The sequence below is a fragment of the Cupressus sempervirens genome, chromosome 9 (genome assembly GCF_028749045.1).
Source record: "Cupressus sempervirens isolate cs-2001-9-10 chromosome 9, ASM2874904v1, whole genome shotgun sequence".
NCBI lineage: Eukaryota > Viridiplantae > Streptophyta > Pinopsida > Cupressales > Cupressaceae > Cupressus > Cupressus sempervirens.
In genome coordinates, this window is record NC_143126.1 from 786,622,539 (window position 1) to 786,902,288 (window position 279,750).

The following is a 279,750-nucleotide window of genomic DNA, read 5'->3' on the forward strand; positions in this document are numbered from 1 at the left end:
TGTCGATTGGAGCATATAGCCTATAGGCCTTTGATTCTAAGATGTACCCTATGAAGATGCACTTCACACCTTGGTCATCTAGATTTTTCCTTTGTTCTTTAGGCACATGTGCATATGCTACACATTTGAACACTCTCAAGTGTTCAGTTGTCCATTTGTTCCTTGACCAAGCCTAAAGAGGTATCTTATCATGAACTAATTTTGTAGGACACCTATTAATCAAATATACTATTGTTGCTATAGCTTCTCCCCAATATTCAATTAGGAGACCTTTTTCTTTCATCATGCTTCTAGCCATTCCAATAATGGTCCTATTCTTTCGCTCAGCCACTCCATTTTGCTGCAGAGTATAACTGGTTGTAAGCTCTTTTCTTATGCTATTTTTCCTGCAAAAATTTATAAACATATTTTTGGTATAGTCCCCTCCTCTATTTTATCTACAAACCTTAACATAGTGTCCACATTCATTTTCAACTAGGGCTTTAAATTTAACAAATTTATCAAATGCTTCAGATTTTTTTTTCAAAAAATACACCCATGTCCTATGACTGAAATCATCTATGGATGTCATAAAATAAGTACTCCCCCCAATAGAAGTAGTTTGAATAGGTCCTACCAAATCAGAATGCACCAATTATAATGGTGCTATAGCCCTTCTAGAATTTTTAGAATTAAAGGGAAGCTTATGTTTCTTACCTAAAATACAAGCTTCACACTTGTCATAGGAATCTACTATGCTTGGCAAACCATCTACCATTCTTTTTTTGGACAAGTTTAAACTAGCAAAGCCAAGATGTCCATATCTCAAATGCCAAATCTTGGAGGGGTCTTCAATCATGCTCCTAAGAGCTAATTGTTAATGTAATGCATGCTTGGGAGGTGCAACATTAACTTGAGAAAAGAAACATGTCTCTATCCTCAAGGGGAACATCTGGTTCTTTGTCATTTGTATTGCTGCAAGTAATCTATTACTCCCATCATTCTCATAAATGACACACTTTTCATTTTCCATCAGCACCTTGTATCCATTTTGAATGAGTTGTCATTGACACTCATCAAGTTATGCTTCATATCAGGGGAAAAATACATATTTTGTATTTCCTTCCTCTCACCTTGCTTGGTGCAGACCATGATAGATCCTTTGCCCACTATGGGAATGGTTCCATTATTTCTCATCTTAAATTTAGACTTGAAAATCTTATCACTGAAAGAAAATAAAATTTCATTACCACTCATGTGGTTGCTACAACCACTGTCCAGGTACCATACCTTAGGGATTCCTTCTTCACCAATGTTACACATGATGAAGGTTGTGGTATTGATTGCATTTATCATGTTCACATCAACCACATTAGCATTCTACTCTGAATGATCACCCTACTTCGTCCAGCATTCACTAGCATAATGCTCATACTTATGACAGTAGTAGCATTCAACATCTCTCTTATTAGAGTTGCAATTCTTCTTACCTCCTCTAGAGTTATTTTAAGAGGTACTTGCTCCCTCTTGCTTGCTTGCTCATCCTGAGCTTTTTGCACCAGCATTCCTTTGACCATTCCTTCCATGACCTCTACTTCTTGAGCCTCTACTAGAGCTATTTCTTCCTCTCCCCCTGCCTCTTAAATTTTCTTGAGCCTTGAAAGACTGCTCTTGGGAAGTTGTTGCTGATCTGTTTATCCAGTGCTCATGGGTTTGAAGAGTTCCCATCAACTCATCCATGGTCAATGTGGTGAGGTCCTTTACTTCCTCTATGGTCATCACAAGATTGTCATATTTCTGAGGTAAACTCCTCAATATCTTTTCCAAAATCCTCTGCTCTTCATAATCTCCTCCATTTGATTTGAGCTAGTTTATCAAAGTGGAGATTTGTGAGTTGAACTCTGCAATAGGTTCATTGTCCCTCGTCTAAAGGTTCTCAAGCTCTCTTCTTATCATTTGTAGCTTCACTACTCTAACCATATCAGTCCCCTTGAAGTTTTTCTCACGGATATCCCATGCTTCCTTTCCATAATCTGCTACTACAATCTTGGGAAAGGCTATCTCTGTCATTACTACCTCGATTAGACTTAATGTCTTGGCATCCTTTCTCCTTGACTCTTTCAATTGAGTCTATTGTGAATTTTTGAGGGAAGCATACAGTATTGGGACTACAACATCATTGAATCCATTGATCACAAACTCCCACAAGTCATTAGCAATCATTATAGTTTTCATCTTCTTTTCCCATGTGCCATAATTTTGTCCATTAAAGGATGGTGGTTGCTACCATATCTTTCTTGCATCTTCTACCATGTCAAATTTTTCAGAAAACAAATGCCCTAACTCACTATGGATGTGGGGCCTCAAAGCTTTGATACCATTTGAAAAATAAATCACAACTCTTTACAAAATTTTCTTGGCACAAAACAATGCTAACAGACTTTCTAGACACAAGAGGGTACCAAGTGACAAAAGGACAATGTCAAGTAAGCTTGACACATGAAGGAGCCGAGTGACTTGACACTAAGAGCAACTCGACACAATATATGTCAAGTGTACTCAGCAATAAGGGATGCCAAGTTAGCTCAGCAATAGAGAATGTTGAGTGAGCTTTGCAATAATAACAGAGATAGAACCTAGTCAAAGACTAGACTCATTGAGTAGTATAACAAACTGCCATTAAAACTCAAAGAGGATAATTTCAAAAAACTTGCAATTGTGAAATCTAAAGTATAAAATATGTAATGTTAAATAGAAAGAACACAGTAGATAGTCAAGTATGCCTACTTGCTTTCTTGCTTATATTCAACAAAACTATTACAAATTTGGGAGCATTTAGCTTCAACTAAACAAACTCTAAAAACTTCAAACTCGTAAAACCTTAAATTTTAAACTTACAGCTCTAATGGCTACATACAACAATGCTTAGAGAAATCACTACTTCACAAGTTGAATCAAAATGAACTTACAAAATAAACAAAGAGTCCAACACATGTAACTGCAAACACGAGACTGAACCTTCGTTCTATCTTTTGAACTCTGAATTGATCTGTTGATCGATTTCCTTCTCTACTCTATTCTCTTCACTTCTTTGCTCTGCAACTGATCCAATTCCTCTACTTACCTCTGCATACTCGAATGAATCAGATTCATTCCTTTTGTCTCTTGACAAAAACATTTTCCCTCTCTTTTCAAATTTGAACTCACCTACCATGCATTCAATGTTTCTGACTATTGTGCAGGTCGTCAAAGTGGTAGGTGGGTGTTTGGCTCTAGTGGAAACTGCCTACGCATTAAATATTTCAACAAATAGAACAAAGTAACCAGAGATGGAATATTCAACATATTTTCAAAAATATAGGTTACAAGAATTAGAAGTTAGAAGTCATGTTATGGACATGAGAGGATTTAAGTTAACAAATTTTTATTACCATGTAAACTGAAAGAGAGCTAATATAGAGGTTTTAAGGCTAGTCCATAACAATTTCATATATGAATAAAGCCAAAAACAATGTATTAAAGATTTTTTTTTTACTACAAAGGACAACATGAGTACAATGTCCAACAAAGAATTTTAAAATCCCACTGGAAATTTTACATGGAGCAGTTTATTCCAACCAATGCAACTTAAATTATGTTTTAATTTTATTATAGAAATGCAATCAACTTATAAAATTTCCCAAGATTGACAAATATATATTATATAAAAACTATCCTTCATGGATTCATTCTATGCAGTCATTCAAATTACTTGTAAAATATATAATTTTGGCATTGACAGACAAATCTCAGAACAAATTGGAACACTAGGCCTTTGTGTTTTCTATGAGACGTTTGAATCCTTCCGCTTCTTGCATAAAAATAAGGATCTGGAATGGTAAGCGTGGTTGGCTGAAAAATAACTATAAATACATTGAAATTTTATTATAATGTAGAGAATAAGCTCACCATAGATCTAAGAATGTTTGGTTTCCATAGCCTAGGAGGGCCCAACTCATTTGCCATTTGTCATCCAAGATTGTGCATTTCAAAGCGCCAAGAAAACTCATGTTGGACCACCTAAAGTAGGCACTTTTGTTGTAGGATTTGAAGGGCATGTTTAAAATAATTATGATGATAAATGATTGTAGAATGGCCTTATGAAGGAGTAAATAAATTTATGAGAAACAAGCATTTAACTAAAATTAAGATTGGAGGGGAGAAAGAAGATTAAAATAAAATCAAAAGAAAATAGTGGTGGTTGGTATGATAAGAATTTATAGTGAAAGTATTTTTAAAGATTTTATCATGTATTATGATTTCTTAATTTGACTACCATGAATTTACCTATTTCTTGATGATAAATTAGTGAATGTGATTCAAATTATGTGCAAATTTAACCAAATGCAAATTGGCACTTTGATCACTCTAATAAGCTAAAATGAATATCATGTAGCATAGCAAAATAGGAAAGCAAATGGAAATAATCTAACCCTTGGGTTCGGTTATGCTCATAACCTGATATGTTTGTAGTAGATTCAAGGACCTTCTTCCAAGCATCCAACTGATCAAGATTCCTACCTTTATTTTGATAATAAGAAAATGTCGCAACATAGTTACAATTATCGTTCTCCAAATGACAAAGCTCCGAAGGCTTCACATTGTAGAAGATTGGAATAAATAGGGCCCCTTCATCAATTTTTTCTAACATAAGAAGAAGCTCGTCTAAATGTGAAAAATAACACTATTGCAATCACTAATTATTAATCTCCTCTCATAAATGATTATTGAACTTCTGAAAATAAATTCCTAGCTAATATTGAAAAATAACACAACTGTAATTTCACCAATAAAATACGGAAAGAAATTCACAACACAAAGAACGCAATATTTTTTGACAAATTGTCCTTGGAAAAAACCCTAAGGGAAAACCAGTTCTATAGATAGAAAATATATTAACTTCAACAAATCAAGAGATACAAAATTCCTTGCCTCTCACTAGAAAATTCAGACAACCTCCTAATTTCTCTTGTTGATATTCCCCACTGCTATTCTCAACACTATCATTATGCCCTTGCTAACATTGCAAGACTATTTTCTATCACTAAAAACTCATTTGCTAACACTACAAATGCTTCTATAGCTTGTGTTCCTCTATTTTTTTCTCCAAATGCCTTCCTTGACCCCCTTTTATACTACTTAACCATGAGGTTTCTAGTTGCTTCTTGATCAAGACAACTCAACTAAGAAGTTTCTAGTTGCTTCTCGATTAAAATAACCTAACCAATAGGTTACTAGTGACCTCTAGAAGGAGTCAATTAATTAACAAATATTTTTCGTAACTCTAAAAATTATTTTCTAATTAATCACATATGGATGAATAGTTGTCCAAGCTACCTAAAACTAACACTCTCTCTTAGCAAGGAAGTTTTTCTGCATGACACCGAAATTATCTACGAAGAAGATAAATTTTTCCTTCCCCAATGCCTTTGTCAGAATGTTTGCTACCTATTCCTTTGTAGGTATGTATTGTAGCTAAACAACCCCCCATTGTGCACAATCTTTGATGAAGTGATATATGATGTCTATATGTTTAGACCTATCATGAAACACTAGATTCTCAGACAACTTGATGCAACTTTGATTGTCGCAGTGTATCATAGTAGTCTCAACCTTCTAACCAGACAAGGCTACTAACAACTTCCAAAGCCATATAGCTTCACATGTCACCATGCTAGTTGTTGTTTATTCTACTTTTGCTAAACTCAGAGCCATGGATTTCTACTTCTCGGTAAACCAAGATACAACTCTTGATCCCAAACTAAAAAAACACCCTAAAATGCTTTGTTTGTCTGTTGTACTTCCTTCCCAATCTGCATTAGTATAGCAATCAACCTGATACCTTCATCTCAAATTTATCTAATTCTATACTCAATTGTACCGTGCAAGTAACGCAATACATGCTTGATTGTTGTCCAATGTATTCTCTTTGGTTCAACCATGAACTGACTAAGAGAGTTTATTGCAAATGCTATATCTAGCCTAGTGTTGACCAAATCCATAAGTGAACCAATCAACTGTCTATATAAGGTGGGATCTACATCCTTCTCCATAGATGTATCTACCTTCCTCCAATTCGTGATTATGGATGTAGACATGGCTTTGTAATCCTCCATCCTAAATCTCTTCAAAATTTCAATGTAATATTTACCTTGACCAAGAAAAATCTCTCCATCTATCTGCCACACCTCCATGCCTAGAAAGTAGTGCATAAGTCCTAAGTCATTCATCTCAAACTCTTTTGCAAGGTCATTCTTGCAGTCTTCTATGAGCCCTAGTAAACCTATAAGAAACAAGTTGTCCACATAAAGAACAAGAATGAGAATCTCACCCCCAACCACCAAGTAGTAGGGATTAGCATCCGCTTCACTCTTCACAAAGCCCATTTCCTACAAGTATGTGTCAATGCGCTCATACCTCACTCTGGGAGCCTGCTTGAGTCTATATAGTGCTCTTTTCAATCTACATATGTTGGTCTCTTTGCTATGTGTTACAAAGCCTTATGGTTGCTCTATGTATACCTCCTCCTTTAACTCACCATTAATGAATGTTGTCTTGACATCCATTTGATGGATCTGACATCCCATCTATGCTGCAAATGAGATCATAGCTCATATAGAAGTATACCTAGCCACTAAAGCAAATGTATCCTCATAGTCTATTCCCTCCTTCTGAGAAAACAACATGGCCACAAAACTTTCCTTGTATTTCTTGATGCTACCATCAAAACTATGCTTTATCTTATAGATCTAGCGTGATCCAACTATTGCCCTATCTGTTGGTCTAGGAACTACTTTCCACACAACAATTTGCATTATTGAGGAATACTCCTCAACCATAGCATCTTTCCATACCCAATGCTCTGCAACCTCCTGATAGATGGAAGGTTCACTATCTACCAATTGACTAACTAATGCTACACAGTCATTGAACTTGGGTTGTTGTCTCTGTTATCTAGTACTCTTCCTAGGAGCTAAAACAAACTCCTAAGTATCCCTTAGTGTCTCTTAAACCTCGCGGTTCCTACTACCAACTGTAGAGGATGAAATATCAACCTCTAAGTTTTCTAGATGCATTTCTTGTTGCACCTATTCCTCCTTGCTTTGTAAAACTTCACCATCTGTGCCTACACTTGCACTGGTAACTATACCTATGCTTTTCTACTCTTGATTAGGCCTTGAAGCTTCCATTGGTTGCTCACTCTAATCATCTATTGGAAAATCTCTAGACCTTATAAATGTGTTGTCCTCCATAAACTTGACATCAGGACTAACAATAATTCTCCTAGTCCTAGGGATAAAAATTCTATATGTCTTTGAGGTCTCATTGTACCCAACAAAGTACCCCCTCTCTATAGTTTGATCTAACTTGGTACGTGTATCACCTAGAATATGAAAATATGCCAAACTCCCAAATATTCTAAAATGGCCCTAACTTTGGGCTTCTTTTCTATGAAAGCTTCCTCTGGTGTCATCCTCCCTAGTTCCTTGTGTGGAACCCTGTTCTGAATGTAGATTATTGTACTACACACTTCTGGCCATAAGTAGCGGGGCATATCCTGGTCATGTAGCATAGATATTTCCGCCTCTAATATTAAATGGTTCTTTCTCTCAGAAACTCCATTCCATTGTGGATTGTAAGGAACAATCCACTCTCTCTTAATTCCTTCCCTGGTACAAAACTCTTGGAAGTCATTTCTTTTGTATTCACCTCCATTGTCTAACCAAAGAACTTTTATCTTCCTTCCTGTTGAGTCCTCCACTAGAGCCTTGAACTCTTGGAATCGACTAAAAATCTCATCCTTGGTCTTCAAGAAGTATATCTAGGTCTTCCTAGAAAAATTATCGATAAAAGTAACATAGTACTCATATCTTGTGATACACTTTGCTGACATCGGTCCACATACATCTAAATGTACTAGATCAAGAACACCTTTAGATCTATTGTCACTCCTTGGAAAAGATGCTTTTGCAAATTTCCCCAATACGCATCCATTACATACATCATCATGCTCCGTGCTCACCTCTAGAATACCTATCACTATCTCATGAAGAAATTTGAGTGCTCCATGATGAATATCACCCATCCTCCTATGCCATAGCTCTCCAAGATATCTAGGATTAGTGATTCTCATGAGTGCCTTAGGAGTATCAAACTAAAACCTGTAAAGGTGACCACTCTTAACTCCAATAGTTATGCATGATTTCCAAACCTTGTGAGAATCAATGTGTGTCCCTCTAAAGAGTAAATTATAACCCCTATCCTGAAGAATAGATATAGAAATCATATTCATACCTAATCTCAACACATGCAACACATCATGAACTAGAATTATCTTTCCATTCTCCCTCTGAAACTAAACAATCCCTTTCCCAACTGGGTTGAGTTTGGACAAGTTTCCCATAGAAATTTGGACATTGGTGTTCTCCTCCTTATAACTGGAGAAGTACTCTCTAACTCCTGTCATATGAAATGACACCTCACTATCTATATACTAGATAGTCTATGAGGTTGAGCTCACCATACAAGCTATAAGTGCAAACTCATCATCCATTCTACTAGAGAGTTCATCTACACTTGCTGAAGCTACCACCTGCTTCTTTGCCTTCTTCCTTTCTAGGCAATCATTGACATAGTGACCATACTCATGAAAACCAAAGCACTTGACCTTAGAAAGTTCCTTCTTCTTTTCACTTTATGAATTTGATCCTTTGCTAGATCCCTTCCTTTCTTTCCCTTTCCCTACTAGGGTAATGTTTTCCTGTTCCACCTCACTTTTTTTACTCTTGTTGGTCCCATTGACATGACTTAGTCTAAACTCCTCTTGATTGAAATTAGTCCATAGTTGATCTCAACTCAATAAGGTATCTCATCTATTAACAACTTGAATAAAAACACTCCACTATTTAGAAAACCCATTTAGGGCTATTCTCACTAACTCATCATCACTTGGACTATCTCCAATAGCTTCTAACTCATCCTTGACAAGTCTAAGCCTAGTGAGGTAACTTGTAACATCTTCTCCCTAGTTCATTTGGGTATCCTTTAGCTTCTCTTTGAGAATCATCTTCCTGTTGGTGGTAGCATTTTGGTATAGATTCATAATGGCATCCCACATCTTATTAATCATGTCTAGCTTTGAGATATGTGGAACAATATGATCCTTGACACCATCAAGGCTAATCCTCCTCACCTTGGCATCGTCCTTCATATATGCTACAAGTTGTGTCACATCGATTGGTATAGGTACAACATTGGTAACATAATCCTTGATACCATTCTCTTCCAATAATAAAGAAATTTTGACCTTCCAGAAACCAAAATTTGAGGCACCATCCAATTTTTCCTAGTCTCTCAAACCATTTGAAGCCATCTCAAGGGGTTAAAGCAATAATAAATCTAAAGAGATCACACTAGGTTATATAAACCCTTAATTTCTTTCTTAGGGCAAAACTCTTCTACCCTCAACACTACTTTGATACCATGTGAAAATTAACACTATTGCAGTCACTGATTATTAATCTCCTATCGTAAACGATTATTAAACTTCTCAAAATAAATTCCCAACTAATATCAAAAATTAACTCAACTACAACTTCACCAATAAAATACAAAAATAAATTCACAACACAAAGAACACAATATTTTTAGACAAATTGTCCCTAAAAAAACCCCTAAGGGAAAACTAGTTTTGTAGATGAAAAATATATTAACTTCAACAAATCAAGAGATACAAAATTCCTTGCCTCTCACTGAAAAAATTCAGACAACCACCTAATTTCTCCTATTGATGTTCCCCACTGCTATCCCCAACGCTATCATTGCGCCCTTGCTTACACTGCAAGATTGTTTTCTATCACTGCAAACTCATTTGCTAACACTACAAATGCTTCTACAACTTGTGTTCCTCTATTCTATTCTCCAAATGCCTCCCTTGACCCCCTTTTTACTACTTAACCAAGAGGTTTCTAGTTGCTTCTTGATCAAGACAACTCAACCAAGAAGTTTCTAGTTGCTTCCTAACCAAGAAGTTTCTAGTTGCTTCTCGATTTAAACAACCTAACCAATAGGTTACTAGTGGCTTCTAGAAGGAGTCAATTAATCAATAAATATTTTTCATAACTCTAAAAATTATTTTCCAATTAATCACATATGGACAAACAACTATCCAAGCTACCTAAAACTAACACTAAACACCATGAAGACTACACATATCCTTTGGAAAATATGGCAATTTGGACAACATATGAGCTTATACCATTTCTTATAGCAGCAGGAGTAGAATCTCCCCCTTCCATCTCTTCATGATCTAGAAATGCTTTGTACTCTCTAGCCTTGAGAAGGTCATAGAGTTATTTAGCAAGGGTGTCCTTTACATCAAGGCCTATGTGGCTAATGAATGCATCATATTATTTTGATATGAGATTAATCTCTCCTGTGCATATGAGGAGGAAGCCAAATGCAAAACTCGAATTAGAACAAAATGTAGGAAAATTTTCAATTGCAAAGTAGGTTGGATCTAATGAAAGGAAGAAAGCCACAATGGCCACCCTTAAACATCACACTAAGGAGAAAATTAAGCTTGGAAAAAATAAGTCAACTTTGACTATTTAACACTTTGTCTTCAAATGAAGCTTAGTGTGTGATGTTTAAGTCGTCTGAGCTAGTAGCTAATATTTGTATTGAATCTTAGTAGTATTCAGTCATTTCTTAGACTAATTATTATGACATGCTTATCTTCTCCTTTTTTCTTACCATCCAAGAACAAGAGCCAAAGTACAAAAGAGAAAGAACAAGAAAGACAAGGAGGGAGAAAGAAGAATGTGGCATGGAAGGGACAATGCTAAGGATAGGAAATGAATAAGAAAAGAGAAGGAGAGAGAAACAAGGAAGTGATGTGAAAGGGACCCTACAAACTTTTCTCGGTCCCTTCTCTTTTATTACTACATGGATTCAATTAGAACTTCTTTTTTGGTATTATGTACATTAAAACAAAATGTAGCTGCTTTTTCCTCAGTCAGTGATAGGAAGATGCTCTACCTTGGTGGAGTGCACCTCATAAGATTATGTTTGCCACTCGTAGATAGAGGAAAATTGACTCGCTAATTAGGATATGCTAAAAAGGCCAAAATAATACTAGACTTTTCAACACAACAAAATAAATTATGTTTGATTATCTTATTTTCATTTTTTCTTGTTGTTACTTTTAAAACATCTATAACAATCTTCTTGTTCATTAAATTAATTTTTTATTCTTGTATCATTTTGTAATTAACTTACATTTAGATTATTATTTTAAAGTATAAGTGAGCCATGTTAAACAAAATAGTTAGACAGAAAATGATTTTTATTCACTTTGTAGAAATGTTTTGTATTAATTTAAGTATATTTATTTACGATAATTTTTAAATGATATTTTTATATTTAAATTTAATTAGCTATTTATATTTTATCTATAGTAAATTTGAAATGAATCCTAATTTTCATTCTTTGTTCTCAAAATATTTTTTTCTTTTAAACAACAAACTCTACTTTTAATGTTGAAAATTATCCAAAAAAAATTCTAAATTTTCAATTTTACTTTTATCAGCATTCAACAATAGTTTTTTTTTAGGAAAAATAAACATATTAACAAACATATATGCCTTATCAAAATTAGCTCAGTGTTTATTATTTCACATAGATGGGAAACTATGGTACCCAATAGATGTTAATTTGTTTTGTGACATTTATGAATGAGATTATTGAATGTTTGCAATTTTCTATATAATATAAACATTCATAATTTAAAACTTTAATTCTCAATTTTTTTAAGAAAAACATTTAATCCCTTTTTCCTTATATTATTAATATTGTGAACAGTCATTGTAGAGGTTGCTCGCGAATTGCACAAAATGCCATCTACTCTCACATATGGGTGAGAATATACATTTTCATTAAATAAAGCTCTTATGAAAGACTTTGTGGGGCCTTGATCAATGCTGAATTTTACTGCATTTCTCTAGAACCATCTAATTGCTTTAAATATCAATGATTGACCAAGACTTTTTCCATTCTTTGAAGTCTTTCATTGTTTAGCACCTTTTGGAAGTTTGTGGTAGAAAAGAGGTAAGTGCTTCTTCTGTGAATAAAAAGGTGTGACAATCATTCTTTTTTTCATTTTTAGTACTCTCTTCTAATAGTTTATCTCTTATATTTTTCCTTCTTAGGTAAACCCAATTATTATAGTTTTATGGGTAGTGGTGTGGCTTTGAGGTAAGCATTTGCAATGGAAAAAGGCCCTAACCTAAAATTTGTTCATATTTTTATGCTCCTTTTTTTGGCTTATTTATTGTCATTCAATGTTGGGTCTAGTCATTAACTTTATTTTTAGAGTATATACATATTCTCCAGTAAGTATATATCATTCAATTTTTCCCTTAGATTTCATGATTTTTTAAGAGCAACAATGAAAGCTTAACTTTCTTATTTTTGTGTTTCTTACAGATTTCTTCAGAGATGATTCCATTTATTTTCCTCTTCCTTTCCTAGAATCGAGAAAGGGGATTTATATTCTTCACACTACAATGAGAGGGCTTGGATCATTTTGTACATTAGATGCTTGTGTTTCGTGTACAATTATTGAATAATTATCTTAGAAAAGAATAAATTCTAATTTTATATTCTAAATTTTTAAGTTTTTTATTGGGTTTATGTTTCTTTTGTTTATTCTTCAAATAGAGATGCAAATCTAATATTTTAAGACTTGTCATCATTATAAGATTGACTTTTGCATTAAGATAAAATTAAAATACAATAGAGTACTTTACATTTACGTATATTCTCTAGTGAAGTTGATAAAAGATCAACCCCATAGCTCCCAAGAATCATCTACATGAAAACATCGTTACAGAAAGAGAGAAGCAAAAGCTATGGAGGCTGGAATTCCCAAATCCATAGATGAGACATTCTTGATGAGAAAAAAGAGAAATTGCTATTATCAAAGTGAATGAATTAATTATAAAGAAAGATCATCCTTATAAATGAGATCAAAATTGTAAAAGGTAAAACCTAGGTTGTATGATAATAATTAATAAAATACTTAATTAATATGTGTCTAAAGTTTATCTTAAGTGAAATAGAGTTAATTAGAAAATATTATCACCCTAACACCCCTCGTTAAGATAAACTTAGGGAGTAGTTAAAAACCTAAAAACTACTACTAAAAGTAAATTTGGGTCTCAACAAACAAGGCATGATGAGGTACCCAAGCACAACCAAATCTATGTAAAGAGTAGAAATAGAGAAAACTAGATGGGAAAAACCTTACTCCAAAAGGAGACAGAAAGAATGTTGAAATAACTAGTGAAGGACTAAAGAAATCTCCAAACTAGGGAATGTCCCAAAAGAAAGGAACAAAAGGATAATCATGTAGAACACTGCTAAAGCATGTAGAAGTTGCAAAGCTCTATCAAAAAGTAACTATTGATCAGAAGAACCTCCATGTAATAGAACCTGACTAGGTGGAGAAGAATATAATCTACATGAGTGCTCTCATAAGACATTACTCGAATTAGGAGGCACACAAAGGAAACCAACTAAACTCAAAGATATAGACGACATACAACACCAATGCTTGAAGAGTTGATCAATCAAACATGGAAGACTGCATCCAAAGTATGAACAAAAAGAAGAGTTTCTATATGGTAAATGATCTATCTCATCAATCTACATAGGTACCCAACCACTATTGAAGTTTATAAAAAATCAACCCCATAGCTCCCAAGAATCACCTGCATGCAAACACATGTCACTGAAGAGAGAGGCAAAAAACTATGGAAGCAATAATTTGCTGAGATAATGTGTGTTGCACACATTGCATAATATTGTTATATTTTATTATTTTATTTTATTATGTAATGTTGCATCTAGATGGACATGCAACATGTAAAGATTCTAATAGAATATTCTTGATGAGTTGTATTGTAACATTGTGAAAATATTTCATGTAATTATTTAATATTGGAGAAAAGAATTAAATGCCCAATATTAAATGTGGGGTCAGTGGGTTAGGTAGCACATGGTTTATGTAATACCACTTAGTGGTTTTGTGGGACTTGCTACTATATAAGTAGCCACAAGGGTAGTTGTTGTAGAGTGAGAGTGAGAAAGGCAAGAGTCAAGCAGGACAAGGCTTGACAGGTTAGCCAAGGGAGCATTTGTGAAGGTTGGAAGCATGGCATGGGATGTGTGGATTCATGCTTGTTCACATAGTTTTCTCGGTTGTGGCTATGGCCATGAAGGCTTCCATGGTTGTATGGCAATGGTATTTTTTGTTGAATAATACATGGTGATGGATGCTTTTGGAGGCTGATTTTTTCCCTCAATGAGGGTTTCCCAAGGTATATCTTGTGTCACAATTTTTTGGGTATGTTGTCTATTATCTTGCATGTGGATTTTAATTTTGTGTTTATTTCATATCTATTATGAGTTATGTGGAAACGGTTATATTCTTTCTTGCCAAGTTTCCTTACAGAATTGCCAAATCCATAGATGAGACATCTTTGATGAGCAAATAAAGAAATTGCTATAAAGAATGAATTGATTTACAATATGATATTGAGTATGAAATTACAATAGGAGAGCCTGAATATAAAGGCCTCTAGGAAGCTTCTAGAAAAAGCTAGAAGATGCTAGGAGATAAGCATGACAACTAAGCATACGTCAGGGAAAGGTGGATTACCCTCCAAGTAGGTGAAAGGATAAGTATGACAAGGTGTTTAAAACATGTACACAAACGTCTGTGTTGTCAACAAGTCAACATGTGAAACTATGCTAACTCCTAGGTGACCAATACATTTAACCTAAGTAAACTTAAGTAAAAGCATAAATAATAATTATTTACTCTAACACCCCCCCTTAAGTGCAACTTAGGAGAATGCACTTAAGCTCACAACAACTAAGATGAAATTTAGAATGGGTCTCGGCAACAAGGCCATGTTAGGTACCCATGTACAAAGTAATATCTATAAATTAGAGATAAAGGAGAAAACCTAGTGGGAAAAACCCCTCTCCAAAAAGAGATAACTGAAAACCTAGTGAAGGACTAAAGAAGCCTCCAACTAGAGGAATGTCTTAGAAAATAGGAACAAAGAGAAGATCATGAAGAACATCACTGAAGTATGAAGAAGCCACAAACTCTATCAGAAAGAAATTGTTGATCTGAAGATCCTCCACAGAAATAGAAGACATGAACCAAGAGTGTTTATATGGTAGATGATTCATCTCACCAAAATTCATAGATAGCCAGCCATTGCAATCACCTAGTATATAGGATCAAATACTAAATACAAACTCTGTCAGAAAGAAACTGTTGATCTAAAGATCTTCCATAGAAATAGAAGGCACAAACCAAGAGTGTCTATATGGCAGATGATTCATCTCACCAAAATGCATAGATAGCCAGCCATTGCAATCGTCTAGTATATAGGATCAAATACTAAATACATAGCTCACTCAATCAAACCATCAAACCAAGGAAGCATTAGAAACACCAGAATAACTCCCCCATTTAATGCAAATGGGGTGAGGTGACAAGCAACTGAAAAAGTGGGCCAAAATCCTCTACAAAAAGAACCAAGAATAGTGAAAGAGTGGAAAAGGTACAAACACCTATAAAGGCATATGTCACTGACACAACATGGGGCAAAAAGGAAGAGGGCACAAAAGCGGCATACAACTATCCCCCTATGGCACTTTATAAAATAGTGCAAGTATAATTGACTCAAAACAATGTTCAAGATCCCGAAATGCAAGAGTGACACTTTATCTCAATGCATTTACATAAAAATTCTTACAAATGATATCAACAATGATTAGAAAAGGCATACGACTAATACAAAAGATAGTACAAGTCATGAAAAATCATTTGAAGCAAAGAAATCAATCCCTAGACCTAAAACAACCAAGTTATCCACCAGAATGCAAACATGCAGAAGATTGAATAGAATGTGCCTGGAGTATAATCTAGAAAAATAACCAGCATTACTAGAAAGAGCTCAAAAAGAGCTTTTCAATGATATAAAGAATTTCCTAATCGGAGATCGGATGCTCAGGATATGCCTTCTGGAGTGCAAAAAAGAACTCAAGATTTTGACAATAGAAAAATGTATCAAAACAACATCAAAACTGAAAACTACTAGTACCACAGTGACGGGCTCAGATTCAACTTTCTAGTGATATCTTGTTTGCAAAAAATGAAGTCTGTATGGCTAAGATATGAGCAAAAAATCAAAGATAGGTCCAAATAGAGGCCGAGGAGGTGACACGAAGTAGTGATGCAGTACTGACATGGTGTTGATGTCAGCGAATAACGAGTCCAAAGTTGATGGTCAAATAGTTGTCGAGGCAAAAAAAATGCCATAAAAATGATCCCTTTCAAAAAAAATATTCGACCACCAAAAACAAGAGTCGAAAAACTAAGGGTCGATGCTAATTAAAAACCAGTGGCCAAAATAATCCACATGTCAAAAAAAATGGAAATAACTTCCCTCAAAGAAAGCCACCAAGGTGAAAATGGGCTCAAACTGTAGAAAGCAAGTATCATAACTGATTTATGGTCTATGCCGCAAATTAACGCATTAATGAGATCTATTTAAAATGATCTTCCAAAAATGTTTAGACATGTCAAAATATGGTAAAAGCTTCCTCCCCAATGGACTGGTCTACTCCTCCTGAGCATGGTAGTAGTGAAGGGTCTGGTAATGTATCTCTAGTGAGCTCAAGAACAAGGCTCGATGACTTGAGTTGCATGAGTGGAGCTTGAAATAAATGCCAAAACTCCTCCAGTCCACACTTGATCGAGCCCTCCAATTCGAGAGGAACATTTAGAAGTCGTTCGCAGCCTTTTGGTATAAAAACTATCAGAGGTCTCAAAATGTGTGGAGCCAAAAAAAACTCCCCAAACATACAGAACCATAGTCCAAATTTTGAGGAGCGAGCATACTGTCCATGTCCACTGGCAAAAATTGTAAGCGATAAGCAAAAGGTGGCATGCAAAAATGGAGAGGGCCAAGAATATCTCCAAACCACAAATCTCCATACTGCCCAATTAGATCTGCCACTGACTAGAGTGCCAAAAAAAGGCTCAGAAATTCCATAAAAATATCCCCACACTCATAAGAAAAGGCCATTTGACACCCAAAAAACCCATTCTTTCTCCATGTGAAGATAAAAACCAATGCCATGCACCTTTCCTTGACGATGCCAGTGCCACATACACATGCGGCGGTAACCAAGTGTGTGATAGGCATTTGCAATCCCCAAAAAAATCTGCCTAACACACAATAAAATTGTGTATTGCATGGAAAATAACCATGTGTAGGCATAGGCCTGGAATTTGATGGTTGCCCCTGCCTGTCATATCATTTTTGAATGACAGTTAAAAAAAATTCATGCCTTTCATTTGATGGCTTAATAAAAAAATTGATTGTCAATTTTTTTGGTTTTAAGATAATTTAAGAGATCATTTTAAATTTAAATATTTTATAAATAAAAATAATAAATTATTATTAATAATATGTGTAAAATTCTTAATGAAGATCTTAAAATTATAAATTAGTAATATATACAAAAATCTCAAATAAAAGAAAAAGTTTATAAGTTCATATTACTTGAAGAGATTTTTAAATTAATAAAATTATGTAATAAGTAATATAAAAATACATAAAAATAAGTTTTCAAAATTCATTATATTCTTATTTCAACAAAGATTATGAATTAATATAAATAGACAATCATCAAAATAGAAACATGTATAAAACTAGCACTCACATGTTTTTGTACATGCAACAAGTATGCCAATAGGACATGTGATTTAAAATTAAAATACAAAATGAGAATTAATAATGTAAGCATAGATCTTATTTAAAGTTAAAATGAAGATAAAATGTTGAGATGAATTTTAAAATATTTTAGGAAATATAAATATTAATTTAGAAACATGTTTGAGATTTTTACAAATATTACTAATTTATGTCATGTTTTGTTCTAAGTAGAGTACTTTTACTGGGTGAAATATTTTTCAATTTTAACTCAAACCATTTTCCTTGTGCAACCCACTAAACTTACAATGCCCAAAGCTAAAATCATGGATAACTCCATTAGCTGACCTGAGATGGTTGAGAAGCTTGCATTGTTATACTTTTGACCATACATTTTGATTAATTCCATCAATTAAAAGAGATATGTAGTACAAACACAATAAAATCTTGTTCACAACTTCACTACAAAGTGTATTGATTGATGTACAGATGCAAGAACCTAGCACAAAGTAATGAACATCAGACTCCCCATAACTACCCTGGGAAAGTATTTTCCTTACATGCCATCATTGTCTAGACTGCATACATAAATCCATAAAGAGTGAATGCAAAGTTATAACAAACCACTAAACTATTGACAAACATGAGCATCATCTTTTTTCTTTGTGGTAAGAGCTCATTTCCCACATTATGCAAACAAAGAGAGATAGAAAGAAGACTATGTAATAGAAAATAATGAAAAGTTTAAAATAAGTGATGGATATAAGAAGAGGGAAAGGCAAGGAAGTTTCCCAAAATATTTAGAGTAAGAAGAGGAAAGTTTCCCAAAGTTATTTTAGAAACAACTAAATTCATATATAATTTTCTCATTTTAATAGCTTATCCACTAGTTACAAATTTTAAAATGTGTAAAATTAAATTGCAAAAGAAAATATTATATTTTTTTTATAAAAAAAGATGAGGACTAACAAGAAAAGATAATTATGAGGGAAGAGTCTTACAACTTTTCTGACAACGAAATATATTTTTATCATGCATATATATTATACATATTATAAAATCATATTTTGGTATATTATTAAATATAATACTAAGTTGCCTATAACAAGAATTAATGGATTACTAATAAATTTATTTGTCATATTGATGGTCCTCTAAAATTTTAGTCTATCAATTCATACGGTCTTATAATTTTTCAACCTACCATATACAGTTAAAAAGTGCAAAAACAACCAATATGGCCATCAAATTTGAGACCTATGTAGGCAGGTCGATTGATGGAGAACACAGACACCATGTAGCCATAAAAAAATGGGCCAGAGATTACAATCAAAGAGCGTTATACCTGCAGATGGGGGTTGTGTGCTCTAAATCGTACAAAACACATGGGTCGAGAGCAAAGGGGACAAAAAAGAAAGCCCAACAAAATTGTGAGTGCTTCGAGGGGAAATCCACATATCAAGGAGGCTCAATCACGGCTAGCAAGCATGCCAAACCCGCAGACATAGTAGAGAGTGGATGTTGAAAAAGGTGGCTTGAAAGCCAAAAATCATGGGATCATTCCAAGGATCCACCAAGAATTGGATGGATCAAGGAAAAAAGGTTGTCAAAGGTTAGCAGCATCCACATCTTTGATGAAGGAGTCGTAGCCACATCATCCATAAAGGGTACGCAAACAACCTTCCACCAATCAAGGCACTCCCTCCAAAAAACACATAGCCGTAGGTTTGAAACCACAAAATCAGAAGCCCAACGCTGGTAAAAAATAACTTTTCTAATAATCATTTTATTAGAAAAATATGGTTGTCTCGATTTTGAGTACTCAAGTCAAAACGACCTGGGTGCAAAAAAAAATTTGCCTCAAATTTCAACAGCATCCAAACTTGACATATTTTATATGGATATGGGGGTTTTCAAATGCTCTGAGCTCAACAGTGATGTCCATTTGGGCTAAAAGTGCACCCAAAAAATGGCCCCTCCAGATCTAATAAAATAATCGCTAAAAGCTCAAATTTGAAAATCAATGTCAAATCTGTCAATAATAGAATAGGGGCATGAAGATCTAGAGCTCTGATACCATGTTGAAGTTGATAAACAATCAACCCCACAGCTCCCAAGAATCACCTGCATGCAAACACCTGTAACTTAAGAGAGAGGTAAAAAACTATGAAGGCAAGAATTGCCAGATCCATAGATGAGACATCTTTGATGAGCAAAAAAAGAAATTGCTATAAAGAATGAATTGACGTACAATATGATATTGAGTATTGATGTAACCCCAATATCATTAAACAATAAATATGTATTTGACGCAAGATAAGTGTTTCAGAATAACCAAGCTCTTCATTAAAAAAAAATTCTCCAACTCTACTTTGCTTCTACAATGAAGAAAAACATCTACTTATTACAATTTCAAAAATTACCATATTTGGTAGATTTTTGAGAAAAACAAAAATTTCCATTTTTGGTAATTTTAAAATCTTATCCTATGAATCCTAATTTTTCCCAAGAAAAGTCCCCAACTAAGGCAAGACGAATTTCCAACTAATCAACGAAATCAAAGATACGATTTTGGATTTATTACAAAAACAAAAATTTTTAAAAATTGGAAAAAAACACTAAAAGCCAATTGTAGAGGTCAAGATGAGTTTTCAGGATCCTAGAAAAATGTCGAAATGGCCACCTATCGAGCTAATCTCATTGACAATCCAAATAACTCCTACCACAACTACCTATAAAATTTCAGCCAAAATCCACATCCGAGTCAAAAGTTATTACCCCTGGAAGTAAATCTTGACTAAAACCCATAACTAAGTCAACAACCTTGACCCTTAGATGCCCCTACATCATTCTCCCTTGCTTGAAAAGAACGAAGCTCTTATGAGTTTCAGTCCTCAAACTGCTTCCTTTTAGGCTCATCCAGCTTTTGCAACTCCCATTCCATAATCCAAGTGATATCTGTCGATGCCAACCCTTCCCACTATACAAGATATCTGTTGTAGTCACCCTAACAAGTCTAAACAGTCTTCTTGTCTATAATCTATGCAAAATTTTCTCTCTTTTTGATGGGTATGGTGTGTGTCCAGTCTACCTCATCCTCTTTTTCAAAAAAGGTATCATCACCATGGAAAGTATACAAATCAGAAATATTAAACACATGAGATATATCAAGACCACTTGAGAGCTCTACCTCATATGCATTATCATTAATCTTCTTCAAAATCTTGCAGGGACCAATTTTCTTATATTTCAATTTATGATAAGTCCCAATAGGAAACATCTCCTTTCTGTTGTAAACGATCACTAGATCCCCTGCATTAAAAACTTGATACCTTCGAGTAGCATTTGTAGAAGCTTTGTACCGCTCATTGCTGTCCTACAACTTATGTCTTACATTTTATTGCAACTGGTGGAGCTACTCTGCAAAGACTTCTCCATCATCACTGACTCTATCACCCAAAGGAAGCGACACCAAATCGAGAACACCCTAAGGGTTATGTCCATAAACAACTTGAAATGGTGACTTACCAGTGGACCTGTTCACTAAGCTATTATAAGAAAATTCTGCTTGAGGCAATGCCAAATCGCATTTTTTAGGTTTCTCTCCAACAATACATCACAACGGATTACCCAAACTATGATTGACAACCTCTATTTGACCATCTATTTGTGGATGGTAAGCACTATTGAACTATAATTTTTTTTCCATTTTCTTCCATAACGTCCACCAAAAATGACTCAAGAACTTGGTATCTCGGTCAGAGGTGATTGTTTTAGGAACCCCATGCAATCTGACTATCTTAGAAAAGAATAACTCAGCCACCCTAGTAGCATCACTAGTTTTCTTACAAGCAATGAAATGAACCATTTTTGAGAATTTGTCCACAACTACAAAAATAGAGTCATTACCTCGTTGTGTATGTGGCAATCCCAACACAAAATCCATACTCAAATCTGTCCACGGTCTAACTAGTACTGGTAATAGCATGTATAATCCAGTGTTCTGGGAGTGCCCTTTGGCTACTTGACAAACTCGACACCTTTCCACAAACCTAGTGATATCTCACTTCATCTTTGGCCAATAGTACTTATCTGCCACCAAAGCTATTGTTTTATCCTTCCCAAAATGCCCAACCATACCACTAGTATGAAATTCCCAAATAATATTTTCTTGCATTGAATCTACAGGAACACATAGCTACTTTTCCTTGAATAAATAACCATCTTGTAGTAGATAATCACCTTGAATAGTGTTTGCATGTCTAGGTACTGGATTCTTCAACTGATCAACAACTTCCCAAAAGTCACTATCAGATTCATACAAGTCTTTGATTGCATCAAAGCCAACCACCTCTATTTCCATGATATTGAGAAGAACAACTCGCTTGCTTAAGGCATCTGCAACTTGATTCTGTTTCCCTAATTTACAGTTTGGAACAAAGGTAGACCCTTGTAGGAAAGAGACCCACTTTGCATGTCTAGTGTTTAATTTCTTCTATGCATTCAAATATTTCAGAGCAATATGGTCCGTAAACAACACAAATTCTTTGGAAACAAGATAATGCTTCTAGTGCTTCAAAGCTTGCACAATTGCATAGAATTCTATATCATATGTAAAATATTTCTTCTGCACATTATTCAATTTTTCACTAAAAAAGCAATGGGTTTACCTTCTTGGCTAAGTACAACACCAATGCCCACATGTGAGGCATCACAGTCCACTTCAAACACTTTGTCAAAATCTAGTAGTGCTAGTACTAGAGCTTTAGTGATCTTCTTCTTTAGGTATTGGAAACTCTCTTCAGCCTCTTTGGCCCATGAGAACTCTCGACCCTTAGTGCAATCTGTCACAGGTGCTACAATGATGCTGAAATTACGAATGAACTTTCTATAGAAAGTAGCCAAGCCATGGGAACTTCTCACCTCGGTGATACTATGTGGACTAGGCCATTCAAGAATGGCTCGAACTTTCTCTAGATCCATCTTGACACCATCTGCAGAAATGACAAATCCTAGAAAAAACTAAGCTTTCTTGCATGAACCTACACTTCTTTAAATTAGCATAGAGCTTTTCTCTCCTCAATACCCCCAATATTATCCTCAAATATTGCAGATGTTCTTCCCTTCCCTTACTAAAAATTAGTATATCATCAAAATAAACTACCACAAACTTACCAATGTGGGGATGCAACACAGTGTTCATGAGTCTCATAAAAGTACTAGGTGTGTTGGATAAACCAAAAAGCATAAGATTCCATTCATACAAACCATCCCTAGTTTTGAAAGTTTTTTTTCCACTCATCCCCCTCTCGGATGCGGATCTAATGGTACCCACTTTGTAGATCAATCTTAGAGAAATACTTTGCTCCAGCAAGAACATCCAGAATGTCATCCAAACATGGGATAGGAAAATGATACCTTATGGTTATCCTATTGATGCCTCGACTGTCTGTGCACATCCTCCATGTTCCATCTTTCTTTGGAGTTAATAAAGCTGGGACAGCATAGGGGCTCATGCTTTCTTGTACTAACCCCTTTTCTATGAGCTCAGTCACTTGTTTGTCCAATTCTGCATGTTGTGTCGGACTCATTCTATATGTTGTTTGATTGGGAAGACTTGCTCCTGGCATAAGATCAATATGATGTTGGATATCTCATTTTGGGGGAATTCCATCAGGTAGCTCCTCTGGAATGACATCTAAATATTCTTCCAATACTGCAGCTGCTTCTAGTGGTATAGTCAAGTCTTCCTCTTTCCCCTTTTGTACCAATGCATATCAACACCCTGTCACTTTCATCTCCTTGACAAGTTCTTTTTTAAACATCATACTTTAAATTTTTCCATCACCTTTTAGAGGTAATAAAACTACCTTAGATCCATCCTTCCAAAAGGTCTAAGTATTATTTTCCCCATTATGAACAACCTTTCGGTCATCCAGCCAAGGTCGACCCAAAAGGATGTGGCATGCATCCATCGAAATCACATCACACCATAGCTCATCCTTATAGACATTTCCTATGGAAAATTTAACAAGGCATCTCTTATCTACTATGACTTCACTTCACTTTTTAAACCATGCAATCCGATAAGGACGAGGGTGCTTTTCACACTAGAGATTTAGTTTATCTACCATTTCTTTAGAAACCATATTCTCACAACTACCTCCATCAACAATTACCTGACATACCTTTCCCCCTAAGGTACACCTTGTCTGAAATATGTTGTTCCTCAGCCATGATTCATCTGTGCCTTTCTCCTCCACATCCTCGTTGCCAGGGATAATCATTTTCCTTCTCATCATGAGCCTTTCTCCCATATCTGGAGGTACTTTTTGTTCAAATTCATTGTTAGCCTAGGCTAGGTTCACTCTGGATGGTCCTCCTTGATTTCTGTCTTGCATGTTGAAATTGGAACACTCAAAAGCCCTATGGCCTCTTCTCTACACCTAAAACAAGTGAAAGGCCTTCTCTGGTTTTCCCAGCCTCTTTCTCTTACGTAGCCTCGACCTTGCTGAAACCCCCTTCGTCTTTCTTGATTTAGAGGATCCATCCTAGCATCTATACTTTTTTTCAGAGCCTTGAAAACTCTCTCCTTGACCACTATTAAAACCTCCCCGAAATGGAGTTGACGTGCCCCTTCAACCACCTCTATTCCTCTGGTTATATTGCCTATTCTACTTTTCTTCAACCTTCAGAGCTAGTTGGTAGGCTTCCTCCATATTGCTAACATGATGCATGCTCAGTTCATCTTGAATAGAGAATTTCAAGCCATTAACATGTCTAGCATCCATCTACTCATTATTTTCTTGATGTTCTATGCACATGGATAGCTTGTAGAACTCATTTGTATAGTCTTGCATTGAAGTAAGTGAATAATCCATGGGTAATAATTTTTCTCTCAACTTTTTCTCCATCTTGATCCATGTCTTAATCTTCTACTTTCCATTTCTAACTCGTTCCTTTTGGAGGTGATCCCACCATATCATTGCATGTCCTTTTAACTTTGTGCACGCAAACTTCATCTTCTTTTCTTTTGTCATGGGCTTCCATTAAAAAGAAATTCGCATCTATTAGGTCTTCTAGCTTAAGACTACCAGCATAGTCTAAAACATCAATTTTTATTGCTTCACTCCTTCCTTCTAAAGCTCTAAGAACTCTATCTTCGTAGCTTAGTTCTCCTAGTCTCTCGTCCTCATTTTCTCCCTCTTCATCTGTATCATTTCTTCTTTGTATTTCTTGATTATCTATCCGCTCAGTGAGTCGATCAATCTCCCTTTACATATCTAGTACCAATCTTTGCATCCGCGTGACGCCTCCTCTTCCTCTTCCTCTTCCTCTCCTAGCTATCTTACTGCTCTGATACCAAATGATGTAACCCCAATATCATTAAACAATAAATCTGAATTTGACACAAGATAAGTGTTTTAGAATAACCAAGCTCTTTATTAAAAAAATATTCTCCAACTCTACTCTGTGTCTACAATGAAAAAAATATCTACTTATTACAATTTTGAAAATTACCATATTTAGAAAATATTTGGGAAAAACAAAAATTTCCTTTTTTTGTAATTTTAAAATACTATCCTATGAATTCTAATTTTTCCCAAGAAAAGTCCCCAACTAAGGCAAGACAAATTGCCAACTAATCAACGAAATCAAAGATACAATTTCAGATTTATTACAAAAACAAAATTCTAAAAAATGGGAAAAAACACTAAAAGCTAGATTTTGGAGGTCAAGATGAGTTTTCAGGATCTCAAAAAAATGTCAAAATGGCCACCTATCAAGTAGAGCTCATTAACAATCCAAATAACTCCTTTTACTGCAACTACTTGTAAAATTTCAACCAAAACCCACATCCGAGTCAAAAGTTATTACCCCCGAAAGTAAATCTCGACTAAAACTCATAACCGAGTCAATAGCTTTGACTCTTGGATGCCCCTGCATCAAGTATGAAATTGCAATAGGAGAGCCAGAACATAAAGGCCTCTAGGAAGCTTCTAGAAAAAGCTAGAAGATGTTAGGAGATAAGCATGACAACTAAGCATATGTCCATGAAAAGTGGATTAACCTCCAAGTAGGTGAAAGGATAAATGTAACAAGGTGTTGACAACATGTACACAAACTTCTGTGTTGTCAACAAGACAACATGTAAAACTATGCTAACTCTTAGGTGACCAATGCATTTAACCTAAGTAAATTTAAGTAAAAGCGTAAATAATAATTATTTACTCTAACAAGCACTGCACCCGTCTAGTATATAGGAAACAAATACTTAATACATAGCTCACTCCATTGAACCAAGGAAACATAAGAACCAAGAGAAGAACCCCCTAATGTAGATAAGGGTGTGGTGATAGGCAACTAGAAATTGGGCCAAAAGAATTGCATGTCAAAGAACCATGATCAAGATGAACAAAAGAATACATATGTGTGTACTAAGGTGATCAATCTCAAACACATCATGAGGCCAATACCACATAAGAGAAACTCACTGGACAAAGGAAAATGACAAACAAAGGCAAAACATCAACCCCCACATGACACTCTATTTAGAGTAGTGCATGTACAATAAGGCACAATATATGGTGAATCCCAAGAATATAATAATATGCATGAGTGTCTCCAGATGACACTACTTGAATCAAATGGCAAAACAAGTGAGATGAAAATACAAATGCAATATGGCAATTTATCTCAATGCATTTACAAGAATGCATACAAATGATGTCTATAAAACCTAGAAGAGACATAAGGATGACACAAAAGATAGTACAACCCATGACGAATTATTTGAAACAATGAAATTGATCCCCAAACCTAAAACAACCAAGATATTCACTAGAATGCAAAAATGCAAAAAGAAAAAAATGAATAGAATTTTTCTACAGAAGAATCTAGAAAAATAAATAGCATCATTGGAAAGAGCTCATAAAACTCTTTCCAATGATATAAAGAATTCCCAAATTAGAGATTAGATGCTCAAGATATGTCTCACGAAGTGCAAAATAGAACTCCTAAATTTGACTCCAGAAAAAACCATGAAAACATAAAACTACATATACCACTGTGATGGACTTAGAACTAGCTTTTTGATGATATCTTATGTGTGGAAAATAGAGTCTGTATGCCCAGAATATGAACAAAAATATGAAGGTAGGTCCAAACAGAGCTAGAAGGGGTATCAAGTGTGTTAATGTAGTGCTCATGTCAACAAGTGACGAGCCCAAATTTGATGGTCAAATGGTGGTCGAGGGATAAAAAAAATGCCTGAAAAAATGACCCCCTTGCTAGAAAAATATATCCAATCATTGATAAACATACAAAGATGTTAGAAAAATGAGGGTCAATGCCAGAAAAATAATTTCGATGGCCATAAAATAAGGCATGTGTTTTTAAAAAAAAACACCAAATGCTCCCATGGTAAAAAAACACTATCAAAGAAAAACATGAGGTAACGTGCAAAAATAAACATGCCAATTCAAATGAACATATAATCTCAAGAATCGAGGAGTGAGCTGGAGTACAGGGGTTTCTGGTGTCATAGGAAGGGCCAGATGAATAGGTTGCATTGAAAGGTGCGTAGAGACCATGCAAAAACCACGCAAGGCATCAATTTCTCCATTAAAATTGTCAAAGTCCCCAAAAATTGCCAAATAAGCCTCCACCAAAAAAGTGGGGTCACACATAGGCTGGAGGTCAAAATACGTGGGAACTCCTTAAATCATAGCACATAGATAGAGGACATTAAGCAGGTGTGTACATCAGTGTGGGAAACCATCGATAATGAGAAAAGCAGGCACTGACTATGGTGCAACTTATTTGCATCGTGCCATTTAGTCTTTCTGTTAGTTTACCTTCCATGCATCATCTTGCAGCTCTGTATCCGTATGTCCTACAATCTAACAATAACTATCAAATCCATTGCACTTAGTAAGGATTGTTTTTAAACTTTTCCTTGATATTTTTTAAGGGTGGATAGTTTGTATGTGAAATTTAAAAGAAACTATATGTTACATTGTATATATAGTATTTATATATATTACATTGTATAATATTATATCCTAACATACAACTTATATATTATTTATTTATTTTATTGTATTAATATTATAAATAATATTAAGTAGATTTTTTATTGTTCAAGTTCAAGCGCATGGGCAAAATATTATTGTTTGTCTTCATTCTATATAAATATGTATGGGCAAAATATTATTCTAACTTTCACTTATATTTATATTTTTGTAAGTGTCCATACCTTTCTAGGTTATACTTTAAAATGAAGCTATCTAATATATTATATTACATTCTATAATATCTTTTCTATTATTTATTGTATTGTATTAGTATAATATAATATAATTTTATATACATTAATAATTTATTTTAAAAATTTATTACTTTAATTTAAATATTTTGAATTAATTTAATTTTATAAGTAATAATAAATATATATAAGATAAATACGAATAATATAATTTATTAACTTATTTTATAATTCATTCAAATTAATAAAAACATATAAGTTGTCGTTTTAAAAGTTTAGTAGCATATATATATAAGATAAGGTAATTATTTTTTTATTAACTAATTTTATAAATTTACTTTAAGCTATTTTAATATGTTACATTTAAATTTTTTTTTGTTGTTGACAATTTTTTGGTATTAAATATATATGTTTTTAAAGTTATTTGATTTAGTAACAATTTATATTGATGTAAAGTAAAATTGTCATTTTCTTGTATATAAAAATATTCTTCAATGTAAAAATACAATAAATTTAATTAAATTAATAAAAATTAAAAATTAAAACCAAACTAACTTCTTAAATTAGGGTAAAAAGTTTATGCTAGGATGTTATCAATTATTAACATATTAGTTTTAATTCAATTTTTATTTGAGTTATTGATAGTTTACGTACAATTTAACAATTTAATTGATATCCGTCAATGCATCTTTACTTTTAGTTATTTACATTAAAAAATTATATAGAACACATATATTAGATTCTAACATGAAAAAAACTACAGTAAAACATAAATAACAAACTTAATTTTAGCAAACAAAATATTTGACTATTATCATTTAGATTGAAACTTCTTTAAATCATTTGGTAAAATAGATAACAATTTTTTTTTTCAAAATGATCTATAATATATAACCTTAGTGTTAAAATAATTATGAACATTATTTTTAGTAATTGAAATTTTTGAGTGTAATATAAATCTATATTAATCGAAACCCAAATTTTCCTTATTATATCTCAAATCACTATACAAAATTCAAAAGTTTCAAATACAAAACTATATTTTTAAAAATAAAATAAAACAAAAAATCCTACTTAATATTATTTATAATATTAATACAATAAAATAAATAAATAATATATAAGTTGTATGTTAGGATATAATATTATACAATGTATATATAAATACTATATATACAATGTAACATATAGTTTCTTTTAAGTTTTACATACAAACTATTCACCCTTACAAAATATCAAGGAAAAGTTTAAAAACAATCTTAGTAAGTGCAATGAATTTGACAGTTATTGTCAGATCGCAGGACATATGGATACAGAGCTACAAGATGATGCATGGAAGGTAAACTAACAAAAAGACTAAACAACACGGTGCAAATAAGTTGCACCATAGCTAGTGCCAAAAAAGCATCACCTGCACATGCCATCGACTTGCAATTTTGGGAAATAAAGATAAAAAAGCATTCTATGAATCCACAAATTTCCAACAATATGGGTAAACTGTTAAGTTAGCATAGGGTTGGACGAGCCCCATGCCCAGAAAAGGAGGTTGGTTTGGCTCTTCCAAGACAAAATATTGACTCCCCAAAATAATTTCCATGAACCAAGGTTTTTTCGTGATGTTGATCAGGGCCTATGGAGCAGACAAACCCCAAACCACCACAGTCACATCAAACAAGGAAGAAAATTGTCAGACCATGTGGCCCAAGGTGGGGCTCAAACAATCAATCATAGTAAGAGGTCATAAATAAGGCCCCCACAAAAATGAGTTTCCCAATTGGATAACATAGGTGTAGTACATCCATTCAAATAGAGCCCAAAATGGGAAAAGGGGCCACAAAGGTCAAATCATAGGTACATCTATGTGAGGCCTGAGGTAGACATAGAAATCTAATCCAGTAAAGACCCTCTAAAAAAATGCTTCATCGTGCACAATTTTTAAAAAAAAATTGCATGCATAAATTTTTTTTAAATGCCTTTACAAAAAAAAAAAAAAAAAGTGTTTTTTGTAAAAAAAAAATCACTATTTTTTTTGGAAAGAAGTAATTACAAAATAACACTCTCAAAGATTGTGCCTAGGTCAAAATGGCCTCAGTGCAAAAAATAAATTTGCCTTAGATTTCAATAGCGTCGAAATTGGATGTGTTTTATATGAAAATGGAGGTTTTTGAGTGCTCTAAGCTCAATAGTGAAGTCTGTTTGGGCTCAAAGTGCCTCAAAAAATAGACCCCCCTAGATCCAATACAAAATCCTCTAAAGGTCACATATTTTAAAACTAATGTCAAATCTCTCACAAACAAAATATTTGGAGCTCTGATACCATATTGAAGTTGATGAAAGAGCAACCCCATAGCTCCCAAGAATCACCTTTCATGCAAACACCTTTTATAGAAAGAGAGAAGCAAAAGCTATGGAAGTTGAAATTCTTAGATCCATAGATGAGACATTCTTGATAAGCAAAAAGGAAATTACTATTATCAAAAATAAATAAATTAATTACAAAGAGAGATTGTCCTTATAGAGGAGATCAAAACCCTAAAAGGGAAAACCTAGGTTGCATGATAATAATTAGTAAAATAATTAATTATTATATGCCTAAAGTTTAGCTAAAGTGAAATAGAGTTAATCAAAAAAGATCTAATTACTCTAACATTCTCACATTGAATTTAAATTAAGTTTATATATCTATGTTGTTTCTCATTCAATTTAATTTCTATTTTCTTGTATTCTTCATCTATAGTGGGTGGACATGTTTTGGGAGAACCTTTTTTAAAGATTAGATCAATTTTTAAAAATTCTAAAAAATGATTAAAAATAATTTTGATGGGATTTTTTAATAAAATAAAAAGTAGAATTTTGTAGAGAAAATAATAGAAATGAAAATACTTGGATAAAAGAATTTAAAAGAAAAATGATTTTCTAAGACATAGAGTCAAAATTGTACTAAAAAGACTTGAATATAACAAATACAATATTGTTTACTCAATTCATTCTTTATTTTCTATCCTTCTCTCTCATCCTGATAATGGATCAAAAAGTGTGATTTGAAAAGTTGATGCTAAAAAAAATGTACAATCGAACCCAAAAACAAAATTATAGGAAAAAACTAGCTATGCAATACTTTTCATTTGTATTATATGTTTTACATCGATAAAATTGATGAAAGATAAAGTTATATGATGACATCTTAGAAAGTTCATTATTTTATATTATTAAATATTAATATTTTTTATAGCTATTTTTTTTATATTTCAAGATGCATGATCATTATTAGTTTAACATTCTCCTATAAAAATCAATGATTAAGATGCAATAGAAAAGTTTTCATTTCTATATCATTTTTAAATTTATTTTGCGCATTAAGAAAACTTATAAAAGATTTATAGTTGTTGTGATATTGCTATCAAGATTTAACTATGTATTTTTTGAGTCAACCTCATTAGCTCATGGTTCATGAGTAGTGATTCACACAAATCCATCTCTCATGAGAATAAATAGAACACTTAGCATTCATTGGATCTAGGTGATGCTTATAGAGGTGAAGCACCGGGAGTCCCCGGGAGGTCACCCATTGTGATATTACTATCAAGTTTTAACTGTGTAGATTTTTAGTCAAGCTCATTGACCCATGTTTCATGAGTAGTGATTCATACACGAATCCATCTCTCATGAGAATAAATGGAACACTTAGCACTCATTGGATCTAGGTGATGCTCATAGAGGTGAAGCATTGGGACTTCCTGTGAGGTCACCCATCCTAGTACTATTCTAGCTCGAGCACACTTAACTATGTAGAGTTTACTCCTTGGTTAAACCCACTCTTCTTTCAAATTGGGTTGCAAGCAGAGTGGTTTTAACCATGAAGGAAAATTTGTGTTAAGGAATATAGGATCTAAGATAAAGAATAATTAAATCTTTCTTCTAATTTGAATAACTCTTCTCAAAGAAGCATATGTAATCAGATTGATGCACGTTAATTTTGACTACTCAAAATCATCTATATACTTGACTAAGTTTATATATAACTTCACTCAAAAACAATATATATAATGACCTTGACTATGATGAATGTTATTTTTGCTAGAAATAAATAAAACTTAGATTGAGTGAGTACCAAATGCAGAGGAATGCACGTGCATTGTCTAGGACAACTTTGGGTGATAGTTTGTAGCTATGTGCTGCAAATTATTGTAAGGCACCCATGTGAGTTTTCATATTGTATTTTAAAATTATATAATTTCATAGTTGTGGTGATAATAAGAATCCCATAATTTTGTTCTCACAAATTGATATTCTTTCTTTGTTTCTGTTATGTGTTTGTGGTATTAAGGGGAGCACCCTTCATCAATATATATATATATATAAATACACACACACGCACGCACGCACGCACACTTACCATTCAAAAATGATCAGTATGAGGATTTTAACCAATAGAAACTAAGTAGAAATATTTGTATTTGAGATTTAATCATCAATGGTTGATTTTTATCCAAATGATAACAACTCAAGTAGTCCTAAATACATAACTAAGTCAAAGAGGTAAGAGATTCCACTTTAAGACAATGTACATGTTCAAGGGAGATGTTATAAGTATTTTGTTCAAAAGATAATAAATTGGGAAATATCTCTCATGTTACAATATTTGAATAGTGAGTATATTATTAAAAAGGTTACTGGTGAAGAGAGTGTAGTTTGACGAAAACAAAAACTTCAAAGGCATGTTGATGGGCATCTTAGGGCTCCTCCTCCTCCTTATAAGGTCAAATAGGTGACATGGATCCCACATGATCAATATCTACGGTGGAAAAAAAATAAAATTGAGCTTTAAAGGGCAATATGGGGTCATCTCAAGTTGAACTTGTAGCTCCTGATTAGATATGAGCAATAAATTTGATGAATCAGGATACCAAAAATTTTAAGGTTCAAGTAGCCTTCTTAGCAATTAAATGTAAAAATACCTTAAAGCTTACAAACTTTATTTGGAAGGAAACTCTTTAATTATAATAAATTCCATAACAAAAGAGAAGTCTAGAGTTTGGTGTCTTAATAAACACATTCAAAGGATTAAAGATTTGTTGGAATCCTTTGAGGAATTTTAAAAAACCATGTGAGGAGAGAAGATGATGAAGTTAGTGTCAATGTATTTAAAGGAAGAGTTTCATGGAAGTAATAAGAGAAAATAAGGGTGTCGTAGGATTTTCATAGTATTAATGGGAAGATATTTGATTTATGGATTGAAGTACACTTAGCTCAAACACATGTGAGAGATAATGATAAGGAGAAAGTGTAATTAGGTAAAGTTGTGATTATTTACTACAAATGTGGGTGGTCCCACAATAATGGTTACCACTTTTTGGCCAACTTTGACAATAAAACAAAAAAAAAATTAAGTACTTCACGTTTTGATATGTATTGCTAAAAAAGCATAAAGAATGTGAAGATGATGTTATCATTTTCTTTCTAGTCTCAGACTATATTTTTTTTTTAAATGAACTGATTTGAGTATATTTTCCTTCTCCTTCAAACATAACCGTATGAAAAATCTACATTTTTAAAGAGTGACGGTTATTCGGTTCAACATAACTATGCTTAAAATGACAATAATGATAAAATTATTTCAAGTTTAGAAATGTAACATCAATACCTATAGGATGTAGTTGATTTCATTCAATTTGGTTCAAAAGTTTATATTTTATTGAGTTATGAAGTGACATTAACCGTAATTTAGACATAGGTTTCTTCGGTTCAATATAACTTGATTTTTATAGATCGAAATGCATTTTTTATTTTTTGGATAGAAAGGTAACAGATAATACCTCTTGTGTGCATATTTTTTCAAAAACAATCAATAATTTTTTGTTTTTCCCAAAGCACCAAATAGAGGGTTTGCAAATTAGTTAAACAACTTATTTTTAATAAAACTAAAAATAGAAATTTGTGATGAACATAATATTTACTAAAAGTATAGTCATTGGAAATTTTATTCTAAGGATGAAAATATTTTATTTTATTTTTTAAAAATGGTAACATCTAGCCATTGTTAGATCCCTCAGAAGGGCATAATTTCTCAAATTTTTAATTTCCTAGGGAAAAATATTATTTTTTGCCCCTTCGTGCAAACACATCTTTGCATGAAGGGGGTTCAATAAAACCCCCAGGGAAAAATTTGATTAGTATTGGTGTGGTTAGTGTTTTGTTGGGGGCTTCTCAATCGAACCCCCTTGTTGACCATTTGAATTTTTTTATTTGTTTGATATAATTATGAATTAATATGTTGTTATTTGAAAAGAAATTCAAAATTATTTTAATTCGATGTTATAGAAGAGAAAAAAATTAAACAACAATTTTATAAGAGAAGCAAGTGTATATTTTATTTCACAATTTTTTAAAAGGTCAATGATGGGACATTGGAGAGGAAGGCACACTAAATCTGCAAGAAATAGGTCACCTAGAAGAGAACAGAAAAATCGTGAAGCATCATTGGCATATTATTGTCAAAAAAAAGAAGGTATGCATTTGTAAATTATAAGTCTCCAATTTCAATTTTATTTAATTATCTCTACTTTGATTCATTTTTGTGCATGTATCTCACAACCAAGTTGAAGTAGAAGCTCAAGTAGGAGGGTCAAACCAAGTTGAACAAATGAATTTTGGAGAAGGTTCAAGATTTCATAGCATAGAAGCTTAAGCAATGATACTTAGAGAAGGGTTGGGATTATTTTTTCCTATTGTTATGGATGACAACATTAAACTACCTCAAACTTTAATGAAAAATATCACTTGTAGAAAGTTAGATCATTTACTTGCAATGGATGTGGAGATACTAAGATCATTTGTTGATATTAAATCCTTAAGTCTTTCTAAGAAGGCTTTGAATAAGATAGAAAGAGAAATAAGGACTAAATTTGATCATCTTGAAATACTTGATCTATTATCTTGTTCTTATAGGAACAAACTTGCAAGAGACATTAAAATTGTGGGGTGTAGACACAACATCAAAAAAGAGAAAAAAAATTCAACATGCAAAATTATATTATTGAAAATGTTAGAAAAGGTTTGAGCTCTAGAGGCAAGTAATCTCAAACTAAAGATAAAACCATCACAAGAAGAGTTGTGTTGACATCCATTGTACGTAACACTATACCCCGAAATAAACAAATATATTCAATTTCATAGATCAGATTGGTTTTAGTAGAAAAATAATATCAAAATATGTTAAGAGGATAATGCTTTTGGATGATAGCACTTTGGAAGGAAATTGGGCAATTATGTGTAGAGCTTCTCATTTGGATAAGATTGAGTATGGAATCAAGAATTTGATCATGTCTTTTGGAATGATAATACTCGTCCTTTGTCAAACACTAGAAATGTTATCAGACATAGATTTTATAGATAATTAATTTGAACATCATAAAAAACATTGGTTTGAGGAAATGTATGTCTTTTTTTGAAGTTTAAACTCAAACATAAATATTGGGTAAACATTATTTAAAAGATTGAAGTGATATTATATCAGGAGAAACAAAGTGTTTGAAATTTGTTGTTGTGGTTATCATATTGAATTTGATCTCCACTATAAAGTTTTCTGAAATTTTGTAGAAGATATTTTTGGTTTCAAAATACTCCGTATAGTAGAAAACCTGAGTTTTTCTCATCTATTTTATGTGTAAAAAAAATGATTTAGTTGGTCAAATAAATAGCATAAAAGGAATATGTGAAACATGTGTTGATTTTTCTCTTTTTCCCTTTGAAAAATAAAGATATTGATGTCAAGAAAATGATAAATTGCAAGAGTTACAAATATGTAAGGAATGTAACTAAATTTGGGAAAGAATCCAAAAGGTTCAAATATGTTAAAGAGGAGATGACTATTGGAGCATTTATGAACAATTTAAAATTTTGATTCAATTGTGTTATATAATCGAGAGTGGGGGGAGGTGGTGAATCAATTAAATCTAGTTATCCCACATGCCTTAAAAATAATTATGCACCAATTCAACTTTATATTCTTTCAAATCAAAATCTCAATAACCACATTCAACATTTCAACTTTCACTTATCAAGATTTTACTTCAAACTGTTATCTCACTATTTATGACTATATCGAGTTTCACAAGTAGGTTATTTAGCTTATACTGAGTTGTAGCATGAAACATAAAACATGAAATAAACTTGCAACACATAATCAATCACACAATTGAACAGATGATTTTTAACATGAAAACAGTGTAAAGGGAAAAACTGCCTAGGACCAACAACCCCAATAATTTCACTCTTTTGAAGTGAGCTCTACTAGGAGCTAGCCTTGTCAAAAGGTTTACATGCACATTTTTGGTGCAACTTGGTTAGAGGATTCTAACCAAAGATCATGTAGACCTTATTTAGTCCTTAACATTTCTAAAGAGTTTCTTGGTTAAAGGACTTGCAAGCATCACTAATCAATATTACCATATAGGATTTCATAGACTAGTTAGGTCCACTCAGTAAAGAGATTTTCTCTACTACAATGGCAACAAAGTAATAGTCATATTACTTGTTTATGTTCAGCACTACCTTACTTGTTCATATCTCTATTTCACTTGGTCTTCTTCCTTATGATCTCTATCTAGCTAATGCACACACTCACACTTCACTTTGGCACTTCCTTTGCTAGATCACTTCATCACTATTTTGCTTGATTTATTTTTGTTCTTCAACTTTACACAATCACCTTCCCACCAACATCTATCTATTAGAGTGGGGTTTTTGTTGCACCAAAAGACTGCTCTGTCAATGCCCAATACAACCACTTAACTTATAGTACACAAGAGGCGTTTAAGCCCTTGTCATGAAAATCAAGGTGAGTGTTGGACAAATTTCTAGCAATCTCCCCCTTAGTGTTACCCCAAGGGTCTAAGGATTTGAACCTATGACCAAGCTCTAATACCACTTGTTATAGTGGGGTTGTCGTTGCACCAAGAGACCAATCTATCAATGCCTGATACAACCACTTAACTTATAGTACACGAGAGGCAATTAAGCCCTTGTCATGAATTCTGAGGGAGCGCTGGACAAATTTCCAATACTATTAGCAACCTAAAATGGTCTTGAACATCTCCTTAAATAGTAAACTCAAATCATTCAGCATCGTCCATATTTTTTTTCTTAATTGCATCTATAGATCAACATTTTGGTTTCAAGTTCATCGCATCTAGTCATTTGATGAATACTAGTTCACCTCAAAGTTTGTGCTCACTCTAAAAATAACCAATCTTCTCCATACATTTGTCTTTGAATTATCCCAACCATTGATCTTGTAACAAACTTCATCCTTATCTTTTCTACTTCTCAAACATTCTCAATTTCATCATTTGTCGGCCTCAGATCTCATCTTTCTATTTTTTCTTCACTCAATGAACATCACCACTTCACTCGGGTAACACATAGCTCAGTTAACACTAAGATTACTTGGTTAACACTAAAATTTCTCAATTAACACTAAACTTCCACTTAACTTTACCTGGTGCTCAGTTGTAACTGTAGTAGCTCGGGCAATACTATATTCTTCATTTACCTTCTTCACTTGGTGTAACTTGTAATTTCCATATCTTTGAAATAGTCAAACTATTATTACACTATCAGAGTCCAACTCAATCCAGCACCCATTGAATACCATACTTAACATCATTCTAACTCATCATCATACCTTCTTCAAATCCTCTTTATCAATCAAATGATATGAAACTCTACTGAATTAGCATAATGTCTAACTAACCAAGGTTTGACATCAATGACAACATAACAATTGATATGACTCTTTCACATATAGTAATCAACATTATTAGTTGGTGCTAACAAATTGTACAGTCATCATGTTTTTTTTGTGAAGTGGTGAGCACAATAATTCCAAACAGTTAGAGATCATTTTTCACTTGGACCTATTCTATCAGTTGTTGATTTTGCAAAAAACTATTCTTTTGTCCATCAAAACGTCATTCAATTATAATATTATTTGTCAAATCAGATTACTATTATCGTATAGGTGTGTTATTGTCATGTACATATAGATTTGGATGGTATTCAAAGAACATTTGAAGTAGGAGACATTAAGAAAGATTGTCACTTTTATATAAGTGATGATAACGAAAATGATATTCATTATGTAGAACATTGTTTGAAAAATTTTTTACAAAATTTAAAAGAAAGGGGCATAAATATTGATAAACATTATGTTTGGTGATATGGGTGTCACACAATTCAAATCTTCCAGACTATTTTATACACTTTGTAGATATAATCATAATGAAAACATACCATGTATATGGATTTTTTTTAAAAGTGGACATGAGAAAGGTAACCATGATGTTGTTGAATGGTGCAGGACACATTTTTCATCAAATAAGGTTGGCACGTCATCAAGAATGAGTAAAGTGGTACCATATAGAGTATTTTGGGAGATAAGAGGTATGCATGTGTACTTTTAATCACATGTATTTTTTTCTTATTAAAATTCTACACGTCCTTTGTTCATAGTTTGTCTCCAATTTTTATATTAAATCATTAATAAAATCACATCATCTTTAATCATTTAATCATATAATTGAATTATCTAATCATATAATTGAATCATCTAATCAATCTATTCATTAATCATATAATTTAATCAGTCTACACTGAAATCATGTAATCAAATCATTTATAAATGCATGTAAGAAGAAATCTTGTATCAAGAAACAACTTGATATGAGTGGTGAAAATATAGTTATTTTGCAGGAAACAATTTTTTTTGTGAAGCTACCTTGAACAAAATAGTTTCTAATTGGTTAAATTGGGATAAGGATAATGTCCCCTCTATGTGTGCATTGGGTGGCTTATGTATTCAATGGAACCCCAAAACTATCAAGATTGATCATGTTAGTAGTAATGTGAACTAGCAGTAGGTTAGAGTATTAAACTTTGATCTAGAATTTATCCTTTTTAACATATACTGAGCAACATCCATTGGAGACAAGGCTAATGTCTGACATGGGTTATCGAATATTCTATCAAGGGTAACCACATATAAATTGTTTCTTTTAGGAGATTTTAATGCTATTACTTCCATGGAGGAAAAAAGAGGGGGTATCATTCCTCTAATTAGAACTATGACAAATTTGGTTGGACTCATTGAGGACAATGCCCTGATTGACATTTCAACTTGAAATGAGTGTTTCACTTGGACTAATCATATGAAACATTTATTGAATATAGATGAACATATGGATAGGTTCTTACTATCTTATACATGATTTTCTATGGGATATAATGTTGTTTCAAAGATTCTCCCCCTAATTCCTTTAGATCATTTTTCAATAAAAAATTGAGCATTGATAATAAAACATGTGTACCTAATCATAACCCTTCATTCAAGTTTCAAAAAATGTGGTTCAAGCACCCCCAAATTTTACCATTACCAAAAAAATATGGGTGTCTTCCCCCTATTTTAAAGGTACCAAGATGTATCTAATAGATTTCATGCGAAGGTTTTGTTCCTAAAAAGGAAAATCATTTACTGGAACAAAATAGTTTTCAAAAACATATTTGAATAGAAAGATGTTGTTTAGGTTGAACTACTAAAGATCCAAGAAACTATCTTCAAATTTGGGATGGACAAAGATAAATATGAGAAACAAAAGGGGCTTCAAGAAAACAAGGAGGAATTATGTCCTCAAGAGGAGATATATTGGCAACATGAATCTAGAGAAATGTGACTTCAAGATGGTGACTAAAATAATAAGTTCTTCCATATTGTTGCAAAAATAAAAAATGTAAATCAAACAATCTTCTCTATACAACATGGTGAATTTGGGATTTAGTTAACAAGTAGGGGTGATATTACTCAAGAAGGGGTTACATTCTACCAGAATCTCATTGCCCCTCCATAGTTGCAATCTATGTTTGTGAATAAAGATGAAAAAGAGTTACTCATGAATATTCCATCCTTAATAACTACTAAGGATAATAATGCTCTAATGAAACCATTCTACTTAGAAGAAATTGAACAAATGGTATTTTTACTTCCATCGGATAAGGCTCCAAGCCCTAATGGATTAATTGCATTATTCTTTTGAAAAAGCTTGGCACATCATTGGTTTTGGTCTCCTTATTGCAATGGTAGAGTCAAGGAAAAGTGGAGCATTGTTATCCCATTTCAATGAAACCAGCATTGCTCTCATCCCAAAGAATAAACAACATAACGTTTGCAAACTTCAAATTGATCTCACTATGCAATACTATTTGCAAGATCTTTCCAAAGGCTATTTACTTACGAATCCAAGGTTTTATTGGTAAGTTCATTTCATCTAATTAGGGTGGTTTCATCCCTAGACAAGAAATCGCTTATGGATTTATCATTACACATGACGTCTTACATTCTGTGATATGAATATCAGGATTTAACTGTGTGATTTTGAGTCAAACTCGATGACCCATATTTAAAATCACACAGTTAAATCTTGATATTCATATCACAATTTGACTAGCTATGGAAATTATCTCCTACTTATCAGTCTTACATTCTATCAAGGATCATAACATACCAAAATGTGTTATTAAAATTGATATCTTAAAGGCATATGACAGCGTTAGCTAGAAATTTCTGAATGAAGAACTATTAAAATTTGGATTTTCACACAAATCGTGCAAATGAATCATGAACATATTAAAGGGAGCACAATTTTGCAATAATAACTAATGGTTCCCCCATTGGATCCTTCAATGCAACATAAGGGTTTAGACAAGGAGATCCTCTTTCTCCTTTTCTTTTCATTATTATGGTCAAGGCACTTAGTTGCAAAATAACACAAGCTCATCAAATTGGTCAATGGAGAGGTATAAACATTCCTCATACTCATTGCTCTTCTAGTCATTCTCTTTTTTCTAATGACACTTTGTTATTTTGTGATGGCTATATTCATGAAGCAAATTATGTAAAGAACATTTTGGCCACTTATGAGAATGCCTCAAATCAAAAGATGGACTCTTAGAAATCCTCAATATATGTCTTCAATATGAGACCCATTATAAAACAACATATTATAAGGGTATGTGTAGGATCATGGTCAACCAAACTATGCCCTTAAATGGCAGTGAAAAACCAACAAATCAAGGTTATGTCAACTTGACACATAATTTTAAAGTTGTTATGAACTTTATATCAAAAAGTTGTAAGAAAAGAATCTTAGGAAATTGAATGTAGTTTCTAAACTGCTAGGCCTTATCTAAAGCAAAAAAAAATGTCTGGCCAAAATTTTCGATTTTAATGCAGTAGTACAAAAGTTTCAAGATAGAAATAAGAAGTAGGTGTATGTTTGACCACCTTAATCAAAATTAGATGATAATATTTTTAATAAGATTCTAGATTTAAGAAGTACACTCGTGCCTGAATGTGACACATATTTTTAGTATTTTTATTCTAAATAAATAGTTAATTATGAATTTTCTACTATATTTTTTTCATAATAAAAATCTCTCGTGTTCAACTACTTTAACTAATTCAAAATTAATTTTTTCTTTTTTTCCTTATAGTAATCAAAGCATAGAATGTGACGCATCTTTTGGATTTCAAAAATATTATACAATTTGAAAGTTAAAGTTATTTTTCAACTAGTATGCCAATCAGCACTTTGTAGCTAACTCCATTAGAAAATAGGTAATAATTACTTACTAAACTCATAATTTAACTAAAATTATATCGATGGAAATCTTAGAACGTTCTCAAGAAACCCTTTTTGTTACATCAAATTTGGATGAAAAAAAGTTGTCGACTGCATGGTTGAAGTCAGAAACAGATGATAATAGGCCAAAAACACGTTTTTGGGATTTTTTGGTGTTGACTATGGAGGGTTGGCATCCGAAGCAGAACCAAGCCTAATTAAGTACCCATTCCCAAATTGGATACCTGATTTTCCCATTAAAAAAAAATTATTTTTGAAATTTTTTTAACAATTTAATTTAAAATTATTATTTTTCATTTCTTTTTTAATAACAGTATGACCCCTTTTTAGGATCCTTAGTATTTTTTTTAAGGCTTTAGAACCCTTAACCATACATATAATGGTTCTAAATTATCAAAAGGGGTCATAGGGTACCCTTTGACACTCTTTGACTCATTCAATCACAATATGTGTGCTTATGGGTCCTAGGACCCCTAACCACATAAATGATATGATATAATGGCTCAAAAGGGGTCCTAGAATACCCAATGACCCCTTTTGACCCATTTGATGACATTAAGTGTTCTTAGGGTTCATAGGGTACTCTATTATCCATTTTGACTCATTCAAACACATGATATATGTTTTGAGGACCCCTATGTACATATTTTCTTGTTTAATGGGTCAAAAGGGTCAACCCATTCAAACACATAATGTATGTCTGTAGGGGTCCTAGGACCTCTAGAAACATACGTTGTCATATAATGTGTCTAAAGGCATCATAGGGTACTCTATGACCCCTTTCAACTCATTTGAACACATGATATATGTTCATAGGGATACTAAGACCCCTAGGAACATATCTTCTCATTTAATGTGTCAAAGGGGGTCATAGGTTATAATTCAGACACATGATATATGTCACTAGGGGTTGTAGTACCCCTAGGAATATATGTTGACACATAATGAATCGAAAGGGGTCAGAGGGTATTCTATGACCCCTTTTGACTCATTTGAACACATGATATATGTTCCTATGTGTCATGAAATATGTCAAAATGGGTCACAAGTTATCTTATGACCCCTTTCGACCCATATGAACAATTATAATATGTCCATATGTCCCTAGGACCCCTAGGTATATGTTGTTATAAAATGTGTCGAAATGGGTCATAAGTTATCCTATGACACCTTTCAACCCATTCAAAAAAAAAAAAAAAAAAGGTCCCTAGAAGTTCTAAGACCCCTAAATACTTATGTTGTCATGAAATGTGTTGAAAGGGGTTATACGTTATCTTATGACACCTTTCAACTTATCAAACAAATGAATTAGGTCCCTAAAGGTCCTAGGACCCCTTAGGATATATATTGTCATGAAATGTGTCGAAAGCAATCATAGCTATCCTGTGACCCCTTTCAACCCATTTGAACAAATTTAATAGGTCCCTAGGGGACCTAGGAGCCCTAAGGACATATGTTGCAATGAAATGCATCAAAAAGGGTCATAGGTTATCCTATGACCCCTTTCGACTCATTCATACAAATGAAATAGGTCCCTAGGACCCCTAAGTACATATGTTGTCATAACATGCATTAAAAGGGGTCATACGTTATCCCATGATCTCTTTCAACCCATTCGAACAAATAAAATAGGTCCCTAGCAGTCCTAGGACCCCTAAAGACATATATTATTATGAAATGTGCCGAAAGGAGTCATAAGGTACTCTATCACCCCTTTTGACTCATTCAAATACATAATATATGTTCCTAAGGGTCCTAGGACCCTTAACATATTCTATCACTCAATGGGCCAAAAGAGGTCATAGGTTATCCTATGACCCCTTTTGACCTATTTAAAGACATGGTTTATGTCCCTAGGAATATATGGTCATATAATGGTCGAAAGGGGGCCAAGAGTACTCTATGACCCTTTTTGACTCATTTGAACACATGATATATGTTCCTAGGGGACCTAAGCCTCCTAAGAACATATGCTCACATTTAATAGGTCAAAGGGGGTCCTAGAGTACTCTATGACCCCTTTCAACTCATATAAATAATTATAATATACCCTTAGGGTTCCTATGACCTATAGGGTTATATGTTAACATGAAATGTGTTGAAAGGGGTCATAGGTTATCCTATGACCCCTTTTGACCTATTGGAACAGATAAAATAGGTCACTAGGGGTCTTAGGGCCCCTAGGGACATATGTTTTAATGAAATGTGTTAAAAGGGGTGAGAGAACATTATCATATCGCCCCTTTCAACCCATTAAAACAAATGAATTAGGTCCTAAGTGGTCCTAGGACTTCTAGGGGCATATGTTGTCACGAAAAACATCAGACCTATGACCTCTTTCGACCCATTCAAACAAATGAAACAAGTTCTTAGCAATCCTAAGACCCTTAGGGACATATCTTGTCATGAAATGTGTTGAAATGGATCATAGGTTATTCTATGACCCCTTTTGACCCATTCATACAAATGAAATAGGTCTCTAGGAGTCATAAGAGCTCTAAGTACATTTGTTGTCATGAAATGCATTGAAAGGGGTTATAGGTTATCCTATGACCCCTTTCGGCCCATTCGAACAAATAAAATAGGTCCCTAGGGGTCCTAGGACCCCTAAAGACATATATTATCATGAAATGTGTTGAAATGGGTCATAAGGTACTCTATCACCTCTTTTGACTCATTCAAATACATGATATATGTTCCTAGGGGTCCTAGGACCCTTAAGAACATATGCCATCACTTAATGGGTCAAAACCATTCGACCTATTTAAACACATGATTTATGTCCCTAGGAACATATGTTGTCATATAATGGGTCGAAAGAGGGCCTATGACCCTTTTTGACTCATTTGAACACATGATATATATTCCTAGGCTAGGACCCCTATGAACATATTTTCTCATTTAATGGGTCAAAGGGGTCCTCGAGTACTCTATGACCCCTTTTGACTCATATGAACAATTATAATATGTTGGACCCTTAGGATTATACATTATTATGAAATCTATTGAAAGGGGTCATAGGTTATCCAATGACCACTTTTGACCCATTCGAACAAATAAAATAGGTCCCTAGGGGTCTTAGGGCCCCTAGGAAATATGTTTTCATGAAATGTGTCAAAAGGGGTGATAGGTTATCCTATCACCCCTTTTGACCCATTCAAACAAATGAATTAGGTCTGAAGGGGTCCTAGGACTCCTAGGGACATATGTTGTCATGAAAAACACCAAAATTATCCTATGACCCCTTTTGACCCATTCAAACAAATGAAATAGGTTCCTAGCAGTCCTAGGACCCCTGGGGATCTATGTTGTCATGAAATGTGTTGAAAAGGGTCATAGGTTACCCATATGAACAATTATAGTATGTCCCTAGGGGTTCTAGGACACCTAGGGACATATGTTGTCATAAAATGTGTTGAAGGGAGTCATAAGTTATCCTATGACCCCTTTGACCCATTCAAACAAATAAAATAGGTCCCTAGGGGTCCTAGGACCACTAGAGAATTGTGTTCTCATGAAATGTGTCGAAAGGGGTTATAGGTTATCTTGTGACCCCTTTCGACCCATTCAAACAAATGAATTAGGTCCCTAGAGGTCCTAGTACCCTTAGGGACATACATTGTCATGAAATGTGTCGAAAGCGATCATATGCTATCCTATTACCCCTTTCGACCCATTTGAACAAATTTAATAGGTCCCTAAGGATCCCTAAGGACATATGTTGTAATGAAACACATCATAAATTTTGACCCATTCATACAACTAAAATAGGTCCTTAGGGTTCCTAAGACCCCTAATTACATATGTTTTCATGAAATGTGTTAAAAGGGGTCATAGGTTACCCTATTACACCTTTTGACCTATTTGAAAAAATAAAATAGGTCCCTAGGAGTCCTAGGACCCCTAACTATATATATATTATCATGAAATGTGTCGAAAGGGGTCATAGGGTACTCTATCACCCATTTTGACTCATTTGCATACATGATATATGTTCTTAGGGGTCTTAGGACCCTTATGAACATATGTTATCACTCTATGGGTCAAAAGGGGTCATAGGTTACCCTATGACCCATTTCTACCTATTTAAACACATGATTTATGTCCCTAGGACCCCTAGGAACATATGTTGTCATATAATGTGTTGAATGGGGTCATGGGGTACTCTATGACCCCTTTCAAATCATTTGAACACATCATATATTTTCCTTGGGGTCCTAAGACCCCTATGAACATATGTTGTCATTTAATAGGTCAAAGGGGTCATAGGAAACCCTATGACCCATTTCGACCCATTTCATGACAACATATGTTCCCCTAAAGACATACATATTGTGTTTGAATCAATAGAAAGAAGTCATAGGGCATGTCATGACACATTTTGACCCTTTAAATGACAAAATATGTTCATAGGGTTTTAAGACCCCTAAGGACATACATCTTGTGTTCCAATGGGTCGAATGGGGTTAAAGGATATCTTATGACCCTTTTCGACCCATTGCATGACAAAATATGTTCTTTTGGATCCTAGGACTCCTAGGGACAAACATATTGTGTTCAAATGGGTTGAAAGGAGTCATAGAATAACCTATGACTTGTTTCAATCAAATACATGACAACTTATGTTCCTAGGGGTCCTAGGGACCTTAGGGACATACATGTTGTGTTCCAATGGGTAGAAAGGGGTCATAAGATTGGACCCATTACATGAAAACATATTTTCATAGGGTTCCTAGGACCCTTTGGGACATACCTCTTGTTGGGACTCAAATCGCCTTCCCAATTTGAGTACCTTTCCAAAAAAAAAGCCCTATAAGCGCTTTTTAATGCATGTGTACCTAGCTGTCCTTTTGAGGCCTAAGAGGTGTTTAATATTTCTAACACCTTGCATTCAATACCTCTATGTGTTTCATGAAGATAAATCGCCATTCTGAGTCATTTTGTGATGTTTTGTTTTGAGCAATGTTCAAATCTGCATTTTTGCCCGAGTGTCAAACAACGACAGGAGGCCTTGTTTGCATTTGAATATCTCACACCCAGTATTGTTTCATGACTTTCCGCTTTGGGAGTGTTTATTATCCATACTAGAGAACCTACCTTTCATATTTTGAGTCATTTTGATATGTTTTGACAAAGTTTTGAATCCCTCAAAGTCGGTCATTTATTGTTGTCATGCTGATGCAAATTATTCAAAATTCTGGGAGGCCTGGTTTGACTTGTTATAACTTTGACCTAGTTGACCAAAACAAGAAAATTCCTTTTGCATTGCATTCTAGAGGTCAGAGAATTGCTATGTTCTAATTTTTAGCTTATGACAAATCCGTTTGATCAATTTTTTAATGCAATTCCAAATGCAATTTATTATTTTTTACTGGTATCAAGAAGTGCAAATTGGTCGATACCCCTGTTTGTGATGTCATAATTCTGAAATTAAGATAAGTGAGATCAAATGGATTATGCTATTGTGTTCTCCTCTAAATACCTCTTTACAAATCGCTTATAGTAATTGGCTAACCCCAAGAACTACTGCACCTCGTGCACACTCTTCAGCGGCTCCCAATCCATAATAGCTTGAAGTTTGTCTGATTCCGGCCAAATCTTACCATGCCCAACGACGTGGCCCAAGAATTTCACCTCTTGCTATGTGCAGCAACACTTCTTCTTCTTGGCAAATAACCGGTTGTCCCTCAGAATGGAGAACACCTCTGATAAGTGCTCTTTGTGCTCTAGCAATGAACTACTATACACTAGAATATCATCCAAGTATACCACAACACAACAATCTAACAAGTGCCTAAAGATATCATTCATAAGAGTACTAAAAGTGGCAGGGGCATTGGTTAACCCAAACGGCATAACCAAGAATTCAAAGCTCCCATACTTGGTCGTGATCGTCGCCTTGTCTTCATCACTAGGAGCAATTCGAATTTGATAGTAACCCTGACGAAGATCGAGCTTTGTGAAATATCGTGCTTCCACCAAGCGGTCGAAGCTATCAGCGATTAATGGAAAGAAACGTAAACAACAAAATACACCATTTGGGTCAACACGGATTCAATACTCATAAAAGATAACAATCACTTACAGTATACCATCCCATTGTAGCAAGTCAGATACCACCGAAAATACTTGCACTACGTTACAAACCCATTAGACATCTTGCCCAGAATTGAATCTTGCAGACTATCTACCTTAGTGTTGCCTTACAAAAATCACTCAACAGACTTAAGCAAAACTATCCTACAGCATTACATTACAACAAGAAGACTACTCCAACGCATCGCTTCTCTTCTCTATGTATATCAAGAATGAATCTAGCGTCTAGATTATGTAGGCATAGCTTGGGATATCTTTGGAAGATCTCAATGATTCGATACTGTTGGCTAACGACCCAACAAGTCGAGCATCGGCAACCCTTTAGCGAATGATCACCCCGCTCAGTCGTCGAATGCACCGCACAATACCGGTTAACTGAATTTCGATCTCCTATCGAACTCGAGCCATCTTATTACGATATGTGTGCTGCGATCCGATCCCAACTCAGTTTACAAGTCTTGATGAATCCATCTGCATACTTTCCCAGGTCCATTCCATTTGCAAAAACCACTTTTCTGCCATTGTTCCCAACTGTGCAAATCTGAGAAGCCCACTTTGACCACTTGCCAATTTTTTCTCATTATTCGTCATGAGCCCTAATCGTAGATTTATATTTTCCTCGTGACAATGAACCAATGCCTTAGATTTCATGCCCCCAGGTATCCATTTACCCAGTTTTTGAAGCCAAAACATAATCTGATTTATTGTTTTTTGACATGTTTTCTTGCAAGCAATTCTGAGAAGGCAAATTTGACAGTCAATATCTTTTTACTGAGAATTCATCATGGGACGAGATCTGGCAGGGTGCAAGAATGATGAACAAAGGATCAATGTGTCTATTTTCAGAGCCTAATCAGGTGTTTTGGTCGATTTTTAAAACCAATTGAAGAACCTCTTGGCACAAAACTAGCAGTTTGCAAGAAAGGTTGAAGATCAGTTTTCAATGATGCAAAAATGATTTAATATCGATCAAATCAGTATCAGATGATTAATGGATCAATTTGACAGTTCCAATTGTTTGAAAACAAAGAATTTTAACCGGACCCACTTTGGGGTCCGACTTATTTCATCAAATTGATATGACAACAAGAATTGAAGGTCTTTTTGAAAAATACATTTGTGATGATAATGCTCACATATATGTGATGAAATTGAATATAGTTTTTTCATCGATTCGAGTGTCTCAAATCAAGGCATACATCAATAAGATGTTGCTGCAAGAGGAATCTGTAGATGATTGGAATACGTGGTAAATTTTAAAGGATAAGAAAGGGAATAGCATTAATCAGTAGTGATACAACACATACTTCCCTTGTAACTATTCCTACATTATCATAAGAACTATGTGCTAAAGGTCTCACATTGTTGATGCTCCTTACTTTTTCTCCTGTTGAACTGATCTAGAAGTGTTTTCTCCATATGTCGCAAGCCAACCATTGTGCAATTATGCCTTTGCCAGAGGAAGATAGCCATTGCTAGACATCACATGACTAGTGTGAAAAGAAATGAAATGTAGGAGAATCCTCTAAAAATCACATGGATTATTAGCAATGAAATAGTTGAAAGGGACGCCATCAAAGTCTACATGCCAGAAGTTATATTAGCCTACATCATTCTCGAGTTCAAGGAATGTTTGAATTGGGTGTATGTGTTGCATTTGAATAGGAAATGTCAAGTATTCAGGGGGTTGAATAGGTGATCAAAGCAATTAGTGGGAATCATAAGGTTAGCAATTACCTTTATCAGGTCACTTCCAAAGTCGGAAAAGTCAAGTTAAGGAAACCTATTGCCTGAGGCAATCAAGATCAAGCTCATGCAAGTCTTGCATTCAGAATTTGTAATAAATTGAGAGAGAAAATGTTTGTGAGAACATATGGAGGATTAAGTTGACATCTTCTGAGATATATGAGTTCCTGCAATTTGGTCAACATTTCCTCCTATAGTTTCGCATCCTACCCAAGCTCCTCAATGTCAGTGAAAACATCACGATTATAGATGTGATCAGACAGTATTGGGTGTATGTACTTTCAATCATACATCAAAATGTCCTTCACTTGGTGTCTCTGCATGTTTTAAAGAAAAATTATTTCATGCAAAGGTTGTTGATTTCGCAAGATTGGTAGCATAAATGTCGGGGCTATTACTTCAGCTCTGGTATATATTTGGCACTAGAAATGTTGAGGAGACTACAAAGCATAATCACCTACATTTTGGATTGGAAAAGGGGAGGCGACTACAAGATGACAACTCACATTGGAGGCCATTCTTGATGCAATTTGCAATGAATTGGTTTTTTCTCATGGGTTTTTTCCAATCTAGAAGAAGCAACGGCTCCCACACAACACATGGCATGAGCTAATGGTTTCGACCTCCTTGCTTTGCAAAAGATTACCACTACACATTTTGCTTCTACAAGATTAGTGGAATTCAGTAAGTTAATCCACATGAAATCAAACCAAAGCAGAGCATAGAAAATCTACGATTCAGAGGAAAACACAAGAAATTCTACATAGTAGAGCAGAGAAGGGAAAAGAAATAAAATGCTTACTTTAACCATAGCAACTCACAGCAAGAGAGACGCCACAAAGGAAGACGCATTTTGTTTTAGAGTGACAAAAAGAACAGAGGAAGCATTTTTTCTAACCTTATAGCTTGATATCACAATTTTCTAACCTTGTTTTCCATAGGAGGAAGCCAACGTTTTGTAGTAGAAGCTCAGCACTCAAGGAAAATTATAAATTTTCCTTACATCTCTTCCACATTGTCCTTCTTCTCAGCATTACGCAAGTCTCCATGTTTCTTCAGAACCTGTTATAAATAGAAGGATCCTTGACATTTTTAATCCCAGATTGAGTGGGCAATGGGTTCTTTTAGTATTTAAATACTATGGCACACAATATGTTAATGTCTAAAAGGCTCACGCCTTTTGAGACACAAACCAAGCTCATGGTGGACCCCAGCCAACTGGAGGGTAAGACAAGTTAAAATTTGAACAAGTGTGTTGATGTCAGATGATGACTGGACCTGTTGGACGAATCACAAACTGACACATGGTGCCAACTAGACTAAGTTGGACGAGTCAAAAATTGACACATGGTGGAGGCTTCCAACGTGGCATGCTTCCTGAGGTGCTAAGGTGGCGCATGACGCCATGTGTCGCTATGTCGCAATGACGTAGCACAATGTTGACTCATCATGCAACATAGCGACTGATGATGTGGCAAGTTAACATGGCGATGATGTGGTGATGTTCACTGGGTCTAACGTGTCCAAATGTGCCACGTGTTGTGAGGTCGCTATGTCATGATGATGTGGCATAATGCTAACTTATCATGCGACATAGTGACTAATGACATGGCAAACATGTGGCCGCCACGTTGTAGATCAGAGGACCAATGGGATGGTGACACATGGTGCCCAGGTGGCAGGTGTCAGGTGACTAAGTAGGAAATGGGCCAATCCAATGATGACACTTGTCAGAGGGCCGATCAAACTAGTGAAAAATTGGAGGAAAATTCAAACTACATAAAATAACATTTTTTTTTTCTCAAAAATGCATGCAAGGTTAGTCTTAAATAAAGTTTGATTTATTATATAGTTCAAACTTCGGTATATTTTAAATTTTTGAAATATGAAGTGTAGTATGAAGCCATAGGAGGAGCCTATTTTTCATTTTAAGATCTTAGGCATTTTCGATAAGCGGATATGGCACTATTATATATTGTTGAAATCGAGAGAGAATGAATTTTCCATCTCTAGAGTTTGTTTTCACACATGAGGCCACTAGTTCAAGTTATTCATCCTAGGTACCTGATTCCCAGTTTCATTAAGTTGGGGCAGTTCAGATTTGATTTCCAGTGAAATGGTGAATTGAATAAACAAAAAAGGTAGTAAAAATGCAGTTATGAGTGAGTTTTGTAACATTCAAATCAATTAAATGGAGATATTATCAACGTTTCATAATGCATTTCAGATATTTAGTAGCAAAAAGGTTTTCATCATTGAAGAAGAGATATTTCGGTTTTGTTACAAAACAATTATGAAAATAAAATCAATTTCATGGGTAGAAAGATGAGAGATGTTTTACAACTGCAAATAATGGAGATTCAAGTGGACACATGTCACTTCCAGATCAGATCTGGGATTCCATTCTTCTTTTATATCTTTCACTTTCTCATCCATTGAAGGGCTTGACATTTTTCATGCCAAAACCAATTGGTTTCAGTTGATCTAGGAGACCACATTGTTGGATCCAAGCTGTGATTCCACCATTTTTCTTCAGCAATTTCTCTTGTGATGAACAATAAGAAATAAGCATACAGATAGTTCTGATTTGTTAAGCAGTTTCACATTTCATTTTATGCATCTTATTGTATTTGTTTCAAAGAAATGAATGAAAATGCAGTAGCAAGTTCATCTTAATTTTGATATCTTGTCTCCCATTCATGTTGTTTGTGATCTTTTGTGTTTTGTAAACAAAGGGTAAACTCAATTGCAATCTGTTGGTTGTATATGTTGATTTATTTTGCTTATGACTTAAGGAGTTATGTAAATGCTTGATTTATCATCATAGGATTGCAGATCTCATGAAGGGATAGGTCAAGTATGAGATTCATAAAGATGCAGATGTCTGATTTAGATAGATTAGGAAGTCCTGACGTATGGTGTTAAGGATTTTGTGGGATTGCCCAATAGATAAGGTATTGATCAGCTACAGGATTAAAGTGTTATGTTGTTCATATCATTTTTTATTGAAAATCAACATCATTAATCAAATGTTTTTCCCTTTAATGTTGAAGAACCGAAATGTGATACCCTCACTTAGCTTAGCAATTTCTTTGGCCATGTTATTAGTTATTCCATGTCTGTGATCTTTGCATGTGTTAGAAGATTTAAGGTTTTATTTTGCTTTGTTAGATTCAAGTGTATGTTTTAGCACTGGTACAATATAAGTGAATCTGAGGTCCACCCGCTTAAGTTTTGCAAAGTCTGAAGTAGTAGAAGGGTCTAGCCTTATAGTTAGCCCAGTGTCTAAAAGGGTATGTTAAAAATGGGAAGTAGATGCCCCTAGATGTATCTTGTTCTCATCAGAGTAATTTGAAATAGTAGTGTTTCAAAACACTAACATTTCGTATATTCCAATGGGTAGAAAGGGGTCATAGAGTATCATATGACCTCTTTCAACCCATTACATAAGAACATATGTTCCGAGGGGTCCTAGAACCCTTATCATCATGTGTGTTGTGTTCCAATGGGTTGAAATCCTATGACTCCTTTCAACCCATTACACAATAATATATGTTCCTAGGGGTCCTAAGACCCCCAGGGCCATACATGTTGTGTTCCAATAGGTCAAAAGGGGTCATCAGATATCCTATGACCCGTTTCGGCCCATTACATGACAACATGTGTTCAGGAACGTATGTTGTCATGTAATGGGTTGAAAGGGTCATAGGATATTATATGACCCATTTCAACCCATTGGAACATAACATGTATGTCTATAGGGGTCCTAGGACCCCTAGGAATATATGTTATCATGTAATATGTCGAAAGGTGTCATAGGATACTATATGACCCATTTCTACTCATTAAAACACAAGATGTATGTCCCTAGACAACCTATGACCCGTAGGAACATATGTTGTCATATAATGGGTTGAAAGGGGTCGTAGGATATCCCATGACCCCTTTGGACTCATTGGAACACATGTATGTCCCTAGGGGGACCCTAAATCGTCATATAGCTTATTAACTTGAGTTATTAATATATAATATATATGATATATAATTACATAATAATATATAATAAGTACTAACTATAAAAAATAATTATATAGTAAATAATAATTACAATTATTTAATTCTATATAATAATTTTTAGTAACTATATATAATAATTGTTTTTGTGAATATCAGTGAAAATCAGAGGTTGTTTCAGTTAAGATTTTAGAAATTTCACTTGTTTGCAGTAGGCTTCTGTACTTTTTGTGAGCAGTAATGAAGTGGGTTCTCTTTATGGGACAGCTGAGACGCGCCCCCTACTAACCCATTTATTTTTTTTGAAAGTAAGAGAATCTATATGTACAAATGCTCAGATGCCTTTACACACGACTTTCACCTATCTGTCGTGCAAATAAACCATGGACAATTTAAATCTTGCCATAGCCCAAGCATTCAGCAAGATTGCTGCAAACATTTCTTGACTTCCCTTAAATTCTTCAAAAGAGGCCACTTTATTATAACCAATCTTTACGACATCGACCTTGAATCCTCTCTAGCAGGGCATCGGGAATCCAGCGTCTCAGGCCTTTGTCTAGTCCCAAGTACAACAAAGTAGGGCACTCATACACTGTTTGCTCTATGTCATCACTGTATCAGTAACTCTAGGACCACATTCAGCAAGGTTAAGAACTTGCAAGCAGGATAGCTGTTGTAGAAGACTCACTCCAAAGTCTGTAATCTGATCACATTCCCGAAGGTCCAACCTTTTCAATGTCCTTGTTGAAGATCCTGTAGCCAAGGATGCTGAACCCACCGAGGAGTGTGCCCTCTTTCTCTCAACTATTGATCAGACGGTTGCATATGTTGTAGATTCGGTGTTTTGTAGATTTAAACTTCTCAGCATGCATTGAAACTATTGAACTTCGGAGTGCTTCTCCTGCAGGGCGCTTGGAACCTTCTAAAATATTTATCTTTGATTCAATTGAATATGTGTTGGTTTCCTTGGAATAGGCTGGGGACGCTTGAAATGCAAGTCAGGGGACACACACCTTGTACCAGAAGAAGAGGAAACTGTTGAAAGTATTCTGGGCTGGTTTTCTTCGCATCTTAAGATTGGCATTGTTGGCATGCCAAATGTGGGGAAGTCGACTCTGTTTAATACTTTGACAAAGCTTTCGATACCAGCAGAGAATTTTCCCTTTTGCACAATTGAGCCCAATGAAGCACGTGTAAATGTTCCAAATGAACGCTTTGATTGGCTTTGCCAGTTATACAAGCCCAAGAGTGAGGTTTCTGCATTTTTGGAAGTGCATGACATAGCAGGGTTGGTACGAGGAGCACATGATGGACAGGGACTTGGAAACAACTTTCTTTCTCACATAAGGGCTGTTGATGGAATTTTTCATGTTTGCAGAGCATTTGATGATCCAGAAGTTATTCACGTGGATCCGTTGGATGATGGAGCGGGTCTTCGATTGCTGTCCTGAAAATTAGACGGTAACAAGGGCGTCGAAAAGGTCTCAAAATTTTATGAGATTTTTGTGGGTTGTTTTGAACTGGGTCGGCGGCGAAGGAAAGAGATTGGGATTTATGAGGGTTTTCTGTGGGACATGGCGGCGACAAAAGTAGGAATCGGAAAGGCTGAGGATTTAATCAGTGGCCGCCTCATTTACTCGTGGCCCGGCATGGCTTCCCGTGAGTCCGTTTGGCTGCCCTTTCCTCATTTAACTGTCACTTGTTCTTTTTTTCACAGGTGAAGTTTAGTTTTTGGGCCTGTTGGTTTCTTTCTACTGTTAAAGTTTATCTGCCACTTTGCTATATTTATCTGTGAGAAATGACAGAGATTTTGAATATCTCTGGGCATCATTATGAAGCTTCAATATTTCCACTCTGTAATTTATAACAGCTGTTCTGACAGTAACTATTTTTGAAAATCTTGTTTGATTCTTTATTTTAAATTTCGGAGCCCTATTTCAAGCATACCCTCAGCAGAAGCCTTGCTGTTAGAGCAGATAATCCAAGCAACATCATTAATGATGTTTTTGGGGCTAAGTGGTTGGACAGTGTTCTTTTAATTAATGATAAATTAAGTGGTTAAATGAACAGTGTTCCATTTTGCTTATATTAATATTCCTTTTATGTAACATCTTCTTTTAATTCTTTTTTATTCTTTTCTTTTGCCATCAAAATTGTGATGTAAAAATGATATGACTGAATTACTATTTAAGACACTTTGTCTTTATTCATCATATTCATTCTTCTTGATATTTTTTTATAAAAGTATCTTCTCAATGTTAAAGGTAAATATTGTGACTTATTGTATATTTATTTAAGTATATATGAGTGCACACATATATACCTAGATAAATATATAATTTTATGACTATAATAATTCAGAATTTGATTTATACCTTCAAAAAAACTGAATTAAGTACTCATGTTTACCTTCAATGGAGTTTTATACCTGATATCTATATTTCGTTGATCTTCCTTAAATCATTTTACATAATTGGATTATGAGTAATCTTACACATTTGCCTTCATTTTGATATTTTGATGTGTCTATAGTTGCACTTTTATGCTTTTATAGCATTGTTCTATGCCCATGTTGGCACTTTATGGTTTTATACTATTGATATACATGATTTATATGATATATTTTTTGAGTTGCATAGGGAGCCAATTTTTTCAAGGATAACTATGTAGGTCCCCTCGGTATAACTGATACATAGTTTCCTTATCTGGCCCATGGAGTATCCCTCCATCCTATATTGGTATGCACTCATTTTATATGGAGTTTCCCTCCATTTGATCCTATCTGTTCCATTTTGATAAGATAATATTTTTATGGAGTTTCCCTCATATTGTTCCATTTTTGCTCCTCAATGAAGAGGAAGTTATTATTGGAGTTTTCTCTCCAAATTCAGATGATTTGATCCAATTTGAAGGCAATATGTTGTTATATCCTCATAATCCATTCTTTTGATTATCCTAACAAAAATCATGATAATTCTACCTTGATCAGCATGTCTCTCCTTTATGTTATTTTCATATATTAATGTGATAATGATCTACATACTTTATTGCTTAGATCATGAGTCATGCCTGTTATGGATTGATCACCCATTAACTTGCAGTGAGATGATTCATTAAGTGGAATGTCTATATTCACGTGATTGATGCAATGTTGATGCACATATCATTAGTTGGCATTGTCTGTGGTCATTTGTGCATTAGTATAATATTCTTTTTATGAGAGAGTGGATTGTTCTCCCTTTCGGCAATATTGATCAAGCTTTTTACTCAATTTGTCCTTGTTGACAATTTTTGAGCATATACTTTAGCTTGATATCAGGTTATCTCCATTGTTTTGTGGTAACATGTTTTACTCATTGTTTCTCTATGAGAGTTTTATTATCCTTATTCAAAAGGATTTCAACTTTGCATATATGATGGCATCCTATTTGTGGATATTTGTCTTGTTTTTTTTTCAGGTGGTCCATCAAGGAACCTTCTCAATTTTTCACATATGAAGATGTGTCTATGCTTCCACTTGATCACATTCAAAGGACTCTTGTACTTCTCTTGGATCTGCATATGTTCCATATGGCTTGAAGACAATCAAATTACTTCATATTGAAGATTAAGTTGCAGATTTTTGTAAATTATGGGTTTAATACCCTTTGATGTAATTTCCCCAAGTAAAGATTAAAGAGGGGTGTTAGAAGTTGTAATCTTTCCTTGGTGTATTTATAAACCAAGGTTAGAACTCCTTTCGTTATTGTTGTAATATATTAGGATATAAGCCAAGGTATCCTAATATATTTATTTTTTGTCCTTTTTCCACTACATCTTATTTTGTCATCTAGTGGAATATGTGAGGACAAATATATATTGTAATTTCTAATTTTAGATTATTCCTCCTTAAGAGGAATCTCACACTTGGCCTCACACACTTATGAATGGTGGCATTCATAGACATGGGAGTTACATTCTAACTCCTCTCTCTCATCTCTATTTAAGAGATGACCCTCTTCTCTCATTTAACAATGAGGTTTCTTCCTCTTCTAAAATATTGTATGAGTCATTGCCCTCTTGCTCTCTCTCTTCTTCTTCTTAGGCTTTTCATGCCTCATTCATAATGTCACAAGGGGTTTTCTTTGCTTTCCCCTTTCCAAATATCTTGTCTCATGGTGTTGGAGCTTGAAGTTTTCTCTCTCCTATTTTATGGTAATATCTTTTCATGCATTTATTCACTTAGATTCTTTCCTAGTATTGCTTATTTACAGATTTCTTTTTTCATTTCTAACACTATATATATATATATATATATATATATATATATATATATATATATATATATATATATATATATATATATATATATATATATATTTTATAACTACATTATACTAGAACAATATGACTTAAAAATTGGTCCCACTCCCTTTACATTTGAATTTGGCGCCATAATTTGGGTGCATAGATCAAGTACCCGTTATGAGATCGAACACCCATTTTCAAATCGGATACCCATTCTCAAATCGAGTACCGAATATGGCAAGGTATTAGGATGGATGGGAAAAAAGTCAAAGCAGATTTTGAAACGCTTTTAGACATTTCAAAACTACATATTTTTCACATCGCCACTTTTTGGCACACCACGATCATGCACATACCCATAAATGTCTTGCAATTCCCTAAGGCCCATTTATTTAGAACCTATCATGACATCCCTTTATTCCAAGCTACTAATAAGAAGTAATGTTGGTTAGATATTATTAGGAGGTTGGAGTCTAGGATCTCTAATTGGAAGGCATGATGGCTATCACTTTCAAGTAGATCGCTTTAGTTAAAACTATATTAGCAACAATACCTAACTACTTTATTTCAGTCCTCAAGGCCCCCAAATCAATCATCAAGCATATGGAAAAGATTATTAGAAATTTTTTATGGAATGATAATATGATGAGAAAAAAAAAAGATTTCTTTTATTTCAATCCAAGACCTCTATCTTGATAAATGTGTGGGGGGAGCTAGTCATCATGACTTACTACAACATAATATAGCATTTGGGTCCAAATTGGTTTGGCAACTATATAGAAACCCAAATCTCACTTGGTGTCAGTTTATGCAAGCCAAGTATCTTGATGCAGGAGCATCCAGGGTGTAAGAGCAATCTTGCATCACCAGAAAATATTTACTCTTCGTTTCTTGAATAATGGTTTTCTTAGTGTAGAGTTGTTGTTTGTGGGAGCATGCTACTTAATAAGTCAGTCATAGGAGCTTGGAATGTCCTAATTTCAGAGTTGGATGTTCATCTTGGATATATTAGCCTACCAGTTGAGGCTCAGTGTCATATTATGAGTATTCATGGATTTATTGTGGGTTTTTGGTGTGCAATTTTGGTATGAAAATTTCAGGCTTACTGTTAAAGACCTTAGAGGCCTTAGATGGGCTCCGAAATGGGGTTCACTGGAGCTTGCGCAAGTCAGGCCCTGTAGATCAGAAGATGACAATTTTGAAAAGTGGTTATAATAGTCAATCGAAGCAACAGTTCAAAAATTATGGTGTTCCAAAGTTGGGCAGACCAAAATTTCCAAAATAAGTGTCAAAGATGTATCAGCCGACTCTATATGTAATTCTAGAGTTAGTCGGTCTCAAGGGTTAGGGTTTGATGTCTAGAAACTTCAGGGGCAGTGCAAAAATGCATGTTTAAGGAGTGCATGTACATTGTCTAGGATAGCTGTGGGTGATAGTTCACAACTCTGTATTGCAAATTATTGTAAGGAAGGCACCCATGTGGGTTTGCATATTGTGTTTCAAAATTATGTAATTCCACATTTGTGGTGATAATAAAAAGCCCATATTTTGTTCTCGCCAAATGTTATTATTTCTTTGTTTTTGTTATGTATTTTTGGTGTTAAGGGGAGCACCCTTCATCATATCAAGACTCGAATGATCTTGTCCATATTTTCTCAATTGCTAATCCTCCAAAGGGTTCTAAACTATGGAATTTTTTATTATGATCATAAAAAATCATAAGCAAATATGTTTCATGGGAAGTTCATTCAGGGGAGGATGTTCTATTTTGGTTGGACCAGTGGAATAGTTGTTTACCACTATGTTCCTTGGAAGCCTATGCAAAATATTAAAAAATCATCACTGAGGCATGGAGTTCTATATATTGGCACATTATGTGGATGTTCACATCACGTTAGGAAGAGCTATTTGGAAAGACCCTGCTATATCACCTATATATTTACTATTTAGAGCCTAAAGGGAATGAATTATGTATATTTAATCAGATAGCATATCTTAAAAGAACATCCATTAAATAATAATGGTATTATCTAGATGAAAGAAAATGTACCTCTACAAAACAAAGTCAACAATACACTGTGTTGATCTACAAATAACTCAAAAACATATTAAAAATATAATTGTCTTGATAAGTAATGATAGGCTCATTATAAGAAAACATCATTGCAATCAATTATAATAGATGATAAAGAATCCAGTTTTTTTCTTTTAGAAAACCAAAACAATGATTATATCTCAATGCAATTTTTCTTAAATTGAAAAGAATTCAGAATATTGTTTAAATGTCATTAACTCAAAAGTCAACTTGTATGACAATTTGCTCTCTCTTTTATTTTGGAAATTCATACCTTAATGTAATTATTTTTTATTTTATTTTTAATGAAGGGTACAGACCAATGAGGCAACCTAGCGAAGCACGAGGCCTGCAAACTAGCAATCAACAAAGGCCACCACAGAAACGATTTAGGAACCCGATACAGGCTCAGTCATGCCTTAAACCTCTTCAGCTTAGAGCCAAGGACAGAGGGGCATCCATGCTGTCAAAATCACCTGGGGCAAAATCCCAACCTCATCCCTTGCAGTGTTGGAGCATTGACTATGAAGTTGATGCAATTATTTGAGGAAACTAACTTTGTCTATTTTCAATGATTATTTGATGCATATGGAGACAAAGGGATAACTATTCATATATTTTAACATTATAAGAAATAAAAAGCTCCTACAAAAATAAATTAACTCAAATAAAGTAATGACGAATTATCAACACCCGAGATTAGAAAATGTATAGCAATAGTTGTTATACAATCATAATAATGAATAATTTTAACTTAATTTAAATCCAATGATTATCTTAAAAAATGAAAGAGTTCATATTAGAATTGATTTTACATTCTATGTTTCTCATGTGCTTGTGTCAAGTTTTCTCTTCATATAAAATTTTAGTTACAAACATTTACAATATTGCACAGGACCATTTTTGTGATAAAACTAAAGATCATAACAACATTTATTATGTGATTAATTATTATCTTTTATCTACTAAGTTCTCATGTTTCTTTGTAATTGTGCTTGTGTCGAGTCATCATCCAATCATAATCCAATTTAATCAACCTTGTATAGGAGAAAAGCCTTTATTACCTATCAAGTGATTAAAAAGAAAAAAAATCTTATTTCCTTTTGAACTTTGTTTGCTTATATTACATTTGTATTATTAATTGGATGACTAATTCAATATTTGAGTTTTGAAGTTAAAATATGCATTCAATTATTATGTTTTTGTATTGATCGCCCAAAAGAAAATTGATTAATTTTGACTTTAGTTTATTTATCATTGAATACCATACATTATTTCTATTTGATCTATTTATATTGAGGTTATTCTTTTGCAAACCACACTATACTTTTTTATTTGTCCATGCTCAACCAATTTGAACTATGTACAACATTGTTTTGTATTCTTATTCATCCATTACGAAGAGTGCTCATATAATAAATAAATAAAAGCTTCATTTTTCAAGTTACCATGGTAAAATTTGTTTGAAGCACTTTTCTCATTCTTGATAGACATTATCATGCCTTAACTCATGAGCATGCATGCACATCTGCAAGCGTTTATATGTGGGCAGTGGTTATGTAGCTATGAAAGACTTTAAGCATATCAAGGGGAAACACTTAGTTTATTTTTCAAAAACTTATAAAATGTTATATAAGACAAAAAACATTTGTAATTGGATGGCCACTACCTTCATCATGTGCACACACATCCAGACAAACATGCATACCCATGCACACCAATATACACATCATAAATGCACACATATAGACACATAGATAAACACATGCATCAAACTATTTCTTCCACTTATACATAGGCATGTGCATGCACACAAAAAAAGTCACTCACATACACAATTACTCAAACATGCCCTTGTGCACATTCAGGGTCACATACAATCATAGCCCATATACATGCCACATGTGTGCCTATATACAAGCGCACACAATATTAAATTGCCTTCATAGAAACTTGTTTGTCAAAATTATTGCTCAACTTAAACCCACAATAATAAACATCATTATAGATGAAAAACTTCTGCCCATATTTGTCCTTAATATTAGAGGTCGCTAAACTTTTCATTTTAATTGTTTCATTCTAAGTCATTCTTAAGGGAGAAAATACCTACTTGATCACTCAGAATAAGATAATGAATAAATCCATTGCATCAATGCATGCAAGCAATTTGTAGTATAAAAACCATAATTGTAAACAAAGAAAGTGTTTGTCAATTTTGTGTTCATTACTATTGATGTGTGTTTTATGACCCACCAAACACTAGAGCAAAATACCAAAATATTGTATCCTCTCTTGAATAAAGTCTTGTGAATGGTAAGATTGCAAGAAGCTCATACACTGACTCCTAGCTTCCTTTAACATCATGTCTTGACTGTGGATAAGCTCGATGGTTGATGTGATTTGTTGATGATCACAAGGGGCCTTACGTGTGTTTTTTGCTCATATTCATTTCAAGCCATACTGGATATGGGAGCTATCTAACAATTTTGCAATGAAGTAGTTTTTTGAATTTTCACAAAAGATGCATAAATAAAATAGGATAGTGTTTAGTAATTCCTTTGTTACTCCTAAAGGAAGTGATGACAACAGATGGTGTTCCAGTGGACAAATTCCTCAATTTAGCAAGCTCCACTTTTGCCAAGTTATATGGTACAGGAGCACCTAGTATGGATTAAATTATTTTTCTTTTGGAACTTTATCTTTTGGTTTAAGTTTTGGGCTTGTACTGACTCTAGCCAAGTCATGGATGTGCGTGATAGGAGTTGCTAGGTAGATGTTTTGGCATGGTTACGAGTCTTCATTTTGTGTCAAGGGGCATAGGTCTAAGACCTTGAGAAGTTTTGAAGGAGGTGTGCCTTTAACTCACCTTGTCATCTATGGTTTGATTTCACTCTCTTGTATGACTAAGGACTCCTAGCATGTGATTTAGAAAGTAGGAAGTGAATAGATGTCAAAAGATGTGAAGTTGGGCAAAAATTGGGAAAAGTTGTCAAGCAAGCAAAAATGATTCGAACCAGGCATATTGATGTTTTAGGGAGGAAATCATGTTTAGATATCATTCTTGGTTCAATCTAGATAGGTCAGGAGGTTCCCAAATGAAGGAGAGCAAAGTTGCTCAAGGATGGCACAAGTTGTCAAGTTGTGCAACTTTTTGAAAATTTGCTTGACAACTTTTTAGCAGAAAGTTGCAAAGCTCAAGGAAGAACTTGGTGGTTATGCCAACCACCTACAACCTCTTTGGGAACCTATAAAAACATCATTCAAACACATCCCAAGGGTTGGGAATTGTAAAAAGCAAGTTTGAGCAACTAAATGCACATTTTTCCTATTCAGATTAAGATAGTTTTTAGCATTTGAATCACCTATACTGACAAATGGATTGAATAGTCCAATCTAGTGTTGGATTTGTGTTTCTTATGTTTGTACAGTACTTTCCTCTTCAAGTTGTTAGATTGTAAGTGTTCATCTCACTAGGTTTTGAAATTCTTCTCTAATTAGGAAGTCTGTTGTTTCAATTTTGGCTTTTTGAGCAATAATGGCTCTCCCATGAATTCTTGTCGTGAGTTCTTCATGGATTCAAGGGACATGAAAGTAGAGCCTATGTACATATTGTATATAAGATTTGGGGCCCTGGAAAGCATGGCAAGCAATTTTAAGGTGATGCCCTAGGAAAATCTAATGCACTTGGTTAGGAAATCACAGATTAAGAAGAGAAATTTTGGGGTTTGAAAGTGCTTGATACTTCAACCTAAGTTGGAGGGCTAATCCTAGTAGCCTTGTTTGTGACAATTTTGACATAGGAGCAAAGAACTTGGTGTAACCTTGTAAGATTGTTGTCTAAAAGTCCAAGGGAAGCCCAAGGCTACTAATGGCAACCCTCACTCTATATGGATGAAGAACTTGGTCAAAAAACCATAGGAACAAGGTTAGTAATTGAGTTGAGAGAAGGTATTTGTAAAAGGAAAGAACCACAACCATTGGTGTAATTAGGTGGAGAGTGGATAGGGGATAGAATGGAGGTCCTCTAGGGATTAGAGCATCAAAAAAAAACCCTAATAGGCTAGTGACAAGCTTGAGTGAATCCTTGGAAAAGTAAGGATTTGGAAGTAGTTTAACCTAGTGTTACATCATTATACTACAAGTACACATGAACTGGTTCAATCTTCAAGGGTGATGCGAAAGATTTTCATATTGCCACATACACCATCGTAAAGAACAATGTATATGAAAGAAGTGAAACATATGCATGAAAGGGGTTCAAGCTAACGTTGCACAGCGATTCAGAATCACTAAAACATTAAAAGTATGAATCAAAGGAATTCATCAAAACACCATCGCATTTTCCATTGCAATCACAATACTTTAACTAAACTAATCTTAATTTAAATAAGGGAATTTAAAAGAACAAGAAAGCACCAAGATACATCAAGTATTCACCAAGCTTCAATTCAAACTCTATTATCTTAGAAGCTCATAGCAACAATATCAAAAAATCCTCCCTTTCGCAAATGAGTGAGGCCTTTATATAGGTCATCAATTACAATGGGTGCCCCCGATCATCACAATAATTGATGGCCCAAATCTTGCCACATCAAACCTAATTATGGTTAGGGCAAAGAAAGGGAATGTACATTAATGCAAGATGAAATCCACTACTATAGTGAGTAATAAATGTCCACTATGCATGCTCACTCAGGAAGAGATTGGGGTGTAATAATTGTCCACTATGTATGTCCATTACTCGATAAATGCTCAGTCTTTGTTGAATAGATTATTCTCAATTCCATTCCCTGAATGTATAGAAGTTTGACTTGGAGAACTTGCTCCTCAGTAAAAATAATTGGGTGCCACGAAAATATGATGGATGTCATGTAAGCTTGATTCCTTTCTAACTGCATCATTTTGTAACTAAGATCCAACTTTGATTGACTTTTCTAAAAATTTCTCCTTGAACATTCCCATCTTCCATGTACCTGCTTCGAAATTTTTCTCCCTGAAATGGATTGGAATCCCTTGCCGATGATTATGTCACTTTAGAATTTCCTAATATTGAACTTCCTTTGCCATGTTCTTGGATTTTTGGATTTGAACTTTGATCATTGAACTTTGATCATTGAACTTTGAATGATCGATATTGGATCACTTAGTACTTGGAAGTCATTGATGTTAGAACTAGAATTTGGGACTTGAGTGTCTTTCTTGAATTTCTAGAACTAGAACTTTTTCCTCTTAGCCAAATTTTATCTATTCCTAGCAATTTATTCCGTGAAATAGAAATTTTCCAACACTTGAAACTTCTATGAAGGAGAAATTCCCAACAAGCCATTTTTATCTTCCATGAAGGATAAATTTCCAACACTTAGTTATCTTTGTCTTCCATGAAGGACAAATTTTCTAATACTTAAGCATTTTTCCTTGCATGCAGGAGAAATTTCCAACACTTAGCCATCTTTTCTTCCATGAAGGAGGAATTTTCAACACTTGGCTATTTTTTCTTCCATGAAGGAGAAATTTCCAACCCTTGGCCATTTTTTCATCCATGGAGGAGAAATTTTCCAAAACTTAGTCTTTTTCTTCCTTGAAGGAGACTTTCCAACACTTGGCCATCTTTCCCAACATTTCTATTTATTTTGCCAGTAGAAATTTTGTGTGGTCATAGATTTTGTCCACAATGGAAGAATTTTGCAACAAACATTTTCCTCCAAGGCAAGATTTTTCGAGTGGTCATGGATTTTATCCATGATGGAAGAATTTCGTGACAACCGTTTTTCTCCATACCGGAAATTTTTTAGTGGTCATGGATTTTGTCCATGATGGAAGAATTTCGCAATAACCATTTTTCTCCAAGGCATGATTTTTTTAGTGGTCATGGATTTTGTCCATGATGGAAGAATTCCACAAAAACCATTTTTCTCCAAGGTGGGAATTTTTTAGTGGTCATGGATTTTGTCCATGATAGAAGAATTTTGTGACAACCATTTTTCCTAATGTTTTCATGTCTTTCCACTTTTGGATATTTCAAAGGTGATTCTAGACTTAACCATTTTCTGATTGACTACCTTGTGCTCATTCTCTTGGATAAATAAATAAATACCCGTGTATCTTTATCAACTAGAGCTCACTTGTTGCCAAAAATATACTTTCCAAAAATAGACTTTCTAAAAATAGTAAGTCATCCCAAAGTCAAAATAAGGTCAATCCGGCTTTTATGTTTTTTTTTTTTATGAATAGTTGCTTTTTCCGGCTGATGCCGTGTGTATAGTTCTGGCTTAGGCCGCTTTAACTCTCTCACGGGGTGATCTTGTATCCCCCGACACCTTTTTTGTGAATTGTTTTCTAAATATACTTTTTAATAGAAAAGGACTATTCATCAAAAAAAAAAAAAAAAGGTCAATTTGAGAGGCAATGGAATTTACTAAAAATAGACTTTCTAAAAATAGTAAGTTGTTCCAAAGTCAAAATAATGTTAATTTGGGAAGCAGTGAAATTTACTATAAATAGACTTACTAAAAATAATAAGTATGTCAAGACATTCAATTCTTAGACAACCAAATAGTTTCCACTCTAGGAGCCACATGGACAACACTTTCCAGACTGGCCAGTTATACCAATTCTCAATCGAAAGAGGGGAACCTCAAAGGACCGAGCCCAAAACTACCAAGAACTAAAGCCAAAAAGACAAGACCAAGAGCAAAAGAGGGGGTCATCATCTGCAATGGGGTGATGGTGTAAAAAAAACCCACAACATCTAGCACCCACCCAAAGAAATGTTCCAGAACAATTCAAGGATAAAACTTGTGCAGAGCCATGAACCTTTGATCAACTCCTTTCCACCTATCCAACAACTAGGAAATGCACTCAAAATGAAATAAACCACGAATTGGGATAAGCATCTTCATCCTTGATTACACATGTGTGTAAGTGTATTTATTTCCTACTCAACAAGAACCTAGAAAGCCTCTCATATCCATTGGACTTAGCTATTTTGATATCCTTACTTCAAAAGCATCCTAGATAGTGCCTCATTGCCAATCAAGCATTCATAGCCTTCACGAGGTTATCGTTGTAGCCAGCCATGACTATTGCTCTACCTTTAGTGATTATTTTTATAGCACCAGTAGAGATATTCACACACCCAAAGCCAAATCATTTCATTTTCCTTTTCTTTCTCTTTGTTTGCTTTCTTTTCTTTCTTTCAACCCGTTGTTTGGCTTACGAGCATTGAAGCTCATAGAGGGTTTGGAAAACCACGATAGCGATTAAGCAGGTGTATGATTTTTACTAATCCCAATTTCACCTCAAGAACTCTCAAAGTACTCGGAGCAATTAAGTGAGTAAAATGGTGTGACCAAAAGACTTGGGTGCCTCAAACGCAACCAATGAATTCAATCCAAATTTAGTAGGAATCCTTTTCGCAAAAAGAGGTTATTACAAATCCAATCTCCAATTCAAGGAACTGGACAAAGAGATATCCATGAAATATACCTAACAAATCCACTAGGAGAAATGTACTCATGAGCATGCACACACATCTACAACCATACATATGTGAGCAGCAGCTTTGTAGCTATGAAAGACATTAAGCATATCAAGAGGAATCACTCAGTTTATTTTTCAAAAAGTTATAAAATAAATAGCTTCTGTGAATGGATAGCCACTACCTTCATTATGTGCACACACATCCAGACAAACATGCATACTCATGCACACCAATATACACATAAGAAATGCACACATATAGACACACAGATAAACACATGCATCAAACTGTTTCTTCTGCTTGTGCACAGGCATGTGCATGCAAACAAAAATTCACTCAACTAACACCCACTCACATACACAATTACTCACACATGCCCTTGTGCACATTCAGGCTCACATACAATCACCGCCCATATACATGCAACATGTATGCCTGTACACAGCCACACACAAAATTAAATTGCCTTTATAGAAACCTGTTTGTCAAAATTATTGCTCAACTTAAACCCACAATGCTAAACATCATTGTAAATGAGAAACTTCTCCCCATATCTGTCCTTAATATTAGAGATCGCTAAACTTCTCATTTTAAATGTTTCCTTTGCATGCAAGCAATTTGTAGTATAAAAACCATAATTGTAAACAAAGAATGTGCTTGTCAATATTGTGGTGGGTAAGAAATTAGCATTTCTAGAAAAATGTTGTTATCTAATGGATCATAGAAACTAGATTTGCATCGGTCAAAGAATGATTATGCCTATAAGAAGCATGAACTGGATTAATCAAAATTGCAGCACCTATTCGCAATGCTCTTTCAGCAACCAGGATGTACATGCAATCATCGATGACACCTCTTCCTCTGATGCTGTCCCAAAACCTTGCCAACGAATCCTGCCTTTTTTGTCAAGCAAAAAGATATACCTGTACAACAGATATTATTTATATAACAGATAAGCATTTAAGCAGTACAATTTTTGAACAAATTATACTATTTGGCAATTTGACACCAAATAGTGCAACGTGTTATAAATTGCCATGTCTTATCAGAAGGTAAAAATGTGTCATAAAGCTGTAAATATAATAGTAAATACCCTGTTAGAAGATTCAATATCTTGAGTTCTTTCCGCAGGTCATAATTATCTCCAAATGAATAGACAATGTGTCTTTGAAAACCTTGAGAACCCTCAACTACTTCAGATTTCCGCAATGTACGGAGAAGCAAACTCTTAATAGGCCAAAGAGATAACAGCCATGAATCTATAAAAGATACCTGCAACCACAGTTTGAAGTAACAGCTTTGTAACGAGTACTAGCAAGGGGAAACCGAAAGACTATACAAACATCTCACAATAAGCAAATACCCATACCGACACAAATACTGTTCTTGATTTATATGTTAATATTTGAATAATTAAGAAAGGAAAAACTATTTAAATGACTGACTGTGGACAAATATCCATACCAATGCAAAGACTACACTTTACTCCCTTAAAAGTTTGGAAAAGAAACAATCGGATCATGATATAGATAAGAAAAATTTGTAAAGAAAAAGTGAAGATGAATCAGGCCAGTAGCATTATTAATTACCATAATTTTCAAAGATTTCTGGGAAGAATTCACAAAATTCATCTAGTACCCCAGAAGCAAAGACAAAGGAAATATCGCAGATTGTCTGGCAGTTATGATGAGGGATGTGGGTGGCTAAAATAATGAAAAGGTGCACATGAGAAATATTCTCTAAAAGATGGGGATTTGACCCCACTGATATACAATCCAGGAAAAAATAAGTGGCTAGGCCATTGAGTACATTTGACAATAAAGAAACCACATATTTGGACAGGATTTGACCCCATCAGTGGAGTTAAGTTTGCATAACTTTGGTATGCTAGGGCGTCAAGTAAGTCAGGGATATGAGTGAGAGCTAGGCCAGGCTAGTGAAGGATGTGGAATTAAAAGTCCAGAGATTTGTAATCAAAGTATAAAAGCATTGAGTGGAAGATATAAAGTAACAAGAGATGAAGTTTTAACCTTAAAAAAAACAAAGATGGAAGCATGTTGACTCCCAAAATTTAGCTTAGTAATTTAAATTAATAATTTAAACATTATATTATATTTTATATAACTATGCCACCCTGCCTTACTTATGCCAAAATTCCAACCTTGGCCATTGTTTGTCTTATTTTGCCTTGATTTCCATCCTCTTTATTAGGCACGCACCATGTTGATGCTTAATTTCTGACAAGCCTCTTAATCTATGATCCTTATTAGGTCTCCATTTCCACTACTGATTTTACATGTTTGCCCAAGTTGGTGTCAATTTCCACATTGCATATTCAAATTTACTCAAGTTGATGTGGATTTCCACTTCACATCGGATGCATTTACCTAAGTCAGGTCTGATTTCCACTAAATGAGTATTTAAATTTGCCTATCATGGGTGGTTTCCACTTGATGTTTGATGGTTTTGCGTAGCTTGGTGGTGGTTTCCACTTCATTCCTAGTGGTTATGCCTAACTTGGTGTGGTTTCCCCTTGACATTTAATGGCTTTTCCTAACTAAGTGGTAGTTTCCACTTCATCTATAGTGGTTGTGAATTTTACTTGGATTCTAAGTTCACCTAAGTAGGTGTGAGTTTCCACCAAGTGTTTGCCCAACTCCTGAAAAATTCTGCTTCAATATTAGAGATCGATTATAACCAAGCCCTCATTGTGTTTAACCAAAATGTTTGTAAATTGTGAATTTTATTGTAGACTCAATCTTGTAAAAAAGCCTGGAGTCAAATTTCAATGGTGTGAATTACATAAAGGGAGTTAAAAATGAAATTAAATTGCAAAGTTCGAACTAATTGATAGAAATATAATAAATGATAGATCTTTGAGTTTAATGGCTTGGCAAATAATTAAATGACGGGGCTCGATCATAATAGAATGGTCAGAATTAAATATATCACCAAGTAATTGAATGAGTTTAAAATTTGCTCTCCAGATCAGAGGAGTAAAGTCATTAAATGCCAATTGCAAGCATTTATCAAGGGCAATCAAATACACAAAGGTGTTTGATTTTATTAATTGGAAGGTGCTACAAATCAAATGCCGGTAAAAGGGTGCAAAGCCATGAAATTATCTAGGGGCTGCAATTAGTGGTTTTTATGTTTCTCAACTCCCCAAGCCAGGTCGGCCCAAATTTTGAGACACCCCCTTCAGCCCTGTTGGGGAGGTTAAGATTTCATTCCAAGCACATGAAGTATTTGATTCTTCAGGAAATCTAACTCATATCAGAAGAGTTCTTACAAACTGACCAATTCTCTTTTACATCAGCAACTCGAATTGGGAATAAGGCATGGGGAGTAGGTGAAAAATAGACCCTTAACATCAAGATCAATCAAAGACAAGGCTATAAATTTCATAATTCTCAAGGAAAATTGAATCTAAGGGGTATGGATTGCAGACCTGGGCAACAAAATCAGAACTTAGGGTGATGTCACACAGAACTTAGACACGCCCAAAATTTTGACATTAGCCAGCAAGGTAAGTTTCTTATGGGTTTTTCTGATAAAAATTCAAGGGGAACTGAGGTGATAAAAGAGCCATATCTTAAGAAGATCAAACCCAATCAGGCTGATAATTGAATTAAACCTCTCATTCTCATTTATACAGAAAGAGTTAAGAATCAGATTTTAAGAGAGAAAATGAGGAGAATTCTTTCTTAGACTATGATAGAAAGTTGTTCATAGCAAGAGTGCCACTATAATGTATCAAATTTCATTTCTTGGCCATAAATTTCCAATCTCTAAGATAAGATAGATAAGATAAGATAAGATAAGATAAGATAATGATATTAATATCCAACAAAAGACCAAAAAAGGTCTATAGGACTGGAGGATTACATCAATGAGGCTGACAGCAGCAGGAGCACACAAAGGTGTCCAAAAATAAATACAAACAACAACAAGAGAACGCAAACAAAGAACCAAAGAGGAGGCCAAGAGACAGACTAAGAGTCCTTTCTAGGTGAAAAGAAAGAAGTCACTGAATGATATGCATGCTAATGAGTAAAGACCCTACTCTGTCTGTGGCCACCCATAGAGGAGTGTCGCTGGTATAACTAACTGGTCCGGGATCTGATGCATTTGGAATGCCTGGTAGATCTAGTGGAGCTAGAAGGCCTTTTCACACCATGCAAAAGGAGATAATGGTGTGAAAAAGGCAGTAATAAGCTGAGTAGACGAGTGTCGATGCGGAAGTAGCGACTAGATCATGCTATCACGGAGCATAGTGGCCTCTTGAAGATAAAGTGCAAGACAGTGCTGATCATAGTAGCTGAAAAAATCATAGAGAGAGAACCACTCCCAAAACAGACAGAAAAATCTCCCTCTGATCTCATAATAAATGGGGCAATCGAAAATGAAGTGATTCTCAATCTCCACCTCACCCAAAGTACAAAGCCTACAAATCTGCTCTCCACTGTCAATATGATGGTCAGTCTGAACCCAAAGACAATGAGAACCAACTCTGAAAGACCCCCAAAGAGATACACAAGGCATGAGACCACCTCTAGGAAAGGTAGTTAGGACGAACAATAATACCATCAAACATCTCCAAAAAGTGCTTCACGTAAAAGGACATCCATGGGCATAACCCACCAGGAGGGTTAACCCAAGTAGTGGCAATGTACAATCTATAGATGTCAAGTCTGACATGCTCATTCAACTCCTGCCAAGAGGGGAGAAGATTAATTAGGGCATTCAGTGAGAATTGAAAGGGGGGAGGTGGTTAATATCAATTCCAATCGAACCAAGCAGAGATGAGGCCTATGCATACCAACAACATACGCGAGAACCAAACTCATTATACACAATAGACATAAACGAACAATACGCTAAATAGCAGTACCGATCACAATCACCAGCATGATCCGCAAAACCACGAAGACGATGGAGGAACCAAACCAGATAAAAAATGGTTGCTATACTAAAAAGATGAGTGTCAAACTCTGCAAGAATGACACTGTGAGGAGTGAACCTGTGACATCTAATGATGCACCTCAAAAATAAAGTTTGAACCCACTCGATCGAGACCCAATTAGAACCAAGAAGGGATGGGCCCCAAACCATAGACCCATAGAGAATAGTTGGCCTCACAAGAGAGTCCAAGAAAGATAACTTGGACGAGGTATCTTGGAAGTGGTGCCTGAAACACTACTTCTCAAGCAAAGCAAGGGAACCCATACCCTTATTAACTCTGGGCTGAATAGCTGGCCTCATAGCGAACCGTGGTCTGGAAAACTTAACCCCCAGATAAGTATTGGATGTAGTGATCTCGATCTCCTAACCTTGAAAAAAGAAGTGGAGATGGGAAGTCTTTAAACAATTGAAGATCATGACCCAAGTCTTACTCAAGTTAACCACAAGCTATCGCTGATCACAAAAGGAAGCCAAGCCATCAAGAAGCCTCTATAAACTCTCTAGAGAGGAAGCAAGGAGAACCACATCATCGGCAAAAAGAAGGATGGAGATTAGAACCTGGTGAAGATACCAGCCATCTCCAAGGAGCAGGGACCTTTGTAGGAAGTCCTCGAGCTCATCAATATATAACCTGAACAACGTAGGAGAAAGAGGATCAGATCCGAGAAACCCTCGGGAGTCCTGAATTTGCCAACCACAATCTCATATAGTCTCATAATAGCGGTACATAACATCTTAGAGATGCCAATCTCCCTAAGCCTCTCAAACAGAACCACCCTGGGAACAAAATCAAAAGCTTTGCGAAAATCGACAAAGCAACAATAAACCTTCTCCAATTTGTGTCTAGCCTCCTCAATAATAGCTTGTAAAGTGAAGATGTGATCCATAGTCTGATAGTCTGCTCAGAAACCAGCTTGCCCTCTAGCTCTGCAACCTATCCTATCCAGCTCACCAGATAACATAGTATTAAGGGTTTTCGTACACAGTTTCGCAAATGTGTGCCCAATCATGATGGTTCTGTAGTTCCCCTAATCAAAGACCAGGCCAGTCTTATGAATAGGATAAATTAGATGCCTGGACCAAGAAGTCGAAAAACCAACGTGAATCACTCTATTAAAAACAATAGAAAGATAGGGGCCCAAAACTAAGGCACCGAACTTAAAAAGCTTAGCTTGAAAACCTTCCTCATCAGTAACTCTAGTACACTTCATGGATCTGATGGCCTCAAAAATGTGGAAAGGGTTGAACAAGCAGTCGAAAGGAGACAAAATGGGATGGATAGAAGGCTGCCCCGGAATGTCATAAAGAGTCATGGTGTGCAAGGTAAGGGAGCGAAAGTCGAGGGCAGAGTGGAGGAGAACTGCGGGGGAAAAGACTGTGCCAGAAAAGCTGGGGATTGTGGATCAATGTCGAGCAGAGGGATTTGCACTTGGAAGGGGTGAAGGAACGTTTCTTAACGCAAAGAAAATTTAAAAGAAAGTTCAAAGTTCAAAATACACCATATGATGTTGTAAGGCAAGTTGAACATAGCGGTGAAAATCCATAGACCAAGGCCAACAGAGCTAAGTATTGAGTTGTTCAAGAGCATGGAAAGACTAGCAAGAATTTCAAGCAAGTTACAATGCGAGGACTTCCTACACAAGTAGGCTACAAGTTGCTCAAACATAAGCAAGAATGTTCTTGTTAGTCCTAAGGGCCCTGATTACTGAGACGGGGGGTGAATCAATAATCAATCAATTAAACAACTTTTCAACCTCTTAAACCCTTATCACAATATGAGCTCAATAACAACAAATGAAAGCATCGAACAGATAAGCACATCTAGAAATAATGTAACACTTGACACAAATATTTTGGTCTCGTGGAAATCCAATTTTGATGAAAACCGCGGTGGAAATTAGCATCCACAAATTGTGCACTCTTCTGAAACATGCCCTATTAAGAGCTTAACCCTATTAGGAGTTTACAAAGACATTGCTAGGTGCCACCCAGTTAAGGGACTTCCCTCTAGCCCTGTTAGGCACTTTACTTTGTCAAGAGTAGCCTTGTTAGAGGACTAAAAACACTAATTAAATTGTCACCCTATTAAAAGATTTACAATAAAGGACCAGTTAGGATCCACCCAGTTAAGGGATTTTATGAAAGATCCCAAAAAGATCCTTTCACTGAACTTCTATAAATTTTAATTAAAATAATAGATTTTCCTATGCCAAATATAAGTAAACAATAATTAACAACAGCAGAAAATAATATAATATTCAGTCAACCATAATAGCTACAAATCATACCAAGCAAGATATGTAATCACTATACCAGCAAAGCTGTTTACAAACAAGGAATGAAGATGCCAGCTACAAGAATGGACCAGCCACACACCAAAAGGGTAGAGATGGCTGACATAAGCCAACCACGTGCCAGCTGAAAGGAAGCCATACGGTTGCTATAGTCACGCCAAGGCAACAAGAAGATCCCAACATGTCAAACAAGACCCTCAATGTGCAATGGACAAGTACCCCTAAATGCGGAACTTAATAATCTTTGTCAACTGCTGAAACAGCACTCTAGAATGTTGCTGAAACCATCTATTGGGGTTTGCGTACCAACAGCCAAGCTCTAGGGTTTGAGTCCCAGTCCTCTAGAATCACTCCTTAGAGAAAAATCGCAAATACCAAGAGTGAAGATGTAAAAGATAATGAAAGAATGAGCCAACATCTCCTTTTATCTCCCTCTCAAAGCCAATCGAATCCTAAAGGGAGAATATGCCTTTCCCTTTATTATAAAATAGCATCTTCTCAATTAAAAGGCCTTTATGTATAGGAAAAACACCCCTTTCCTCAAATAACATAACTTTAGGTGCTTGAAGATCTCTAGATGATGAAAATAAGTTATAATAATTCAAGACCTTTCCAACGAGCTATAACACATAGGCCTGCCTAACCAGATGAAGCTGAAATCCCCTTATTACTCCAATTAGCTATATAAATAGCTCTATTTTAATTTATTTAAACGCAAACTTAGGAAATATTAAATATTTCCCTTTATTCAACTAGAAAGCCAAACCAACCAAATAATCAGTGAATGGGTCATGTCACCTGCCTGTGACTGATGTTGGGCAATGTGGGCCAACTAGCAATCCCATCCCTAAAAACTAGGGATGCTCCTAGCAAATAGGGGATATACCCTATCACCATGAAACTAAAACCGTATATTAGTCCCAAGCAGCCTCAAATCTGATCACTGCCACAACCTCCTAAATTTTAGGAAAATCCCTAAAATTAAGGAACTGCCCCGACTAGCTCTCAAACTGACTATAGAACCAGCTTTGGTCATCGAGTATCCAGTACGAGTCTTTATCCACCACTACTAGCTTACGAGACTCCAATAATAGGCCAACTCTCATGACTTTGCTAGTCAGATTAGAGAGGGGACATGACATTTTACTACTACATTTGTTAGGGAACAAGTAGAATGATTTGTAGAACACCTTTGCCTAATCAGATCCAATATAGTATGCAAACACTTCATGCCCAACTATTTTTTTTCTTAATCGCACCTTCACATAGACCGCCACCAATGGTCAACACAATTCTTTTACCATCAGCAAATATATAATGTTCTTCAAGCCCTAAAACATTCCATCGTGTTAAACTTGCCCTAACATGTTTCACTTTGAATTTCAAACCTCTCCATCGTATACCATGCGCCCAAACACACATCTCAATGCACACAACAAATTTCCTAGACTGCATTGTCCGACAACTAAGTTTTCATTTGAATTCATGAAGAACAATCAAACACATTTTGACTAAACAAACTCTTCTAGAATCTTCATGACGAATTGCATCGATGACTAGAATGTCAGATCATCACCTCCAAACATTAAGACACGTCACCATATCGTGTTGAGCTCAACCAAACTCACCACATCATGCTAGTCACAAATCCTCAATCTACCACCAACCACTCAAGAACACAAATACTTTATCCAGAAACTTTGCTACCACTGTAGTACTTCTTCACTGGTCATCCAAATGAGTTGTGGTCATAACCATAGCATCTACAGGCCATGTTCTACCTCTTGTGACCGATCCGCTTAACTCTTCATAGATTTGACAAAACAATCAAATCACTAATTGTTCTAGCAATTGCACCGTTAACCTTTATCCAATCATAACTTACCCAAACCTTTACATCAAGAGTAGTGATCATACATTTGACTTCCAAAGACGCTCATAAGTCTTCGATAAGGATAGAAACCATTGTCGTAACATTTATACTTGGCAACATGTTAGAAATACTCAGTGTTAAACAGGGACTCGCACCCCCTCCCAAACCTCAGAGTACTTGTCCCCGCATTGGGTACTCATGTACCCAAATACCCCCAACTCCGCCATTCCGCAAACATGCCGCCACTAGTATGGGGACTTGGATTTCTATTTGACTTTTTTTTTTTGAATGTTACTATTGAATATGTAATATGTTACTATGTTGAATGTTCAATGTTTCTAGTTCATGTTGCAATCTCGCTATGTTCAAGTATTTTAATTTGGTAGGTTCTACTAAAACATCATTTCATAACAAGCATTTCAATTTCTATATGTATACTATACAACAATCTTCCCTACCCCGTCCTCCCCTTGGCATTGTCCCTTGGTTGTTGTCCTGAAAATGAGGCTCATTTTCCCCCTGTCCTGGAAACTCGTCCCGACGTACCCCAGTACTAGGGTAACATTGGAAATACTAGGTCAATATTGAAATCAACGACAACACAATAACTAATCATCATTCACGACAACTCTATACATCAGCTACCATCACTACATCAATTATGCCAACAATCACAAGATAAAAGGCAAGTCAAAGTACAAAATCATGAATGAGTATAGAAGAAAAGGGAGAACCTCATGCAAACCTGAATTTCCTCCAAAAATTCAAATTCAATGAATGGTTCAACTTCATGCCACACACTTCTAGAAGTGTAAGATCAAGTACAAATTTGAAAGCAAGTCAATTAGGAGATTTCAAGATCACGACATCATGAACATAACGAGATATCAAGCATAAGAAAATTCATGAGCTAACACAATAAGAAGATTTCCAAAGCTGTACAAGGCAATATGAGGACGAAACAATTGGAGAATAGGAGTCATCACAATTGAAGGTTTGATAATGTTGAGATATTTTCTCACCATCAAGAGGTATTTAACAAGTCTATAGGATTAGTAGGTGGCGCTTAGTTTTTCAACTAGTGAGATCATGCCAAGTGTCCCTATGGGATCAACAATATTATGTCCAGATTCTTTGAGTTTGCCAAAAGAGAACAATAAAAAAATTATTATCTAAAGAAATATGTGTTTTAAGTTGGCATTTTATTAGTGGCCCACTAATTGGTGCCTTCCTCTATAAGTTTCTACCTAACCAATTTTCTTATTGGCCCTTAAAAGCAATGTAATTCTCTTATTAGCACACAAGGTGGTGCCAAATTGTAATTGGCCAACATTTAATGATTGCAGCAGTTAGGCATGCTAGGGCATTGTTGGATAAATTTTGGCCCTTGATCTTTAATTGATCTTGGCCCTTCATCATAATTGAACTATAGAAGACCAAGCCTTCCCATTTGTAACTCATTAGATCAGATTAGAACTAGATTAGAATAGCTAAGTGAAAGACTTGGAGAATTTTTTGTTGTATACTACCAAAATTGTTCCTTCTTTCATTGTTGATTTTCATGGGGAATGTTGTGACATTTGGAGTTTTGCATGTCTTCTACATTTCCTCACTTAGAGCAGACTTTATTTCATGTTGAGTAGAAGTAGAAGTAGTTGAATGGAAGATATTGTTGAATGATGATTAATGGTGGAGCTAGAGTCAATACTTTTTGGTACTTGTTCATTGTAAGTAACAATGCAAAGTTAGTCTTGGCCTAAATTGCAAGTGTTTTAACTTCTATTGGAAATGTTCATTTAGATTGTGCCTTCATAGCATATTTGACTGAATATTAAAAATGTGAAAACCATATCCGCATCCTTAGAAGATTACACTCTCCTATGCCTAGTTGACATGGCAAAGTAAAGATTGGTTAGAGGCTCACCCCATCATCAACATTGTCTTACATTCTTGGAGAAGAATAGCTTCTTCACAAGCCTTTTCTCTTTATAGTTTGGTTCAAAGAAGTTAAGAGTAGTTGATATCCATTAAATGAACTCTGTAAACCCCTTTGTGATACCCAACATATCATATCATTGTAACTGAGTAAAAATTCACAAGAAGGAAACTTGTGGTTGTCTCATTTGATCACACAATCTATAGGAATTGTTTAGCATATGAGCATCCTTATTCAAGAGAGCAAAAGAAATTTACTATTTTGTCTTGGAATATTGAGTCTTCAATTCTGCATGTTGTAGTGGCATAAAAATCGCATCAACCATGCCAATGCTAGATATTATCATCATTTCATATAAAAAATTTTATACATCTCTCACTGACCCAATGAACACATAAAATAAAAGTAGAAAACAGATTAGTTAATAGCATGATTAAAGGTCTTGTGCACAAAAAAACTTCTTATAAGCTTTGGCTAAAAAGCAAAGACAATACCACCCAGTCATTTCCTTCAACAATACCAATTAAACCTATCAGCAGAATCCCAGCCATGAGAGCCAAAAAAATTACTTTTTCCGTAAATCAATTTCATGAAGGTCTCAATAAGTTCGTCAAGATGATAAATGAAATTTACTACATAATGTCTGCCTGTATCAACATTTTGCCATGAAACTTTGCCACATTGCATATGATAACATCATGAGCCTACAATTCAAGTAGTTTTTCTCCAGCTTCTGTGAAATCGCAGATTTAAATGTTTCCATAAATCTTCTTACAAAACATTGAAATTTTAAAATGTTTCAAACTAGAAGGAGCTTTAGCCTACAATCTTTCCACGTTATACAATCCACATTTGAGAATGACTGGGAACATATTTGACAAAGAGGTGATCAATAAGATCTTTTTGCCGCAAAAGGTTTCTGATTTGACCAGTTTAAAAATAAAAAGGATTGAAATAAAATCAGTTTAGGAAGGAATTTGGAGTTCTAATTGAATTTGTCGTTCTGTTTTACACAGTGCAAGGCCTAGAGAATCCCCAAAGGAGATGTCAAAGCCCCCAACTAACAATCACACAATGGAAACACAACAACACAAGATCTGATACCAAATTCAACTTCTTTATTTATAGAACAATGGATTATATCCAATGTGTCGGGTTGTAAGGCCTTCCCGGTTACAACCAATACGAGAACAGTTTTGTAAGATCTCACAAGATCAAACCCAACCCTAGCTAGCCTGGATCTGTGACAACACAACAATCTAGTATAAACCCCAACCAAGATCTAAACTTGTGCTCGCAAGCCACCAAGCAATCTTCTTGTTTCTCAAGCCCACACTCAACTACTAGCTCTTCTCACAAACTCGCAACTCCAAATTCCTAACTAGATCTCTGCTTCCCTCAAATTCATTCTGTAAGAAATCTAACCCGTATAGCAATGGCAACTACTGATCGAACTCAATCTATGGTTAGAAGGATAATCAATGGGTTTACCATAGCAAGTTGAAGCCCTCCACAATATACTAAAATAACAATGCAATAATATGAACGATAAGAAACTCAACATTTTTAATTTGCTTCAGACATAATCAACGGAATACTAAATCACCCGAGTTACATACCATGCGGGATGTTTAGCACAACATTCAGAAACGTCTATACAGATTTGGGCTGATAGACCCAACATTTTACAAAAGATGAGTACAATACTAAGTAACAGTGGTACCTAGTTACCGTGAATGGTCTATCTCCTCATACAGATCATGACCTTAGATGGAGTTTGTTACCACCCGCTTAGTTCAGACTTCCTATGGCCTGTATTAACACTCCCAATGCCCCCGATTCTGTTGGTGTTCACATGAACCAGTCATGCCATTGTGCTACTCACAGTCTGCTCGTGTGTCCCCTACATGACAGTCATGCCTCTGAACTCCTGCCTTCCTATAGCGAGAATATTAAAATGCTGCCACCTTCCAAACCCACGTTATGAGTCAGTATTGCTTGCAATCTCCAATACCACCAAAATGCTCTACTAATAAAAGAATGGCCGCTAACTAAACTCTGTCGGGTGTCTATGCTACCTCACGTTAACCTCAGAAAATGTCTGCATGTTACATCTGATAAATGATTTAATTGAATGCCATCCACAACAATATCGAAAATATATCTGCAATGCTCCACGTTTGGTGATGAGTAAGTCTTTGATGAGTTGTTGGGGCTACGTCCAGCTTCTCCACTATCTCAAGGGGTTTCATCCTTAAGAGAGCACAATCACATTTAAGCAAACTTGTCTTTAAAATAATATTATATCTCATGGTGACAACCCCAAGGAAGCTCATTGCTTTTATAACCTCAATATGACGAAAGTAAAAACATCTAGGCAATGTTGGATAAAAGTCATTTTCGTCTTTTAGTCACTTGAGTTACTTTTGTTATAAAATGAGTTTAAGTCATAAAGTAACTTTATAAAATAACGTGACTTAACTATAGAAAGCTCCTCAACGTAAGTATTTCCCCAACGAAACTAAATAAGCTCTTGTGACTGATCAACATCCTCAAGATTAATGTTCTTAGTCTATCCAGATGGAAAGATAGACCAGCAAGACGCCAGTAAGGCCTAGCGCGGAGAAGGGGACATTACAAACCTCCCTTCCCGGGATTGCTTGCCCTCAAGCAATCTCAGTGTCGAATGCTGTAGGATCGATTTGCCCTCCCAAGTGGCATCTTCATATGGAAAATCTTTCCTGTGGACTAGATACTCCCTAATGGATTTGTTTCGTAGCTTCCTCTCTTTGATCTCAATCACCTCGGCTGGAACCAAAACCAATTTCCCTTCCACATCAAGTGGAGGCAATCCAACAGAGGGCACTACATGCTAACCAATCGTCTTCTTAAGGCAGACACATGAAAATCATTATGGATTCAACTGTGATCTAGCAAGTCCAGTTCATAAGCAACCTCTCCAACCCTCCTGGTAATGTGATAGGGGCCATGAAATCTTGGTTGAATCTTTTCAAATCCACTCTTCTTCAAGGAACTCTGCTTGTAAGGTTGGAGACGAAGGTAAACCATGTCACCTATCTCAAAACTCCTCTCTATTCGGTGGCGATCAGCATACATCTTTTGTTGATTCTAAGCCTGTATGGTGTTCTCCTAGAGAGATTTGACAATGTCCTGCTGATCCTGTATCCAATGTCTAGCTAGCGGCAATTTGCTATCCTATAAGGCTAGATCTACGAATGATAGTGGCTCGCTGCCATAGAGAGCTTGAAATAGTGTCATCTAGATGTGCATGTGGTAGGTGGAGTTGTAGCAGTACTCACCTAAATATAACCATTTAACCCAAGCTCTCTGTTGCCCCACTATGTAGTTCCGGAGATAACCTTCCACCCATTTATTTACTATCTCAATCTGCCCGTCCGTTTGTGAGTGGTAACTCGTACTAGGTGTCAATGTTGTACCTGCCAATTTGAATAATTCCTGCCAAAAGGTGTTGAAGAATTTGCTATCCTTGTCGCTCACAATGATCCAAGATAAGCCATGTAGAGGAAAAACCTCTCGAAAAAACAACTCGTTTACCCGAGATGACGACCAATCTGCTACTATAGCATAGAAATGAACAAACTTATTCAATCTATCTACAACCACAAAAATGGAATCTCTACCCATAACTCTTGGCAATCCTATAATGAAGTCCATGGAGATACTCTCCCATTTTTGTGTTGGAATAAGAAGAGGCTATAATAATTCAGCTGGAAACTCATGCTCCGACTTGTTCTGCAAACAAATCTACCATTCTCTGACATGCTGAAGGACAGTGTCCTTGAGGCCTTTCCATGAAAACCTTTCTCTGACCTGCCTATAGGTTTTGAAGAAACCTGGGTGTCCGGCTGAGGGTGCATCATGAAGACTATTCAAATTTTTTACTTTGAGCTTAGACTCTGGCACAAGGTAGATCCTATCCTTATAAAAGTCATATCATCGATTACCTTGTACCTGATGTCCTAGAGCTACCCATCCATGATCTGATAAGCTTGAGTATTCTTAGAATACTCAAACCATAACTAGGACTTCCAATCTACCGATATCTTTGAAATGACACAACACTCTACTATTGAAGGTCTCGTAGAAAGAGCATCTCCAACTATATTGTTCTTACCCTTAACATACTCAATTTCAAAAACATAGGCCTAAATCTTGCTGACCCACTTTTATTGTCTTTCATTGAGATTCTATTCTAAGAAATATCGCAAGCTGTTGTGGTTTGTCTTAATTGTGAATCTGCCACCCACCAAGTATATTCTAAACTTAGTTAAAGCATGCATAATGGCTAGCATTTCCTTGTCATAGGTGGAGTACGATTCTGTCCTTGAGCTTCCGGCTTGCATAAGCTATCGGATGTCTGTCCTACATCAAAACTACGCCAATTTCGTTCCATGAAGCATCACACTCTAAGACAAAAGATTAAGAGAAGTCAAGAAGTGCCAAAACTGGGCACGTGCTCATCACCTTCTTGAGCTTATCAAAGACTATTTTTGCATCATCCCTCCACCTGAATGCCCCTTTCCATGTGAGATCGGTATGGGGAGCTGTTGTCTTAGAGAAGCCTCTAGTGAACCTCTTGCAATAAGAGCAAAGACCAAGGAAGCCTCTCAAATCTGATACATTTCTCGGAGATGGCCAATCTAGGATAGCTTGTATCTTTTCTTGGTGTACCTTAACCCCATCCACACCAATCATGTGTCCAAGGTAAAGAATTTTAGTCAATGCAAATTCACAATTCGATTCCTTCGCAAACAATGAATGCTCCTCTATAATGCTAAGTACCTCATCTAGGTGTTGCAAATGCTCCTCCCAAGTCCTGCTAAAAATCAGGATATCATCAAAGAACACCAACACGCTCTTGCGAAACTGCTTTTCTAAAAATGTGGTTCATACATGACTAAAATGTGGCCAGTGCATTAGTGAGCCCAAATGGCATAACCAAAAACTCAGTGTCCGTAGTGGCATCCGAAAGTTGTTTTATGCACGTCCTCCTCCCGAACATGAATTTGATGGTATCCAGATCGAAGATCTATCTTCGATAAATAGACTGGCCCATGTAGTTCATCTAATAACTCATCAATGAGAGGAATAAGTTACCTATTCTTAATGGTCCTCTTGTTCAAAGCACGATAATCAATACACATGTGAAGAGTACCAAAACTACCGAAGAAGCAAAAGGGGTGGAGCTAGGTCTAATACATCCCATGTTTAAGAGTACCTTGATTGTCCTTTCTAATTCCTTTTTATAGTGCCTGGGGTGATGATAAGGAGTGGTAATGACGGGTTTCGCGCCCTTCTCTAACTCAATGATATTCTCAAACCCTCTATCTAGGAGAATACCCGAGGGTATGTCTTCAAAGACCCTCTTGTTCTTATCAAGCACTGGCTAAATGTCATAGTGAAATTGATATCCTTAACCTAATGTAGCCTTAGAGGAAATGAAACAGTGCGTTGCCCACTCAATGTCATCATGCCTCGTAATAGCCTCCATCCTATGAGCTGAAATCACTCTGGATTCACTCTCTGGCATGGCCTTGAGAATCATTATCGACCATCTTGTAAGAATTCTAACAGCATCTTACCATGATCAACTATGTACTTGCCGACAGTCTATAACCACTGCCTACCCAACATGGTGTCTAACCCATTCAAGTCAACAACATAAAAATCTGCCTCTAGAAGATAGTCATCAAAGTGAATCGAAAGCCATGGCACTTTTCTTGTGCACCTTAATCTATCACATTTTGCTACCCTAACTTCGAACTCGAGTATATCATCAACCTGTAATCCTTTCTTTGATGCCCAACGTGTGCTTATGAAATTATGTGATGCCCGTGTATCTAAAAGACACACATTACATTGTCTTCTAACTACGCCCTTCAAACGAAAGGGGTAACCAATGGGCTTGTTAGAAAGGGAAGCTACGATAGGGGACTATCTAAGAGTGGATTCCTTCTTCCTCTCTTTAGGAAGTTGCTCCTCACTTCCTTCCTTGTCGCCGCCATCAAAATCGCTACCTTCCTACTGCTCATCTTCCTCCGATAAAACCTCAACATAATGTATTGTACCCTTGCCAAGGCATCTGTGATCCGGTATCCACGGTTCCCTACATGCGAAACATAGCTTCTTCCTCAATTCATTTTGTGTCTCGAAGTCCAACCTGGGAGGGGAAGTCTTATGCTGATTCTTATTCTTTTGAATCGAAGCAAACCCCTCATAAGATTTCTTAGGAGGTTGTAGTATGGAAGAAGGTGAATCCAAATCATGTGCAATCTTAATAGCATCATCCAAGGTGTCCAGTTTAAGGACCTTGACCAAACCTCTAAATTTGTCCTGTAAACCCTCTGTGAACAGCATTAGTGTACGCTTTTTTGTCATATCCAGAACCATAACCGATACTCGCTAAAACTCATCAATGAAGTCATCTAAAGGTCGACCCTATCACAACTATGTCAAATCCCTATAGTAGACCTCAATGTCCTTCCTATCAAAACAAGTGATCAGCTTATAGCTAAAGGTCTCCTAAGATGTAATGAGACCATGATCCTAGGTGACTAACCCATGATGCCACCAATCATATGCTACTCCCTCTAAATGCATTGTGGCAAATCTAATGGCTTTTGTTTCCAACATGGGCTTAAGTATCGGGTAGGTGTCTAGCTTGTGAATCCAAGCTCTCATGGATGTCTTACTGCTGCCATCAAAAATGGGGAGGGATAACTTGTTCATGGCATGCTTCAAGTCCCTATTTTGTGCCCTAGGCCTCCTGTCCTATTGTGGTCTCTTTGTCTCCCTTTTTTTATTCATGTATTGAACAAAGGTCAAATTATGCTTAATCAGATCATGGAACAGATCCCACTCATCATACATAGCCATAACATTATTCAAAAGTAAGCCTATTGCTGCAAGTTGGGCTACCTCTTCCTCGGCATTATTGTTAGTGAAAATGGGCATCAAAGGTCTATCAGTGTTTTGTGTGAGGCCCTAGTAGCCCTCGACGATCCTGTCACACTACCACCTCCATTGTGATGACTCAGGGCTCTCCTGTTTACCGAGGCCAACTGTTGCATAGTACTTGTAAGTTGTTTAAGCACGTTAGCGATATTATTCAGTCCATCTCTAATAGCATGTAATGTTTCCCTCACTTCTCGCTCTTGTTCATCAGCCTCTCTATAGGCCATCTAAGTGACCTGTACCTGCTCAATCTGTTCAACCTATATACTCGTCTCAAAGGTTAGCTCCTCATCAACTGTGTAACTGTCCTCGATATCAATCTAGTCTGAAGATCCTACCTATTCAAGTCGGATGTGACTAAAATTATATAGATTCCTATTCGTGCCTATCTGACATTTTTCCTGTTTTAACCATCCTGCAACTCCAATAGTTTACCCACAAGTTGGCAAGTCTTGTGGCTCTGATACCACTGTGAGAAACATAACCCATACAGTACTAGCAACTACTAATCAAACTCAATCTATGATTAGAAGGATAACCAACTGTTTTACCACAACAAGTTTAAGTCCTCCGCGATATAGTAAAATAACAATGCAATAACATGAACGATAAGAAACTCAAAATTTGTAATTTGCTTCAAACATAATCAACGGAATACTAAATCACCCGAGTTACATACCATGCGGGATGTTTAGCACAACATTTAGAAATGTCTATACAAATTTGGGATTATAGACCCAACTTTTACAAAAGATGAATACAATACTAAGTAACAGTGGTACCTAGTTACCGTGAATGGCCTATCTCCTCACACAAATCATGACCTTGGATGGAGTTTGTTGCCACCCACTTAGTTCAGACTTCTTGCGGCCTGTATTAACACTCCCAATTGTGCTAGTATTCAAACATGACTTAGGGTCTTCAAAACGTTATTGCATGAAAAATGATTACATGTAAGTACAACATGTAACGGGAGATGAAAGGTGAGATGAGTGAAAATGGAAGTGGAAAATGGGATTACATGCATGTGTAGATGGTGAATGAGATGGAAAACGTGTAATCGCATTTGTTAGATGAGACGCAAAGTGTTGTGGCATGGAAAATGGAAGTGGAATGTGATGATGTTTTCGCATGAAGTGGAAAGTGGAGTGAAGTGAAATGTGCTCAAGTTCTTGGGAAAGAACTTGCAATTTCTTCCAAAATGGAGAAAAAACTAAAATGCAAACAAGCAAAACACAAAAACAAGCACAAAACAAACACATGCCCTTGGCAAAAGACTCAAACATGTCAAGATGCAATGCACTTCAACACACAAATTTGAATTTGAAAATTAGGGAAAACCCAAAAACAAGAAAACGATTAATTTCTTCATTTTGAAAGAAAAATGCACTTTCCATGGCAACAAAATCAACAAGTGGCAATCATCAAGAAAAAATATGCATGGAAATAGCAAGATAAGCATGAATTGATGAGCAAGTTTGAAAATGTCCACTTACTTGGAGGTTAAAGAGCCAAAATAGCAAGTTTTATAGACTTGAAGACCAATTCTTCCTCAAATCTGAATTTTTAAATAACTTTTTGACTTTTTCTGTACTTGCATTTAACAAAAATTAATGAGCAATGAAGGGTCGAATTTGACATTAAAGTGCCAAATACATGGTTTCCAAAGGCAATATCGTGTATTTAAAACTCAAAAACTATCCCTCTTGATCAAAGGTATGGGTTGGAAATGCATTTTTCTGAATTTTTTGATCAAAAACATGATTTTTTAATGCAAAAATCTGGCCCGTTTTTGCAAAAACGTGGCCAAAAAATGCATGTTATTTAGTCATTTTTTACTTGGGAATGCAAAAACAACTTCCCCAAATGCATATACATGAATCAAAATGCAAAAACGTGACTTCAAAATGCAAAAAGTGAATTAAAACCCCAATTTTCTGGGCGTTTTTAGCAAAAACGTGATTCACAAAAGGCATGAAATGAATTCGTTTTTGGCTTCGAAGTGCAAAAATGTGAGCCAAGATGTATTACAAATGATTGAAGATGCCAAAACACCTCTTTTCCTTGCAAAAACATGATTTAAATCACTCTAAATGGATTTATTTGAAAATCTTTCCAAAAATGTGCCCTTGGAGGGAGTTTGGAAAAACGTTTTTTGGCAAAATAAATCCATTTTTGATGTTAGAAAATCCATTGCCAAGCAAAAACGACCCTGTTGGAGAAAATTTCATGCAAAACCATCAAGTAAATCTCTCGCAATGATCAAAATCTTGTTCTTGGGAGGCAAAGACATATTCTTCAAAAACGGACTTTTTGAGTGTCATTGCATATATTAAAACATGTTTTTTGATCAAAATCGGACCTTTCTGGGTCATTTACATATTTTAAAACATGCATCTCTCCAAAATCACACTTTTTGGGTGCCATTACATGTTTTAATATATGCTCATAGGCAAAAACGGACCTTTTGAGGGAGGAAGCATATTTTAAAATGCACCTCACATTTTAGATGTCTAAGTGTGAAAACTCGCTTTTGATGCAGTAGCATCAAAAAGGTCCACTTATGATAGACTTTTGATGTAATGACATTAAAAAGGTCCACCAAAATGAACTTTATATGCAGTGATATGTAAAATGTCAACTTTTGATGGATTTTACATGTAATTGCATACAAAATGTCCACTTTTGGTGACTTAAATATGCAAAGACATGGAAAAGGTCGACTTTTAATAGATTAATACTTCTAAGTTGAAATTATATACAATGGCATATAAAAGGTCCACTTTTGATGGATTTTACATGTAGTGATATATAAAATGTCCACTTTTGATGGCTTTAAGTAATTTAATAAGCACGTCAATTTAAATTCATTAAAATATTATTTAAGTGGGACATAAATTATATTTACATATCATATTAACAATGTAACATGTAAATATTATTTAAAAAGTAATATTTACTAGAGCATTTGATTTAAATGCTAAAACTTAAATTGAAATATATAGTTAATATAGTCATTTAAGTGAAAAATCAAAAAGTAACTCAACTTAAAAATATAACATAAAGAGACTATAGTTACTTTAAGTGAAAATTTAAAAGATAAAGTAACTTTAAAACATAACATAAAATGAATTTAAGTTATATTTTTCAAAAAGTGAATGTCAAATTAGAAATATAACATGATATTTTTAATTCATGTTATTGCATCAAAAAGATCCACTTTTTGGGCACTAAAATGGCCATATCTCTTGACTGACAATTCTGATTGAGCTCTAAGTTAGACTGCATCCAACGGAAAAGCGAAAGGCATGACATGAGCAAAACCAAAGGACTAAAAACCAACAAATGCAAACTCAAAAGCAAACAACAGACGATGAAGGCTTTGAAAATCAAGGAAAGGCTCGACAGAAAACAAAACGAAAAAGACTTGACGAAGGCCTTCAATAACATGATTTGATATATGAATTGAAATGGATCGATCAATCAACATTAAGCAATTGAATATCAAATTCAAGCTTAGAGAAATGCAAAACTAGCTTGAAAAAGTTTCGTGCTATTACCAACATTTTGTGGTGACAAAATGCAGGACAACAAGCATAAACCACCAAGCACGCTAAGTATCGCCGAGTATACCAAGCAAGCACATTTACCAAGCTCCTACAAGCATCACCGAGCATAGGTTCCATCGAGCATATCATCAATCAAGCACCTCCAGCATCACTATGTTCCTTCAGTCATCGAGCCCCCTCAAGGAAAACTACATCCAAGAACCCCTAGTAGTGACCGAGCATTACCATCTTTCAAACAAATCCACTCACTCCAAGGTCAAAATCACTACAACGTGCAAGAACACCAATTACCCCAAGATGCTCCTGCATCACTATTACTCTACTTTCCATATATAAAGCATATTTTCGATAGGATTCATTCTGTAATTTGGCATATTGCCACCATAGTTAATCAAGGACACTTCATTGATATCAAATGCATGCAATTGAGCCAGAGAATTCGAGGGCTCTAAAAGGAGAGAGAAAGATTGGTGGCTATGCAAACACAATGCCTTTATCCAATAGCAAAAGCAGACAAATCACCTACTCCTCCAATGATACAACAAATGAATATCACTTTAAATATCACCAGATCCACAAAAGTTTCACAGGAAAAGGAAGCAACTCAAATGGCCCAACAGATCACAACAGGACTTCACCTAGATCAGCAACTAAACCATTTCATTCCACCTTTTAACTGAAAGAAGAATTTGAAGAGAATAAATGTCAATAACTGCATGACTGTCACCGACATAATCCAGCCAACCATGGTAAAAACTTACGAACAGTTTGCAAGGAAAAAACTACAATGACAGTTATGTCACTGGATAAACAGAACCTTATTATGAGCCGAATTTTGCTGAAACTCCTAGTTGTTTGCTGAGGGTGTCTTTCTTCTTGATATTTCGTAAATCATCAATTAAGTCAAAGGTCAAACAGAGAAGTAGAAGAAATTGAAAATGCTTCAACCGTTTACTAACACGCATCCCTAAAAGTAAACCATCATTGTAAAAATGGAACAAAAATTCAAAATAACATACAAGAAGTGAGTTACTCTTGTGATTAATAAAATGATCATAAGCAAAACAACTGAAATTTATAATGCACATAGGCCAATTACTGACCTCATAAAGCTGCAGGTCTGTCTTAGTTTTGAATGCTTCCAAAAATGGGGAACTCCAGGAGTCAATCATAGCCTACATATCCAACAAAAAAAGGTAAGAAAACAAGTTACAGTGATCAAAATTGTTGTCATTGATGTCAAAGGTCAAACCAGCATGATACTTCCAAGATATTCCATTAAGTTTTATGCAAATATCAGAGCAGTTTTGGAACTCTGTTGGGAAGTCTTCATTTGCATTTAAATTGAATATATAATTATTTATTTAATCCTACCTGGACTGATCCATGCCTAACACCTGTTGAAGTGTTTGAAAACTACTAGATAATTTTCTTTATCAACTGACCTCCCTATTTATGGCATCCAACTTTGGGCAAATTAGATTTGGAAAATAAATTTCTAAAGGTGCTAAGCTCCTCGAGATGAACATGTACTCTAGGGAAGGAAATTAGATTAAATAAAACTAAGTTACAGGTTTGGGTTTGGGTCGGGAGACGGGTATGGGTACGCGAAGCCAATACATGGGTGCATGAAAATTATTTTTGGGTGTGTGTGTGTGTGTGCGCGCGTGCGTGCGCGTGCGCGTGTGCGTGTGCGTGTGCGTGTGCGTGTGCGTGTGTGTGTGTGTGTGTGTGTGTAATACAAAATCCTTTCATAGTATAATACTTGATCGCTGCAAATGTCAAATATTAAATAGTTGAACATTGAGCAATGAATATTGAAATTTTAAATATCAAATTACTAAATAGAAATTAGAATACTCAATACTAAATGCCCCTAAGAGTAGCAAATTTCTTGGTTCAGTGTGGCAGTTGTCTCAAATAATCTTAATTTAGTGGTAATTTTCAAGTCTCTAAGCCTTAGAGATGAGTTTGGGCAACTTTGGCTCGCTAGATAGTCAAGTCAATCGAGGATATGAGTAGTCAAGGATGTGGAGTTGGAGTCAAGAAATTTGCAACAAAATGAATTAGAATCCTTGGAAAATTCTTGCTCCAAAAAAAATTAATCTTGGAATGTCACAAAAAGTTGTGGAAGATAATACTAATGGAGGTGTGTTGATTATTGAAATATCAAAGTCTAGAAGTTCTTAGAATCTCCCAAAATCTAAAATCTCCATTATAACTTCTACAAGTCTGAAACCACTTTCAAACATCTTGACAATATTTAAATAAAATATAACTTCAAATATAAGAAAGGAAATTTGTGTGTGTGCGTGTGCGTGTCTGTGTGTGTGCGCATGCGTGCGTGGATGGTGCGTGCGTGCATGTGGGTGATGCATGTGTGTGTGTTGGAATTTCAGAATGTGTGTGCATAGTACAAGGTTGGAAGTTCAATACATAAGCATACCTCAGATACCTTTCACATAGAACAGCAAAAGATATTGTTGCAGATTTGTTGACACATGTTATAGCAGAATTATGAAGAACATTAATGCAGATCTATGTATAAATTGTAAGAGGTCAGCCCTTATCAACACACTATTCTTTTTCTTTCCTGCTCAATGTAATTTTATCAAATAATTCACCAACAATCTAATAATTGAATTTTTTTTGTGATTGTTTGGTTCTTGGTTTATAGTATTAAATTGGATACAAAAGCCACTTGGAGGTAAGTAAGGAAGGACAGTCAGGATTTCAATATGTAATTAGGCATATATGCCTAATCTGTAAGCCTGCTTCTTGTTGGCCAATTGTATTTAAATCCATGAAATTATGATATTGTAACATTGATCTTGCTTTCTATCAGTTCCTTGTTTTTCTTGTGTGACTCTTGTTGGATGCCCTAGAGAAGTCTTCAAAAGGGAAAGTATATTCTCATATATTTGATGTGAGATTGCAACAATTATTTCTAACGATACATCCATGGACAGGAGTTTGATGGATCTCTTTGCCATTGATGTCAAAGGTGAGAGAAATAGAAAGGAGGAGACATAGAAGAAATACATGTGTTGTCATCAATGACAAAGGGAAAGATTGTTGGAAATATTGTCATTGACGTCAAGGGCACTTAGTTATGATTGTTAGATTTATCATTGATGTCAAAGGTAAGATTGCATGTAAGAGTGATTAAGATGTTGTTACCATTATCATTGATGACAAATGAGATCGCTGCCAAAAGTGAAAAGATGAACAAGAGTGATGGACAGCTGGTCATTAATGAAGAAGATTGTGATTGATAAGATTTACATACATCAATGGTCATTAATGAAGAAGATTGTGATTGATAAGATTTACATACATAAATCAAGCTTGATGTCCAAGACATATGATGTTCTACCCCTCTAGATGAGACAGGCCAAATTTTAACAATTAAATGAGTTTTGACGAAGTCAAAATGATTGTTAGCACCATGATGATCATGGTTTGTGCTAAGATCAGTTAACAGATATTAATGCTAACACTCATGGGTATGAGATGCGGCAGCTAGAGATACGTATTCATGAGCAATATAAAGGAACAAATTCACACATATTTTGACATAAACGACAGTCATTTCATCTTATCCATTAAGAAGAGTAATTGCGAACTGGAATACTTTGAGATGCAGCAAAGTACATATTACCATGGATAAACCAAAGAATGTGTAAGGTGTTCAACTTTCATGGATATACAGCAGTGTTCTTAAGAAGAACGAAGAGCAGTGATTAATTTTTTAGCAACTCGGGCTTAAAATTAATACAGTACCATAAAAGAATACAGCTAGAAATGGAAGCAATAATATTAATAAAAACAGAACAATGACAGTGAATGTTTATTTGAATAAGACACATAGACATAATGTCTTAGACAAAACAAATCATGACATAATCTATGCTGCTAGTAAATGACAAAAAATAAGGATGAAGGTTTTGTGTCAAAAGAAGCATATTAATTTGTGTTATTCTTCAAACAGACAACAGTGATGCATGAACAGCAATCAGTTTCAATTATTTGAAAACTACAATTAATTGAAGAGAAACGAAAAAAGGTTGCACATAATATGCAAAGACAAAAGAATGTTTTAATATAACAATAGAATATTTTAATATAAAGACAGGTCAGCAAAGAGACAAGTCATATAGGGCAATATGTTTTTGTCTTATTCAAAAGATAAGTCAGCATGAACTTCCCCCTAAGTGAAAGGATTTTCTGAAGAAGTGTGTTTGATTTAGGAAAAAGATTAACTACTAATGGTGAGTTTAATGTTATATAAGAAATATGAAGATAACAATTCATATAAACTTTAAACAGTGCGATTCTAGTTAAAAGTTACATATGTAATGTCCCCACTTTCCACTTAGGATCGAAAATCTGTAACCTACAACCATTTGTCAGTACAATATCAAAAATTGTATGTAAAACATATTAGCGATATTAGATTTAAATAAATACTAATCTAAATACTATCCAAGCTACCCTTCCTAATCCTTTGGAAGAGATCCTTTCTCCAATCACCTAACCCTCTAGTGAGAACTACGTCTCAATTAGGTAATTATCATAGAAATAGCTTCTCCCTTAGGCCTCTTTGAGACCTCTGATAACACTACTTGGTAAAGATCCCACCTCTACCACGTCTCTGACATATGCATTTGTGTTTGACCACTACAGTATATATTGCCTTTAATGGATCCTCTAAGATCCCTCTCTGGATTCCTATTTGGAAATCCGACATTCAACTTAGAATGCCCTCTAGACTTTGAGTTCTCCTTTAAAGAAACTCAACATTCTAAATGAATGTCCTCTACCAAGTTATTACTTGGTCTCTAGTTATAACATCTCTAATATATCCCCATCCATTGGTAACAACTCTTAGTAGCATTCTTATACTATTAACAGAAAATTCTCAAATTGATTTTATCTTTGACATCTCTTTTACTCTCTGAAGGGAAAGACTATATATTGTCTAGACATATATATATCTTATCATCTGTTAGACTGCACTGTTATTCACTATGTAAATATATACATCTTCTGAGTTAAACTACAATTTGTTGAAATTCTCTCATTGCCAAGGATGTCTATGTAAGATGTATCGGATTTCTTTCTTGCACCTCACTGGTGACTCTGTGGCCCTAATTGTTTGTCTTCTATAACAATCACATTATCCTACCAGGATTCATAGCCTTGTGGATTATCAGAACATATGAACTTGTTTGTATATGTTGAGAGAACAAAGAAGTATCATTCTGGAGACTATGTGTGTGCTAATCAAATCAAGTTTTATTATAACCTAAGCATGTTTAGTAGGATCGAATTCTTTGCATGCTACTGGTATCTTAGTATGATTTTATTTGTCTTGTTCCCTGTATCCTGTTCCCAGTTGTTGAGCTTTCTATTATGCTTATTTGTCTGCCGCTTTATTCTCTTTTTATTGATTGCTTATGTTTGTCGGGTGATAGGCTTAATTTGTTGTTATTATCCAAGTTAAGAAATGATGGTATTATGTATTTGATGTGGCTTCTCGTTTCTTCTTCCGTGATCGTTAACCAATGTCTTGGTGACCTGTGTATTCATTCAGATTAATCCAAGTTGAAATATATACATTGCACTTCCTATCCTTTACTTATTGGAAATAACCGAGTCAATCTATCATCATGCAAGGGAAGTGAAACGTCTTACTCAAGCCTCTTCCGTAAGCATCCAACTTAATAGTCAATGTGCCTGGCTTGCCCATATATTCGTTTATGATGATGTTCTATTTATATCGGTGAGTTTTTGTCTTATTACTTCTTCGCAATATGTGGGTGTTTGTTGGTTCCTCCATCCACTTCTTTCTTATTGTCTTGCCCATGATTTCCCCCCAATCCCTCTTCTCGGATGTTGACATTGTATATTTGTTATCATTTCTTTCCTTCTTTGATATTTCTATTCACTCATGTAGAATGTGGTCTGACTGGTGTCGCTGCAGATGTATTTCTCTTTTGAATGATAACTTGAAGATGTCTTTCCTGCTACAAATTGTGATGTGCAGATGCCTTTTATGATTATCAATTCATTCCTTCCGATTAGTGATTTCTTCTTCTTCCTTAGTTGTATAAGTTTCTCTTTGATGGTCTCTGATTAATCTGAATTGATCTATGATTTAGTAATCCCCATACCTGTCCTCCATGGCACTTGATAGTCAAGCCAACTGCGTGCTTCCCCCCCTTTCTGAGATATGGAATAGATTTGATATATATATGTTGCAAGATCCAAATGTTGCATCTCTAAGAGACATGTCCTTAACTTATTTCACAATCATCGGTAAATTTAATATTATTATTTCTAGCTTTATTGTAATGTTGTTAACTAATTTATTCATGATTTATTTATATTATAAGAACTATAATTATTTTATTTTACTAAATTGCTTGTAGGTTTCTTTTGTTCTAAGTCACTATCTATTCAATGATTATTGTTCTCTCCCATAAGGGTAGTCATTTCTATTCTTTTGTTAACTCTCATATATCTTATTCGATTTAGGGATGATCTTTTAAGAGACTCAAAATAGTTCAATTGTAAATTAGTTTCTTCAGAGATGTTATCTTATTATATATATTTGTAGCTTAATTATTATTTATTGTTCAAATATTTCTTTTGTAATCAATAGAAATTATTTGTTTTTACCCTATATCAAGATGGGGCTATCACAACATATCATTGAAGCAAGATGTCTCTTGGTGGAAAGTAACATCTTTTGTGTAAAGGAGATACAAATAGAAATCAGAATTGGAGATTTTCAATGAGTGGAAGAAGTATGTGAAGAGTGTGCTGTGTCAAGTATATATGAGTGGCTGTAACTATGGAGACCATTATTTTCAATATCAGATTATGAGAAGGCTGTAAATGAAGACACTATCAGATTTGTTAAAAAAAAAGTATGCAAGTATAAATATGCATTATATCAACATCAAATGTCATATGCACCGAAGTGTGGAGCGTAGAGTTAATAGAAAACATGTAATCAGGTCTATTGATCTGATATAAATGTATTCATGATAAGTATATGCAGATTTCTGTGAAGACTTAATGAGGACTATAATAGCTGATGAATGTGAACATTTTCTGATCTTGGTATGACAGTACTATAATCAGATTTTAAGGACATTTTTGTAGAAGACAATATAAGAGATTTGTGAAAGAGATTAATAGTAGATCCATCATCCGTTCAAGATAGAAAACAATGTCAAGGTGGAAAATCAGATTTATGCGAAGTGGGTTGGTGCTCAAGAATCTAGAAGTGGATGTTGGTGCTTCCAGTGGGTTGGTGCCTACAAATTGTGGAAGTTGGTACTTCCAGTGGCTTGGTGCTCACGAATTCAAAAGCGGAAGTTAGTGCTTCCGGTGGGTCAGTGCCTACAAATTGTGGGACTTGGTGCTTCTACAAGGTTGGTGCCTACAAATTGTGGAGTTGGTGCTCATAAATTTAGTGGTTGGAGCCTATAGTAGGTTGGTGCCTACAACCATTGTAAAAGAATTATATAAAAGCAATTATTTGCAATGGTTTTCTCCCGCATTGGGTTTCCACGTAAACATTGTGTTATTGTAATATCATGTGCATAATTGTTAAATTCGACAATTAATGCTACTTGTGACACGTTGATGTTTAAAATGGTAAGATTCATTGTTACATTGATTCACCCTATGTTGGAGTTGGCAGCTGTGATAGAAATTTTTATCTGTGGACGTTTATTCCATTATAGTCACCTTCAGCTGAAAAGAACGTTCATGATAATGTAATATTAAATATAAAGATGTGTCATTTAACATGCATTAAGGCATGAAAAATTGAAGAGTTCTATTGTTGGGACTTTCAAAAGACCTTATGAAGCGAAGAGTATCTCTTATGTTATATATAACGCATCTAGCAAATGGCATGGTACATTTCAAATTTTATTATCAATGAAAAGGATCTTTTGTTGTGCAACTAGGTTTTTCCCTTCATTCTTGAAGGGTTTTTCCCAGGGTATCTCTGGTGCTTGCTTTAGCGTTATGTTTCCCTTATTATAGTTTATTTTTATTTCTGGGCTAAACCTAATATGGTATCAAAGCTAAGTTGGATAATAGAAAATAAGGGAGCTTCTTTTGTTCTCAATTGATTTTGAATGTTTCATTTGTAACAGCAAATGCTTATGATTCAGGAGACATCCCTTAGATGATATGGGTAGGCCCTTGGTTGACAGTTCACTATTAATATTTATTTTGAACAAGTGTATCAATGTTAGCAATCAGTGTATGCATCTCTACAAGTATTTTTTTTGCCACTAAGATGATTATCCTCGGCCCATTCCTGGTAAATATCAGTTATCCTTGTGCCACAAAATTTGTAACATTTTGATGTTCTTTTCTTCATGAGTGTCATTAATTCTTGATTATGATATATATACGTGTAATGTCCTCTGTTAAGTTTGGCTAGAAATATGGGATTTGGTATAATGATAAATTTTGTCAAACAATAGTCATGTAAACAGTTCCTTAAGCGCACTGACAGTTGTAATGCCACCATGCTGATGTGTTCTCATAAATGAAATAATACCACTACTATAAACTTATGAATTTATAACTTCAATAAGTTCTATTTGGCATTTTGAAACACAATGTTGCAGTCATAAATGATAATCAGATTAATTTACCAACATCAATTTTACAATATGCAAATGTAAAGATTCCAAGTTCAAATACATTAAGAACATACAAAGAATGGATAGCGGGTTGTATAACTAACATACAGTTCCTTAGCCATGTGTGTATCACTAAGTGTCTGAGACTGCTCCACCGTCCTTCCAAGGCCTCAACGTTCAACTACCTGGTGTTGTAAGTCGATTAATATCTAAACTAAGCCAACACCGGCTATATGTGTTACCACGTCCTCACACTGTTGCCACCCCTACAAATCACTTGTTCTGAGATGTGGCCCCACAAAATGCAGATGGCGTCATCCAACTTCCTAAGTCTGCTCCCTACTCACTACAAATGCAAAGATGTCCTCCCTGCAAGTATTTTCGCCTATGAGTTGCCCTTATTATGACCTCGACCTGTTACTCTTGGTTGAGGTGGTCATGTAAATATACTGATCTGAAGTGTTTATCAACTGTCGTGGAGCAACTGATGCTATTCTTAGCCATCCCAGCCTTAGATATGCAGATATCGATCTGTGCGATGCTTAATCTTAAGAATGTCAATCACCCGTTCTATCCTAGAGCTTCAATCTCTGGATGTTAATGAATCGTTCCATTCCTCAATTCCGAAAGTACCATGTGAGTGCTAGTTTTGCATCCAGACTCACCTTTTTCCTTAAGGGTTTTCGTCCTTAGGAAAATCTAGTCACATCAAAGCAAGCTTTTAGGATTTGTTTTATCACATATATTCATTGTGTCATTTCCCAAGGAGTCTCTTATTTATAACCTCGAAGTGAGGGAAAAGTGTTGGAATAAGAGATGTGGGATAAAACACCAATTTCGTCTTCTAGTCACTTAAGTCACTTTATAAAGTGAATGCCTTATTAAAACATAAAGTAACTTTATTAAAGTACTTTAATACATTAATTGACGAACTTAAGACAAATCTTCCCTTGTGACTGGCAAGCATCCTTACTAGTAATGTCGTTAATCTATCTGGATGTGGAGATAGATTAATCAAGCGTCGAAAGAACTAGCGTGAAAGAGGGGACATGACAGTCCTCCCTTCCCGAGATTGCTTGCTCTCAAGCAATCTTAATGCTAGATGTTGTAAAACAGACTCACCTTCCCAAATGGCATCTTCATACGGTAAATCTTTCCAACGAACTAGATAATCGCTAACAGATCTGTTTCACAACTTCCTTTCCTTGGTCTCAATCACCTCTGTTAGCTCCAATACAAGTCTGCCATCCTTGTCAAGTGGAGGCAAGCCCTCCAACGGTACAAATTGTTGACCAATTGCCTTCTTGAGGCATGAGACGTGAAACACGTTATAAATTCGACTATCACCAGGCAAATACAACTCATAAGCAACCTCACCAACCCTCTTGGTGATGCAATAAAGTTCATAAAATCTTGGCTTAAGCTTTTCTGACCCACTTTTCTTCAAGGAGCTTTGTCTAGATGGCTAGAGATGAAGATAAACCATGTAACCTATCTCGAACCTCCACTCAGTATGATGTCGATCAGCATATAACTTCTCTTGGTTCTGCACCTACTGAATATTATTCCTAAGAGATCTAAAAATATCCTATTGATCCAGAATCCAATCTTTGGCTAAGGGAGCCCTGTTGTCCTATAAAGCCAAAACAATGAAAGAGAGAGGTTCGTAGCCATAAAGAGCGCGGAAAGGAGTCATCCGAATGGACATATGATATGTGGAGTTATAGCAATACTCCCCCAAATACAACCATTTAACCCAAGCTCTTTGCTGACCTGCAATGTAGTTTCTCAAGTTCCCTTCCACCCATTTATTCACTATTTTGGTTTGACCATCCGTCTATGGGTGATAGCTAGTACTAAGTGTCAACTCAGTACCTACCAATCTAAAAACCTCCTACCAAAGGTGATGAGAAACTTGTTGTCTCTATCACTCACGATAGTCCTGGGTAATCCATGAAGATGAAAAACCTCTCGAAAGAACAACTTTGACACCTGAAAGGCCGACCAGTCTGTTACAATAGCAAAGAAGTGCGCAAACTTAGTCAATCTGTCTACTACTACAAAAATGCAGTCCCTGCCCTGGACCCTTGGCAACCCTGTAATAAAATCTATGGAGATACTCCCCCACCTCTGAACTAGAATAGGAAAACATTGAAGTAAACTTGTTGGGAAGCCCTATTCTAACTTGTTCTGCTGACAAGTCTGGCACTCTCTAACATGCTGCAATACATCGTCTTTACGGCCCTTCCATGAAAATATCTCTCTAATCTGCCTGTAGGTTTTGAAAAAACTTGGGTGACCCGCTAAAGGTGCATCATGTATAGTGTGCATAATATTCATTTTAAGTTTAGATTCTGGTACTAGGTAAATTCTATCCTTATAATATATAATATCATTCATTGCCTTGTCCCGATCATCCTGAAGTAGACCATCCATAATCTGACAAACGTGAGTATTTTTAGAATACTCAACTAACAGTTGGGACTTCCAATCTGTTGAAATCTCAGAAATGACGCAGCACTCCATCATTAAGGGTCTCCTAAAAAGTGCATCAACAACTATATTATTTTTACCTTTGACATATTTAATGTCAAAGTCATATGCTTGAACCTTGCTGACCCATTTTTGTTGTCTTTCATTCAACTCCTTCTGTTCCAGAAAAAAACGCAAGCTATTATGATCAGTCTTTACTGTGAACTTACTTCCTACCAAGTACTATCTAAACTTGGCTAAAGCGTGCATTATGGTCAGCATTTCCTTATCATAAGTAGAATATAATAGTTCCCTACCCCTAAGTTTCCTACTCTCAAAAGCTATGGGATGTCAGTCCTGCATTAAAATCGCCCCGATTCCACTCCCTGAAGCATCACACTCCAAAAAAAAGGGTCTAGAACAATCAGGAAGTGCCAAAACCGAGCACGTGCTCATCACTTGTTTCAGTCTATCAAAGACTGCCTATAAATCCTTTGTTCCTCTAAATGCCCTTTCCATGTCAAATTGGTAAAGGGGGCTACTACCTAGGAAAAACCTTTAGCGAATTGCCTATAATAAGAACAAAGGCCAAGGAAGCCCTACAATTCAAATACATCTCTCGATGGTGGCCAATCAAGGATTGCCTGTATCTTTTCCTGATGTATCTTAACTCCCTCTACACCAATCATGCAACCTAGATAGAGAATCTCAATTAGTCCAAATTTGCACTTAGACTCCTTTGCAAATAAAGAGTGTTCTTCCATGAGGCTAAGGATCTCATCTAGGTGCTACAAATGTTCCTACCAAGTCTTGCTAAAGATCAATATGTCATCAAAATAGACCAGCACACTCTTTCGTAGCTGCTTTTTAAAGATGTGGTTCATGCATGACTGAAAAGTAGCTAGTGTGTTAGTGAGCTCAAATGGCATCAGCAAAAACTCAAAGTGTCTGTAATCGCATCTGAAAGGTGTCTTATGCACATCCTTCTCCCGAACTAGTATCTAGTGATATCTTAATCGAAGATCTATCTTTAAGAAATAAACAACTGTAATGACCCTGCCCAAATCTGATCCCAAAATGCTGATAAAGGTTCAAGAAGACACTTTGCATACAAGGGTCATATGACTGATATAAAATTTCAGTTTTCTTTTATGGCTCTTTCCTTCACTTAGCATCAATAAGAATGCTTGCAAGAAGACTCTCAATTGACTAAACAATTACCTAACAAGAACATGCAATTTATTTTGACAATATTCAATGCATATATGTGACTGAAACTACTTGCAATACAGCAACTAGTAATTTTGACAAACACTTGGTATGCAAAATTATAACATTATTTATGCCAAAAAGAGAACCTACACACAATTGACATTTTGTCAAACATTTGGCATGCAAACTAATAAGCTGATCATGAATGATAAATACATATTCAATTACACTATATCACACCAGCAATTTATGTCTCCTTTATTGCACATAAAATGTTAACTACAATGCTAGTATGAAATGGCCAAGACTCTTGACTTACATCCACAAAAATAATGCTTAAATCTATTACAACTTTCACCTACAACCTTACCTTCTAATATGCATCTAAATGATAAGAACAATGCATGTAATATCCAAAGGAACCTGATTGTAGATGGCTGTAATAATTTTCTTCAATGCTGTCTTTCTGCTTTATTTTTTTCCGATCTACTTTTTCACCTGCTTTTTTTCGGATCTGCTTTTTTGGACTGCTTTTTCGAATCTGCTTTTTTTCGATCCGCTTTTTCGGATATGCTTTCAAAAACTCAAACCCTCAGGTAGTCTGAGTATACAAATTAAGCTCAACTTGAAATGGTTGAATACCACTTCCAAAGTGCAACCTTTCAGAAGATCTTTCACTTCTTTAGTTATGCAATCTCTTGATAGGTATCGTTCTCAAGGATTATGCTGAATATTTGTAGACTATCAAGCTCCACAAATGCTCATAGAAGATGTAGTTGTGTTACCAAATCTCGTGTGTCCAAATAGAAGGCCAAGCCCTCTATTTATCTACTTTCCTAAGAAGTTACTAAGAACTTCTAGAAACATCCTTATCTAAGAAGTTACTATGAACTTCTAGAAACATCCATTATAAAATCCCATTATAATGCACTTTTTAATAATAAATAACTTTGTAAAATAAAAGTGCAACACAACTTAGAATTATAACATGTAGGCCCCGTATAAGAAGTGATGATAAAATCTAAATAAAATAACATCTCCAAGAGCATAATGAGCCATCTAATCACCAAATAATGCCAAAAATGACTCTCTCATCAACCCCATCTACCTACGAGAGTCTGGAATAGGCAAATCCACGATTAACGCCATGTCAAACTAAAGAGGGGACATTACAACAACTCCATGAAGCTCATCCGATAACTCCTCAATGCGAGGAATCAAATACCTGTTTTTAATGCTCCTCTTCTTAAGGGCGCAGTAATCAATACACATCCGAAGAGTGTTATCCTTCTTTTTAACCAACACCACTGAAGAGGCAAAAAGGCTGGAGCTAGGTCTAATATGTCCCATATCTAGTAGTTCCTTAATCGTCTTCTCTGTCTCTTCCTTGTAATGCCTGGGGTGACGATAAGGAGTGGTAATGATGGGTTTGGCGCCCTCCTCTAGCTCAATGATATGCTCAAGACCTCTATTTGGAGGAATACCTAGGGGTAAATCCTCAAATACCCTCCTATGTTTGTCAAGCACTATCTGGATGTCACAATGGTACTGTTGTCCTGTACCTAGTGTTTCCTTAGAAGAGATGAAACATTGTGTCGTCCATTCGACATCATCATGCCTCAAAATAGCTTCCATCCTATGAGTTGTTATCAACTTGGGCTCCCCTTCGGGCATAGCCTTGAGAATCACCTATCGGTCATCCTATAAGAACTCCAACTGCATCTTCTAATGATCAACTATATATCTGCCTATGGTCTGTAACCACTGTCTCCCCAACATGGCATCTAGCCCATCTAAATCCACCACATAAAAATCTGCCTCAAGAAGGAAATCATCAAAATGAATCAGAAGTCCTGACACCTTCCCTGTGCATCTCAATCTCTCACCTTCTGCCACCCTAACTTCAAACTCGGATATGTCATTAATTTGTAACCCCCTCTTGGTAACCCATCGTGAGCTTATGAAGTTATGCGAGGCACCAGTATCCAAGAGACAAATAATATGTTGTCCTCTAACAATTCCTTTCAAATGAAAGGCATGTCCTGTGGGACCACTAGAAAGTGATGCTATGATAGGAGGCTGCTCCTAGATAACTTCCTTCTTCCTCCCTCTAGAAGGTCAGTCCTCGTTCTCCTCTCCATCACTGTCATCAACATCACTGCCCTCCTGCTCATCCTCCTCCTCCGAAAGTACCTCTACATAATGTATCTTGCCCTTGCCAACGCATCTATGATCCAGTGTCCATGGCTCTCTACAAGTGAAGCATAGCTTCTTCCTCCTGAGTTGGTTCCGTGTCTCAAAGTCCAACCTGGGAGGTTTAGTCTTATGCTGGTTTTTGTTCTTTTGGAAAGAAGAGGTCCCCTTATACGTCTTCTTAGGAGGCTGTAATATCGAAGAGGATGACTCTAGATCGTATGTGATCTTAATAGCATCATCCAGAGTGTTTGGTTCAAGTACCTTAAACAAACCTTTATATCTATCCTGCAAACCCCCAGTGAACAGCATTACCTTACACTGTTTTGTCATGTCAGGAACCATCACCAAGATTCATTGAAACTCGTCAATGAAATCCTCTAGAGATCTACTCTGTCATCGCTGTGCCAAATCCCTATAATAGACCTCTATATCCTTCCTATCAAAGCGAGTAATCAACTTAGAGCTGAAAGTCTCATATGATGAAATGAGACCATGATCCTAGGTAACCAACCCATGGTGCCACCAATCATATGTTGCTCTCTCTAAGTGCATCATAGCAAACCTGATGGCTTTCGTCTCTGACATAGGTTTAAGAGTTAGGTACGTGTCTAGCTTGTGAATCCAAGGTCTCGAAGATGTCTTACTACTGCCATCAAAAGTAGAGAGATAATTTGTTCATACCATGCTTAAGGTCTCTGTTTGATGCTCTAGACCTAACCTGCTACTGTCTATCTGACTCCCTTTTTTGATTTAGATATTGGACAAAGGACATATTTTGTTTAATAGGATCAGGAAACAAATCTCATTCATCATACATTAACAATGTCCAGTAGTAAATTTGGTGTTGCCTCTTCCTAAACATTAAAAACTAGTATTAAAGGTCTGTCAGTGTTTCGTGTGAGAGCCGTAACAGCTCAAGGTGAACCAACTACACTACTACCAACACTGTGATGGTTGGAAGCTCTCTTGTTAATCGGGGCTAATTCTTGTATATTAATTGTAAGTTGTTGAAGAGCATCAGCTATGTTATTCTACCCATCTCTAATAGCCCGCAATGTCTCCCTAACTTCCCTGTCCGGTTCAGTTTCATTACGTGGCATTTGAATGTTGTTTACCTGTTCTGCCTGTTCAAAATGATCATAGCCTGTTTAGTTTGTTCAGCTTGTTCACGTGTTCTTCATCTACTGAATAACTATCTTCAATATCAATTTGTTCAAAAGACCCTGCTTGTTCCGATTGGAGGTGATTGACATTATAAAGTTCTTTCTTCATACCCAATTGTCATTTTACTTCATGTTTAACCCACAAGATGGTAGGACCTATAGCCCTAATACCACTGTAGTGTCCTCTATTAAGTTTGGTCAGAAATATGGGATTTGGTATAATGATAAATTGTCAAAAAGTAGTGTTACAACCCAAATTTTGACCTAATTTTAAATTTATTCAGTTATCCTGCATTTTATCACCACAAAATTTTGGTAACAACACAAAACTTTTTCAAGCTAGTTTCACATTTCTCTAAGCTTGAATTTGATATTCAATTGTTTAATGTTGATCAATCGATCAATTTCAATTCATATATCAAATTGTTTTACTGAAGGCCTTCATCAAGTCTTTTTTGTCTTTTTTTTGTTGAGTCTTTGCTTGACTTTTGAACCTAGAAGTCAATCGGAGTTGTCAATCAAAAGATATGTTCATTTTAGTGCTTCAAAAGTGGACCTTTTTGGTGCAACAGCACGAATTAAAAATATGATATTATATTTACAATTGACTTTCACTTTTTGATAAATATAACTTATATTCACTTTTTGTTATGTTTTAAGTTACTTTAATTTTAAATTTTTAACATAAAGTTACTATAATGCACTTTATGTTATAATTTTAAGTTAGAGTTACTTTTTAATTTCTCACTTAAAGTAACTATATAATTTCAGTTTAATTTTTGGTTTTAAAAATCAAATGTTTATTTAAATGTTACTTTGAAATGATGTTTATAAGTTATATTTCAAAATATGATAAATAAATATTGTTTATGACCCATTTTGTAACATTTTTATAATTTTAAGTGAATTAAATGACTTAAAGTCTTCAAAAGTGGACATTTTACATTTCACTGCACATAAAATTTACTTTGGTGGACCTTTTAGATGTCATTACATCAAAAGTTCATCATAAGTGGACCTTTTGATGCAATTGCATCAAAAGTGAAATTTTCATGCTTAGACATCTAAAAAGTGAGCTGCATTTTAAAACATTTTTTCTCCCCCAAAAGGTTTGTTTTTGCCTATGAGCATGTTTTAAAATATGTAAGAGCACACAAAAAGTACGATTTTGGAGAGATGCATGTTTTAGAATGTGTAAGTGACCAAAAAGGTCCGGTTTTGGATAAAGACATGTTTTAATATGTGCATTGACCCTCCAAAAGTCCGTTTGTGAAGAAGAACATGTTGATGCCCTCCAAAAACCCGATTTTGATCATACCTTGAGTTTTTCTCAATAGATTTGCATGAGATTCCTTCCATCGGAGGCATTTTTGGTTGGCAATGATTCGACTTGCTTTTAAAATGGATTCATCAAGCTCAAAAAAGTTTTTGAAAGCTTCATTCTAGGGCATGTTTTGAAGAAATCAGCAAATAAATCCATTTTTAATGCATGTTTTTCCTCCCAAGTAAATCGATTTGGCATATTTTGGAGGTTTCATTGCATTGTGCTTCATATTTTAGTGTTTAATGATCAAAACATTTTGATCTTGCATCATCAAGAAAAATGTTTTTACCAAAAACGTCCCACAAGCATGAACACCCAAAAATGTTGGATTATGGAGCATGAATAGGGCACGTTTTGGCATCTCCTAACAACTTCTTGTTTTCTGCCCTCTCCCATTCGAATTTGTTAAGTTGGAAAACGTCTAAGTGTTTTGGAAGAATTTTTCAAACATTGAAGCATCTTTCCTTTCATTTTTGGCACATGTAAGTGGACTCTTTCTTTCTTTCTTTAAATTCATACTTATCTTGTTGATTTTATGCATGTAATTACTTGATGATTGCCACTTGTTGAAATCTTTGTCATGGAAACTGCATTTTTTTCTTTAACAATGAAGCTTCTGTTCATTTTCATGTTTTTGGTTCTTTCCCAAGTCCCAATTTTGAATTTGAGTGTTGAAGTGCATTGCATCTTGGTATGTTTGAGACACTTTCCAAAGGTACATTGTTTCTTTTTTGTTTTGCGTTTTGTGCTTGCTTGCCAATTTTTCTCCATTTGGAGAAATTGCAAGTTCTTTCCCAAGAACTTGTTTTTGCTTCATTACATGCAAAAGCATAATCACATTCCACATTTCATTCCCATTTTCACTCATTTCACTTTCCATCCGACAAATGTGATTACATGTTTTTCATCTCATTCATCATCCGCACATGCATGTAATCTCATTTTTCGCTTCCATTTCCACACATCTCACTTTCCGCATCCATTTGCACGACATGATTACATGAAAAGCATTACATGTAGTTACATCAAAAAAGTTCAATTTTGATTAAAAGTCACATTTTGAAAAGTCCAAAAGATGTCATTTTCATCTTCCATGTACTTTGTGTTAATGTTTTATAGCTTCTGTCGGATAAAATATGAGATGTAATCTTAAAGATTAAACTCTTTTTATTTATATTTTTATATATAATTGTGTGGATTAATATATAATCTCATAATATCCTATATCTATAAATGTTCTATAATGTATTACTCATATATATCTTATAATGTTTATAACTATGATGTTCTCGTATATATTTAATATATATAATCTTCAAATGTATCTATATTCAATCATAATTATAAATCATATATTCACCTTCGATCTGTTACCTTGTCCATCGAATGCTAATGGCATTAAATCGGGCATAATGCATAGTATTACTTGTGATTGCTGACTGCATTATGTTTAAGATTACATTGTGTTAACAAGGTAGTTATTGGTCATGTCATCGTAGAGGCATGACTCTTCGTGGCCAAAGGCCACGTAGAGCCATGACTCTATGGGGGTCATGACCCTTTGCTGCTCTATATATATATATATATATATATATATATATATATATATATATATATATATATATATATATATATATATATATATATATATATATATATATATATATATATATATATATATATATATATATATATATATATATATATATATATATATATATATATATATATTCGGGTAATCAGATCGCTGTAGAACAACATCAATATACGACATCTTGGACTCAGCAATCTGTATTCAAATAATCATCAGCACTTTTCTTTATTATCTAATCTGCAGGGTCATTGTTACATATAGTGATAATGTCGAGAAGTAGATTCTGCATACAAAATCAGAAATCATCAGTATTTGGAGGGCAACTCTCCTCTACAGTAATACAAGTAAAAGTTCTATTGTTCCCATATTTATTGTGACAATTTTATCTATCAGAGATCCATAAAACTTAACACTTTGACTCCCCCTTTTCACCAAAAGTGACTATAAAACTCATTATCTCACTTCCAATTTTTCATTTCCATCCTTCCATATGCATTTGCGCCTCTGTGAGCAAATACATATTTTCATATCTTTCCATGTTTTCCATCTCATCTTTCATTCACACATACATGTGAAGTGCATCTTCCACCCGCATTCGCATCTCATTCCACCATTCATCTCCTGTTACATGTTGCATGTATTCATTTTTCATGCAATAATGTCTTGAAAATACTAAGTCACTTTTGAAATTAGGAATTTTCATTTGCACACATTCCCATGCGTTCCACCTTCACACATTCTCATTTCATTTCGTTTCACTCCATCTTCCATATTTTCACTTTCATACCATTTACATGTATTCATTTTTCATGCAATAATGTCTTGAAAATACTAAGTCACTTTTGAAATTAGGAATTTTCATTTGCACACATTCCCATGCATTCCACCTTCACACATTCTCATTTCATTTCGTTTCACTCCATCTTCCATATTTTCACTTTCATACCATTTCATTCTGCTTTCCGTTCATTTCATTCCACACTCCACTACACATGCATATGTTTTCTATTAAAATCACTTTGTCGGATTTACGAACTCTCCAATCCATTTTCGAATCTTCACTGCTGATCCGGAATTCACTTGTATGGAGATTCCTTCTGATGATGTATTTGTGTTTTGGAATTTTTGTGTTGCAGCGCAAGCACAAGACATGTCCCCGCCATCCAAACCAAAGGCAAAATGAAATATCAATATGATAAAGAATTGGCTCATGGAGCTCCTTCTTCAATCATCTATTTTGAATAACGTGTTGGACACAAAGATTGGCCATGTGGATTTGGCTGATTTTCTTCAAAGAGTTGAAGCTCCAGCTAGTCATGAAATGAAGCATATTAAAAGAAGCAACATTCACCTAGTGTCCACGTTTCCCATGGCAGCTATAGAACCTGACTTCATTTTTGGATGTGCACAATGGTTTACTCCCAAGACGAAGACTATCAAAGATGTTGATGGCAAGGTTATTATTGGCCTTGATCTCGAGGTGATTGAGCAAATTTTCAAAGTTCCACATAAAGCAAAGTGTCCTGATTTGACCAAAGAATCATCATTGGCATGTTGGAATAAACAAAAGGTTAATTATCAAAAGTATGTCAACCTTTACTAGTTAGACAATAAGAGAAGCAACTTCTCTAGATGGCCAAAGACCATTCATCACTCAAACTTCAAACAAGAATATAAGGATCTCATCATTCTTCTCAGCAGGATTTGTGGCCTTAAAAATTCTACTGATTTTGAACCATGAATATATTAATTCATGCTTCAAATTATGGAGAGTAAAGAACACATCTTTTGGGGAGAACTCATCAGTACTGCACTCTGCCAATAGATATGCAATGTGGGATCATCGATGTCCTTCTATATGAATTCTTATCTTGTTTACATTGTTGCTGCCATGGGATATTTCTCTGGTCTTTCGACCAAGGGAGATCGTCTTCAAGTTCCTATTTGGGATTACTATGACCAAATCATTTGGCAAATAGTAAATTCCATTATAAAAGAGTCCAAGATGCCTTCTTTGGGCATTTCCGGTGCTCGTTCAATAAGTAGTTATCAGTCAAAAAAGTATCTGATGCAGCATGCGAGAAGGTGAACCAATACCGCTTTATTTTTCTTCAATTTCCCACTTTCACATATTGGAGAGTTGGATATTTCAAAGTGAGCCGTATACCTTACCTAGATATGCTACAGATCGAATCATCTTGATAGAGCTAGCCAACCAGCTCATGGACATGCAGAGTGATCAGCATACATTGCATAGGTCTGGTTTTGGCATTACGTCAGCTAAACCTTTGGCTATTGGCAATTATTCAATCATTTCAGTTCCTAAAGCAAAGAACATGGAAGCAAAGTTACAATTGATCACCTTGAAGAAGTTCAAACCCAGATTCGATTTTGACTACCGAGAGATTAATTCTCAGATGAAAAGAGCCTACACTCATGTTCATCGCATCAAGGATATCTGGATTGATATGAGGACAAAACTTGACATCATGAAGATAGACTAATGCAGATTAACCCTGCAGCAGATAATTTATTTTAACATGTTGGAAATCTCTTCAAATTTCCAAATTGAAGATGATGGCAACATCCTTGATCCGGAATTTCATCAAGCTAACTTTGATAAGAAGTGTCATTTTCCTATTCAATGGCAACAAAAGGAAGGTACATCTATCATGGATAGATTTCAATCAATCTTGGTAAACACCAATAAATGGTTGAGAAGTAAATGCCTTAAAAGAGTAAATCCTAAGATGGGCTTGGATTGTGGAAGTTTTGGTCCTTCTAGCAAGAAGTCACAATTGGAAATCATAGGAAAAGATGGTGCCTCATCTTATAATGCTAAGGGTTTTCTCAAATTCAAGAATCAATGGAAGAATCAAAAGAGGAATTGGAAACAAAATCTTGGTGTTAGTAAATTCTATATTGTAGCCGACGGGTAGAATAGTATCCGAATGGGCACGTAACAGTTGAATCACCCTTCGGAAAAGTATATGCACATCATCCGTAGGAAATTTTGGGGAATCATTGTAATCATTATATTGAGCATAATCATATTGTAAGCATTAAAGTGCTTATTGCGTATATGAATAAAGTATATGTTATGTGTTATATCTTGCTATACTACATGCGATAAGTATCCTTTTAACCTGTACGGTAAACAAATCTGATAAAGGAACTTCAGATGAAGAAGGGGAAATCATGATCATATCTCCTCCAAAGCCTGCACAAGCTTGTACATCTTCTATAAATGAAGAAGCTTTTCTGCATGAGGTTGATAAATGATGTGGATTCATTATCCACCATTTTCACTCATTTTATTCTAGTTTCGGAAGTTAATATCATGGCTCTTCCTATTTTTTCTGCTACTCCTCGCATCCCTACACATGAACAATACGATCATTTAGCAAATGTTTTTGAAGATTTTCCAACTCTTACCAACAGTCAGGTTTCCCAACTTGATACATCTTTGACAGGTTTTGAGCTTTTTATGACGGAGTCTTCTCAACATGTTCATATGCCTTCAACTATACAAACTGAATCTAGTTCAGTTACTATGGAAATACAACCAAGATCAATGCCAATGGTTTCCACTGTACCTGCTTCTGCGAATGAAAATTTCAGCTTGCCTGCATGGTTGAGCAAAATAACAACGAAGAGGAAAGTGGTTGTTCCTCCGAACAATCTTCCTGTTAAGAAGACTAAATCCAAATCTTTGAAAGACAAGATTGTTTCCAAAATTTTGGTTGATTCTGATAAAACCAAATTTGTTGAAGTTACGGAACCCTTGGTGGATAAACCTGTTGAGGAACTTACTCGTTCTGACTACAAGTTTATTATAGCTGAAATTGGAAAGCAATCACATTTGAGTTGTTTGCAAGATGCTCAAGATGCATTGGCTAATGTATCAAAGAGTAATCATGAACTTTGGGAAAATAAAACCAACTAAAACAGGAGGTCTCTCATCTGAATGAGGTCATCCAGAAATAATCTTCTCAAAGTGTTGTTGTGTCTGAAACATCCAAAGAGAGAAAGCTAATAAGCCGCTAAGTCTTAGATACAAGAAATCATTTCTGAAGGAGTTCGAGCTATTACAAAATCATTTGCAGTTCTTAGGCGTGTAAAAGAGATGAATGAAATAGAGCGAAACTTAATCTCTTCTTTGACTCAAGAAGTAGATAACCTGAAGGAAATCCTTGACGACTGAGATGAAATGATAAAATTTGATTTGGATGCTATGGTCTCATGTGACATTCTTCCGTCATGTGAAATGTTCTTCAGATTTCAAGGACTCATTGGTTACAAAGAGGAGACATCGAGGAAGCTGATCACAAAGTTGCAGGTGGCTTTTGGAGATTGTCAAGCAATTGAAACAAGTGTTACTTGTGATTTGGAACAGATGGGATGCCATGTTACTGATGAGTTTGGTAATCTTATTGCAACAAAGAGAGTAAATTTCAAAATATACAATCAGGATCAATGCTGATGTAAATTATGAAGATTTTGGTTTGCACACAATGAACAAGTTTGTTTTGTATAAATCCTTGACAAAACACTTGTTAGATACGACAGCAGCAAATCCCAAAGTTGTGCAATTAGCATACAAAAATGCAGTGAGAGTAGAAGCCATATCAAACACTATGGAAATTGTTGATCTTCCAACAGTGCATGACATCATTGTCAAATTCAAGGCACTCAGAAACAATCTTTAAAATTGTTGTTTTTGTTTCTATTCCATGTTAGTAGTTGTAAATGATGCATTACATGAAAAAGTGTAATTACATGTAATGCAAGTTACATGTATGTAAAAGGATGTAATGCGAGATGCATGTGCAGTTGCATGTAACTCTTTATTTTCTTCTATAGTTAGACTAGGTCAAAGTTGGTTGAGTTACTCCCACTTTTTTCTCCACCTTTTTCTCAACTCTTGTGCCTATATAAAGGAGTGCCCCTCATTGTAAAATCATCATTATCTTCTATGCAAGAGAGCTCTGGAGAAATTGTGCCAGCAAATCTTTGTTTGTGTAAGCATAATTTTTGAGAGAAAGTGAATACAGAGGAGCATTTGAGGCTTACCTTTAATTAAGTGAAATTGTTAGTTGTGTGAGTTGTAAGCTTTGTCTATAATTCATCCAAGTTATCTTTGATTCATATTATCTTGTTTTATTGGTGATTGTATCTCGTGAATTGAATAGAAAAGAGTTAAGAAGCAATTGGAGCCAGAGCTTTCACAAGGAGCAATTGTGGAAATATATAGCTAGAAGCTTTGTCTGTAGCTTATACTCCTCCTTAATTTGCAAAATAGTTAAGTTATTCTTCCTTTTAGGATCTTTTCTTTTACCGCATAGATTAATTGATTGATGCACACAAACAATGACAATGAATAAGAACAGCAACAACAGTACTCCTTTATTCGCATATGCCAACAGATTACATATGGAGCATAAGATCAGATAAGATGATTTACAATGATCCTAGACGGGATATAAATACTTCCCACCAAACCTTCCCGAAGGCGCCCGTCGGCTACAAAATCCTTACCGACGACATCAACACGTCGACTACACAATCTTTACCGACGACATCAACCCGTCGGCTACACAATTTCTACTGACGACATCATCCCCCCCAAAAGAAAAAGTCGTCTCCGGATGACAATTACAAAATATCCCAAACAAATTAGCAAACAAAATACATGAACTGGCTAACTACAACAAGATAGATGTGTTTTCGTCACAACACTTTCACATTTGTCCCGTGTCTACACCAAACTGATCTCCAACCCACGTTGCATCTGTAGCCTCTGCTAACACAATATTGGTTCCTTCGCTGACCTTGATAGCCACCCGTGTTGCTTTCTCTGCTTCCAACTCCTGGGTACCTTGAGCCAAGTGTCGTTGTACTGCCGTCAACAGGATGATCAACTCCTCCCGAGCTCTCTATGCATCCACCAAGACAACCTCACATCCAACACCTACTCCAAGTGTCTCTGACACACAGACACTCCATGCCCACAACAACTTCAGGTCTCATCAATTGGTCACACTTCCCACAACTGATATCTGCAATGACTGGGGGTCTAGGGATTGCCCCCAGCAGGGTCGAGGGGCAGCACCACTCGCCGCTAAGACCAAAATAGCACTCCGAAACCCACACAAAGCTACATGGAACACACTATTTCTGTCATTTTCTTCCAATTCTACACTCTTTCTAGCAACTACTTATTTCTACCCTTCCCTTTGGCAACGTGCGTTACTCATTCTAAACATTTTTGAATTGTTTTTTTTTTTTTTAAAGAACAAAAGTTGCGGGAGATCTCACATGAAAGAGGAACTTCCAAACTCTCGCCAAAAACCACAACCACTAATCTAGGGTAGAAATGGACTCGAGATTTAAAGTAGAAAAATTATCTTTCGAGAGGTCAAAACAGAAACAATCCGGCATCCGCAGGGATACTATGTTGTCCATGGAAGAAACAAAGATATGCCGCGGGGATAAAAAAGCAACCCACGGGTCACCCTCCGCGGCAAAGGTGCCCGCGGACCCATGTCTGCAGGACACTTTGTGTCCACGGCCATGTGACCGTGGAACACTCAGTGTCCGCGAGACACTCAATCCCTGTCCGCAGGACACTCAGTGTTCGCAGGTAGTGTTCGTGGGACACCCTATCCGTAGGACACTCAATTTGCAGGAACACTTCCGCTCTTTTTTTCTTCTTCTTGGCAAAACTTTCTTTCCAGACACCTGCATGATCTTATCCAGCATCTGAATGTAATCATACACTTGAGTTATCCCTGTCACCTATCTTTTCAAAGCGCATTGAACCACAGATTGAGCTCTAGAGTGCTTCTTCCCAATAATCTAAGAGATACTTTTTCTAAAAAGGGCTCCTTTTGAATCCCCCTCAGAAGAATCCCCTATATCCCTCCCTTGGGTCGAACCTTGGGCGATCGCTTCTTTGGATGCCTCTTTATGGAGTCCGGCACAACCAATGGACAATCCTCATTATCTTGATCAGTGGCCCATTGTGCCTGCAATTGCTTCTCCTCAAGTTTGTTCAGATTATACAACCTTTACCTCAGGCTTTCCATGCCATGTACCATGAATTCTGTTGGCTGTCATTCCTCGTCGTCAACTATATGCTTGATTTTAGAACCTTCACTCTGTATTGCTGAAGTTTTTATTGAGCCTGTTCTCTTTGTTTCCCATGCAGACCGTACAATGTGTTTTCCCTGCTACCGGCACCCTTCTAATATATCAGTGGTTCGTCGTAACTTTTTCTTCCTGCGCAGTCGTACGGTGGGATCTTTCCTTTTTCTAGGTTCGTACTGTATGTTCTTCCCTTCAGCTTCAACCATAACTACCTTTCCTTCTTCCACTTCTCTGTAATTCCTTCGGACATTCATTTTCCTCTTCTTTCTCACCTTCATCCACCCTTAACATATTATAGCTCAAAAAGAGTTCGTAGTCCTCTATCTGTCAGTGGTAAAGACCATTGATGGAATCCAAATCGTCATCTGTTGATCCTCCTTCCAACCGTAGGACTCCCTCCTGATCCGGTTCCATACGCTGCCTCCCTTCATCTTCCTCTTTGGAATCTGATGACAAAGCTTCTTCTCCCACCATCTAAGTGTGCAAATCAATGATGAACTTTCTCCCTTTGCTTTCCAATGATGAAGTGTTTATCTTCTAGTCTTGTTTAACTCTGGCCTGAATAAGCCATCTGCGGCCCAGAATGGCATCGTATCCTTTTCTCTTCAGCAAGATGACGACAAAGTCAAGTAGGAAAGGCTCTGTGCCAATTGTTACCGGTTGCGCCATCAGCACGCCCAAAGGTTTTATGCCATGTTGGTCTACTGTTAACAACTAAAATTTAGGTGGCCACAACGTCGGTTGTCCCAACTTCCTCCAGGTATCCTCTGATAAGACATTCACGCCAGACCCGCCGTTGACAATTGTGTCCGTCAGCACACTTCCGAGAATCTCCATCTCGACGACTGCTGGATGGCATCCGGATGAAAGGGCTAACAGCATCGGATCTTCTGCACTTGTGCCACCTTCTTTCTCCCTTCCTTGCTCTGTTGGTTGCTTAGCAATTGGGGCTATATTCGTGAGTGTCGTATGGAGCTGAGGCATAGTGAGCAACAGATCAATTATCCTGACGGGTACCTCGGTTTGTAGTATTTGTTGTACAATGTTTTGTTCTGCGCAGTTCCGTGCGAAGATACAAGTCGTGTCCTTTAGGTGTGTTGTTTTTTACCACGTTGTTGTCTAGATCTCTGCCCGCACTTCCTCCAGTCTCTTCTTTTCCTCCGTCGGGTTGGGGTATAGTTTCGCTTGCTTCTGAGTGATGGCCAGAACCTCTTCTTCATCTGTCCCGACGGTGATCAAGTTTACTCCCGACTTCAAGCACTTAGTATCTTCATGATTGTCGGATCTGCACCATCTACATAACAATTTCGGTATGTTCACTGTTGGGCACTCTCAGGCAAAGTGGCCCCATAAATTGCATGCGCGGCATTGAACTATCGGCCAGCCATTCACATCATACTGAATTCGACTCCTCCCGCCATTATTATTGTTGTCATTGTTGTTGTTGTTGTTTTGACCACGCCGATTATTTTTGTATCCTCCCGACGTGGCACCCTCCGTACTGGTGTTCCCGCTTCCTCCTGATGCAAATGCCTCCTGCGTAAGGAACACTTGCTGTGGTGCTCTTGTTTTTAGGTTGAAAGGGCATTCCTTTATCGAATGTCCCATGATCTGGCAAATATCACAAAATTGGTTATTTGGACAGGACCCTTTGGTGTGACCTTCTGTCTTACACTCCATACACCATAGCTCGCTGCCCTTTGTTTCTTTCTGCATGTTCTTAAATTCCTTCATCATACGAATCATGTCCTTAAGGGCTCGGACCTTTTTGCTTTTTTTTTCCTCATCGCTACTTTCTTCTTCCAAGGATGCATCGTCATCTGACTCAGAGGAGCTACTCTTCTTCTTTTTCGTCTTTTGCTCACTTTCTAGGTTCAGTGCCTGTTTGTACGCTTTAGTGTATGACAACGGGGGCACGATCTTCATTTTCTTTCGCAATTTCAGGTGTAGGCCTTCAATGAACCACCTTTTTTGTAATCCATCAGCTAACTTATTCTCCATTTTGTTGATCAAGTCCTTCAACTTCCTGGCATAGACTCAGACTGTTTCATTTTTTCATTGTCTTGTATTGTATAGCTCTGCTACAATTTCGTTGTCGTCACGGAGTAGTTGAAATTCAGCCGTAAACTCCTTCTTGAGGTTATCCCAAGTGGTTAAGTTTTGGGGATCTGCATCAGTGAACCAATCAATTGCAACACCCCGTAGGGTTGCCGAAAATTGCTGGACCCATTCGTTTGTATCTGTTATGCCATTTTCCCTCCAAATCGTTTCGCATATTTTACAGTGTTGGATCGGATCGGCTATACCATCACCATCAAATTTCAGCAACTTTTCCTTTGGTCCTACCATCACTACTGGATTTTGTGCATGGGCATTGTTCGGTCCTGCAACACTGGCGCTGTTCACTCCCACACCGTGGCTTTGAACTCCCACACCGGCGATCTGCAATCCCACACCGGCGGACTGTACTCCCACAACGGCAGACTAGTCTCCCACACCGGTGGACTGTTCTCCCACACTGGCAGTCTGCACTCCCACACCGGTGGTCTCAACAGCTATGAACGATGGTGAAGAAGGATCTTCTGAAGTTGTTCCTTCCATAAGTGTATCCTGGACAAAGAGTTCACTCCACACTCTTGCTCCCTCGGCACTCGAGCTGTGCTAGTCGATTCTCTTCCGCCTGGACTCTCTTCCCTCGGCAAATACAAATTCAAAAACTCCCCCCTTGCTTCCTCCACCAATTCCACCCGCTGTCGACTCTCCTCCAACAATTCTTCCACACTTCTGTATCTGTCGGTAATCTTCTGGAACCTCCTTCTGTGTTCGGCGTGCCACGCCAAAATTAAATTTTCTTGCACAGTACGTATTCCATCTTTCCCCTTTATCTTATTTCGATCCTTGTTAAGCTGATTTGGCATTAAGCTTCATTCCTCATTCCTTTCAAGTCTATAGGGCAACGGCACCAAATGTTTTACGGCATAGATTAATTGATTGATGCACACAAACAATGACAATGAATAAGAACAGCAACAACAATACTCTTTTATTTGCATATGCCAACAGATTACATACGGAGCATAAGATCAGATAAGATGATTTACAATGATCCCAAACAAGATATAAATACTTCCTACCGAACCTTCCCGAAGGGGTCCGTCGGCTACAAAATCCTTACCGACGACATCAACCCGTCAGCTAGACAATCTTTACCGACGACATCAACCCGTCGGCTACACAATTTCTACTGACGACATCTTTGTGCCCTAACTGTAAAGTTTTCCATATAGAAGTACGATCGAACTTAGAGCCAAACCGGTACACTTTCAACTAGCCTTTGAGTTAGTGAAGGTTTATAGGTATCATTGTTTCCAGTGCTTGATAGAAATGTAGTTAGAGATTTTCTCTGCCCATTACTCGCTCTACAAGTAAGCGGATTCTTTTTTGAAAGTTAAGAAGAAAGGATATTGATAATACCCTATTTATAAAATCTCTCGCCTTCTTGCTTACCTTGAGTTGATCCAAAGAATGGTGTGGAGGGGGGGGGCCTTCCCTTTAAGGTAGCAGAGAGTGTCTCACACTCTATGGCTGGTTATCCTATTTTGCGATTGGATTTTTACCCAAAACTATTGGTTGCAAAATATCCATCCAACATATTCATAGCCGTTAGACTGAATGGATTTTTCTTTTATAATCATGTGAAGTAGGTAGTTATTTATATCCGTTGTATTAGCTGTTAATGAAGATAGTCGTTATCCATTATTTGTCATGTGATGTTTAGCAATTGCTTGATTTTGGAATTATGGTTAATAATTAAATTCTTTTAAATGTTTATATGAAAATTATTATGGAACCTATTATCGTGGAAATATTGCACGGGTGATTGCAGGAGAAGATGAAGGGGGGAAGCATTGCTAAATGGGATTAACGGAACGGGATACTAACTTAATCCAGTCATCAGGTTGACAAGTATGATCTTAAATTGCCATGGTAAGGACCTACCGACTTGAACTTCAGGATACAATCGAAGGACCCATATGAGCTATTAAATAAACAATTTAAAACATAAATTAACTTAATTAAAATATAATGTGTACCTTAAAAGTTTTGATTGATCTTTCACCATATTATTATAATATGTACCTATGTACGTACACATAGATATAAAATAAACTGGCACCATAATATTATTTTCTCTATAATAAAATGATGCCACCTCACAAATATATCTTCTTCGATTTATAACCTTCAAATCTTCTTCCATCTTTTTATTCTTTTTCTTGCTTAAAACCGATTGAACACTTGGCACATTTATTTGGCATCCAAGAGCCAAGACATTTCTTTTATGTTACAGCTTCGTGGAAGCCAAAGAGACTTATTATCTCTTTATATTATGAAGTCGAGGGAGGCGGAATACATTTATTTTTCAAGCACCCAACTCCCATGTTTTTCACCTGTCTTCTTCCAAAATTCTGCCCACGTTTATCTTAGCACCAATATCTCAGCAGATATCATTAGTAACCATTGCATTGTTCCTTCCACAATTTGTTAGTTATACTAATGTTCTGTTTTAAATCATGAGCAATCTTCATACTAGTATTTGTGTTCAAGACCTCTCCTACAAGAAGAGTGAGTCGGATTGATCTAGCGTCCAGCAAGACATCATCTTCCCTCCATATTGTATCAGATTATGTGGTTAACCAAAACCAAAGTATTGCAATATGTTTTCTTTATCAGTTGTTACTGCATTCTAATGATATAGCAGTAAGCTACAGTTTACAACATGATGCAAATCATATTACTTAACATCATAGGATTGACCTTCTCTAAGTTATTATGTTTATGGCAAATAAAAGCAAAGAAACCATGTTATGAAATCATGATTTATTTATGCCACTGGAATCAGAATCAAATGATATTTTTTGCAAGTCTGAAGAACACATTTTTCAAATCATAGATTGTGATAAATTGGAAATATATAATGCTCATAAATCAACAGACAGTCAATTGCTCTAAGATTCGAGCAACTAGGACTACCCGGCTATATAGCTATGGAAAAGGTGAAAAGGTGAGATGGAATCTGCATTGACATAAAAATAAAAGTCTGATATGATACAATAAATCTAAAATAATTTCATTTAATAGCTCATGCTCGTCCATTTTATTGTTTCCCTGTTGTCAAGTCAAGCAGTGGTGATCGGGTCATTGAACCCATCAGAAAACCTTGGCCAAGGTCGTTTTAAGGCATGTTTGTCATCTATGATCATTTGATGTCAATGGTGCCAATTATTTAGACATGTCCATTCATAACTATGCAGACATTCTAAACATCGGAATGCTCAGGTAGCTGGACTAAAAGTATCCCAAACCCGATCCTAAGGTAGGGAGGACCTTTCTAATTCAATAGATTGTGTAGGGATAAGTATGGTTCAAGGTTGGGAGGTTTAGCCTAAGTCAATGCTTCTCCTCTTACTGAAAGTCGAGGCTTGCACAACCAACTAAAAACTCATCGGATATTACTTGTATGTTCTTCTTCTTTTCATGTTAAGCATTTATTTTACTTGAATGTAAGGAAAGATAGTTAATCATTATTTCAGTTATTATAGTTGATCACTGATACAATTATTTCAATTAATCATTATTATAGTTGATTATTGATAAGTTATTTCAGTTAATCATTATTTTAGTTATTTCGGTTGATCGTTGATACAATTATTTTTAGTTAATTGTTATTATAGTTATTACAATTGATCATTATTTCAGTTGAACATTGTTATAGTTATCTCAGTTGAGCATGGTTATTTCAGTGAATCATTGGTAGCTAAAAGCAGTTAATGTCCCATAAAAAGGAACTCAGTTAGGGAAAACTTTTTCTCTATCATCTTTATTTTGTTATGAAAAACTGTTTGTTACAAGTAGTCATGTAAGCAGTTCCTTAAGCACACTGAAAACAGTTCCTTAAGCGCACTGACTGCTGCCATACCACCATGCTGATGTGTTCTCATAAATGAAATAATACCACTACTATAAACTTATGAATTTATAACTTCAGTAAGTTCTATTTGGCATTTCGAAACACAATGTTGCATTCATAAAGGATAATCAAGATTAATTTACCAACAACAATTTTACAGAATGCAAATCTAAAGATTCCAAGTTCAGATACATTAAGAACATACAAAGAATGGATAGCAGGCTGTACAACTAACATACAGATCCTTAGTAGTGTGCATATCACTGAGTGTCTGAGACTGCTCAAACGTCCTCCCAAAGCCTCAACATTCAGCTACCTGGTGTTGTAAGTCGATTACTATCTGAACTAAGCCAACACCAGTTGTATGTGTTACCACGTCCTAACATTGTTGCCACCCTTGCAGATCACTTGTTCTGAGATGTGGCCCCGCGGAATGCAAATGGCGTCATCCAACTCCTTGAGTCTACTCCCTACTCACTGCAAATGCAAAGACATCCCCCTTGCAGGTATTTTCGCCCGTGAGTTGCCCCTATTATGACCTTGACCTGTTACTCTTGGTTGAGGTGGTCACATGAATATACTGATCTGAAGTGTTTATCAACTGCTGTGAAGCAACTGATGCTATTCTTAGCCATCCCAGCCTTAGATATGCAGATATCGATCTGTGTGATGCTTAATCTCAAAAACTTCAATCACCTGTTCTATCCTAGAGCTGCAATCTCTGGATGCTAATGGATCGTTCCATTTGTCAATTCTGAAAGTACCACGAGAGTGCTAGTTTTGCATCCAGACTCTACCTTTTTCCTTAAGGATTTTCGTCCTTAGGAAAATCCAGTCACATCAAAGCAACCTTTTAGGATTTGTTTTATCACATATATTCATTGCATTCTTTCCTAAGACAGAGTCTCTTATTTATAACCTCAAAGCGAGGGAAAAGTGTTGGAATAAGAGATATGAGATAAAACACCAATTTCTTCTTCTAGTCACTTAAGTCACTTTATAAAGTGAATGCCTTATTAAAACATAAAGTAACTTTATTAAAGTACTTTAATACATTAAATAACGAACTTAAGACAAATCTTCCCTTGTGACTGGCAGGCATCCCTACTGCTAATGTCGTTAATCTATCCATATGTGGAGATAGATTAACCAGGCACCAAAAGAACTAGCGCGAAAGAGGGGACATGACAATATGTGTATTTGTCGTCATGCAATTAGAGAGAAAATTTATTTGTTTCTGGTTTCTTGGTTTTTTTGTGTATTGCACAACACTGAAGTTGGGGGAAATTCAATCATTTTTTTTTATGATTGTGCATTTCTTGTAACTTTCGATTTCTAGTGAGGTTCACGATAATCATGGTTCAATTAAAATAAAATAATCTCCAACAGTGCTATGTTGGCATACCTATTGTCGTGTTTTTCCAAAGAAACTACCACCATGGCATGTAAGGTCATCGGTAAGTAATGGTATTCTTCAGAGACGTTATGATTGGAATCACGTCGTCAGTTTTAATTTACATATTGGATTCTTGGGAAGAGTAACCCATGATAGTTGCATCTAGAGGTGCATCCCATGGTTGAAGAAAATATTGTGGTTCCAATCTATTGTTAATTATTCATTCTACAAGTCACTCGTCACTTTGAGTTTTCTCTCGACCCATATGTTCTTGTCAATAGGAGTATTTCATGTGACAGGAGCCGCAGAAGGCAATATTATTCTCTGAAGAAATTAAAGTCCAATTTTGATCATCAACAAAAGGGAGAGGAGGCGGAAAGTTTTATTGGGCTATGGAGAGTATCAACGTATGCATTAATGTTGTATTCTAAGCAAACAAGCTTGAAGTGGTATTTAGAATCGACACTTAAATTTTATGGTGCTTGGAGAGTGGCGTCTATGATTGCAGAGGTCGGTCTTATATCCATGTGTGGTGCTTTCAATATGCATATGCTTTTTTTGGCTCGACTAAACTAGGAGTCAATAGCAAATTGACTGCGATCATTTAAAATGGTTCTTTCTTTTTCATTCTCGGCTTCAAGATTTCTATCGTGAGCGCTGCATATCTAACCTTGGTCTTTAGCATTGTATCTTGTATTAGCATTGTACAAATTTCTTCAGTCATTATCAGGCGTGAAGGGCTCACATTATGAAATCAGAAAGGCAGAGTTTGTGCCTAATGAAGATGATGAGTTATCATTTTTAAGAGATCTGCATTTTCAGGAGGAATTTTTCTTGTTCAGATTATCATGACCCAAGCTTTGGTCGATAAGAATACTTTTGTGTTGAGTTCGATATTCTGAAAAGGATTGTTTTTCAGTCGTCTGTTTCTGAGTGAAGTTCATGAGTGCGATGGCTGTGTTTGTTTGATTACCCATGTGTCTTAGTTGATCTTTCATTCAATGGTTGGCAAAAAAGCAACAAATGTCTTCCTCTTAAAAGAAAATTATTTTCATCTAAAGCGGTTGTCCTCCCTGTACCTACATGTTTAGATGTTCATGCACAGAGCATGACAAAGACATTCATATTCAATATGATCGTCTAATTTGCATGATTCTCAAAAAAATCGTGAGCTCCACAATTTGATCTTTCAAAGACTCGAGCACCTTCAATAAATATTATCTTCTCAAAATTTCGTTTATAACGATTATGGAAGAGTATGGCTCAGAAGTATTGTCCACAAGTATTCTAAAAGTGTTGATTATAACTTCTTTGTTATCAATGATATTGTATATTGGAGAAGATAGTTTTTATGAAGTTGCAAGAGGATGGATTGGCACCAAAATCAAGATAAGTACTCTATTTTGTATTTTTATTATAAATTTTCAGTGTAACCCCAGTACTAGGGTACGTTGGGACACCGGGACACTGGGATGAGTTTCTGGGACGTGGGAAAAATAGACCTCGTTTTTGGGACGGTGGGGAGATGGCTAGGGACAACAGCAACGGGAGGATAGGGCAGGAAGGGGTGTTGTATAGTATACATAGAACTTGAAATGCTAGTTATGAGATGATGTAACATACCAAATTAAAATACTTGGACAGAGCAAAATTGCAACATGAACTACAATTATTGAACATTCAACAAAGTAACATATTACATACCCAATAGTAACATTCAAAAATCAAAATTCATATAGAAATTCAAATTCCCATCCTAGTTGCAGCATGGTTATTGAATGGCGGAGGTGGGGTACTTGGGTACTCAAGTACTCGGTGCAAGGACATCTCAGGGATGGGTACTTCAAGGTTTGGGAGGGGGGTGTGAGTCCCTGAGTTACACTAAAAGTTTGTTATATATCTAGAAATAAGTACGGCTTTAGCATTTATATCTATGACAAGATGATTTTACCAATCCCTCTTGCTTGCTTGTGGGATGGATCAAGATAATGAAAGATTGTGTGCTATGAACATGGCAATTTGCAGTATGAGACTGATTTGACATAATGTATATCAAGATGCTGATATTTAGAGGGAGATGTTGATCTTTAGAGGGAGATTTCATCTTCAAAGGGAGGTTACCAATTGCCATCTTCTCTTGGTGATTAAAGTAAGTCCCGATTAAGAGGGATTTCTTATGGTATCCCCATCATTCTCATATATGATCTTAATGCTTGTCATATTTGTGAAATTTTCTTAGAAACAAGCTAGGTATGGCTAACTTTTACACTTAAATGGAACTGACATTTTTTTTTGTTGTGCCTATTTCTATTCCTGTGTGAATAAATAAGATTCTAAGAATCAGCTATTATAACTCTTTTGCTCTAAGACTGATCATCATGCGGAGAGAATCCAAGATGACATCACGTGGAGAGAATCCGTGATGGGAGGTGGATGTCATGATGAGTAATTCCATGACAACTTGCATGCAGAGAATCTGCGATTAAAGGCTTAGCTAGGATTCTTACAAATCTATCAGGTGGAGTGATTCCATGATTATATTATTTCTGCTTAGCTGACCTCCCTAGGATGATCACTCATTTTCGGGAAAGAATTTATTAAATAAAAAAAATATTTCTGCTTTGGCTAACGTAGTAAGCAGGTGTGCATTAAATGATGAGGAGGTATCATTTGGAAGTTCATTATGTGAGCATTCATTGAATATCTTTCACATAGAAGAGAAGAAATAAAAAGTTTTTGTAGAAGACTTAAGAAAGATGTCGTTGCAGATTTATGAAAAGATCATATCGCAGACTTCAAAACATAATTATTGCAGATCTATGAACAGAAATCGGTGACGACTAGAAGCAAATTTGAAGAACTTTGAGCAGATCTAAGAGATGTATTGAGCATATATTAAAGCACATTTTAGCAAATCTTTGAACCAATTTGTAAAGAAGATCTGATTCAAGAATAAGATCAAGTACTAATCGCATTATTTTTTTTAGAAGTTGGCACCTTGTATTCATGAAGATTAGTGTATCTTGCTGATTTGGAGCTCAGTTGTGGGGATTGGTTTCTCCAATGGATTGGCCCCTACGAATCAACTAAAGGGGATTAGTATCTCCTGTGAGTTAATGTCTACAAAGATTGTAATAAGTTTATAAAACAAAAGCAACATTTTGCCACGGTATTCTCTCACCGGGGTTTCCACATAAATCATGTGTTTATCTTGTGTCTCTAATTGCTAAATATTGTATATATGTTACTATTGTGGATGATTGAGTTTTGAAATATTGCTATTGTGGTTAATTAAATTTTGAAAAATAAAAGTTTGTAATTATGCTCATTCACCCCTACACCCTCCTGCCCTCTCTCAGTATAGCTGAGTTCTCTTCAGGCACCAAATATTACAGCACTACTAATTAAAGACATGTCAATAGGTATAATATTATTTCACCAATAGCATATAATATAAAGAAAGACATAATATTAATATTCATGAGCAAGCAGGAAAAGGTAAAAGTAACTGAACTTCTGTATCATTCACACAGATGAAAAGCTACAAATATATGACACAATTCTGTATGGAAAAATATATCTCACTCAAACTGATACTAGTTCTGCTATCTCAAAAATTTAATCAACCAACAGATAACAAAAATGAAGTTATTTAAGTAAAACAGATCACAAAAATAAAGCTAAATATAAGTAGAATATTCCAGTACAAATTACTTTTTGTAAAATCAATGGTATTTTATTTTTCTGAGGTCTTAAAAGCCATTTTGGTAAATACTATAAAGCAAATACAACTTTAAAACGTGACATGTTACCAACCTGAGAACTGGCACGAAAAGAAAGGCATATAAGTGTTGCATTTGCACAGGCAGTTGTATCACTGCAGTCTATATGATCATTAGACTTTGCAGCCTCAACAGGCAGAGAACATTTTCTACCATTTGTAAATTCTACAACTAATTTTGGAAACTTTTTGGCAGCAATTGTTGGAATTAGAGTTTTATTCGCAAAGCCAATCTGCACAAGCACAAGATGTTTTAAAGTTAACCAAGTGATTAACTAGTTATTTCAATATGCATGTTGTATGAGAACAAAAACAATATTGCGATATTGCTATCAGGATTTAACTGTGTAATTTTGAGTCAAACAACACTTGGTGAAGGTTTTGCAAATGGGGTTGCAAGCTTTGGGTTTAACTATGGAGGAAACTCCGTAGTTAAGCGCACTCAGGCTGGAGTAGTACTGGGATGGGTGACCTCCCAGGAAGTCCCAGTGCTTCACCCCTATGAGCATCACCTAGATCCAATGAGTGCTAAGTGTTCCATTTATTCTCATGAGAGATGGATTCATGTTGAATCGCTACTCATGAAACATGGGTTAATGAGTTTGACTCGAAATTACACAGTTAAATCCTGATAGCAATATCACAATTTGACTTGCTGTGGAAATTATTTCCTACTTATCGAAACAATATTGTTATATAATAAGTATGAACACAAAAAACGGCCATAGATGAATTCCATCTACAATCACAAACATGAGAATGCAAACAGAATCCACATGTAACTAGTAATACTAATGGCAAGGCTAGCAGCTCTCTCTTTAAAACTAGATTCTACCACAAATCTGACAAGCAAAAGAAAACAAATACCTTCTTAACAAGCAAACTGTTAACAGAATATAGTTAAATATTGTTGTGCTTGGGACAGACGCCCTGTTGCAGACAGGGACCCCCAGTTTTTTTCATGTCCTTAGGCTAGTTTAGGTCTGCGCTTTGTCATTCCATGTTTGGAATCTTTTTGCTAAGGTGTACATTCTATGGCGAACACCTTGCATAATCAGAGATTAGGTCAAGGGCATCTTCGGAAACTGCCTAGAATAAGAATGGAATAGAACAGTAAAGATAGCAAGCCCTTACAAGGTCTTTGGAATCAATGGGCAATGAAGCAATCACACTTCAGAGCTGTTCGAAAACGACGAAGAAGTCTAGAAACTACTCCAAGAACAATGAAGAAGTCTACAACCATCACAAGCAACTGAAAACTGGACAATGTTGAGTATCAAGAGAAATTACTAGAGATACAGCGACTTCTGTATGATGATGAATAAATGGAGTTAAAATGAAGGTGAAGAAAGAGAGACCCTCATTGGTCATATGGATTACACTTGAATGGAGATCTTTGTCATTTTGCACTTAAAAGCACGTATCAAGATGTGGAGATATGTCAAATGACAAGAAAATCAGGATTTAATTATAGAAGGATGGAGATTGATAGGAAATGGGGCAGGTAATTCAAAGAAGAGTCTGAATGCCACTCAATGAAGAGAGCTTAAGAAAGAAGCACTAGTTAAAACACAACACGGGAGAATGTGGCTCGGGATAGGGAAGGAATGACCCAAGAAGCAAATAAGAAATGGAGAAGGATGCACAAAGTGGCAGCTTTAAGCACTTGGGGGGGAATAGAGACTCAACAAGGACAATCATATGAAGGAACAAAAACATGCAAAATGCCTAAGAGAAGAAGCATAGGTGTGCATGAGCTCGTAAAAGTATAAACGGAGACTAAGAATAATCCTAGAATCTCCTCTCTGTGTGCCTTGCTCCAATACAGGGAAAGTTGGAAGACAAAATGCTGAAATCCTAAGTCCAAATATGGGAGGCACATGAACTAATAAGGCAGGAATAAAGATGAAATCAGAACGATTCCTGAAAAACGTCCTTGGCCTGCATCTCCTTGCATCCTAACTAGGTGTGCCTAAAGCCAAAGACCAAAAACAAGAATTACAAAGCTAAGTAGCAGGGCGCACCAAGGACATGGGCAGGGATAAGGCATAAAAAAAATTCAAAAAACCTCTCCCATGCGCCAAAACACCCATCATATGTGCCAAGGTTGAAGGTAATGAAAGAAAATCCAAAAACTTGAGCCATGTCCGCCATATTCAGACTCCAAGGGTGCAAATCCAAATTTTCAGACCTGATTTCCTCTTTCCAAAATTAGAATTCTAATCCTTAAACACTTTAAAATTTGCGAGTCTCAATTCCAGTTTCTAATAAAAAATATATTAGTGCAAACCTGATCATATTCCAAATCCAAAATTCAGTATCCATTTCCAATCTCGGAGATTATTCCTCATTCAAATTCTGAAAACCAGGTGGTCAGGTGTTCCAAATCCAATTTAAGACTGCAGAATCTGATTTCTTCCAATTCCAAAAGCTTGAATCAGGAATTCCAAGTCCAAATCCTACAAATCAGAAGCCAAATTCAGATCTAAGATGTCAAATATGAAGTCCACTTAGATGATCCTTGTCCATCAGCTTCGTATTTGACTTTGTAAAGCCATTTGCAATTGACGGGTTTCTTTCCTAATGGAAGATCTAGCATAACCCAAGTGTTATTTTTCAACAAGCTATGGTGCTCAACCTTCATAGCTTCTTCCCACTTAGGTATTCATTTTTCCTCTATGTATGTTTGAGGTTCATACACACTATGAATGTTGGTCATGAGAGAAAATTTTACAGGGTCTGAAGGTTTTCTCTTTTCCGAGCAGTTCTACCCTTGAGCTCATCATCATGAAGATCACTAATTGTCTTAGCCCACCACTTAGGCCAGAGAGTAGAAGTGCTAACTGTTAAGGCTAAAATTTTGAACCCTCTTAAACTAAACAAGTTTAACAATCTTGCCTAACATGGGATTCATTTCTGCATGTGGGAAATGCTTACATCTATTGGATAATCACTGATAACTCCAGAAAACTAACATGGACTTGTGGGGAAAAGGGATAGAAGTTACTAAAATGAACCTAATATCTTAAAATCTAGACTAGAGAACCAGGTGATACACCAAAATATGATATGGAAGTTCAAATACTGGTAACTAGGAGGGATTAGTAAACTATCTGAATGAATACAAAACACTTCCTTTTTGTATAGGCTTGCACAAATATTTTGTAATAAGGTCTAAAAATGAACCAGAATAAGGAGGAAAACAGATGCCTCTCTTATGAGCTTCACCTTTTAAAACATGAACTACAACATGCAAACAAACATACTTTTCTGCAACTAGGTGTTTGGGTGAGACAAAGCAACATGGAAAAATGATGATTCACTAGTTGTCTTTATCAAATCACCTAAAAATACACACAGAATTACAAAAACAAGAGAAGGCTCCAAAATAGATTCAGATAACATAAACTCAGCCACTGTCACTTGTATTTGATCTTTCCAAAATGAGTTACAAATTTCTACACAAAAATGCTAAGAACAAAACAAATGTCACATAAACCTTCTTTGCATAATCAGAACTGCCCCCAAAGTGAGTCCAAAACTTTACTAAATACAAACACAACCCTTGGGTCAGATACCAGAAAATAGCCTCAAAAAGAGGACCTAACATCCCATGAAATAAGATTCCACCTTTGAAAAAGGTCCACAAAGCCATAAAGAGACATATGACTCACCAAAACTGCCCTCAAAAGACTCAAAATGTAAATAAACGGCTTCAAACTGTCAAGACAAGGTCAAAATTCGACCCACAGTCCTGAAATGACTCAAAAAGCCCCCAGATTTACTCTCCATGACTCCAACTATTTTAAAACTTAGTCTTCTCACAATAACTTAACCTCCACTCTATAGACACATGACACAACTGACTTGAAATCCCTAAAAATTTGTAAGCACAAGATTAAAAAAAAAGGACATGACTTGGAAAAGGTCTATATATTTGCATTTAATTAAATAAAATTATAAAATGGCTAAAATAAATACCAATTAATAACCCTATTAAAATGCAAATATTTTTAAATTAGAAAACTAAGTGTTAAAACACTTATACTTAACCCAACCTTTCCACACCCCATGGCACATGAACTTAATACAAACAGAATGAGAATTAAATACCATCAAAAACCCACGGACTTCAAAGATTATGAAAAGGAAATAAGGAGTTTATGTTCTTGCAAAAACCTAAACTCCTCTCATTTTGCATATCGTATTTGCTTGGAGGGCTTGGGAAAAACTGCAGCTAGGGTTTGAAAGCCGCCATGAGGACTTTCTGAAGTTGCTCCTCTATTGCAGTCATTTCACTCGACTGGAACCATGATTTTCTCTGCATTTTATTGTTCTTATGCAAACTGGGATTTTGAAAAAGGTTTTTGAGCTGCAATATTTTGGAACTTTGAACTACCACGTAGCTACCTTTTGAAACTGCCATGACTGGAAGTCGCCAAATTTGAAAGGTAATGTTGTTATTTGCAGCACTAACACTGATTGTTTTTCTGGAGGCAAAGAATTTTCTGTTGTTTGAAATTGGTAGCCAAATCTGGAAAAAAAAACTAAGCATCTGGAGCATATTATTTCTTCTCCTTGCTTTGCTTTTATTTTCACTTGCATCTTATTCTTTGTTGCTGGAGCTGCCGTATATGAGGGTTTGGTAGTGTGGCTGAAGTCTTATGATGCTAGAGGTAATACATCTGGTTTCCCATCATTATGCAACCGCTATATTTGATATCTTTTGTCCTTTTTAGCTTAGACATCCGATTCTGAAAGCAATATAAGGTATTACTGTAGTTCTTTTTAATTTTCTCTCCTTGCTGGGCTCGTCTATTCATTTTCATCTGTCATGATTTTAGAGCCATCATTTGAAGGATAATGCTGAAAATGATTTTATGATCTGCTCTTTATGATGTTTTGGGCATATTTGCTTTGCTTGAGCCGCCATTATCAAAGTTTTGCTCTGTTAGTTATGTTGTTGTCTAACATATGGCTGCTGTGGAAAATGCAATCCCCATTCATTTACTTGCCATTTTCTGGGTTTTCATATTCTAACAGATTTATGTGGTTTTATGTCAGGATGAAGTATTCTTGTAAATTCTGGGCACGTTTTTTGTATTCAAATCTTCCTTTGAACGCATATCCACCATTACTGAGACTGGATGTCACAAATTTCTCCCCAGTTAATTGTACCCATATCTTCTCCTGTCAAATGCAGATTTCAGCTTCTGTAAATTCAGCACATACCCGTATCTTCACGTCTACTACAGTCTCTTAGTCCTCATTCTGCGGGTTTACATTTCTCATTTTTCACATTACCCTTCTTGTTTTATGATTGGCTTAATCCTCTTGGCTGAAGGTAATCTACTGCTGTTGACATTTTCTTGTTTTTTCTGATATGAAGTTGGCTTCATGGCTGAATTTGAAGAAACATTATTCACTTCTCCACCTTGTTTCAGTAATCTGATACCTGAATATAAATGCTTTTCATTGATTACATAGAGGAATAATATTGGCACACTATTATTCTTATCATGAATCTTCTTATCATGATTACTTGATCACAACGTAAAACTGTAAAGTATCTCTGAATATTGTTGTTTCTGCTCTGTCATAGCTATTGTATTGTATATCACTGAAGGAATATTCCTTGTGCGTCATCAAGACCCTGAACTTGTCATGAATGTATTTATAGATGCAACCCCAGCAAATAAAGAGTATTTTATGAGGTTCAAGCACAGGCTCGTGACAATCATAAACCACTTTCTATGATTTGCATCCATAGTTTTTTTTTATGCACCTACTCCTTGTGAAATTAACAGGCTTATACTTGATTAATGAAAGGTTTCATATCAAAAACAATACGTCCCTTCAACATTATATTTTTCTACTTTTTCCTCACTTGAGCACTGAGAATGTACTTTACTATCTTTGATATGTATTCAGAATAGGGAAAGACAATACATGTGTGGGATGACTAGTTATAGGTATCCAGTCATTGCTTAGATCTTTCAAGATCTAACCCCACTGTTTTCCTTAAGCAAAGAAATGTACACCGGAACTTGGCAAATGAAAAGTTAGACCAAGAGCAGCATCAACAAGGATCACTTAACCAGTCAAAAGCTGAAAAGGCAATAACTGGTTACCTCTAACCCTACCTTCATATGTATTATTTTTTCATATTCTGAATATGTATGAAAGGCAGTAGTTAAACTCACAGCTTGTGTGAGATTTTTACTTTCAGCATTTTCAATTCATTCCATGTTTGTAGAACTGAAAATTGTACATTGTTTACCGTACAGGTAAAGAAAATCAATGCATACAGACAATAGAACATGAACAGTAGAATTATATTATTATTCGCAATAGTAGGTGAATGATGATTTACAATGATCCCAGACGGGATATAAATACTACCGCCGAACCTTCCCAAAGGAGTCCGTCGGCCACAAATATTCTATCCGATACAAACTATTTACCGACGACGTCGGCTACAAAATACAAAATACCGCCGGACGGTCGGCTACAGAATACAGAAACACGCCGGACTGTCGGCTATAGAATACAGAAACACCGCCAAACCGTCGGCTACAGGATACAGAAACAACGTCGGACCGTTGGCTACAGAATATAGAAACACCGCCGGACCGTCCAGTTGGCTAACACCATCCCCCCCAAAAAGAAAAGTCGTCTCCTGACGACTGACAAAATATTTGAGACAAATTAACAAACAAAATACATTAATAGAGTGACTACAACAAGAGAAATTTGCTTCTGTCACATCACTTCCACATTCATCCCATTACATCTGTAGCCTCTGCTAACACAATACTGTCTCCTCAAGCTGACCTTGATAGCCACCTGTGCTGCTTTCTCTGTTTTCAATTCCTCAGTACCCTAAGCCAAGTTTCGCTGCACTACCTCCAACTGGATGATCAGCTCCTCCCGAGCTCTCTACGCATCCACCAAGACAGCCTCACAGCCAACACCTGCTCCCACTGCCTCTGGTACACAGAAAGTCCATGCTTGCAGCAACTTCAACTCTTCTCAACTGGTCAGACTCCTACGACTGATATCTGCCACGACTAGGGGTCCAGGGGGCAACACAAAAATGCACTTCGGAGCCCACACAAAAATGCACGGAACAAACTATTTCTACCATTTTCTGCCGACTCTACACTCTTTCTAGCAACCACTGATGTGTCCCCTTCCTTTTGGCATCATCTGTAACTCATTCTAAACAACTTGAATATGTCGTTGTTTTTTTTTTTTTTTTTTTTTTTTTGAATTTTGTTTTGAATAACTGCTTCCTCTACAATCCACCATAAATCCCTCTGCACACAGAAATTCTTCTCCTTCTGGCAGAACAAGAACTCTTCTTTATGTGTCTGTTTCCCCGCGGAAGTCTTTTCCTTTGCAGCGCGGAAAAGAAACTCTGACTGGTGGAACTGAATCTTTTGTCTTAACCCGCGTCCCTTCCGCGGCCTTTCTTCTCCAACCCGCGGCCTTTCGCGGCCTTGCTGTCCTCACCCGCGGCCTTTCTGTCCTCACCGGCGGCCTTTCTTCTCCTACCCACAGCCCATTCTTTCACCGGCGGCTACCTGTGGCGAGGATTTTATAAAATGGATGCTGGAAGCGGGGGCTCTCTCTGTTTTTTCTTGTTCTGCCGGAAAAAAAAACTTGATGCCTGCGGACAGCTGCCCGCGGACAGACTATCCGCAGGACTTTCCGTAAACTCCCGCCGCGGGACCTTCCGCCAACTCCCACGGTCTTCTACCCGCTGGAGTTTCACTACTCGCGGGACTTTTCAGCCCGCGGGCCTTTCTGTCCGTAGCCCTTTTTTTTTTTTTTTTTTATTGTAACAAATTTTATTTTATTTTTTCAATTTTTTTCTTTTTTTTCTTTTTTTTTTTCTTTTCTAAAAGAAATTAAATAACAGAGGTACCTCCATTTTGCTTCCAGGCGTCGCCATTCTGCAACGACGACGGAGTCAGCTAGCCATCCTGTGACAGCGACGGAGTCTTCCTGGCACCATATATTTTGAATTTGGATCTGTTCACTGCCGGAGGTATCTTTTGCCCGTCCAAAGTTGATAATCTGATCGCTCCATTGTCGCCGACCTTCCAAATCTGATATGGTCCAACCCATCTGCCCTTAAACTTTTCCACTTTGATTGCATTCTGACCGTCGTATGCCTTACGTTTGTTCTGTGCCACCCCCGTCGCCCACTGTGCCTGCAGTCGTCGCGCAATTGGATTATTTCCTTGTTGTCGGTGCCCTTCCACTAATTTTATGCTGCGATGTAACCTTTTCTTTCCGCGCGGTCTATTCACCATATACCGGACAATGGGATCTTTTGTTTTTCTGTGTTCAAACTGTATGTTCTTCCCCTCAGCTTCAGCCATGGTAGCTTTTCCTTCTTCCGCTTCCCTGCATTCCTCCGGACATTCGTTTTCCTCCTTTTTCTCATCTTCGCCAACCGTTAACATATTGCAACTCGAAAAGAGTTCATAGTCTTCTATCTGCCAGTGGTAAAGGCCATTCATCGAGTCCAGGTCGTCGTCATTGGAACCTCCGTCAAGTCTCAATACTCCTTCATCCGGTTCCATTCTCCTCTTTCCTTCGTCATCAATCTCGCCTTCACTGTCAAAATCTGACAATGTTGCCTCCTCGCCAATCATTTGCGTGTGCAGGTCAATTATGAATCTTTTGCCTCTGCGCTCCATTGATAGGGTATTGCGTTTCCAATCATGTTTTACTTTTGCTTGCACCAACCAATCCCGTCCTAGAATAGCATCATAGCCTTTTCTTTTTAATGGAATGACCACAAAATCCAATAAAAATGGTTGCGTACCAATAGTTACCGTTTGCGCCCTTAAGGTTCCCAACGGTTTGATCCCGTGCTGGTCTGCCGTGAGCAACTGGAATGTAGGTGGCCACAGCGTTGGCTTCCCCAACTTCTTCCAGGTATCCTCCGGTAAGATATTCACACCGGACCCTCCGTCAACAATTGTCTCTGTCAAAATATTTCCCAAAATCCCCATCTCGACGACCACCGGATGCCGTTCGGATGTGAGTGCCAGCAGCATTGGATCTGTTGTCATCACTTCCCTACTATCCCTTCCTATGTCCTCCAGTGCTTTCGGAAACGGTGTATGATTCAGAATGGCCGTCCGTAACTAGGGCATTGTGAGAAAGAGGTCACTTATCTTGACTGGTATCTCCGTTTGTAAGATCTGTCGTACAATGTTTTGTTCTGCAAAGTTCCTTGCCAAGTTGCCAGTGATGTCCTTCAACTGAGATGTCCCCGCTGACGATGCCTTTGCAATGTCCACCTGCGCTTCCCCCGCTTTTCTCTTTTCCTCCGCTTGCCTCCGTGTAATTGCCAAAACCTCCTCTACATCCGTGCCAATAGTGATCAAGTTTACTCCAGCCTTTGGACACTTGGAATCTTCGTGATCGCCGGGTCCGCACCATCTGCATAATAATTTCGGTGTGTTTGCCGTTGTACAATCCCACGCAAAATGACCCCACAAATTACATGCTCGGCATTGAACAATCGGCCGTCCGTTTGCATCATACTGGGTTCGACTTCGGCTTCCATTATTATTGTTATTGTTTGCATTGTTAGTTTGCCCTCTGCTATTATACCTATACCCTCCGGATGTGGCACCTGCGCTATTCGTATTTCCGCTACTGCCCGACGGGGAAGCCTCCTGTGTGAAAAAACCTGCGGAGATCCTCTTGTCTTCATGTTAAAGGGGCACTACTTTGTCGAATGGCCCATGATCTGACAAATGTCACAGAATTGGTTCTTGGGACACGATCCTTTAGTATGCCCGTCTGTCTTACACTCTGTGCACCACAGCTCACTTCCTTTTGGCTCTTTCTGCATATTTTTAAACTCTTTCATCATTCGAACCATATCCTTCTATAAGGCACGAACCTTTTTGCTACTACCTTCGTCGTCGCTGCTATCATCTCCAGCAGATTCGTCGTCATCAGAGTCAGAGGAGCTAGTTTTCTTCTTCTTTGTCTTCTGTACACTTTCAAGGTCCAATGCTCTGTTATAAGTATCCACATATGACGACGGGGGTACAATTTTCATTTTCCTCCGCAACTGTGAGCATAGGCCGTCCACAAACCACCTTTTTTGCAATCCGTCCGCCGGCTTGCTTTCCATTTTGTTTATTAAGTCTTATAATCTCCTAACATAGACACGGACAGTTTCGTGCTTCCCCTGTTTCGTATTGAAAATTTTTGCTACGATTTCATTATCATCCCGCAAGAGTTTAAATTCCGCCAAGAACTCCTTTTTAATGTTATCCCATGTATCCAGCTTCTGCGGATCCATATCCGAAAACCAATCAATCGCGACACCCCATAGGGTTGCCGAAAATTGCCTAACCCATTCGTCAGCATCTGTGATTCCATTTGCCCGCCAAATCGTCTCACATGTCTTACAATGTCGGAGGGGGTCGGCTGTACCATCGCCTTCAAATTTCGGCAGCTTTTCTTTGGGTCCCGCCATAACACTGGAGGTCTGCACTGTCACAACGGAGGTCTGCACTCCTACACCGGCGATCGGCACTCCCACAGTCAGGGCACCCACACCGGCAATCTAAACTCCCACACCGGCGATCTGCACTCCCACACCGGCGGTCGGCACTCCCACACCGGCAGTCTGCACTTCCGCACCGGAGGTGTCAACAGCTACGAACCTTGGTGAAGAATAAGGATCCTCAGAAATTGTTTCCCGCGGAAGTCTATCCTAGACGAAGAGATCACTCCACGCTCGTGCTCCCTCGGCACTGCGAGCCGTGCGAGTTGATGCTCTTCCGTCTAAATTTTCTTCCCTCGGCGAACACAAATTCAAGAACTCCTCCCGTGCTTCTTCCACCAATTCCACCCGCTGCCGAGTCTCCTCCAACAAGTCCTTCGCACTCCTGTTTCTGTCGGCAAGCTTCTGGAACCTCCTTCGGCGGTCTGCCTGTTGTGCCAGAATTAAATGTTCTTGTGCAATACGGATTCCGTCTTTTCCCTTCGCCTTATTCCGATCCTTGTTAAGCTGATTTGGCATTAGTCTTCATTATTCCCACCTTCCAGATTCATAAGGCAACGGCGGCAAATGTTTACCGTACAGGTAAAGAAAATCAATGCATACAGACAATAGAACATGAACAGCAAAATTATATTATTATTCGCAATAGTAGGTGAATGATGATTTACAATGATCCCAGACGAGATATAAATACTACCGCCGAACCTTCCCGGAGGAGTCCGTCCGCCACAAATATTCTATCAGCTACAAACTATTTACCGACGACGTCAGCTACAGAATACAAAATACTGCCGGACTGTCGGCTACAGAATACAGAAACACCACCGGATTGTCGGCTACAAAATATAGAAACACCGTCGGACCATCGACTACAGGATACAGAAACACCGCCGGACCATCGGCTACAGGATACAGAAACACCGCCGGACCGTCCAGTCGGCTAACATACATATCAACTGATGATTTATACAATGAAAATTATTCTTTTCTTTTGCTCATGATTTCTATATGATTTGCAAAAATTGTAAAAATGCAAATGACTAAGAAATAAATAGTTTGTATGAATTCTAATGCAATGTTACTATTTAAGATAAAATTCCAGCATGTGTAGAATTTTAGAAACACTAACATCTGAAGCAGGAGGTGCAAGGAGACCATCATCATCCCACATAAGGTCAGATGAATCTTGGGCAAAATCAAGTGGTATGGCTGCATGTCTAGGTGAGTTTGTTGGAGAAGGAACTGAAGGAGAGGTAGGAACAAGAAGAGTTGAAGACCTCCACTTGGGTGGAACTTATGAGAGATGAATATTCAACTCTTGAGCTAGGAGAGATTGATCTATTGAATACATAATTGGAGGAGAGCGTTGAAATGGCCCTCGTTCCTCATCAAAGACCACATCATGGCTGAAGATAAACCAATTAGTCTCGATATCAACCACACAGTAGGCTTTGTGATTATCACTGTAGCCAGTTACCATTGGTTTCTAGCTCTTTGCATCTAACTTGGTGTATTGAGCATTAGGGATCCAGACAAATGCAGTGGAGCCAAAAACTTTGAGATGGCTGATTATGGGCTTATTACCTGACCAAGCCTCTTCCAGAGTCTTGACAGCAATGGTAGAGGAGCGGTTGAGAAGATAGAAGGCTGTGTGGACATCTTCAGCCCAAAATTTCTTTGAAACCTGCTTGGGTTCAAGCATAGACTGAGCCATTTTAGTGATCGTGAAGTTTTTGCGCTCAATGACACCATATTGCTGAGGGTTGAAGGGTTTCGTTAATTGTCACTTTATGTCATGGTGATCACAAAAATGGTAAGGCAAAGGAACAAAAATCACCCCCATTGTCAGTTCTAAGAGTAATAATATGTTGATCAGACTTTTTCTATAAAAGATTTGAGCTTTTGACATATAAAAAACACCTCTGATTTTTTTATGAAGAAAATACACCCACATTTTATGACTGAAATCATCAATAAAATCTAAAAAATACCTAGACCTAGTAACAAAGAGTAGCCATTAGTCAACATACATCAGAATGGACTACTTGTAAAACCTTAGAAGCTCTCCAGGAGTTGCCATCTAAAACAGGAGTGTGATGTTGCTTCCCAGCCTGACATGCTCCGCAAACTCCAAGATTTTAGTTCTGAATTGTCGACAGTCCAATGACAAGATCTTTCCAAACAAGCTAACAAAGATAGGGCACATTTAATTGCCCATACTATTGATGATGGAGAGTACTAATAGAGAAGAGATGGGTTAACATAGAAATCCCTAAGAGTCCCTAGAGTCAGCAAGTCTAAAAAGACCATGATTTTCAATGCTAACGGCAACTATGGACTGAGTTTCCTGATCAATGATATTGTACTGATGTCAATTGACAGTTATGCCAAGCTGAGAAGAATGTCTTAGAATTTGATAGATGGAGAGAAGATTGAGTTCCATGCTTCGAACATAAGTATACATCAAGGAAAATCAATTTCCTTCCTCTAGACTGAATCTAGATATTGCCATTTTCATCAATTGTGTACTCTTCTTTACCAAAAATAACCAAATCCAAGAATGGTTGGAGTCTATGAACCGATTCTAACGAGTGAAGTGGCGAGAGGCAACTAAATCAACATACGAGGCAAAGGATTTGACATGATCTGCAAGTCTTTTAGCCATAAAATCACGAAAGGCAAATTCACCTGGCTCAGTGTGCTTCGCAGTATGCGCTTGAGGTTGTGAACTAGTTTGCTTGGCTTGAGCAGCTAAGCATTTATGACACTCCAACTTCATATGATCAAACTTATGACAATAGTTGCACTGAATAATTTTCTTCTGTGGGCCTTCTGAGGACTGAGCAGAGAGGTTCTACTGAGAAGACTAAGAGAATGGATAGTGGCCTATAGATTTAGCCATGAAGGCTTGACTGTTAAAAGATGAGCTGATACTATTAATATTAGGAGATACTAGAGGCAGGGGTGACTCAATGTAATCAAATTTTTAGATCCTTTCACCAAAACCTTCCACAAAAAATAACATGCAAAGCAACAAAGAAAATTAAGGATTCACACATCAAAACATTTTGACACAAGTATTTTTCATGAGTAAACCCTTCGTTAGAGGGGAAAACTATGGTGGGAGTTAGTACCCACAAATCTTCACTACTACGGTAATAGATTGTCCTATTAGGAGCATTACATTCACCCGATTAGGGCTTCAACCCGCTAAGAGTGTTAAACCTTAATCGAAGCTTTACAATAAAATCTATTAGGATCTACCCTATTAAGGGATTCAAATCTCCTTCTAAGAGTCAACTAGTTAAAGGATTTCTTCTTCAGACATGTTGGTATCCTGCACACCTTGTTAGAGGATTTCTCTTGTTCACTTGCTAAAATCAACAAGTACACTTGATCTAAATTTTGCACTTGATGCAGAACAGAGCCTTTATGCTCCTACATACTAGTCTACTCTACATTGCCCTTGACCCACTTGTCTTCATTCACAAAAATGCAAACCGCATCAACTCTCCTTGCACACTAATCTTTTTGTCATAGTTATACTATCCTATAGTCGATGGAGTAACCCTAAATGAGCTACTCTTAGTTAGCTTCAAAAGCAATATGAAATTCATCACCAAGTGCTACAATCTTGAATTTTGTGCCTCCATGTTGGACCAAACATACCTAATCTTGTCCAGCAAAAAGGGTAGTTAGACTTTTACCGCTGCGGACACGGTTGTGTCGTTTCATTGGCACCATTTCGGACATTATAAATGTCATGAACACTTATGTATTTTGGCATCATTATCATCGTATAAAATATCATTGTTGTGTACGGAAAAGCATTTGATAATGAATAGTATTTTGCATTGATTATATGTTTTCTTTCCTGTTCACCCACGGGTTGAACATTTGGCGTCGTTGCTAGTTCGAATTTGGAGTAGTATGGAAGGACAGAGATAAATGGGAATAACAGTACAAGACAACCGCAAGAGGAATGACGACGGCAAAACAAAAAAATTTGAAGGAGAGCACGAGGCAGGTTAGAACTTTCACATTTTGTATCGCGGCAGGTCTGGAAACTTTCGTACGCAGAGAAGCCATGGAAAACGGGGTTACGACAGACAATGTGTGGGATGCTATGCACACAAGCCCAACCACAAACAAATTTTTAGACCAACTTCCCTATCTGATCGCACAAGCCTACATGGCACAAAAGAGACGCCGAGAGGAAGCAGAACATGAGGAACACCGTCAAGAGACTCTAAAGAAATTCTATGAGGAGAGAGATGCACGACGTCAGAAAATTGAACAATGAGCGGTTGCGTCATGGTGTCAAGGGCATTTAGAAATCTGTAATTGTTGCCGCATAAGTCAACACGTGATGTATACAAATTCCTAAATAAATAAATAAATAAGTGTTCTCTATTGATTTTGTTTTATAATGGTACTATAGGCCAAATGCCCAATCTTTTAAATAAGAATAGGAATTTGAGGGAAGAAATCGACGAATTACAAATTTTTCGTGGCGAAGCCGAACGACGACGGAGGATAAGACAACTCACGTGGGAACGGACTAAGGAGCAGCCGGAGGAATCACCTAGTGCAGTGGTCGTAGTGGGGTTCACAAGAACCAACGAAGGGTGCCTCAATTCATCGAAACAATAGGGACGAAGCAACAAGGAGTTGCTCGAGGAAACGCGACATCAATTGGCGGTGCTTGAGAAGATAAAGGAGCAATTTTTACATTCATCACGTACAGCACTACGAGAGGGAACCTATGAAGAAGTAGGAGGAGGCGAGGCCGACAGAAGACACCAAGGCAAAAGGAAGTGCCGAAGCAGCACTGCACGGTGGTCAAAGTAACCTACCAGGATCAACTTCTAATAGTTCAACGACACAATCTAGTCGTAATCAAAGGGCAAGAAGCACTGTCTCAAAAGCAAAAACTCACGAAGTTCACGCACGACGGGAAGGAAGATCTCGTATGGCATTGTTGTATGTGTGAAACGATATGGACCGCCAACGCAATCACAAATGTGGATGAATGGTTGAACCAATTTCCCACCGGCCTATGGGGGGTAGTGTTGGATTGGTTTTCTGACATGGACAAGGCAAAGATCCCCACATGAGATGATCTGAAGAAAGAATTCCAAGCAAAATTCCAATTGCTCTAAGATGATAACGAGGTTGTAGCAAAAATCTACAACTATAAACAAGCGAAGGACACTATTCGAGCCTACAATCGAAGGCTTAAAGATCTTCTTAGCCAGATGGGTACTCAATCGACGGACAAACTAAACAAACGCTGGTTTGTATAAGGCCTCTACGAAGAATTGAGAAGAAAAATGAAGATAGTTTCACCCACGTCATAGACCGATGCATATGACCGTGCCCTAAATCTAGAAAGTGAAAGCAAAACAGCAAAGAAGAAGAAGAATAGAAGCAAATCTTCATCCTCCTCCAAGAGCGATGAATCCTCCGACGAGGATATCAGTGCAGACAGCGAGGAGCCTAATAAGAAAGTACAAGCACTTCAAAAAGACATAGAACGGATGCGAAAGGAATTCAAATTCATGATGGGAACCAGTGGCCGCACAAAGGAAGGAGAAGTCTGGTGTATGGATTGCAAAGTAAAAGGTCATTCAAAGGGAGCGTGCCCCAAAAAGGCAATGTGTCATATTTGTCAGGTCCTAGGTCATTCTACAAAGAAATGTATGTTCAACATGAAGACTAGAAGCCAACAGATATTGTTCACACAGGGACAACCATCCACTTTTGGCACAAACAATGAGACCCAGGACAATAATAATGCCACATCCGGCGGCTATCGGAACAACCGCCGAGGACAAGGTAGGAATGACAATAGAAATCAAATACAATATGATTCTAAGGGAAGGCCCATAATCCAATGTCGGGCATGTAACCAGGGAGACCACTTCGATAGTGTCCGAAGAACGACACTCCACAAAAATTCCGCCGATGATGTGGTCTAAGGGACCACAAAGATGCTAATTGCCCGAAACAAGTAATTCTCATTAACATCGACGAAGAAAAATTTTTGGTTGTCACCTGCAACCAGGCTAAGCAGGTCACCTATCCTGACCCCCACATGGACAAGAAAAGGCTGTGGGAGGCATGGGAGGAGGTAGGAAAAGCAATGAAGGCTACGAAGGATATGAAAGATGCTATTCCTCGGCGATCGGAGGGAGAAAACAACTTGGTCAATCAGATGCTACAAATGGAAGTGCCTGTTAGAGTTCAAGACCTATTACAAGTAGTACCGCAACTAAGGACGACATTACTAAATACCCACGCACACACGTTGGAGACAAAAGGACAACCAACCGTACCAAGAGGGTCCGCGACAGATCATATGTTGCTAACAATAAGCAACGACCATCATCTGATGGTGGTTGAGATGGGAATCCTCGGAACCATCCTCACAAACACCATCGTGAATGGTGGGTCCAGGGTAAATGTTTGTCCCGAGGAGACATGGCGAAAATTGGGAAAACCTACCCTATGGCCATCCACATTCAACCTACTCGGCACCGACCAACAAGGGATAAAACCCCTGGGGACCTTAGTGGCTCAACAAGTAACTATCGAGATGTAGACATTTGTGTTGGATTTCGTAGCAATCCCCTTGAAGAAAAAGCGATATGATGCCATTCTTGGAAGAGAATGGCTGGTGGCCGCGAAAATAAATCACAACTAGAAGAAGAATATACTATCAATGAAAAGTGGAGGGCGGAAGTTTGCGATTGATCTTCGAACTCAAGTGGTAAGTGAAGAGACAGCATCGTCGTCAAAGTCCGAGTTAGACGGAGAGCACCGGACAAATGAGGGAAGAATGGATCCGAACGACGAAGGCGTTTTAGAGCTAGAGGAGTGTTCAGAGGACGAGACAAATTCACTGAATGGACTTTTTCATTGGCAGATGGAAGACTATGAACTCTTCCATACATGCTGGGCGTCAAGGAACCTGAAAATGAGGAGGTATTCCCACTACAGTTCATGGAATACAGAGAAGGAAACGCAAAGATCAATGAGAGTCCCACCCATTGCTTTGAAGGAAAAGAGATAAGATACAAAGAATCGTCAATAGAGGTTACTAATCCCGAAGACGCAGAGAATCCGAGGAACATACTTGTGGGAGACGACTGGAATCTGATACTAAAGGTTGGGGCATTCAGAATCTTTTTGGAGTACAAAGGTGTATTTGCGTGGACTTGCAAGGATTTAAAAGGAGTCCCGCCAAAGCTATGTGTCCACCACATATGGTTGATACCCAAAGCCATACCTGTGCACAAGCACCCGTATAGAATGAACAAAAACTACGCAACCCGCGTAGATGAGGAAATACAACGAACGCTGGAAGCCAGCATAATATTCAAACTTCAAACAAGTGGGTATCAACGATTGTGATATCGATGGAGGACAGGATCCAAATCCAAATATGTGTGGACTTTCGATGCCTCAACGCAGTCACAATAAAAGATCCCTTCCCAATTCCGTTCACCAACACGATTCTGGAAGAAGTGGCTGGACACAAGATGTAGTCCTTCATGGATGGATTCTCTGGTTATAACCAGATCTCCATCGCTGAGGAAGACAAATTGAAAACTACTTTTGTGGTGGAGGATGGAGTGTATGCATACAACTGAATGCCTTTCAGATTGTGTAACGCACCTACCAGGTTTTTAAGGATCATTTTGCACATATTTGACAAAATGTCAGTAGGCAACTTCCACGCATTTCTAGATGATTGGTCCTTTTTTCAGTGGACAAGACAACCACTTGAAGGCACTTCAGGAATGTATGGAGAGGTGTCGACAGGCAAGGCTGGCATTTAATCCAAAGAAATGTTGGTTCATGGTTCCTCAGGGAAAACTACTTGGACACATTGTTTGCAAGACAAGATTGAAGACCGACCCCGATAAAGTAAGGGTGATAGTAGGAATGGAAGCCCCGATGAACGTATCTAGAGTCAAGTCCTTTCTCGGGCACATTGGGTATTGTAGACAGTTTATAAAGAACTATGCCAGAATTGCTCTACCCCTGGACAAGTTGACACAAAAAGGAGAACCATGCATCTGGACTTCAGAGCAAGAGACCGCCTTCTCAGATCAAAAGAATAGATTGCTAGGAGCGCCCATATTGGCATATCCAAACTGGAACAGGGAGTTCCACATGCACGTGGACGCATCAAACTTTGCCATAGGTGCAACATTGGCGCAAACTGGTGATCATGGTCTCGATCACCCAGTGTATTTTGCAAGTAGGTTGCTGTTGAAAGCTAACAGGAATTATAGCACCACTGAAAGGGAGGATCTTGGGATGGTGTACTCAGTACAAAAGTTCGGACATTATCTATTGGCCACACCATTTACTTTTTATGTGGATCACCAGGCATTGATGTACCTGGTGAACAAACCAATCATCCAAGCCAAAATTAGAAGATGGTTGTTGCTATTACAGGAATTTACCTTCACAATCATTGTGCAACCTGAGAAGAGTCATGTCATTGCCGACCAACTCTCTCGAATCAAGTACGAATAGCCGCCAGAAGGGGTCAATGACAATTTTCCGGATGCACACTTCTTCATAATCGCCATTCTTCCAAAATGGTACAAGTCTATAGGGGAGTATCTATCAACGTCCGAATTTTTGAGAGAGATACTGCCAGGCGAACGATAGAAGCTAGTTTTAAGAAGTCAGACTTTTCAGCTAATAAATGGTCTCCTCTATAAGATGGGCCCTGATCAAGTACTACAGCGATGTGTAATGGAGGAAGAAGTGCAAAGTGTTATAAGGGAAGCAACGAAGGGCCGGCAGGTGGCCACATGGGACCTGAAACAACACAAAAGGTTTTGCTTGTCGGGTTATGGTGGCCCACACTTTACAACCATGCATGGGAATGGGTGTTGAGCTGCGATACACACCAAAGAGTCGGCAAACCACTCAAGAGGGACTTTGTGCCATTAAACCCGTCCCACGCCCAAGAGTTGTTTGAACATTGGGGACTAGACTTCATCGGTCCACTGAAGGCGAGTAGGGCCCGACACTGCCGATACATAGCGGTAGCCATGGAGTATTTAACAAAGTGGCTAGAAGCACAGGCACTACCTAATAATTCTACAATCAATACGGCCAAGTTCTTGTATGAACAAATCATCACATGGTATGGTATACCTATTCAATTGACAAGTGATAGAGGTCACTTTGTCAACCACGTGATCAAATTATTGACAACAAAATTCAAAAAAATTCATTCGTTGTCAATTCCCTACTATCCACGAGCCAATCGTCAAGCGGAGGCCACAAATAAAATTCTGGTGGCCATCATATTCAAATCATGTGGTCTCGAATAGGCAAACTGGAAGGAGACATTACCTTCGGCGCTATGGGCCTACCATACCACATTCAAAGTCACAACGGGACAGACGCCGTTCCAGTTGATGTTTGGCCAAGAACTTGTGGTACCAGCCGAATTTATGGTCCTAAGTCTGCAAATTGCAATTGACAATAGACTGGGAGATATGGAGAGTTTGGCGAAAGCTTGTACCAATTGAACAAACTGGATGAACGCAAATTAACAACGCAATGGGTGATAGACGTGGCGCAGACCCATCAAAAAGCGTGGCATGACAAACATTTGAAAAGGAGGCTCCAGCTAGGCCAACTCATGCTTCGGTGCAACGGCCACAACGAGATAAAATTAGGGAAATTCAAGGTTAAATGGCTTGGACCATATAAAGTGGGGGAAGTCGGCGACAATGGATCCATAAAACTATGGACTTTGGACGGGCACGAAATTCCCGAGGCCATCAATGGATCAAAGTTAAAAAATTATCAGGAGCAACAGGGAGGCGAAGTAAGAAATCATCGCAGAATTGGAGTTAAGTGAACAAATAAAAATTTAAAAAAAAAAAGCCGCAAACACAAAGTGTCTTGCAGCCGCTTCACCGCGAACGACACCAAGTGTCCCACGAATGCGTGGCTGCAAACACTTGGCCATGGAAACACTTTGGTAAAAACATAAAATACCTCTGCAGGGAAATTTAAATATAATATGCAGCAAATAAGTTGCGGGAGTTATAGGTTCTACCACGGAGAGTGTTTTCCTTTGCCAAGGTTAATCTGCGCAAGTAAGCAAGTGACAGGTTTAGGGAGAAGAGAAGGGCAGTTTGCGGTAGCTGTTGGTGTCAGTAAGGAAGCCATAAGAAGAGTATCCATTGAAGGAAATAAAAGGGAGAAGCTATGGGAACCATATTCAAAGCATAGCATCCGCGGGAAGAAAAGAATATCCGCAGGTAAGTAGAAGACAGCAAATGCATTCAATGTGGGAACCATTGTCGTCGGATAATCACTGTCGTGGAAGAAAAAAAGGAGAGAGAGAAACCCTACCTGTTTCTTTTAAACACATTAAAAGAAAAACAAGAGACCATTATTATGGAGTTCGCAAGAAAAAGAAAGTAGTGGAAAAATCAGTTGAAGGCAAATATGGAAAAGAATGCAAGAGTGTTGGCTTCCGGAGTCCGAGTTGCAGGGCTGATAGCATCCAGTAGTAAGAAGCAAAAGGTGAAGGCCGACCTGTCACACCTTACAGTTCAGTTTGAAGGGCTGAATGGCTGTGAGTGCCAGAAATGGTGGCAAGAGACTACAAATACAGATTTAATCAAACAAATTTTGATACAAGCACAAGTATATTGGGCAATACAACTTCTGATATTTTCCATTCGGTTGTTTGAATCAATCTTAAGAACTATGATAGAATCATACAACAAGAATAGAAGAACGGGTATAATTGTTTACAAGAAGCACCGTATGACAATATCTTTCAAACTGTGGGATTTCAATACGATTTTTAGCATTCCCGGCTAAGGAGGTCAGAAAGTGGAGACCAAGAATCGCAAGTTGTCACAAGAATGTAAGGAGTATTGGGTGAAATTAGTGGGTTTCAACCTCACAACAGAGGAAATGGAGTCTGTGTTGAAAGGTGCCAAGAGCCGAGGACTACGGAGAGATTTTATTCGGGAGGGCCACTGGAGATGTATTATGGATGTAATTAAAAGCAGGTTGACAGGGGTAAGTTGGGCCTCAGATATAGCCTTGCCATAGATTACATTCATGAACGGCATCATGAATGGTACCGTGTATGATTGGGCCATGGGCCTTGCCGATATAGAGTTTATGACACTCCAGCATCGGACATTTTTCATGCCACATCATGCCATTGGCTTGTTTTTGGAGGCAGCCCTTCATCAAGTTCCAGTCAATGATTTTGAAGTTCCACCGAGTGAGAAGTTGGCGCCAGGAGAACCCCAGTATTCTACTGGAGACATTTAGACATGGGTGGAACTAAGGTCGGACAAAAGAAAGTATTGCAGGGATTGGAGACATATGGGGGCACGAACAACGAAAGGGAGGAAACCACAGAGAGCAGTGGGGCCGATTCCAAAGAAGAGAGTACCTCAGCAGCAGTTGGTAGCGACGCGGCGGCCAGCGAGTCCACATTCTTCACCCCTCCCCAGTTGCCAACTTCGACACACTTGATAGCCACTACCTCACTCATTCCCCCATTTGGCCAGAGACATGCGCCGATCATCATGACTCCACCAACGGCCACAATACATGTCATGACTTCACAGACGGCCATGATAGATGTTATGCCTCCGCAGCGTTTTCCACCAAACTCAGTTGCACCAGCAATGCCAGTCACAGAGATAGTGGAGATGCTAGCGCGAGAGCCCGAACCTCAGGTTTGATTAGATATGATTGGCTCTAACGCTATGGTCACCATATCTTCCTCTTTGTTGGCCAAGGCCCAGCCAACCCAACCAGTAGAACCAATTTCATCGGTACAACCAACATAGCCAGTTGAGAGCATTAAGCCAAAACAAATAGCATAGTCAGAGAAGATTGAGGTCATGGAAAGAGCTAGTGCATTCCTACGACAGTAGTTTCGACTCATTCCTGCAAAGGTCGGTCCTTCCATTCAATCTCTAAGGCATGGAGAGGTATCCCCAGGAGCAGCTACCATATTGGAGCCACAGGAAGTGGGAGTACCACAGTCTAAGGATGCGCCTGAAGAGGAGGTAGCACCAGATGTGGACATGGCTACCGCAGGAGAGGCAGGGATGGATACCGACAAGGAGTGGACTATCAACGATGTGGGAAAAAAGGATTACGAGTCGGATAAGGATAGATGCAAGGCATACCTTAAAGCTATGCAGGTTGTGATGGAGAAAGGACACATTGTTGCATGCCAGGCTTTGACTCGTAGGAGGGAGTTACATTTGATCCAAGCTTATATTTGGGGGGTTTGTCCTGAGCGTTTTCGCTCCTACTTTGAGGCCAAGGGATGGCCAACAGTGGAGACACCGGAGATGTTGGTTGATTGGGCTACAAAGCCTGAGTTGGAACCGTGCAACACTCCAATGGAGAAGCTGGCACATGAGATAGTGGGGTTATATAAAGGCGTCTACTATGCTCATAGGCGTGCAAAGGCGAACAGGGCATCAGAAAGGATTGCAACTGAGAGATCTGACAGTTGAGAGGGAAACTAGGGAGAAGTTAGCTGCTGAATTGGTTAGCCAGCAGGCAGCACGGGCAGCCGAGCGCGCAGTGCTTTTGCGAGACAAGGAGATGGCTGAACAAAGAATACAAGTAGCCGAGCAAGAATTGCAAACAGCTAAGGCCTAGGCTATGGACACATCGCTCCTTCTGAAGGAGGCAGTAGAGGTTAACACCTGAACTCAGAGGGATTTATGCATCCGCACTGATCAAGTGTACGAGTTGCGCCGCCAATAGAGCACTTCAGAGACGCCACCTCTTCCCTATTCTATATTGTTTCTGTGTTGTATGTTGTTGTCTCCTAATTTTGTTAATTTTTGAAGTCGCCAAGAGACAACTTTTCTTTTTTGGGGGGGATAATGTTGTCTGGCAAAAAGGGTAGTTAGACAATTACCGGTGCAGACACGATTGTATCGTTTCATTGGCAACGTTTCGAACATTATAAATGTCATGAACACTTATTTATTTTGGCATCACTATCATTGTATGAAATATCACTGTTGTGTAAAGAAAAGCATTTGATAACGCATAGTTTTTGCATTGATTATATGTTTTCTTTCCTGTTCACCCACGGGTTGAACACCTACCCTATTTGACTTTTCAACCAACATCACAATCCTTATCGATTTACCAATTCTTTACAAGTAAAGTTTGTTAGTTAGTTTTTCTTTCACATGGTGTCTTGTAAATCTTATGAAATCTTGACCTCTAGTGAGTAGTCGGTAAAAATTATTTTACAAATGCTTTCAAACATCTCTAATAGACATAACCTACAAACCATTCATCACAATTCATCAAACTATTTGCCTCACATCCAGTTTACTAGAACTCTCTATCTTTACTCGATAGACTTCATTCTTACCAAATTAGCTATCTAATCAATCAATCCAATCACCGATATAACTGATCCATCACTTGTTGAGCACTTAGTTGGCAATAATGACAACATAGAAATGATGATCCAACCAAAACACTCATCCAATCTTGTCGCACATCATCATCACCATGCAAACAAATACTACTACTAAATTGTTATTTCCAGTAATTGTGTTGAAGAAGTATTATGAATAGATCAAAAAACAATATATCAAAATGAGTGGAAGCAATGTTGAGAGTTTCAAGAAAGTGCTCATTGGAAGATGCGAGACTCTTCATGCTGATCACCACCATGTCTTCTTCTATTTTCCATCCAATGGCTTCTAACTGATCATGGATATCATTGATTTTATTAAGATGTTCCTATAAGGATACCTGATCATCTATCATGATCAAGAAGAGCATGTTCTTCAAAAAGAATGCACGGATTTTGTCTAAGGTTTCATGTAAACTTTTAGATGGCTCCAAATTTTAACAATTATTTTACCAAAAGGAACTTGTGGGAATTGTTCATCAGTGATAGAAAGTTTGATGAGCATGATACCTCGATTTTGCTCATCAAATTTATCCAGCTCTCGAGATGGTGTGTCCTGCCCAACACAATTTTGTCAAGACACATTTACTCAAAAATCATCATACACTGCTTCTACGTATTGCAAATCTTGCCATTGAAATTTTTACTACCTTCCAACAAAATGTTGGTTAGAAATTCCATTGCACACTTTTCGAGGCATGAGAAAAGGAGAAGGCAATGTGCAAATAATAGAGGCAAGTACATAGATGAATGTCAATGTGAGCCTGCTAGCACAAAAGGCATAGAAATTGAGGCACTTGAAATTCTAACCTAGTTGAGATCTCAAAAAATCCACAAAGAATCAGTAAACAAAAAAAAAATTATAATTCGCATTAGGATTCAAGGCACAAAAGACGAGACACCCAAACAGCAACCCAATTGAGGTCTTGACAAACCCACCAAGAATTAGAAATTAGATTTGAATTCGGTAAAAAACCTAATAGTTTCAAACAAAACCCTAGCCAGGTTCAAAAAATGGTAGATTGCTGCAAAAAATGGTAGAAACAGAAGTCCTAGCCATAGAGCAGATACAGAGGGTTTCTAGAAACCATAGGCAGCTTGAGATCGACAAACAAATGACCACAAATTTGATTGAAATATCAGAAATGGTTGTTGTAGATGAATGAAATACGTTTTAATAAAAAAAATTACCATAGACTAAAACACAGCTCCCAAAAAACACCAAAAACAGCTAGGAGTTATAGACGAACGACATAGAAAGAACACAAAGTTATTGAAGGTTGTATGACCAGAAGGCAAGGGAATTTGTAGGCGAAAAAAAAATTAAATCTCGTAAAGGGAAAAAAATGGCATTTTGACCAGTTACATTTGAATGAACCAAAAGACAACTTCAGAACAAGTAGTTTTGGGCAGAGACATAAGAGAGAATGGTTGTTTTTGCTGCTCAGACCACAAAAAAGGTATTTTGAGAAGCTTTCTGAGTTGCAGCAAAAGCATGAACACAAAAATATATTCAATGTGCTTTATTTAAAATGGCCAAGAAGCCCTCGACCATGACTTTTTTCATTGCTGTCTTTTGAACGTCTAATAGGACTTGTTGTCTAGTGCGAATGATTTCCTAATAGAATATAGATTTAGTTTAGAATGTTGCTCACTGTACTTGATCGTGTGGTTGTAAGATCTCAAACTTCTACTTGTACCATGTGTTAGAAAGTAAGTTGTTAACAATGCCTGCAGGAGAAGCTAGAGGTGGTTGTACAGGGATCACTGGTATAAATGGAGATGTAAGAGCCACTAGAGCCTTCCCATCAAGTGGACCTAATGGAAGCCTAACTCCCAAATCATGAGCTTGCATAGGTCGGTCTGTTGGATTACGAACAAGAGAAACAGGCTCGAATGGTCCTCGTTACTCATCAAAAACTACATCACAACTGTACAGGAGACAAGATGTCTCAGTGTCAATCAAGTGGTAGGCTTTGTGAAGACTATTGTATCCAGCAAGCATGAGTGTTTGACTCTTGGCATCCAACTTGGTGCATCATGCATGAGGGATCCAAACAAAAAAAAGAGAGCCAAAAACCTTCAAGTGACTGATTTTGGGCTTACGACCTGACCAAGCCTCTTCCAGAGTTTTAACTCTGACTGCCACTATGGGTGACCAGTTCAAAAGATAAACTACAATGTTAACTGCTTCTGCCCAAAACTTCTTCGAAACATATCTGTATTCGAGCATGAACAAGCCATCTCAATGATTGTTTTGTTCCGACATTCAACTACATTGTTTTGTTGTGTTGTGTGGGGTGTTGTTAACTGGCGTTTGATGCCATGAGTATCCAAGATGCTAAAGAATTCATCAACAAACAATAGAAAATACCTAGACTCAAGAACAGAAGCAATGGCCATAGAGCCGCAGATACTAGCATGAACAAGCTGAAGTACCTGAGAAGCTCACCATGAATCGCCACTAGGGAAAGGGGTGGTGCGATGTTGCTTCCCATCTTGGCATGCATCACAAACTCCAAGTTGTTGAGTCTTTATCTCTAGCAATCCGAGGACAAGTTCTTCTCGAGCAAGCTGAGAGAGATAATGCACATTTATGTGCCCATACCGTTGATGCCAAAATGCATTGACAGACAATCACCAAGCAGCCATAGCTAAGTCCTAAGAATCACCAGAATTAATAAGTTCAAAAAGACCATGATCTTCAAGACCTACTGCAACAATACTAAGTTGCCCTATCATTGATGGTACATTGACATAAACTGAAGGTGACATCCAATTGTGGAGAATGTTGTAGTAACTGACTGACTGAGAGTAGATTAAGTTTCATCCCTGGAAAGTAGTACACATCGAGGAAAATGAGATTCCTCCCAGAAGGCTGAATCTAAATGTTGCCTTTACCGACAACGGTGTACTCTTCTCCACCACCAAAAAAAATTGAATCTAAATAAGGTTGGTAGTCAGTAGACCAGTCTCTGTAGTGGGTGAAATGACATGAGGCAACTGAATCAATATACAGGCAGATGACTTCACATGATCTACAGGTCTTTTAGCCATGAAGGCGTAAAAGGCAGATTCATTTTGCTCAGTGTACTATGCACTATTTCGCTTTAGGCTACAAACCAGATTCCTCAGATTGGGCAGTTAAGCATTTCCAACATTCAACCTTCATGTGACCAAACTTGTGTCAATAGTTGCATTGAATGTTCTTTTTCCTAGAGCCTTCTGAAGCTAGAGCAGAAGACTTATGTTGAGAAGACTGTTGAGACTTGCCTTTATCCTTCTAAAATGATTTAGCGATAAAAGCTTGTTTAGTGGAGCTAGAGTTGGAACTACTACCAAACGGTTGTTTACACTGATCTTGCTAAAGCAGAAGTGTGCAGAGATCTATGAACTTCATATCAACACCAATAGAAGTGATGTTGAGAGTCAATAAAATGCTCGTAGAACTTGGGAAAACTTTTGAGGGTTAAGACCACAATGTCCTCTTCCTCCATCTTGCGTCCAATGGAAAGTAATTGATCACGGATTTCCTAAATCCTATTCAAGCGTTCCTGGAGCGATTTCTGCTCATCCATGACAATAGAAACAAAGCATTCTTGAGAAAGAAGGCTCTGCTTTTTTCTGATGTCTCATGAAGTTTCTTCAAATGCTCCCATATCTTAGCAATTGTTTTACCAGATGGAATCTGAGGGAGCTAATCATCAGCCATGGATAATTTGAGAAGCATTACTGCCTCCCGATTATAGAGATCCTACATATCCTAATCAATACCATTGCAGTCAGATGCTTTGTAACACCCAAAACAACTTGATCGATATTCTGATTTTCAAAGATTGCTAGTATCCCCTGCTTCCATGTGCTATAGTTCTGAACATTGAATTTTGAATTGCCCTCGAGCAAAATATTCCACAAAGATGCCATAGCACGTTTTTCAATGAAAAAGTGTGAAAATCTGTGAAGGCATGTTCTTCAAAGGAAAAAAATGGAAGACCCAAAAAATTTAAAGAGGTACCCACAAGAGCACTCGAAAAACCCAAAAAGAATATGTTGTCAGTTTCTGGATTCACTGGCTCAAAAATCGAGGCACCCATAAAAATCTAAAAACCCAGTTGAACTCTCAAAAAACCCACCAAGAATCTATAATCTGAAGAAAAAAGTTGAGCCCAAAATTAAGGGTTTTCGAAGAAAACCCTAGTTGGCGGCCATGAAAGGTAGAAGTTGTAGAAAAAATGGCGATTTCTTGGAGAAAAAGGCCTATTTTTGTTTCAAAGAGAGACTCTCAAGCAGAGACAACTGTAGAAGTGAGAGTTTGACCTCAAAAACAGCACAATTTAGCACTTACAAACGCGTGAAAGAGGCACATCCTATCTACAAAAACATTTGCGAAAAAACTCCAAAAAAGTCACGACTTCAAGCAGAGACAGCAAATGAGCTCGCTGAGATGTCTATAACAAACAAAAAATAGGTTGTGTTTGCTAAGAAATGGTGGTAGATGTCCGCAATTGAAGACCACATCACAGCACACAAAAAACAGATTTTTCTTCAATCGGATTTCTCAAAAAACACGATTTTTCATCACAATTGGATTTCTCAAAATTGAAACCCTATAAAAACCCCAAGTAGACTCCGATAGAATTACCAGTGTCAATGAACAAAGCTCTTGTGTTTCTTGATTTTATTTATAATTCAGTAGATAAAATGAGTACAAAACAAATTTTGACTCTAGCAATTCACTCCACATTTATTGTGTACATTTATTAAGGAAGGGAAAGAACAAAATCTCATAAAGTTTAATTACTGAATTTCTAGATTACACAATAGAAGAACCTGATTTCTCCCGTAACACATAACCCTACTTATGCTGATTGGTAGAACAAACCATGCTAAAGACAAATGTACTTCCTTATCGCAGCATCACCATGAAGAAACCTAATGTCGGCCAAGGAAGTGAACAGCCAACTAATAGCAATGCGTATCCCCAATGCAAGTTGCGGCCAAGAAAAAGACGTCCACACATTGCACACACTTGGACGATTTTAGACACCAGACCTACGTTTGGAGTTGTTAGCTTGAATGTTGAACCAATGACTAGTCACAGCTTGACTCCCAGTCATTATTAATCTCAGATGCAACCCTCTGAAACAGCAGTCACTTAAAACAATCTTACTATCGATTTGCAAATCAATTACTAGCTTGTAACCACAACATAATCGAATTCCTTCAGAGTATCAATCTCCAAAGCCACAGTGGATATAGTTGGAGAAAACGACTAATCAACTATACTTCAGCAGTGGAATGAAAACACTTCTCAGCTACAGTGATGAACAATAGAGAAGTTAAGCAATCTTAGCTATACCTCAGTAGCTAAATTGCAAATGCAATTCTCAGAATTTCCAACCCTTATACAAAAGCAAGGGCATACAGTTAAGAACCCAAGAAAAGCCACAAGGCTCAAAATCAAATGTATAATCAAGCGTGGTTTCCCAATGAAATGAGCTCTCATTTATAAGCTTTCCTTGGCAAAAGATTCCTTAAAACTCCACTTCATAAATCGTGGAAGTTTCTCAAAAGAACTCAACACTAGAAACTTTCCAACTTGCTTTTAAAAATATCACTTAAGGTCATTATTATAATAATATAAATATTATTATAATAATGCAACTCAATGAAAAATAACTAAATAAGAGCTCAAGCAATTATTAACCTGATTAATTACAAGTGACGACCAACTGCCAGAGCCACCCACTGCACTGCCAAAAATAGCAACTTACTAAAAATAGTTCGCAACTGGGACCCCCAAAACACCCCGTCAGCTCATGAGGGTCGCTATGATGAGCTAACTTCATCAACTGCATAGACTTGCCAAAAACAAGGACATTACAAACCCTAAACAAGTTGTAGAGAAAGTTACAAAAATGATTTCGAAAAATCTTAGCAAATTACTTTGAAAGAAATTTTAAATTTTTCGAAAAAGTTAAAGTATTGGCTCTAATACTATATTACGAAGTAATCGGTAAAATACTTGCTTAATATTAACAGAGACAGAGAGATCAATATATACAAAAGAATGAACCCATGTTTCCTTAGGAAACGATCGTAAGGAATAGAAAGTTTCTATTCTAGCTGAAAGAAAACAAACAGTTATCTACAGCCTAACTAAATATTAGAAACATTCTAATATTTACGATAGAGTACAAATAGATAACCATTAACTAATAATATAAGTTGTCTATTATCGTAATATTAACAACGATGTATTCAAAACTGATTAAATTGGATGAAAATGCTTATAACACCTAGCAGGACAATGTATCTGGTCCATGTAAAAAAATTGCAGGTCCTAGCAGGGGTTTGGATGACACTTTTCTTTTGGGCCATCCTATGTGGTTGAAAGTGTCTTTCCACAATGGTGGTTGGTATGACCAAATATGTGTAAGACACCAACTACAGGATGCTCAAGTCCTTCAGAAACAATGAGGGAGCATAGTTTTTGAATTGGGACAATGTGTGTGCATGTATGCCACTTAATCAAACGGCCTCAACAACTACAACAAAATATCTCTGCCAAATGATTTCTGCATTTTTTTGTAATGCAAGGATATAGGTTGTATCTTGTGGATGGCTGATGGAGGCCTCTTATTCCATCAAAATGGTGGATCAATTCTTATTTACTTAAAAATATGTGGCAATACAGTAAAGGTAGGTGTCAAAAGGGTCATGATGTAGCGTTTAGCTTTAGCTGGTCGATGCAAGAATATTTTTTTTAAAATGTGTTTGAAGCTGACAAGCTTCATGTGTCGATCATTGCAAGAAAGATATCAAGGTCATTACACACGGAAAGACTAAATGCATGTAGGTGCGTGCAATAGACAAGTGATGATGGTGTGCGTTAGAAAATGCATCTATGGATATACGAGGATGAAAAAATAATAATGAAGAGTGACATGCATAATTATCATAGGTTATGGGATAGTTAACTGTAAAGTTTTGCAAATTCTAAATAATCAGATCTGAGATAATTCCTTTATATGATTGTTGTTCTGATCTTCCTTCTTGTCTGACCTTGAAATAAGATGACAATAGTAATTGTCCTTCTGAAATATATATTTATCACAGCAAGTATTCGATTTGTGGCAAAGTTGCTTAAAGGAGCACACTTGGTGTTTTATTGTGTGCTCTTTAACTACAACCACACCCTTCTCATATACCATAACCAACACGCATATCCCTTAAAGGGACATGACCCTATCTAGGTCGACTCATAATGCCTTTTCATAATCGGCGCTTAGAAGGAGATTTAGTTTAACAAACAAACATAATTAATTTAGTTGATGTTAATGCTAACATATAGTCATCACCAAAGATCATCGATCATGCCTAACCAAGGGGCAATATATTAATAGCCTTCAAAACGGCATTTTATGAAAGATGAGGATTGTGCAATCTGCATAGTCAAACTAGTATGAGGATAGGAGTTATAGCTTAAACACTCCCTCTTAACTTGATAATCATACTAAAAGATAACATATCTAGCATCATCAATTACGATGAATAAGCATAAAATGATACTCTATATCTATCAAAATCTTCTTCTTAGCATGCGGTATTATTGAACACATGATCCTGTCATATTACTATATTTGTGATATGACATATCACTTATACTAGTGATAATAGTATTGCAATGAATACAATATATAGGATAACATCCAGAGAATAATTAAATTCTTCCTTTATTTAAATTGTGACTCATAGGTACTAGCATTCCTATATCACAACATGATCCTAAGTTAAGATCTACCAGAACATTGGATAAACTCCGGAGAATAATAAAATTCTTCCTTTATCCAAATTGTGACTTATAGGCATAACAATGTCTACATCACAATGTGATCTTGAACTCATCTAGATCTGACAGTAGATCTCTACTGTTTAACACATTATCTAAGAGCTCGTCATCTCTCATAATGTCTTTCATACAAGTGTTCATTATCTCAGAGATCGTCACCTCTAAAATAATGAATACAAATGGTGGAGCCCATAATAGTCAATAGCCTAACAATAAAATTATTTTATTAATAATTTAAAGAATACAAATGAATTACAATTCAACCATACTAAGTTTTTTCCTGAAATGATCTATTTTCACTCGAGAGAGAGAGATTTGGTGAGAATATTTGTTGTCTGATCTACAGTGCAAATGTATTCTAATTTTACAGTATTCCTGTCTACCATATCTCTTACATAATAATAAAGAATTTTGATATGTTTAGACTTGTCATGAAAAACTGGATTCACAGAAAGCTTGATTGAACTTTGATTGTGACAATGAATAATCGTAGGATTCATGGCTTGACCAAATAATCCCACAAGTAACTTTCTAAGCCAAACTGCTTCCTGAGAGACCATCACTGCTGCAATTTATTCGGCTTCTATGGAACTTTGTGCTACTGAAGATTGCTTTCTGCATATCCATGATATCATTGTTGAGCCTAAACTGAAACAGCATCCTGAAGTGTTTTTCCTGTCAATAACACTTCCAGCCCAATCTGAGTCTGTGTATCCATGTAGGTCTAATTCAACTTTCTCATACTTGAGCACAAGGTTAAGAGTGCCTTGTAAGTATCTCATGATGTGTTTGACTGCAACTAGGTGAATCTCCTTTGGCTCACACATAAACTAACTTAATGCATTAACAGCATAGAAAATGTCAGATCTTGTATTTACCAAGTACATAAGGGATCCAATCATTTGTCCGTAAAGAGTAGAATCTATGGAAGGTGATTTTGCTACTGCTTCCTTAAGTTTATGTAGATTAGTCTCTATGGGAGAAGACATAGACCTGCAGTTCCACATTCCAAATCTCTTCAAGATGTCTAATGTATACTTTCCTTGATTAAGTATGATGTTGTACAAGAGGCTTCTGTCCAAAGATAATATTCTAGATTTTGATCAAATATCATAGCTCTTGTAGCTTCTATTATTGTCCTATTCTTCCTTTCTGCTACCCTTTTTTGTTGTGGGTTATAAGGAACGGTATACTCTATCTTAATTCCTATTTCTTTACAAAACCTTTTAAACAAATCTGAGGTATATTCCCCTCCATTATCAGTCCTGAGAGTTTTAATTTTATGTCCTAATAAGTTTTCAATTAAGGTTTTAGAGTATTTAAATCTCTTAAGGATTTCTTCTGATTCTTTACATTTTAAGAAGTAAATCCAAGTTTTTTTAGAGAAGTCATCCATAAAAAGTATATAATACCAGATCCTCCAAGAGAAGAAACAGACATAGGTCCACATAAATCTGAGTGGATTAAATTCCAAAACATTGTTAGTTTTTCTAGTGCTATCATGAAATGGACTTTTGGCATTCTTACCCAAAGCGCATCCTTTGCATATGCTTGAGTGATCTTTATTCAGTTTAGGTAAACCAGTAACCAACTTCTCCATAGTTGATAAGGTTTTGAAATTTAGATGTCCTAACTTTCTGTGCCATATTTCATTTAGATCAGTAGCTTCATGATTAAGGCTTGAATAGGTCAACTAGGTTTTGAATTTAATTCATACAAGTACCCCTTTCTTTGACCAGTCAATTTTGCTTTCTTAAATTAGTTCTTAGCCCAGGTCATTACTTTACAATCCATGAATGCAACATTATGTCCATCTTCAAGCATTGTAACTGAGATTAAATTCCTTTTTATTCTTGGTACATAGAGTACTCCTTTGAGAAGAGAACTACACGACTTTAGTTTCAAGGTGCAATTTCCAATTCCTTTGATGGAATGTGCTGAATTATCACCGATGATGACTTCGCCATTAACTTTTTTCTGATATAGAGTCTGTGCTTCTCTGTACCCTGTAATATGTCAAGATGATCCACTATCAATCACCCATGCCTTACTTGAGACTTCATTTGATAGTGTCGAATACAATACATGATTCTCAAGATCATAGTTATCTTCTTTCCTAGTAATGTTTGTACAGTTTAATTCTTGTTTAGAATTCTCAAGGCAATTAAATCTATAGTGTCCAAACTTTTTGCATTTGAAGCATTTTATTTTGGATAGATTTTTCTTAGGATTATCATTCTTTTTATTACCTTTCTTCTTCTTGAAGTGTTTCTTCTTACCTTTATAGGAATTTGTGTTAAGCACATGAAGTTCTTCATCTTCAGTTTTCAACTTTCCCCCTTTCTTAATTTTTTTTGGATTCTTTCTGAAGACAATCTCCCTTAAGTCTATTGAAGTCAGGAAGATTGTCTCTAACACTTACTCCTTGTGCAAATCTTTCCCATGAATCTGGTAATCCATCTATAGCCATCATTGTTAATTCTTTGTCATCAATTATGGTTCCTATACTTGCAAGTTCATCTCTTAGACTGGCAACTCTTAGGAAGTAAGAATTCATCGATTCTCCCTTCTTTATCTATCTATAATTTAGTTGTCTTTTTAGTGTGAGGACTCTAATTGCATTGTTAACCTCATATGCATTCAATAATGCATTCATCATATTGAATGTTGTTTGATGTTTCGTTGGCATGGGTACTATTTCATTTTTTACTCCATCTAATATGATTTGCATGGATTTCTTGTTTCCTTTACTCCAAATAGTTTTATTAGGTTCATCATGAATCATTTCCAATCATTTTCTTCAAGAATCATCATGATTCTAAATTTCCAAGCATCGAAGTGTTTTTTCCTATCAAACCCGTCCTCGGGTCTGATTGTGTATGCCATTGAAGATAGAAGAATGTTGCTAGATATACTCAGTCTGATTGTTTAATTTGCAAAGCCTAAGTTCATCTACCAGAGCTCTGATACCATGTCAAGTTCTGCAAATTCTAAAATAATCAAATCTGAGATAATACCTTTATATGCTTGTTGTTCTGATCTTCCTTCTTGTCTGACCTTGAAATGAGATGACAATCATAATTTTCCTTCTGAAATATATATTTATCACAGCAAGTATTCGATTTGTGGCATGGTTTCTTAAAGAAGCAGACTTGGTGTTCTATTGTGTTCTCTTTAACTACCACCACACCCTTCACATATAATATAACCAAAGGGCATGTCCCTTAAAGGGACATGACCCTATCTAGGTCAGCCCACAATGCCTTCTCATAATTGGTGCCTAGAAGGAGATTTAGTTTAACAAACATAACTAATTTAGTTGATGTTAATGCTAACATATAGTCATCACCAAAGATTGTTGATCATGTCTAACCAAGGGGCAATGCATTAATAGCCTTCAAAATGGTATTATATGAAAGATGAGGATTGTGCGATCTGCACAGTCAAACGAGTATGAGGGTCGAAGTTATAATTTTAACATCAACACCAAGATAATCGATTGTTAAAAGAGGAAACAATCGACTTACATTTTTCTCAATGGAATGATAGTCGGAGTATAATGCTCAATAATAAACAAAGGAAGTATTCTTGAGTTAAGTGGGGGTGAACAGAAAGTATGTGTACATGTACACAGTCATTGAAAAATAGTTTAAGTTTGTGCACGTAAGTTTTGGAAGTGTAACTTACAAGTAATATATATCAAAGAAACAAAAATCACCGCAATACAGGCGATATGGCGATTCGATTCATGCTAGGCGATTTTTTATGAATCGATGAATCAAATCGCCAATTTCTTGGTGTGAATCGCCCAAAATTGCCAATCAGCCAAAATCAGCCAAAATTGCCAAGAAAATCAGCTACGTGGCAGCTGAAAGTTGGGACTTAAAAACAAAAAAATAACAATTTACTTTTATTTTATTTTTTTAATTTCTCTTTCTAATAACCCTAAAAGGCCTTCTATTTCTTTAGTATAACAAAAAGAGAAGAAAAGTGAGAATGAGAAAGAGAAAAGAGAAAACATAGGGTTGCAACCTGCAAAAAGAAGAGCATCAAGGAGATCACAAATCAATTCGGTGAGGCTATATGTTTGCATTGGGAGCATTAAGGAGACAATAGTAACACTCAACTCATTTGCAAGAGGTAAAGTGTTGATTTTCTTTTTGTATCTTAGTGTATTGTTCATTTTTTGTTTAATTCTTTTAGTTTTCATTTGTAAATGTTCAATGTTATTTACTAAATTGCAAATACAAAGTAGGGTTTTTTGTTTTTTTATTAGTTTAAAACTTTAAATTTTTAATTATATTTTCTTATTGTAGCAGCCTTAACTTTTGTTATGTGGCATTAGAACACTTGAACAAGAGAAGTTAAATAAGAAAACGCAACTTGAATAGTTAAGTGATATTGGCTCCCATGCCCTCGTAGCTGCATCTACATCCACAAGTTGTGTTGGAGAGGGTTCTTCCAAGCCTCCCTTTCTTGCTAGTGCTAGTACTAATGCCCATGCACTTGCGAGTGCTAGTGCTAGTGCTAGTCATTCTAATACTAAGCCAGGCCCTATTACATTTCGACCTAGAGTGCGGAAATCTAGATTAAATAGTTACTTTGTGCCACACACTACTACTGGTGCACAACCCTCTATTGAGGGCATGGGTTTGAACAAGGAGATTCATGATGCTGCCAGGAAACAAATTTGCAAATTTTGGTACTTTTGCAATATTTCATTTATTGCAGCCAGGTAATGAATTCTTTTTTATTTGTTTTCTTTAAGTTTAAAATTATATTTTTATTATTCCTACTTTTGTAATCATAGATTCATATTACATAATAATTTGTCATCTAAATTTCTAAACATAATCTATTTCTGACAAGTCTCCTTATTGGCAGGCACGATAGATGTCGTATCTATTTGTGGTTCAGGGTCTAAAGCCCCTAATGAGGCTTAGCTAAGTGGCTACCTTTTAGATGAAATGGTAGACAATATGAAGCTTGAGCTAGAGGACCAACAAAAGGAATGGACCATAAAGGGTTGCACCATTATGACTGATGGTTGGACGGATAGGAGGAATAGAACACTACTCAATTTTCTTGTTTCCTGTGGAGGTAATTGATCATTCTGCTTTCCTACATGCATTGTGAATTGTGATTGAATAATTTAAATTTTGATTTGTTGATTGCTAATTTGTTGATGATCCATGATAATTAATTGTTTTGATCAATTTAAATTTTGTAGGATCCACTGTATTCATCAATCTATTGATGCTTCCTCTCATGTCAAAAATGCCACATACTAATGTGAGGTTATTGAAGAAGTCATAGCAAAGGTGGAGGAAGAAAATGCAGTACGAATGGTGACCGATAATGCAGCAAGTTATGTTGTTGCAGGTAAACTTTTAACTTTAAATTTTAAGTTTTCAAGTTTTTAAAATATATTTATATGAACTTTTGTAATTCTAAATTTCTTAACATGTGTAAATTTCTAAATTATTTAAAATAGTTGTAGGTAAACTTTTGATGGACAAGCACCCCACAATATTTTGGTCTCCTTGTATGACACATTGCCTTGACCTCATGTTGGAGGCCTTTAGTAAGCTTGACTAGGTCAAATTATGTGCAGAAAAGGCCAAAAATATATGCAAGTTTATCTACAATCATACATAAATCCTCAGCACAATGAGGAAATACACAGGAGATAGGGAGTTAGCTTGTCTTGGCATCATGAGGTTTGCCTCGAATTTCATCACACTGAAATCCTTGACGACATCAAGGGAAGAATTAGGACACATGATTGTTGGGCCAGAGTTGATTTCCTCTTACTATACTATGACCCCTACAAGGATGGATGTGGCCAATTGCTTCTTACAATTTAACATTTAGTATTACTATTTATTATTTAATTGTTTGATGATTTAGTTTTATATTTAAATTTTGACTCAAATATTTTTCTTTTATTATATGCAAGTCAATGAGCCCCTTGAATCTCTCCTACAAACTGTTGATGGGGAGAATCCCTCTGTGGGCTACATATATGAGGACATGGATAGGGCCAAGCAGGCCATTAAAGCCTAGTATCCAAGAGTGTCAAAGAAGTATGGCCCCATTTGGGAGATCATTGATTGGAGATGGCAGAATCAACTCCACAGGCCCATCCATGAAGCAGCCTATTACCTAAATCCAGCATATCGTTTTCGTCTTGACTTCAAGGCGAGTGAGGTGGTTCTAACTGACCTATATACACTAATGTAGAGGATGCGTAGCGATGGCAGTTCCTCGGCTGCAACCATAGAGCTAAACAAATTCAATAATAAGGGGCAATTTTCTCTAGCAACATGGCCATAGAAGCTCGAACATCACTACAACCAGGTAAAAATAATATATTCTTAAAGACTTAAAGTTAATTGTTATGGCTTATAAGTTATGCATTTTTGTACTTGTAAATGAGACTGATTGTTTTTCTTTTCCCTTGTTTCAAATAAATGGTGGCAAATGTTTGGACCCTCAACCCCACATCTTCAGAGGATTGCCATTTGTATTTTGAGTCAGCCTAGTAGCGCTTCTAGATGTGAGCGCAATTGATCCATGTTGGAGCATATTCAGTCGAAGAGGCGAAACAAGTTGTCTATGCAGAGATTGAACGATCTTGTATTTGTTCATTACAGCCTCCGCCTTAGGACCAAACAGATTTTGACTACTAATTCCTCTATGATCATTCTAGAGGAGATTGATCCAGAGTCAGAGTAGCTCACAAAGGCTATAGATGCAGCAGTCTTCACTGAGGTAGACCATGAGTGAGTTGACCAAGTAGATAGAAAGGTTGAGGCTATGGCCATGGCAGAGGAGTCTAGAGCACATTCAGGCACTGGCAAACGCATATGCACATGCACAGATAGTGATGTTCATGCACCCATCTCACATGTGAGGGCTATGGCTCATCAGTCATCTAGGACCTACCTTAGATGCCTTTTGTAGAAGGCATACAGAATATTCAAAGGGTGAGGATGAGGTAGACACTGAGGTTGCAGCCGAGCTTGAGGATGATGATGAGAATTAAGCTAGAGCCTTGTTTTTTCATTTTGTTTACAGATACACATACGTTTCATGGATCTTCATCTTAAATACATTTATGATTTGATCTCATTAGTTTTATGGATCTTCATATTACATACATTTATGATTTGACAACATTTATATTTCTCTATATCTATGTCATGACTCATTATGATCCTATTCCTATGATTTCTATTTACTTAAGCTACAATTTACATTTTACGTATGTGTTGGATTTATCATTTATGTTTCTTACTTGTGTATGTTAGATTCTAATTGATAATGTTATTGTATGTTTAAGTTTTATTCAGTAAAGGGTGCATAAAATAATAAGTTTTGAGTCGTTAAAATCTCTAAATTTAAAGGGTTTTTTCAATTTGTCGATTCATAGCTGATTCATAGGCGATTCCGAGCCGATTGACAATTCGAGTCGGCCTTGTCGATCCCGAGTTTTGGCTCTTTGATATATATACATGCGTCATACAACTGCAAAAGAAAGGGTGAGCAGCACATTAATTTCTTGAAAGATTCCGTGAAAGCATAAAATAGAAACATGTCACCAATATTTGTGTTGTTAAATTTGTGAATGTTCATTTAGTGTGGTGAGTATAAAAGTTGGTGGAATTGCTTAAGACAAAGGGCACTAGCTATATAAGAAAATCTCTAATATAGCGATAAAATATTACTAGGTATTCGAGTAAAATTATACATGAAGTCCTATAGAATGTATTCCTTTAGTCTAATATCACTACTCAAGCATATCCAGGAGATGTTGATTAATCTTCTTCCTATCTTTGACTAGGGTTGTCTCCGTAATTTGTTTGTATCTCATAATCTAATAACTGTATTGATGCTTCACGGATAGAAATGGTTGTAGCCATTTGAAAAGTTAGAGTTCAAGCTCTTTGATAGGTTGAAGCCTAAGTTTGATTACTAATGTAAAGAGAGTTGTGGCTTTATTGAACTGGGTTGTAGGCCATTTTTATTGTCAGTGAACCGTGGTTTTTTTTTTCTTTTTTTTTTATGGATAAGAGGCCGAAGCCAAGATTAATTATTATAATGTGTTGAGATTAATTATTATCATTTTATTAAGCTCGAGTAGACTCAAACCCAAGATCTCCTAGATAAGAGGCTCACAATTTACCATTGTGTTGTAGGCTCTTGCCGTAGTGAACTGTGGTTTTTACCCAAAAGGGTTTCTACGTGATAAATTTTGGATGTCATTGTCTAAATTTATTCTAGTGAATATATTCTTCTCATTAAAGTTTTAAAAATACTGATTCACCTCCTTCCCCTCTCTGTATTTTCCATGTTTTCAAGAAATGACGGCAAATAATCACGTGGGGAACCCTAGTCAGGTAGAGATTTTTGCAAGCTTCAATCAAACCCAGAATAATTTCAAACAAATTGGACAAATAATTTTATTGAAGATATTATAAAAATTTGCAAAAAAAAAATTAGCTTTAATACCATATTAGACAAACATTTGGTAAAATATCGGATGATTATTAACAAAGAACAAATTGTTCTAGTGAGTTTACAATCGGATATTTTTAAAAAGAAACATAAAAGTAATAGAAAAAATCTATTATATAGGATACTTACAATATCTAGAAGTTGTTGAGAAATTTAACCTCATAGTGAATTGAAGCCAATTCCATATGTTGTGTGTGTGTGTGTGTGTGTGTTGATGGCTTTATGTTGATATCCTGAACATGCCATTCCAAGAATATCCCATTGAGATGATATATCTCCATATGCTTGAGAGCATAATGTGTTCCATAACAAATCCTCCCTGTCTAAGAGAGAGTGTTAAGATAATAGCTACAATTGAATTGATTTAATCGTAAGATACAATGTTGATATAATATATCATATATATAATATTATAATTATACTACATATATATAATATTATAAATATATTATACTATATATATATATATATATATATATATATATATATATATATTGTGATTTACATTGCTAATATATATTAACTAATAATGATTAATCATAGAGACAAGTCTCTTCATTAGACATGTCTCCTACTCTTGTATTTATAAGATATTGGAATCTGCATTTTGGAACATACCTATAACAATGGTAGTGTAACTACATTTGCAGAAACCGATGCATGTTTTCTAACATGGTATCAGAGCTTAACTGCAAATGGAAAATTTCAAGTATTAGTGTGCAGCGATGACAAATAGTTGACTCATCAACCAGGTGAACCAATGTCACAGCTCTCAAAACATATCACAAGATGCATAATAAATTAAAGACATGGGCTGTAATTCAACATTGGGGGACTATCTTAGAACAAACGGAAGAAGAACCGACAAGGTCTTGATCTAAATAAAATAATTAATAGACTGAGAAAAAGACTTCACAAATGGTTTGGAATCCATCCAAGAAGGAATGTATGTATACGTAGATTGCAAACAAAGTATATTACAACAAAGATTGTTACAAAGGAATGCATGAGATAAAGTGTTTTACAAATGAAGATTGTTAGGAAGCGAAAAATTTTAAATAAAAAAATTGAGTGATGCACGAAGTTTTTGGCACTATGGGTTTATGAAGAAATATTGAGCGAATAGGATATGGAGGAGAAACAAGGTCCAGAACAGTGCAATACACTACCGAGTCAAAATCTAATCCTTTGTTAACAATAGACTAAGCAGAGAGTCTTCATAAAATATACAAGAAGAAATCTAATTACGTATGACAGATGAATAGGCATCGTCGATCGCACCCTTTCTATGGCAAGATAGTCATTGACTATTAAAACTAAGATGGGAGCCCTAGCACTTCGGTGTTGAAGTATAATTCATCGACAACATTATGAACAAAGGCAATTGAAGTTATTCCCCAATTAAATATACACCCATGTCTTGACCAATACAATCTCAATTTGAACAACAATCTTACATGATATCAGTAGCAATCTAGAAGGAACAACAACCAGTTGATTACTATCCTATATATTTTGGTTTGAAAGAAGGATTTTGAGAATTTTCAAGAAAATGAGGGAAGATGTAATGCCCGATTCCACAGCCTTTAGAAGCATCTCTCCTGCCTGCACTTCAAAAGCCCCAACGCAAGCAAAGACCGCTAGGAGGGCCAGATTAGGGTAGTTACAGCAAGCTTGTTGTATATCGATCTATTTAAACCAAGTTCACCATGCTTGGATCGAGAATCAACACCATTATTATCAAGAATGGATAAATGAAACAACCTGCAACTTTACGAATCAATTAAACACTTACATTTATTAAATAGATGAAATTATGATTATTAAGGAAATGTTGAAATTGATCCATACCAAGGATAAGTTGTACGTAAATACTCAGATGCATATACTAATAGGAGTCTTTACAATAGGATGGCATCTAGACATGAAGATGGGATAAGAAGACAGGGACGTGAGTAATACTAACTTAGAAGATGATGGTGAGACAATAATGACTATGAAAATCAATCATATAGACATCAGATATAATATCAACTTACATGCTAACAATTGACAACATTCAGACTAATCAGTAATTAAGAATTATAAGACTAAAGCAAAAAAATATGAAGCAAATAAGAAAGAAAGAAAAAAATTATTGCCTTGATCAAATATCATGCTAATATACATTGATAATAAAGGCATGAAAAGTAGGGTAGATATTTTCAATATTAAATTGCCATCAATCAGAGAAATGAGAAATGGTAGTAGCCAATCAGAGCGAAGTCAAACAGACAGCGAGAAGGGAATGGAAGTCAGCAAACAAGCATATTGCATTATTGGTTCAGAAATGATGTTTCTAATTCTTCTAAACTTGACCAAGCCAAAATATTTGTAATAACAATAAGGGCATTGTGCTAATTAAGCTCGAAAGCATTTGCAATAAAATAAAAATATAAAAAATCCACTTTAAAGGTCAAGCAATGCTACATTTGTACCAGTGAAAAAGTATTGTGCCAACATAAATATGCATGGAGTATTTGATAGCATGAGCATTAAACTCAAGAGGGAATAATCACTTAAGAGAAGGGGAATCAAAATTTTAAAAGTAAATTACCACCTTACAAAAGGCAAGAAATGTCAACAATGAATCATGCCACGTGGAAAGAGAAGGGAAGACTACTTGCATATAACATTATAAAATATGAGAAAGGAATATATTGAAACTTGCATAAGGGATATAAAAATATATAGATCTGGAAAAAGACAAAACAATGAGAGAGGACTGAAAAATATAAGGAGAATTAGTGACTATAATGGAATGAGTTGGAATTTTACATTGTGGGGGGAATAATAAGCAATGTTCCATTCCTGTTTTGATGTCGATGTATAGATAAGTTACTTACCTTTGAGTATTACACTTACTTTTTTGTAATGTCTTGCTTATATGTATGAATAATAAGTCATGTGTCTTGGTGTACTCTTGTTCCTTGATCTTTTCCTTTATGTCTGAGGATGTTCTTGCAAGACATAAAGGTTGTTACTTCACACATGCAATCAATGAGATTATGATATCCTTCTACATTAAGAGGGAGTATGACAACTCTTCTAAGGAAAAACAAAAGCTTAGAAGATTGATACTCGGAAGGAGTCTAAAAATACATGGTGTGACTACATGTTTTTAAAATGGGCCTACCCATGTATACATCATGAGGAAGTAAAAACTTGTCACCAGAAAGTCGGCAGATTGATATCAAATTCAGAGGGAATTCGAAAGACATCCTTAGGCAAAGAGAGCTCTAAGGGAGTCACTTAAGGACCTGACTTCCCAGAATCATTGTTCAGAGGGAGAATTTTGAGGTGCAATCGTTTGTGAATGGTATCTTCTCTATGAGAAGAAGTTCTAAGTGAAACTCCTTGTAATACATTCTTCTCTGTGAGAGATAATTAAGGTGAAAGCTTTTGTACCACCCTCTAATTGGGTTCATGGTGGTTACTATCTCATATATGATATGTAATGAAAGGTGACGATCTTTCATTGAAATATATAAACAGAAGGTAACCATTGTAAGGTGACGATCATATAAATGGTAGAACTGTTATCATGACATACTTCATTAAGTTGTTGTCCCAGAATGTTGGAAGTCATGATAACAAGCGTATCAACTAGAAGGTTAACCATTGTTAGGTGACTACCTTATCAATAGTTTGACCTATCTCCTAGATATGCTACATTAACTTGTAGTACCTAAATGTGTTGTATGTCTAGGAGCAAGTGTTATCATGGTTCTATGGGCCGGATTTTGCCGGATACCATGATAACCAACTAATCATGGTTCTTTGAGCCGGATTTTGCCGGACACCATGATAACCAACTGGATTTTTCCGGACACCATGAAAATCAATTTAAGGTTCTTTGGGTTGGATCTTGCCGGACAATATGATATATTTACTATCATAGACCACACTTAAGGTGGTGTTTAAACTTATATTAAAGTAATAGAAATTGTTTCAATTCCCTCTTTGCTAAACAGGGAGTATTGAGAAATTTGGCCTCATAGTGAATTGAAGCCAATTCCATATGTAATATATGTTAATATATACATGTGTGTTGATGGATTTATGTTGATATCCTTAATATGCCATTCCAAGAATATCACATTGAGATGATATATCTCCATATGCTTGAGAGCATAATATGTTCCATAACAAATCCTCCCTAGCTAAGAGGGAGTGTTAAGATTATAGCTACAGTCAAATTGATTTAATCGTAAGATACAATGTTGATATAATATTATTATTATACTACATATATATAATATTATAAATATATTATAGTATATTATATTATATTATATATATAATATATTATACATATGTTATATTGTTAATATATATTAACTAATAATGATTAATCATAGAGACATGTCTCCTACTCTTATATTTATAAGAGATTGGGATCTGCATTGTGGAACATACCTGCAACAATGGCAGTCTAATTACATTTGCAGAAACTGGTCCATGTTTTCTAACAGAAGTGACCATTAATATAGAAATAGAATAATATAGGAGATATTATTTTAATAAGGTTTACATCTCAGAGTTGCTTGTGTTGAACTGCCCCTTGGAACAACTCTTCTCCCTCTCTACCCTAATCATAAAATACCATATGGTGATACAATTTTCTAATCAGTAGTGATTTCCTCATTCAACTATAAACTGTGGCATCCTTAACCTCTCATACCCACTCCACCTCAAGAGAGCTGTTGAAACAAAAAAATTATAGCAAGATCTTTTTGAGCTTTGATTCAGGCTAAAATTCCTGGGTTCATCTGAAAATGGGGCCAAATCCATCCTTCCCAGGTCCAGGCACTGATCCAGGCTTTGGTTACCACAGGATATATCATAGGCTTATATGAGAAAATCCAAAGAAAAGAAAGTTTGTTTTAAAAAAATAAAACCCTTTTCCAGTACATTTAAGCTCTGTAAATTTTCATTTCATAGAAGTTTGAGTTTCTGAACTGTCATTATTGTTTTCTATTAAATACCAAGTGAAAACGGAAGGAAAAGAAATAAGATAGAATTAGCAAAGCAATCTGGTCTGCTTTATTCTTCCTTTTTGTGCCACTCAAAACAACCACTGATACTGTACATATTATTAACTCTGCTCTTCACATCAAACTTTTTATTGCCTTCTCACTTTAGTTCATTCAGACCTGATTACTTTTAGATCCTTTATATGAACATTAAAAAAGTCCCAACAAATTTTTATCATTCAGTTATAACATAACAAGTTAAGGAGTTCCTACTGCTGTATTACTATATTGATACTTTTATATTTCATGTTAACTATTTCATAGAAATAATATTAATATTACTCATATGTCAATTACTTTATTGTCTGTATTTTTATTTGTATTTAATTTCTAATACATTCATTGTTATTATTACTATTTGTATATATTTTTATTAGTACATTATATATAGCATAGCCATGGTTCAAACTCTGAACCTGTACCTGACCCCATAACCAAATGGGGAACTTAGGATTCAGGTGCCCATAAATCATAGAAATAAAATGAAAATGAAACGAAGTTCTGAAACTAACAAAGTCCATCATTGTCATTGGTTTCAGTCACAATTATTCTTGAGCAAAGAATCTTGTATTAACTTTCGCCGCACTAGGGAATCCAATCAGCACCACAATAGCAGGTGAGGCACACTGTTTATTTAACCAAAATAAAAATATCCCCTTCCACTGTCTAACCTGTCAATTTCAGGAAAACCAACACCACTTCATCCAGTACGGCAGTTTACATAGGAAGGAATGTAGCCAGAAGCAAAGAAGCTAGTCAACCACGTTCTAAGCATTGCGAATCATATTGGAACTATTCCAAGTGAACAAGTATTGCCATCTCTCTGACATGTTTTGGCAGGAAGAAATGTCATCCATATTCTTCTACATGACATTTGCTACACCAAGATGATCTCTTCATGTAAAAATTTCTGCTATGGAAAAGCACATTTGCTTGTATATATGTCTAAAGAAAATTATGGCTGCTTTCCAGCGCACATGAACTCAAAAACTCCAGAAATATGACTTCTAGATAATAAGTACACACAGAATGTCAATAAGAGTGAAACCAAAAAAGTAGTCTGATTTCTTGTTAAAACAAATGTGTTTGGTAAATTATCTTTATTCATGGAATAGGCATTCAGTATTTACAGTCAACTCCAATAACAAACATGAAAAGTAACTTTCTTATACAAATGAATCAGTCTCCTAACAACTCCATTGCTTTGACAAAAAGAAAAAGATAAAATTGAATAGAAACGTTCAGGATAAAGTTACGAATAAATATATAATCAAGCATCAATGTCTAACAATTATGTTCACAAACAGTCCAAGAGGTTGAGCTTACTTGGTAAAAAGATTGAGTTCCCATTGTGGAGACCCAAGTTCAAAGTCCAAAGGAACATCTACTATATAAGTTGTGACTCTTGGCCTTTCATTGTTGGCTCCTATAGTGGAGTAGGTTTCTATAATAAGTGGATTTCTAAATTGTCACTCTTGGTCTTCCATTGTTGGCACGTGGATTGGAGATGGTTTCTAAAATAAGTGGATTTCTAAGATGTGACGCTTGGTCTTCATTAGTTTTTTCCTAGTGCGGTTCCTGAAAAGGAGTTGATATTAGCTCCATTAGTATGCTCACAAGAGCTTGTATTGGTCTAATGTTGATGTTTGTATCAGCAAAATATTTGTAAACAATTAGCAATTAACAAAAAAGTCATATTCGCATACAATTCCAAAAAGTGTTGATGTTCATTATTTCCACCATAAATTCACATTCACACTGCAACCAGGTTCAAATGAAGCAATTTCACTCTATCATTCCATGAGTTTAAGTGGTGCCCGCAGCACAAACAATCCCTACCTTACCACCATGCTTGTTTAGCTCAGAAATGTCAGCAAAATAGCCTCTGTTCAGCTCATCCCCACTGCACTAAAGTAGGTCCAAAAACCCAGAATCAATACTTCAAGATTTTTGAAAATGTTAAAGAACAAAAAAAATTGGCCTTCATGACTCCATATCTCAAAAACTTGAACATTGCTATGCTATTCCAAAAAATAGGAAAGATTTCAGCAGAAATAAAACTTTATGACATCCAACATAAGATCATAATCAATACTTTCATTCATTCTCAAAGAAGGATAACATGCACAAACTAAGAGATATTCTCAAATCTAGTGTCAAGCTTGATGCATAGACCGTTCTAAATAAGGAAACTTGTTTGCTTCAATTTTAGAAAACTTACACTAACTGTTCTACATGAATATAATTAATATCAAAATCTATAAAATAATACTAGAATTGCTTCCATAATAGAATGAAGTCTAATTTACATCAATTTTAGACAACTTGCAGAAACTGTTGTGCGTGAATACACTTAATATCAAAATCTATATAATATAATATTAGAATTGCTGCCATAATAGAATGAAATCTAATTTGTTTTAATTTTAGACAACTTATATAAACTGTTGCATGTGAAGTCAAAATGTATAATAAAATACTAAAATTGCTGCCATAATTCATATGTAACAAATATTAGACTATAAAAAATTGCCACAAATTTGCAATTCCAAAAATAATAACCTCCCAAGTGATATGTCTTTGAAAAGCAGTTACTAATGTCTTATGAAGTCAATGATGTCTAAAGATTGTGTCTCAATATTTTGATGTATAATAATGAATATACCAACAATGATTATGGGACAAAACAACCCGGCCAAAATAACACAACAACAAATCATCCTAGGGTAATAAATACCCCAATGACAAAATAACCCTCCATTAAATTACCACATATCCAAAAGCATGTTGCAACCAAATAACACTAAACAATTATTTGCGTGCAAAGTCAATGCATAAATATGCAACTGTGTCAAACTGTCAATCCACATGGTAATTTAATGCAGGGTTATTTTGTCATTGGTTATTTTGACCAGGTTATTTTGGTTGGTTATTGTAACAAGGAACCAACAATCAGATAAATAATAAATAGACCTAAATACCAGGGAGATCATGGACGATAGTTGGACTTGGAATCACAGTCTACATTCTGAATTAAGCTCACTATAAAGTATAGACAATGAGCACTTTCTATAGATGACTACTGATCATTTTTCCTACCATTCTTAACTTATTATCATTGATTTGTATGCCACAATAGACAATGGTTCGATCACTTTATGGAAGATGATGCAAGAGCATCCTAGGCATAAGAGCAATCGTGCATCACCCAAAAATATTTCCTTTATGTTTCTTGAGTAAGGGTTGTCTCAATGCAAAGTTGTTGTTTGAGGAAGCTTGCTACTTAGTAAGTCCATCATACGAGCTCAGAATGTCCTAATTTCAGAGGTGGAGGTTCATCTTGAATTTATCAACCTGCCAATTCAGGGTCACTGCCATATCATGAGTATTTGTGAGGTTATTGCGGAATTTTGGTCTGAAAATTTGGTATTAAAATTCAGGTTTAGTTTTGAAGGCCTTAAAGGCTCTGGATGGGCTCTGAAACAAGGCCAACCGGAGCTTGCGTGAATCAAGCATTGTAGATCAGAAGCTAAGGATTCTAGAATGGGGTCATAATAGCCAATCAGCTCAACAGTTCGCAAGTTATGGTCTTCCGAAGTTGGGCCACCCAAAAATTCCAAAATGTCATAATTATTTTGAGCGTACTCTATATGCAATTTTAGGGTTGGCCAGCCTTAAGGGTTAGGGCTTGATGTCTAGAACCTTCCCAGGCAATGTAAAATTGCCTATATAAGGAAGGCTTGTAGATTGTCTAGGACAGCTCTGGGTGATAGTTCGCATAAAAGTCACTTGCCAAAAGACTCAACCGCTACATTCAGATGAGTATGTAATGTTGCCATTTTTAGGTTTTGTAGCCATTCAATTGTCGTTGACTTTCTAGTTTGTGCCAGGTTGTTCAAAAAAATAATTTGATGTTGGCAATGAGCTAACAAGGTCTAGAGGAGTCATATGACACTTTCAAATGTTATTTTCAACTTCCAATTTAAGCTCCAGAATTCTTGGAAGTAGCATCTATTTTTAGTAAGTTGCCCAATTGTTGTTTGCTTATCATCTATCATCATCCAGTTCACTCCTACACAATTATATTTCAATTACAATGCATTTTGACCATAGTCGCTAATTGGGTGTATTATTGAGTCATATTTAATTAATTTCAATAAGGTTGCCATTTTAGTTGAACATATTTATGAGGCACCTCACACTTATAGCTCATTAGGGAGAGGATGGAAAATTTAATATGATGGGATGCTTTATAGTGACTAAAAGTTGTGAGTTAATAAAGTTAAATAAAATATTAGCTTCAAATATTTAATAGAGGTGATTTAATATAATGAATGTGCCTTTGTTGTTTAATACCACATTGAGAGATAAAAAAGGGAGGTGATTATTGCTAAATTAAAACAAAAAAAAGCATTCCCAAAACATACAAAAGAGGAAAAAAGTGTTGGTAAAAGGCAAAAAAATAGCCGAATGTAGTCGGTGAATAATTGTAATGAGCCAACGGGTAGGATAGTATGTATTATTTGTTATGTAGCCGACTTGTGCCCAACGGGTTTCTTCGGGAACCTTCCAAAAGGCCCTTCGGTGAAGTATTTATACCCCCTTCGAGAAGCATTGTAATCATCTTGTCATATCAGTTACCATTGAGCATAATGTACTGTTTTGGCATATGCGAATAAAAGAAAAAGTTCTGCTATTCCTATCTATTGTCTATGCATTGATTTCTTTTACCAGTACGGTAAACATTTGACACCGTTGCCCGATGGACCTAGTACGATGATAGGCAAATGACGATTAAATGCCGAATTAGTTGAACAAGAATAAGATTAAGTTAAAGGAAAAGGATGAATTACGCGCAGCACAGGAAACTTTAATTTTGGCACAACAGGCTGAACGCAGACGAAGATTTCAGCAAGTTACCGACAGCCACAGAAGCACTGAAAAGTTGTTGGAAGAGACCCGACAGCAGCTCGATTTAGTGGAAGAAGTAAGGGAGGAGTTTTTGAACCTATGTACGCCAAGGGAAGAGAATCCAGACAGAAGGGGATCGACTTGCACGGCTCAAAGTGCCAAGGGAGCACGAGCATGGAGTGAACTCTTCGTCCAAGATATACTTCCGGAACAGATAGCTTCAAAAAACCCTTCTTCACAAACCAGTGCGGGTGTTGAAAACAACATGGGTGTTGGGAACAGCGCAGGTATCGAAAACAGCGCGGGTGTTGAAAACAGTGTGGGTGTAAGGAACAGCGCGGGTATCGAAAACAGCGCGGGTGTGCAAAATAGCCCAGGTGTGCAAAACAACGCAAGTGTGCGGAACAGCACAAGTGTGCAGAACAGCGCAGGTGTGATACAAAACAGCGAGGGTATTCAGAACAGCGCGGGAGTGCAAAACAGCACAAATACACAACAAAACCCACAACATCTAGTGATGGCAGGACCAAAAGAGAAACTGCCGAAGTTCGATGGCGATGGTACGGCCGATCCCATTCAACATTGCAAAACATGTGAAACAATTTAGAGGGCAAATGGGATAACTAATGAAGATGATTGGATAAGACAATTTCCGGCCATCCTACGGGGCGTGGCAATTGACTGATTTACTAGTACAGATCCGCAGAAGCTGGACAATTGGAATAACATTAAAAAGGAGTTTCTAGCCGAATTTCAACTGTTGCATGACGATAATGAAATTGTAGCAGAGATATTCAATACTAAGCAAAAGAAGAATGAAATAGTATGGGTCTTCGCCAGGAGGTCGAAGGACTTGATCAATAAGATGGAGAATAAGTCGGCAGATGGATTCCAGAAAAGATGGTTCATTGAAGGCCTTCACCCGAAGCTGCGGAAAAAGATGAAGATTGTGCCACCATCGACATATACTGAAGCATACAATCGAGCATTGAAACTCAAAAGTGAGCAAAAGACAAAGAAGAAGAAGACTAGCTCATCTGAATCAGATGACGATGAGCCTTCAGGGGAAGATAGTAGCGACGATGAAGGTAGCAGCAAGAAGGTTCGTGCCCTTCAAAAGGACATGATTCGGATGATGAAGGAATTCAAGAGCATGAACAAAGAGACTAAGGGCAATGAACTATGGTGCACGGAGTGCAAGAAGGAAGGCCATACGAAGGGATCCTGCTCAAAAGAGCAATTTTGTGAGATCTGTCAGATTATGCGACACTCGGTAAAGGAATGCCCTTTCAATCTGAAAACAAGAACACCGCAGCAAATGTTCCTGACACAGGAAGCGTCTGCGTCTGGAGGGAGCAAGAACAACAGTATGGAGGGTGCCACGTTGGGAGGATACAGAAATAATCGGCGTGGTCAAAACAACAACAATAGCAGCAACAGCAACAATAGTGGCAACAACAATAATGGTGGGAGGAGTCGAATCCAGTATGATGTGAATGGTCGGCCGATAGTCCAATGTCGTGCATGCAATTTGTGGGGTCACTTCGCCCGAGAGTGCACAACGGCGAACACACCGAAGTTGCTATGCCAATGGTGTGGACCTGGCAATCATGACGATGCTAAGCGTCCGAAGTCCAGAGTAAACTTGATTACTGTCGAGATGGATGAGGAAGAAGTCTCGGCAATCACTCGGAAGTAGACGAAGCTCTACCCTGATCCAACGAAGGAAAAGAAGAGACTGGAGGAAGCTTGCGCAGAGATCCAGAGAGCAACGCAGGTAGAAACGACACACCTGAGGGACACGCCTGGTACCTCCATACGGAACTATGCAAAACAGAACATTATACGGAAATATTGCAAGTCAAGGTACCCGTCAGAATAAATGATCTGCTGCTCACTATGCCTCAACTCCATACAGCACTCACGAATATAGTCCCGACTACTAAGCAACTTGTAGAGCAAGAAAAGGAGAAACAGGGGGGCGCAAGTGCAGAAGACCCGATGCTATTAGCTCTTTCATCCGGACGCTATCCAGCGGTTGTCAAAATGGGCATTCTCGGAACTGTGTTAACAGACACGATCGTGGACGGAGGGTCTGGTGTCAATGTGCTGCCAGAGGATACCTGGAGAAAGTTGGGATAACCGACATTGTGGCCACCTACCTTCCAGCTGCTAATAGCTGACCAACATGGAATCAAGCCATTGGGAATCCTGACAGCCTAGCCAGTGACGATTGTAACAACGTCGTTCCTATTGGATTTCATTGTGATCCCACTGAAGTGAAAAGGATACGATGCCATTTTGGGCCAGGGGTGGCTGATACAAGCCAAGGCGAAACACAATTGGAAGAAAAATACTTTATCACTTGAAAGCAAAGGGCGGAAGTACATCATCAATCTACACACTCAAATGGTCGGGGAAGATGCTCTCATCAGATTCCGAAGAAGAAAAGGATGAAAGGAGGTAGAATATAGAACCAGATCAGGAGGGAGTCTTGCGGTTGGAAGGAGGATCGACAGACGACGATCTGGATTCGGTGAATGGTCTTTACCACTGGCAGATAGAGGACTACGAACTCTTTCCGAGCTGTAATATGTTAAGGGTCGACGAAGGTAAGAAAGAAGAAGGAAATGAATGTCCGAAGGAGCACAGAGAAGCCAAAGAAGGAAATGAATGGCTGAAGCAACACAGAGAAGCCGAAAAAGGAAAGGCAGGTATGACTGAAGCTAAAGGAAAGAACATACAGTACGAACCCAAAGAAAGGAAAGATTCCACTGTACAACCGCGTAGAAAGGAAATGTTACGTTGAACCATAGATATAGCATAAAGGTGCCGGCAGCAAGGGAAACACATCATACGGTCTACGTAAGAAACAAAGAGGAAGGGTTTAATAAAAGTTGCAGCAGTACGGAGTGGAGATGTTATTGATGGCAAGAAAAGGCAACTAATGGAGTCCATGGTACCGAGCTTTGGGAACAAACTGGGAGATATGGAAAATTGGATGGAGAGATCGTGTACCTTAAATAAACTAGATGAGCAACGACTGCAGGCACAATGGGCCACGAAAGTTACACAATATAGGCAGAAGAGATGGCAGAAGAAGATCAAACCAAGCATGTTTCAAGTGAAATGGATCAGTGTGCCGTACCAGATTCGGGAAGTGGGCGATAACAGAGCAATAAAACTATGGATGCTAGAGGGAAAGGAAGTGGCTGACGTAGTGAATACGTCGAAGTTGAATGTCTACCATGAAAGAAGTAACGCACCTCCGTGGACGAACAACTGAGGAAAGCATGACTGTAAATACTGTATATAAGTAAAATTGAAAAAAAAAACAGAGAAAATTTAATTTTAAAAAAATTATAAAAAAAAAATTTAAAAAAAAAGAAAGAAAAATTTAAGTGTGAGAAGACACCGTACGGATTTTTCTAATGAAGATGCAGTGTACGGGTTTTAAAAGGCTACTGTACGGTATTTAGCGACAGGGCTATGCATGGATCTTTTAATGCAATCACCGTACGGACTTCTTAGATGAAGTGTAACCGTACGTATTTCTCAGATGCAGTCAGATAGGCACCGTACGGATTTGGAATTTCCTTTCAGGGCTGCATACGGATTTGGAGCCAGTCATTGAACAGATTCTGAGACCAAGTTACCATACGGATTGTTAAAAGCTTGTGTACTGTACGGATTTTCAACTAATCAATTTTAGCAAGGTTCAACATATGGCTTTTCCAGCCTAAACCACCATACGGATTTGTGAAGACATTGATCTGGAGAACCTCTATCATGCGGATTTTCTTTTCCTTTCATAGCACGGTCTTCAAGTTTCTAAGCTCGAGGTTTTGGTGTACAAACCTTGAAGATTATTGTCGTACGGAATTGCAAATTGAGCTTCCAGTTTGTCCATGTGGACTTTGCAGAACAGGTTGCTTACTGTACGAACATATTCAAAAGAGTAAGGGAGGTTTTCTTTTTCTTTTCTTTTTTTAAATGTTGACAAATCAAGAATGCTTAGAATGAGTAACGGATGATGCCACAGGGTAGAGGAAGAACCAACGGTTGCCAGAAAGAGTGTGGGATCAGAAGAAATAGTAGAAATAGTGTGTTCCATGCAGTTTTGTGTGGGTTTCAGGTTGCTAATTTGGTCTTGGCGGCGAGGGGCGCTGCCCCTCGACTGAGGACCCCGCCGGGGGCGTTGCACCATGGACCCCCAGTCATTGCGGATATTAGTCGTGAGAAGTGTGACCAGTTGATGAGACCTGGAGCTGCTGCAAGCATAGTGTGCCAGAGGTGAAAAGATCTACGGAACAAGCATTTCAAGAGGGGTGTTACACTTGAAGTAGGTATTGGCCATGAAGTTGTCTTGGTGGATGCAGGGAGAGCTCGGGAGGAGTTGATCATCCAGTTGAAGGCAGTTCAGTGTACCCAGAGTTGGAAGTAGACAAAGTGGCACAAGGGGCTATCAAGGTCAGCTTGACTAAGGAGACAGTGTGTTTTGGAAACCAGTTTGGCGCACGCACGGGACGAATGTGAGAGTAATGTGGCAAATCTATCTTGTTGTAGCTAGTTGTTTGAGTTTTGTTCTGTAGTCGTCAGGAGACGGCTTTTCTTTTTGGGGGGATGATGTAGTCGGTGAATAATTGTAATGAGCCGACGGGTAGGATAGTATGTATTATTTGTTATGTAGCCGACTTGTGCCCGACAGGTTCCTTCGGGAACCTTCCGAAAGGTCCTTCGCTGAAGTATTTATACCCCCTTCGGGAAGCATTGTAATCATCTTGTCATATCAGATACCATCGAGCATAATGTATTGTTTTGGCATATGTGAATAAAGGAAGAAGTTCTGTTATTCCTATCTATTGTCTATGCATTGATTTCTTTACCAGTATAGTAAACACCAAACAAAAAACTGCATGGAACACACTATTTCTGTCATTTTCTTCCGATTCCACACTCATTCTAACAATTGCTGGTGCTTCCTCTTCCCTTTGGCATCATCCGTCACTCATTTTGAACTATTCCAATTTATCGTCGTTTTTTTTTTTTTTTTTTTTAAACATGCTGTCACCCTTCTTCTGCATCTACTACCATACTGCAATGTTCTTCTCCCTCTCCAGTTCTTGACTGAATGGAATGACTCCCTCCCTGCTGCTCTAAGATCTATTCGTGGGAGATCAAAAGCTCACTCAACACACCTCCACGGAACACTAACTCGCAATCACAATGCAACTTGCAAAAACTAAGAAGTAGCCCACGGAAAGGCAAACAATCCGCAGGAAGACAACTCATTCGAAAACATCCGCGAGAGAACACAAAAGGACTCCGAGGAAGATGAAAAAGCTCTACAGAAACACAAGCATACGCGGAAAAACAAAAGAAGTCCGTGGAAAAGAAGTAATGCTTTTGTTTGTTCAGTGACTTCACTGCTTCGCTACCCCGCGGGAAGGTTAATACACCTACGGAAACCACCCGCAGAAGGACCATGGAGACACCCGCGGGGAGACTGAGTGACGGGAACGATCTGCACAAACAAATGATGCCCATGAAAGGAAAGACGCCCGCAAGAAGTGAACACATGCGGGAAAAAACAAAAGCTGCTCGTGGAAAACATTAGGTGCCGCGGGAACTAAGATACTCGTGGGAGGATGTAGAAAAACGCCCACGAGAGGGGGTCCGCAGAACATTTACAAAGCCACCCACGGGAGACAAAGGATCCAAGCCGCGCGGAACAAATGAAAAACTTGTGGACCTTCCCATAGAACACGCTGCCAACGGGGACACCCTGTCTGGGGGAGAACAAGACACCCGCGGGCCCACGGAACAAACTGCCCGCAGGGCAAGTGTCCACGGGACAGCTTGCATGCGCAGCAACAATCAGCGGGCACACTTCTGCCTTTTTCTTTTTGTTCTTTTTTTTTCTTTTTCTTTTTCTTTTTCTTTTCTTTTCTTTTTTTTCTTTTTTTTTTCTTTTTTTTTTTTTCTTTTTCTTTTCTTTTTTTTTTTTTCTTTTTTTCTTTTTTTTTGAACAAAAATATATACAACTCAACTTTTTCTCCAGACTTCGCCATCCTGCGACGACGAGGGAGTCATTCGGACTTGGCCATTTGGCGACAACGATGGAATCTTCCTGGCATAGTATATTTTTAACTTCGATCTATTGACTAGCTGAGGCACTTCTTGTCCATCCAAAATCCACAATTTTATTGCCCCATTGTTACCTACATCTCGGATTTGGTATGGTCCTACCCATCTGACCTTAAACTTTCCTAGTTTGATTTCATGTCGTCTGTCATACTTCAACACTAACTGCCCCGACTGAAACCTGTTTAGTTCCAGGTGCTTATCATGCCACACTTTGCGTCTGTTCTGTGTCACCTCCGTGGCCCATTTGCAGTTGTTGCTCATCCAAATTATTTCTTTGCTGTCGGCACCCTTCAACTAATTTTATGGTGCGGTGTATTCTTTTCTTTTTGTGCAGTCGGTTCACCATGTACCGGACAATAGGATCTTTCTTTTTTCTGGGTTTGGACTGTATGTTCTTCCCCTCAACTTCAGCCGTAACCGACTTTCCTTCTTCTGCTTCTCTGTATTCCTTCGGACATTCATTTTCCTCTGTTTTCTCACCTTCATCGACCCTTAACATATTACAACTCGAAAACAATTTGTAGTCTTCTATTTGCCAGTGGAGAAGGCCTCTCACCGAGTCTAGGTCATCGTCATTCAATCCTCCTTCTAATGTCAATACTCCTTCGTTCGATTCCATTTTCCTCTTTCCTTCGTCGTCACTTTCACCTTCACCTTCTAGATCTGACGATGCTACCTCCACCTACCATTTGTGTGTGCAAGTCAATTATGAATCCTTTGCCTCCACGCTCCATTTATAGGGTATTACATTTCCAATCATGTTTTACTTTTGCTTGCACCAACAAATTACGTCCCAGAATAGCATCATATCCTTTTCTTTTCAATGGAATGACCACGAAGTCCAATAAAAATGGTTGCATTCCAATAGTTACCAGTTGCACCCTCAAGGTTCCCAACGGTTTGATCCCGTGCTAGTCTACTGTAAGCAACTGGAATTTAGGTGGCCACAACGTCAGCTTCCCCAACTTCTTCCAGGTATCCTCCGGTAACACATTCACGCTGGACCCTCTGTCGACAATTGTATTTGTCAAAACATTTCCCAAAATCCCCATCTCAACGACCGCCGGATGCCTTCCCATTGTGAGTGCCAGAAGCATTGGGTCTATTACCGTTGTTCCACTACTGTCCCTTCCTGTGTCCTCCGTTGCTTTCGAAAACGATGTATAATTCAGAATGGTCGTCCGTAACTGAGGCATTGTGAGAAGGTCACTTATCTTGACCAGTACCTCCGTTTGTAAGATCTGTCGTACAATGTTTTGTTCCTCGGAGTTCCTTGCCGAGGTGCCGGTGATGTCTTTCAACTGAGATGTCTCTACCTGCGATGCCTTTTCAATCTCCACCCGCGCTTCCCCCACTTTCCTATTTTCTTCCACCGGGTCTAGGTACACTTTTGCTTGCCTCTGCATAATTTCCAAAACCTCTTCTTCATCTGTCCCGATGGTGATCAAGTTTACTCCAGATTTTGGACACTTGCAATCTTCGTGATCACCAAGTCCGCACCATCTACATAATAGTTTCGGTGTGTTTGCCGTTGTACAATCCCATGCAAAATGATCCCACAAATTACATGCTCGGCATTGTACAATCGGCCGTCCGTTCGCATCATACTGGATTCGACTTCGATTGCCATTGTTATTGTTATTGTTCGCATTGTTGTTGGTCTGCCCTCTGCTGTTATTTTTGTACCCACCCAAAGTGGCACCATCAATGTTTATGTTTTCGTTCCCTCCAGACGTGGAAGCTACCTGTGTCAGGAGCACTTGTTGATGTCCTCTGATTTTCATGTTGAAGGGGCATTCTTTTGTCGAATGGCCCATGATCTGACAAATGTTGCAGAATTGGTTCTTTGGACAGGATCCTTTAGTATGACCGCCAGTCTTACACTCCGTGCACCACAGCTCACTGCCCTTCGTCTCCTTCTGCATATTTTTAAACTCCTTCATTATGCAGATCATGTCCTTCTATAGGGCGCGGACCACCTTGCTACTGCCTTCATCATCACCGCTATCTTCTCCAAAAGGCTCGTCGTCATCAGAATCAGATGAGCTAGTCTTCTTCTTTGTCTTTTGCTCACTTTCGAGGTTCAATGCTCTATTATAAGCTTCCGTGTATGACGACAGCGACACAATTTTCATTTTCTTCCGCAACTTTGGGCGTAGACCTTCCACAAACCATCTTTTCTGAAGTCCGTCCACCGGCTTATTTTCCATTTTGTTTATCAAGCCTTTTAATTTCCTGGTGTAAACACAAACAGTTTCATTCTGTCCCTGCTTAGTATTGAAGATCTCTGCTACAATTTCATTATCATCGCGCAACAGTTAAAATTCGGCCAAAAACTCCTTTTTAATGTTATTCCAACTGTCTAGCTTCTGCAAATCTGTACTAGTAAACCAGTCAATTGCCACGCCCCGTAGCGTGGCCAGAAATTGCCTCATCCAGTCGTCTTCATCTGTTATGCCATTTGCCCTCCAGATCGTTTCACATGTTTTGCAGTGTCGAATGGGATTAGCCGTACCATCGCCATCGAACTTCGGCAGTTTTTCTTTTGGTCCTGCCATCACAATTGGTTTTTGTAAACAGGCGCTATTCACTCACACACCACTGCTTTGTACTCCTACATCGGCAGTCTGCACTCCCGCACCGGCGAACTGCACTCCCCCACCGGCGGACTGTTCTCCCACATCGGCGGTCTGCACTCCCACACCGACGGTCTGCACTCCCACACCGGCGATCTACACTCCCACATTGGCGGACTGCACTACCACACCGACGGACTGTTCTCCCACGGTCTCAATAGCTGCGAACATTGGTGAAGAAGGATCTTCTGAAGTTGTCCCCTGTGGAAGTGTATTCCAAATGAAGAGTTCACTCCACGCTCATGCTCCCTCGGCACTCCGAGCCGTGCGAATCGATGCTCTTCCGTTTGAATTCTCTTCCCTCGGCGAATACAAATTCAAAAACTCCTCCCTTGCTTCTTCCACCAACTCCACCCGCTGTCAAGTCTCCTCCAACAATTCTTCAGTGCTTCAGTGTTCGTCAGCAATCTTCTGGAATCTCCTTCGGCGTTCGGCTTGCTGTGCCAGAATTAAATCTTCTTGCACAGTATGGATTCCATCTTTTCCCTTAACCTTATTTCGATCCTTATTAAACTGATTTGGCATTAATCTTCATTCCTCCCACCTTCCAGGTTCATAGGGCAATGGCGCCAAATGTTTACCGCATAGATTAATTAAGTAATGCACAGAGATAATGAACAGGAACAGTAGCAACAGTATTCCTTTATTCGCATATGCCAAATGATTACATAATGCTTCATAAGATAGGATGCCATAAGATGATTTACAATGTACCCAAATGGGGTATAAATACTTTCCGCCGAACCTTCCCGAAGGGGTCTGTCGGCTACATAACAATACTAATCTCCTGTCGGCCACAAAATCTGTCCGCTACAAACTGGTTACCGACGTCGTCGGCTACAAAGTACAAAATCACCGACAATAATCAAGTCGGCTGACAATTTGCAGCAATGACCAGAAGACAAACACAATTCATTGGCAGAAGATCCAACTCAAAGTGCTGAAAGACATTAAAGAAAATTCACCATTTCCTCCAATTCAAAGCCAAACCCTTGGAATTCATACTTCATCAAATAAACAATGAATAATAGAATAGCTCAATCCTTGCAACACAATTGTATTTATAAGTTTTTAACTCCAAAAGCTTTACCTTCACATTTAATGCCATGAGTATTCTTGAATACACTTTTCACTTAAATGCCCTTTGCCTTATACTTAGGCAAATATTTGAATAATATAATTTATTAACTCCCTTTGGCTCTAAAAACGACATTTGCATCAATATCATAATATTCTAACCCCACATGGTCATTGTTTCTTATGCCCAAGATTTAAAACTTTTCAACCTAGTTCCAAAGAACTATGACACTAAGGTGACCAATATACAATACCAGCAAAAACAGCAACCATAGCATATTTAATTAAATAATAATCATAATTCACTTGTCTTGCAAAAATGACTGAAGAAGCATCATAATCATAATTTGACAGCACACGAGTGATCCTAATGAAGAAAGACGGTGAATGAACTTGAGTGGGTGATTTACTAAAAATAGACACTCTCTCCAAGATTCTTGGAGCCCAAACCAAAAGCAAAAAATAGAAACTAAGAGCATCATTCAACTCCATTAACTCATCTAAGCTCACTGGAACCTTCCATTGACTTACTAGAAATTGTAAGACTCACCAAACGAAGCCATAACCCTCAACAAAGTCCTTTAATCACCACTATTAGCCTACAAGGACCCAATAATAGCCTAAATCCATCCTCTATCATGGTCATACTAAAAAGGGGACATTACAACTGTGATCTATCGTTTTGGAAGTTGTCTCATTCTTCTAGGTAGGCGTGGTGATTTTGGGCTAGACATGGTCATTGGATGGGGTGTTTGAGGTTTTGGTGTAATGTCCCTGACCATCGAGATCTGGTTGCTCCAAGCACACTTGTGATAAACACCCAAAGGCTGGACCATATAGTGATTTGGAAGAGCCTATGGTAGACCAAGTTGGTCGTATGATAGAGACTGTGGCGTACAACATTAACAAGGTTGTACGGCATACGACTATAGGAATCATCATTCGGCAAAAAAGATCATTTTGTATCTTGGAAAGGTGAGAGGACATACAATGTGGGGATGTCCTCCAAATACAACCAGCGCTACACAATTACATGACCGTATGACATCAATGGGTATGGGTATGAGGCTATCATGTTTGTACGGTGTAGACAATACAGAGTACGCTATTCGTAGAAAAGGATACACCCTTGCATTAATTAGCTATGCGTACATGGTATAGTTGTAGGATTTCTGAATGGCGCAAATAAATAACTTTGATAGCACACCGATGCAAAATGAATAAATGGTGGTAGCACCCGAAAGATAGAAGCCAACACAAATGCCAAGAGCCAAGAAATTATAGATTTATCTGCAAATGAAGATGATTAACAGATTTGACACACAAGTGAAATATCCAAGTGATATTTCCAATTGCAGACTAGGGTGTCACTGAACCACTAAAACTGCAATACAGACTAGGGGGGATCTTCCACCTTCGAAACTGCACACGAACTCCTTCAGCCTCCACCTTTTGGAAATACAAAGAAGAGTCAAAGCCAATCCATGATGATTTACAAAGCCCAGTCACTCCATATATAGGCCATCAAGTGTCTTGAAAGTTATAATATGACACATATCGATAAGATTTTATTAAATTATTACTTGGGCCCCCTCATTATTTATTAATTAAAATAATTTATTCAAGGTCCTTTATTAATTTAAATTTTAGGCCCACTTAATTAATTTAACTAAATTGTTACATTTAAAATTTGGGGACATCACATTTGGAGGTTGTTTCAACTCATTATTTGAGCATCCAAAGGTTACTCTAAGGTCAGATAATGGGGGTTGTCATCGGTAGAAATTGTGTATCAGCCGACGGGTCCCTTCGGGAAGGAAATTGTGTATCGGTCGACGGGTCCCTTCGGGAAGGAAATTGTGTATCAGCCGATGGGTCCCTTCGGAAAAGTTTTTGTTATGTAGCAGACATAATGTATCTAGCCGACGAACTCCTTCAGGAAAGTTCTTCGGAAAGTATTTATAACCCCTTCGGGAAGCATTGTATGCATCTGATCATCATATCTTATCATGGAAGCATAACGTACTGTGGGCATATGCGAATAATAATAAGAGTTCTGCTGGTTGCTGTTCATGTTCATATTTTTTGTCTGTGTGCGTTTCTTAATTAATCTATGCGACAAACATTTGGCGCCGTTACCCGATGGACCTGGTACGCAGGCAGGCGGATATGAATTAAATGCCGAATCAGTTGAACAAAGATAAGAGTAAGCTGAAGGAAAAAGATGACATACGCGTTGCGCAGGAAAATTTAATTTTGGCTCAGCAGATAGAGCGTCGAAGGAGATTTCAGAAGATTGTCGATGGAAACAAGAGCGCAAAAGGATTGTTGAAGGAGACTCGACAACGGCTTGATTTGGTGGAAGAAGCAAGGGAGGAGTTTCTGAACCTGCATACGCCACGGGAAGAGAATCCTGACGGAAGGAGATCGACTCGCACGGCTCGAAGTGCCGAAGGAGCACGAGCGTGGAGTGACCTCTTCGTCCGAGATATACTTCCGAAATGAACAGCTTCAGTTAACGAACCCTCTTCGTCACCAAACAACACGGGTGTTGAAAATAGCGCGAAAGCCGAAAACAGCGCGGGTGTCCACAACAGCACGGGTGTTAGAAACAGCGCGGGTGTGCAAAACAGCGCGGGTGTTCAAAACAGCGTAGGAGCTCAGAACAGCGCAGGTGCTCAAAACAGCGCAGGAGTGCAAAATAGCGCAGGTACACAACAAAACCCTCAACATACAGTGATAATGGCACGTCCGAAGGAAAAATTGCCTAAATTTGATGGTGATGAAAATAGCGCGAAAGCCGAAAACAACGCGGGTGTGCGGAACAGCGCGGGTGTCCACAACAGCACGGGTGTTGGAAACAGCGCGGGTGTGCAAAACAGCGCGGGTGTTCAAAACAGCGCAGGAGCTCAGAACAGCGCAGGTGCTCAAAACAGCACAGGAGTGCAAAACAGCGCAGGTGCACAACAAAAGCCTCAACATACAGTGATAATGGCACGTCCGAAGGAAAAATTGCCTAAATTTGATGGTGATGAAGCAGCTGATCCCATTCGACATTATAAAACATGTGAAACAATCTGGAGGGCAAATCGCATAACAGATGCAAATGAATGGATCTGACAATTTCTCGCTACCCTACGGGGTGTTGCGATTGATTGGTTTACTGATACTGATCCACAGAAGTTAAACAATTGGGACAACATTAAGGAGTTCATCGCAGAATTTCAACTTCTACGCGACGATAATGAAATTGTAGCAGAGATATTCAATACCAAGCAAAAGAAGAATGAAACAGTACGGGTCTTCGCCAGGAGGTTGAAGGACTTAATCAGTAAAATGTAGAATAAGCCAGCAAATGGGCTCTAGAAAAGATGGTTCATTGAAGGCCTTCACCCGAAGTTGCGGAAAAAGATGAAGATCGTGCCACCATCGACATACGATGAAGCGTACAATCGGGCAATGAACCTTGAAATTGACCAGAAGACAAAGAAGAAGAAGAAGAACAGCTCGTCTGATTCAAATGACGATGCATCTCCAAAAGAGGATAGCAGCGATGACGAGGGAAGCAACAGGAAGGTTCGTGCCCTCCAAAAGGATATGATGCGGATGATGAAGGAATTCAAAAACATGAACAAGGAGACTAAGGGTAATGACCTATGGTAAATGGAGTGTAAGAAAGAAGGTCATACGAAGGGATCCTGCCCAAAAGATCAATTTTGTGAAATCTGCCAGATCCTGGGACACTCGGTAAATGAATGCCCTTTCAATTTAAAAACAAAGACACCGCAACAAGTGTTCCTGACACAGGAGGCATCCCCATCAGGAGCGAACGTGAACACCAGTACGGAAGGAGCCACATCGGGCGGATATAGAAACAACCGGCACAGTCAAAATAACAACAATACAGGTGGAAGGAGTCGACTTCAGTATGATGCGAATGGTCGACCGATTGTTCAATGCCGCGCATGCAATCTGTGGGGTCACTTCGCCCGAGAGTGTACAACGGCGAACACACCGAAGTTGTTATGCAGATGGTGTGGACCTGGTGATCATGAAGATGCTAGGTGTCTGAAGTCGGGAGTAAACTTGATCACCGTCGGGACGGACGAAGAAGAGGTTTTGGCCATCACACGGCAGCAAGCGAAAGTGTACCCCGACCCGGCAGAAGAAAAGAAGAGACTGGAGGAAGCACGGGTAGAGATCCAGAAAGCAACACAAGCAGAAACGGCACAACTGAAGGACACGCCGAGTACTTTCGTACAGAACTGCGCAGAACAGAACATTGTACGGCAAATTTTGCAAGCCGAGATACCCTTCAGGATAAGTGATATGTTGCTCACTATGCCTCAGCTTCGATTAGCACTCACAAACATCGTTCCCGCAGCTAAACTACAAGGAGAACATGGAAGGGAGCAAGAAAGTGGAGCAAGTACAGCAGACAAAAAGGAGGAGAGTGGCGCAAGTGCAGAAGATCCGATGTTGTTAGCCCTCTCATTCGGACACCATCGGACAGTCGTCGAAATGGGAATTCTCGGGACTGTATTGACGGAAACAATTGTGGACGGAGGGTCCGGTGTCAATGTGTTGCCTGAAGACACTTGGAAAAAGTTGGGACAGCCGACATTGTGGCCACCTACCTTCCAGCTGTTAACAGCCGATCAACACGGAATCAAGCCATTGGGAATACTCACAGCGCAACCAGTGACAATCGGAACACAACCATTCCTGTTGGACTTCGTTGTGATTCCTCTCAAGCAGAAGGGGTACAATGCCATTTTGGGCCGGGGGTGGTTGATAGAAGCCAAGGCAAAACACGATTGGAAGAAAAATACTTTATCGCTTGAAAGCAAAGGCTGCAAGTATGTCATCGATCTACAAACTCAGATGGTTGGAGAAGAAGCTCTATCGTCAGATTCTGAAGGAGAAGACGATGAGAGGAGGCAGAGTATGGAACACGATCAGGAGGGAGTCCTACGATTGGAAGGAGATGACGATCTGGATTCAGTAAATGGTCTTTACCACTAGCAGATAGAGGATTACGAGCTCTTTCCGAGTTATAATATGCTAAGGATCGACGAAGGTAAGAAAGAAGGAAATGAATGTCCGAAGGAACACAGAGAAGCCGACGGAGGAAATGAATGTCCGAAGGAACATAGAGAAGCCGAAGGAGGAAATAAATGTCCGAAGGAACATGGAGAAGTCGAAGGAGGAAATGAATGTTCGAAGCAACACAGAGAAGCCGAAGAAGGAAACGCGGATATGACTGAAGCTGAAGGACAGAACATACAGTACGAACCCAAAAGAAGGAAAGATTCTACTGTACGACTGCACAGGAAGAAAGTATCATGTCAAACCACAAATATAGCAAAAAGGTACCGACGGCAAGGAAGACACACGATACGGTCTGCACAGGCAACAAAGAGGAAGGGTTCATTAAAAGTTGTAACAGTACAAAGTGAATGTGTTATTGACGGACAGAAGGGGCAACTGATGGAGTCCATGGTAGCGAACTTCGGGAAGAAACTGGGCGATATGGAGATGACACAGAACAGGCGTAGCAGGTTTCAACTTGGACAGTGGAATGAGATCAAACCAGGCAAGTTCAAAGTTAAGTGGGTCGGGCCGTATCAGATCCAAGAAGTAGGGAACAATGGAACAATAAAATTATGGACTTTGGATGGACAGGAAGTGCCTCAGGCGGTGAATGGCTCAAAGCTGAAGGTATACCACAGCCGGAAGACTTCTGGGTCACAGAATGGCCTTCGGGAGACCCCTTCGTCATTGCAGACCGACGGTGACGACGGTCGAAGGGAAAACTGACTTTGCTATTCATTGTTATTCAAAAAAAAAAACAGAAAAAATAAATTAAAAAAATTTATAAAAAAAATAATAAAAAATACCGTACGGTTTAGCACCGTACGGATTTCATAGTAAAATATGAGCATCGTACGGCTTCCCCAAGCACCGTACGAATTTCACAGTGAAGGAGTGCCGTACGGATTTCTCACACGATGGAATGTGTTATACGGTTTTTAGAGGAAAGAGTCCGTACTGTTTTTAAGGGACAAGTACCGTACGGTTTTTTGAGGGAAGGTGAGTACCATACGGTCCTTAACACCTTAAGGAAGGAGAATATCGTACGGTCTTTGATATCTAGGAAGAAGACTACCGTACGGTTTTTGATATCTAAAGGATGGTGTACGAGTTTCAGACAATCCAAACTGTGGTACGGTTTTCAAGATGGTAGTACGGTTTTGTGGTAGTGTACGGTTTTTTAAAGAGACTGAGAAGGATAACGTACGGAATTTGGAGCCAAATTTTACTTTCCATCGTACGGATTTTGAAGACTTCGGAGGATATTGCAATACGGCTTTTCTAGAAGATTGAAATAGTGAAGACGCCTTCAGATTTGTTTCATCAAAACCCGTGTGCAAGAAGGAGGCATCCATATGCAATCAGCAAACAGTGTCAAGATTGAAGCCGTACGGATTTCATCACAGAAGGGTGACAGGAGGTTTTCTATAAAAAAACGACAACAGAATCAAGTTGTTCAGAATGAGTGACAGATGATGCCAAACGGAAGGGGACACATCCGTGGTTGCCAGAAAGAGTGCAGAATCGGCAGATAATGACAGAAATGGTGTGTTCCATGCATTTCTGTGTGGGTTGCGAAGTGGGGCGCTGCCCCTCGACCCCACCCCCTGGACCCCCAGTCGTTGCGGATATCAGTCGTGGGAGTCTGACCAGTTCAAAAGACTTGGAGCTGCGGCAGGCATGGAGTGTCTGTGTATCAGAGGCACTGAGAGTAGGTGTTGGCCGTGAGGCTGTCTTGGTGGATGCGTAGAGAGCTCGGGAGGAGCTGATCATCCAATTGGAGGCAATGCAGCGACACTTGGTTCAGTGTACTCGGAATTGGAAGGCAAAAAGCGGCACAGGTGGCTATCAGGGTCAGATGTCAGATTGGCTAAGGTGACGATGTTAAAGACCAGTTAGTCAGTCAATGTATTTTGGTTGTTGATTTGTCTCAGAGATTTTGTAATAGTCGTCAGGAGACGACTTTTCTTTTTTGGGGGGATGATGTCGTCGGTAGAAATTGTGTATCAGCCGACGGGTCCCTTCAGGAAGGAAATTGTGTATCAGCCGATGGGTCCCTTCGGAAAGGTTTTTGTTGTGTAGCAGACATAATGTATCTGGCCGACGGACTCCTTCGGGAAAGTTCTTCGGAAAGTATTTATAACCCCTTCGGGAAGCATTGTATGCATCTGATCATCATATCTTATCATGGAAGCATAATGTACTGTGGGCATATGCGAATAATAATAAAAGTTTCGCTGGTTGCTATTCATGTTCGTATTCTTTGTCTGTGTGCGTTTCTTAATTAATCTATGCGGCAAACAGGGGTGGAGGTTGTTCGTTCATCTGACTTCACTTTTTGTGCTACACATGGCATTAAGCACCAACTCACCACACCATACACTACTCAAAAGAATGGTGTCGTTGAACATAGAAATCACATCATTACTGAAATGGCTTGTCCTATGATGGAACATAGAAATGTTGTGCTAAAGAGGTTTATACAATAGTCTACCTTCAGAATCGATCACCGACACATGTCACCAAGAAGACAACTCTTAAAGAAGCTTGGTCAAGACAAAAGCCTATGGTGGGCATCTAAAAATCTTTGTTTCAACATCTCATGTATGGATTCCAAAAAAAAGCATGCCAAGTTGTATTCCAAGAGCCAAAAACTTATGTTTACTAGTTTCAGCAACAATAACAAGGCTTACAAGTTTATTGATGTGGAGACACATCATCTTATATTTAGTTGTGATGTTCTAGTTGATGTTTACCGTATGGGTAAATTAAATCAATGCATACAAACCATAGAACACGAACAGTAGAACTCTTTAGATTATTATTCGCATATGCCAAAACATTACAAGATCAGATAATTAAATCAATGCATACAGACCATAGAACACGAACAGTAGAACTCTTTAGATTATTATTCGCATATGCCAGAACATTACAAGATCAAATATAAGATAGATGATTAAAGATAGAAGATCGAAGATGAATTACAATGATCCCAAACAGGATATAAATACTATCCGCCGAACCTTCCCGAAGGAGTCCGTCGGCCACAAACATTATGTCCGCTACAAACTATTTACCCGTCGGCTACTAAATACCAAAAACACCGACGACAATCATCCCGCCGGCTACAGAAACACCGACGACAATCACTCCGTCGGCTACAGAAACACCGACGACAATCCAGTCAGCTGACACCATCCCCCCCAAAAAGAAGAGTCGCCTCCTGACGACTAACAAAAATTCTAAGACAAATTAACAAACAAAATACATTCACAGCTGCTTTCTCTGCTTCCAACACTGGGTCCACTGAGCTAAGTGTTGTTGTACTGCCTTCTGGATGACCCACTCCTCCTGAGCTCTCTATGCATCCACCAAGACAGCCTCTCGGCCAACACCTACTCCCAGTGCCTCTGGTACACAGACAGTCCATGCCTGCAGCAACTTCAAGTCTTCCCAACTAGTCACACTTCCCACGACTGATATTCGCAACGACTGGGGGTCCAAGGGGCAACGCCCCCGCGGGGTCCTGGGGCACTCCGAAACCCATACAAAACTGCATAGAACACATCATTTCTGTCATTTTCTGCCGATTCTACACTCTTTCTGGCAACCACCGATACTTTCCCTTCCTTTTAGCATCATCTGCTACTCATTTCGAACACTTTGAATCTATTGTCATTTTTTTTTCCTTTTTTCTTTTTCTTTTTTGCAAAATTCCTCTGCGTGACATGAACCCAACAACTATCATTGCCTACGATGAAGTCGTCTCTTCCTTCCTCAGCTGCCAAAATAAACAACTCATGACATTAATATACCAACACTATTCGCATATGTCGTAGAAATAAAAAACACCCGCGGAAATAAATGCGCAACCTTGATAAAAACTTCCTACCGAAAGACACTGCCCACGGAAGAATGTCTGTGGAGCACACAGGGAGAAAAATGAAAAATAAACGCCTCTTCGTCTTCAATTGTCGTTCCCCCGTCTCAAGCCTTCAAGTCTTCTTGTAGCAAAATCGCATAGAAGAATAACAATGCCGGCATGTTGTTTTCCACCTGCGTCAAGTAGATTGAAATCCGCAGCCTCCAGATAACGCCATGGGCCACCAAATGCAACGAACGAGAACCCGCGGAAGACTGCAAAAAGGTAGCCTCAACCGTCCCTGCGCAAAGAGTGAAAGAGAAAATCTGCAGAAAATTCTGTTGTCGCGCGGAAGTGCATGAAAAAACTCCGCGGAAAGGTTCCGCGGAAGACCTCCCGCCAAAAGCTGCCGGCGAGACATGTCTGCGAGAGCTACCTGCAGCACAGTCCGCAGACAGGCTGCCCGAGGGACATGTCCGCAGGAGCTACCTGCAGGACAGTCCACGGACAGGCTACCTGCGGGACATGTCCGCAGAACTACTTTTTTTCTTTTTCTTTTTCTTTTTTTTATTAACAAAAAAAAACAGAGCACCTCAATTTTGCCTCCGATCATCGCCATTCTGCAACGACAAGGGAGTTAGCTAGCCCTTCTGCAAATACGACGGAGTCTTCCTAGCACCATATATTTTCAATTTGGATCCATTCACTGCGTGAGGTATCTCTTCGCCGTGCGAGGTTGACAATTTGATCGCTCCATTATCGCCAACCTCTCGGATTTGATATGGTCCAACCCATCTTGCCTTAAACCATTCTTGTTTGATTTCATTCCGACCGTCGCACTTGAGTACCAACTACCCCGGCTGAAACCTGTTGAGTTTGTCATGCCACGCCTTATGCCTATTCTGTGTCACCTCCGTCGCCCACTCTACATGCGATCGTTGCGCATCTAGATTATTTCCTTGCCGTCGGCACCCTTCAACTAATTTTATGCTGCGGTGTAATTTTTCTTTCCGCACGGTCTATTCACATTGTACTGGACAGTGAGATCTTGTTTTTTTCTTGGTTTGGACCAGAGTAACGAGAATCGCGTGAATCGCCGATTCAGCGATCAGATTCATGCACCCCGATTTTTTTGGAGTCGGAAATCGTGATCGGCGATTTCATCGGGTGAATCGCCTGAATCGCATGTATCGGCGATTCACTCAAAAAATCGCCTGAATCGCCATTAGAAATCGCCAAAAATCGGCTGCCAACAGCATGCATGTTTAGTTGGAAATAATAAAAAAATCACTTATGTTTTTTGCTTTCTTTTTTACCTTTCCTCTTTGTTATAACCCTAAAGGGCCTTCTAATTGTTAAGCATGACTAGAAGAGAGGAGAAGAGAAAAGAAGAACAATAAGTTATAAAAAAAATAAATAAATAAATAAAAACGACGACAAATAAAAAATGTTTAGAATGCATAACGGATGATGCCCAAGTGAAGGGAAAGACATAATCAAGTAGTAAAACATCAGCGGTTCCCAGAAAGAGTGTGGGATCAGAAGAAAATCACAAAAATAGTGTGTTCCATATAGTTTTGTGTGGGTTTCAGAGTGCAAATTTGGTTTTGGCGACGGGGGCGCTACCCCTCGACCCCGCCCTGTATCGCGACAAGGAGCGCGCCCAGGGCACTGCCCCAGGACCCCGCGAGGGCGCTGCCCCTCGACCCCGCTGGGGGCGTTGCCCCCTAGACCCCCAGTCGCTGCGGTTATCAGTCGTGGGAAGTCTCACCAGTTGATGAGACCTGAAGCTGTTGCAGGCATGGAGTGTCTGTGGTGGAGAGAACAATAGAGCAAGCCTTTCGAGAGGGATGATATGCTTTGAAGCACTTGGAGTAGGTGTTGGATGTGAAGCTGTCTTATAAAATCTCTTTACCCCATGTGGTAAACACAAACTTCCATGTTTATATATGTTAAGTTTCAACTTCTATTTGATGATGTTATAGTGTGTTTAAGTTATATTCAATAACGGGTGCATGAAATAAGTCTTAAATTGTTAAAATCTCTACATTTAAAGGGTTTTTTCAAATTTGCCGATTCATCGCCGATTCACCGGCGATTCACCCCTGATTCACGATTCGATTCGGCCGTGCCGATTCCGATACGATTCCGATTCTCGTTACTTTGGTTTGGACTGTATGTTCTTTCCCTCAGCTTCAGCCATAACCACCTTTCCTTCTTCCGTTTCTCTGTATTCCTTCAGACATTCATTTGTCTCTGTTTTTTCACCTTCATCGACCCTTAATATATTACAACTTGGGAACAATTCATAGTCTTCTATCTGCCAATGGAAAAGGCCATTCACCGAGTCCAGGTCGTCGTCATTCGATCCTCCGTCAAGTTTCAATACTCCTCCTTCGTCTGGTTCCATTCTCCTCTTTCCTTCGTCATCACTCTCGCCTTCACTTTCAGAATCTGATGATGCTGCCTCCTCGCCGACCATTTGCGTGTGCAGGTCAATTGTGAATCTTTTGCCTCCACCCTCCATTGATAGGGTATTTCGTTTCCAATCATGTTTTACTTTTGCTTGCACCAACCAATCCCGTCCCAGTATAGCATCATATCCTTTTCTTTTCAATGGAATAACCACAAAATCCAATAAAAATGGTTGCGTTCCAATAGTTACCGGTTGCGCCTTCAAGATTCCCAACGGTTTGATTCTGTGTTGGTCTGTCGTGAGCAACTGGAATGCAGGTGGCCATAAGGTTGGCTTTCCCAATTTCTTCCAAGTATCCTCTGGTAACACATTCACACCGAACCCTCCGTCGACAATTGTGTCTGTCAGAACATTTCCCAAAATTCCCATCTCGACGATCGCCGGATGCCTTCCCATCGTGAGAGCCAGAAGCATTGGGTTTGTTGCCACCGTTGCACTACTATCCCTTCCTGTGTCCTCTATTGCTTTCGAAAATGGTGCATTAAGCATTGGGTCTGTTGCCGCCGTTGCACTACTATCCCTTCCCGTGTCCTCCGTTGCTTTCAGAAATGGTGCATGATTTAGAATGGTCGTCCGTAACTGGGGCATTGTGAGGAGGTCACTTATCTTGACCGATACCTCCATTTGTAAGATCTGTCGTACAATGTTTTGTTCTGTGAAGTTCCTTGCCAAGGTGCCGATGATGTCCTTCAACTGAGATGTCCCCGCCAATGATGCCTTTACAATTTCCGCCTGCGCTTCCCCCAATTTTCTCTTTTCCTCCGCTTGCCTCTGTGTAATTGCCAAAACCTCCTCTACATCCGTGCTGACAGTGATCAAGTTTACTTCAAACTTTGGGCACTTGGAATCTTCGTGATTACCGAGTCCGCACCATCTACATAGTAGTTTGGGTGTGTTTGCCGTTGTACAATCCCGCGCAAAATGACCCTACAAATTACATGCTTGACATTGAACGATCGGCCGTCCATTTGCATCATACTGGGTTCGACCTCGGCTCCCATTATTATTGTTATTGTTTGCATTGTTGTTATTTGCCCTCTGCTATTATTCCTGTTTCCTCCGGATGTGGCACCTGCGCTATTTGTATTTCCGTTACTGCTCGGCAAGGAAGCCTCTTGTGTAAGAAACACCTGCGAAGATCCTCGTCTTCATGTTAAACGGGCACTCTTTTGTCGAATGGCCCATGATCTGACAAATGTCACAAAATTGGTTCTTTGGACACGATCCTTTAGTATGACCGTCGGTCTTACACTCCGTGCACCATAGCTCACTACCTTTTGGCTCTTTCTGCATGTTTTTAAACTCCATAATGCGGATCATATCCTTTTTTAGGGCACGAACTTTCTTACTGCTGCCTTCATCGTCGTTGCTATCGTCTCCGGCAGGCTCGTCGTCGTCAGAATCAGATGAGCTAGTTTTCTTCTTCTTTGTCTTCTGTTCACTTTCGAGGTCCAGTGCTCTGTTATAAGCGTCCGCATATGACAACGGTGGCAAAATTTTCATTTTCCTCTGCAACTTCGAGCAGAGGCCTTCCACGAACCATCTTTTCTGAAGTCCGTCCGTCGGCTTGCTTTCCATTTTGTTTATTAAGTCTTTTAATCTCCTGGCGTAGATGCGGACAGTCTCATTCTTCCCTTGCTTGGTATTGAAAATCTTTGCTACAATTTCATTATCATCCCGCAACAATTTAAATTCTGCCAAGAACTTCTTAATGTTATCCCAGCTATTTAGCTTTTGTGGCTCTGTATCAGTGAACCAATCAATTGCTACGCCTCGTAGGGTGGCCAGAAATTGCCTCATCCAGTCGTCTTCATCAGTTATCCCATTTGCCTTCCAGATCATTTCACATGTCTTGCAATGTCGAACGGGATCGGCCGTACCATCGCCATTGAACTTCGGCAATTTCTCTTTTGGTCCTGCCATCACGATTGGTTTCTGTAAACAGGCTCCCACACCGGTGGTCTGCACTCCCACACCGGCGAACTGGTTTCCCACACCGGCGGGCTGTTCTCCCACACCGGCGAACTGCACTCCCACACCGGCGGTCTGCACTCCCACACCGGCGAACTGTTCTCCCACACCAGCAGACTGCACTCACACTGGCGATCTGCTCTGCGACTCCGGCGATCTGCTCTTTAACACCGTCGACCTCGACAACTGCGAACCTTGGTAAAGAAGGATCTTCTGAAGTTGTTTCCCGCGGAAGTCTATCCTAGACAAAGAGGTCACTCCACGCTCATGCTCCCTCAGTACTGTGAGTCGTGCGAGTTGATGCTCTTCCGTCTGAATTTTCTTCCCTCAACGAACACCAATTCAAGAACTCCTCGTGTGCTTCTTCCACCAACTCCACCTATCGTCGAGTCTCCTCCAACAATTCCTCCATGCTCCTGTTTCCTTCGGCAATCTTCTGGAATCTCCTTCGGCGTTCAACTTGCTATGCCACAATTAAATTTTCTTGTGCAGTACGGATTCCATCTTTTCCCTTGGCCTTATTTCGATCCTCGTTAAGCTGATTCGGCATTAATCTTCATTCCTCCCACCTTCCAGGTTCATAAGGCAACGGTGCCAAATGTTTACCGTATGGGTAAATTAAATCAATGCATACAAACCATAGAACACGAACAGTAGAACTCTTTAGATTATTATTCGCATATGCCAGAACATTACAAGATCAGATATAAGATAGATGATTAAAGATAGAAGATCAAAGATCAATTACAATGATCCCAGACGGGATATAAATACTATCCGCCGAACCTTCCCGAAGGAGTCCGTTGACCACAAACATTATGTCCGCTACAAACTATTTACCTGTCGGCTACAGAATACAGAAACACCGATGACAATCATCCTGTCGGCTACAAAAACACCGACGACAATCACTCCGTTGGCTACAGAAACACCGACGACAATCCAGTCGGCTGACAGTTGATGAGGCTACAAGTCCATTTCTTTCTACTACAAACCCAGAGGATCAGCATGTAAAGGCTTGTAATGTGGATGTTTGTCTTCCTGTTGGTTCCCCTGATGGCAGAGCTTCAAATCATTTTGACTCTGGAGATGACGAGTCTACCACTCATGATGTAGCACCACCTAATTTTCCTCAAGATTTTGTTACAATCTCCCCAAGAGATAGTGTCTCTCCTTTCCTAGATGTTGGTAGTTCTACCGTTCGACCTAAGTGGTGGGCCAAGACTATAGGAAATCTTCATGATGATGAGCTCATTGAGCATAGATCAACTCGCAGAAAGAGCAAGCAACAAAACACAATCATTTTTTCTCTTATGGCCAACTGTAATGTCCCCTTTTCTAGTTTATGACTGTTGTCACATCATTAGCCCATTTCCGCTATGCAGCCTTGGGCTAAGCAGGAGTTTTCAAGAGATCATTGCGAGTTTGGATCCAAGCATGTGCAACTTCAGGCCAGGCAAAGTGGTTTAGCAAAGTTTTTGAGACATTCACTATTCAATATTCATAGTTAGTAGGATCCCATATTCCAGGGTTCAGTATTGGACATGGTGTGCCTCGACGAGCTATTGCACATGGACTCTAGAGCTCGAGTGGTTATTTATGTTTCAATAAAGTGACCTTAAAATTAAATGCATGTGTCACTTTATTACAATAAGGCTGTATTTTCTTAAGTGTAAATATGGACAAAAGAGAATAAAGAATGAAGGGACAAGCAGAGGAATAGGAAGGGTCACCAGATCATGTTTAAAAAGAGGAGCTCATTTTAGCATACTTGGATATTTGCTTGGATTTGATTTGGATATTGAGCTCTCTTGGAGAGTCAATTGGAAGCTTCAGCTTTCAGCCTGCTTGGAGGACGAAAACATACTAGTCAGAAGACGGTGAACAAAAACCCATCATAGGGGAGGCATCATTTCAAGTGTCTCACTTGTACTTATTTGTATCTCTGATTTTCAGTACTTCCAATCTGACTATATCTCTATTTGTAAGATTGGATTTGGGTGGTACTAAGAGTTATTGTATTGCTAATATATAATGCAATAACAAACTTCAGATTATTGGAATTTGTTATATTGGATAAATTGTTGGTTATTTGTTGAATATTTGATAAAATCAGTTGCAAGTATTTGTTGTTCATTATTCTGTGATTTTCATTTCAGAGTTTGAAGACGATACCCAGCCAGGGTACTAAAGTGGTATCAGAGCTTGTCTATCAGCAGGGTTGAATATTTGCAGAAATTTAAATACAGTTTTAATGAGAACAAAGGTGCACGGGGTTGATTTTGTAAGATTTGAGAATCTGAAAATTCTTAGCTGTGGTGTGAATGTTTTTGGATGTTGAAGTGCTCTAGTGGAATCACAGTTTTAACATTGATATTAAGTATTGTCTCAAACATCAGGATTCTGATAAATATTTTATTTCCACAACTGTTCAATATTGGATGGTATGGTAAGCCAAGGGACCGTCATTGTTATTTAGAACACAAGTCGCCAAGCAACAAAGTATATAATTGCCTGGAAATTATTTAATGGTGAAATTAGTAGAGATTTATTTATTCTGAACATTATTGAAGTTTGAGTCTCGAAATTCACCGGTAAAAAAAAGAACAATTAATATAAGCTTGTTTGCTTTGTAACTACATCATGAGAATATAAGCGGGAGTAGCGTAAGTTCCTGTCCTACCGTGTCATTTTCTACACAGCTAGAAGAAGAAATGACATAAATGAAGCGTTGTTAAAGCAATTGTTTGATATTTGCTCTTGCTACCTTTTGTTTTGTCTTTCGTTCCTTTGATCAATGGAAAAACAAAATTGTGGATACACAAACAATGGGAAAACAAACTGTGGATATGCAAAATATGAGAAAACAAACCATCTCATTGGTCAAAAATGGTCAAGAAATTCTGGTGCACTTTGAAACTAACCATTTGGGGCAAGTCAAAATGGCCTCACTTGGCAAGACAGGGAGATATATTTGGGTCAATGTTAAACAATTCAAGGGCATTTTAAAACGTAGACTTGCTCGCTTGAAATGTTCATATGAAAAGCAAAAACACGGGCAGAGATTGCATAAACAAGAGAAGAAACAAATAGATGCTGTCAAAATGTGCCTTCCTCCACACTTAGGTGGTGACAGTCATTTGTGTGGTAGCAGCAACTTTGTTGACCCTGTCACTTACAGCCCTACCTCCACACCTCTCGCTTGGTGCCCAAATCTTTGTGTACAAGAACTTTTGAGGGCCACGAGGAGGTTGGAGCTCCTAGAGGCTAAGGAACAAGAAAGTTACCGCAATATATAGGTGCTAATTGCAGCAAATAAAGCTCTCGCAAACAATAACAACGTTTTAAAAGCTTAAATCTCAACACTACAAGAAACACTTTTAGCAAGGAAGCTTGAATGGCAGAACATGAAGGATGAATGGAAAAACTTGAATGCTACATTGGAAGCAAACAAGGTCACAGCAAATACCGAGCCATTTCACAATAAGGAGAGAATGATTCTTCAAGCTAGTTCGCTGGGAAAGGCATAGGTTGAAGAGGAGAAAATAAGTTTCTCAGAAATCACCAAAACTTGGGACAAAAACAGCAAACACCTTGATCTGGCAAGGGAAGAGGCAAAGATTCGTGTGAGCACACAAGACAGAGAGGTCAAGGAAAGGCAGCTTAGGGCATCCAATATAATTATCAAAGGAATAAAAGATTATGGGGAAGGCGAACATACCCTTGACTTAACGAGGGATTTCCTTCAAGAAGTGTTGTTGTGGCAAGGTAAAATCTGCCAAGCTTGGAGGGTTGGCGAACCACACGCTGAGAGAAATAGGCCAATCAAGGTAGTCATGCCCAGTAATAGTGACAAACAAAATCTACTTAACAAAAAACAACTCTTGAGGGGTTCTCGCTTCTTTTTAGGAGAGGATCTAACTATGAGATAGCAAGAAGAAAGAAGGATGGAAATGGAAAAAATCAGAACAGCTAGAAATGAAGGCAAAAGAGCTTGGATGTTCAAGGGAAAAGCAATTATTGCTCATTTTGGCCACCGCCCCAATGAAGGACAGCAAGAAGGCAACAAAGGGGCGACAAGGGCGACAACAAACACTTTAGCATGCAACGATACAACAAGATCAACAATCACGCTTAGTGATAATAACTCAACTCCAAGTCTTCCACATCAAAACAAATAGCAATCAAGCTCAACCCAAGCGTCCTTAAGTTTAGTTTGTTGGAATTGCAGAGGTTATCCATGGAGACGTTGGCCTGGGTTAGGGCCTATTGCGGAAGGCAAAGACATTATTTGTCTCATAGAGACACATGAGCATGAGGGATGTAAGACCCCATTGTTTGAAGGCTACCAGAAGCTGGCAGTGTGGAATGAAGCAGCAGGAAATGGTAAAGGTCGTGGAGGTATAATGGTTCCAGTAAAAGAAAGCGAAGGTCGTGCCATTCAATTGGAAAAGACTGATTCTAATAAACAATTTATATGGCTCAAAATCATGGAAAATAACACTCTTTTCAGGATCGCAGCTTGTTACTTTGCTCCACAGGTATCTAAAACTTATAAAAAGTGCAGCTTAGATCACAATGACCCCTATGCTGCGTTAAAGAAAGATGTTGTTTTTTCGCAACGTGGGGATGTTCTTCTTGTTGGAGATTTCAATGCTAGGACAACAAATCGGCAAGCAAGTATTTTCAGCCCCAAAGTAAACGATAACCCTATTTGGCTCATAGAAGAGAGAAATCATCAACAGGAAAGAATATCCGAAGATGCTAAACGCTGCAATCATTTTGGGGAAGAATTGATCACTCTATGGCACATTTGATCTAATAATCTGTAATGGTTTGGCTAGATGGGCTCAGTTGGGCAATTTCACTTGCAACACATACAACGGAGCAAGTGTGGTAGATTATGTAATTTGTTTGCAGTATTTGTATGAGAATATTGAAGAAGTTGAAATTGGAGAGCACATTTGAGATCTCAAATCAGATCATAGATTGTTGTACATAAATTTGTATTGGGCAAAGGATAGGCGGATTGGGGCAAAAAACCAAGGCCCTCAACACCCCCCTTCTCAGGGCAGAATTTTGTTGACTTCAGATAACAGTAACACTTTCAGAGCTACTCTTGAGGAACTTGGTATGGGACACCCTATGTATAAGCATGTTGTTAATAGTCATGATTTATCAAATCTGATTCATGAGGCTCTTTCAAAATGCAAGAGAGCAAAAAATAGAAAATCTGAAACTAATTGCTTTCCAGTCAATGCATGGTTTGACAAGGAATGCAAGAGGGCTAGGAGAAACCTAAGGGAGTCAAATAAAACTAACCTTGACATTAAGGCCTACAAACAGATCCTAAAGAAGAAAAAAACCGATTTTATGTCCATAAGGAGAGAGGAGCTAATTTTCTTGGGCAGAAATAACCCCAAACTTTTTTCGAAAGAACTCCAACTAAGGAAAAAGCAAACTGAAACTAATATTACTGAAACTTTATGAACAAGAGGGTGGAGTGGAACAGCCACCTTTGGTCAACAATACTACAAATCTTTTCACAATGCAAGAGATAGAGACAGGGATTAAGAAGTTGGGTGGAGGTAAAGCAGAAGACCTTGTTGAGCTTCAAGCAGAATATTTGAAGTGGGGTATGAAAACTCTTGCACCGCACATCACTAAAATCTTCAACAAAATCTGCCAAGAAGGCTTTCTAAAATATTGGACAATCAGCCTTGCAATACCACTTTTTAAGAGTGGTGATGTTAAGAACCCCTCCAACTACTAGACTATTATGATCAATCCCCTCTTTGCTAAATTTTATTGGCAGCATGATAGAAACTAGGATTAGCAAATGGGCAGAAGAAAACCATAAACGTGCTAAAGGGCAAGCTGGTTTTAGGCCAAAGCACTCAACAGTGGATCACCGTCTCACTCTAAGGCACATTATTGAAAAAGAGTGGGAGAAAAAGGAAGAGGTTTTTTGTTACTTTGTTGACTTTAAAAAAGCTTTTGACATTGTCCCTAGAGACAAGCTTTGGCTCAGGATGAAAGAATTGGGGATTCCTATGCATCTCAGAGCTGTTGTTCATAGGATGTACATAGAGATGAAAGTCAAAATCAGAACTTCAGATGGCATTTCAGAATGTTTTAGGAGTGATATCAAAGTCGAGCAGGGTTGCCGTTTATCTCCTACTTTGTTTGGTTTATATATTGACAAACTAGAAGAGTGGTTAAACATGCAAAAAGGTGAAGGCTTTCAACTAGGTGAATTTGTTATAAAGCTGCTCCTCTATGCGGATGATCTCATTTTGATTGCCAAATCTGCCTATGGTTTTCAAGATCATCTATATTCTTTTGAGAGCTTTTGCAAAATGGTGGGGATGCAGGTCAATATCAGCAAGACTAAGATTATGATTTTCTCTAATAATAAAAAACACATCAACATGAGTTTTATTACAACGGAAGTGTTCTTGAAGAAGTTGCGGAGTATAAATACCTTGGCATCAATTTCAACAAAAAACTAATCTGGTCTAGTTGCAGGCATAAAAGGACATTAGGTGGGTGGAAAGCTTTTTATGCTCTTTAGAACAAGCGCCGTGAAGCGGAGTTGTGGGATTGGAAAACTATCCAAACCTTGTTCGGTCTTCTTGTGTTGCCGCTTGTTCTTTACGGGTGTGAATTATGGGCCAGCAACACTACTATAGCACAATGGAAATAAATCGAAGGAATCCAAAAGCGTTTAATCACAAGCAAGTTTAAAATCAATAACATTGTTCCATATGATATCATGCTAAGTAAAATGGGGGCTGCTCCTATTGAGTCACTTGCTATGGTTCGTGTTTTAAGCTATCTAAAAAGAATCGAAAAAATGGAAGAGAATAGATGGCCTAAAGTTGTCTTTAGTGATACACTATGTAAGCGAAAAAGGACATGGATGCAACAAAACATCAAATGGATGAGTAAATGGAATATTCAATTCAATATGTGCCCCACAAATAATAAAGAAATAAAGGTTTTTGTTATGGAGAAATTCTACAAGAGAAATTGGGGAAGTGAGATCGGAAGAAAGAAAATATATTATATAAATGAGTTCAACCCCACTTGTGATCAACTCCAAAAAGCGTGCATAGGAACCAACATTTCTTGAAGGGCTAAAATTCTTATTGCTCAATTGAGAACCAACTGTTACCAACTTCTTGTGAGACCGGGCATTGGAAGAGGCCAAAGGAGGCTTGGGAAGAGAGAATTTGCAAATTCTGCAATTCTGGGAAAGTCGAAACTGAACAGCACTTTATTTTTGAATGTGAGGCCTACAAGGACACCAAAGATAAATTTGCGGATACTATATGTGACAGTTCTTGGCATAACCTATTCAACGAAGAGTACATTGAGCAATTGGGTGGGCTCATCATCATCCTACACAAGAAACGCACGGAGCTACTTAAGTCTACTTAAGTTGTCTTGCTGTCCCATAGGCTATTTTTAGCCTCGCAGACGTTAAAATTTTATCTATCTATCTATCTTTGTTGTGAACGGAGTCTCTGTGCAAAGGAGCTACAACTGAACATCGAAGATGATATATTAAGTCTAATCCAAGACGGAGATCATTCAACGATTGGTGTATGCATTGAAGCTTGGTTTGACATTGTTTTTGAAGGATTGTTTTTCTTATTGCAAGGAAGTGCAAGAATAGACAAACGGTATGGGTCTTGATTTTTGAGCAGAGAATTTGTCTTCACTAACAATCTTGATTAAGGTACAACAAACATCAACAAAGGCTTGGAGCATATCCTGCTTTAGGAAAAAAAGGTACCGAGTCTAGCAAAGGATTTGGGCATTTGAAAGAAGCGTCAACTGAATGCAAAGCGAAAAGTTTTGCTTGGAATTTCGGTTGACGAGTTGCCGCTTGCATAGACATTGAAACGAGATTATTTGGTAATGTTGTAGCGGTGGATAGGCTTTTAGAAAGTATTCCTTAGAAGCTATAAAACGCATGCACCTGTATAAATTTGTTGAGTAGAGGGAGATTCAAAAGCAATGAGAGTCAACTTCTATATTGAACAAATCGAATGTGAAGGCAGTTGTGGTAATGGAATAAGAAATCTTTGCAAGCACACACAAAACTTATGCCTTTATTGGGAGGTTTGATCTTTTGTGTCGACAAAGTTGCAATAAAGATAGGTGATCGAATTGATGAAGGGAGTATATTGATTTCTTGAGTATATTCATTTATATGAATATCAAATATAAGTATATTTTCTAATCTTGAGTTACTGTCACAGTTAAGTAATCGGAAGGAAAGGAATCTGAAGCCCTAATTGATTGAGTGATGACTGGAACCCTAAATGATACAGTGGTATCGAGCGCCCTAATTGAATCCGGGGTATCAGAAGCCCTATTTGAATCCGTGGTATCAGAAGCCCTATTGAATTAGTGGTATCGAAAGCCCTAATTGAATCCGTGGTATCGGAAGCCCTATTTGAATCAATGGTATCAGAAGCCTTAAAAAATTCCAACGGTAAACGATGCCCTAATGATTATAGTGGTAAGTGATGCCCAAATTTTATAGTGATATTTAATGGTAATCGTCATTTGATTTTGATTTAACGCTATTGGATAGAAGTTGTTTCGTGATATTGTTATAGAGGTATTTGTGGACTAATCCGGGTGGTTATAGAAGCATCCCTAGTTTTGATTTTGACCTCAGTTTCCATGGTATGTGGATTTCAATTTCTATAGTAATTTCATTTGATGTTGTTTCAGGTTTTTAATTATGAAATTTTGTTTGACTGATTTTAATTGTCAATCCCTTTCATATGAATGAAACTGATTTAACCGTCTTCCTATGAAAATGAAATTATAACTATATTTCTTTGAGTATGTTAATTGTTAATTAAGACCCGGGAAATTGGGATGTTACATATGGTATTAGAGCGCTAGGTTCAACGTTGAAAACTTGGGTCCAGCACTGTTTATGAGAAACTAAAAATGCAATGATGAAAAAGATTTATTTTGCATAACTGGATAATGCAATCAAAACTGGAAAATCACATTGAGAAATCATTCAGAATATCCGAGAAGGCTGAAATGATATAAAATGGACCAATGTATAAACTATAATATCATAAAGATGAAACATAATTAAGAAGATAAAATTATTGGCAAGTCGAGTGGTGGAGATTGGGTTTACAAACCCAACTTTGAAATCCTTGGCCAGGGTAGATATAGGCAGATGTGCCAATCATGAGATCATTTTTTGTTTGTCCAGATGCTTCAGTTATTTAGGAATAACTGATGGAACACTCAAACCACCAGAATACTCAGATGGCAGGACCAAAATGATACATGCGCCTTATCCCAGGATGGAGGGCCATTCTCAGTAGAGAATGAGAAGATTAAACTGGGTCTAGATGTTGAGGCTTGCGCAATCCAAACCAGCTCCTATAACTTTGATGATATGTTATCTAAATCCATGATGATGGCTAAATAATTCTTTATGCAATTAATTGCAGAAATAAATTGTTACCTATTTGAACTTGAACTGAAGGAAAACAAAACTATGAACCATGATCCTTTTTGATGATGATTAAACGACAAAATCATTAGGTGCTCCAGTATGGAGTAAACACACTTGCATAATTGAAACTATTAACGCTTGTTTACAGATGTAAACTTTTGACGAGATGGGCATGGAAGCCTAAGTCATACAAATGGAAAAGATAAATTTCTAGATATTTATAGATGAATGATGAGTTACTCATTAGAATCTTATGAATTGATTCAAATGCTTATGATCTTGATTTGATGTACAATGATCTTGCATAGTATACCCTTTTGACACATTGCTATACATGTATAATACACATGCGATGTTGACTTTACATATTGAACTATTGTATATTGATTTGGAGATGAAGTGTATATTTTATCATGAGATGAATAATCTAATGAAATGTTATGGTGATAAGGTTACGTAAATGGAAAGAAATCACTAACCTTTTTTAGGTGCTCTGTAAGTTTGCAAGGATGATCTACCCATTAATGAGTGCCATAAGCCAGATGGTACGAAGTGATTTAAATTATGATCAAATAATGATCTAGAACTTCCTAGTTGAAGAATTCCAATTTTGAATACTTATCTTACTTTCAGTTATTAAAACTTGAAAACTCTCTTAAATGAAGACATCAATATGGGATCGAACTAATGGTATGGTGAGTGTCTACATGAGTATGACAGGAATATGAAACAGAATCAACTCAATTGATGCTAAGATGACCACAAGTACGGTAAAGTGAACTCAGGTGAGTACATTAATTTTATGTTACCATGCAAGTATCTTTATGAAAACTTTGAAATAAAAATGGATCTTGAGTTTCGATTATGATTTTGATGATATCATGATGCCATATATATATATATATATATATATATATATATATATATATATATATATATATATATATATATATATATATATATATATATATATATATATATATATCTTGTATTCGAAATATTCTTTTAGTGTCTAATTTGCAGAGATCATTGAAGACGATGAAACACAAGGGGAATGGTACGTTACATTCCAATTTTAAAAATACTTCTTTATAACATTCTTTACAATTTCAAGTTCGTCGACGATGATGAACCACAAGAGGAATGGTATGTTACACCCCAATTTTTTACCTTATTTGAAATATAGTTGTTGAGATTCACATGAAATTAGTTGGCAGTTTAATTTGTTATAATCTAGCGAAATGGTAAGATAGCTAGTCATTATGATTTCAAGTGAAAATAACATGCTAGTTGATCACTAATCACGAATTCATGGAATTGAGATGAAGGTTAACTGCTAAGATTATTTATGATTAAATAATTTATAATTTAATTACGGAGAATTCCCTTGCAGAAAACACGTCGAAGGGGTGGAAGCATTGTCAAAAAAGAATTAGGCAGGAGCATCACCATCACAGGGAAAACGGGTTGAGGACCTAGTGACTCGAAACAGGATACATCTATGGGACCCGCATGAGCTAATTAAATAAATATAATTAGAAAATAATTGGATTAAAATATAAAATGTATCTCAAAGGATTTTAATTTATCTTTCATCATTTTTTTTTTAATAAATATTTATTTACGTGCATATAATATAAAAATGATTTGGCACCATTATAATTTAATAATTTAATAAAATGATGTTTATATGTTCATATAAGATTTTAATAATATTCAAAAATTATAATAACATTTGAATTATTATAATTTTCGAATTACAACCTTCCAACTCTATTCTTTCCAATTTAATACTATTTACTTTTAAACGATAACACTTGGCAAGATAAATCGATTTAATATTCGGCAATTCAAATTGTCTTATTATCTTCCAACGTTATTCTTTTCATTTTAATATTTCTTGCTTTTAACTGATTATCACTTGGCTTGAATATCGATGTAATTCTTGGAATTTGAATAGTTTATAATCTTGAACCAGCAGTAGTCAAAGAGCCACTTTTCTTTATATATAGAATCGAGAATTGGGAGAAAAGGGTATTCATTTCCTTTTAAGCACCCGACTACCATTTTTATTTTTAATACCGACTTCCTCTCAATAGTATGGGCAATAATCTTAAATCGGCAGGAGCCAAGAAGATCACGGAATGTTTATAAAAGTAGTGAGAGGAGTCGGGGAGACATAATCCGCATACCGGCTACAATTCTACTTACCTCTCTGCCACTTTCAGCACCCATCTGCACTTCCATATGCAAGCAGCATTCTGTCATTTGGCACTCAGCCATTAAGGAAAATATACTCTGCATTGAATATATCTACAACGTCCAAAGGAGGACAGATTTTCCAACTCAAACTGCAAGTCTTCAGACATAGTAAGAAGATATATAATCAGGTCATGGATTTTCCTTCCAAAGTTTTTTTTAAGGGATTCATATTTTATAAATTCTTCTTTCTGAGTGTATGTCCAACTGCAGCTGGCTACATATTTGCTAGGACTAGGAGTAATACAGTGTATGCATTCATATTTTATAAATTTTCCTTTTCTAAATGGAAAGTCCGACTGTAGTCGGCTATGAGAAATAAGACAAATGCGTTGTGATTCCTAGTTCTTCTTTATTTGATTACTGTCAGGTACATATTGATAGAGCTGAAAATAATGCAAAGGGGTTTGCATATTCATAGCCTTTTCTTTCCTAGTCTGAATGTTAAAACCATAACCGGCTATACATTAATAGATTGAGACTAGATTATAACACCTTGTTGATGGTTTCTAGCTTAATATAGAATTCATTGAAGATCTTCATTAAATAACCTTATAATAATTGTAAAACTTGAATGTATGAATGAACCAATATCAATGATCATGTTTTTATAATCAGAATACTTATTTAATCCACTAACACCGAGAAATTCACCGGCAAGAAGCCATGGAAAAGTGAAGAGGTATAAATGATAACAAAACAATCAAAATCTTCAAGCACATAGGATTCACTAGCAAGAAGCCATGAAGGGTGAAGAGGTGGAGTTAACCGCAAGAATTCAAGTATGAGATCGGATATGAATAACTATGTAATGAAAACCTTAATAGCTCGTGCATAATCCTGTTATTGTAATCTCCTACTGTCAAGTTGTATGGTGTGTTAAATACCAGGATGCCCAGTGGATGGCAAGATGACCCCTGTCTATTCTAAGTAGGGAGGGCCTTTCTAGCTAGAGATCATGTGGGGATAAGATTTGGTCTGAGGTTGGGTGGTTAAGCCCCTAACAATGTTTCACCTCTCCATAAGTTGTCAGACGTGCGTCGAGCAAAGATACGCTATGTATCCAATTGTTTATATCGGAACAGGTATCTTTACTTTTATGATTAATATGCAAGAATGTAAGATTAATTGAGTTATTTCATCATTACACCTAGATGCAAGAGATAGATTTATGGATTATTTTTCATTTATATGAATATCGAATATAAGTATATTTTCTAATTTTGAGTTACTGTCACAGTTAAGTAATCAGAAGGAAAGGAATCTGAAGCCCTAATTGATTGAGTGATGACTGGAACCCTAAATGATATAATGGTATCAGGAGCCCTAATTGAATTCGTGGTATCAGACGCCCTATTTGAATCCGTGGTATTAAAAGCCCTATTGAATCAGTGCTATCGGAACCCTAATTGAATGTGGTATCGGAAGCCCTATTTGAATCAATGGTATCGGAAGCCCTAAAAGATTCCAACGGTAAACAATGCCCTAATGATTACAGTGGTAAGTGATGCCCTAGTTTTATATAGTGGTATTTAATGACAATCATCATTTGATTTTGATTTAACGATATTGGATAGAAGTCATTTCATGATATTGTTATAGAGGTATTTGTGGACTAATCCGGGTGGTTGCAGAAGCATCCCTAGTTTTGATTTTGACCTTAGTTTCCATGGTATGTGGATTTCAATTTCTGTAGTAATTTCATTTGATGGTGTTTCAAGTTTTCAATTAAGAAATTTTGTTTAACTGATTTTAACCATCAATCCCTTTCATACGAACGAAACTGATTTAATCGTCTTCCTATGAAAATGAAATTATAACTGTATTTCTTTGAGTATGTTAATTGCTAATTAAGACCCGAGAAATCGAGATGTTACACCTCCGACGAGGGTAGCAATGCAGACAGCGAGGAGGAGCTCAGCAAGAAAGTACAAGCACTCCAAAAAGACTTAGAATGGATGCGAAAGGAATTCAAATCCATGATGGGAACTAGTGGGCGCATGGAGGAAGGAGAAATCTAGTTTACGATTTGCAAAGAGAAAGGACATTCAAAGGGAGCGTGCCCCAAAAAGGCAACATGTGATATTTGTCAGGTCCTAGGTCATTCTACAAAGGAATGTTCGTCCAACATTAAGACTAGAAGCCAATAGATACTATTCACATAGGAACAACCATCCACGTCTAGCACAAACAATGAGACCCAGGGCAACAATAATGTCACATCCGGCGGCTACCGAAACAACTGCCAAGGAGGACGGGGCGGGAATGACAATAGAAATCGAATACAATATGATTCTAAGGGAAGGCCCATAATCCAATGCCAGGCATGTAACCAATGGGGCCACTTCGCTAGAGAGTGTCCGAAGAACAACTCTGCAAAAATTATGTCGATGGTGCGGTCCAGGGGACCCTGAAGATGTTAACTGCCTGAAACAAGTGAACCTCATTAACATTGATGAGGAAAAAGTTCTAGATGTCACCCGCAACCAGACTAAGTAGGCCACCTATCCTGACACCTGCAAGGAGAAGCAAAGGCTGCAGGAGGCACGGGAAGACAGAAAAAGCAATGAAGGCTACGAAGGATATGAAAGATGTTATTCCTCAGCGATTGGAGGGAGAGAACAACTTGGTCAATCAGATGCTACAAATGGAAGTGCCCGTCAGAGTTCAAGACCTGTTACAAGCAGTACTGCAACTAAGGACGACATTACTAAATACCCACGCACACACGTTGGAGACAAAAGGACGTCATTATTTAATACTCAAGCAAACCTGACCAAGCAACAACCAACGGTACCAGAAGGATCGGCGACAGACCCCATGTTGCTAACAGTAAGCAACGGCCATCACCCAACGATAGTTGAGATGGGAATCCTCGGAACCATCCTAATGGACACCATTGTGGATGGTGGGTCAGGGGTGAATGTTCTTCCCGAGAAGACATTGAGGAATTTGGGAAAGCCTACCCTATGGCCGTCCACATTCAACCTACTTGGCACCAACCAGCAAGGGCTAAAACCCCTAGGGACCTTGGAGGCTCAACAAGTAACTGTCAGGATGCAACCATTTGTGTTGCATTTTGTAGTAATCCCCTTGAAGAAAAAGGGATATGATGCCATTCTTGGAAGAGGATGGTTGGTGGCCGCGAAAGTAAATCACAACTGGAAGAAGAATATCTTGTCAATGGAAAGTGGAGAGCGGAAGTTTGCGTTTTATCTCCGAACTCAAATGGCAAGTGAAGAAATGGCATCGTCGTCGAAATCTGAGTCAAATGGAGAGCACCAGAGAGATGAAGGAAGAATGGATATGAACGACAAAGGCATTTTAGAATTGGAGTGTTTAGGAGATGAGACCAGTTCATTGAATGGACTTTTCATTGGCAAATGGAAGACTATGAACTCTTCCATACGTACATGCTTGGCGTCGAGGAACCCGAAGATGAGGAGGTATTTCCACCACAGTTCGTGGAATATAGAGAAGGAAACGCGGAGATCAATGAGAGTCCTGCCCATTGCTTTGAAGGAAAAGAGATAAGATATGAAGAGCCGTCTGTAGCAGTTACTAATCTTGGAGATGCAGAGAATCCGAGGAACATACTTGTGGGAGACGACTGGAACCCGATAGTGAAGGTCGCCGCATTCAAAATCTTTTTGGAGTACAAATATGTATTTGCATGGACTTACAAGGATTTAAAGAGAATCCTACCAGAGATGTGTGTCCACCGCATATAGTTGGTACCCGGAGCCATACCTGTGCAGAAGCGCCCGTACAGAATGAACAAAAACTACGCAGCCCGTGTAGATGAGGAAATACAACGAATGCTAGAAGCCGGCATAATATTCAAAGTTCAAACAAGTGAGTGGGTGTCACCAATTGTGATATTGATGAAGGACAGGATCCAATTCCGGATATGTGTGGCTTTCGGTGCCTCAACGCGATCAAAATAAAAGATCCCTTCCCAATTCTGTTCACCGACACAATTCTGGAAGAAGTGGCAGAACATGAGATGTATTCCTTCATGGATGGATTCTCTAGCTATAACCAACTCTCCATTGCTGAGGAAGACAAATTGAAAACTACTTTTGCGGTGGAGGATGGGGTGTATGCGTATAACCAAATGCCCTTCGGATTGTGTAATGCACCTGCCATGTTTCAAAGGATCATTTTGCACATATTTGACAAAATGTTGGTAGGCAACTTCCGCGCATTTCTGGATGATTGGTCCACTTTCAATGAACAAGCCAACCACTTGAAGGCACTTCAAGAATGTATGTATAGGTGTTGTCAGCCAAGGCTGGCACTAAATCCAAAGAAATCTCGGTTCATGGTTCCTCAAGGAAAACTACTTGGGCACATTGTTTGCAAGATAGGATTAAAGACCAACCCTAATAAAGTAAGGGTGATAGTGGAAATGGAAGCCCGGACAGACGTATCTGGAGTCAAGTCCTTTCTCGAGCACATTAGGTACTATAGTTGGTTTATAAAGAATTATATTGAAATTGCTCTACCCCTGGACAAGTTCACACAAAAAGGAGAACCATACATCTGGAATTCCGAGCAGGAGACTGCCTTCACAGAACTAAAGAATAGATTGTTGGGACCGCCCATATTGGCGCCATCCAAACTAGGACAGGGAGTTCCACATCCACATGGACGTTTCAAACTTTTCCATAGGTGCAACGTTGGCACAGACTGGTGATCGTGGCCTCGATCACCCAGTGTATTTCACAAGTTGGCTACTATCAAAAGTCGAGAGGAATTATAGCACCATTGAAAGGGAGGCTCTTGGGATGGTGTACTCGATAGAAAAGTTCAGACATTACCTATTGGCTACACCATTTACCTTTTACGTGGATCACTAGGCATTGATGTACCTGGTGAACAAACCAATCATCCAAAGCAGAATTAGCAGATGGTTGTTGGTACTATAGGAATTCACCTTCACCATCATTGTGCGACCTGGGAAGAGTCATGTCATTGTCAACCAGCTCTCCCGAATCAAGTCCAAGGAGCCGTCGGAAGGGGTCAATGATGATTTTCTAAATGCACACTTATTTAGAATCGTCATTCTTCCGGAATGGTACAAGTCTATAGATGAGTATCTATCAACGTCTCAATTTCCGAGAGAGATGCCACCAGGTGAACTGCGGAAGCTAGTTTTAAGAAGTCAGATTTTTCAACTAATAAATGGTCTTCTCTATAAGATGGGTCTTGATCAAGTACTACGGCAATGTGTAATGGAGGAAAAAGTGCAAAGTGTTATAAGGGAAGCACGTGAAGGTCCGGCAACTGGCCACATGGGACCCGACACAACAACACGGAAGGTTCTGCTTGCCGAGTTATGGTGGCCCACACTTTACAACGATGCACGGGCACGTGTGTTGAGCTGCAATACATGCCAAAGAGTTGGCAAACCAGTCAAGAGGGACTTCATACCATTAAACCCGTCCCACGCCCAAGAGTTGTTTGAACATTGGGGACTAGACTTCGTCGGTCCACTGAAGGCAAGTAGGGCCCGGCGCTGCCGATACATAGTGGTAGCCACAAAGTATTTAACAAAGTGGGTAGAGGGGCACTACCTGATAATTTTGCAATTAGTACAGCTAAGTTCTTGTATGGACAAATCATCACACGGTATGGTATACCTATTCAATTGACAAGTGACAGAGGGGGTCGCTTTCTCAACCACGTGATCAGATTATTGACAATGGAATTCAAAATGTTTCATTCGTTGTCAAGTCTATACTACCCACGAGCCAATGGCCAGGTGGAGACCACAAATAAAATTTTGGTGGCCATCATATACAAATCATGTGGCGTTGAACAAGCAAACTAGGAGGAAAAGTTTCCTTCGGAGCTGTGGGCCTACTATACCACATTCGAAGTCACAACAGGACAGACATCGTTCCAGTTGTTCGGCCAAGAAGCTATAGTATCAACCAAATTTATGGTCCCAAGCTTGCGAATTACAATTGACAATAAACTCGAAGATATGGAGAGTTTACGTGAACACCTATATCAATTGAACAAACTGGATGAACGCAGATTAACAGCGCAATGGGCGACAGAGGTGGTGCAGACATGTTGAAAAGCGTGGCACGACAAACATTTGAAAAGAACGAGGTTTCAACCAGGCCAACTCATGCTTCAATACAACAGTCACAATGAGATAAAACTAGGGAAATTCAAGGTTAAATGGCTTGGACCATATAAAGTGAGAGAAGTCAACGACAATGGATCCATAAAACTGTGGACCTTGGACTGGTGCGAAATTCCCAACACCATCAATGGATCGAAGTTAAAAATTTATCAGGAATGACAGGGAGGCAAAGTAAGAAATCATTGCAAAATTAGACTTAGGTGAAAAAAGATAATAATAATAAATTAAAAAAAGAAGATTAAGTGTCCTTCGGACACCAAGTGTTCCATGGACGCATGTGGCTGCGGACACCAAGTGTGCCACAAGGATACATTTCCGCAAAGGGAGGTGCACAATATAAGTCACACGACAATAATCTGCACAACTAAACTCCACACCACCACGGGTGCAAACTATAAGCCGCAGAGTGGACTTAAATACATCTCGCAGGAGGGTTGCAATGACACAAAGTATACACGACAATTTCTGAGGATAATCCATGAAAAGAAGTAAAGCCGCGGGTGGGACAGAGAGTTTGCCGGAAAAGGAAGTTATAAGAAGAGTATCAGCTAAAGGAGAAAAGAAAGAACCTACATTCCAGAGGAAAGGAACCATATTTCAAAGCATAGCGTCCGCGGGAAGAAAAGAATAGCCGTAGGGGAAGTAAAGGACAGCAAGGGCATTCAACGTGGGCATCATTGCCGCCAGAGAAGCACTGCTATGGAAGACACAAAGAGATAGCAAACCCTAACCGTTTCTTTTGGTTACATTAAAAGACAAATCAAGAGACCGTTACTATGGAGTCCGCAAGAAAAAGAAAGTAGTGGAAAAATCAGTTGCAGGAAAATATGGAAAAGAATGCGAATGTTGGCTTTCGGAGTCCAAGTTGCAAGGCTGACAACATCCAGCAGTAAGAAGTAGAAAGTGAAAGTCGACCTGTCACACCTCACAATTCAGTTTGAAGGGTTGAATGGCAGTGAGTGCCGGAAATGGTGGCAAGAGACTGCAGATACAAATTTAATCAAACAAATTCTGATACGAGCATAAGTATATTGGGCAATACAACTTCCGAGATTTTCCATTCGGCTGTTTGAATCAATCTTAAGAACTATGATAGACATGTACAACAAGAACAGCAAAACAAATACATTTTTTTACCAAAAGTGTCTTATGACAGTCTCTTTCAAACTGCGAGATTTCAGTAGGGTTTTTGGCATTCCTGGCCAAGGTCGTAAAGTGGAGACCAAGAATCATAGTTGTCACAAGAACGTAAAGAGTGTTGGGTGAAATTGGTGGACCGCGATCTCACACCAGAGGAAATGGAGTCGATGGTGAAGGGTGTCAAGAGTCGAAGACTACGAAGAGATTTCATTTGAGAGGGCCAGTGGAGATGTATTATCTATTATGGATGTAATTAAAAGCAAGTTGACGAGGGCAAATAGGGCCTCAGATATAGCCTTGCCACAAATTACATTCATGAACGGTACCGTGTATGATTGGACCACAGTCCTTGCCGACATGATGGAGGAGTTTATGACACTACAGCATCGGACATTTTTCATACCACATCATGCCATCGACTTGTTTTTGGAAGCAACCCTTCATCAACTTCTAGTCGACGACTTTGAAGTTCCACCGGGGGGAAGTTGACACCAGGAGAACCCCCAGTATTCTACTAGAGACATTTAGATACGGGTGGAACCGCGGCCAGTCAAAAGAAAGTATTGCAGGGATTGGAGGCATACAGGGACATGAACAACAAAAGGGAGGAAACTACAGAGAGCAGTAGGGCCAATTCCAAGGAAGAGAGTACCTCGACAGAAGTTGGCAGTGCCACGGCGGTCGAGGGGTCTACATTTTTCACCCCTCCCCAGTTGCCAACTTTGGCACACTTGATAGCCACTACTTCGCTCATTCCTTTGTTTGGCCAACAACATGCATCAGTTATCATGACTCCATGACAGATGTTATGACTCCACCAACGACCATGACAGATGTTATGACTCCACAGACGGCCACAACCGATGTTGTGACTCCACAGAATGTTTCACCAAATCCAGTTGCACTAGCAGCGCTAGCTGCAGAGATGGTAGAGATGCAAGCATCAAAGCCCAAACCTCAAGTTCGACTAGAGGTGATTGGCTCTGACGCTGTGATCACCATATCTTCCTCTTTGTTGGCCGAGGCCCAGCCAACCCAACCAATACAGCTAGCACAACCAATTGAGAGCATTGAGACGGCATAGGCAACACAGCCCGAGAAGATTGAGGTGATGGACAAAGCCAGTGCATTCCTATGACAGCAATTCTGACTCATTTTTACAGAGGTCGGTCCCTCCATTCAGTCCCTGGTGGTATTTCACTGGTGGTAAAAAGGGCTGAACATACCTAGTGGTATTTCGCTGAAAACCTTGTAGTGCTTGATTCTCAATTCCTGCATGTCTGGGTGATATTCTGATTTTTCTTGCCCCTGTGATGGCATTAAAATGCAACAAGCTGCCCGCTCAACCTAGTCATGTCTCAACAAGTTGTCCATGCATCTGCAAGACATAATCCTAAACCCACTGTCACGAATGGCCTTAAGTATATGAGTCTTCCCCTCTGACTGAAGCTTCATATCTCTCAAATTGAGAGTGAACTCCCCTATGTCATGTAACCAAGTCATACCCAAGACCAAATCTATATCGCCAATGTTAACAACATAAAATCTGCTTTGAAATCAAAATTGTTGATCTTTAGGGGCAAACTTGTAATCTTCCTGTCACATTTGAGGATGTAGTCATCAGCTACCCTCACTCTCAGACCCTCAAATTGCTCTATCTGTATCCCACACCTCTCAATCAATCTAGAATCAATAAAATTGTGAGTAGCACCTGTATCAAGCAAAGTAATAACTCGCTGACTAGCCAATACCCCTTTCATCCTGAATGATCCCTCTTGTTGTACACTAGTGAGACGAGCCTCCTTAAGTCTACACTCGGTCTTCTCATCACCTATATCAGTTGTGCCTTCCTTTTCTTCAATTGATTCCTCATTTTCAGATTGTTGGTCTGAATTTTCAGAATCAAAATTCTCATAATAAGCCCACATAACCCTGTTTGCTTTCCCCTTTGGCCTCAAAAGACAGTCATGGTTCATGTCGTAGGGTCCTTCACAATAAAAATAGAGTTTATTCTTCCTTAAATCATTCAATGTCTCTCTATCCAAAGGAGCAAATGATTTATCTTTATTTTCAGCCTTTGTTTCATTCCTCTCAGGTTTCTTGAAGAGTGGTTTGTCTTTGCTAGATGTTCCACCCTTTGACTGAAATTTATTTACTGGGCTGCTTGTTCCATACTTATAGCCTTCTTAATCGCTTCTTGCAAATTGAATGGATGAAAAGCTTTTACCCAACCCTTCAATGGTTCGGATAATCCCTTCATGAACAAAACAACCAATCTCCTATCTGATATATCTGGCACCATAACGGATAGCTCCTAAAAGTCACTAATGAAATACTCCAATCCGACTATCTGTTTCAACTATGCCAACTCCTTGAAGTAGACTTCTGGATCCTTCTTATCAAACCTCTCTACCAATCTATCCACAAAGTCCTGATATGAAGTCACTTGGTTATGCTCAAGGGTAACCATCCCATGGTACCTCCAATCATGTACAACTACCTCTAAATGTAGTGTGGCATATTTTATTACCTCCACTTCTATCATGGGTCTCAGTGCTAAGAAGGTATCAAGCTTGTGAATCCAAGCTTCTGTTGTCATTCTGCTACTCCCATCAAATGTAGTCAAGGAAACCTTCCCAGTAGCCCACTTTAATTCATTATCCTCGTCACAAGGTCTCCTATTCTGTCATGGTAGTTGTAATGTTCCTGTTATAAAATAAATCATTTATCAAACTATTGTAACGAGCCGATTGATTTAATGTATCTTAGACCCATTTTTATTTTGTTTCTGTAGTTTGTGTCGCCGTCGGCTATCTTTGTACACCCTCGGAAAGTTTCTGACGGGTATTTAAGCACGGCTTGTAGGTAGTCTTTAATCATGTTTTTGGATTATTTTCTCTGTACTGTGAATTCCTGTTGGGATTCTCTATTGTTCGCCATTTTGGAAGTTAAAGATCTTCCCTATTTGGCTCTTCCGATTTTGGTGGGATTCAACCCTCACCCTATTCGGTATCCTGTAATACTTTGCTCAAATTTGGCAAATCGAAGTACCATCTTTTCGGCTTATATATTTCTTGAAGGAATTATCTATATTCGAGTATTTATTATTTGGTATCTGGATTCCATAAAAATCTGTGTTTGTGAATGAACAGGAGTATTCTCATCGAGGGGCTCAAATATCCGTCTGTACCCTTCTTGTCCTGTCCATACTATTGCTTTCGTGGTCGTACGGCCTTCACCTTCCTCCCACCACCTTCGTGCATTCTTTTTGTCGTCCCCCAGTCCAATGTACGACCTATCATACGGCCATCTCAACCCCACGCCATACAATCTCCCCTCTTTCTTCACCACACACCAGCCTTGTTCAACATACGGTCATCTCTGGGCCCTGTACATTCAGCTCTAATTGCCATACAACACTTAGTAATCCACCGTACAGCATTCTATTTGTGATGCAATCCTCCACCGTACGGCCATAAGAGTAGCCCACACTGTACGGCTAGAATAGTAGCCTTCGTATGACCTCTATCCCCACACTGTACGGCTATAACAGTAGCCTCCGTACGGACCTCATTCTAGGCACTTGTGCGACCATTTCATTGTTTGACACCAGATCTCAGTACGTGAGAACATTACAATGGTATCAGAGCCCTTCGATCCTGCTAGCCTGTGGACAGTGAATGAGAGTTTATAGCCAGGAGAGAAGGACACATTCCATTGATCAAATGGCTGCCGAACCATAACCAACAACAGCCAAACTCGTGGCACTACTGAGGGAACTTGCCAGGAACCAAGCACAAATCACTAATACGCAACGACTCATGAAAGAGACTCAAGAAGTTAGCAGGCAATAAAATATCCGGAGAACAAAATGGTCACAACCCAGACTCAGTGTTGGGTAAATCAAACCCTCATCCAGCACGCTCTCAACCTTCCATGCCGACTTTTCCTTCACAGACGGAGGCACAACATGGAGGGAAACAACCAAACTTCGAAGAGATGCAAGAACAACTAAGAGAAGATTGGAAGAATGCAAATTTTGAGGAAGATATATCCTACAAAGATTACGCGGATTTGAGAATGAGATATTTGAGAGGTGAAAACAGAGGATATTTTAACCATGATCTCAGAAGAAGTTGAGTAAAGTAAATTTGTCTCCATTTGACGGATTCGGATCCATATCCGCACAAACATGGGTAATTAAGGCTGATACTTACTTTCAGTTGAATCCTGTGCCAGAAGAAGCAATCAAATTTGCGACATTGCATCTGGAGGGAGTCGCGCATGAATGGTGGCATCATGGCACTATCACACTAGGTAATGATCAGATAAATACTTACACAAAATTCACTGAGAGACTGATAGATCAATTTGATGGTAAAGATCCGGAACTCAATTTCAAAGATTTGGCATAGCTGAGGCAAACTGGATCGGTCGATCAATACACTACGGAATTTCAAAAACTCTTTGTTTTGGTCACGGACATTTCCGAAAGAAGACGAGTAGTACTCTTCATGGATGGACACCGTGTCGGAGGCTATCATTAAGGCACAGAGTATGGCATCATCATCCGCCTTATCCTCTCGAAGTTACTCACATGCCAAACCGTCAGCATTTTCGAGGGAAAATAAACCTCTACCTAGGAAGTTGTCGTTGGACGAAGCTACCAGACAGGAACTCCGAAGGAAGAAACTGTGTTTCAATTGCAAGGGACCTTGGGAGCCTGGCCATAGATGCCTCGGAAAAGGGAAGATCCATTACATTGAGGTCGTGTCCGATGATGAGGACAAACAGGAAGAAATGCCTACCGAAGACAACCAACCAAATGACGACACCAGCATGGTCAGTTTAAACTGTATGGAAAGAATTGCAGCTTTGGTACGATGCAAAGGAACCACTACCCTAGCTGGTAGCCCGAGGTACACAGTTTTTCATGTACGGGGAACCCTCCAAGGACAACGGGTTATGGTGATGCTGGATAGCGAAGCTACTCTAAATTTCATAAACTCATCTCTGAATAAGCACAAGGGTCTACCTACGGAGACACACGCAGGACTTTAGGTCAAGGTTGTCGGAGGGACTCTTTTGCCCTGGACACACCTTGTTCCTCAGCTAAGTATCACAATGGCGAATCACACAATGACCGAGGATTTCTTCATAATGGACCTTGATGACATGGAGGTTATTTTGGGTATACAGTGGATGGAGACACTTGATGAATACACTCAGAGCTTCAAACGGATGGATTTCACTTTTGTTGTCGATGGAAAGAAGGTTGTTCTCCACGGAATGGAAAATAAGGGTCCGAAGGAAGGTTAAACGCATCAGATGGAAGCAATTTTTCGGTGCGATGACGTTGTGTAGACTGCACATTATTTAATCTCAACGAAACCTATAAAAGGACAACGGACACCTCCACATGATGATGAACTCCAGGATATTTTGAGTAAGCATGATAAAGTTTTCATTGACATTCCTCCTGGCATACCGCCTCATCGAGGGTTTGAACATACTATTGAGTTGGAAGCAGGAGTCAAGCCGGTCATAACCACGCCGTATCGCCATCCCAAGAAATTCAAAGATGAGATCGAAAAGACGATTCAGGAATTGCTAGAGAAAGGATGGATCCGTCCCAATTCTAGCCCTTTCGTGCAATTGGTGGTGTTGGTCAAAAAGGACAGAACGATGCACATGTGTGTGGACTATCGTACCTTGAATAAAAAAATAATAAAGAATAGATATCCCATTCCAAGGGTAGATGAGTTGTTGGATGAATTGTATGGTGTAGTCTATTTTCGAAAATAGATCTCCATTCCGAATACTGTCAAATCCGCAAGAGGAAGACATAGAAAAGATGGCCTTCTGTCGTCACTACAGACATTATGAGTTTCTGGTCATGCCATTCAGATTGACAAATGCACCTGCTACATTCCAATCATGCATGAACCGCATCTTCAACAGACAATTGCGTAAGTACTTATTGGTATTTTTTGATGATCTTATTTATAACAGGGCATGGGGAGAGCACCTGAAGCATCTGAATGTAGTCCTAAGTATCATGGAGGAGCAGTCCTTGTTCACCAAGCAATCCAAGCGTGAATTTGGTATGACAGAAATATTGTACCTGGGGCATGTTGTCAGTAAATAAGGAGTTCAAGTGCACCAAGAGAAGATTCAGGCTATCCTTGATTAGCCTTCCCCAAAATCACTCACAGATTTGCAAAGATTTTTCAGACTATGCAGCTATTACCAGAGGTTCATGAAGGGTTTCTCTCAGCTCAGCGCACCCTTAACGGATCTGACAAAGAAGGGGTCTTTCCAATGGAACAAAAAGGCACAACTCACTTTAGATAAATTGAAAGAGGCAATAAGCACTTGTCCCATTCTTGCATTACCTGATTTCACTCAACTATTCATTCTGTATTGCAACGCGTCCGAAGAAGGCATTGGCACGGTACTGATGCAAGATAGACACCCCATACCATATGAGAGCAGGAAGCTTACACAAACAGAACACTTATATTTTATCTACGACAAAGAAATGTTGGCCATCGTACATGTATTAACCAAGTTTCAGCAGTATCTAGTGGGTGCCAAGTTTGTTGTCCGTACGGATCATAATAGATTGAGATATTTTCTGGAGCAACAAGACTCGAACAAAAGGCAACAAAAATGGGTAGGCAAGGTTCAAGCAGATGAATATGTGAAAAGGAAGAACAATGTGGTTGCAGATGCCTTGTCCAGGAAACCTGCCATTTGCTCACTAAACCAGATTTCAGCTAACAGGAAGGCACATTTGTTGGTAGAATACTCCAAAAACACATTTGCCTGTGAGCTAATGGATGGCAACACCCAAGATGATCGTTACGGAGTGATGGATGACATCATCTCCTATAAGAATCAGATTTTTTGGTGCCAAAATCCAAATTAAAGCAAAAACTCTTGAAGGAAGTACACAACTCACCCTTGGCAGAACATCTAGGTTTCCTAAAAACTTACAAAAGTCTACGGGAAAGGTTTTCATGGAAAGGTCTCAAAGGGGACATGTTGCAGTATGTAAGGGAGTGTGCGGTCTGCCAACAGAACAAATCCAAACATACTCTACCTACTGGGTTACTGCAACCTCTGCCAATTCCAAAACATAAATGGGAAAGTATCTCAATAGATTTCATAATAAGGCTTCCCAAGGTAAACGAAAAGGATTGTATTTTCGTGGTGGTTGACAGATTGACAAAGTACGCACATTTCTTTGCCATCCCCTCTGATTTTCAGGCCGCACAAGTTGCCAAACTGTTCTTTACAGAAGTCTTTCGTCTGCATGGGTTATCCCGAAACATTGTCAGTGATCGGGACAGGCGGTTCATCAGTATCTTTTAAACGAACTATTTCAATTGGCAGGGACAGAATTGTCACCAAGTACTAGTTACCACCCTCAAACAGACGGACGAACAGAAATTGTGAACAAGTGGCTCAAAGGTTATCTTCAAAACTATGTCTCAACACAAACAAGCGTGGGTCAAGTGGATACACCTAGGAGAATATTGCTACAATACCACGTATCACATGTCCATCGGGATGGCACCATTCAAAGCTCTGTATAGGTACAAACCCCTATCCTTCATCGACACAATATTGGGAGACAGTCGCGCACTGAGGGCGAAGGATTGGCTTCAGGAGGGACAAGACATCCTACGACACCTGAAGGAAAACTTGCAACGGGTATAGAATCAACAAAAGATATACACCGACCGACGCCAAATGGAGAGGAGTTTCAAAGTAGGAGACTTGGTTTATCTCAGGCTCCAACCATATCGGCAATCTTTATTGAAGAAGGGAAAAGAAAAATAGTAAGCCACATTTTTATGGCCCCTATCGCATCATTTGTCGCATTGGTGAAGTCACTTACGAGCTGGAACTTCCAGAGGGAAGCCGTATTCATAACATCTTTCATGTTTCATGCTTGAAGAAGGCCGTAGGGCAAAATGTCACGGTAGCCACAGACCTCCCACCACTCAATGAAGAAGGCAAGCTCATATTGGAACTGGCCGAGATCATCAAAGCTCGTGAGAAGACTCTGCGGAATCGCACTGTGAAGGCATATTTGGTGTGTTGGAAACACTTGCCATTGGATGACGCGACATGGGAGGGCAAGCACATTCTCCAGCACCCGGCATTGTATTTGCTTGAGGACAAGCAAAATTTGGGACAAGAGGACTGTAATGTTTCCATTATAAAATAAATCATTTATCAAACTATTGTAATGGGCCGATTAATTTAATGTATCTCAGACCCATTTTTATTTTGTTTTCGTAATTTGTGTCGCCGTCAGCTATTTTTGTATTTAAGCACAGCTTGTAGGTAGTCTTTAATCATGCTTTTGAATTATTTTTTCTATACTGCAAAGTCCTGTTGGGATTCTCTATTGTTCACCATTTCAGAAGTGAAAGATCATCCCTATTTGGCTCTTGCGGTTTCGATGGGATTCAACCCTCACCCTATTCCGTATCCTGTAATACTTCGCTTAGATCTGACAAATCAGAGCACCATCTTTTCGGCTTATATATTTCTTGATGGAATTATTTGTATTCGAGTATTTATTATTTGGTATCTGGATTCCATAAAAATCTGTGTTTGTGAATGAACAGGAGTATTCTCACCATAGGGCTCAGATATCCGTCTGTACCCTTCTTGTCCTTGTTCGTACGACTCCTTTCATGGCCGTATGGCCTTAACCTTCCTCCCACCACCTCTGTGCATTCTTTTTGTCATCCCCCAGTCCAACGTACAGCGTGTCGTATGGCCATCTCAGCCCCACGCCATACACTCTCCCCTCTTTCTTCAACCATACGTTCATCTCTGGCCTCTGTACATCCATCTTTGATTGTCGTACAACACTCAGTAATCCACCGTACAGCCTTCTATTTGTGATGCAATCCTCCACTGTACAACCATAAGAGTAGCCCACACTGTGCGGCTAGAATAGTAGCCTCCGTACGACTTTTATCCCCACACCGTACGGCTATAACAGTAGCCTTCGTATGGCCACTATTCCCACACCATACAACCCTCATTCTAGACACTTGTACGGCCATTCCATTGTTTGACACCAAATCTCAGTACATGGGAACATTTTAGTAGTGTTCTCTTCTTTGGTTCACAAACCTTTCAAAAGTCATTCTCTCTCGTATCTGCGATGCCAATAATTCTCATTCATCATTAGCAGCCATAAGGATATCTAAAAATGTCCCATCCTCAGGTTCCTCTATTGGCTCCTATACTGGTTCCTTTCTAACAAAGGTAGGACGTGTAGGCCTGTCTGCTGTTCTGGAAAGAGTTCTATGAGCTCTAGGTGATCCCACTGCACTCCTATGTTCCTGATTTTGTCCATCTTGTGGGTTCATGCACTCAACCATGGTGGTGAGCGCCTGCAAAGCCTGAGCCATCCACTCTTGTCCTATAACCATTGCTCTGAAAAATTCCCTTGTTTCTTGATCCTCATTCCTATTGTCTCTTGGTGGGCTACACTCTTGCCCGTCACCCATGGTGTCTGGCTGCCTGTCAAAATCTTGTTCCCTGTCAAACAAAGCTTGCCTGCGAGTGTAAAATCTATAAGAGCCAACCCCAAGTAGCTACATGTGATTGCTAAACCCTCAAGATGGCAGTATTTAGCTTTGATACCACTGTAATATCCCTTGTTAATTTGAACCTCAACTTGTTGATTTGTAGGCCAAGGAAAATTGTCGAACACTTCCAATACGATCTCTATGCTTGTTGTTTTCTGAGTTTCAAATTGATTATGCTTGTTTGAAATGATATCAAAGGGAACCTAAAAACCTATAATTGATTACTACTATATCTAAGAAAAGAACTAAATGCATATGCAATTCTCATTTGGCTTTTCAAATGCATATAGATCAATTCTAAATGAAAAATGTGTACTTATAGCCAATTGGTATTTTGTCAAACACTTGGCATGCATACTATCATGTCAATCATAGAAGATATAAATATGCACATTACATCAAATATATAGACATTACATCAAATATATATATCACTCCTTTAGTGAGATATTTTCTAATTCAATGCTTAACATAATATTCTAAGGCTCTTAGCTTTGCAACCCCAAAAAGAACTGAGTAGAAATGAGAATATAAATCTGATATAAAATGTGCATCTACAGCTACTTATGACAGCCACCTTTACAATGCCAAATGACCAATTTAAATGATGCAAATTTATTGTAGAACCTGATATACAAATCACCTAATGAAGGAGATGAAATTACAATCATAATCAAGCCAAGTACTGTAGCACAGGTACTGTTCGCGGCACTATTCACGTCACTATTCACGGCACTGTTCACGTTACTGTAGCAGCCAGCAATAAATGTATTCTCCAATTTTAGCACAAATAGAACTCCAGAATGAAGCTCTCCTAGATGCCAAATTCAGTGGATATTTCACCTCCTCAAATGATTGCAACACTGAAGAATTCACGCTCTCCAATGGCTAACTAAAATCAGAAACCCTTAGTTTCTTCTCTCAAGTTTATATCAAATGCAATTGACAATAATCAAATGCCTAGCAATGAAGCTTTCGCCTCTATTTATTCTTTTCCCTCACCCTTCTAGAAGGAAATAAAATATTATTTAATTACACTCTATAGAAGCTTACTCCTTTCCAAGGCAATAATTAGTTGTACTTCTAGAAAATGCACTCTCTAGAAGCTTCCCCCTTTCCTATACAATAATTAGTTGTGTTTATAGAAAATTTAATAATTAAATATAGTCATCTTTTAATTTTAATTTATTTAATGACTTTATAAGAAATTAATTTAATCAATTTCTCCTTATTTTTCCGCTTAGCCTTCGGAGAATGTAAAGGCTAAGAACTCCACTGAGATGCTAAATAGATGGGGACATTACAATGTCTATGGTTGTATCTTCTTATTTGTTGATTTGAATGAGTTACAGTTGATTTGGTGAAGGTTGGTAGCAGGCAAGTGACAAAGAATTATGTTAAACATTTGCAGTATTTTGGGTATAAAATGGTTGCGAGCTGGACTTTAGGTTTGAGAGCTTAGAGGATGGTAAAAGAATTAAGTATGTGTATATCTTCAGATTTGCTGTCATTTGGTTCATGCTGGATTGATTGCTAGTGTGTGACGTGTAGTTTATCATTTTGGTAGTCGACGAGATGATGTAGCGTGTTAATTTATATGGTGAGCATTTGGTGTGTATCTTATGAATTGTAATTATTGTACATTTGGGAAGTCCTAACAAGTCAACCTAATTGTTTGTTTGTAACTTGTATAAAAGAAAGCAATTCCCTTATTTGTAATGTACAGAATGATTGTAAAATGTGTGTGCCTTGATCTTGGATATCAGAGAAGAGTTGAAGGATCATCAAATGCTTAGAGAAGAGGTATAAGTGGAATTTGTTATCATTTTTAGTGTACATCAATGGCACTATACAGGCAATTGAGTTGTCCATCAGTCAGTTCACTATAGGTGGAGTTAGCCTTGACTCTATTAGACAATGAGTCACTTGAAGGTGGGATTAACCTTCTCTCTTTGGGCAGTGTGCTAGGCAGCGAACCTTTTGTTCTCATCAACTCCTAACATGGTTATGAACCTTTTAACAGTGGTGCAGTCCTTTAATAGTGACAGATGTACTAAATGTATGGTATCTACTCCTAACAGGGTCAAATTCTCTAAAAGGGATAATTTCATTTAGTACATGATCTTGTGGGTATCGTCTCAACCAGGGCCTTTCCTTTAACAGGGTTTTCTCCTCGAGAACAAAAATCCTTGTGTTATGGTATTGGCATTCTCATTGTTATGCATTGTTATATTGTTGATTGGTGATCAGGTATTAATCACAACTAATTCACCCCCCTCTCAATTGTGAGGTGTGGACTTTGGTTACTAACAATTGGTAGCAGAGCTTGTGGTCCTTTTTGAGAAGGAAGATTAACAACTTGAGGAGATCCAGGATGGCTTACAAGAAGGAAGTTCAAAATTTGATGGTGATAACTATGATAGCTGGAAGAACAAGATGAGAACACATCTGATTTGCATGGGAATAGATTTTTGGATGATTACAAAGAAACGGGAAGTTATGAAGTCAAAGAATGAGTTGTCTTCATGTGCAAATGAGGAGAAAAAAGCATTTCAATGTAACATCAATTCCAAGGAATCCTTGATTAGTGCCCTATCAAAAGCAAAATTTACAAAGGTTAAGGAATTGGATTCAGCACATGTGATTTGGACAAAGTTGGAGATATTGTATAAAGGAGACAAGTATACAAAGCAAGCAAAGTTGCAAAATTGGAAAGAAAAGCTAGAGAGTGTAAGAATGCAGGAGGATGAATCTATCAGAGCTTATGTTCCGAGGATAACAGAGATTGTTACAGGGATAAGGAATTCTAGTGGAACTATAATAGAAGAGGAGATTGTGCAAAAGATTCTAAGAGATCTTGGACACCAGCTTATGATACAAAGATTTGGATATTGAGGAAGTAATACCTCTCATCGTGGGATTCAACAGGAAAACATTGATTAGTAGATTGCAATCTTTTGAAAATTCTAGATTAAAAGATGCTTTACCTAAAGTAAAGATTAGTTGTAAAGCTACTGTTCATAAAGATAAGAAGCTGCTAACAAAGAGTGTGAGCACAAGGAGATCTTACAGAAATCTTGGAGAATATGGCAAGGAATGTGCAGAGATAAACGAAGAGCAAGAGAAGCTTGAAGAGCTTGAAGCATTGGTTACAAAGAGAGAAAACAGAGGTAAAGGGAAATATGAAGGCAAGTTACCTTTGATATGTATTTCATGTAATAAGATTGGTCATTTTGCATCTGGATGTCCTACTAGAGTGCCTAAGTATAAGCCTAAGCCTTACGAGTCTAAATATTCTAAAGAATACTATTATGTTGGTGAAGGAGAATTGGATAATGAATCGGATGATAGAGATGATGACGAAATTGGTTTTGTCGATATAAAAGAAGAAAGTCGTAGAGATGAGGGAAAAGCATTAGTTTCACATGTTGAAAAGAAGTTTCAATGGATCATAGATAGTGGATGCTCACATCATATGGTAGGTGATAAATATAAGTTTGTGGACTTGAAGAAATATGATGGTGGAGTTGTTAGATTTGGTTATAATAGCCCTTGTTTGATAAAAGGAAAAGGATCTACTGATCTTGATGGAAAAACTAACACTGATGATGTCTTATTTATTGATGGGTTGAAGCATAACTTGTTGAGTATTGGACAACTTGTAGATAAGAGTTTTGCAGTTCAAGGATGGAAGTTGTACAATCAGAGATCAATCAAGGAGTTTGATTGCTTCTGGCACAAAGACCAAAGGTAATATATTTCAGTTACTTATGGAGTAAGTTGTTTTGTTGCTAAGATTGATGACAGTTGGTTGTGGCATAAAAGATTTTTGTCATGTGAACTTCGATAATATGGTAAGGATCAGTAGTTCAAATGCAGTCAGAGATTTTCCTGCTGTGAAGCCTACTAACATGTTGTACAAGGAATGTGTGATGGGTAAACAGACAAGGAATAGCTTTCACAGCAAGACACATTCTACTAAGGGAAAGTTGGATCTGGTGCATACAAATTTGTGTGATCCCACAAAGACTAGATCATAATATGTTGAAAGATATTTTATTTTGTTTGTTGATGATTATTCTAGGATGATATGGGTTGTGTTTCTCAAGGAGAAATCTGAAGTCTTTGATAAGTTCAAGATTTATAAAGAGAAGGTAGAGAATGAATCGGGTTTGAAGATCAAATAGATTCAATGTTTATTGTGAAGAGCATGGTATATTCAAGCAGATATCAGCTCCTAAGACTCCACAGCACAATGTCGTAGCAAAGGACCATGATGCTTTAAGGGAAGGTATCTCATGTTCATTGGCAAGATGCAATTACTACAGCAATTTACACATTGAATGGAGTTCAGATCAGACATGGTATAGGTAAAACTTCATATGAATTTTGGTTTGGTCATGTACTATCAATTAAGTTTATCAAAAGAGATAATGAGATAGGAAAGTTTGATCCTAAGCTCAGGGAATGTTTCTTGGATATTCTACTAAGAGCAAAGCATATAGGTGTTACAATCTGAGATTGAGAAAGATAATTGAAAGTGCTAATGTGAAGATTGATGAAAGATTTCAAATACAGGAAAGAACATTTAATTATGACACAGATAATGAATCAAATCAAATATCTACAAGTCAGAATCAAAATCATGTGCAAGAGCAATTCTTTGAGATTGATAATGGGATACAGGTACAGATTGAAGAATCTAGAGAAGCACCTTTCATTAAATCATTCAGATGATCAGATTATTGGCAATGCTAGTAGCAGTGCGATGACAAGAGCAAGAATGAGTTATGAATTATGTTTGATATCAGAAGTTGAGCCTAAAAGTGTTGATGAAGCATGTAAAGATGAATCATGGGTTAAAGCAATATGAAAAGAATTAGAACAAATTGAGAAGAATAATACATGGGAATTGGTTCTCCTAGGCCTAAAGATAAGAATGATATAGGAACTAATTGGGTATTCACAAGCAAAATGAATGAGCAAAGTGAAGTTGTAAGGAACAAAGCAAGGTTAGTATGTAAGTTGACTTCTACTAATGACTGGCCTGATTCTTTCAGACTAGGTACAAATCTATGCGAAGAGGATTGCAATATCTAACTCATACTAGGCTAGACATATCTAATGCAGTTGGAATTGTTGCAAGATTTCAAGCAAAACATAAGAAAACACATTTAGCAGTTGCAAAGAGAATATGTGGATATTTGAAGGGAGCTTTGAATCACGGATTATGGTATGACAGATCTAAAGATTTTACCTTGTATGCTCATACTAATGCGGATTGGGCAGATAATCTTGATGATAAGAAAAGCACTAGTGGAGGAGCCTTCTCCTAGGTGGGAGATTGGTTTTATGGTTGAGTAAGAAGCAAGAATGTATATCTTAGTCTATTGCATGTTGCTGCAAACAATTATACACAGTTAATTCAGATGAAACAAATGTTGAAGGATATTGGTATAAATATTGATGAACCTATTGTTATTTATTGTGATAATACAAGCACTATCAATATGTCTAAGAATCCAGTGTTGCATTCTAAGACTATGCATATGTGTATCAAGTATCATTTCTTGAGAGAGAAAGTGGCAGAGAAGGAAGTGAGATTGGAATATGTAAGCGCAGAGGAACAAATTGCAGATATTTGTACCAAGCCTTTGCCTAAGGACACCTTTGAGTATCTCAGATGTATGCTTGGGGTGATGGTCTTGCCTTGCAAGCATTGACTGATGCAGGTATGTACCAGTCCAAACATAATCAGAGCATATTCATACACCTAGACTTGATGTTGGGTGCTAATCCTCAAGGGGAGTAGTCACATTGTGCAGAGCTAAGCTTGAGACCTCTTTATGGATCAATTTCTTTTTTGTTTTTGGTGGCAGTTGATTTGCCTGTTTTGGTTCAAAGGTTTTTGGAGAGGTTTATATCCCAGGGGGAGAAATTGTCCCAATTGGGTGCTAATCCTCAAGGGGAGTAGTCACGTTGTGCAGAGCTAAGCTTGAGACCTCTTTATGGATCAATTTCTTTATTGTTTTTGGTGGCACTTGATTTGCCTGTTTTGGTTCAAAGGTTTTTGGAGAGGTTTATATCCCAAGGGGAGAAATTGTCCCAAGGGGAGTAGTCATCACAGTGTGAGAGATTGTTATCAAGTGGGAGAGATTGTTATAGAAGTTTGACATTATTTAATTATTATGGTAACCTTTGCCATTGATGTAAAAGGTTGAGAGCTTCATGTGAAAAACCTCCATCTGGGGGAATTATGTCTTTGGTAGAGCTATGTTGAGGGTATTCAGAAAGTTGTGCTACAATGCTACTTTTGGATTGATGGTTTTTCACCATATGTTTCCATCGATGCTCAACGGAGGAGATTGTTGAGATTAGGGGAGATTATTGGTGATCATTGAGTTGGAATTGTTGTTGACATGATGATATGATCACAAGTTTTGTCATTTATGTCAACATATGTTATGTAGTTGCAAGACAAACTCAGATTCTGTAAGTTACAAGCTATTGATTAGTATAGTACAAACAGCATACAGTAGTCCTAAGTATGCAAGCATGGATTTGTGTTGCAGGATGAGTGTTATGTTTATAGTCGCAGCTTCTTATGTGTTGATTTAAGTGAGTTATAGTTGATTTGGTGAAGGCTGGTTACAGGCCAGTGATAGAGAATTATGTCAGAGGCAAATGCAGTATTTTAGATAGAACATGACTACGAGTTGGGCTTATGGTTCGCGAGCTTCGAGGAAGGTAGAAGACTTGGATATGCATATATCTTTGGATTTGTTGGCCATTCGATTCATGTTGGATTGATTGATTGCGTGTGGCATGTAGAATATCATTCTAGTACCCGATAGGATTATGTAGTGTGTTAATTAATATGGCAAGCGTAATGATAAATCTTGGCATGTATCTTATGAATTGTCATTATTGTATAATTGCTTGAGAAGGCGTTTATGCCTTAGCATGGATTTATTCATTTATTTGTGCACTGGGGAAGTCCTAACAGGGCGACCTAATTGCTTATTTGTAATTTGTATAAAGGAAAGTAATTTCCTAATTTGTAATGTATGGAATGATTGTTACATGTACAAGCCTTGATGCTAGATACCAGAGCAAAGTTGAAGGATAGTCGAATGCTTTGAGAAGAGGAATGACTGGAATCTATTATCATTCCTAGTGTATTTCAATGGAACTGTAAAGACAATTGAGTTATTATCAATCAGTTCAACAAAGGTGGATTAACCTTTACTCTATGAGACAGTGAGTTTCTTGAAGGTGGGTTTAACCTTCTTTCTTCGGAAAGTGTGCTTGAGCAATGAGTCTTTTGTTCTCATCAACTCCTAACAAGGTTGTGAACCTTTTAACAGGAGTTTACTCCTTTAACAAGGACAAATGTACTAAATATATTGTATCTACTCCTAATAGGGTCAAATCCTCTAAAAGAGATATTTTCAGATTAGTGCATGATCTTGTGGGTATAATCCCCACAGGGGATTTTCCCTTAACAGAGTTTTCCTCGAGAACAAAAAACCTTGTGTTATGGTATTGGCCTTCTTGTTGTTGTGCATTGTTATATTATTAATTGGTGTTAAGTTTAAGAAGTTTAAAATTTCATAGTTATTACTTACAACTGATTCACCCCCCACCCCCCTCTAAGTTGTGAGATGTGGACTTTAGTTAGCAACAATTGTTGACTTGGCAGTTGGCACCTCCTTGGATATTTGTGACATGGCTTAACTGTCTCTCGTGGATCGAGTTAAATCTAGCATTTGTATTGAGCATTGATAGTTCAATTTTTTTGTGCAATGGAAAATGATTCTAGCAATTGGTATCAAAGTCTTTAGTGACGGGTTCAAGTCTCTCTTCAATGGGTGTTGAAGGCTCAATCAATGCTAAGGGGGAGATTGTTGACTTTGGTGGTCAACACCTCCTTGGAGATTTGTGAAATGGCTTACCGCCTCCCCTAGGTTAGGTTAAACTTGGCATTTGTATCGAGCATTGATACTTTGAACTTTTGGTGCTACGACAAATGATTTGAACAAAAAGTCTCTCTCAAGAATTATAGAGATGGATACATCCTAAACGGATATCTATAGAAGCTTGGGAAGAGAAAAAATCTCTCCCAAGGATTATAGAGATGGATACATCCTAAAGGGATATCCATAGAGGCATGGGAAAGATAAAGTCTCTTCTAGGGATTATAGAGATGGATACGTCCTTAAGGGATATCCATGGAGGTCTTGGAAGAGATAAAATCTCTCTCAAAGACTATACATAAGAGTTATATCCTAAAGAGATATCCATAGAGGCCTTGGAAGAGATAAAATTTCTCCCAAGGATTATAAAGATGGATACATCCTTAAAGGCTTGGGAAGAGATAAAGTCTCTCCAAAGGATTATAACAATAAATATACAAAGTAAAGGATATCCATAAGGCCTTTGAAGGAGAAAGTCATAATGAGATGGTGATATAGCTTGAGGATTGTGCTAAAGAAGCCACAAGGCAACTAGAGTTCCAAGAGTTCCAAGAGGACTTCCCCAAAGAGCTTGGAACCTAATTAGGAACTCTCCCTAAGGATCAAGATTATTCGTCAAGACTCATCATGGAACAAAGATAAACTTAACAACAAGATAGAAAGTACTACAATACATCAAGATAAGTTTCACCTTTTGAATTATTTTTTGTATTTAAATTGATCTTCAAATTTGATAACTTTATATTTGTAAATAAATTGTCATTCTAACCTCAAGTTGAAATTACCATTTCAATGTTGTTGGATTGGATATCTAGAAGAAACCACTCACACCAAAGGTTCACATTGCTTGAGGACAAGCATTTTGAAGGAAGGACAGACTGTGATGTCCCCTTTCTCAAATAAGATTTAATAATAAATTATCATTAACTGATAAGATATTAATAAATAAGTAATAATATTAACATAAAAATAGAAAAAAATATATAATGTAATTATAATATATATAAATAATATTAATATTAAAATATTTAATATAATTTGGTTTCTTTTGACCACTAGGTCGTTTGATATCTATATGTATTTTCTATTTTATAATAATATAAAGTATGCATTACTGATCAAAAATATCTATTTAATAAAAGATTAAATAAATAATATAAGGCCCGTTAATGGGCATGGGGGGCTAAACCCCATTGTGATCTTGTAATCGCACCAAAATGGTGTCTTGGAGCCCAGTTGGATTAAGATTAATTTTGATGGTGCGGCTAAGATCAACCCAGATCCCTCGGGAGTGGGGGTGGTTGCAAGAGATGAAGTTGGCAACATCTTGGCATTGGTTGCTTAAAACATCCCTGATGGAACTAACAACCAGGCCGAGTGTGCAGCAGCAACTAAAGAAGTTCTTCTTGCACATAAGTTGGGGGGCACGAAGGGTGCACTTTAGGGGGGCTCTCAGATCATAGTGAGGGGAATCACCAATGGGGAAATTGCAGCTTGGCATCTAAACAAATACATAACGGCAATTCGATCTCTAGTAATTGAATTGGACGATTTCAAATTCGCACATGTCCTAAGGGAAGCAACCGTAGAAGCAGATCTCTTGTCTAAATTGGGGACGAATCAAAAAGGTTTGAATCTTTCCACAGATTTTAGGGGCATTTCCCTCAACGGTCTCCCCCCATTATCATCTTTGCCATGATGTCACAACAAGGCTTGGGTGGCTAGGCCCAACTCAGCATTCTCACTCCCCAAAGAGTTAACCTGGGTACCCAATGTTTGAAATGCCATTTCGCAATGTTCATGTTGGAGGTGATGTTCCTTGTGCACCTCAGTCTCAAGCAATGATCCACCGCTCTCATTAATGTTGGTGAGAGTACATTTCACATGCACGTGGCCATCATGTGAGAGGACATCAACTCACACGATTTGAAGCTCACAAGTGTTTAAGCCTCCATGAAACATGATGCGAGATTGTATACCCATGCTTTGATAGGGTTGGTGGGATCTATCGAAACATTTGAAGGGTGTGGGTGAGGCCCGAGCCAAAGGGGAGCAATACTTCGGGCGCAGCAAGTTGACACCCATTCGTTCTTCGGCTCCGCATGATCCCAAAGGACGCCCTCTAATTCGAAGAAAGATTCCCGTCAAGCACAAGGACCCTAGTGTCGCTATGAATGCTCTTGGTCCAACAGTGGCAAGGGTGGATGTTTCTTTGATTCCCAAGCGAAAGGCATCGAGCTCGCTGGGGCAGGCAACAAAGAAGGGTAGGAAGAGTAAGCCTACTAGTGGTTGGATGAATAGTCCAAACTACACACAAGAGGAGACGAAACATTGGTTATGGGGTTAAGCCCTACTTTGCCAAACCCGTCCTTTTTGCATCGAATCTCTTGTGTTTTGGTTCGTGATGAAGGTTTTTGTCCTTCTATTGAATGTAAACCCATGTGGCATTTTGACTATGTTTTCGTCAAGCCCATGTGGCATCTTGTAACTTGCCTGTGTGTCTTGTTGATAGATTTGTCAACATCATCTTTTGAACGGATTGCCAGGATGGAACCCAATGTAAAAATCTTTTTTTGGACAATATATATAAATTGTTATTACCGATCAAAATAATAATAATAATATAATATAATATTTTAATACGATATAACGTTTTTTTTTATAGGAATTGGGCTGGAGCCTAAAGTAATTGTTATTATTATATGTTGAGATTAATTAATTTTATGTATTAAGCTTTAGTAGACTAAACCAAAGCTATGAGAGACAAATTACCATTGTGCTATAGGCTCTACCCTATTTTAATACAATAGAATAATAATATAACTACAAAATAAATAATAATAACTACTATATATAGCTATGTAATTACATGATTATTAAATACCCTTAATGCTGAAATAACATAATATAAAAAGAAGGCTTGTTAATGGGCTGCCTAGGGCTAATCCTGGTTCCTCGGGTGGAAAGGCGAGTGAGGAAATGTAGAGAACTGAAGCAGATTGGATTAGAATGTATTTTGATGGAGCGTCGATAGGTAATCCAGGATGATGTGGAGCAGGTTTTGCCACTTTAGATGCTGAGGGCAATGTTCCAGCATTAGGGGCCAAGTCCTTATTGCGCAAAACAAATAATTGGGAAGAATGTCAGGTGGCAATTTATGCTCTCATGGTAGCAAAGAAAATAGGAGGACAAAAGGTGCATCTAGTAGGCGATTCACAAATTGTGATTAATGGCATCATCAAGGGTAAATTGGAGGCCTGGACACTAGACAAATACATCAAAAAGATTCGCGGGTTGCTACAAGGATTTGAAGAATATCGTGTTTCCCACACAAGAAGAGGAGGAAATGTGTTAGCAGACAAAATGGCTAACATTGGTGTCAGTTTAGAAGATAGACAAGAAAAACTAGAGGACTTTACTTCCATAGTCCTGAACGAAAACTAAATCTTTGTTTTCTATGGGTTGACATGACACCAACAATGATAATATAGAGAGGTGGCAGGTAGGAGGCAGTGGTCTTTCTATCAGGCATGTGTTTGAGCTACGACAGCAGCAGCACAGTGTCAAATGGTGCAGGTTCATCATTAAGAAGTATGCACATGCAGAACTCTCCAAATTTTGGAAAACATTAAATTGTGCCTTTTAACAGATGTCGCCATCTTCAAATGGTAAGCAGGGGGTGGAGGATGTAGAGGGACGTCAGCAAATTTATTTCTGTCAGCTCCCAAGAAGAAGCAAACTCCAAGTTTTAGTACTGGGATCTCGCCGCATCGCCTAGAGGAGGTATTTCGGATTGATGAAGATGAATTCATCCACATTCTAGAGAGACTACTCGGCGAGGAATTTTTGGGCAAGGGCTTTCAAGCCCACACGAACTTAGATATCTTGGCATTGTTCTGTGCTTGGGCCTTTCTTTTGGCTCGAATAAGGAGGATGCAGCCAGGGGGACGTAAAATGAAGTTGACGCTGAGTAAAGTGCAAGAAAGAAACACAAGTGAAATTTGTCGAGAGGTGCCGCCACCAGTGCATGGACGCAAAAGTGGCAAGATGCAGATGGTGGGTGGTATGATTCTCAACGAGATGCGCGAGGAGATGATGAAGCGTTGAGGGCACTTTGGCTCATTCAATCCTTGGCCCATTCTTGGCTGCCTATTTTCAGGAGTAGGGCATATCTATAGGTTGTCTTGTCTGGTGTTTTTCTTCCCTCAGTTTGTGTCAGTTTGTGGTTGTTTTTGCTGGTGTTGTTTGCTTTTTGAGTGTTAATACTCACAATCCATGGGGGTCTGCTGAAGTTTTTGTCTATTTCTCTAGGGCGGGGTTGCTTATTCAGGCATTAAGTCTGTTCATGACAGCAATGTAACAGGGATTTGAAAATCATGGCTCTAAGGCCAGTATGGTAATCATTGTAATGTTTCTCGTTATCAAAAAAATCAATCAATTATCAAAAACAAACATAATATAAAAAGAAAATGAAAATATTATATATCTTTAAAAGTATATAATATAAATAATTAATATCAAATAACTCCTTGTAACTTTTACTCACGACTGAGTAGAGACGTGATGCTTTACTCCCAAAAGCTTTGACCTTTGAAAGGTCCTCCTCTCCCACGCGAGTATAACCCCATGTCCCCATACAACTGCTTAACTCCAATTTCTCCTTCATTTTAAGCAGCTGCAGTGTTCCCATGCATATTTTATTGACAGTTATAGGATAATAAAAATTCTTTTCCTATTTTAGTGGAGCAACAACTACTTTAAAAAATTTTAAAAGCATTCAAAAAAAGGAGGGGCTAGAAATAAGCAGCTACTGCTAATTGGAAAAAAAAAACACATAGCTTCACAATTTGTTTTGCCTTCTTTTATTTGTCTCCAATTTTTTCTCTAAATCATTGTTATTAATGATTTTATTTTAAAATAGTTTTTAATATAACTGATCATAAAATAAACAAACAAAATTCATAAAATGAGGCCACCAGCTTCACAAAAAGTTGCTATAAAGTTTAAGCAGGCATAGCAGCTGCATGGGGAACCTACCTAAGTTGGGGAAAATAAAAGTACAAATGCAGGGAAAGGAAAAATGAACTGAAGCACCGAACACCAAAAGGAAACTTAAAATATAATCAGCAAATTAATCATCCAGTCAGCATTCAATAAAGAGTACAGTCAATAAAAAAGTATATTTACAGAGTCAGTATATATATATATATATATATATATATATATATATATATATATATATATATATATATATATATATATATATACAGTCAGTACAAACACACAGTAAGGGGTATACAGTAGGATAACCCTTCGATAATTCATACACAGCATTGAACACACAATCATCAAACTTGCAATATGCTCAAATAAAGATATTGCCTATTTTACTTACTTAACTCTAAGCACATAATTGTAAATCCAAGACAGCATCTTTGGTAACAAGGAACAAAATATTATATCAGCTGGCATTTAGAAACTATATACAATCAGCAGTACATCACGTTGGCATACAATCAATCAACACATCAGTAGGGATTATATATTGCTCTCACATCATAAGGTATCATTTACATTTACATTGAGCAGTTATTTGATCAACATATTGATCCCAAGATAAAACTCACATTCTACATAAAACAAAGTTCATGGAGATAGGATAAGTCATGAACATATCCATCCTGTAGATCAGGAACCCGTTGCAATTATATTATACTCAGTATATATCAGTATATTTGCAATCCATTACAATAACACTTCATAAATCAAGATTTAGGCAAGGAATGTTTACCATTTAACTGTGCGCAGTGTCAAGATAATTAGTGAGAATAAAAGTCTTAATAGGAAGAAGTCTCATTGCAATTGAAGTAATAAGAACATTGTCCTGAAATTACCACGAAATCTGATAGGTGACATTACAGAGTGACAATACATTGTTTTAAAAAATTATACAATTTAATTCCCAACCCTATTTACATCAGCATTGCAATTTCCAGCAGTTGCAAATAAATTGAATATGTTTAAGAGGGTTTCCAGTCATTGAAACTAAGTGCTTAAATCATTCTACGGCTTATGATTCATTAATAATAAGGGTTTGAAATTTGTGATCAGATTGTGCACTTTCTATTCGGTGTTTGTTATTTAGATTAAAAACAAAAAATACAGATAAATTTGCTTATCTCTAGGTTGTCCGAGTAAGGAAGCTACAGTCCACTTCTGCTGTGTTGAATATTTTCTGTATTTTTCTTTTCTTTCAGGCTCAAGAAACGTGGTTTCAGTCGTAAGTTGTTAGCAAATCCACAACCTATACAACAGCTTGAATTGTGGCCCATAACCAGATAAAGGATCTGAAAACTTAAACCACCTTAACAGCTACTATTAGGTTGCTCTGAAATCGAATAAAGAGTAGGAAGGACTATTCATCAAAAATAAATAAAGACTCGGAAGGCCTCTCGAATTAAAGCATTCCAACAAACTTTTAGTCACAAAACGCACCATACTACTTCCACATCGACATGCTAAAAATAATCCACAAAAGAACTAGTATTAAAAATACAAAGAGACTATTGAAATAAGATACACAGAGAAAGTCCAACGACACATACAGTCTTGCACGCTCCTTCTTTATTGCTTCTTTGTCTGTAAACTGAGAAAACAAATAATTTTCAAAAAAGGATAATCACTTCCAAAACCTTCTATCAAACAAAGGAAAAAGTTATCCAGCATTTCAAGATAGTGGGTACCTTTGAATGTATTTGAGTAAAATTATTATTTTTAGTGGACATTAAAATCCTTACAAATAACTGTATTTTACTTGCCTGGTAGATATCGAGGAATCGACAATGATTAACTTGAAAAGCCGGTTGATTTGAAGGTAGCCTGCAATTTTGTATCGATTCAGATCGGTATTTAGTAGATATGAATCTGCTGAAGTAGGTTAGGAGTCTGCTGCTTATGGGACTCATTTTTGTTGAACTCCTTGTTAGGCCAAATCTAAAGAAGAATCGGTTAGTGCAGAAAATTTATACAAGTTCTGATAAAATTTAAATGAGAATTTTCTGAAACGATGAACCTCCCACTGAGATTGGTATTCGTAAAGTTCAACCAAATGTTGTCTCCGAAGGCATCACATGTCAAAATGTATCCGTTCAAAGTGTGCTCTTTAAGCGGGGTTGGGTTTGGTTTGGGACGTTTTTAAGACAATGAAAGAAATGTCAAAATTTAGAACTTAAATGACATGATCAATAATTAATTAAATTAACTTGATATGTAGATAATAAATGATAATTAGGAGATAAGCAATGTAAGTTGTCATCTATATTAAGGGCATGGCATGTCAATTGAAGGTGGATTATCTTCTATTATACAATGAAGTATGTACAATAATGTGAGGATAATAATATGATAAGAGTACTAAAGGTGGATATCATACATAAATTGAAATGTATCCGTTCAAAGTGTGCTCTTTGAGTGGGGTTTAGTCTGGTTTGGAACGGTTTTAAGGCAATGAAAGAAATGTCAAAATTTAGAACTTGAAAATGACATGATCAATAATTAATTAAATTAACTTGATATGTACATAATAAATGATAATTAGGAGATAAGCAATGTAAGTTGTCACCTATATTAAGGGCATGGCATGTCAGTTGAAGGTGGATTATCTTCTATTATACAATGAAGTATGTACAATAATGTGAGGATAATAATATGATAAAGTACTAAAGGTGGATATCATGCATAAATTGAAATGTGATAATAATTATCATTATCTAAAGTGTTATTCTCCTATACTATATGTTAAAATAGGATATAAACTATTAGGTGTCTACAATGTAATCTACTATGTAAAATATTATCTTAAAGAAGCTTAAGTAAAAGTGTAATTATAATTAATTAATTATGTCAACAATTATAAATGAATGAAGGTATTTTAATAACGTCCATGAGACCAAACAGTTAAGGTATTTTACTAATGCATAAAAAACTTAGATTGTTTTCATGTTCCTTGTTATGTCAACCATCCTAGAAAACTAGTGGTTTTGTGTAGTCTTGTTTCATCAAAAAGTTGGTGTAGACAACCCTCCTTCAAGTTATTTTCATATTGTGCACGAATATTGTAGTAGGCAACATATTTAAAAATAAGGTGTCATCTTATTTCAACTACAAATCCCAAACTCCTCAAGACTCATTAAGACCTGACAAATTGCTAGTTGAGTCACCTTGATCAAGTCCTAGTGACTTGTGACTTTTCAAAAACTCACCCTAGGCAAAACTCCCCATAAACCTAGTTTTTTTTCGATTCCTAAGTCAACTCATTCTTGTCGAGTCTAAGACTAGGAAATATGGTTTCAACACATCTTTTACTATAGAAAATGTATGTTTTTCTTTCTCATACCTACTTTGGAATCCATCCACCCATCTCACATCGTATATGATGAGGTTTGATTCTCAACTATGCCACTAAGAATCTAGTTTTACACTTGATTGTCACTCATAAATAGTTTTTTCATGTCCCCTTTTCAAATAATTAAAAATAATAATCTTTGCTAAGGCAGGCAGGCCCAAAAGGGTGAAGTTTCGGTAAAGGGGGCTAATCTTTGGAAACCAATGGACTAATAAATGAAAATTATTATTAAAATATATTTTATTAACCCCTCTTGGACGTGAGTTAGGGTTATGCCCTCTTTTAAGAGATTTGGAGGCATTTTGGGCTGATTCCAGAACTTGATTTTTGCTCATTGCTTTGTTGTTCTTCAGAGGCTGCCAAACCTGTGGAGAAGGAGACCCAAGGATGGGAGTTTGCAGGTCTCTAAGAAGGCTAAGGACGGGATTTTAAAGTCATTCCATGTGCAAGCTCATGCAGAGTTTTCCCTTGTGCTGAACAGTGCAGATTTGTGAGTTTTCGGGTGTGTTTTTTGTAAGAGTTTGGTGTTTCTGGTTGAGTATTTCATATCAGTTTGGTGTTTCTGGTTGAGTATTTCATATCAGTTTGGGTTGCTGTTGTATTTCAGATATTTAGATGTTAAAATAGAGTTGAATATATGTATTGGGTCGTGGTTAAACTTCTATGCTAGATTATTAGTGTTTTTGTGGTGTTTCTGGGCTATTTGGTGTTATTTTCAGGAGCCCGATGAGCATTGTTTTTGTCCTCCATTTGGGAGTTGTTTGGTAAAATCTATACAGATCTAGAAATTTCATTTTGTGGGCTGTTATGCTAGTGAAATTTTTGTAAAAATGTCCACTTTCAGATTTATTAATAATTTGTGAAGTTGTGAAGTTTTTGGCACTATTTCGGGCATACTCAATTTGGGTTTATTTGAGAAATTGGCGGATCTTTGAAATATTGGTTGTTTGATTTTAAAAATCTGATTAGAGACTTTAAATATCATCCAAAATCACAAAGGGGACATTGCAGTGGTATCAAAGCTATGATCTTGCTAGCCTGAGGGTTTGTAGAAGTTTGCATGCAACTAAGTGAAAGAGAAAAGAGATATTTGCAAGGAGAAAAGAATAAAGAAATTTTGATCAAACCTCCAGTTAAAAGTAAAAGTACAAAATCCAAGGAAGGAAAAAGTATGGCTGATCCAGATGAGATGGCAAAGAAATTTTTCCAAGACATCCAAAATACTCAAAAGCAAACAGTGGATAGTTTGGCAAAAACTATAGAGGCTTTGCGAATATTGACAGAAAAACTGCAAGGAGTTGCATCTATTAATGAGAAAGGGAGCACTTCAGAGGAGCCAAGAAATCTGAAACCTACACCCTCTAATTCAACAAAAACTATTTTCCTACTTGCAAATGAGCCACCAATGCCAAATCTAGCCCTTAATCCCGTGGAAGAGGTTACAAATAATTTGATTGCATTAAGAGCTACTTACAATGGCTTAGATGATGACTTTCGTAGTTCGGTTCCTTTTAGAGAATATGTGGATATGATGAACACTTTGATGCCCAAGAAAGAGTACAAGAGGGAGCATGGCATAAGTGGAAGAGAGCTCAAAAATAAAATAAGCAAGTTTACAACACCTACTTTTGATGGAACAAATAAAATTTCAGCTAGAGCATGGCTACAAAAATTACAGACCTTCTTCACACTTAACGTCATGAAAGAGAGTGATGTTGTTCAATTTGCAAGTCTACACTTGGAAGATGCAGCCTATGATTGGTGGTATCATGAAATGACTACTCAAGGTCATGATCAAGTAACTACATTTGATGATTTCAGTCAAAGAGTGATAGATAGATTTGACCTCAGGGATGATGAAGAGTATTTTAAAGAATTGTCAAAGTTGAAGCAAACCAAATCAATTAATGAGTATATAGAAGAGTTTCAAAAAGTGGCTGTTATGGTACCTGATATGAGTGAAAAGAGGATTGTTTATCTTTTTCTTGATGGTTTGGAAGATTTTGTTAAGGGTTTGGTTAAGGCTTTCTCACCCTCAACCTTACAGGAAGCTATCAAAAGAAGCTTGCAACTTGAAACTTGCGTGCCTATGAGACCAGTCACTAATCAAAAACCCCCAAATCTTTGGCAACATAAGGGGAATTTTCAGAAAAAGACTTTTCCAACACTACCACCAAAAGATGTGATAAATGTGGCAAAAAAGAAGGTAGATGAAGAGACTAGGAGTGAATTACGAAGGAAAAAGCTTTGTTTCAATTGTAGAGAACCATAGATTTCAGGACACAAATGTTTGGGGAAAGGTCAAGTGCACTATATTGAAGTTGCTTCAGAATCTGATTCAGATGAGCATGAGGAATTTCATGACACTAAGGAGGAGGAAGAAGAAGACAAAGAAAAAGAAATCATCAAGGATGGCACTTTAGCAGCATTATCAGGAGTCCCAAGATACCATCCCTTTCGAATTTGAGGGGTACTAGCAGGGCAAAGGTTGACAATTCTTCTTGATAGTGGGGCAACTCACAATTTTATTGATGAGGGATTTGTCATGAAAAGAGGGCTTAAAGCAGAAGATTTTGAGGGATTCAATGTTACTGTAGCTGATGGTTTTACTATGCCTTGCACACGGGTGGTGAAACAACTCAAGATGACCTTAGGAGATTATGAGTTATGTGATGACTTCTATGTTGTTGGCATTGGGGAGACAGATCTTGTATTGGGTGTTCAATGGTGTGCACTCTATTGGAGGCTATTACATGAACCATCAAACTATGGAGTTTAAATTTCATTCCAATGGGAAAGAAGTCTTATTGAGAAGCTTATCGAATGGAGTACCTAAGGCGGTCTCTGCAAAGAGGATGGAGAGGACTTTTCAAAGAGGACAAGTAGCATGGGCAGCAGGAGTAATAATCCATCCAACAAGCTCTCCCAAGAATCAAGGTAATTTCCATTTTGAAATTCAAAATATTCTTGATAAGCATAGTATAGTTTTCAATGACTTGCCTCCAGGATTACCACCAGATAGAGGTTTTGAGCATGTTATAGAGTTAGAACCAGGTGCCAAACCAGTTATAACAACCCCATACCACCATCCAAGAGGTTATAAGGAAGAAATTGAAAAAACTATTAAGGAACTCTTGGACATGGGATTCATAAGGCCTAGCTCTAGTCCATTTGCATCATCTGTAGTACTTGTCAAGAAAAAGGATGGTACAATGAGAATGTGTATAGACTACAGGGCTCTAAACAAGAAGACCATAAAAAATAGGTATCCCATACCATGCATAGATGAACTCATTGATGAGTTACATGGTGTTGTATACTTCTCAAAAATTGACTTAAGATCAAGGTACCATCAAATTCGAATGAGGAGTGAAGATGTGGAAAAGACCGCTTTCAGATGTCACTATGGGCACTTTGAATTTCTTGTTATGCCATTTGGCCTCACTAATGCACCTACAACATTCCAATCTTGTATGAATAAGGTATTCAACCAGCATCTTCAAAAAAAAAAATTGGTATTTTTTGATGATATCTTGATTTACAGTAAAACATGGGAAGAGCATCTAAAGCACATAGACACTATTTTGGGAATCTTGGAGCAGCAATCCTTCTATGCTAAGCTATCTAAATGTGAGTTTGGTTTAATAGAGATCCTATATTTGGGACATATTATAAGTTCTAAAGGAGTACAGGTTGATCAACAAAAAATCCAGGCAATTTTGGATTGGCCTCCACCCACTAATCTTACACAGTTGAGAGGTTTCTTCAGGTTGTGTAGCTACTATAGGAGATTTGCCAAGGGATTTTCTCAGCGTGCTACCCCCTTGACTAATTTGACAAAGAAAGGAGCTTTTGTTTGGACAGAAGAGGCACAAAAAACATTTGATAAGCTTAAGGAGGTAATGAGTTCATGCCCTGTGCTTGCAATTCCAGATTTCTCTTTACCTTTTGTTGTTGAATGTGATGCTACTGGAGAAGGTATAGGGGCTATCCTAACTCAAAGGGGACATCCAATAGCATTTGAGAGTAGAAAACTAAATCAATCAAAGAAAGGTTACTCCATCTATGATAAGAAAATGTTGGCAATCATGCATGCAGTTCATAAGTTTAGACAACTTTTGTTATGTGGGAGATTCATTGTAAAGACATACCATAATAGCCTCAGGTTCTTCTTGAACCAAAGGGATTTGAATGATCGTCAACAAAAATGGGTAAGCAAATTGCAAGCTTATGATTTTGATATTGAATAAATGAAAGGAAATAATAATGTGGTTGTTGATGCTCTCTCAAGAAAGCCCACTCTGTGTTCCTTAACATCTATCTCTGTTGATTGGAAGTCTCCGTAATTTTAGAGTATGCTAAAGATTCCTTTGCCACCAAGATTTTGGATAAGTTAGTGGATGATAATAGGCACAAGGTTATTGATGAATTGATTTATTAAAAGAACAGGATCTTCTTAGTGCCAAGATCAAAAACTAAGGAGAGGATATTGAGGGCCTTTCATGACACACCTTTGGTTGGTCATCAGGGATACTTCAAGACATATAGGCAAATTTGAGAGCGGTTTTCATGGAAGGGTATGAAGGAGGATGTCCTTAAACACATTAAGGAATGTATGGTATGCTAATAAAGCAAGAGTGAGCAAAATTGTCCTGCAGGGTTGTTGTAGCCACTTCCTATTCCTGAACAAAAATGAGAAAGTATTTCCATGGACTTCATCACTAGGTTGCCCAAGGTTCAAGGTAAGGATTGCATATATGTGGTGGTAGATAGACTAACTGAGTATGCACATTTCTTTCCTATCACATCTGATTTCAAGGCATCACAAGTGGTCGAATTGTTCTTCAAGGAAATTTTTAGATTACATGGCTTACCTAGAAATATTTTCAATGACTGGAACAGTAGATTCCTCAGCTCTTTTTGGAAGGAGCTCTTTCATTTGGCAAGAACTGAACTCACTCCCAGTACTAGCTATCACCCTCAAACAAATGGACAAACAGAGATAGTTAATAAATGGATAAAGGGATATTTGAGGAACTATGTTTCAAATCAACAACATGCTAATTGGGTGAAATGTTTGCACCTAGGGGAGTATTGTTACAATACATCTCATCACATGTCTATTGGTATGCCTCCTTTTCATGCTCTTTATGGTTATGATGCCCTTTCCTTTGTTGATCTAGTACTTTCAGATAGCATACTACCTGCAGCGAGTGATTTTGTCAAGCAAAGCCAAGACATAATAAGGTCCCTCAAGGATAATCTACAACATACATAGAACCCACAAAAGTTGTATGCTGATAGGAAAAGGACCGAAAGATCTTTTGAGGTGGGAAGATTTGGTATAGGTTGCAGCCATATAAGCAAAGCACCTTGAAGAGGAGTGGGGTAGAGAAACTCAAGCCAAGGTTCTATGGGCCTTATAAGATCACCAAGAAGGTAGGAGAGGTAGCTTAGGAATTGGAGCTCCCGCCAAACAGCAAAATACATAATGTTTTCCATGTATCTTGCCTGAAGAAGGTTATAGGCCAGAAAACCATAGTATCTATAGAATGACCACCTCTTGATGATGAAGGGAAAATAGTTTTGATACCAAAAGAGATTTTGGATACAAGAGAGAAAAGATTGAGAAATAGGAGCATCATAGAGCATTTGGTCAAATGGAAAGGATTACCGCTGGAGGATGCAACTTGGGAAGGAGCACATATTCTTGAGCATTCCAACCTTCATTGCTTGAGGACAAACAATATTTGGGAGGGGAGGACTTGTCATGTCCCCTTTTCAAATAATTAAAAATAATAATCTTTGCTAAGGCAGGCAGGCCCAAAAGGGTGAAGTTTCAGCAAAAGGGGCTAATATTTGGAAACCAATGGACTAATAAATGAAAGTTATTATTAAAATATATTTAATTAAGCCCTCTTGGACGTGAGTTAGGGTTATGCCCTCTTTTAAAGGATTTGGAGGCATTTTGGGCTGATTCCAGAACTTGATTTTTGCTCATTGCTTTGTTGTTCTTCAGAGGCTGCCAAACCTGTGGAGAAGGAGACCCAAGGACGGGAGTTTGCAGGTTTTTAGGAAGGCTAAGGACAGGATTTTAAAGCCATTCCATGTGTAAGCTCATGCAGAGTTTGCCCTTGTACTGAACAGTGCAGATTTGTGAGTTTTCGGGTGTGTTTTTTGTAAGAGTTTGGTGTTTCTGGTTGAGTATTTCATATCAGTTCGGGTTGCTGTTGTATTTCAGATATTTAGATGTTAAAATAGAGCTAAATATATTTATTGGGTCATGACTAAACTTCTGTGATAGATTATTAGTGTTTTTGTGGTGTTTCCGAGCTATTTGGTGTTATTTTTGGGAGCCCGATGAGCATTGTTTTTGTCCTCCATTTGGGAGTTGTTTGGTAAAATCTATACAGATCTGGAAATGTCATTTTGTGGGCTATTATACTGGTGAAATTTCTGTAAAAATGTCCACTTTCAAATTTATTAATAATTTGTGAAGCTGTGAAGTTTTTGGCACTATTTCGGGTATACCCGATTTGGGTTTATTTGAGAAATTGGCAGATCTTTGAAATATTGGTTGTTTGATTTTAAAAATTTGATTAGAGACTTTAAATATCATCCAAAATCACAAAGGGGACATTGCAAGTTTTTATCCTCATGACCCCAAGTGGGATTGAACTCTTTCAAATACTAGGCTTTTTTCTCTTCATTTGCTTTGTCCACATGGCACTCTTGATTTTTTCCAACACAATTTTGTTTTTATCTCTTCGTTGATTTTGGGACATTTTTGTATGTCGATGTCTCACTTATTTCAACTATTCCTTGTTCTACCTCATTAATGTCTTATTCTTACAATATAATCTCTCATCAACTATGACGTAGCCTAACAAACATATAACTATTGAGCTTTCATCAAGAACATAACTACTTCGGCCAAGAGAATCTAATAAGGAATTGTTGATTTGACTTTGAGACTACCAGTGATAAAATATATTTTAATTCTTTTAATTTGTTTCCATTTGTAGTTAGAAAGTTTATACCCCAAATGTCACAGTCATATAGCACAATTGGAGTGACTAGTGGGCCAAAAAAGAGTCTTCTTGATTTTTCAATCTCATAGTTCTACTTGTCTATGCCTATTTTATAGCAAAAAAAAACATTATGTCCCCCTTACATTTGTTTAGTTCTACAAGTCTCCCAACTAAGATAATTGTGAGAGTCAATTCTCAAGTATTTATATTCCTTTATAATCTTAAGCATATTTCTTTCAAAGAGAAAATCAACTTGTTGCTTCTTCTTTTTTAAAGAGAGTATCACGATCTTAGCCTTGCTAGCATTCATTTGCATCTCAATTTCATGACAAAAGCTCTCTAGTGCTATCAAGTGTTCTTTTATATCCTTGGTTATTTGTACAATTAGAATGGGAACGTCTATAAAAGGAAACTTAGCTTCACTACATACCTAGAAAGTTAAATGCCCTCCCCCATTGTTTTGTTTATCTATTCTTCAATTTTATCAATATACAAGCCAAACAAGGTGGGTACGAGAGGGAAACCCTAGTTTACCCCAACATCGTTGCCAAAGCATTCTAATATGTCTTCTTTTGTTCTAATTCTAGCTCTAGCATACTCCTTTAATCTATGTATCATCACTATAAGATCATTTGGGATCTTGAGTTCCTCTATTCTTTTCAAGAGCTTATTTATAGGAATAGTGCTAAAGTCTGTTTTTGAAATCTAAGAAATAAAAAAGGCCTCTATTCATTTGAGCTCCCAAAATTTCTTAGTCTAAGAGTGATACAGTGGTCAATTATAGAGAGTTTCAATCTAAACCTAGCTTGCCCTTTTCCTCTCTTTTATTGATTTTCTTCTCAACTATTGATTATGCGCTCTATCACACCCCCAAATAATTTACCAAGAAGTAGATTGACTATGATCATGTGATACTTGAAGAGCACACAATTATACTAAGAGGGGGGAAGGCGGTGCATTGGTATAATAAACAATTTTACCAATTAAACTTCAATCAACACAATAGCCTCAATTACTGCAATAAACAATTATGCACATGAACACAATGATTTACTTGGAAACCTAATGTGAGAGAAAATCGTGAAGAAATAATTGCTTTATATAAACTTGTTATTTTTACAATGATTGAAAGGAACCAACCTACTAGAGGCACCAACCTCTATGCTTATGAGCATGGACTCATTGGAAGCACCAACTCTTGCATTGACTAGCTAGAAGCACCAACTCCACTGCTTGTTTTTGCGAGCATAGACCCATTGCACACAAAGTGTTCTTCTACCTTGATAATGTTTCTTACTTAACTAATGATGAATAGTTAAATCACTCTTTTTATACTCCTCTTTTATATCTCTACTTGAAGTTGGCATATTCTCTCTTCGTTGATTTGCATCTACACATTCTTTTATATCTGCATATACATCTCATTTATATCTACATATTTGTATCTTTTATATCCACCCCAATCTATATGATGTTACTTGTAACTATACAATACACTTCTTTTATCTCATGCTTCACATAATTTTATGCCTTTATACTGTTTACTCATATATATACTTTTATCTCTACTTCAATAATTTTCTTTACATGCTTTCTCTCTCTTCATCCACTTTTAATAATTTTCATTTATACCGTACATCTCCACTCTTTTCTTCATTCGCATACTTCTCTCTGTATTCTTCCTTCTTTACATGCTACTCTATTATGCTTACTCTACTTTCTTCCACTCTTATTTCTTGCAAATAAAATAGTCCATACTCATATCCCATCTATTTGAGGATGTGACTTTTCAAAGTAAATAGTCATACTATTTAAAAATAAATAATTGCATCTCATTCTAGTTAACTAATATTGATCGCACCTTTCAAATTAGATCATTTTCTTTTATTAGTTCCTGTAGATAGTATTGCATTCATTAACTCATATTTCCGGTTAAATTGACTAATCATATGATATAATTTTTAAGTTAAATGAAATTTCAAATGTTTATATTTCTTATTTTTTATGATTTTATAAATCACATTTTTCAATAATTCTATTGATCTATAATAATTTTTGTAGGAATAAAATTAAATTTTCCTTAACAAAAAATACAAATATTTACACCAAAGGTGTTCCCAAATGAGTGGCCTGATTTATACAAAGAGGGTTGGACGACCATCAAATTAATCTCAGCCATTAAACATGTCCAAACCATTGTCGTCAACAATCGATTAAATCGGGACCCCCAAAATCCTTAACTACTCACTTACCGCTGCGGCGGTACATCTGCAGGAGTTCAGAGACTGGATATTGTACGGCAGACAAGGGTTGTCTGCCAACCATTACCATCATCGCCGACTGTTGGGTCTCTGACAATAACAAGCACAAATATTCTTCTGAATTCTTTGAAATGAAGAAACCAGTGTTGATCATGGCAGGTCGAATTGGGTAATCTTTTCTGCAATGTTTGCATAGGAATTGTGTATTCTGTAGCTGCAACAAGTTCTTCTGAATTGAAGAATAATAGTATGGGAATGAATGGATACAGAGCAGAACTGATGCATATCGATTCTCCACTCTTCTCAACACATAACATCAGTTGGACTGAATGGCTGGAACGAGCAGTGAAAAGAAGCAAGCAGAGGCTGGAGAGCTTTAATGGCAGACGCATTGAAAAAATGGAGGTGACAGATTTGGGAGTTGCTGTGAACAGGGGAAATGGGGAATTTGTGATGAAATTGGCAATTGGTACTCCAGGATAGCCATTGCAAGAATTGTGGACACGGGAAGTGATTTGACATGGACTCAATGCAAACCTTGCATCGATTGATTTGTACAATCCACACCCATTTTTTATCGTGCTCTATCCTCCTCTTACAAAAAGCTCCCATGTTCTCATACCTTCTATTCCACCCAAGCTCTTCCCGAATTTTCATGCAAATCTAAGTCCTACGAGTACACTTACACTTATGGGGACTTCTCCATCATCATAGGAATTCTTTCCTCTGAGATTTTCACTTTTGGTTCCCCCAAATCAGAAATTAGGGCTTCAAAAGCGCAAGTTTTGTTTGGGTGCGACCATGACAATGAAGGAAGCGGATTTGATCAAGCGAGCAGAACTGTTGGTTTGGGAAGAGGGCCACTTTCTTTGATCACACAGCTTGGCAAATCCCTCGATTACAAATTCTCCTATTGTCTCACCGACTCCCCTTCAAAATTCAGCACCATCTTCTTTGGCAATTCGGCCCAACTGAAAGACAAATATTTCAGGTCGACTCCATTCGAACTGAACCAAACAGGTCAATCAAGTTACTACTATCTTTCATTGTAGGGGATCAGTTTGGGGAACAAATTGCTAAGGATTCCCAATGGGGTTTTTGAAATTCAATCGATCTGTAAACTCTTGGGCCCAAATTCATTCACCAATCTTGTGGCATATAGACATACGAAATAGTAACATTTTTTATTTGGTTTTGATTACAGCTGTTAACTTCACCGCGACTTCATCTCCATTCGAATGACATGTATTGCAAGCATTGTTCTGAGAAAGATCCTCTCTATAGACTGTCTCTATGGAAATCCCATCCATTTTGTCAATCCAATCTTGCTTGATCTGTATCACAATGCACATATTGGGATTCAACACAAATTGAGATGCATTATTCAAAGTGAAATTGAGATGCATTATTCAGAGTGCCGACCAAGTTGGATATGAAAGACCACGGGAAGTTAATTTTTGTTGAGAAATATGGTGAGACAGGCTATGGCAGATGCAGAGTCAGTGAGTTTGAAAATGGATTTTTTTCGAAGGTATTAAGTAATCCCAACTCCAAAAAGATTCGTTAATCTCGTTTGATAAATTCTTGCTTGTTTCAATTGATCGATAATCTCCTATCCATGAAATTTGAGTAACATAATCCAAATAGATAGGGTACTTTACATTAAACTTTCTAACCAAGCAGAGTAACAAAAATGCTCCGAGATTTCTCCTCTTCATTTTTTTTTTGTCAACTACAATCTTAGCCAACAAGAACTATATTTAACAATCGATTACTTATTTGTGAATCGGTCTGGGGAGTGAAATATTTTCACTTTTTATTGTTTTTGGCAACATTACAGATTGAGAGTAAAATTATTCCACAGAAAGTTTACTTTAATGGACCATCTAACAGTAAAAAATGACCCAATCATTTTGCATTCCTCCCGTGGTTAATTGTGAGCCAGTGATTGGAAGATCATCCTTTAGAAAAAACATAAGAATAAATTATGAAAAATAACTACTTGTATTAATGTATATTTGGTTTCAAATGCCTTAATTTGGGCTTCATGTCAAGGCTCTTCTACTTGACCGCCTCCCCCTCCCAATTTGGGCTTCATGTCAAGGCTCTTCTACTTGACCCCCTCCCCCTCCCCCTTGCAACCCATCACAAACACACTAACACCAACCTCACTCTTTGAACAGTGGAGATTAAATAGTGAAGATGGGCTTGATACATTTTTAGAGTTCAAAAATGTTAAATAGTTACTAGAGATAATAAATCTTTATTATTACCTTAATAATTGTCATCTCTATCTCAGTTGCTTAATTCATACAAGTGAGCAAGGTAATTTTACAATTTCGATAATAAATTTACACAATAAAAAATACTTGCAAAACTATTTTTACCATATTTCATAATTTTGAGGAAAATGAGAAAAAATAAATGTGGGTCTTATAGTGAACTTAGATCCTCGTAGTTTCCTCTATGATCTATTTTTGCAACCCTCCTCTTAGTACACATTAGGCATAAATTACATAAACAAAGAGAGTTAGAGACGAACTTATCTCAAAAAAAAAAAAAAAATGGTCTTCCCTTAATGGCAACGAGTACCAATTTTCATCTTTCTTAGCATTTTGGTTAACCATTTTCAGCTATAAAACAAAGCATAAACTCAATGCATCTCATATTTTATAAAATAATTGCACATATCTTAGTCATGCTTCTTCAAAATACCTACTTCTCCAACTCCATAAGATGAACCACCTATTAGAACCACTTACCTGTGTAAATGATTAGAAAACAAATTTGAATGGGGCCCATACATAATCCTAAATATAGGAGGAGATACATGCAATGTGAAGAACAACATCGACAATGAAGAGATGACACACATTTGTATCAAATCTATCTTAAGAAAAAGTGCCTAGAATGGTTTGGAATCCTAATTATTTTTAGTGTCATTTAAGCTTTGTCTTAAGTGAGAACTAATGATAAATCCTATGATAGTATTAATCATCTATGCATGAGGATCACCACTGTATTAACTTGATTTGTGACAAGTATTGTGATAGAATTCCAATGATTTAGGCTTTAGCTACATAATTTAACAATCTATTCCTCAACAATCTCCATGTACTCTTGATCTCAAATCTCATTAACAAGATGGAATATATAACTAGAAGATACATGCATATGAATTGATAGGTGATTGTAGCATCACGAACTTCGTGAGTGTATGTTAATAGAAAATTTAATTTATCAACAATATGAATAATATAGTTATAATCACATTTATATCTAGATAGATTGCTGATTTCAACACTTGTAATTGTATTATTATTGCACTTGCTTGTTATCATAATGTTTTTCTTATTTAAATGTAATTATAATGGCTTTATATCTACTTGAATTTTTAAAATTTAAAATTTTATCTTATTAAATGAATTAAATTTAATAATACATTGGTAAGTAGTATAATTTAATGTTTCATTTGATTTATGATTTATTTTTTATTAATATAGTGAAAAGTTTAATGAGGATGTAGATTAAAAGAATAATACCTAATTATATATGAAGATGTACAATCAATTGAATCTACCATCCACATTGACCAAGTTTGGGTTTTAGTCATGTTTTGCTTCTTATAAATGGACCCATAACTTGATTCGAAGTTATAATTGTTACTTCTTATATAAAAAATGCTTCTCTCTAACATTATTAGGATAACACCTTTCTCCAATTTAAATTTCACATTATATGTTCCCCTGCCACATATCTTCGGCGTACCCATTGCACACTAAGGTGCAATTGGCAGTTTACAATATATGAAAAGATATATGTCATCAATGGGCCCTTGGTCTACTGGTGAAGTTGAATGGCTCACAAAGAGCCCACCAGTGATCAAGTCTTATTGAGTGCAAGGTCCGAAGACATCATAAGGGATGAGGCTAGGATTGTGCCCCAGGCAAATTTGGCAGCGTGGATGCTCCTTAGTCCTTGGCTCTTAGCCAAAGAGGTTTCAGGCATGCGTGGGCCAGTATCAGGTACCTAAAACTTGTTTGTGGATGACCTCCATCAAAAAAAAGATATATGTCACATCATTAATGACAACCTTATGTCATAAAATAATAACAATTTTATCTTTTTACAATTGTCACATGTTAATTAGATTTTTTTAACATCATATGAAAAGATGTCATTTCATTAATGACAACTTTATGTCATGCATTAATTACAATTTTATCTTTTTAAAGTTGGGTTAGTTAGATTTTTTAAATATTGTTTTTGACTTATGCATTTATATAATATTAGAATTAAATATAATTAAGCTAATAAAGATCATTTATTAACATATTATTTAACTTGACAATTTTTATTTTTATTTTTTAATCAGTAAAAGGCCTAAGCCATATATATTATATTAATTTAAAAAGTAATGTCTCCATTCAAATGAGCACTGGTAGGAAAGAACGAAGAAGAAAACCTCTAGTCTAGCCTAAGACACTTTGTCATATACAGATATTACATAATTACAAGGGGCATACCCTAGATATTCAGGTTCAGTTTTATTCTTATTAATATCTACATAGCTTTTTCAGTTAGCTCTAAGTAGTTGTCTCTATCTCTGATTGAGGCTATATGATTTTTCCTTCCTTATCCTTTACTTGCTTATAGCTTACTCATGCAAGAGTTAGTCTTGCATGTATCTATTTTTTATGATGTTTATGAGATATTTCCTTTTAATTTCCTCCTCCCCTTTATGTTATCCATGCTATCAATCATTCAAAACTCAAAAGGAAAAAATTAAGAAAAGATTAGTGTGATGATAGCTAATAAACATTTCCAGTGTATATCTGTATGGAAATTTGAGATATGTCAATTAGAGCTTAGAGATAGAATAATAAGAGAACCCCATGGCATAAATAGATGTTAATTATATCAATACAGTAATTGAAGATATATTTTTTAAAATGTTGTTATCTTTATCTTACATAAGCAAAACTGAATACGTTTGAATAAAGCTTCCCCATATATCATTAAATGAACTATAGTCTAGAAGGGAATATTTAAAGAGGGGCAAAGGAAGAGATATAAGGTTCTAAGGAAATCAAATCGAGCTATAGAAGATCAATGGTCTAGGAACTCATGGAACCTTACCTCCTCATAGGAAGATGATCCTAGTTTTGAATGAAGAATATTTAAAGTAGTCATAAACTAGCTTATGTTCAGGGAAAACAATATTCATGAAGGCGACTTGTTAAAACTAGTTTGTTAGCTATTATCAAGAATTTATCCCTACTTACTGTAGGACTACTAAAATGAATATTGTGATAAAACTGAAGGGATTAATTCCCCATATGGCTTTTGATGATTCCATTTCTGGCCAGCACCTCTTTGTTGTTCTCATGAATACCTGCTTCCTAATCCAAGAGTTGTGTACCATATTTTGGGCAAGGAATTCATTAAAAATTTTGAATGGTATAAAGTTCCTTGTGATATTCCTTTGATGTTCATAGCCATGAGTTGCCTAGCCAAGCCCAATAAAACCAACCTCTACACTCTCTATAAACAAATGTTGAAGGCAGAGCTTTTGGGAAATATGGATAAAGTTTTTGCCAATATTTGGAATGATATATATATATATATATATATATATATATATATATATATATATATATATATATATATATATATATATATATATATATATATATATATATATATATATATATATATATATATATATATATAAATGTCGATCTTGTCATTATGACTTACCCTTAGATATTAGAAATCTTGTTCCACTCTATCCTCTGGTATCTACATTTGACACTACTCGTCTATTAAGGTTGCTCCCAATAGTAAGGAGAAATGTTGCTTTCCTGTTGGTCTTCTTCCATGTACAACCTGTGGTGAGACTAAATTGGATGGAAGAATACATAAAGGAAGACCATTTGAATGCTTGGGAGACTAATCAAATCTTGACCCCTGATTTACTAGAGCTTCCTAATTTGGAATTTGAAGAGTCTATAGAAGATGGAGAGCCCTGATCTCCTCTCTTGATGCCTGAAGATGAAGGGGCTCTGTAACTTCCCAATGTTCAAGGAATTTCAATGCAAGCCTACTATAAATATCCATAGCTAGTGATTGTGACTATCAGTGAAATATCATGAAGTTCTTAGGATATAGTTAGATCCTTGAAGTGTCTGAAATTTGCATGTCTCTATGATATTTCCTGTAATATGAGTAGCCAATTATTATTATCCCTGCTAAATTCTAAGGATAATAGTTGCATTGTGGGTTAGATACAATTGATGAGGGTTTGTTAATAGTTGCTAGTTTCGATAATCCTTTGATTGCAACTTTGACTTTAGGCCTTTTATTTATATAAAATATGTTATTGTGAATTTTCATTTATGAAAGAGAAAATCATTTTGAATCTTTAGTGGAGCCAAGATAAAGATCAACATCAATAATGACATGAGTATATTATTATTTCAATGGTAAAGGCAAAATTAGTGAGGAGAGGGAAAAGTTAAGTTCTAATGGATACAACAATTTCTTGAGACATTGAACTTACACAATAACAAAGTTTTGTGAGGAGTTTAAATGTTTGATTTAAATAAGATCAAACTTGCAAATACTATTTGATAATTATCAACATTAGTTGTTAATACTATTACTCATCTAATAGATAATTAGCCTACAAATATATTCTTCAATTTTACAAAGATTTTTTAAAAGATAATTTACACATCTTCATCTTTAGTCTTTCTAATTATGAATAAGAACTGACAGAACTAGGGGAGGGTTTAGTCCTTACATTTTACAAGTCTTTTGAACTTTGTTTCAAATTATATCATAAAATTTAGAAGAGTGGAAGAGCATCAAAGTTTCCACACCAGAACAAGTTTAAGTTATATTATTAAGTATTTCCAAGATCCATCCAACAACTAAAACTATAGATACTAATGTTATTAATATTTTCCATTTGAATGTTGATTTGCCTGATAAGAGGGGGATCAATTCAAATAGGAAGTTTAATAGAAAATAATTTAAAACTCAAATTCAAATCCTTCCCTTCATAATTTGCCATTTACTCCCTTATATTATATCTTTTGTGCTTGCCATCTATGTTTAATTTGGAAGAAAGGTTTATAAAATAAATTTAGGTATCAGTAACATCTCATATTTCTATTCTAAATTTCTAAATTCAGAATAATCTTAGTCTATTACCACTTTAGAAAATCTAAAATTACCATTGCAACGTATGAATATTACTATAATAAAGAATTGCTTCAACTTGAAATTCAATTTCATTGATATTTTAATAACATCATTGTACAAAAACTATTAATCGGACAAAAAAAAACATAATAGAAGGGAAGAACATACAAAAAATTAGACAAAAGGGCAAGCCTAGCCAAAAACCAATAGGGACATCAACAAGGAGATTAAACGAAGGCTAGTACCATGCAAGACAAAATTGGCATAGCCAAAGAACTACCATAAGCATATTGATAAGGAAGACTAGAACAAAAAGAGAGCAAGATAGAAAAATACAAAAAGCCCAGACCTTAAAAAACCACAACCCCAAAAGAACCTAACCAACATATACAATCCATTATGGCCTTGACCCAAACTACAAAATATACAATTTAAAAGAGATATGGAGTCAACAAGTTCAAGAAAAAATATCTACTTTCCAGAATACCATTAAAAGATATTTCACTCCCTCTAGATCGCATTCCCTCGAGCCTGGTAACATAAAAAAAGGTCATTTTCTCCTTGCTTGATTTGTTGAAATTGGGTAGGGAAAAATCCAATGTGCTTACATCAAAAAAGTCCACCCTAGCTTGTTGTATGAATCAAAGCCTTTGAGATAGTTGAGGAGCCATTCCTGATTTTGGTCTTCGACAATGCCTCTCCATCTAAGCAGGAAATAAAGACATATTTTCATCTTCAGACACTCCTTGTTGAAAAAATTATTATCTTAAATTTATAAAGAATGATGTCTAGGGACATTTTCTTGGAGCAAACTCGTCGAAGGATTAGACATATAAGCTTCTACATAAGGAATTTCCAGATTTTGGTTGATGCTAAGGACTGCATGCTCCAACCCATCCAACCAAGTTGGGTCAAATATATTATAAAATAACTGAATGATATCCCAATGACCAATTTGAACCCTAGCCATGAAAGCTATGAAAGAACTTATAACCAAACTATTAGTACTCCAGGTATGGTCATAGTTAAAAACCCTTTCCCCTAAGGCCCTACTAATTGCCACCCTAGACATATCATCTACAGGATTGAGGATCCTATTCCTGTGCTCAGGTTTATAAAACCCCTAAAGGTCATGGTCCTTACTTCAAATGCATGAAATAAATTAATGGCAGATTTTGTGCTAGGGCCACAAAGCACAATTAGCAGAAAACACTTGGTGGATATGCAGGACAAGGGTGACAAATGTGATTAAAATGATGTCATATATAAGCCTCTCTCTATCCTTTAATTTCTTTCACCTATGCAAAACCATTGAAAAGATCTAGAAGTTGTTGAGAATACTTTCTGATGGAGATCAAAATGCTTACCTAGTAATGAATAACATTCATGTGTAAGATTTCTAGGTATTGATACTGAAAAGAAAGACAATCGCATCTCATGATTGAGTTAGCTATTTCCATAAATGACCACTTCCTAGTTTAATTAAAATAAATTTTGAAGAATATGCCAACCCATGGGCTAAGGGGTGTATATGAGCAATGTTAGTATGTTAATAGAAACCAAATTTAAATAAAGCTTCTACAAACTAAACAAAATTCATAAACTTCAAGATAGACAAAGGTGAGCTTTTCAAATGAGAATGTGAGCCATTAATGGACTCTCCCAATGAAATTTGCTCCCTTGTTGGTGGATTTGTCTAATTGATTGGGTTTGGTATGTATGCTCAAGATGGATGCTCAAATTTGCTTCAATGGATGTTGGGATTTGGATGTGGATGTATGTAAAAAGCTATGGAGTTTGTTCTCAAAATGGCATTATGACTTTACTTGATGGATTGTGATTATTTTGCAAAGGGGATGGATCCAATTTATAGGCAAGAGGTTTGAGGGATTGAGGGCTAAGATGCAAGGATGGGGAAAAGCTCATGGAGGGCTCAGATTGCATGAGAGGAGAGCACATGGATTATGCTTCTTTATAGCCAATCAGGGAGTGACACATGTCACAGGGCCATTGGTTAGAGCAAGAGGGGTTGAGGGGTCAACAAAGGAGGCTCAAAGCTCATAAAGACCCTCATAATGGCTTGTAAGAGCAATAAATGGGCTTGTAAGAGTCATTTATGGCTTTGTGGGAGCATTTATGGCTTGGTGGTTGGGATATTTTGAGGGAAGACTTTGGCTTGGCTTAGGAAAGTCTTAAGCTTGTTTAGGAGTGTGCAAATGATTAAGGGTAGGATTAGAGATGGTTTAGGATTAGATTAGGGATGTTAGAGATGGGCAAGTGGATGGCATTTATGAGGGTGGGTGAGTTAGTAGCTAAGCTTGGTTAGTATGGGTGGATGGGGTGGATTAAGCTAAATGGGGGATTTAAGATAGTTTTGGGATTATTAGGTTTTGAGGGCTTTATTTATTAAAGTGATTTTAATAAATTTGAGCTTTTTGGAATTAGATAGGAGAATAGGATTAATTGATAAATAATGGGTTATTTGATTTATCAATTAGTACTATAGATGATTAATTAAATTAATCAGCTAAGGGATGGAAAATGATTAATTAAATAAGAATTTAATTAATGAGGCCTTTAGAGATAGCTAAATAGGATTACCAAAGCAGTGTAATCCGATTTAGGTGTCTACATTTTGCCCCTCTTTGACATAGTGTTGAGACAACACTATTTCAAAGAAGTTTGAATATAAACGACATGAGGAAGATGTTTTAGCAACAAAGTTGCCCTAGTCTCAGATAACAAGAGGAGAGACTAGACTATGAGATGCCCCCTCAAGAAGGCGGTGGAGAGAGAAAACAAGGCTCGACGGCTTCTTGAAAAGCACAAGAATTCAAGATGAGCAAGGAGACTCAGATTGGCAAAGAGAAGGGGCTGAATTAGCTCAAACTCTCACTACGGGAGAATGGTAAAGGGACAATCAGAGGCACAAGAGTAAATAAGCTTAAGACGTCAGGGGAGATGGAGGATGAAGGAGCAGAGCGCCATAAAAAGGAATCCAAGATAAGGGAAGGGATGATGGGATGAGAAAGCTGATGCAACAGGATTTCAAAGAGTCGAATTGATGGAAGATGGGTGTCGGAGATCCCTAGGACTAGGATTGTGGATCTTGAAAGATGAGGCTTGGTGGATTGATTTGATGGGTGGATCCCTAAGACTAGGATTGTGGATGCCTAAAGCTAAGAGTGATGATTGATTCTGAGAGATATGATTGCACAAGTTGGGTTAGTAGAGACGGATGCTAGATATGGATGGGGGATAATGGAGATGAAGGGAATCCATTGAAGCTTTTTGAGCAGGGGGATACTTCAAAGAGAAGTACCACCATGTAGTTGAGCACTAGATTTGCTATAGGACTGTTGGTTAATTGCCAAGGGTACCAAGAACATCAAGGCCTTTTCACCAACTGTCCAGAGGACTGATGGACTGACTCAAAACAAACATGCAAGGATTGCCCTAGTAGCACACATGAAACCCCAAGGAAACAGTGTGGAACTGACACTGGGTAACCCACAAGAAGAAAAGAAAAACAAACAAAAGACCTGATCAATACCTTACGCTTAGATTGCCCCATTCGCAGCATACCATGATATGGAAGATCGTGGCAACCGTGAGGAGGGAACAAGGAGATTGCTTGGAAAAGATACTTCAAGACCCAAAAGGGAAGATTCCAAATTAAAAGAAAGCAAAAATCCAAAAGAGAACCATTTGCCAATGAGATGGGTAGGACGAGGTACTAACAGACCAAGATCAGACACAAGGAAAGATATATCCTACAAGGATCTATCGGAGAGCACCTAAGCTGGCGGATTTGGATTAGTGATGCACTTGGCAAGTTGAACTAAGAAGGATAACACTTTGGTGACAGGAGATCTAGCTAAAGGATGAATTGGAATGGCTAACCAAGGGTTGTGCGATGTGTGCAAGATGTTGATCAAGGATGAACTGACATGAAAGTTGGATAGATACAATGGTACTAAGCTAAAGAGGATGTACAAGCTGACAGACCAAGATATGTTACAAATGTACAAGGTTGTTCATGTTTTGATTTTGTGAGATGGAAATGTTTTAGAGTGTGTTAGATGGATAGTTGGATAATTTGATGGTTTTGTGAAAAGCTTTAAGGAAAATGGGATTCTTTGTTTGAATGTGATAGGATACAAACTAGGATACAAGCTTTGGCATATAATACAAGCTGGAGTATGTTACAAGTTTTGGACAAGATTTGGATGTACAAGGTATGGTACAAGATTGACAAGCTATACAGGAGGTATTTACAAGCTTCATTAGATGTTGGATATTTGGTTGGAACACCAAGGGAACAAGTAGGTGTTTTATGGGATGGTGAGTGGATGGATGAGGGATAGGATAGTGATAGATAATGAATTAGTCTTAGTACACAAGGCGCCTGAATTACCAAGTTTTCACCAAGGTACCTATCCAAGGTGCTTGAATTGCCAAGTTTTCACCATTGGACGCTTATTTCTCTTTACTATTTTTTTTTTGTATTTTTCAAAAGTTGGGTATACTAAGGATCTTCAAGCATAGAACTTCTTGAGAATAGTAGGATCATTCAAGAGTTCTCCTTCTGGTGTAGATAGCTGATAGGCTCCAGAGCCAAAGGAGGCAGTGACAACATAAGGACCAAGCCATGTAGGTTCAAACTTTCCTTTATTTTCTCGATCGGTTTGGACTTTCATATTTTCTTTGAGGTCCATGTCGCCCGACTGAAAGTGTCAGGGAAGCAACTTCTTATTGAAGTTCCTTTTGAGATGAGATTGATAGATTGTGAGATGATCATAGGCATGTTGTCACTTCTCATCTAGGAGATCTAGTTGGGTGAACTGAGCTACTCTATATTCTTCATTTGATATTTGCCCTCGCAAAGATATGCGAGAGGAGGGAAGTTCAACCTCTATGGGTAGTACCACTTTGACACCATAGACTAGGGAGTATGGAGTTGTGCCTGTGGATGTATGGAAGGAGGTTCGATAGGCCCATAGGGCTGGATTTATTTGTAGGTGCCAATCGTGGCCAAAATCATTGACAACTTTCTTTAGGATTTTGAGGAGGGTTTTGTTAGTTGCCTCTACCTAGCCGTTACCTTGTGGAAAATATGGGCTAGAAAAGCAATGATGGATGCAGAGGGTAGTGCATAATTCTTCCATGTTGAGATTTTCAAAATTATCGCCATGGTTGGTGAAGATGGTGGATGGGATGCCGAAGTGACAAACAATGTGGTACAAGATAAACTTGGAGACTTGAACTCCTATAGCTGAGACTAGGGGGACTGCTTCCACCCACTTAATGAAATATTCTGTAGCTATTATTATCCATTTATGTCCATCAGATGAGAGAGGTGTGATAGTTCCAACTAGATCAAGGCCTCAACAAGCGAAAGGCCAAGGTCGTGCAATAGGCTATAGATCTTGTGTTGGAGCGTACACAAGATTGGCGTGCTGCTGGTATGGGATACATTTTCTGACAAACTCATAGGAGTCTTCTTCAATGGTAGGCCAATAGTAGCTTGCTCTAAGGATTTCTCATGCGAGGAAAATACCACTCATGTGGGCATTGCAAAGTTCGGAGTGTACCATTGTGACCTCATTTTCATCTAAACATCGAGAGAGAGTATCGTGATAACCTCGACGATATAGGGTATTGGCTATGATAACATAGCGGGATGACTTTCGGATAACGTTTTGGCATTGGGTACATGTGAGGTGAGGGGAGATGATACCATCTTTAAGGTAAGCGTGAATCTCATGATACCAAGGGGATTGGGGACCAACCAAGATGCAAACACGGTTTGAGTCATCATTCACATAGATGGGTGTGAGGAGCTACTCGACTAAAAACTCATACTGCGTAGCCGCTTGGGGAATTTCCAAGAGTGAGCTGATAGTAGCCATAGCATCCGCTGCTTTGTTCTGCATTTGAGACACTTGTGTAAACTAAAGCTTTGTAAAATGCTGGGTTAGCTGATCAACTAGCTCTTTGTAGGGTAATAAATTTTCATCTTTGGTTTGATATTCATTTAGGACTTGCTTGATGATGAGCTAAGAATCACCAAAGATTTGTAACTCAGTGATGTTCCATTCTGCGGCTATCTTTAATCCTGCTATGAGAGCCTCATATTCAGCTATATTGTTGGTGCTAGGGAATTGTAGCTTGAAGGCTTTTGGAATGTAATCTCCCTGACGTGTGACCAACAATATTCCAGAGCCATCAAAATAAAGTTTCCATGGGGGCTATTCTTCAATTAGATAGATATGCTCATCTTGAAATTCTATGATTAAAAGATATGTATCTACTAAAGGTGCATTAGCTAAATGATTTGATATGGCTTGGCCTTTTATTGCCTTTCTGTCCACATATTGGATGTCAAATTCGCTAAGGAGCATAACCCATTTGGCCAAATGGCCTGTAAGTGTTGTTCTAGAGAGCATATACTTGAGAGGATCAATTTTGGATACTAATTGGACGGTATGACTTAGCATGTAGTGGCGAAGCTTTTGAGTTGAGAAAACAATTGCCAAACAAGCTTTTTCCATAGGAGTGTAATTGAGTTCATAACCAACTAGAGTTCTATTAATATAGTAGATGGCTTTTTCTCTGTCGTAGTCATTGTGCTGTGCTAGAAGTGCCCCTAGAGTAGTAGGCGTTGCTGATATGTACAAGATCAAGGGATCATCAGGAATTGGTGGAACCAAGATAGGGGGATTGGCGAGATACTACTTGAGATGATCGAAGCTGCATTGACATAAAGGATCCCACTTGAAGTTTTCATCCTTCTTTAGTAAATGTGCAAATGGCATACACTTATCTGCAAGCTGGGAGATGAATCACTGGATAGATTGAAGCTTTCCCTGAAGAGTGTGAAGTTGTCACAGTGTCTAGGGAGGAGGCATGTCTAAGATAGCCTTGACCTTCTTGGGGTCGATCTCTATACCTTGTTTAGAAACTATAAAGCCTAGAAGCTTGCCAGATGTGACACACTTCTTGGGATTCAGCATGAGATGATATTTGGCTAACCTATCAAAGACTTTCTCTAGGTCAGCAAGATGATCCATGAAGGTATGAGATTTGACCAAGATATCATCCACATAATCCTCCAAAATGCTATGGATAAAATCATGGAAAATGGTTGTCATGGCTCTTTGATAGGTAGCCCCAGCATTCTTTATGCCAAAAGGCATCATGTTGTAGCAAAAGGTTCCCCAAGGGGTAGTGAATGCGGTCTTATGCTTATCTTCTTCTGCAATCTTGATTTGATTATACCCGAAAAATCCATCCATGAGGGACAAAATTTCATGTCCAACTTTAAGATCTACAATCATATCTATGTTGGGCAAGGGAAAATCATCTTTTGGACAAGCTTTGTTAAGATCTCTAAAATCAATGCAGATTTTGATGTCACCGAAAGCCTTAGTGACGGGGACCATGTTTAAGATCCACTCTGAGTAGTCGATAGGTCGGATAACCTTAGCAACTAACATTCTTTCTAACTCATCTTTGACTAGTAATGCCACCTTCGGGTGCATTTTTCTAAGATTTTGTCTAACGGGCTTGATCTTTGGATCGATTGCAACATGATGAACCACAAGCTTTGGATCAAGTCATGGCATGTCCTGATATGACCATGCAAATCGGCCAATGTTCTCTCTTAAGACCTCAAAGAGGAGGTCAGCTTGGTCTTGCAATAGGGATGCAGCAATGTGAACAAGTTTGGGGATCTCTGAAGAACCGATGTTGACTTCTCTAGTATGCTCAATTAGAATAGAAGACACCTCTGGTCGATTATCTTGAGGAGGCAATGCTAAATCCTCATGTTCTGCTTGTGACTCTAGATTTTCTTGCTAAGGGGCTCTCTTTGCTACCTTAGCTAGTCTTAGATTCACCTTAGTTCCAGTTTTGGGTGTATCGGAACTAGGTTGGGGATTTTCTCCAAAATACCCCTTGGGATCTAGCTTATAGATATAGGCAAAATCTGGCTTTGTTTGCTTGTGAGGAGCTTCGGCTCCCATGAATCTTAGTAGCGCTTCCTCTGATCTGAACTTATCAATGTGTATGACGCTTGGTTGGTCCCAATCTATGAGTTCAGGGTGAGCGAGTGGTAGATCAATGAAATGGATGGATAGTTCTTGGAGAACAAAGTCTCCCAAGAAGATTTGGTTTGGGATATCATCGTAGGCTCTTTTTTCAACTTTCTCCGGAATGTCTTCGATTTCTACAAGGTCACAGTGGATGTTCAAAAAAGCATGACCGTCCGTTTTGGTGCCCCCAGTTGTGGGTATGCCAAAGCCCAGACCTAACTTCTTTTCTCATTTGTGTGCTTCGATGGGGCATTGCATGCCTCTTTCCTTTGGCCCTAGACCACCACCTTGATAGTTCCATTTTTCAGTGATGAGCTTATGTGCTTGGGGATACTTCTGACTGAAGTGATCAAGGCATGCTTGATCTCTTGGAGGTGCATCCTTATGTAACCAATTGTTGATATCTGGAGTGAGCTCCTCATGAAGAAGGATTCTCGGAGATACAAAGGTTGTTGGGCCAAGCTGTGTGTATCGAGGAGGTGGAATCTCCTTGGCTTTATGATATGTGGGTTGTCCATGGGTTTGTGGATCAAGTGGCAATGCACCAACTACAAATGCATTAGACAGGCTATATTCTCCATAGCCTTTGTTGTTGATCTTCACGGTACATAGGGTGGAGGCGAGGATGGTTTCTGGGTCATTACAGGTGTTGGATGAACTGGCAATGGATTGGCCAATTTCAATGCCAGGGCAATGGTCTGTATATGAGGCTTCAACTGTATTACAATAAGCAAAGGGTTTTGGATCGGCATGGATGGTCACTTCAGTGCCCTGATGCAAAAATTTCAAGCACTGATGATATGTGGATGGAACGACCTTCATGGCATGGATCCATGGGCATCCAAGGAGGAGGTTAAATGGTAGGTTTAGATCAACAACATGGAAAACTATCTCTTGGATGACCAGCCCAACCTTGATGGGTAGCAAAACTGTCCCCTCTATGGTTTGCTCCAAGTTGTCATAAGCTTTGATGGTGATAACCTCACTAATGATATCTGCCTCAGTATACCTAGCTTGTTTTATGAATTTTAGGTTGCAAATATTCAAGGCTGATCCATTATCTATCATTACTCTTTTTATGGCAAAGTTGGATACCATGATGGCTATGCGAAGCGGAAGGGTGTGATCTGGTTTGACCATGGGTATGTCGATGGATTTGAATGATAGGGCACATGAGGATGAAAGATGTCCAACAAGATTACGAAAATTAGTCGCATTAATATCCAAAGGGACATGGGATTCTATGAGAGCACTGTCAAGGATGTCTTTATACAGAGGACTAGTGCGGAGAAGGTCTAAAATGGAGATTTGGGCTGGCATGTTCCCAAGGTGTTCCAAGATATTGTATTGGCTTTTGGACGGAGTTGATGATACTGTTGGGGTTGATAGTGTTGATGGGATTGATGGGGCTGCGATCTTCAATCACACTCTTCTAGTGGTGACTGCACACTCATTGTTTGGGCCTTGGATATTGATAACATTGACAGAAGGCTCTTTTTCAGATATACAACCGATGAGGCTACCATAGTCTATATAGGATGAAGTGTGATCATTGTTCTTCTCATGCTATTGGTTTGGCTGGCAGTTGTTGGTGTTGTTGTTGTTGGTTTGGATAGGTGCAATTCCAAGATTTTGATTGATGTGAGGAGGAAAAGCATTTTGATAGATCTGTAAGCCTGCATTGGGAGAGGTTTGGGCACCAACAGTGATTTCTTTCCGATCAATGAGGTCCTGCACATAATCTTTTAGTTTCATGCATCTGAGGGTGGTGTGACCTTTTACCCTATGAAATTTGTAGTACTCATTATCTTTGTACCATGCAACTTTGGATTGGCCTAGGTCAATTTGCTGGGTAGGAGGAAATTTGATAAGGTTTTCCTTAGTCAATTTCTCAAAAATGACATCCAATGGCTCACCAAGGGGTGTATAGTTTCTAGGTGTAGGTTGGAACTTGGGATTTGGTCCTATAGCTACATTGATGGCATTAGCTTGATTCCTAAACCCTTGAAAGTTGGGTCCTGGATTGTGGCTTTGATAGCTTTGGTGATTCTACTGTTGGTAGTTGATAGCTTGTTGATTGTTTGGTTGATACAGTGAGTTGGATTGATTTTGGGAAGGACCAACAATATTCACATATCTTGTATTGGTAACCCCATCTGTTGCAACGTGCTTATTTTTGTTCCAATACCTAGACTTGTCATTGGAATGTGATTGATTTTGGTTGGCCTCCTTGTAAATCTTGACCACACCATCTTTAATGAGTCCTTGCTCAAGGATCATTCCTTTCTCTTTGATATCCTTATAGGTCTACAAATAGTTCATGGTCATGTGGTGAGCCAAGCTGGGATGGGCATTATCAATAAACATTTTCATTAAATGGCACTAGCAAGGGTTTTCCACCTTTGCAGGTATTCGGCAAGGCTTTCTCCACTTTTTTGCTTAGTGTGGACAAGATCAACTACTGATAGCTCTGTTTCAACAAGATGGGCATATTGGGCTACAAATGCCTCAGACAATTCAACAAAGTTTTTAATTGTGCCATATGGGATTCTATAAAACCATTCAAGAGCTGGTCTGGCCAAGCTTTTGGGAAAGAGGCGTAAGAGGAAGATGTCACTGTATGCCACTTCTTGGCAGTGCATATAGAATTCTTTGATGTGGGTGACTGGATCTCCTTTTCCTCTAAATTTGTCAAACTTGGGTATCTCAAAATGCTTGGGGAATGGAGTCATAGTAATGGCTCTATCAAATGGATAAGGACACACAGTCTAAAACTTGAATATCTTTGGATCATTCCCTTATTGGATGGCTTTCAGAGCTGTCTTCATTTCTTCCCATTCTGAATTGATGGGTGATGGCTGGGGTGCCCCGAATGTAGGAGCACCCTGAGGTACGTATGTGCTAGATGGGGCTACTGAATATGGATGGTTGTGAGGGATTTACTGATAGGGATTGTACATTGCTTAGGTAGCTGTATGATGGATAGCTGTATGATGGATGATAGTTTGCTAAGGTTGAGATGGCATATCTTGCTGCATGTGCTACGAGGTTTGCTGTTGGTATGGGATTTGGGATTGGGATTGAGGGATGTAGGCTGGCTGTTGGATAAATGGATTGCTTTGTGGAGGTGAAGTGTAAGATGGCTGTGAAGCTTGGTGGAAGGATTGGGGAGCTTATGGAACTTGACTTTGGATTTTAGGAGTTTGACCAATGTAGGTGGGTTGCGCCCCCATTTGGGATGGTATCTACAAATAATTGGTGGTTGGTGGGGGTGGTGGATTACCTCCTAAAAGTGGCATTGAAAAGTAATTGGTAATAGGAGGTAATGAATTAGTTGGTGGTGGAGGTGGTGGGATTTGAAAGTTTGGAAATGGAACTGATGTGGTTTGATAGCTTGATGGGGTGAGGGTAGTAGCTTGTGGATTTGTGGCGGATGGCACTGAGCTCCAAGGACCTTATGGAAATGATGGAATTGTGCTTTGGGTTGTGGTGAATAAGCTAGGGGAGATGAAATGTTGTTTACTTGGCCCCATGGGTGGCATCCATGTTGTATATTACGGAGGTTGGCCAAAGATGCTAGCACTAATTTGGGAGATGGGTGGATTTGGAAGGTTGGGTTGGAGAGCAACAACAACAATAGTGATGGGAGTTAATGTTTAGGTGTTTTGGGCAAAGATAGTTTGGAGTGGCGAGGTATGAACCAAGGATGGAGTGGTGGTGGCTGGATTGGCTTTTGGAATGGAGATTTCAACTTGGGTGGAGGATGGTATGTTTGGGTCTGTTGGATCAAAAGGATAGGCTTGAGGCTCTTCTTTTGGCACATATTGAGGATAATTTGAATCATAAGAGCCTATTGGGAGTGGTAGTTTCCCAAACAACGGGTGAGATGGATTTGATAAGGGAGGAGGTCTTCCAAAGTCGAAGGCTCGTATATTGTCCCTTTGAAAGTTAGCCATGATTGTTTCTTTGTTCTTGTCTATAATGGCATTCACCAATACTGCATTTCCTGGTTGGTTCATGAAAGCTTCAATGTCAGTAGGTGATGGTATAGCTTTCTCTGGGCTGAAGGATGGTTGAGTGCTCAAGAGGAGCGATGTTGTTTGATCTAAATGATAAGGCTCCATTGTTTCCTTCTTCTTCTTGGCTAAGTGAGTGACAGGTGGCATGAAAATGTTCCTAGGGATGAGATGCAACAATGCTGATGGATGCAAAGGGGGAAGGCTTTTCTATGCAAATGATTTCCTAGGTTGAGGCAAAGCTATATGAAAAACCTAAAGAGGATTGGGTTGGGGATTCTAACTTCAAAGATATGTTGCCAAAGCACGAAAGGTCTACTTTCCTATGTGCAAGCTTGGTGGTGATTGTGTCAACTTAAGGATAGACTGATGATCCTTTTGGAAAAACACGAGATTGATCACTTGTGGATCCCAACCTTTAGCTCAAGGTGATGAGGGATGACAAGTGACAAGGCTAGATTACCCTAGACAAAGCTCTGTCAGAGGGATAACCTTGATGAGACTGGTGGATTTGCAAGATGGTAGGAATGGCAGAATTTTGGCAAGGTGAAAACAATTTTTAAGGCTTGGATGTGAATTTATTTATTTATTTTTGATTGCTGGCTAGATGGTTTGGTTCTAAAGAAAGGAACTAAATGAGATGGATGAGCTAAAATGCTTAAAGGGATAACCTAGAATGGCTAGCTTTTCTACAAAGATGAATCTAAAGTGAAAATTATGCAAGAAGATGTGGAGAAACAAGGGGGCCTAATCATAGAAAACATACCTAGTTGGTAAGACATAAGCAGGGTTAACTCTTGGATGCTTGCTAAATCTGATAGTGTGATCTAACCAGCCATCTTGACAGGTTTCGTCAACAGCTTTGTCTTCTGCTTTGTGGAGTTTGGCAATTCGAGGGCTTGGTATTACTTCCTTTCTCTTGGCTAAAATTTCTTGGTATGCCTGATATGGCTTGAGTTTGGCTTTGTGAAACTTCTATTTGGGTTTGGGTTGTTCTAACATAAATTCCTGAATCTGCTTGGCTTTGAGAGATCTTGGTTTTTTTGCTTCAATGTGTTCAACTTCTGAAACAGGTAGTGACTACGCCAAGTGTGCCCTAAGTTAGGATTGACCAAATTTGGCAAACATTCATTCAACAAGTAAAAGATCAAGCAATAGATATGACACAACCAGATAGAAGTTTTGATTTCTAGAATGTGATATTTGCGCCAAGGAGTGTGCATGTTTTTACAAATGTTTCGAGCAATCACTTCAAGCACATGAACATCCTAGATGGTTAGCTACAAAGCTGGCAGTTGGTTGATCTGGGGAGTCCTCGATATATGCAAGGTACGTGAGGCCCAAATTTGTAGATGAAACCAAACAAGATGTCACACAACTGAGAGGATCGGTAACCAACTTCTCCTCTTTCACTTCTCAAGGGTATAAAGTTCCTTGAGGCTTAGCTCGAGTGACAAAATCTTGATCCCAAGAGAGGTGTCTTTGGATTCACCTCTTGATCTTTATACTCTGTCAGAACGCTAGAGTTGAGGTCATCCCAAGGGGTGATGAAATCCCCAAGTAGGCCCCCTAAAACTATAAAACAAGGTTTTGGATCCTAGTCTTATGCACCCAAGATGGCCCGCAAAGGCGATAAGGGGAGAGAAGATTCAAGTGACCTTGGGCTAAAAAGTAGAGTTCTTTCACCAACTGATTCTTAGATTGTCTGATCTATTGAAAACACAAATGATTAAGATATAGATGTTCAATTCCAACTTTGAGATGCGTCAACAAAAGTAACATTGGTCGAAGAAGGCAAGCAGGAAGAAGAGTTAGGGTCTGCAAATTAAATCTCGCATGCTTGGAGGCCCTCCACGTCAATTGATTTTTGTTCAATTTTAAAACCCAAGCTTGAAGTTGATCGATTTAATCTAGATTTTTGGACATTCAAGAAATCTTATAAGTTAAGACAAACCCTCAAAAGCTAATTAATTAGAATCCGATTGTGGAACACTTAACACCTTTTTCAAGTGGACCCATCGCCTCGAGTATGGTGTTGAGATTACAATCAAGGAGTTTGAATTGATGGGTGGTTAGAAAAAGGTGAGTCCAATGAAAAACTACTCAATTTGATTTTTGTTGATTTGTTTTAACTTAGCAAATTTCGAAGATGCCCAAAAATTGAAGTTTGCCTAGATTGCATGCAGAATTGAAAGTTTGTAGTTGTTCTTTTTAAGGTCCAAAATGAGGTGTTTGATTTGTGGGGTTGTTAGACATACAAGTTCATTGTTTTTTTAATTTGCAAAGACAAGTGACAATGAATATAACCAGACCAAGAAAACAGACAACGTTCTCGCAGATAAAATGCGAGAACTAGTGTTCCTATGAGAGTACACGCATTCTCACATGCGGGTTCGTGATCCTGCTAGCATTTGCTTCGTGGGGATGCATTCCCGCGGGTTTACTGAGGCGCAGGAATGCTAGGAAAAATTGGTAAAAAATGAAATTAAAAACCAAGGAGCTCATTTTGAACAGAGCGATCCCACTGGAGTTTGCTTCACAGGGATGACAATCTGCCACAATTTTGGATCGTGGGAATGACAGGAAAGACTATAATTTTTTTTTAAAAAACACGAGCCAAAAACCCAAGAGCTCTTTTTGAAAGAGCGATCCCGTGGATTTATGGCCTTACAACATTCCCACAAGTAGGAATGACGATCCCGCGGATAAAAGTTTTATTACAATTTTGAGAAGTTTAAGACAGGAAAAAGTCAACGTTCCCGAAAGAGGGAATGACGCTCCCGCTGTTCTGAGGCACGTTCCCACTGGAGGATTTGTCGGTGCGTTCATCAGTTACAATTGTTGCCACGTGTCATGTTGTTGTTGATGTGTTGGCTAATGTTGATCGTGTTCTCGTAGATGAGCCTGCATTCTCGGGGTCCAGGGGTCGCGTTCCCGTCGGAGTATGGCACGTTCTTGTTGTCGTGGGTTCGCATTCTTGCGACTGCGAGGATGCAAAAAACCAATTTTTTTGAGAGTTGACTGTGTAAAAACCGCTTAGAGTGTTGTGTGTGCATTCTTGCGGCGGCCAACTGTACCCTTCAATCAAAAACCACAAGACAAAGACACAAAAGTTAAAGCATAAAATGTTAGTCTTCCATGGTTAGCCAAAACATGAAAAAGCATGTAAAACTAGCATTAATAAGGATTAAAATGACCCTTGCAGGGTCCCATCGAGCATGCCAAAATGTATACGAGCAATGTTAGTATGTTAATAGAAACCAAATTTAAATAAAACTTCTACAAACTAAACAAAATTCATAAACTTCAAGATAGACAAAGGTGAGCTTTTCAAATGAGAATGTGAGCCATTAATGGACTCTCCCAATGAAATTTGCTCCCTTGTTGGTGGATTTTTCTAATTGATTGGGTTTGGTATGTATGCTCAAGATGGATGCTCAAATTTGCTTCAATGGATGTTGGGATTTGGATGTGGATGTATGTAAAAAGCTACGAAGTTTGTTCTCAAAATGGCATTATGAATTTACTTGATGGATTGTGATTATTTTGAAAAGGGGAAGGATCCAATTTATAGGCAAGAGGTTTAAGGGATTGAGGGCTAAGATGCAAGGATGGGGAAAAGCTCATGGAGGGCTCAGATTGCATGAGAGGAGAGCACATGGATTGTGCTTCCTTACAGCCAATCAGGGAGTGACACATGTCACAGGGCCATTGGTTAGAGAAAAAGGGGTTGAGGGGTCAACAAAGGAGGCTCAAAGCTCATAAAGACCCTCATAATGGCTTGTAAGAGCAATAAATGGGCTTGTAAGAGTCATTTATGGCTTTGTGGGAGCATTTATGGCTTGGTGGTTGGGATATTTTGAGGGAAGACTTTGGCTTGGCTTAGGAAAGTCTTAAGCTTGTTTAGGATTGTGCAAATGATTAAGGGTAGGATTAGAGATGGTTTAGGATTAGATTAGGGATGTTAGAGATGGGCAAGTGGATGACATTTATCAGGGTGGGTGAGTTAGTAGCTAAGCTTGGTTAGTATGGGTGGATGGGGTGGATTAAGGTAAATGGTGGATTTAGGATAGTTTTGGGATTATTAGGTTTTGAGGGCTTTATTTATTAAAGTGATTTTAATAAATTTGAGCTTTTTGGAATTAGATAGGAGAATAGGATTAATTGATAAATAATAGGTTATTTGATTTATCAATTAGGACTATAGATGATATGATTAATTGATTAATCTAGTCTCCATTTTTGAACATATGATATATCCTATTCCAGCCTTGCCCAGGTTTCCTCTAGATGCTCCATCAAAGTTGAATTTTGTCCACTATATTGTGGGCGACTTTCATTTGCATTCCTTCTATGCTTGTTGATTTTTCTTAGTGTAGGTTAATCCATTGATGTGAAAAAATGAAACACTTCTAGGGTCTTACACAAGAATCTCCAATCCACCATATCATATGCTTTTGGGATATTTAAGTTCATAAGCATGAATGTATCTTTGTTATTTTGAGATGAATAGATGGTTTCTTGAATGATGACAATTCCATATAAAATAGATCTACCCAAAACAAAACCAGTCTATTCTTTGGATACAAGTTTAGGGAGGACATTTTTAAGTCTAGGTGCTAATGCTTTCAATAAGATTTTGTAAATGGTGTTACACAATGCTATGGGTATAAAGTCACCAGGTTAATCATGATTCATTTTTTTTGGGGGATGAGGGTTAAAAAGGTGTGATTAATCTTGGTCAATAACAATCTTGTGTTTCTTGTAGCTTTTATTGCCTTCCATAGGACCTCCCCTAGGATATCCCTACATTTTTGAAAGAGCAAGGCTTGGAAAGCAGCCAGTCCTAATGATTTATCTAGATTAAGGCTAAACAAGGCTTTTTTTACTTCCTCTAAAGATAAAGGTTTATTTAGCAATTTATTATCATTAGTTGTGATCAGTTTGGGATTGTGTTTAACATTTTCTTTTGTGATATCTGGTTAGAACTATCAATTTTTTTAAAGATGTTTCAATAATAATCCATGAATACCTCCCTTACTTTGGTAGGGTCATCTTCTAAGTGATCCTCATTATTTCTTATTTTGCTAATTCTATTAATATTTCTATTACTTATCATAGTATTGTGAAAATACTTCATATTTCAGTCCCCCTCGGCTAACCAGACCTCCCTCTATTTTTGTTGCCAAAAAATTCCTCTTTTTCTAACATATTCTTATTTTGCTAATAACTCCTCTTTACTATATTTTTATTATCCATTCCTTTTTTCGTTATTTCTTCATTAAGTTTTCTTTAGTTCATCTTCATTATCTAGTTTTTCTTTAAATATATTATAAAAATGTACTTTATTCCATCTTGGAATTTTTTCTTTAAGCATTTTGAGTTTGAAGACAAAGAAGTACATCTTAGATCCTTGGAAAGAACACTCTTTCCACCGTTGTGTTATGTTTTCCATAAATTTTTTGTCTAAGAACCACATTTTTTCACATTTGATTAGATTTCTTGATGGTTTTTTAGTTTCTACAAATGCTATCCGAACTGGGAAGTGATTTGATCTAGTATTTGGCAGAATAGAAGAAAGAAATGTTAAATCTATAGTGCTTAGATCCCTCTTGGATATAATTCTATCTAATCTTTCTGATGTTTCACAGAAGCATGATCTTCTATTATTCCATGTAAATACTCCATTGCTTGCTTGGATATCCATTAAGTTGTTTCTTTCAAACCATTCTTTGAAATCTATCACTACTTGTGTTACTATTTGAGATCCACCATACTTTTCTTGCAAGTTTAAGATTGCATTAAATTCGCCATCAATGAGGAAATTATCTCTATGATTAATTTTCATAAATGTGTTGATTTCATTCTACAATTATTTCTTATACGTTGTTTGAATGGTTCAATATACATTGATGAGGGTTAGTTGGAGATTATGTTTGAAACTTTTAATTCTACCCCCAATCCAATTATTACTTGAGGCTATTTTGTTGAAATATATTTTTTGTGGATTCCAAATGATTCCAATACCTCATGAAGCTCTATTAGATTCTACTAATTATGTCTTCCAATTGCTCAATTTATTTTCTAGTCTGACTCCTTTGTTTAATTTAGTCTCTTAAATTAAAATAGCCTCTGAATCAAATAACGTTAAATTATGCTTTATGAAATGATTTTTTCCAAGGGCATTAAGTTCCCTAGTGTTCCATGTTGTTATCCTCATTGTTATGTGTGAAGGAACTTCCCCTTCCTTGCATTCAATATTTTTCAAACTTTTTTCTAATTCTTTGTCTGCCATATAACATATCTTAGTTTTATCAACATCTTTCTTCCTCTCTTCATATTTTGTTTGCCACATCTCAGAGCCTTTAATCCCTCTT

The 279,750-nt window shown here is 37.4% G+C and overlaps 1 protein-coding gene across 2 annotated transcripts; it reads right to left on the reverse strand.

The window, feature by feature from the left end:
* Positions 1-67,894: 67,894 nt before the first annotated feature.
* On the reverse strand, positions 67,895-243,545 carry LOC149541076 (ATPase complex subunit). Of its 2 annotated transcripts, XM_089799800.1 has the most exons (8): positions 243,175-243,545; positions 242,962-243,002; positions 173,356-173,419; positions 126,082-126,279; positions 125,263-125,340; positions 90,214-90,285; positions 68,571-68,749; positions 67,895-68,400 (listed from the first exon to the last, which is right to left on the reverse strand). In XM_089799800.1, the coding sequence occupies exons 1-8, from the start codon at positions 243,319-243,321 to the stop codon at positions 68,277-68,279; spliced, it is 903 nt and encodes a 300-aa protein (XP_089655926.1). In that variant the 5' UTR covers positions 243,322-243,545; the 3' UTR covers positions 67,895-68,276. The 2 variants fall into 2 exon arrangements, with proteins under 2 accessions (XP_089655926.1, XP_089655927.1); XM_089799801.1 differs by lacking the exon at positions 125,263-125,340.
* Between the last annotated feature and the right edge of the window lie 36,205 nt (positions 243,546-279,750).

Bases quoted from the DNA above. Each gene is read 5' to 3' on its own strand.
- LOC149541076 (XM_089799800.1), bottom strand. From the start codon at position 243,321: ATGAGTCCCATAAGCAGCAGACTCCTAACCTACTTCAGCAGATTCATA. The intron at 125,341-126,081 runs GTTGGTAACATG...GTTGATTCGTAG, and splicing joins CTTTTCGTGCCAGTTCTCAG to GGGCCAATCCATTGGAGAAA. The intron at 68,401-68,570 runs GTATTTACTATT...TCTGTTGTACAG, and splicing joins ATATTGAATCTTCTAACAGG to GTATATCTTTTTGCTTGACA.